Here is a 222,500-nt window from a genome sequence, read left to right on the forward strand (position 1 = left end):
ATTCATTCATTCTGAGCGAGTTGTGAAATAACACCAAATTTGAGTCATTTGCCGTGTCGACAGTTCTCTAAATTACCGAGGTAACTTTTTTTCCTCCCATCACACGCAGCTGTTTATAAGGAATAGTGTTTGTGAACATCTCCCTGAAATATCTATATTCATGTAATGTCGTTTTTCGGTGACGGCTACTCAAGGTTTCTGGGTTGTATACAGTACGTTCTGAAGTCTGTAATCACACTGAATCCAATCTTCCCATTCCCGAAATATTGCCGATATCAGCCAAGCACAAATATGTGTATGTGTATATGTATATGTATATGTATATGTATATGTATATGTGTGTGTGTGTGTGTGTGTGTGTGTTCATAAATCATAACATTCTCTCTGCCAACTACCCTACCCCCACCATTCTCTCTCTCTCTATGTCCTATCCTTGCTCTACCCCCTCCAAATATAGTGCTGCACCTGACTCCCACACCTCTCACACTCATTTTCCCCTCCCCTCCTCTCCCCTCTGTCTCTGGACATATCTGGACACAGGTTATGTGTGGATAGTGTTTGTCTCTGGACGCGTCGGACGGTATTTATAGCATGACGGGTAGAAAATGGATTTCAGACATTATTTTCGTTCCATATTCACTGTTATTGTTTGCAGAATTATTTTGATGAGACAGTATGAATTGTAATCAACGCTCCACTACACGTCTGTCTTCCCCTCTTCTCACCTCTCGCTGCCTTACCTTCCCCTACCCCTCCTCTTTTCATCTTGAAACGGGAAGTTATATATAAATAAGGCCACTGGACCTGTAGGTTATCTGGGCGCTGGTCTAATCTTGTGGTCTAAATGTGGTAGCATTCTGACTGATGGGTCTGGAGAGGAAGGTTTTTGAAGGAATTTATGCAATTTTCCCAAATATTTATTAAGTCTGCCATTTTGACACTCCTGGTCATGTGATCAGCAAGCCTTTTGCAATCTAATTGACATCCCTACCATAGCCTAATGTTGAAACCCAAATTTGGCAGCATTCTGACTGTTGGGTCTGGAGAAGAAGATTTTTAAAAGAAATTTACTAAGTCAGCCATTTTGACCGACTTAGTCATGTGACCAGAACGAGGTTTGCAATCCGTTACCAGTCAGGAGAGGAACATTGCTACCAAATTTCACCCGCATCGGCCAGGTGGTTTGGCCGGAGAAGTCAAAAGAGGAGACAGACGGATGGAGCGCGATGACAATACCTTATCTGGAATTTAAATTCCAGATAAGTTCAAAAAAGAAGAAGGAATAAACAGGTGTTTTGCCCATTCCCACTCTGCAATGCAGGTAGATGGAATAAAAATGGAAGAATCGTAACGCTTAGTGTACGAAATACTTGTTTCATTACCTGCAAAATTTAAGATGAACGAGATCAATAAAGTACAACATGAATGAATCGAATGTCATGTACAAAGTGCACTTCCCACTCTTTCATCAAAGTGTAGAGACAGCGAGCCATTGCTATGTCGCTATGTAAAGATAATAATTTTCAGAAATATTCCTGTAATCTGAAATTGACGGCAGCTCCCCATATACATGTTATAACTGCTGCACACACGATCCCATTTTACATTGGGATGACAAAACTTTTTATTTACTGAAACATTTTTTTTTGTGATGCCGACGCGTCTCACTCAACTCGTATTCTCTGCATGCAGAATCGATTGCGCTGCGGCTCATTTAGATGTTTTAGGTTCTATCGAGATATCCAGCAGCATCGTTTTATCACCTTTCTAGGCAAATCTCCAGGGCTGTGCTTTAATGCTGCCAGCCATTTCAAGGACATGGGAGGCACAACGGCATTTTTCAAACAGAATCAGAGCTAATTAGTCTGTAATTAACATATTTGCAGGGACTTGACATAGCATCGTCTGCCTGCAAGGGCAGGGAGTTGCAACTATCTTTCCCCTTCGGATATCTGCTATGGAAGGGAGTTATTTGTTCAGCTCAAGTGTGGAGAAGCTGGTTACCGATGATATAGTCTCTTTCTTTGTCATCAGCAATTTCAGATTTCTGTTGTTCCTCTTTATGTTCCTCCCAGCAGGGGGAGCTGTCGGCCTGTGGCCAACGTGGAGCTGTTGCTTTTCCATATTTTACCATGTCCAGCATGACTTCCTGTGCCATTTCCAGTCTTGCAGATATTTTCAATGTGCACACTGAGCTTTTCTAGCATATTCTCCATTCTATTACTCTGGATAACCATTTGTAAGTTGGTTATTTATTTACAATTTGCATCGTTAACATTTTACCCTTCACCGTCATTGCTGCAGTAATTTCCAAAAGCCTCATTTTTGTGTATGCCAGACAACGACTGTCGAAGTTGTGCGTGTTAATTTGCCTGCATGTATTTGTGGTTATGCGAGCTCTTCCACGAGCACTATTATTGTGTTCACATATACTCTATATGAGACAGATAAGAAAACAGATTAATGTCCAAATGCGAAAACAAAATAAAAGCTGTCATACTTTGGTTGGACACATCATGATTGGGGGAAGAAGAGGAAGAGGCACACCTTGTACGTGCCTGATGGATGGGGTAAAGCTACAATCAAACTGTCTCTGCCAGAGCTTTGGAAAGCAGTGCAGGACAAGGATGTTTGACAGAAATCTGATCATGAACATCACCAGATATCGAACACCACCTGATGGAACTAGATAACTGGTTGTAATAATTACTTCCAGTATGTGTGCATACCAGCACCTCTTAGCCTATACACCGCCCATTTGTAAGTATACAGGAATACGTCTGATTTTTTTTCCAAATTTCCCTTAAGCGAGTATTAAACAATGCTAGCGACTATTAGGAATGGGGGTTATGCACCGAATAAAGGTCACAGTTGGGCCGTAAGGGTGTCAGGGGCAATATTGCACACTACACTTGAAATTACACACAGGGCCCCAATATACAAGTTAGAAACAATCCATATGCAGTCCACAAACAATCTGATGTCTTTAAAAAAATCAGGCAGGCAATGGGATACATCATTCAGGTGTAAAAGTCTCATTTAAGCACCTTTATTTGTTAAAGAGCATTGCAACTGACCTCGAGGCCTAACAAGTCGAGACAGCTCGGATCCGTTCATCCGTGGGGGATGCGATAGGCATAGAAAGCCTCGATGACATCGGGTTTCCTCCAAATTTCTTGCAGTATGGTGTTAAACAGTCGCGACTGTTAAAAGGTAATCATACGTTGGACGGAATTGACTGAATAGTTTGTCGTTAAAATATTTATTTTTACTTCTGGTAGGTGCGCCTCACAAAATTGCCATGATAAGCTATTTATACACCTTAACATGGTGTTTGTCCAAGGCAGGGAAATCCCCTCGAGTGGGGCAAATTAAGTTGCCGCAACCTCTGTCGTGTGACCTGGCAAGTTTGGTTGAGATTGGATAAGTAACGGCTGAATGCATCATTGTCAAACAGACAGACAGAGATACAAAATTGTGTATTTTCGTGTCACGTGTCGAAAATAAAGATGGCAACCAGTGAGGTAATCGGCTAGATTTTGAGAAGTTGTCCAGGTGCACAGATTGATACAGTGAACAATTGTAAAATATCTGGTCATTAAAAACATCTGGCCTGTTTAAGTTTACAGATGGTTGGCTGCACAGTCTGGTTTCAAGTTAGTCACCAGTTAACTTTGTGATAAGCAAGTTCAGTTGCAAACAAAAGCCCAGGTAAAATATGAACAACCCTTTACTTGTATTAGTTTGAAATAGAGAGTTTAAATTCAGATTAATACTGCATTCTGACCAAGAGATACAAGAGGATATCCTTGATCACAAGCAAAGCAGAAAGAAAAGTCCACGTTTTGAGTGGGACCTTGTAGACTTTGAGCTTGTAAACTTTCACATACCATCCATACATCGGTAGAAAAAGCGAGGCCGAGGTACCCGGTATCCAGGCCGCTCATTTCCACAATGACCATTCCATTGTGTGTCCTGATGCCCACATAGAAGCACAAAGCAGAAGAGGGAAGGCAGCCCGATGGGGATCGCATGCATGTTGCATTCACCCCACAACCTCCAGCTGAAAACTGTTGCGAAAAAGGGAAAATGTTGTCACTGTTGTAGTTACCTAATTCTAAGAGCTATGTTCTTTGCTTTTAGCAGTACAAAAAAAAAAAAATCTAAAAAAAAGGATTATATAATGACTTTCCCAGTTTTATTAAAATTTATGATTACCTATTTTAACCGGTTCACTCCTCCACAAATCTAGAGTTAGAAGAGAAAGGTATTTAATTGTGGTCGAGGCCAAAATAAAGTTTGAGTTCGGGTTACGTGCACAACGAGATAAGGATGTTGGTACAGTATGTCGCAATTTTTTGTTTTGTTTTGTTACAAATGAGATCTCAAGCACAATTTCTTCTTTTTTCATTCAATGCCTGTACATACACACCAGTTGCACCCTAATTACCATCTTAAACAGTCAATAAAAAAAGATCGGTTCAGTTTGAATGTAATCTTGCATTTCCACAACGTGGGTAAACTGGTTTGGGGACAGAGGGAGGGGAGATGAAGGAGTGGCAAAGGCAAATTCTCATGACGGTGTTGTGTCTGGAACATGCTGCATCCAAATAAACTTCCAGAACGCAATGTTAAACTGAACCAAACGTACTAACACACGTGCCAAATGGTAATCGGTTCAGTGAGTTGAAGAAAAGGATAGCTCTTCTTACAAAAGGAAAGTTCAGCAAAGTCTATTCAGTGGGTTTGACACAAAATCCTTGACCATAAAACCAGTCTCACTGAGCCCATTACTATGGGTGGGGCATGTAGGAGCCACTGCCGGGTAGGGCATGTGGGGGCTCACTGCCAGGCGACATCCAAGCAGAGCTAAAATTAAAAAAAAGAAATAAAAAGAAAGGAGTTTAGTGAGGCCGGAGAGTGCGCAAAGCGTGGTCACGCAACAAACACTGGGAAAGGGAAGGTTAATGTGAGATCGCAATTGGTCAAAGCAAATAAAGGCCGAGGAGAAGACTGTGTTGGAACATTTTTAAAGTGTTAAAAGTCTCCAATGACGGACTGCATCATGCTCAGAGGCCAGGCCTGAAATGAAACAAAACCCCCAAAAATAATAATAAGAAGAAATACATAAGTGAAGAGAAAGAAAAATAATCGAAAAGTTTTTGAGGAAGTGGAAAACCTGCCTTTTGATAAGGGGCAGGTTACATAAAACAGTTAAAAACTAGAAGGGGAGCACTCAGGAGAGTGCAAAACCTCCGCCGCCAATACTGCTGGGTCACTCAAGTGAACCTTATATCTTATTCATTAAATATGATGTCAACAGTGCTGACAGTTATAGTTCTTTTCTCCAACATTTTTTTTTTGGGGGGGGGGGGTTGGAAATCACTTGAAACATGAAGAAATGCAAAAAAATTTTTTTTCTCTAACAATTTTTTTTTGGGGGGGGGGGGGGTTGGAAATCACTTAAAACATGTAGAAATGCAAAAAAAAATTTTTTTTTCTCTAACAATTTTTTTTTGGGGGGGGGGTTGGAAATCACTTAAAACATGTAGAAATGCAATTTTTTTCTTTTTGGGGGGGGGTTTGGAAATCACTTAAAACATGTAGAAACGCAAAAAAAATATTTTTTTCTTTTTTTTGGGGGGGGGGGGATTGGAAATCACTTAAAACATGTAGAAATGCAAAAAAAAATATAAAAAAATTCTCTAAATTTTTTTTTTGGGGGGGGGGTGGACCAAGTCCAAAATTTCATGGCATGATCCTTGGACCATACCCAACCCCCCCCCCCCCCCACCAAGTTTCGTCAAAATCCAGGAGTTTTTCCATAATACTGTTAACAAACAAACAAACAAACAAACAGAAGGATGAAAACAGTAACCTCCATCCATCTTTGAAGATGGCGGAGGTTAAAGACAAGCAGAGCTTAGCAACGAAGGGAAAGAAACAAAAAAAAATCATAATGGCCCACGCTTGAGTTGCTAATGACCACACAATAATCATGTGACAGTAGCTTACTGAGTATTTGTGGTCCAGATAATGGTGGAGGTTTACAAGCAGCCAGTTCTCGGGAGCACAAACCAAAGTAATATCGATGGAAAAGGGAAAGAGAGTCAAGGTTACGGGACAATTCAAGCAAGTAGAGTTTTGAGGTGAGATTGGGAGAGTTGAAAAGTCAGAATGCTTTAATACCGATTCTGTCAAGTAAATATGGAGAGCTACTCTCCGAGCCCAACCATCCTCGTTTTTCAGGCAGACTTGGGACCGCCTTTGGGGAAGCTGTTACAGTAATATCACATATGTTTACTGTATTGAGTGGTAAATAGTCAAGCCTTCAAAGGAGATAGGAAAATTGAGAAGAGTTTTAAACAGAGAGATCGAGTGAGAAGTTGAGTGTTAGAAGCATTTAACGCAACTCTATTACATTTGCCCCACTGAGAAATCCTGTCCAAATCCAAATTTATAGAAGTAGTTGTGCGAGAATGAGATGTAGCTTGAGCAAGTGAAGATGGAGCAGATGTGATAAATGTAAAGGAATGTAATGTTGAGTCATTAGCATACAAATGCATTTGGTTATTCGAAGAAGAAAGAAGATCATTGATAAAAATAAGTGTAGGAGACAGAACAGAACCCTGAGGGACAATGCTTTTTGGTTGGGAAGGAGGAAGAGGTTGAAATGTCAACAATTATGGAGATGGAACAGACAGACACAGACACAGACACAGACACAGAGACAGAGACAGAGACAGAGACAGAGACAGAGACAGAGACACAGACACAGACACAGAGACAGAGAGACACAGAGACAGAGACAGAGACAGAGACAGAGACAGAGACAGAGACAGAGACACAGAGACACAGAGACACAGAGACACAGAGACACAGAGACACAGAGACACAGAGACACAGAGACACAGAGACACAGAGACACAGAGACACAGAGACACAGAGACACAGAGACACAGAGACACAGAGACACAGAGACACAGAGACACAGAGACACAGAGACACAGAGACACAGAGACACAGAGACACAGAGACACAGAGACACAGAGACACAGAGACACAGAGACACAGAGACACAGAGACACAGAGACACAGAGACACAGAGACACAGAGACACAGAGACACAGAGACACAGAGACACAGAGACACAGAGACACAGAGACACAGAGACACAGAGACACAGAGACACAGAGACACAGAGACACAGAGACACAGAGACACAGAGACACAGAGACACAGAGACACAGAGACACAGAGACACAGAGACACAGAGACACAGAGACACAGAGACACAGAGACACAGAGACACAGAGACACAGAGACACAGAGACACAGAGACACAGAGACACAGAGACACAGAGACACAGAGACACAGAGACACAGAGACACAGAGACACAGAGACACAGAGACACAGAGACACAGAGACACAGAGACACAGAGACACAGAGACACAGAGACACAGAGACACAGAGACACAGAGACACAGAGACACAGAGACACAGAGACACAGAGACACAGAGACACAGAGACACAGAGACACAGAGACACAGAGACACAGAGACACAGAGACACAGAGACAGAGAGACAGAGACACAGACAGAGACACAGACAGAGACAGAGACAGAGACAGAGACAGAGACAGAGACAGAGACAGAGACAGAGACAGAGACAGAGACAGAGACAGAGACAGAGACAGAGACAGAGACAGAGACAGAGACAGAGACAGAGACACAGACACAGACACAGACACAGACACAGACACAGACACAGACACAGACACAGACACAGACACAGACACAGACACAGACACAGACACAGACACAGACACAGACACAGACACAGACACAGACACAGACACAGAGACAGAGACAGAGACAGAGACAGAGAGAGAGAGAGAGAGAGAGAGAGAGAGAGAGAGAGAGAGAGAGAGAGAGAGAGAGAGAGAGAGAGAGAGAGACTTGGAGATCAAACCCGATGCCACACTCTGCCGAAAGCTATCAAGGGCTACAACAAAGGATTATGCCTGGTGTTGGCTTAATGGTTAGGGTGGTGGGCTTGGGATCCTAGGGTTCCGAGTTCAAATCTCGCTCGGCTGTTGAATTAATACCAGGTGGGGTTGACTCTGCCTGTCATCCTTCCAAGGTCGGCAAAATGAGTGCCAGCTTGCTGGTATACTGTGTCGGAGTAGCGACCCGTCCAGGATTGTGCCCAATAGTCAAGGAGTCTGCTTCGGCAGCACCGACGCTCTGCACACAGTATGGTCCCAATGCATGGATGGATGGATGGAACAAAGGATTCCCTAAAGTCTTTCAGAGAAGACAACCAGACATTTGTAACATAGGAAAGGATATCACCAGTATATCATGCCTTGCAACAGCCGTACTGATGGTTAGAGAGAAGATTGTGATTCAAGATGCTTGAGGAAATGAGAATCAATAAGACGTTCAAAAATTTTGGAAACAGTAGAAGTCGGAGAAATAGGATAGTAGTTGGAAGGGTTTGAATGATCATTCTTCTTTAGAAATCGGCTGTATTAATGCATGCTTCCAGGAAAGAGAAAAACATTTAGTTTTTAACCAGAAGCGAAATAAACGAGCAAATACAGGTACAAGTTCTGAAGGACATTCCTTCAAGATACGAGGAGGAAGGCCATCGAGTCCATACGCCTTGCTTGTGTCCAGAGAAGTACTTTTTTAACCATATGAAAATGAATTGTAAGGAGAGGTATAGCATTGGTAAGGGGGGGGGGGTGGGTGTTGGAATGTTCGAGTCAACCAATATGGAATTGGAGGTGAAAAGAGAACCAAAAAAGAGTTGCTTTGCAAGTTGCAGATATAGTTATAGCATCATCGCAACTGAAAAGGGAAGGAAAGATAGAGCGGCAGAAGTTGGTGGAAATACTTTTGATAACGAAAGACCTATTATTGAAAGAGGAGAGTTTGTCACACTTCCTTTTGATAAAAGCAACGGTTTGATGAACAACATATTTGAAATGATTTCGAGCAGGGAAGGCTGCTGAATGCGAGTCAGAGGAAGAAGAGTTTTTCCAGGTCCAATGTGTCACATTCATGGTTGAACCAGGAATTAGAAGAGGAGATAGTCTTGAAAGAGAAGGGAATGTAAACCTCCATTCCTGTAATAATAACTTCAGTCATAGCTCTGCAGATGCAGAAGCATCACCCAAGGAGAGGACAGTAATCTACCCAAATGAAGTCAAATCTCATGTCTGCAAGCCAGTCCAGTCAGTGCTATTAAAGTGCCAATACTGGCATTTAGAGAGCATTTGGAGGAGGATGAGGAGGAGGAGGAGGAGGAGGAGGAGGAGGAGGAGGAGGAGGAGGAGGATGAGGAGGAGGAGTAAAGAGACATTTACAAGAGTGTGTAGCTATAACATAACAGACTGGAGGTGAAAAACAATAATGGACATGAGCGGGGAAGGTAAGTGATGCACTTGATGAGTACTGTATTTGTGAGACCGGGGATTAGCATTCCCAAAAAAACATGGAACTGTCCAATTTTAAACCAAAATAAATAAATAAACAAACAAACAAACAAACAAACAAACAAACAAACAAATAAACAAAGCACTGCAATTCCATGAGAAAAGTCCTCAAAATAAGGTCACAACTTCTTCTTTTTTTAAGGGTCACTACTATGTAAAAATAAATAAATAATTAACTATTCGGGTTTTAAATCGACCTGTTTTTGCCCCACACGGTTGAGTACACAGAGTGCTTCATTAACAGTGCACCTTGTGAACATATTTCAAGCAAAAAAACCCAGAACTAACCGGTTTTGAAAGCTCCGTGCTGTGTTGTGTGGAAGGAACAAATGGCGTTTGTTGGGTCGGAGGAGAAGTGGCTCCAGGTATTCTTATCAGCGGACCATGAACGGCCACCCAAAACACATCGTACTCTTTCACAAATGTTGCCCTTGCCAGAAAACAAAATGGAAAGTCATTAAAATGCATGCACATACATCATGCATGTTGTGATCATGCTCTAAAGGCCGAATGGTCTCCCTCGGAGCCTTTCAAAGCCCACAGACATGGATTTTCACCCACCGGAATCTAATGAATTCAGGGCCAGGAACAGATGGGGAATGCCAGAGCACATCGACACGAGATTTCTGATTTGAGCTTGCATGACTCACAGCATCCTGCAAACACATGCAAACAACCTGATTGATAAAGGATGATCTGAAATTTAATGATTCAACAATAAAAACAGCCTGAGCAGCGGTGACAGTTGTATCTCTCATGGCAGAACAAATGCACATTCAGATCATTATGGAACATGATCGAAGAGTATATTTGTCCAAGATAAGAAATACTACAAATCTCGTCCAAAGTTAAATAAACACACCCCAAGTGGATCTCTACAAAAGTTCCTTCTCACTGTTGATGCAGTAATTAAATCCATCAGCACAGCAGGGATGCATTGGTAGAATTGTGAAATCATTCAAGCACAGTAGAACTAAGGTTGCAACATTTAAAAAAAATTTTCCCGTAACTTATCTGTTCCGTTCTTGCACATGGCAGCTATCATTTCTTGGAAGCGCGGCTGTGCCACTCTACCAGTACACTGGTACTCATTTTGCCGACCTCAGAAAGATGACAGGATGAGTCAACACCACCTGGTGTCAATTGAGCAGCCAACGAGGCTTGAACCTCAGACACTAAGATCCTAAGCCAGCCACCCTAACCACTAAGCCAACACCAGGCTTTGTAACTTATTAAACAGTGGGAAATTGCTATTGAAATACCTTTTTAAAAAACTACATCCAGATTAGCAGTTTGGTTTCTGGCAGCACTTTCCTACAAATACAGGATAAGAATCATCATCATCATCATCATCATCATGTACTATGCTCTACACAGAGCAGTTTCTGGTGAAGCGGTTTCATGGCTCGGGTTTCAATTCTGGATGGGTCTCCACTCTGACATGCACACCAGGATCTTCAAATTTCAACGATGTTGTTGTTGACAGACTTAGGTGAACAATACTGCGCATTTCAACAGTGAGACTCGAACAGCGAAGTAACACGCAAGAGTCTTTCTTTGGCTTGTTACAACGTTATTGAGGATATCATGTGCTGCAGTTAACTGGAATATACAGCGATTTTTTTGTAGCCAAGACACATTATTCAGATTGCTTGGTTGCTTTGTGAAATTTATGTCGTCGTCAATGATACTTCATGCAATGAAATCAAGGCAAAGCAGATGTGCATTTGGCTCAATAACTGTGCCTTATCGAAACCCCAGCATTCTCACAAACTTCAGGTGGTCCCTACAATCCTGCAAGCCCACACATGGAGGTTTTGCAAGAGTAGTTGCAAAAAAAAAAAAAGGCATACTCTTTGAAGAATACCCAGGATGTTTAATGTCCAGAACTGAAATGCAGCCAGATTTGTAACATCTGAAGATCAGCAAACTCATTTCTGCTGCAACATCAAAACTGGGTATGAAACCCAGTTCCATTAGTCTGAACCAGTTTAGAATGGCATTACACAGAATCAACAAAGAGAAGAAAAAAAGAAAAAAAGAACAAAGAAGCGACCACGAGTTCTGCAAAAAAACACAGCATCACTCGATCCCCAACACCACACTTGCACAACACCAAAGGGGAACTCTACCAACCACATATATAAATAAATAACTTGTGGAGAGACAGAGAGACAGAGAGACATTCAAAAGGACTTAGATAAAATAATTTGCAAGCTTAAAAACACACTAAAAATGTTGCATATTCATAATATGCCTGGTGTTAGCTTAATGGTTAGGGTGGTGGGCTTGGAATCCCAGGATCCTGAGTTAAAATCTCACTCGGCTGTTGAATTAACACCAGGTGGGGTTGACTCTGCCTGTCATCCTTCCGAGGTCGGCAAAACGAGTGCCAGCTTGCTGGTATCCTGTGTCGGAGTGGCGACCCGTCCAGGATTGTGTCCAATAGCCAAGGAGACTGCTTAGGCAGCACCAACACTCCACACAGAGTATGGTCCCAATGGATGGATATTCATAATTGACTAAATCAAACAATGACCAAAAAAAATTAATAAATAGCAACTTACGATAGAGCAGTTAGGCTTGGAAAAGTGTCACAGTCAACCATAGTGCATCGTTGCCTGCAATCTGGCCACAAGTTTGACTTTGATGGGACCCGTGTCCGAGACATGACATCCAACAAACGACACAGGTTGCTACTGGAAGCACGGCACGTCAACACCTGAGATGGTGGTCCAGCTTGAGAGACTGGACATATCCACACAATACACACCTTTGATACAAAGGGCAAAAACTGGATGGTGCAAACAGCTGGATAAGGTTCAGCAAAAAATCAGCATCCCTCGATCCACAACACAACAACAAAGGGAAACTCAACCAATCACATAACCCACACAACATGTCAGCACGTCCAACCCGGACACGAACCCAGCCATGTTCGTGCCCCAGAAACACAAAAACAACAAGAACACCCACGCACTCACCATCACACATACAATACGAGATGAGCAAGTAATAAAATCAGAGCAGACCATCGATGATGTGATTTGATGTTTATTTTTCAAGGTGTGGCAAAATAAAAAAAACATTCCTCAATTGACCTAGTGCACCGGCACGTGACTGGAAAGGAATGGACGCCTCAGGAATAAAAGTGGACATGTGCCGAGACATGGGGTCTGTTGGCCTGAGGAAGCTCGCTGGGAAGTGGGCGAAACATTACCTGATACCGGGTCTGCTCTTGCTTACAACTTAAATTAGCAGAGTATATCGAGTTACTTTTTCTTCTTTTTAAAAATGTAAAATCTCATCCACCTCATCTTATACCACAATATAATATAATAGTATATGTATGTATGTCTGTATGTATGTATGCATGTGAAATTAGATACATATACTGTTATATATATATATATATATATATATATATATATATATATATATATATATATATATATACATACATACATATACATATACATATTGTTGCGGTTCTCGGAACCGCATGCATACAACAGATAGGTGTCCCAAGACAGTTATTCCATTATTATACGTGTAGATAGTCCCCTTCCTTTTGTTTAGCAGGACAAGGGAGTGCATTGCGATGATCTAATAGCTTGGGTTGTTTCAATCATTTTTTTTTCCTTCATTTCATCCCCACTCTTCTTCTTTTCTGATTATTCCTGAGGTAAATCAGTCACGTGCGCTTTCGCTGTAAGGTGGAGCCTCGTGGAGGCCAGCGTATGCGGCGCCGCGGTGGGGAAACTGCAGCGCCGAGTGATGTGGTGTGCTAGTTGGTGCTGGACTATTGACTCGAGCCTCCGATGGTCTGGGAAGAATTGCTGATTGCATTAGGAAGGCATGTAAGTAAATACTTAAGAGGCTGCACGAATGGTGTTTTTCACGGCACGGGAAACACGGCCAGCACGACGCCCATGCTACACGAAACACGTACAGAGGCCAATAAAGCCGACTCCACGCCATGTTGGGCAGGATACGAGAGTGTGGGTAGAAGCGACTTGTTTTTTTTTAACCTCAATACCAGACAAATATTGGTGTTCGCCCCGCGCACACGCTAGCGGAGTCGTGTGAACGTGAGCGCTGGCCACGCGAGTTATGGCGGAACCGTGCGCACTGTATGGAATGTGCTCGAAAGCAGATACGTACGCATCTCGTGAAACGTGCATGGATTTATCCATGGCGATGTACCTTCGGTCCTTGCTGGCAGCGGTGGATTCCCCACGGATGATGAACGTCTTCTCGTCTCTGCAGCCAGCGAGGCTGCGATCGAGCCAGGGCATGTACAGTGCAGGCCACGTTGGCGCACATGGAATGAGCGCGTTGATCGAAGCTGGTCGAACGCCCAAGCGAGCATGCGGGACCCTCAACCGGGAGTTTTTGTGGGATGATTCACGTGCCAATTTCGGTATGGGCGATTCATGTCATCTTGTGGGTTCGGAGCACAATATTGCCGCTGTTTGAGATGGCCTTGCTGGAAAGGAAGTGAGGCGGTTTCCGGCCCAAGCTGGTGGGCCACGTGAGAGGTCGGGGCCAATCGGAGCGCCCGATTCCGGTGATGACGTTTGGATTCGGCATGGGGTCTCCGTCTCCCCCCCCCCAAGCTGTGGGCCCCATAAAGGTCGGGGCAGTCCCTCTTTCCCGGTCGGTCTGTGTTTCCTGCTCCACGACTCCGCCTCATCTCCACCCATGCCTCGCCGACACCGCCACGACCCGCCTCCTGCTCCTCGACTCCGCCCGCCTACCTTATCCTGCCTACTACTCCACCCTCGCCCTCTGGACTCCACCCCTTCTCCACTCAAACTCCTCCTTCATGAACAGTCTTCACACGTGCGGCTTGCGCCAGAGACAACGTGCCCACTGTCGGGTACCGCACCCCGGAGCATCCCCCCCCGAAACGTATTGGTGGCACGTCGTGCTATCGGGTGCACAGGTACCAAGATCATAGCCTCAACTCCCCCCCCATCCCCCCCTGGTTGCAAAACTCCCTCTTCATCGGTGTGTGTTTGTGTGAGTGTGAGAGCTGGCACCTGTCTGCTTAAGCAAAACTGCAGAATATTGTTATCGTTATTTGTTATTATTATTATTTTCGCGTTAAGTCTGCTCTTTGTCCCCTTTTGTAAGTTGTCTGTTTATTGTCACACCACACACTTCTTCCAATCTCTGCACAACACACCCCAATAAATCTTCACTGTGTCACATATCTTTCCTCACCTGCTTGTAAATAAATTAATATTATTAGGAATGTTCCCTGCTCATTTTTCATCATTTTCATTCCATTGATCCAGCATGGTCCGAATCCAAGTTTAGCCGGGACTTTATTCCCAATGATCCGTTCCTTTTAGCCGGTACGTCCTTGGCAGTGTCGCTCGGCTGCATCCGGTCCGGAAAAGTGATCCGATACGGTAGAGTGATCCGGTTCGGACAAGGTGTACCGAGGGCGTGTTCCCCGGTAATTAAATCACACGATTAATTAGGTAACCTGATTAACCCATAGACGGGAGGACCCTAGGTCACGTGGTTGAGTTATTGGTGTCCACGGTCGGTTAAGCGACCCGACGCGTCACGGAATTTTCCGTGTGCGACGGCCTACAATTCAGGGGAGTCTGGTGGGAACCGGATAGCTTCCCCTACCTAGTGGTTTTCTCACCCGACCCCCAACAATATATATATATATATATATATATATATATATATATATATATAAACATACATATACACATACATATCATACATAACATACATACAGGGTGTCCCAAAAAAATCTACTCCCATTTTGGCTCCTCATAACTCATTGAATTTTTCATTTATTTTCAGATCAAATTGACCCTAATAAGGGCAGAAGTACGACTTGGGGTTGAAGAAAGAAAATTTATCATAAAGTGCTACTGCAAGCACGAAAACATCATGGAAGTGCAAAGACAATTAAGACATTTTCACAAAGATCCACCAACGCGACGCACTATTGCTCACATCCGAGATAAGTTTGAAACAGATGGAACTGTGCATGACGTCCATAAGGAGCGTTCAAGAAGACCACGGTCATCAACCACCCCCGCAAAGGAAAATCAATTGTTGGAAACCCTTCACTGATCCCCACGGAAATCTGTACGCCAAATGGCTCATGAGACAGGAATCCCAAAATAAAGCGCCCATCGCATTTTGAAGCGAATTAATTGGAAAATTTACATTCCAAAATTAATCCCCGCTCTAAATAAAGACAATCCTGACCGGAGAGCTGAATTTTGTGAGTGGTACCTGGGCAAGTGCGAAGAAGATGCAGCATTTCCATCCAAAATTGTTTGGAACGATGAGGCCAGCTTCAAGTTAAATGGCTCAATTAACCGACACAATTGCACCTACTGGGCTCCTGAAAATCCGCCTGTTACTCTGGAACACCATTTAAACTTACCAGTGGTTACTGTGTGGTGTGAGATATCAGCATTGGGCATCCTAGGGCCATTCTTTTTTGACCAAACTGTCACTGGGGATGTTTACTTAAACTTGCTGCAGGAATCCGTTGGTCCACGTGTTGAAGAGATTCTTTCAGCAAGATGGAGCACCTCCCCACTACCACTGTGATGTAAGGGCCTATCTCGAAGCAACTTTTCCGAACAGATGGATTTGGCGAAGAGGAAGTGTTGAATTCCCTGCACGTTCCCCAGACCTCACTCCAATGGACTTCTTTTTATGGGGATATCTCAAAGATGAGGTTTACGGCTCAAAACCAGCAACAGTCGATGAGCTGAAAGAGGAAATTGAAAGACAATGTCTTGCAGTTCCAAATGAAATGATTCGTAACACTGTTGAATCCATTGGTCCGCGTTATCGGCTGTGTTTGGAACGTGATGGTCGTCAGTTTGAACATTTGTAAACATGTATTAATCCATTTAACCATTAATCTTGTTTCCAAGTCAATAAACAACGCATTTATTATCATTTGAAGAGCGAACCAAATAGGAAAGAGCAGACCGAGCCACAGGAAATGTTTCATTTGTGATCCATGAACTTCCTCAAGTCTATCATGAAACATGAACATGGACACACGCACACAGTTTTATTCCCTCACTCTATTTTCTTCCTTTTATTTTTAATAAAAATAAAAGCAGAGAAAGGAGGGACTTGACAAAATAAATAATTAATAATAATAATAATAATCATAATAATAATAAAAATAACCAGAGTGGTGTCAAAGCCACCCAATGCTCGCCTGTTTATACATTTATCGTTTTTAAAAGACTAGTCTAATAATGTTTTTTATAAAGCATTGCAGTGAAGTCTGATCCAAATAATTTTAAAGCAATATATGTATTTGTATATTGTAATCAGTAAAAATAGTGTGGTAGATAAAAACATTAGAAAGGAAATAACTTGCACCAAAAACTTTAACATTTTCACGCTTCCGCTGATGCTCACGCCGGGGGTATCGCTATAGCTCTCTGTTCTTCGAACAGGCGAGAGCTAAAAATCAAATCAAATCAACAGTTCCGAATCATTTCTCTTTTTCCAAGTTATACCAACCAAGGAACTCTTCTGCATACACAATTGCACTATCTGCATTCTCTTCTATCAAGGATGGTGCAGATGTCCTGATAGTTTCTAACATCCATTAAATATACACTCGTACGCAAGTTCTCACATTTGGTTGATGACATTGAAGAAGTTGTGCTGCAGAATCGAGCAAGCTGAACGAACCAACGGATTTGTCAAGGTCAGAACCTTCCTCAAAAGCTCGAAGAAGAAACCCTTTGAAGTTGATGTTAATCCCCAGAAGATGCACTGGAAAAAAAAATACAAATAATTAAAAAAAAAAAAAAGGTCAAAACAAATTTGTCCACAAATTACATGAATGCAGACATTTGTCTGGGAGCCAACATGTATTATTGAGATATATGTATTGTCCTTTGCCAAAACAAGGGCGTTCTATATTTCAAGCAGTCAAATTTAAACCAACTCCAAGCCAACTACCACCTAATATCAAAATTTAACAATATTGAATTCAAAGACCTCTAAAATTAGGTTCCATTAAGCTAAAGGCCCGGTCACACCTTGACGTTTTAGCCAACGTATGCCGATTTTTGAATTTTTTTTCTAAAACGCTGCCACACGTTGAATACGTTATGGGTAAGTTTTGCTAACATTGAGAGCACGCTGAAAAACACTGCCATACGTCGTTGTACGTTGTCTTTAAACGTTGTACTTTTTGGTTGTCCTCAAATTTTTTCATGCTTGAAATTTCACGACGTATGCCGGCATATGACTCACACGTTCCGCTACGCTGGCCACAAGTTGTATGCACGGTCTGCGATCGTTGACAGACGTCAACACATGCTACTTGTAAGTTAATCATAAGTTGAGACATGCCGAGGTAATGTTTAGCGTACCCGAAACTTATTTCTAACCTATGATTAACGTGTTGTTGGCACGTTACGCGATCGTTGCCACACATCGACAGACGTTACTTTTAAGTTACTCATAGGCTGAAAGACGTCGGTATAATGGATCGTCCTTGCGTCAGCGTCCACGGCCACGGCCAGGACACTTATTTGCAGCATTCTTCAAACTTTTCTTCGGCATGACGAGGATGTTCACACTTCGATGTCTAGCTTGGCTATGATTCCAATTGTCCATCAGCAGTGTCTATTTAAAATAGTCGAGTTTGAGCGTTTTAACACGTTCAGAAGAAACGCTTCAAATTTCCAAACCCCAGCGTCAAAAAACAAAGGCGAGTGACAGCAATTTAAATCGTTCATTGTAAACAATGAAAATAGTTGAGTGGTACCGTTTAAAAGTCGTTGAGTGTAAAAAAAATCCAATTGTTGAGCGCAAGCGTCTACTTTCAATAGTGGAGATGCAGCCATTTAAATCGTTGACTTTATCATTTAAATCGTTAAACGCAAGGATGATCCATCATAACCCACACCCTGCCCCTCACACTCACCTACTACTGCCAACATGAACAAACTACGACTAATACTAATACTAATACTGATAGTGATACTGATACTGCTGACATGGACTCAAATAGGACTCGAAAACACTGTTGGGTTCCCCTTTTATGAACACCATTTTTATATACCAATTCCCAAAACCGCTGGGAACACGTCTTTATATGGCAGTTGTAACCTAGAAACACGTTCATTTATTTTTTTTTGTCGACCGGAAGACGTCATTGGAATACGTCTACATACGTCGATGTGTGTTGGGACTACGTAAAGAATTGGTTCAAAGCACGTCAAACATAAGTTAGAAATAAGTTTCGCGTAAAAACGACATTACCGCGACGTGTTTCGACTTATGAGTAGTTTATAAGTAGCCTTTGTGGACGTGTGTAAGCGTCCACATATCTTGTGTAAAACTTATCCCCATCGCATGCAGAACGTGTGTCATACGCCGAGTACGTCCAAAAATTTTGAACATGTTTAAAATTTCTTGACGTACTCTACTTACTACGACGTATGATAGCGTACTTTAGCGTTCTACTCACGTACACCAAACTTACTCATACCGTATTTGACGTGCCCCCAACGTTTTAGACACATTTTTCTTAGGTTGGCATACGCTGGCAAGATCGCCAAGGTGTGACCGCGATGTTGACACTTCCATTTCTACGGCAGTTATGATTCGAATCGTTGTGCGTCAGCCTTTTAATAGGCTACGTCACGACATCGTTGGCGATGCGTGCAACGCGCTATGCCTAAGTTAGACTATCGTTGGGCATCGGTTGTGAAGGCCGACAACAGGTTCAGCATTCGTTGGTATAAGTTATCTATAACACAACGAAACGTTCTGTGTCCCTTACCAATGCGTTATACATAAGACCAAGTCGCTCTGAATACGTCCGAATCTTTATAAAAAAACATCAAAAGTTCAACGTAAGCCAGCGTTTTAGATACATTTTAATACGTTGCCATCGCTGGCTAAAACGTCAAGGTGTGACCGGGCCTTTAAGAGATTAAAAGCATATAAAAGCATCAGTGTCAGAGGCATGTGATGGGTGTACATCACAGATGTTCATGCACTTTTGGATTAAAAATATTATAGTAATAAAAAAAGGTTTAATGCACTCTCCTGCAAAAAAAAATAATAAAGAATTAAAAAAAAGAAAGAAAAATGAAACAAACTAGAGAGTTCATAGAACATGATACCCCACACAGTGTTCAGTTTCCTCACTACAATTCACAGATTGGTGTGTGTGTGTGTGTGTGTGTGTGTGTGTGTGTGTGTGTGTGTGTGTGTGTGTGTGTGTGTGTGTGTGTGTGTGTGTGTGCGCGCGCGCGCGTTTGTCACGTGACTCCTCCTGTAGTTCTGACCCAATTACACCCAGACTTCCAACAGAGGTCAGCATGGCCCCAATTAGTGCATAGGGGTGCACTGGTCTTGGGGAGGGACACAAATTCTCGATGTAAATGTGTATCATGTAGCGCCGCCTCCAGGTGTGAGAGGGTATTACAAGTCTTCACCATTTACAGTACAGTACAGTATTCCTGTCCACACGTTTTCCAGTGCAGTGAGGCGTTTTGAATTACATGCAGTAGGTATGTTTTTGCTTCGTGCACGTAACCCGGGTTATTTATTTTGCCTATACACAGCCCAAATGAAAGGTACGAGTCAGAAGAAAATGTTGCGTGCTTGGGACAAGATCACCCACCTGCTCGTGGGTACTCTGCTCGTATATTAAATGGGGAATGCATTCATGACAGAAAATAAAAATTGAATGGAAAATTTTCAAATAAAGAGTGAATTAAAATACTATTACAACAAAATACGATGCATCGGGGTTTGGTCGTAGTCTATTAACTGTGTAGTCCAAGGCTGCAAGTAGCATCATTGACTGAGGGTGTGGCAGTGCTGCTTATGCAGTGCTCCTGTAAGTTAGAGTAGCAATTTGGAATTTGCCCAGGATGCTGGAAATGGATCTTTATTGTCCACCAACTAAAACACCCAGTTAAACATCTGGTGTTTGCTTAATGGTTAGGGTGGTGGGCTTAGGATCCAAGGATCTTGAGTTCAAATCCTGCTCTTCTGTTGAATTAATACCAGGTGGGGTTGACTCAGCCTGCCCTCCTTGTGAGGGTGGCAAAATGAGTACCAGCTAGCTGGGATGATCGAGCCATGAGTATCCTGCGTTGGAGTGGTGACCCATCCAGGATTGTGCCCAATAGCCAAGAAGACCACCTTGGCAGCACTGATGTTGTGTACAGAGTATGGTCCCAATGGATGGATGGATGAGAGATGGCACACACATTGATTAATCACCATGCCTGTGAAACAGAGGGATGACAGTTTATAGTTGGGTTGAGATTTGAACCCAAGCTTCACAGATTAGAGTGAGTGTGCACACCTCTTGGCCATCCTGCTGTTGAGTGGGGATACCTTGCTTTGTCGCCAATGAAAACATTTTTTTTTTAATTCCCTCTCTTAAACTCGTAGTTCACTTTACTCATTCTAATTCTCTGAAATATTTTGCCTTCCAAATTTTGGGGATTTCCCCACTTAGAACAGAGCTGTGGCGACCCACTGCTCACACCTGCTTTGAAATTACTTTTGTTGCATCAATGAAGCTACACTTTCAGCACAATCCTTAATCTTTTATCCACACAATGTAATCATCATAACAGTAGGGAAAGTTAAGTTTAATACTTTGGAAATTTCACATGTTCTTGTGTTAATATGGAGAAGGTAGGACCATAGCCTTACTTAAATAAATATGCTTATACACTTTGTTTTAATAAATGGTAATTTCTGAACATTTTCAGTTTTCAACACTTACTTAATCCACCAGATCAGATCCTCAAATCTGAAATAATATTTTCATTATATACTTTAATCAGTCCGTGAGAGTAGATCGTGTTTCCAAGGCAAGGTATTTTTAGTAGGCCGAATCAAAATGGCGGCTAAAACCCAAATGAGATGAAGTTGGACCGACTAAGGATAAGCCTTTCATGAAGGTGAGCAGTTAATAGTCTTAAAAAGGGTGTTTAAATGTACCTAAACACACAGTTTTCATTCATGCACTCCTTTGGAGTCCCCATTAGTATGCCTGCAAAGTTTTGGGCTGTTAGGTTTCATTGTTTTGGAGTTATGGATGGACACACACACACCATCATTTGCTGGGGATGCTGCTGTGCTGGTAACAGTGCTCCCTGTATGTTAGAGCAGGTATTTGGAATTTGTTCAGGGTGCCGGCAATACCTTGCCTACTCTTTGTGAAGGACGGCGTGGGATTTTTAATGTCCATCAAATAATGTTGGCAGATGACGCCCAGTTTAACATCCATCCAAGGGAGCTCACAAACAATGCATGACCCTGCCTGTAAAACACCAGGATGACAGTTTATAGCTGGGCTGAGATTCAAACAATTAGGTGTCCAATCTGATGTCAGTGGCACTACATTACGAGTAAAGCTAAACCGTGTGGATGAAATGCTACTTTGTTGTTTGTCCAATTGACTTGGCACTCAGTCAGCCTCTCGTCCACCTGACCCTTTCCTTTTGCACTCATCTAACTCTCCGGTTTGACACACCATGGAAGTCCAACCAATGTCAGCGTGGAGAGTCGCCATTGGGCAGTGCATCCACAATCACGGGAGGCCAGCATAATTGAGGGGAGGGAGTTGAGATTGGATGTATCGAGGAAGACAAAAGGGAAGCAGAGGATAAATAAATTTCAAGGGAAGAAGGAAAAGCTCAATGCTGACATCCAAAAATAATCCACCTCTTGGCCCACTCATATATAGATACATGTTTATGGGGGGGGGGCACAACTACCCACAGGGTGCACTCAGACGAACACGTCCAAAAGGGGTAGCAACCACACCCCCAGAAACTTTGCAGAAAACAGTCCATTCAACCGAATACTAATGAGAGAAAACTCGTCAAAGTGCTCGTTAGTGAAATATCAACTGCTTATTTACAATTTATACACTTCACACAAATTGCTCAGATTATTTTAAACCTGTCCTTAACTGGGAGCATACACAAAAACAATTTTTGATTTCTAAAACCAGGACAGCAGTACAGTATGTGGGTGTATGAAGGTCAGGTAGGTATGGGAGCATGTGCCAGAACAGCACGTCACTGCGTCCACTTTCCGTCGGTACTCCAGGGGCCTCCGTCTGGCCATCCCCCAGGCAGATGCCAGGCCCATCCCCATCTCCTTGAGATGGTGGTCAACCTGCTGCAACCATGAGGCACGTGGTCAGCCCACTGGCCTCCTCCACTCATGAGACTCCCTCGCTGAGAGAATCTGGTGAGCAGGATCAGCATCAGGAAAACGAGCCACATGTCCATACAGCCGCAACTGACGCTCACGGACTATGCAGGTAACAAATCTCATCCGAGTCTCTCTCAGCAACCGCTCGTTGGACACAAAATCCGACCAGTGATAGCCAAGGATTCTCCGGAGAGACCTGGTACCAAAGGAATTAAGTCTCCGTCTCAGATCCTTGGTCAGAGTCCAAGTCTCGCACCCATAGAGCAAGACTGGAAGTACCAAGGACCTGAAGACTCGGACTTTCGTCCTCCCGCACAGGTACCGGCAGCGCCACACCCCATGATCCAGTGAATCCATGACTCCCCAGGCCCGACCCAGACGTCTATTGACCTCTGACTCGCAGCCAGCAGAGACATGAATATCACTGCCAAGGTAAGTGAATCTCTCCACAACCTCAACATCCTCACCACAAACAGACACAGACAGGACAGCAGCATCCAAGATGTCACCGAAAGCCTGGATCTTAGTTTTGACCCAAGAAACCCGTAAACCCAGCGGCTCCGACTCTTCATTCAGCACCTCGAGGGCCCCCAAAAGGATGTCTAAAGTTTCCACAAAGATGACTGTATCGTCTGCAAAATCAAGGTCCGAGATCTTGACATTCCCAAACTATGCACCGCAGCTTGATCTCTCCAACATCCTCCCTAAAATCCAGTCCATACAAGTGTTGAAAAGTGTGGGGGCAAGTACACATCCCTGACGAACTCCAGTAACAACTGGAAATAAGTCAGAGATGGTACCACCACACTTCACAGCACTCTCAGTACCAGAGTAGAGTTCAGACATCAGATCGATCAGTTTTGGTGGCACCCCACGAAGACCAAGAATCCTCCAGAGGACATCCCGATTCACTGAATCGAACGCTTTACAGAGATCAACATAGGCTGCAAGCAGCCCCTGCCGAAACTCTCGTCTGCGTTCGGTGAGGACACGAAGAGCAAGGATACGGTCAATCGTTGACCTCTTTGGTGTAAAGCCTGACTGCTCTGGACGCTGGTGCTCAAGCAGATGGTGGCGAACCCTATCAAGAATTATCCGAGCAAAGACCTTTCCCGGCACTGAGAGCAGCGTCACCCCTCGGTAGTTGTTGCAGTCTTGGCGATCACCCTTCCCTTTCCAGAGAGGGACAACAAGGCCCCTCTTCCAGTCAGTTGGGATGATGCCTGTGTTCCAGGCAGAACACAAAAGTTGATATGAAAAAGTTGATTCAAGCATGTGATGGTCAACTTGAGAGTGTAGTGAGCAGTAAAGGTAATGACAACCATCTTTCAACAAAGCAGTTTATGATAGATCTGACAGTGTCATGAGCAATAGAGGCAGGTGAAACTAATTTACAAAGGCAATCACCAGCGTGATAAATGATCCGACAGGAGCGAAGGTCTTGCAGGAACAGCACAATCCCAAAGGTGACCACAAAGCAACCTCACAATGAAAGGAAGACCTCCCGGAGTAGAACAAAGCAACATCACCAACATTTCTTTTTTTTGGTCTGCTTCCTCCATCTCTTGTCACCGTCTTAGCACCACACGTCGATTCTCAAAAAGTATTCACTCCATTTAGATGCAACTTGGTACGAATCATCTCTGCATGATGCTTTCGCACAATTGTTCAAACCATCGGCTAATTTACATATTTTGTGGGTCATCCACGCCGACCAGTAGTTCTACCAGGTGAGCCCAGCGTCATTGCCTCCATTTTTTTTTTTTTATAACAAAGCATTGTAATAATACCAAGACCTTCGAAACACAATGGACATGCATTTTCCAAGTTTTGGTTTCCAGTTTCTTAATGGGAGGGGAGACTTTGCTGTGAAAGCCCGATGGACATTTAATGTGATGACTGTCTTTTATCGCCTGTTTATCAAAATATAACGAAGGCTTATTTATTTTCTCAAGCTTGACACACTAAAAATAAACTCATTATGGATGCATGTCTTTTTCATCAAGCTGATGACAATGTCCAACGGGTTCTCCAAGTAGTGATTGTTTGAGGAAGCTAGAGAAGCCCCTCACTAAACCCGTCATCTTCCCTGCCAGGAGATTGTTAATGTGATATGAACAACCATGACAGGAATAACTCAGAGCAGTGTTCCTTCTTTGTATCTTCTGAAACTCTGTTTCATGCCAACTGTGAATGCAAGCGGTTGCAGTAGCTTTCACTTTTTACAAACAATCTTTCAAAAGCCTGCTTTTCCATGTCATTAAAAATTTATATACAACTCACCCTCCACTAATAAGGAGGATTTATTCAGGGAATTTTAATGTGGCAAAGTAAAATATGTTGCAAGTCGAGCAACCAGTGTGACCACTCCTCATTTTCATAAATGCCAAGGTGAGCCAATGAAAAAAAGCCAAGAATTCACAAGGTTTCGGAAAAGCGATGATAATAGAAAACCTATAGAAAACCAAGACGCCAAGGTGAACAACGAATAGCCAATATCTTGTGAAAAAAAGCCAAGGAGTGGTCACACTGCGAGCAACCCCCCCTCTCCATAAAAATAAAAATGACAGCAACAAACTCACAAATTGATGCATTGCTGGCCTTTAAAACTACTTGTAGCACAATTGAAATGTGGATATTGTTTCGATGCATTGGATGATAATTTAAAACAAATTAAAAGGAAAGTGATGCCTTAACACCACCATCTGTTAATGCATTTGTGGTTCTCTTGAGATTTTATTGCAATTCCGTCGTTTATTTCATGTTGCTATGTAACCTTTGAATATCTATTGTTTTTTTTTTGTATTTGTACTTAATTTGGAATAAATAAGGGAAAAGTGAGTCTCTCCTCACACCACCTCAACTCCCCCCCCCGCCCCCACTTTCCTTCTTCATGCAATCACTCCACCATCATTTTGAAGTTTGAAGTTTGAATGCTAGTAAAATGTACCTACAATAGATACGAGAACGTATGACGATTTGAAGGCAAACATGGTGGATACATAATCCCAAGAAAGAAAATTGATATCCTGAAGGTGAAGAATCTCGTGGTCTTACTTTAATAGGCACTTAAGGTGCCAGGGGGGGGGGCAACCCCACCCCCTTCATAATTCAAAAAGGTTATAACAGCGATGTGACAATGCTGAATATTAAAAATGAGGCTTACTATTCTTTTGAAATATATAGTCTGCCACACACTCCCAAGTATTCTCCAATTAGGAGTATATAACAGTATACTGTATATGTGTTATGGTTGTGGGAAGAAGGGAGAGATGCCGATAGCTTAGGAGGTGTATAATGGTGTAAAGTGCTGTTTAAGTGTCCCACATGTTAAATGCTGCATCAGTTGTGGGAAAGACAAGCACCTTTATCGAGTTATTTAATATTTGAGTTACACCACCATTGAAATACACCCTTCGCGAAAGCTGCTTGATGTTGTGTTCAGATGGACCAGATACACGCCTGCTGTTGGCTTAATAGTTAGGGTGGTGGGCTTGGGATCCAAGGATCCTGAGTTCAAATCCCACTTGGCTGTCGATTTGATACCAGGTGGGGTTGACTCTGCTTGTCATCCTTCCAAGGTCGGCAAAATGAGTGCCAGCTCGCTGGAATCCTGCGTCGGAGTGGTAACCGTCCGGGATTGTGTCCAATAGCCAAGGATACTGCTTAGTCAGCACCAACGCTCTGCATGGAGTATGGTCCCGATGGAAGGATGGACCAAATATTCCCAATGTTAGAGGCTCTGCCGTCATGGCTGAGAAGGGATAGTGGTCATTTATTATTATTATTTTTTTTAATCGGAAAAATGCGATACATTGATTGTTTTGCAATGGAAATAGTTGCTGTGGCAAATCCCTGATGAAAAATACATTGTTATTATGAACCACAATGGGTGCCCTGCCTTTCTGGCCAGCTGCAATGGAAGTGATGAATGGGGGAGGAATTGAGAGGTTTTGGCTCAAAGAGACAATGTGCCACCATTTTTCTTGTTTCTCTCCTGAAGCAACTTGGCAAGTGTGAGATCAGACGGATGTCGGCGGTGCTCCTCGACGTACCAGATCGCTGATGGTTGGAATTGTCAACCCTCTGCCTTACAGTCAAGAGGACACCTAAACCAGAATCATTCATTTCTCTTTTTCATCATCTCCCCTCCCATCCCTTACCTAGGTGTCAAAGTGTCGGATACTTGTGTGGCGTGTGTGTGTGTGTGTGTGTGAAGGGGATAGGGCCATTCCAATCAAGTGTTATGTGTACAATAAACCCTCCAATACCACGGGTCCTACTATTCCAGGTTTCTACCAATCGTGGTCAACATATCGTGGGATTTCATTTCGAGCAATCGTGGTTTTTGAGCTGAGATGAGTCATTCCTTGCATCCTGTGTGTGAACAATTATCTCCCATTACGAGCCTTGTAGTGTTTTTTCATGCACCGTTTTTAATGAGCCCAAATGCAAAAGGAATTGACAGTTAGTTGGACTAAAAGGTAGAGAGAGGTTATGATGTTGGGCAAAAATATCGAGTTGTTACATCGTTTGGCTTGAGGAGAAAACACAGCATCTGTACGGTCCGCCATTATGGGGTGTGGGAGCTGGATTATTAAATTGTACTTATAATCATGTAAAAAGCAAAATTTACTTGGTTCTTGTCTTTAATAAATTAATAACTAACTTAGTTTAGAAATGATTTACGAGTCCAGCTAATAGACGTGCATGCTGATAAAGCTAAAATATGCATGCTGATTGAGCTCGGTACACATGGTGAGTGAGCTTGTAAGAAAAAACACACACCAAGTCCAAATAATCTAGTGTTAAGACGTATGTTAAATGAAATCTTAACCAGTGATCAAGTCGTCAGCAGAATGAAACAAATTCCAACCATTGTACTCTCTCTTACCCCTACCCCCACCCCCACACACCCCTCTCCTTGGATCAGATAACAAATTCCAACCATTGTATGACACATCTTTGAACAAACCAAAACCATTGTATACAACACCAGCTGAAGTACCCGGTAATACCTGGGAAATTTGCCCTATTTTCCTCATGCTAGTTAGACCGAGGCATTAGTTGTATGGAGAAAATTAGGAAGGCTTCTTTTATTCCTGAGATTTATGGAAGGAAGGCTTTATGCTGCCGTAATCCTCAGAGAGGTCATAGTTGAAGGTGGCCTTGAGCCACTCAATGTTTTTAGCAGCAGTGGCAACTGTCCTTGATGTCCTTCCAAAACCAGGACTGAGAAAGCTGGAACGTGAGTTTTGTGCTTCTCTCGCCCGTCGGTGTGACGCTCTATTTGCAGTTCGGCGACGCTCTCTCTCTCTCTCTGCAGCCGACTCTGCTTGCCTGGCTCATTTATGAGCAGATCTATCAGCAGTAAGACGACTCTACGTCTCTGTCTCTGTCTCTGTCTCTGTCTCTGTCTCTGTCTCTGTCTCTGTCTCTGTCTCTGTCTCTGTCTCTGTCTCTGTCTCTGTCTCTGTCTCTGTCTCTGTCTCTGTCTCTGTCTCTGTCTCTGTCTGACTCCGCTTGCCTGGCTCTTTCATGAGCAGATCGATCAGCAGTTAGCCGTTGCCGTGCGCGTGCAGTTCGAGAATTCAAATAACAGGAGGAGAATGTGTATGTTTAAAAAGTCAACGAATACGAACATTTTGTATTTCAAAAAAACCCTAGCGTTTTTAACCATGAAGCCTTTTGTTACGATTAATATGTCGGCGCACTATAAGAAAGCCTTTTTTTTAAATGGAAATTTAATTTTTTTAATATATATTTTTTTCATTTTTATGGAAAGCCACTTAGCACATCCTGGAGCTGAATGTTCGGTCTATATGTGTGTAAAGTTTTATCAAGATCGGTTCACTGCTCTAGGAGCTTATTGGTTACAAACAAAGAGATAGACAAACAGACAGAAGGACTGCCATTTATATAGTAGATATCTGCATATCTGGAGTTAACAAAGTTCTTTCTGATGTCTTGGTAAAAACCATATATAAATGCTCAGAAAATCTCTGTAACCTTAGTCTTCAGCTTGCAACCATGTAGCAGGCTGGGGCCTTCTTTCCATGCATGGAATAAATGGCTTGTATATGAACTTACTTGATGTCTTTCTTGAGATAGTAGGCCACGGCCCCCACAGGGGTCAATGATCGTATGTAGAAGCTGCCCCATTATACTCTTCCTCATTCGTAAAGTGGATATTTGGGGGGTCTGGGTGCTTTGGGGGGTCCTGAAGAGTTGTGGAGCGCCTTCAAGACTACTGTCCTTGATGTTGCCGGTGGATGTCTTGGAGCTCACCGCAGGGCAAAGAAGAATTTTGTCTCTCAAGGGACACTGGATACCATTGACCAGAGTAGCAGGGCCAGGCTGAATGGCAGAGCTGAGCTGTTCAGGGATCTCAGGCGTAAAACTGTACGTGCACTAATGGTGGACAAGGACGCCGATGTGCGAGGAATCTGTGAGGGGGTAGAGCATCACCTGTGGACAGGTGATTCTCGTCCCGCTTACAGGGGAATTCGCGCATTGTGTTCATCCAAGCCCATCCCTCAGAGCACTGCAGGTAGAGCAGAGAGTGGTAGGCTCTTGACAGAGGAGTCTGAAGTGAAAGCCCGCTGGGCCGGTTACTTTGAGCGGTTGTACCAGGCTGATCCACCAGCTGTTGAGTTGGACGTCAAGGGTGTTACAATCCCTGTTGCTGACCCTCAAATAAACTGTGGTCCACCTTTACTTGTGGAAACACGGGCTGCGGTGAACAGGTTGAAACGGGGCAAAGCTCCAGGGATCTGTGGCATCCATGCTGAACTTCTCAAGGCTGGTGGAAATGCTGCACTCGTGTCATTGCATGCAGTTTTGTGCTCTGCCTGGAACACAGGCATCAGCCCAACTGACTGGAAGAGGGGCCTTGTTGTCCCTCTCTGGAAAGGGAAGGGTGATCGCCAAGACTGCAATGACTACCGAGGGGTGACACTGCTCTCAGTGCCGGGCAAGGTCTTTGCTCGGATAATTGTTGATCAGGTTCGCCACCATCTGCTTGAGCACCAGCGTCCAGAGCAGTCAGGCTTTACACCAAAGAGTTCAACGATTGACCGTATCCTTTCTCTTCGGGTCCTCACCGAACGCAGACGAGAGTTTCGGCAGGGGTTGCTTGGAGCCTATGTCGATCTCTGTAAAGCGTTCGATTCAGTGAATCGGGATGCCCTCTGGAGGATTCTTGGTCTTTGTGAGGTGCCAACAAAACTGATCGATCTAATGTCTGAACTCTACTCTGGTACTGAGAGTGCTGTGAGCTGTGGTGGTACCATCTCTGACTTATTTCCAGTTTTACTGGAGTTCCTCAGCAGTGTGTACTGGCCCCCACACTTTTCAGCACTTGTATGGACTGGATTCGAGGGAGGATGTCGGAGAGATCAAGCTGCGTTACATCGTTTGGGAATGTCAAGATCTCGAACCTTGATTTCGCAGATGATGCAGTCATCCTTGCGGAGACTTTAGATATCCTTTTGGGGGCCCTCGAGGTGCTGAATAAGGAGACGGAGCCGCTGGGATTACGGGTTTCTTGGGTCAAAACTAAGATCCAGGCTTTCAATGACATTTTGGATGCCGCTGTCCTGTCTGTGCCTGTTTGTGGTGAGGATGTTGAGGTCGTGGAGAGATTCATTTACCTTGGCAGTGATATTCATGTTTCTGCGAGCTGCGAGTCAGAGGTCAATAGACGTCTGGGTCAGGCCTGGGGAGTTATGGATTCATTGGATCATGGGGTGTGGCGCTGCCGGTACCTGTGTGGGACGACGAAAGTCCGAGTCTTCAGGTCCTTGGTGCTTCCAGTCTTGCTCTATGGATGCGAGACTTGACTCTGACCCAGGATCTGAGACGGAGACTTTGATACCAGGTCTTTTGCATACAACTTTTGAATACCAGGTGGGGTTGACTTTGATACCAGGTCTCTTCGGAGAATCCTTGGCTATCGCTGGTCGGACTTTGTGTCCAACGAGCGGTTGCTGAGAGAGACTCAGATGAAGGCCCTGTCACACCTTGACGATTTAGCAGGCGTATGCCGACATATGAAGAATTTGTCTAAAACGCTGGCACACGTCGAATATGTTATGGGTAAGTTTTGTATACATTAAGAGCATGCTGGCATACGTCGTAGCACGCCGAGCTGTTAGACAAATTTTCCATGCTTGAAATTTTTCGACGTATGCCAGAGTATGACTCACACATTCCACATAACGCTGGCCATAAGTTGTAGGCACGTTACGCGATCGTTGGCACACGTTACTCATAAGTCGAAACACGTCGAGGTAATGGTTAGCGTCAGTGTTCCAGACTCCATGTTTTTTTTTTTGTTTGTTTGTTTTTTCTTCAGTATGACGGTGATGTTGACACTTCGATTTCTAGTGCGGTTATAATATGATAATTAATAGACTGCCGCTCAACGATTTAAATCATAACCACACTAGAAATCGAAGCATCAACATCACCGTCATACCGAAGAAAAAACAAACAAACAAAAAAAAAAAACCAGGGAGTCTGGAACACCGACGCTAACCATTACCTCAACGTGTTTCGACTTATGAGTAACTTACAAGTAAGGTGTGTCGACGTGTGTCAACGATCGCGTAACGTGCCTACAACTTATGGCCAGCGTATGCGGAACATGTGTCATACGCCGAGTACGTCGAGAAATTTTCAACATGCTGAAAATTTGTCGCCGTACTACGACGTATGCCAGCGTGCTCTTAACGTATACAAAACTTACCCAGACGTATTCGACGTGTGCCAGCATTTTAGACAAATTTTATATACGTCGGCATACACTGGCGAAATCGTCAAGGTGAGACAGCGGCTTGACACTTCGATGTCTAGTGTGGTTATGATTTGAATCGTCGAGCCGCAGCCTTTTAATAGTCTACGCCACGTGATCGTCGGTGATACGCTGCCGCGCGCTATGCATAAGTTAGACTATTGTTGGGCATAGGTTGTGAACGCCGACAACACGCTCAGCATTCGTTGGTACAAGTAATCTATATGTGATTGAAACGTTCTGTGTACGTTACCAATACGTTATGAATACGTCCAATACTGGAAAAAAACATCAATAGTTCAGCGTACGCCAGCGTTTTATACCTTGCCATACGCTGGCTAAAACGGCAAGGTGTGACCGCGGTTTGAGATTTGTTACCTGCATCGTCCGTGAGCGTCAGTTGCGGCTGTATGGACATGTGGCTCGTTTTGCTGACGCTGATCCTGCTCACCAGATTCTCTCAGCGAGGGAGTCTCATGAGTGGAGGCCAATGGGCCGACCATGTGCCTCGTGGTTGCAGCAGGTTGACCGGCATCTCAAGGAGATGGGGATGGGCCTCGCATCTGCCTGGGGGATGGCCAGATGGAGGCCCCGGAGTACCGGTGGAAAGTGGACGCAGCAACGCGCTGTTCTGGCACATGCTCTCATACCTTACCTGACCTGATTCGTAAACCTTCATTATCCTTCAAACCAAATTTCCAAATGTTCATTTTCAAACCTTATTGCCAAACACTTAATTTGCAACACCCGGATTCGAACCCGCATTCTCACGTGCAGCTCATGAAACAACTTGAGGTGAAGGGATTTACGACTGAGCAGGTTTTTGATATTGATGAGATGTGATTATTCTGGAAGATATCATGTCATCTCGTACCTTGGTCCCCAAGCAGGGAAGATCATAGTTCAAGGTAAGGTGATTTAAGGATCGCGTTTACCCTTCTCCGTTGTGGGTTGTGGAAATGCTAATGCCGCATTTCCGTTACCGAATCACCTTCCCCACTGGCCCTTCTCTGCTCCGTGCCACCCTCCCCCCCTCTAACAGCATCATCCCAAGATGAGTCTTGTGGTTTCTATTTATGGCAGAGTCCAGCGCGAGTATGTAATATGTTTACCATACCATCACCCACCTCGCTGTGTTGTAATAAATTTAAAAGGTAAAAGTCATGTGGTTTTGTTTAATTTACACTCTATTGTATATACACGTTTATTTCAATGTCGACATGCTTTATATATGTATTTACATGTTTATTTCAATCGTAATATGGTTATTTATGGCTGCAGTCGATCTTCCTCGATATCTTCTCAAAGTCTAGGAACCGAACCCCCGCTTTCCTATAGGTCCTTGGTTTCCACTATCACGGCATTTTCCAGGAACTTAACTCCCGCAATATTGAAGGGTTTCCTGTATTTATTTTGCTTTTGCTGCTCGTGAATGATTTTTTTTTTCCATCAAAGCTTATACAAGGAAGCCATTGATGCACATGAATTCATACAATGGAATAAACCTACTGCAAGTAGGAAAATGGCCTGGTAATATAAAAGGGTTACATTGCCAGCCACTAAAAGGTGTCTTTGCCCACTCACTCCTCCCCTGCAAAATTGTGCAAGTTTCCAAAAACTGATTGACGAGCTTGCGGGCTAGGAATAGAACCTAGGGTCACTGACATCACCATCTGTAACACTCAGTCAGCAGTGATATTTAGGACCCTGGTTCAAATCCTGTCAGGTATATACATACATTATATATATATATATATATATATATATATATATATATATATATATATATATATATATATATATATATATATATATATATATATATATATATATATATATATATATATGTTGTTCGTCTTTCGGCTGCTCCCGTTAGGGGTCGCCACAGCAGATCATCCGTTATGATCCGCATACTGATTTGGCACAGGTTTTACGCCGGATGCCCTTCCTGACGCAACCCTGGTCGCCTCGTACGGCACAGGGATAAGGATTGGGTTTCGCCATGATTCCGGGCTGCTCTACACCCTCTCATAGCATGGCCCAGTGCAGAGCTCCCGTCCTCAAGCGATCCTCCAACCCAAGCCTCCAAGTAGCCAGATTACAGGCGCACGCCACGACGCCCGGTATATATATATATATATATATATATATATATATATATATATATATATATATATATATATATATATATATATATATATATATACACACACACACACACACACACACACACACACACACACACACACACACACACACACACACACACACACACACACACACACACACACACGAAGCATTTACAGCCAATCTTGAAATGATGTCGCCACATCAGACGGACACAGAGAGGTTGGATAGTGACAATCAACTCGTTTTAAGCATGGAATGTGATGGAAAAAGTTGAATGAAAATTAAATTAGCAAGAACTATTTAATGTGGCATTGGTTGTTGCTGCTGCCACTGCAATTTACAAATGCCTTGGGGAGCGGAGACTTGGTGGGTACTCAGCGTAGGGATTACTGAGGGCCTTGTACTTTGATTGATGGAATCCTTGGGGTTTCATTGGTATAACCAAGCTTAGTGTTGGTTTAACGGTTAAGGGAGCTGGCTTGAGAGCTTCGGGTCTTGAGTTAGAGTCCCTGTCGAGCCACTGAAATAACAACAGGTGGGTTGACTCAGTCAATCATCCTTCTGGAGGTGGCAATACGAGTATCAGCTTACTGGAAATAGGGGGCACTGCATCAATAACACTTCCAGAAAAAAAACATTGGTAGAACTCTGGGGACAGAGGTTCCTGTAGCCTGTTATCGGTTAGTTTTGGAAGGTGGAGGCTTGCGGAGGAGTGTGAATTGAATATAAAACCTCAGTTCCAACAAGAAGTGGCTTCTGTCTGTTTGCCTAGTCTCCTCTGGTTGGACCAGCTCGTGATCTCTGGCTTGGACCCACTGATGCTCTGTCCACCCCTCACCCTCGAGTTGCTGGTTTATGCTGACTGGCCTAATGGAGTTGCAGGACCGTGCGAGTTCTGTTCAAGCTTCAAACTGCAGCTGTTCACTCGCTACATGCCTTTTCCTTGAACCTGCTCGGTTCCTGTACAAGTGCTTGATTGTGAATATGGGGACGAGGGGGAGGGGGAGGGGGAGGGGGGAGAATGGGTCGATAGGTTTTTGTCTATTAGGATTTGCGTTCCAAGTTATTTAGTTATCTCGGAAGGACCGCCTTACCTCGTGTTGACGCACCAATGATCATATTCATTTGGAATAATTAGAGGGCAACATTTAATGTAATCCTGTTTTACAACTGGATCAATAATAAGCCCCACTGGATCATAGGTTTGTGATGGGTGCTGGCTCATGAAAAATAGAAAAAAAAAAAAGAAGTACAATTCAGCTATCCTTGACGTCTCAACTTCAGCGAGTCAACCTCAACACCGGTGTGATTACAAATTGTCAAGAGGCTGCTGTCCACGTAACAATATGATAAAATTACACAAAGGATTAACTATTTGATGGCACATTAACAGCACAGATTTTTACAACAAAAAAAAAACAAAACAAACATAACCCACATGAAGAACGAGGATATCATAGCCCCAGATGACTATTGGGTGTTCAATTCAATTTGTTTAAGGAAAGTATTCCTAATAAAATCATAATCATGAATGAAGCAACCTGTAAATGGGCAACATGACTAGATATCGTGACTGTAAGGCATCGAATGACGAGTCAGTCATGTTTGAATAATGGAAGACTTCAAGCATGTCCTTTCAAAGAACAAATACATTTTCAATGTGCAAGAGGGCTGGCAGGATCTGCACACTCGCCTCCGAGCTCTCGAGCTCGAGTTGGAATCTCGACCCAGCTATAAGCTGTCACCTTGGTGTTTCATATGCAGTGTGATATATCGATGAGTGTACCATCCATCAGAAGGACGTTATGCCTATAAATTAATTACAAACTACTGCCACAGTATTTGGGTACTCTATAGAGCTAGTAGTAGTAATCATTTTTCATTCAAGTTGAAGTTTAATTTCATCAAATGCAATTCAAATTATCTCGACCACAAGGAGCGTAGTACTGAAATCTCTAAAGAAATCCATGATGATGACATCAATCTCAGCATAATGAGCTTTGATAACCATTTTAAACACTTCCCTCATATATGAAGAAGCTTTACCAAGAAGTGTGTCTCCAGGCTGAAAGGTCGAGGAGTTTGCTTCAATGGAGAAAGGTGGTGGTGTCAACTGTGATGGATAACCATGTTGTGGCTTCATGGTATGACAGGCTTCAGTCACTTTGCCATTTGAGTAGGCCTGCACATGGGCCACAAGTACCAAGTACAGAACTGATAAGACCTACACACATCACAATACAACACATTCCCAGTGAATAATCAAACAACAAAGCAATTAATTACCTTTTGCCGAGTAATCACTCATCAGTTTAGACTTCAATATCGTTAATGGTGCGCAATAGTGAGTTTAACACTTTCAAACCGATGCATTCAAGGAAAGTTGTAGGAATGCAAGAAATGTTCATACTGATCAGAAATTAGATTTATTTTTAATTTTTCCTTTTGAAATTGAGGAACCCATCTTTATGACTTTTTACCTCCACCACCGAAGGTGAAGGAGGTTATGTTTCCACCCCTGTGTGTGTGTGTGTGTGTGTGTGTGTGTGTGTGTGTGTGTGTGTGTGTGTGTGTGTGTGTGTGTGCAGGATATCTCAAGAAGTTGATGGATCTGGATGAAATTTGGTGGACAGGTTCGGTGTACGACAAGGAAGAATCGATTCAATTTTGGTGAAGATCCGGATCCAGATCAGACGAAAATTTTAAAAGTGATTCTTCACCATTGAGAGATAAGCCAAAAACGATATCTCAAAAAGTTGGACGGATTCAGATGAAACTTGGTGGACATATTGGATGTTGCTGCGAGGAAGAATTGATTCAATTTTGGTGAATATCTGAATCCGGATACGAGAATTATTTAATAATTGAGAGATCGAGCCAAAAACTATATAGTACTGTGTAGCATGATATTTAAAAAAATGTATTGGGCCAGATATGTTCTGGTGGATCAGGCATTGGGTGGCAGAGGTATGCGCTCTACCGAGTGCCCTTCGAGTTAAAGTTACGTTAATATTCTTCGTAAAAGGTGAGAAGCATTTGAAGGATTAGCATCATCAGCAAATCACAAAGCAGTTACCCAAAGCTGAAAGGTTTTTTGAAGAACATTAATCTATTCAGTCAAAGATAACACTGGTAGAAAACACAAAGTAAAACTGCATTCAGGACAAAAAGTTGTCATTCATTGAGTGGACTGATAAGAGAGCTCTGTAATAATGTACTCGCCTCTAAGCTGTCGAGCCTAGGTTCGAATCCCGACCCAGCTATAAACTATCACCCCAGTGTTTCACAGGTAGGGCGATTCAGTAAATGTGTTTGGAATCCATCGGATGGACGTTAAACGAGAGTTCCGTCTGCCAGCATTCGTTGGTGGACGTTAAAGATCCCATGGTGTCCTTTGCAAAGAGTAGGCGAGCTATCGCCAGCATCATGGCCAAGTTCCAAATTCATACGATAATAATCAGGGGCACATCCACTTTCTGAGCCAATAATGCTACCCAACAGCTTTGTGCTGCGTACGAACCAAGAAGTTCCATCAATTAATCATCTTACAGAGGAAACATCAAGCCGATTTTCCTTTTTGCTAACAATTACTTGAGGATGTGAAAGATCTCATGATGCATTTTAAAATAAATCAATCAATCAATAAAATAAATGAAATAGAGCCCATTGAATGCCAGTTCCCATGCCAAAGTCCATATTCCTGCTTCACAACTGTGCTCAAACAGAATTGGTGTATAATAGAGGTAAAACGTTTTAAATGACCAATAAATAGACCTGGTTTTATTTTTTTTCATGGCTCCAGCTCGTTATGCAAACTTATGATTACAAGCATGATGGTCCTATTGTTGCAGTCGAATTGTAATGTAATTTAAAGATATGTTACAATCATTGAAGAGAAGTCCATTTATTTGTGACCTAGTCATGTAATGTTGCAATTGCAGCGAATTTTTCACATTGGAATCCGGTGAAACAATCTCAATACCGGGTATGTAAACTTCTGGCAGCAACCACTGAATTGCACCATCTTCACATTTGAATCCGAACTCAGTAAATGGAATTCCTTGCCCAAATCAGCTTCTGTTAAAGCTCATTGAGGGTCTGTGGCTGTCTTGGCTCGGTTGAAATGCGACGATCAATTATATCCGAGATTCAATTGGATTAACATCTGGTGAGATGGCAGGCGAAGGTGTCATGACATTGATGTTGACATTGGCAAGAACGTTCCTTGTTCGAATGGCCCTGTGAGCAGGAGCATTATCATGCATAAAGATGATTGTCGGGCCATGTTGTTGAAAGGTAGGCAACAGATGTTGCTGTAACATATCATTAATGTACTGATCTGCTGTCAAATTGCCATCGATATGGATCAAGTTGATGCAAAAAGGTTTCAGCAACACAAGTTACATCATAGCACTTTACATAGCAGTGATTTGTGGCCTCAAATTTGTGGCTTCCTGGACACATACTGGCGATTTAGCTCATCGATTCTCCTGTAGCGCATGCTTGTCCATCATGCCTTTCAAGAAAGAGCCTGGATTAAATCACTGAACATAATACTTGCCAATCGGACATGCAGATTTAACTGCTGCAAACGTGGTTGTATGTACAGTGGTGTAAATCTGACACTGAAGATGATGACAAGAATGGATCCCTGCCGGAGAATGGAGAATGGATCATAGAGATGCCTCAATATGGTGTTGACACTTATCCTGAGAGGTCCTGGGAGTGCTTGTGGTACTCTGAGAGGTCCAGGGAGGGTAAAACCGATTGAGTAGATGGGTCATGCAAATGTATTGAAGGATTGGTCCTGAGCACGAGTCGTTATCCTGGGACATCCACTTCTTGGCATATCTCGTTGATCCAGTCACTCGATAACTTATTCTGAGGTCATGAAGTTTCTCTCGAGACATTAAAGAGCCTTGCAAGATGGCTAATGGAAGACCCTCATTGAAAGTGTCCAATGATTTGATTCCTCCCATTTTCTGAAAGACATGGCATAATGTTTATTTTAAAATATGCAATGTCCCTGAAAGACTTGAAAATTCGCTCAAAATACCCCGTGTCACCTCAAAAATCTTAAGGGTGCACGAGTTGCATGTGCTGAATGATTACTGCATGAGGAAACTAGAATGACACTCAGTAGAGCGTATACCTCCACCAGGCTGAATAGGTCACGTTTTATATCCTATTGATCGGCCGGATCAGCTGACCTGAGCCAAAATCGAATTGGCTTATCATCTCACCAAATGGTTGTCATAATCCATCTACAACTTTTTGAAAAATCTTGTTTGGTTCGATCTCTCAATTGTGAAGAATGAGATAAGAAATAAAAAAAAAAAATTCTCATTTCCAGATTTGGATTTTCACCGAACTTGAATCAATTCTTCCTCATCATACAACATCCAACCAGTCCACCAAGGTTTGTCTGAATCTGTTCACAAACAAAGGGTGAAAACACAACCTCCATCCACTTTTGGTGGCAGAGATAATTGTTACTTGGAAACTCACAATCAGGTGTTCTACACATCCCTCGTGCCAAAAAGGTACTTCAAATGAATGCTGCAAAAAAAAATCAATTCTACGTGTTCATTTTTTTATGGCAAAGAGTGTGCAAATGTATACAAGGGTCTTCAGTTCCAGTTGTTTGTCTGAGCAATTTTGGAAATTTATGTGCAGGATATTATTATTATTCTTTTTCTTCCCTTCTTTTTGGCCTCTCTTTGGTCAAAAAAGGCTTTCTCGTTTGCCCGACTCTAAGGACAGTGGCTGGGGAGTTTCTCATTGTGGAAGAAACAAGCTCCCCTTTGTCACACTTGCCCCTCCCCTATCAGGCCATCCATAAAACATACACGTTTGACTCGTCCATCTCCCCTTGTGATGCTCCCCCCTCCCCCAAAACAAAAACAGGAATCTCACACAATATCACCCACCCTCCAAAATATCTTCAAAACAATTTATTCAGGGTCGATTGCAGATATGGGGACTAAAAAATGGGAAAAAGTACAGTTCATACTTTCAATCAGGGCATAACCCATGGCACACACGAGTTCTCTCTGTCAGGGTTGAGTAATGATCAACTCTTACCCTTCAGTTTCTTCCCAATGTCAAACCTCAAGTTGAACTTCCTGCTTTATTTTAGGAAATGCCTTCTCATAGCTTCAAAATCAATGATTTATATATCATCTCTACCATTCTTGCAATGATTTGTAAGGCAAAAGCAAGCTCACTCTAAGATGGCTGTGCCCTGGCAGGTGGCATAAGGTGGCAGTGATGCTGACGCCCTCCCCTTCCCCTTATGCTCGGGGGAAACACCCAGCCACCCAAAGAATCACAGATTTTGTATACAACCCTAAAAGTAAGCAGGAACAAAAAGATTTTGGAATTCAGCAAAGGTTGGGGTGCAGGAAGGAGGATGATTGAAGTGGGGGAACATGGGAAGATAGAAGCAGTTGGAGAACAACATCAGTCTCTCTCTCTCTCATCAGCCACTGCAATGAAGGACCATCTCAGCATTCTTCTCCAGTAAAGGAGTGATCATTTTGGACCCAGATTATAAGTCGGTTACAGAGAAGAATAAAATTGAAGAGAGTATGGAAGTTGGTTCCACAGGTGAGGGGGGGGGGGGGACAAGAAAAAGAAGAAGAAACCAAAAAAAAAGAGGAACAAATGAGTGGAGGTGAGCAGCAATTCTAGATTTTGGGAGTGTTACTACAAGTGGGTTGCAGGTGGACAGTACGCCCTGCAGATACCTGAGGGGGGTGATCACGGTAATGGCAGAGGGTGCAAGATGAGAAAGAAGGCAGAAGAAGTGCGACCACTAACCTGTCGGAGATGGCAAAGTGATAGGCCCATAGACTTAGCTTCATCATGAGAGAGTCCAATGATCTTGAAAGCCTGTTTCCACTCACCATCACTCCCACTCCCCTGTGGGCCGACAACCCTGCATCACACCTTGTTCAGCTTGATGCCATGGAAACAAAGACCTTTGAGATCAATGGAATCTCGCATGATGAAGCTGAGCCTATGGGCTAATCACTTTGCTATCACAGACAGGTTGGTGGTCTCCTTTCTGGTCTTGTGCTCTACCACCACCCCCTCAACGATTCTGCAGGGTGCACACAGTCCACCAGGAGGACATGTGGAGTACACTTAACCAAGAAATTAGAAAAGTGAAGCATTTTCAGATGTTTTTTTACATGAAGGAAGAAGCATTTATATTCAACTGGCAAAGGTACTAGGTGTTTCCAGACAACTCCAGGTCCCTTCTCCCACCAATTCCCCTCCCTCATACCCCCCCATCCCTTATCCTCCCTCATCCCACCCCACCCCCACAAATAAATTTTCACAAGGTGCATATTTGGAGAAGTTAACCAAAGTGGTACCTCGGCTGAAATTATCAGATTGATAAATGAAGTCATATTTCACAACAGATTGACACATTGAATTCGGATGATATATGATCCTCAAAACTGAAATAGGATTTCGATGATGTACTTTAATTAGTCCATGAGAGTAGATCATGGAAAATTGTATCATATAATGCATGAAATTGCTCCAAGCTTCGAATTTGAAAAATACAACAATTACAAAAGTGATGTATACAGCAATTTGTAGCTATGATGAACAGGTATTCGATAATATGAGCGAGGGAATTGAAAAAACAATAAATAATAATAAAAAAAACTTTATCATTAAGAAATAATTGCAGCCTGTTCCAAGTCGAGGCAGGTTGAGCAGGCCAAAAAAAAACATGGCGGCTTCAGACCCCAGCAAAGTTACCTTGGAAACGCCTTAAGACCCCAGAGAGCAAGGTGGATAAGGATCCCCTGATGAAGGATATAATTAAATCAAAGTTCGTTAATTTTCTTCAAAAGGGGTGTTTCAATTAAAGAGCAGGTTGCGGGTCACCAAACATGTTCTGAAAAATTATCAATACGATTATATGTGCATTAAATAGTTCAATGCAAACTATTCTGGTTGCCTAACTATTGGGGAAATTAATGAAATTTAACTCCGAAGTTGTTATTTCTCGAGGCTGTTGAAAAAAAAACAGCCGCGTGCCCATATATGGACGGTGACGTCACGTTCTCCAAAACAAAGCGGAAGCTCACCTCGCTCATTGAAGAAGTGTCCAGTTGAGCGGGCCGTTCTTTCGCTTTTTTTGAGCTTGCAACTGTCTATTATCCTTTTTTATTTTGAATTATTGTAGAACAAAGTTATTTGGATATTTGTACATCATGCCTCGTACGTGTGTCATGTTTTGCGAAAATGGCTGGAAAACGGGTAATTGCTCCCACTGATTCCTGAAGGAATCAAACATTCACCGGCAGTGGATAAGATTTGTACAAACAAAATGGGCGAATTTCCCCCAAAAGAAAACGGGTAAAGAGGACCCTTTGGATAGACTTGTCATTTGTGGTGACCATTTCACAGCCGAGGATTATGAAGGCAACGCAACGAGTGAGCTCGGTTTCAAAACAACTGCTCAAGTGAGACTGAAGCGTGACGCTGTGCCCACCATTCAGCCTTCTCCTCCTCAGCTGGCTCCTGCTTCATCTTCTCACACCGTGTCACCTACGATTATTTGCAATTTCGTTTTAATTTCCAATTATTGAATTAGCGCAAACGTATTTTGCCTTTTTGCAATGTCATCGCAAGGAAAAACACAAAGAGAAGAGAAGAGAAAAAAGAAAAAAAAAAAAAAAACACTTTCAAACAACTACACAGGCCGTTCCTTCACCCTCATAAACGACGACTGGATTGAGGCATTGTGTTTATCTATAAAATGCGCATAAGAAATCTAGAAATTATTACAATACACTATCCGGAAGTCCATATTTGTAACCCGTAATGGGGAACGTGGCTGAGAATCTCTTCCCCATCGGCCACGCCTACGCAGCAACGTGTCCTGTCATTGGTTGGTAAATAAATAGCCATAACTTGGGAAGCACTTGTCCGATTAATATCAAACCTTAAAAACGCACATCCACAGGGCCCCAGCAATATACCTGGCAAGTTTCAATTAGATCGGACAAGTGGTTGTCGAGAAACAGCGGGGACACACACACACACACACACACACACACACACACACACACACACACACACACACACACACACACACACACACACACACACACACACACACACACACACACACACACACACACACACACACACACACACACACACACACACACACACGCCACAACAGTCTCTTGAAAGTTGGGGTTTGTTCTAACTGTTCACTTTCGCTGGGGTCAAACTCAGCTGTCAGAAAGACTTCAACGCCAAGGCTACGGTGTATAATATATTTGGGTCCATTATTGATTCATTCTATTTCTGAGTCTTGAGTGACTAGAGGGTTGGTGGTGGTGGTATGGCAGCTTAGCTGCCGGGGTAGCTATCATTTCTTGAAGCGCTACTGTGTCTCTGATGCAGTGCCCCTCTACCAGTACACACACTGGAACTGGTACTCATTTTGCCGACCTCGGAAGGATGACAGGCTGAGTCAACCCCCTGGTGTATTAATTCAGCGGTCGATGGGGCTTGAACTCAGGACCCTAGGATCCCAAGCCGCCACCCTAACCACGAAGCCAACACCAGGCTACTAGAGGGTTAAAAAAATTATTGTATCAAGTCACAGACGAATCAAACTTTACATTATTTTATGCATTAAACAAGAAAATGAAAATCTACAAACCAATCTGTCTGGTGGAGTCTGTCAGTGTGAACTGCTGGACAGTCAGTTCTGCCACTTGTACACGAAATAGGCCATTTTCTGGCACTTGCAAGTGGCTCAAATTTATATTGCTCAGGGCCAGAAACTCCACAGTATAAATTCCCATCATCCTCCGACTCGTCCTCGGCAATATCGGAATGAAAACACTCAATTTCATCGCCGCTGAAATCACTCTCTGATTCGCATCTCGCCATTGTTCACACGCTGTTTCCGAATGTTCACGAAGTTTTCGGAGAACGTGATGTCATAGCATCTTCCGCACTGTTTTTCGGTCACTGACAAAAGTTTTGACTTAAAAGTTAATTTTAGCATATTTTGAGTTTCAAATGCAAGAAAATAAATACCCAACGATTATTAATGTGATTACAACCCTCGAATCACGCGAAGTCATCAGCGACCCAAAACCTGCTCTTTAACCCACACACCAAATTTTCATTCTTGCACTTCCTTGGAGTTTTCTTAGAATATGCATGCAAAGTTTCAGGCTGCTCGGTTTTATGGTTTTAGAGTTTCGGAGGAGACACTCCCACTAACACACACATCAAGTTAGATATTAAACAGCAGTCGTGACTGTTTGAAAAAGGTAATCATATGTGTTTGTGGTTTAAAGTATTTTTTTTACTTCCAGTAGGGGTGCCCCACAAAATACCACAATAAGTTATTTAAACATGTTAACACAGCATTGTCTCAGGAGGAAAAACCCCTTTGGGGGGGGGGGGGTGGATATTATTAGTATTAATAGTTTTGTAATAACAATATTATGCTATTCTCATTATTGTTATTACTTTTGCAACTAGAAACTGCCTTGGAAAAACTCCACAACTAGCTATCTTAACAGGGATATATATCTATCTATAATTCCAGCAATGTGTGTGTGTGTGTGTGTGTGTGTGTGTGTGTGTCCGCTGTTTCTCGACAACCTCTGGTCCGATCTAATTGAAACTTGCCAGGTATATTGCTGGGGACCTGAGGATGTGCCTTTTCAAGGTTTGATATTAATCGGACAAGTGGTTCCCAAGTTATGGCCATTTATTTACCAAACCAATGGGAAGACACGTTGTTGCGTAGGCGTGGCCGATGGGGAAGGGAAGCTCAGTCACGTTCCCCATTACGGGTTACAACGTACGGACTTCCGGAGAGTGATGACTTCGTGTATTCTAATAATTTCTCGATTTCTTATGCGCATTTATACATAAACACAATGCCCCAAGTTATGATCGTTTTCAGATGAGACTGTGGATAAATTTCGGGAACATCAGAGTGCTGGTATGCTCCGAACCAGGAAGTAAATTTCTCTCTCTTCTCTTCTCTTTTTGTTTTTCCTTGCCACCACATTGTGAAAAGGTAACATACGTTGGCGCTAATTGAATAATTGGGTATTAAAAATAAATTGCGAATAATATCGAACTTCTGGGTCACGCACGTACGGGCACGTGAGAGCGAAGAAACGGCCTGTGTGGTTTATTTATTTATTATTATTATTATTATTTTTTACGGGCACGTACTGGTACACCTTAACACGGAAAACCCCTTTGGTGGTGGAGGGGAGGGGGGATGGGGTGGGGCAAATGAAGTCGTACATACAACTTCCATTGTTTGACCTTTTGTAGTCCTGTTAAGTTTGATTGGGATTGGATAAGTAATGACTGAATGTATCTGTGAAATTGCGTATTTTAGTATGATTGAGTCCTGATCCATTCTGTGTTCTAGCTTTTCCACGAAGATTAATGCTCAATACAATAAAAACTAGAAGGGCACTAGGTAGAGCGCATAATGCCTCCACCAGACAATGCCTGATCCACAAGGACATAATCAGGCCCAATACATTTTTGAAATATCATGCTATACAGTACCATATAGTTTTTGGCCCCATCTTTCAATGGTGAAGAATCACTTTAAAAATGAAATAATTATTGTATCCTGATCCAGGTTTGGATCTTCACCAAAATCAAAATCGATGCGTCCTTGGCACACACCCAACCTGTCCACCAAGTTTCGTCTGAATCCATCCACAACTTGTTGAGACATTGTGCTATATATTAGTTTAGCCCTTTCTCTCAATGGTGAAGAATCACTGAAATTCTAGTCGTCGGATCCAGATCTTCACCAAAATCGAATCAATTCATCCTCGTCACACACCCAACCTGTCCACAATTTCATCTGGATCCGTCCTCAACTTTTTGAGATATCCTGCACACAAACAAAGGCAAACAGACAGAATAACAAGAAGTCGTGCAGAACACAATATTTGCAAAATCCATGACACAAATTTGACCTCAAAAATAAATGGTGGTTGAATTCAGTGATGCGGTTTGAAAATCCCCTTCAAATTTCAAGTCAATCGGATGAAAATTGAGGAATTTAAAAATCTCACCAAAGTTGTTGACCTTAAAAACAATAGGCTTCTTTCTTATGACAAACTCTACCATGTGGTGAAGTTTCATGAAGATCACTTTAAAATTGTGACCTGTAGGCAATAAACAGACAGAGACAGACCAAGAAAATTGACGAACAAATATACTTGAAAAAAATCTTCGATTTTGCAAGCAAGACAGAAAAGGGTGAAAACATAACCTCCTTCACCTTCGGTGGCGGAGGTAACAACCAATCACCCCGACAAATCGTACACACACCCTGTCTTTCCAAAAGGGTCCACCATCTGGCCCATACTCCCATTTACTTCCTGTTGAATGATTTGGAGGTTAAGTGTCTCAAACTTTTGGTGCTCACAATCAGCCAATATCTTTCTTGGGCAGACCATATTTGAAAGATTGCCTCCAAAGTTAGCCTCACAACGGGGATTCTTCATCATTCAAGGTCGTTCTTTGGTCAGTCTGAACTTTTGAGAACCTACACTGCCTCAAAGGAGTACTGCTCTCCTTTTTGGGCTGGCACCACTGCCTCACACCTTGACCTTGTCGATACCACGGAAAGCAAGGCCCTTAAACAATCATTGGGATCACACACAACAAAGCAGAGTGTCTTGGTCAGTTACTTTTGCATCGCAGGCTGGTTGCCTTTCTGTATTCCACAGTTGCTTTTTGGTCTTGCACCCTCTCCTGGCAGGGTGCATACGGTCTGCCAGTAACCCTCTTCTTGGAAAACTCCCAAAATCCAGGCTCACTGCTCACCTCCCATTTGTTCCTCTTTTCACTTGCTTGTGGAACAAACTTCCCGTCTGTTCAGTCTGATCCTTTCCTCCAGGGCCCCAAGACAGTGGTTCACCGCTACCTCACTAAGCCCCCCCCCCTTCTCCCAATTAACCCATTCCAAAGCACTAGTTTTCAAGGTAAATGTGATTCGCATCCCTCTCCCTCACGTCTTTTCATTTGTTTATTTTTCTGTTTCATCACCACTTTCCTTCCTCTTCCTCTTGCTGTGTTTCATTCAGCTTGTTCAGCCCCCATGTGTCATCGTCCATTTCCCTTTATCTCTCATTTCTATTCTGCTGTTGGTTTTTCCACCTTTCCATTTTGGTCCCTTCCATGAGTCTCGATACAAAAAACAAACAAAATCTCTCCTTGAATTAATACAAATTCTAAAAGCAACACAAAGTTATGCGTGAGGTATTCCCATCAATATGGTCAGTTAACAAACCCAAATGCATCTCTCAATAGCATTCAAACTTGCGGCACAGCAAAGTTGGTTGAAGCCAATAAGTCTTCGGTGGCAGAGGTTACGTTTTCACCACTATCTGTCTGTGAGCAGGATATCTCAAAAAGTTGTGGACAGGTTGGGTGAGTGACATGGACAATATGGATTCGATTTTAGTGAAGATCTGAATCTGGATACGATAATTTTTTTTTAATTCGAAACATTTTTCACCATCGAGAGAGGGGGCCAAAAACGATAAATGGCATTACGTTTCAAAAAATTGTGGACGAGTTGTGACAAAACATGGTAGATATTGGGTCGGCGACAAGGCGGCGGCGGCGTCGATTCGACGTTGGTTCCAGTACGGATCCAGATCCAGCCCATCAGTGGAATACAAAACGTAAACTGTTCAGTCTGGTGGAGGTATGCGCTCTACCGAGTGTCATTCGAATTCACAACAGTAACAGGAAAACATTGTCTATGATCAAGTGCAAAGTAGAATGTCAACACAAACATGATACCAGTCCTTGGACCGAGTGAATCAAGACACTCGAAACATAAACATAAACCAAGCTGTCCTGACCGAAGTTATCTCCAATTGATGCAATTACACTTTGACATTTGAGATATAACCATGGCATGGCGTTTTCATTTGCAGATAACAACATTAGGGGAGTTCAGCTTGTGCTCTCAAGCCACAGGTCCAACACAAACTTGTTTACAAGGTCTCTTCAAATTTTTGACCACATGGCAAAACTTTGAGGTTATTTAATAAATTCCACCTCATAAACCAAATAAATCCACAAATTAAAGTTTGCAGAAAAATGATGCTTTTACGTTCTAGTCTCTCATGTGTATCTCTGTGGCAGCTGTGCCACCGATGCAGTGCCCTCTGTAGATAAAGGCAGGAATTTGTAACTTGTTCATGGTGCCAGCGATAGCTCGCCTACTCTTCGTGAAGGACACCATGGGATCTTTAGCGTCCACCAACTAATCCCAGCAGACGGAACGCCAAGTTTAACGTGCAACCGATGGTTGGCACACACCTTGATGATTCACTCTACCTGTGAAACACCGGGATGACAGTTTATGACTGGGTCGGGATTCGAACCCAGGCTAGACAGCTTCGAGGTGAGTGAGATTTTACGTTTCCAGGGACAAGGTGGGTTGAATTGGACAAGAGACAAATATACTAAACAACAGACAGAACGACAATTAACCTACAATTTCATGAATAATGCAAACCCACAAGTCACACTACTTAATACAACTCCCCTGCCAAAGTCAAAGCACTTATGTTGTAGTCGAGAACAAGATGCAGCAATCATCCCTCCCCCCTGCCAAAAAAAAACCAACAAAAAAGAACAGGAGTTAAATCCACCAGTCACAAGGTGTCATAATGTTGCATTGCCAGGATGATGGGTTGGTCATGTCAGTTTTTAGATGTGATCAGAACCCAAGGAGGTACACGTGCTTGTTAACCTAGTTTTTAAACACACCTGGCTATCCAAAAACTCACTTACTACCATAAAAGGTGGTGCAGGTGATACTATCAGCACTGTGCACACAAAACGTACATTGTGCACGAAAATATAATGGGAGCAGAAGTTGAAACGGCACAAAATAATGACGTAGCACGGGGAAAGTCAAACATTTTGGAGGTATGTAAACCGCACCCAATTGCAATTAGTCTTCAAATGATTATACAGGTAACGTTGGCAAAAGAGAACTTAACAAAAAAAACATGGGGGGGGGGAAGGTTTCCAAGTAAATGCAGTAATTACCTTGTACTTTATCTCCTCGGCCATAACGCTTCCTGCTTTTACCATTTCGATGAACTCTTATCCTGCCCTTCTTAACGCGACCACACGTTCACAAAACCCCGCCCTCTATTTACATATCCCACCTTCAAATCAGCATAGACTCCGCCTACAAACCCCGACCTCTATTTACATATCCCACCGTCAAATCAGCATAGACTCCGCCTTCAAACCTGGACACGTCATCACATAAAAACACGTCCAAGGTACACCTGTGCCAAACCAGGACTTGTATTACATCTCATTGTTATATATATGTATATATGTATATATATATATATATATATATATATATATATATATATATATATATATATATATATATATATATATATATATATATATATATATATATATATATATATATGTATATATATATCTTCTTCTTTCGGCTGCTCCCGTTCGGGGTCGCCACAGCGGATCATCCGTATGATCCGCATAGTGATTTGGCACATGTTTTACGCCGGATGTCATTCCTGACGCAACCCTGGTCGCCTCTTATGACACAGGGATATGGTACAACTATTTTAACCGGGGTATACACCGGCCCAGTACACTGGTACTCACTTCGCCGACCTCGGAAGGATGACAGGCTGAGTCAACCCCCCTGGTGTATTAATTTAGTGGCCCAACGGGGCTTGAACTCAGGACCTTTTTGATCCTAAGCCGCTGCCCTAACCTCTGCGCCAACACCAGGATATATGTATGTGTATATATGTATGTGCATATATATATATTTATATATATATATATATATATATATATATGTGCATATATATGTGCATATATATGTGCATATATATGTGCATATATATATATATATATATATATATATATATATATATATATATATATATATTTATATATTACACGCGACTTTTGTCTGAACTTATTTTATTAAATTTGTATATTTAAGTAAAAAAAAATTGTGTAGTTTTAAAAGCATCATTTTTTTGGTTGAAAATTGTTGACTCAGGTTTAATAAAAAGAGGAAAATGAGGTTTACTTGACATAGATATATTACCTTAAAAAAAAGGTATATTACCTTAAAAAAAGATATATTATATTACCTTATTATATTAAAGAAAAAAAAAAGATATATTACCTTAAAAAAAAAGGAGTGCAAATGTTTAAAAAGACGATGTCACGTGCAAGACCTTGGTGTTCAGTGTCCCACTGCGTAACATTCAGATTCCCAGAATCCTGGTTGACTTCATCGAGCAACATGCACCTTCTCTGATTGCCTGCACCCATCGTGATGATTGATAATTAATCCTTCGTTGGAACGGACTGCATGAGCTACGTCCTGGATCGAGTTGTTGACTGCTCCACTGCACACCTTGAGTAAAAAGAGCTCCTTCTTGAATTTGCGTTGCACTGAGTGTTTGATATATCAACTGTTCATGGCTATACGGTGAGATTGTGTCTGTTTGTTGCTCGCATGCACGTTACATGATGGTGTCCAATAAATGAACGTAAAATAAGTAATTGCTTATTCATGTTTTATCAATATGAAAAATAGAAATTGAAATATCACTTTGCATTGAATTTGATGAACACGTAAACCCATGTGACTGATTAACTTACATGAGCAGAGTACCAACTCAACGGGCGATCTTGTTTCAAGAATGCAACACCTTCTTCTGATGAATATCTTTACTTGGGCGGTGTATAGGCAACTGGCAGCTGAGTAAATTACTTCAGAAAAACAAGCACAAATGAGCTGAGATCCTCGTCCTCTTAATGATGACGTCATAAAAACGAATATGACGTCATTGTGATGTATCAGGTTTGCGATAACTAATTATCTGTGCTAATGCCCGGCTTGATTCCCGCAAACAAAATTCAAGCAGCTTTCCTAGTTTCGGAGATAATGGTATAGGTGATTTCCATTAGCGGCGATATTATGACGTCAACTTTTTTTCTAGGAAGAATTTCCAAAATCGGATATGGTTACTGCCTGCGCGTGGGCTTTCTGCAAATACATGGCAAGTTTCACGAAGATCCGATGAAAACTCTGGGTTGTGAAACAAAAAGTCAAAAAATTGATATGACGTCATAGTGATGTATCATATGTGCGGTAATTCATCTCTGCTCATGCCCTGTTCGATTCCCGCAAACAGAATTCAAAAAGCTTGCCTAGTTTCGGAGATAATTTTTTTGGCGATTTCCATTAGCGGAGATATTTTGACGTCATAGCTTTTTTTTCTCGGAGGAATTTTCAAAATCGGAGATGGTTACTGTCTGCGCGGGGTATTTTTACATATATTTGCCAAGTTTCAGGAAGTTTCGATGAAAACTGTCGGCTGTGAAACAAACAACAAAAAATGTCAAAAATAGGAATGACGTCATAAGAATTGATATGATGTCATAGTGATGCATCATATGTGTGGTAATTCATCTCTGCTAATGCCCTGTTCGATTCCCGCAAACAGAATTCAAAAAGCTTGCCTAGTTTCGGAGAAAATTTTTTAGGCGATTTCCATTAGCGGAGATATTTTGACGTCATAACTTTTTTTCAAGGAGGAATTTTCAAAATCGGAGATGGTTACTGTCTGCGCAGGGTACTTTTACATATATACACCAAGTTTCAGGAAGTTTCAATGAAAACTGTAGGCTGTGAAACAAAAAAGTCCACAAGAACAACAACGTGAGTAAGACTTAGAGATCCTCCAAGAGGATCTAAAAAACTTTTCTGCAGGAGTGTTATGCGGTGGAGATACAAAATAGATTCCACATGCTGCAGGGGGAAGGTGAGGAGGCTTCAGAACGTTACCAACGTTTTGTCGAAGCAAACCAACAGGCAGCCGAGACCTGCCTCACACAAATCCCGAAGGTACGGAAGGAGCAGAGTTTAGATCCTTAGGTCACTCTGGCCCGGAAGGAGAGGAAGGCCGTGTATGAAGAATACATTGTTGATAAGGGTGAAGATGGTCAGAATAGAGAGGTTGTACACAAGGAGAAAGGAGGAGCTGTATAGGATGCATGCAATTTTGGAGCAGGAGAAACTGACTCAGAAAATAGTTAAGGTGGAAGAAGCGCATGAAAAGCAGAGGTATGGATTGAGCTGGCAGCTCATCAATGATATCTCTGGTCGAAAGTCGTCCCAGTCCACAAAGATTCAAGGTGAAAGTGCAGAGAAGAGAGTTGGTACATGGTACTCACATTTCAAAAATTTGCTGGGTAACCCTCAACTTTTGGTTGATAACGTTCCAATAGCTCCCATCTTCTGTGACCTCTCCATACCTGATGGCCCCCTAAATCATGGACGAGTATAAGAAGGCTAAAGCATCCATAAAATGCAGCAAGAGCAGTGGTGAGGATTGGGTGGTACCAGAAGTGTGGAAGTATGTCCCTTTGGATGACATTATCTTAGTGTTCATCAACCATGTGTACGAGGAAGGGTAGTTGCCAGAGCAGTGGTCTATCCGGAACATTGTCCCGGTACCGAAGATGGAAGATCTCTCCAAGACCGACAACTAACGTGGGATTTGCCTGAGCTCAGTGGTGGCAAAGACAAATAATCAAATGATTCTGAGCCGTATCAGACCCGTCTTAGATCCCCTGCTAAGGGACTCTCAGAATGGCTTCCATCCGGAAGGCTCAACTGTGGGGCAGATCCTGGCGCTGAGGAGACTACTCGAGGGAGTGAGAGATCGGAGCCTTACAGCAGTGATTACTTTCAGACTTCAAGAAGGCCTCAATGTTACCACCATTGCTGTGTCACCTGCTGTCCAATGCAGGGCTTGTTGCCTGCTGCTGCTTGTGAGTAGGCCATATGGGCCGAAGATTCATGCCATTTTGTGGGCTCAGTGGGCCGAAGAACTCTTTGTGAGATTAGGCCACTGGGCCGACTGAACTCACCTGGTGAGAGGTCAATAAGGCCACGAAATGAGGAAACTCTCAGGGGTGAATGGACAATACTGCTGGGAGGGGGCATGAAGGAGTGGACACATGAAAGAACTTTGAACCTTTGAATGTTCTGCTCCTATGTAAATATTGGTGTTAAAAGTAAAATTGAATGCCCTCCCGTTCAAATCCATAATTAGAATGTTAAGTATGTGCATAGAGTGTGAATTTGTTTGTTGGATTGGTGACCCGACACACTAGGATAGGGACATGCCAATCTTACTGTGACACTTTGGTTTTTGGAGTTAAGTGCTTCCCATGTTGTGGGTTAGAGTAAACGGGAGATCTGTGCTGTACGTTAGACAGGGCCAATGCCGTGGGCTGCCCCAGATGGAGGCTCGGGAGAAATGTGGAGGTAGTGTTACGGAAATGGCCCTTATTAGGCTACTAAATATAGGATTTGCTCAGATCCCCCATTAAATGCATGTTTAGTCAGGTTGTTCGGTAAATGGACATTACATGTGTCGGGAGTTGTAGGATGCACGTTTGTTGTTCGTACAGTGGTGGTGTGCTGAGGGCTTCTTCTTCCTCCCCTCTCCGGACGATAGGCCCCGCCCAGTCGGCTGAGGGGGAGAGGCCTGGAGAGGGAGGTGGAGCTGGGGGGAGGAGTTTGTCGGCTTCGTAAAAAGGGGAAGAGCCAGTGGCTTGGGAAGCGAGGGAACGAAGGAGGGACAGTGTTGAAGCTGAATCTGAGCGTGCCGATTTCTGCCATTTTTGGCAGTAAGAGAGGCTGCCTGCACGTCGAGTCGGCGATCGACTCTTATGAGGAGGTGATCGACAGGTTCAACCTGCGTCTGGCCGCGGAGCCTCCATCCTTACTCACCTCACGGCTCGACACGTTTGTCGATCCGCCTGCGGAGCCCGGCACCTCGATTTGGCCTTGTCTGGTGAACAGGCCAGGCCTTGTATGCTGGACCTTGAGCGAAATCAGCTGAAACCCATCGTCGATATAATGGCCTTGTGCCGTTGACATTGCGCGGGGCCAGAATGCGCTGAGGAGGGCGCGCGTACACGGTGCTTTGAGAAGAAAGAGTACGGCGCCACCATCTTGCCATGCGGCATGTTTGAGCTGGGGGCTCGAATCCGTGGACATCCGCTTCTTACGAGCCACATTCGTTCTTTTGACACTTTCCTCTCGTCCATGAATCACCAAGTACTCTGTCTTGTCTGCATGCTGTCTGTCTGTCTTGTCTGCACGTTGTTTAAGGCATATCAGTAGGGACCCCCTCAAAACCTGTAATCCGTAGTTCCCTAGTTAAGAATGGGTTAAAGATTGTTAATAAAAACATTGTCGTGAATATTTTGCTTGTGTTGTGATCCCCGATGTTCCCCAATAAATCTGGTTGATTCGGATGAAGTTGCCGCTATGGATTAATTTGTGTCGCGTCGAGGAACGATCCGTTTGATTGGTATATAAAACCAAAAATGGTTACAGACTGGCAGAAAATGCTCGGCATCTGACAAAACCAGTCTGTAACCGGGGTTCTATTTCCACAACTGGTAAGGTCCAGGATTACGTTGGTATCGCGATTGAAGACGTGTGACCCGAGGCCTGTGCCGAGCCAGCCGGCGTTATAAACCCCGGAGACGGCCGGAGTGGGTTGAGAATCCCTCCATCGCAGAGTCCTTAACAATAGCAATATACTACTTCCTGCAGTGCAGTATTGTCCAAATAATGCTTCAGAGGGTGTAGCAACAAAGTCTGTTCCAACACTGCTTTTATACAGAGGGTTTGTAACTAATCAACAAAAGTTGGGACACCTGTAGGAATTGTTTGCATCTACTTTCAAGGCTTAACTTACTTCCATTGCAGCAAAATAGCTGCAGTTGCCTACCCATTACTTGTTCCCTAAAAAGGGCCTTTTTAACAACTCTGAAATTGACATTATTTTTCAGTTTTTGGTAACCTAAACTTCTTTTTTTAAAAACCTCTGGCAGTTCACCACTTAGCTTTGTACCATTTCAGGTTATTTACTTGACTTGAACTGCTTAAATTTCAGTAAAAACTGAAAAATTGGGGTGTTTTAAAACTTGACCAGTCGAGTACATTGAAATGTTTGAAGTCAAGGCTGTGATATAAACGTGCCGCGAGTAATTGTGTGATGATGAAAGCGAAAAAGAAACAAGAAGTTTTAAAACTGGAGAAGCACAAGGGAGAAGAAATGTTCAAATGTCAACATCAATAAAATGAAGGGTATAGTGAGTGATGAAGGAGAAAGGAAAGAAAGCAGATGATGGTCTGTTCAATATGCAAAAAAAAAAAAAAGAGTTCAACTTAATGTAGGTGGTGTATACAAGAAGTTCAATGTTATCACTGGATATTTGGGAACAAAAGCTGATGCCTCACATGTAAAGGATGTGAAGAGCAATAATTTCAAGAAAAATATGAACAAAAACCTGAATGGCACTCGGTAGAGCACATACCTCCACCAGGCTGAACAGTTTATGTTTTGTGTCCCACTGATGTACGGATGCAGATCTGGCCCCTTAAAATAAAAAAATCACATTGGCTTGTTCTCGTCACCTACCCAACTCATCCACCAAATTTCATCCAAATCTGTCTATATCTGTTTTAGATATCATGCTATATATAATTTTTGGCCCCATCACCCAATGGTAAAGAATCACTTAAAATATCTGGATCTCCACCAAAATGTAATCAATTTGTCCTGATCACACACCCAACCTGTCCACCAAGATTCATCTGAATGCTTCTCTGTTTGAGATATCCTGCTCATACATTGTTTAAAACGAGAACAAGCAGGGGTGAAAACAACCTCTGTCCACCTTAGGTGGCAGAGGTAAAAAACATTGAGACCAGAATGAAATTTAGAAGAGGTCAAAGGTTGCTCGCCTGGTGTTGGCTTCACGGTTAAGGTGGCTGGCTTAAGATCTTAGTGTCCTGAGTTTGAGCCCGTCATGCAGTTAAAATAACGCCAGGTGGGTTGACTCAGCCTGACATCCTTTTGAGTTTGGCAAAATGAGCACCAGATTACTGGGAAAAATGAGTGATTTGAGTCTGTCGGAATGGCGACCCATCCAGGATTGCATCCCCGAGCAAAAGGAGAAACTGCCTGGGCAGTTCTATGCATCTGAATATGCAAAATAAGTGGTTCTTCTTCTTCTTTATTCAAAGGTTTATGCTACTCTGAGATATGAAAAGAATGTAAAGAACAGAGATGAGAATGATAAGATAGATGAATGATCTCTGAAAGAAAGAATGCTTAACTGTGACAGCTTCCTGAACTAGGTTTCCAATGACACATATGACCCTGTATTTCAGGGTCTGGGAGAGGGGGGGAGGGGGCAGCAGCACTACAATGGGGAGATATATTTCATTACACTCCAGACTAAGGCTTTTGTAAACTATCAGCTGTGAACGGCACAAGAAGAACTTAGCTGTGCGTGTCAAATTCTGATGCAGCAGCCAACTAAGAGAAAAGATCTGCCAAAGACAAGTTATCGCTGTGAATGAGTCCCAGGAGCTCCAACGACTGTACGTCAATTGACCACAGATAAAAATTGGCGATTTGCCTGCTGATCCATATGTGGAGACGGTGACAATTTGGATAATTATTGTACTAAAAAGGCATGTTCCAGGTAGATGACGAATGGTTTTCTCCATATTGGCAGAGAGGGATGCTGCTGTAGATGACAGGGCAAAGGGGAGTGGAACTATCCTGCACAGAAATGCAACGTAATACATTGGATGCTCGAGTGACGAAGATACGTCACTGATGTATATGAACAACATGATTGCTCCCCGAACACTATCTTGAGGGACAGTATATATATATATATATATATATATATATATATATATATATATATATATATATATATATATATATATATATATATATACATATATACACACACACATTTATATTAAAGCTCTTGCTAACCACTGACTGATATTAAAGATCAGTACCTTCTGGGTGATGAAGAAAGCTGAAATTGTGTGACGATTGTTTAAAACGAGAACATTAATTATTCTGATAATCCATCTTCTGAGGAAGTGTGCCGATGGACCGATTGTGTGCCGATGGACATCGAAGCTGGTACAAATCTCAGAATTGTCGGACAACATTCATAAATGAAAAAAAATATGCAGGTGAGCGACCCAAGAGAATGGGAAGCATGGTAATTTTGAGTGCCGACAGACATTGAAGCCGATACACTGGGGAAAAAAATAAAATAAAATATTAATCAAAAAAATTTTAAATCACAGAATCGTCGAACAACATCCGTGAATGAAAATATAAATAAATGAATGAAAAATCAAATGCAGGTGAGCGACCTGAGAATGGGGAAGCATGGTTTGCATGCTTACACAAGGTGTATGCACACCCCGCTCGTATATAATTTTTGCCATATTGGTACGTTACATGTACTCCAACCACTTGGGACACCCTTTATTTATTTGGGGGAGAGCATTAAGAGTTCTGATAAGATGAATTTCCAACATAACAACCCATCCATAGAATGTGTCTGTTCATTATATGAGGCTCGACTCGATAATCTTTTCATAAATGCAGAATATATATATATATATATATATATATATCTTTTAGTGCCAAAAATCAGAAACATGTACACTTACACACATCATCTGCAAAACACTTCCTTGTTCAGTGTTAGACAATAACACATCACCAAATGAGCAACACGAGCAGGCTCCAAATTTAAAATTGGTACTTATACTGTGGACTGAGTCTAATAGATCAGTTAGAGTTCTTGCAAAGCGTTGTCACAAATACACGGTGTGTTTGCACTCAACTGGAGGATGAAGTACTGTTTAAAACGAGAAAATTAATTATTCTGATAATCCATCTTCTGAGGAAGTGTTGTAGTCAGCTACAAGAGTGGCAGATGGATACAGGTTTGAAGATCTTTCTAATGGAGCGATGATAGAACGACTGCCATCACGTGAGGAACCAGTACTGGAAAATGTAGTGCACGTTCCTGCATTATGGTGGGAATATTGAACTGTTTGTTTCTCTTTAAACTTACAATGTCCTCCAATTTGAGGAAAAGTGGGAATTGCTGAACCTTCTGCACAGTCATTTAAACTCCTATCCACATTGATGGTGGATACTAAATTTGAGGATTGCTGCTCAGATAACTGTAGGTTGCTGGCTTCGCAGTTGTTCAAGCCAACAGTCGGGTTGGCAATAGACTCGGATTCCCAATTTGGTGTGACATTAGTTTTGTATGTGATGCAAAGCCGAGTGCTAGATTTGTCCCCATCCTTCGGAGTTGCCGGACGATGACGATTAATTCGACTGAGCAAAACATGAGATTTTTTGGCCACCTGGTTGTCGAACCATGGGCGCTCAGCAATCGCATGTCGCTTCCGTCTCTGTTGGTCTCTGCATGCTGTGGCAAAATGGAAATGGGGGAGGGGGGGGGAAACAAAAAAAATTGTTTGACGAATAAACTGAAAAATCAGTCTCAAGTTATGCTTCTTCCTCATTGTATGTAGTACAAGGTTGCGGGGTAGCATAATTGGCTGAAGGTGCAATTGTGCCGCAGATGCAGTGCCCTCTGCTGGTTCGAGCAGGAGTTTGGAATTTGTACATGGTCCTGGCGATAGCTCACCATGGGATCTTGAACGTCTACCAATGAATGCTGGCAGACGGGGCGCCCGTTTAACGTCCACCCGAGGGATGGCACACAAATTTTTGAATCACCCTGCCTGTGAAACACCAGTAAGCCAGTTTATAGCTAGGTTGGGATTTGAACCTAAGCTAGACAGCTGAGAGGTGAGTGTGTGTACCTCTAGGCTATCCTGCGAGACTTCAAATCATGCTAATAATGTTGTTTAATCAAAGCATAGTACAAAATTTATTTACTCAATTCAGACATCACGTTTACAAGACCAATTTGATGACTTGATCATTGCCAATTCAGATTTTTATAAAGGGGTTTTTTTTTTTCTTCAGTATACATACATCTCTGCTCATTGAGGAATTAAACAGCAGATTACAGGTGCACAGACTGACAGAGGATCAAAGGGGAATGGGGAAACAGACCGCATATGAGTGGATGAGCAGTGAAAAGGAAATGGACAGGAATTGTAAAGGGAGGAGGGGGAGAGCCAATGAGAGTAGAAGAGAGCAGGGATCCATATGGGATAAAGCCCTCTTCACACACACAACCTATCCATCAAGTTTCGTTCGAATCTGAAAATAACTTTTATAAATATTGTGCTATATATCGGTTTTAGTCCTATCACTCAATGGTGAAGAATCACGAAAAATTATTCTTGGATTGAATCAATTCACCCTTGTCACACACCTAACATGTCCATCATCTTTTGAGATATTGTGCTATATATCGTTTTTGGCCCCATCTCTCAATAGGTCATGTGGAGGTGGGTCGGTTCGTTCAGTTTCGTTGTGCAGATCACCAATCTAAACGAAATTCACCCTGTACATTCATGAGAACACACCATTGAAATTCCTACTTGTTTCCACATGCACAAGTTGACACACTGACAGTTATTACCATTTGAAATTACCGCCGTGAAGTGGGCGTGGCATGCTTGAAATCGCGGAGGAAACGACCAGGAAACAACAAATCAAGATGGCGGCGCCCATGGTTGTCTGGTGATTTTGAGTGATTTTTGGTCTTTCAACAACCAAATATGCGTTGTTTCACACTTGGGCAGGGAGGAAGATGAGAAAGTGACGCAATTCACGGATAAGAGCTCGCGTAAGGTATGTGAGTGTGCGAAGGCTTGGTGCGATGCCACAGATAGTGAAACTATCAAGAAATGCCGTTTGCTGGCTGATCAAATTCTGAAACTGCTGCCAATGACATCCTCCTGCGGATGCCGGCTGTCACCGGTTCTGCTATGCGTCGTTTTGTAACAAGGATCATATAAAACGTACTGAAGCCAGGAAAAGGAAATCAAAAGCCAGCACTACTGCAGTTTCTGCTAGAGCCAGTGAGGTGGTGGGCGGACTAGAAGAAGAGGGGCACTCATACCACAAAATACGTAGAAAATCCCTCAGAACCTCTATAGAAAGGGTGGCTGGCAAATCAGCTGGTGTACTACCAAGAATTTGTGTGATATGCCAGAAAAAAAGACAAATTCATCCGTGTCTAAGGAAAATCTCAACGTGATCAGTTGTCCCTGGCAGAAACACAGGATGGAGGAAAGCTGAGGGAAACTGCTGAGCAGAGGAGAGATGAACGTGATGTGAGAATAATGACAACTATAAAGGATAAAGACTGTGTGGCGCTGGCAGTTTGTTATCACCGTAAATATTATTACGAGTATGTGAATGACACATACCACAGACAGAGTCAAAGTAAACTCCAAACTTAGAAAGTGAACTATGACTCAACATTTGATATTTTCTGTGATAAAGTTATCCAGGTAAGACTCATTGATGGAAAGCAATCTATACATATGAAGAAGTTGTGCGAGATGTTCAATGACCTACTCAGAGTATGCGAAGGTCAGGATAAGGCCAACTACCAGGCAACAAGACTGAAGAAAAGACTGCAGGAACGGTACCCAGACATGATTTTCTATCATCCATCAAAAATGTCTGAGAGCGAAGTGGTGTACATGAAGGACATTGATATTGGTTCCATTGCTCAGGCTGCTGTTGTAGACAGTAGCTCTACAACAGAAACAGAGTCAACTACAGAGGATGAAGCCAGCCAGGGTCCACAGCAGGGTGACTCAGACCTCAATTTACATGTTCTATACTCGGGAGCAGCATGGTGAGGGATGACCTGAACAAACACCAAAGTGTGGACATTACATGGCCCAACTTGGAAATGGTGGAGCTAGCACTAGAGCTTATACGGGCAACTCGTACTTCGAACTGGCCGAAACACCTTGTGATCACGAGAGCGTCAATGCCCTGGTACTTTGCATACGATCACCTAAACTATGCAAGGTACTTACCCGTTTACTGGCTGGAAATGGCCGGGCGAGATCACTCCCACCCAGACACCTATCAAGCATTCATGGATGGCAAATGGACTGCCCAACGGCATACTCGTTATGGATTTAGTAGTGTTGCGTGTGATCAGATCATAGAGCAGACTTTAAATAGGGACAGCAAGACCAGTGGAGGCATCATTGGTTACACTCAGAAAAGCACAGCTGTGAAGAAGTGGATCCTGTCCCAACCAGCACGTGCGGAAATCGCAAGGAAATGCGAGTCCATGGCGGGTATCCACAACGAGCCCCGAACGAGAAAGGATTTGGATGTGTCTAGCTCGAAAAAGAACGAAGCAGTGGTGGTACAAGTGATGGACACAGTACTTCAAATGATTAACCCTTTCTCCGGCACTCACCTTGAACTCGTCAATATTAGTTCAGGTGTCATCGCACCGCCAGCCACTTCCGCGGACTTGATGAACGCGTATGTCAAGGGAGAGAATGCTATCGTGCAATTCATGCGTGATCGGCTTCTCTCGGGTGAGGTCCCATTCTTCAGTCCGATTTCGAAGGCCAAATTGGCAACTTTCTTGAAGGCGCGAGGCAAGTCGGCGACTCCCCACCAGCAGACGCCGAAGGTTGAAATTGCGAATGAACGTCCTCTTTTCACACGACTGCTGTTGATTGGCGAGAAAAGCAATGTAACACTCCACGATCTGCTCACATACCCACTGACGAACACATCTTTCCCGCTGGCATCCGGTGATGGTTCGATTGCTAAGACGGACAAAGCCAAACTCCGCAACCATATACTGAAACTGTGGCTCGATTGCCATGTGGACGCTCGGCCTATCCAAGATGCAACAATTGTGGATGGAATGGCCGTTATTCAGGCGATAAAGGCTGATTCACTGCATAACACTTTTGGCAAACTAGAAGAGATGGTGCTGAACATCGTAGTGGCCAAAGCACGACATAACCAATCTTTGAGACTGGACGTGGTGTTTGATACTTACCCAAGTATCAGCATCAAGTGCCTGGAGCACGCCAGACGAGCGGGCAGGGCGGGCGATCTTCAGGTACGAACCATCTACAGACGTGATCAAGCCCTTCCAAAACAGTGGGCCAATTATCTCCTGAGCGGAGCCAACAAGGAGGCATTGATAGAGTTCATCGTCGAATCGTGGACGAGAAACATCTCTCCATCAAAACTGGGTGACATGCTGTTGTACGTCAGTCATGCCGGCAAATGTGAGAAAATCGAGGCATTGAATGGTGTCTTGACTGTGTAATCAGTACCTGAACTTGAATGTGACCATGAGGAAGCTGACATGAAGCTCCTGCTACATGCCGCTCACGCGGGACAGAATGAAGAGTCAGTGCGCATAGAGAGTTTCGCCACCGATGTGTTTGTGTTGGCATTGGCTCACTCGAAGTCGATTCGGGCGCGAATTTCCATCTGGTTACAGGAAGTCCCAAGGACATTATCGTCGTTGACATTAGGAAGCTGAGTAATGCCCTGGAAAGTTCTGTCTGCGATGCGTTGATAGGTTTGCCCAATTTCACTGGAAGTGATACCACCAGTGCATTCCATGGTAAGGGCAAAACAAGGCCATTCGACTTGATGAAGGGTCCCCATCTCAACACCTGTTTCGGGAGCATTGGTCGAGAAGTCACGCTAGATCAGAATATCATTCACGATCTGGAACAATTCGTCAGCGCCATGTACAATCAGCCGATCATGAAGAGTGTGGATGAGGCTCGCTACAAGCTATTCTGCAGCCAGTCGCTGGGAGAACAGAAGTTGCCACCTACAAGCGACGCTCTGATGCTGCATTGCAAAAGAGTGAACTATCAGTCTGCGATCCACCACCGCGTGACAAAGGTTTATAGAAGCACCTTCTCCTACATTTCATGGATGGATGGAACGCAATGGAGCACTGATTGTTCACTGGCTGAACAAACCACCAGCGCCGAAGGAACTGTTAGAGGTGACGAAATGTAATTGCAAGAAGACGAAATGCGAGACCAACCAGTGTTCTTGCCGGTCAAAAGGACTGTCCCGTGCAGAGTGCTGTGGGTGTCAAAACTGCACCAACGATGAACAGACCCGTGCAGAAATGGAACTTATGGATGATGAAAGCAGAACTGACGATGATTCCGACGAGGAACTGTGAATGCGGGTGTCACACTGCTTTTGCTGTGGTAATCTACTACACAGTAGTATTCAGATTGGTTAGCATGTAATAGTGGACTTGAGTTTTGTAATAACAGCAGTCAAGAGCCTAGTTCAGCAACCGCTTCAGAGCAAGAAATACTGGAGTTCTAAGACAGTAATCTTCTTGTGGCGGTTCTACTTTTCATCAGACTGAGTCGCGCAGTGTCTTTGTCTTTGATTTAATCCGTAATAGCCAATGTAAATGTCTTTAATAGGCGCTGTAACTGTCTTTAATAGTCAATGTAACTACCTTTAATAGCCAGTGTGTCTGCCTTTTAAGCAAAAAGTTGCCTTGGTCAACTCGAAAGCCTGTCTGGTTGGTCCAGACGTTTTCGGCCAGTAAAAATATGTAACTGCTTCGGTTTACGACCTTTAATTATAAACATATTTAATAACAGTGAATAGGGCTCTGCATAAACATATTGTATCATTTTAAGACCTCACAAGAGTTTTCTTTGACGTACATATCAGTCTATCCTTGATTCTTCATTTCTGTGTCAAAATCGTGCTTTAATGTTCGGTGCATCTTTAATTGCCAAAAATGACCAATTGTGTCACATCCTCGATGTGGAAACAAGTGGATTTGGACTCAGCGTCTAAAATTCTTTAAGTATGCCAAATTTCATCCAGATTGGTGATCTGCACAACGAAAATCATTTTCTGAAGGTAATAGCGAGTACCTCCACATGGTCTTCAATGGTGAAGAATCAATGAAAAAAATTATGGTTTCCAGATCTTCACGAAAATCTAATCAATTCGTCCTTGTCACACACACAACCTCTCCACCAAATTTCATCCAAATCTGTCTATAACAAACACAAAGACAGACAGACAAGGCAGGGGTGAAAACATAACCTCCGTACACCTTAAATGGGCGGAGGTAATTATAACGGCACTCGGTAGAGTGCATACCTCCACCAGGATGAACAGTTTACACTTTGTATCCCACCGATAGGCCAGATCTGTATCTGGATCTTAAACCAAAATCTAATCAGCTTGTTCTTGTCACCTACCCAACTCATCCACCAAGTTTTGTCATAACCCATCTCCAACTTTTCCTGAAATATTGTGCTATATATCATTTTTAGCCCCATCTTTCATTGATGAAGAATCATTGAAAAATTCTCATATCTGGATCTGTATTTTAATCTTCACCAAAATCAATTTGATTCTTCTTCGTCACACACCCAACCTGTCCACCAAGTTTTGTCCGAATTCGTCCATAACTTTTTGAGATATCAGAGAGAGAGACAGAGATATCAGAGAGAGAGGGAGAGAGAGAGAGAGGGAGGGAGGGAGAGAGAGGGAGGGAGGGAGAGAGAGGGAGGGAGGGAGAGAGAGAGAGGGAGAGAGGGAGAGAGGGAGATATCAGAAGGAGAGAGTTATCAGAGGGAGAGAGACAGAGCTATCAGAGGGAAAGAGACAGAGACGGAGGGAGGGATCGAGGGGGAGAGGGGAGAAAACATAACCTCCGTCCACCTTAGATGGCAGAGGTAATTTAATTTCCAAAGTGTGTGGATGCTGAGCAAGAGCATAAACCTCTACACACAAATGGGGGCATGCAGTTTCAGAAGCGAGGCCAGGCGGCTATCTTCTGAGGACTCAGCTACAAGTGGGATGGAAAGGGATGTGCGTTTGCAGAAATCATCATCCCGATCTTTTGTTTCTTGCAGAACTCGCTTCTCCTCCTGGACACAGTTGCCATGTGGTCGAGGAAAGAGGGAGAATGAGTGAGTTGTGATGGAGGAATAGCATTATTTGTGCAAAAATGAAGAATGGTGGTGGAAGATGATGGAAGTGAAGAATTTAAGTGTTGCTATTTGATAAGGAAACAGATTTGAGATCCCATGTCCATGACCCCTCCACTTGTTTGTTTGTAGCACGTACCCGGAAACGCCGACGCAATTTGCTGTTCAGTTGAAAGTCATCGCGCCAAACTTCCTGCAGGGTTTGGATATCTGCTAGTCCTGGAACAGCACGTGTTAACTTTTCCTTATCCTTCACGCCGTGTTCCAGCCGAAACATGGCGTCAGTTTCCAATTTCTCCTTGTCTTCTCTTGCTGTTACAGGGAAGTGGAAGCAAGGAAATGACAAGATCAAAGCATGTCATGTTGCCAATGTGAAATACAGTGAGCATATTTGCTAAAGAAGGACGAAGTTTGTTGCATCAAACCATAGATGTGAAACCCTCGACATTCTTGAATGCTTCTCAGATCCGCTTTACTCAACATGCGTAGGAATATCATACTATCGAGGTACCTGTGATATGCATGGGAGGGGGGCCTACATCTCAAAAAAGAAAGTTTGCACCAATAAATTCCACATTCCTGTGACATCTTCAGTCAAATGTCAAGCATGGACAGCCGGTTCATGAAGGACTTGGGCAAAAAAACACTTGGGCCATAAATATAACAAAATACAATGTTACAAACACTCGTGAGGAAAACAAATATAGACGCCGTTCTCACGTGATAACCAATACAGAAGAATCTGCCGGCAAGAAAGGGCTGATAGAAAACACTTTGAAAGAATCGAAAATCAAAATCATAATTCTATTGAGACATTCATGAAACCTACCAAACACCTTCGAATGGATAAAAGCGGCGTCATTCTCATGGAAACTCAAAATCAAAATTGTGTTGAGATATCAAACCAGCGAACGTTTCTGCCGAACCCATGATCGTTTACTTCCAGATTGGGAGCAGTTTCGTATGGATCGAAAGTCACTCATAATTGCATTGAGGAATTTGTGAAATCTCCCATCCACCCACCTCAGGACAACCGCTGGGACCCCAAAACGTGATACAGAAGGATTGATGGGGCTAACCACAAAAGAGAGGGAGTAGTAGCTCAGGGATGGATGGACAGATAGACACTCCTGCTTCATAATATAGATTTGCATATTTTCTTGTGAAAAATATTTAACGATTAATTTTAATAGAAACAAATTCTTGTCCATAACAAACAACCTTCCTTTTCACTTTGAACCCACCTGTTGTCAGGAACTGGTCAGGTCAGGTTTGCGCTGGAGCAGCACGTGCTGCATCCACTTTCCACTGCAGGGGCCTGATGGGGGCCTGTAGGTGCCAGGCAGATGCCTGGCCCATCCCCATCTCCTTGAGATGCTGATCAACCTGCTGCAACAATGAGGCACATGGCTGTCCAATTGGCCTCCTCCACTCACGAGGCTCCCTCGTTGAGAGAATCTGGTGAGCAGGATCAGCGTCAGGAAAACGACCCACGTGTCCATACAGCTGCAGCTGACGCTCACGGACAATGCAGGTAACAAATCTCATTTGAGTCTCTCTCAACAACCGCTCGTTGGACACAAAGTTCAACCAGTGATAGCCAAGAATTCTCCGAAGAGACCTGGTACCAAAGGAATTAAGTCTCCATCTCAGATCCCTGGTCAGAGTCGAAGTCTCACATCCATAGAGCAAGAGTGGAAGCACCAAGGACCTGAAGACTCAGACTTTTGTCCTCCCGCACAAGTACCGGCAGCACCACACCCCATTATCCAGTGAATCCATGACTCCCCAGGCTCGACCCAGACGTCTGTTGACCACTGGCTCACAGCCAGCAGACACGAATATCACCGCCAAGGTAAGTGAGTCTCTGTGACCTCAACATCTTCACCACAAACAGGTACAGACAGGACAGCCGGATCTAAGATGTCATTGAAAGCTTTGATCTTAGTTTTGACCGAGGGAACCCGTAATCTTAGTGGCCCCGACTCCTCATTCAGCACCTCGAGGGCCCCCAAAAAGACATCTTTCTTGAATTTCCAAAAATTTTGAGTTCCTTTCCTCATTGAATTTCCTCGAGGGACCTTCTCCGTCTCCCTGTCTCTCTCCCTCTGATATCTCTGTCTCTGTCGATGGGCCCTCAAAAGGATATCTGGAGTCGCCGCAAAGATGACTGCATTATCTGCAAAATCAAGGTCAGAGATTTTGACATTCCCAAACGATGCACCGCAGCTTGATCTCTCTGACATCCTCCCCAGAATCCATTCTATACAGGTGCTGAAAAGTGTGCGGGCCAGCACACACCCCTGATGAACTCCAGTAACAACTGGAAATAAGTCAGATGGTACCACCACATCTCACAGCACTCTCAGTACCAGAGTATGGTTCAGACATCAGATTGATCATTTTTGGTGGCACCCCATGAAGAACAAAAATCCTCCAGAGGACATCCCAATTCACTGAATCAAACGCTTTACAGAGATCAACATAGGCTGCGAGCAGCCCCTGCCTAAACTCTGGTATGTGTTCGGTGAGGACCCGAAGAGCAAAGATACGGTAAATTGTTGACCTCTTTGGTGTAAAGCCTGACTGCTCTGGACGCTGGTGCTCAAGCAGATGGTGGTGAACCCCATCAAGAATTATCTGAGCAAAGACCTTGCCTGCCACTGAGAGCAGCGTCACCCCTCGGTAGTTGCAGTCTTGGCAATCACCCTTCCCTTTTCAGAGAGGGACAACAAGGCACCTCTTTCAGTCAGTTTGGATGATGCCTGTGTTCCAGGCAGAGCACAGAAGTGCATGCAACGACATGAGTACAGCATTTCCACCAGCGTTGAGAAGCTCAGCAAGGATACTACAGATCCCAGGAGCTTTACTCCATTTCAACCTGTTCACTGCAGCCTGCGTTTCCACAAACGAAGGTGGACCACAGTTGATTGGAGTGTCAGCAATATGGATGGCAACACCCCTGACATCCAAATCGGCAGCTGGTGGATCAGCCTGGTATAGCCGCTCAAAGTAATCGGCCCAGCGGGCCTTTATTTCAGACTCCTCTGTCAAGAGCCCACCACCCTCTGCTCCAACTGCGGTACACTGAGGGAAGAGCTTGGAGGAACGCAATGTGCGAATTCCCCTGTAAGCAGGACGAGAATCACTTGACCACAGGTGATGCTTTACCTGTCCCCCCCTCACAGATTCCTTGCACATTGGCCTCCTTGTCCACCCTTAATGCACGGACTGTTTTACGCCTCAGCTCCCTGAACAGCTCAGCTCTGCCATTCAGCCTGGACTTGTGACTCTGGTCAATGGTATCCAGTGTCAGTTGAGAGACAAAATTCTTCTTCACCCTATGGTGAGTTCAAAGACATCTCCTGGCACCATCAAGGGCGGTGGTCTTGAAGGCAATCCGCAACTCTCCAGGTTCCCCCAAAGTACACAGAACCCCCAAATGTCCACTCAGCCTGTTTGCAAACTCCTCAGCTACCCTCTCATCCTTGAGCTTGCCAACACTCAGACTTGGCTGGGATGGTACTATTCTTCTGGATTTAAGCTGCAACTTCAGAGTTGCTACAACAAGCCTGTGGTCAGTATTGAATAACTGAACACTCCGGTAGACCCTGCAGTTCTAGATCATCCTCCAGCAACCATCAACGAGCACATGGCCAATCTACTTTGCCACACTGCCAGCATTGCAATATAAAGTCCAGCGATGAGCCTGTGGGCACTGAAACTATGAACCAGCCACTCTAAGTCGATGACCTTAGTGCTATTCTGGTTTACAGTTCCAGACCCATTGGGACCAACACATGTCTTATAACCATCCCTATCAGTTTCAGTCGATGCATTGAAATCCCCCAAGACTAGAAGAGTATCTCGCATGGGGCACTGATCAACTACAGACTCGAGCGTGGCATAGAATGCGTCCTTCACGGTGAGATCACTCGCCTCAGTCAGAGCATACACATAGACCAGGGAAATGACACCCAAGGAGTGACGAATCCTTAGTGTCATAATACGCTCATTGACCGGTGTTACCTCAATTATCATTGGAGTCAGCTTATTGGACACAGTTACAGCAAAGGAGATGGGGATGGGCCTGGCATCTGCCTGGGGGATGGCCAGACGGAGGCCCCTGGAGTACCGGCGGAAAGTGGACGCAGCGACGCGCTGTTCTGGCACATGCTCCCATACCTGACCTGACAGCAACTCCTTGGGCATGGTAACCATTTGAGTGACCAGACCAATAGGAGGTGTGACCACCCGCCAGGATCTCGCCGCAATCCAGTCTCCGAACCTCAGAGAGTGCTGCAATATTGATGTCCAAAAGCATGAGCTCAGATGATAACAGACAGGTGATCATCCTCTCTTAGGGATAGGACATTCCAGGCACCCACCTGAAGGGACCGCCTCAGGTTAACCAAAGGAGACCGCCGTCTGGTGGACGAGACCTCAGCACCACCCCGACAGACATTTCCGCAATCTAACCCAGGAATATTACCCGTGGTTTCCCCCCTATCATCACGATTGGGGGCCTCGAAGGCTTTGCCCCAATCCTGTCATCCAGTGAGCTGTCCTGTGAAGGGAAGCTGCTCAGGAGGTACTCCCACGGAGTGGATTTCAGATTTCTTTTTGCTTTTGGTACGTTTTGCGGAATGAAGGGTTTTACGGTGGCCGGAGTGCAAATCCTGCCATCAACTTCCTTATAGAAAGCAAACCACCTGCAGGAGGATGTTGGCAAACACAGTTGGGCACTAGATATGGATGACCGTTGGCTCACAAGGAGCTCCTCTACCCTTTGACAGGTTTTGTTCTTCATCCTGCTGGGTGTCCACATCATTCACCCTCCTCATCAAGAAACTTGGTGGGTGAGATGGTTTAGTCACCCGGCAACGGAACAGGTTCGTACAGGTTTACATGGTACCTGTAGCAAGTCACAGATCGAATCTGACCTGACCTGACACAAATATGACCTGACCTGGAAACAAAATATTTCACCAACGATTCATTTTAATCAAAACAAATCCTTGTACATAACAAACATCTTTCCTTTTTACTTTTAACCCACCTGTTGTCAGGACCTGCTCATTGTCCTTCATGTCCCATCGCTCCTCTTTTCGTCGTGCACCGCTCACAATAACATAGTCACAGTTAGCTGGATCCGTCTGGATCTCAATGTAATTGTCACAAAGGTGGCATTTCATCCGAAACCTGGAAAAAGCACAAATTATAACATGCTGAACTATAGTTTCATTCATATTAATGGCTTCTTAGTCAATGACCAAATGAACCCTTACAAGATGCTGCATAATTTTGCCACAAAAGTTTCCCCATAAAACACCTGTGAATTGGAGTTGTGTAGTACTTTCCCACCTTGGTCTTCTCCGCATTGTAGCGCACACCTAACACATATCATTAAGAAGAGCAAAAGTCACAAATGAAACAGCACAATAACGGCCGAGTGCAAAGCACATAATTGAGAAGGCAATTCTTCACTGATGAAAGTGACTGCATTTACTGATATTCCAATGTGACAATGAAAGCCACTACACATGGAAATGAGAAATGACAATGAGATAACACATGTATCATCACTATGTATTGGAGATGAAATATTTTTGGGGAAAAAATATTCCCGCCTCTAATGCCTAAACCTTGCTAACCTTGTCAATTTGAATGAACCATGGCCACATGGAGAGTATTATAAGTGAATGAGAATCTGCACTGGAAGGTGGAAGAGGCAGAAGTGTGTGAGGTTTACAAAAGTATTCTGCATTGGTACATGTATTCTGCACAGCAACATGTTAATGAACACTTTTATCCTGAAAAGCATAAAAGGCAACGACACAAAGATCGAGGCAATTTGAACCCGCATCCTTATTGTTGTGGCAATTGACAAGAAATATTGAATTTGGAAAAAGTACCGGGCCAAAATCCCACTCTTCAAAAGATAAATGCTTGTGCCGAGAAAAGCATCATCACAGCCCGAACAATACTACACGACCTCTTTGTCGGTCTTCTTTCAAATGACATGTTGAATTTTGGTGACCTATAAAACTGAGTCCATCCAATGGATTTAAAAGCTAACGGACAAGTGAGTGTGAACAGACAATGCAGGCAGTTTAATGCCTTATGATGACACTGCACCGATTGGATGGTTCATTCAGATCATAACAGCCATATCACTAAAATAAGACTAGTAGTAATAAGGGGACAGGTGATAAGGGGGCGGATGATAAGGTATAGGGTGTGAGGGGGCGGGGTGAAAACCAAGGGGGCGGGATAAGAATAAAAATAGAAGGGGTAGTCCGAATATCAAACGGGTAATAAGATGAAGTGATACAATGAGTAGGATTAGAAGAGGAGGAAGAGTGCGAGGAAGAAAGGGTCTACTCAACAAAAATTTAACACACAGATATCAATGCTTTAAAAAAAAAATTTTTTTACTTGAAGCAAAACTAGTTGGACAAACTCCAGCAACACAAGGATGAACGATTTTGGTGGTCTATTTTTCAAGGCTTTTTCCCCCACCCCCCCCCCCCCAAGCTATATACTTTTTTGCACCTATTCATGGTTGTTCAAGTGAGGGCTTTATTGTTACCGAGATGAACATGTAGCTTCTGTTACTTCTTGGGAGCTTTATATGATGACATAACATAATCCAGGTGCAACAAAACATCAATACTCTCCCAGAGCAGCTCACCCATGCCAATGTGTTTGCCACAACCTTCACACCAGATGTTGTATGGCATCTCAAATCTGCAGGTAACAGAAGCAACAACCTCTTGAATAGCTGGCTCAAAATACAAATGTATGATGCAAAAAAAAAAAACATGGTTGATCAAATGACTGGTTGTTTGGGGAAATCTCCTTTCACTACGCACTATTTAGTGATGCTTGCAACACCAGTTTTGAACAGCCTTTTCCTTCACCATTTACACAGTTTTAACTCAACATAATCACAATCTCGGTAATATGAAATGGAATTTCACCAATCTTTGGTTTCCTCTGGTTTTAGATAAAAGATGAAAAAAATCAACTTCTTGGTGCATTTGTTTGCACAAAAATCTCACATACAACATCTGATGAGACAGAACTTCTGTGCATCAAGCTGAAGCATATCTACATTGAGGATTTCTGGGATTAAATATTTTATGGATGTGCATTGTGCACAAACGATAGCTACAAATGAAAAAGTCTTTGTCTGTCTCAATAGGAGGAGAAAATAAACTTGGAACCTACCAAGACAAAAGGACATTTATCAACATTCAATCAGCCCATAACCCACACTCCAACCCCCCAACCCCCAATCTCAACACCTTTTCACAATGTTTGCGTAATCTCCTGACTGCCGAAACATCGAACCCGAGATTTTACCCCTGGCACAGTCTTTCACTTTACTGTGCATTTATGAAATGTCAGATTGCAACTCTTGCAAATAATTATGATACTGAGTCTTAAGACCCAATTATTTTTCGGTTTCTTTTTCAGCAACTGTGTGAATGTCCATTAATATGGATTATCAACCGACTGATTGCTTGTTGATATGAACCATCACTATTTTAGTGATGCTTCCCATGTTAAAATTTGAAAATATATAATCCCTCCCCCTTCCCATCTCGTTGCAATATTGCTCAAATGCACTCATGAGTAAATCAGGAGACGACTGAAACTTTCGTTAATCCCATCACTATGCTTGGATTACTGCAACTTGCTCATACAGCAAGCCATCCTGCCTCTCCTATCAAATAATAATATTACTGTCTGTCCGGTTTCCTATCCTCTCTACAATTCTGCTTACAGCATCGAAACTTACTTCAAACTTTTATTCCATTCGGCCGAATCAAAAGGGCCATGTTGGATGACGTCACAGCATTCTGGTGCTGAAACGCTAACCATCACAGCATCGCTATTTTGTTGTTTCCATTTATCATGATCACGGTATTGTTGTTGTTTTAATTAATTCCAAAACAGGATTGTTGTTGTTCATAGTATGAAGACTTTTGGAGATTGAGCATTTTTCAGAAATGGTCTTCACTTGTGAAACTCTCTCTCTCTCTCTGCCTTTTAATATGTGCAGTCTTATAAAGTATATTATTTAAAATTGCGTTTAAATTTTTTTTTTTCATTTTCTTAACAAATACGTTTCATAAAGTGCTTTGAGATTCAGCTCATCAGCTATCATATTCATAATCCCAACTATTGTGTGTATTGTCCATTATCTACTAATGTCCTTATAGTTTATATAAAAGTATGACATCGCTGTAATAATAAACAAACAAACTCACCGGATGATGAGAATACCCTGCGAGAGCTTGCGTGCTCGCTCACGGAGGGCATGAGTCTTATGGTAGCCATTGAGAGATCCATGCTGAGAAGGTGGTGGGTGGAAAAAAGCAATACAATACAATAATCACCAAACTGTCACTTCCATGCTGTGTTCTGCCCATACTATTACCAAAAGGAGAGCATCCGTCCATCACGCTTTGTTCTAAAAGGTTCCTGCTATCGTAGAGTAATAAAAATGGTGCTGTTGGAAAGCTAATAAGCAGGGGTTAACATAACTGGTATGCAGGTACTCATGTGGGGTGAAAAAAACAAAACTAAATGCGCACTTCAAAGATGCTCAGAAAGATCAAACGCATACTACCACAACAGAGGTGTTTGATGGAAGGTTTTCTCGCAAGTGGAGGTACGATTCTTCCTTGATAATTCTGATAATTGATAGACTGGGACTTCAAAATTTAAGTGTACAAATTGAAGTTTATAAATAATAACAATATAATTTACAAGCGATATTGTAAGTTTGTAACTTATAAGAATAATGAAAAAAAGAATTGATCTGAAGAGAACGAGCAAGTGAAGAGGACGATGAGGTAATTCACGAGCATCCGGAAAGAAGAAAAAAAAAAAAGAGAGAAAAAAAAAGAATGGCTTGCGAGTGTCTCGTCTGGAGCAAACGCTCTGAGGGAGCACTTACAGAGAAGCAAGATGCATGCAATGCTGAGAGGCACTTTAAAAATCAGAGTGGCGCTTGGGAAAGCAGACGAGCATGCTCGAACCTGAATTTTTTTTCCACGAGTACCAAACAATTTATACTGGTACTCATTGGAGAACCTGATAAAAAAAACAACATAATAAAAAATAAATAAAAATAGTGTAAACCCCTGCTAATAAGCAATTTACATGGAACAAAAATTTATCTGCGTTCATTGATAAAAATGCCCATTTTAAAAATCCTCCTTTTGGGAGGGAAGAGGAAGAAGCATGACTGAGTTTTAATGCTGCACTTGAAAATGGTACAACAGCAATAACCCTTTCGAATAAAGCGTGACGGACATGGAAGGAGCAGAGAAAATTATACATCATAATACTTATTGAAATAACAGAAAAATATAAAATAGTACACGGAGGAACACACAAACAACCACCACCACAGTCATGACGACAGCAGCAGCAACAGCAGCATGTTATAAAATATCATTTTTTTCATGTTTCACTTCATTTTACATCCTCATTGACACTCACAGATAGACAGACATACAAGATGTTTGTGAAATGCAACATACTGTCTTTTGATTAAAACCATCAGCTGTTAGGCACGGCTGGCTAGTATTCTATAATTGCCATTCTGTTATCTTCTATCCCACTTTTAGTGCAGTGACCTCTCATCTTCCATTGTCCAGCACTACCACGATCCTCAAAAAACAAAAAAACAAAAACAAAAAAAAACAATTTAACATTTAATAAGAGCTATATTGCCCATAGCAGCTCAGACTGGAAAAGACAAGAGAGAGTTCCCCTCCTTAGTTTCATTTTTTAAGCACGTCATCTCAGTTGCTGTTGGCAACATTGCATGATAAAAACTAAAATGGCACTCAGTAGAGCACATACTTCTGCCAGGCTGAACAGTTTACGTTTTGTATACTCTTGACAAGCACAATCTGGATTGAGACACCTGAACCAAAATCTAAATCAGCTTGTTCGTCACCTAACCAAGAGTGACAAAGGAACAAAAAGATAAACGTCCTTCAGTGACAGTTTTGTCCAGAAGAATGGGAAAATATTGTTGTGGTTACCAGATTCGCAAACCACCATTCAGGTCCCTTAGGATGAGGTACGCGGAGGTCGTAAAAGTCGGAGCGAAAGAGTCAGCAGAACGAGAACGAGGGGTCGGAGAGTAGTAAAAGTCGGAACGAGGCGAAGGAGTCGGAACAGAGAGTCAAGACTTCGCGGGCGGTGGAGCTGCTCGTCGTGTGCGTTGAAGTCGGAACGGAGGGGACGAGCTGTGGAGAGGCGGCGAGGGCGGACGAGGGGGTGCTCGCGTCGTGCAGGGAGCTGCACCCCTGGGAGGCCGGCAGCGCGACCTGGCCGAGGTGGAGACGCTCGTCGCGCACATAATAAAGATCCTCTATACCCCGAGCATCAGCAACCCCTCCTGTTTCCCCCCGCGCTGAGATAGTGCGACCAAGGGGGCCCCGTTCCCACCCCCCTGCCAGGCACTGTCCACGAGGCCCGCGGGTTGCGGGGCCATCGCCGCTCCGCGTCTCATCACCAGACGGGTAGGCCCGACCAGGTCTCGGCCCCAGGCCTACCTCATTCTTGAGGGTATTTCTTTTCCTTGGTTTTGGGTATGTGTTGTCGGCGCCGTCTGTGAAGTAGAATTGTGTAAGTGTTGCCGTGTGCTCGGTAGTCGGTATTAGCTCTGCACTGTGTTTTCACTTTTATGTTTGCTTTTTGTGTAAATGGAATTGTGTTTTCTTTTCTGTGTGCATTTGGTGGAATTGTATTTGTGTGCTTTCCGTTCGTCGCGAATAAATGTGCTTTATTGTTGAACTGTTTCCCGCTTCGCTTCGTCTTTTTCCCCATTGAATCCCCATCTTGCTTCACGTAAAGGGTTGGTAGTGGGCTGAATACGCCCGATAATTAACCGAACCGTCGAGGTCGACGATAACACCGCTCGGTTATTCTGATAGTACGGAACGGGTCGCTTAAGTGGCCCGTGTCCGAAGTCGACCTGCGGCGAGGTGCGATCGCCCGGTCTACCCTCCGCGTGGGTACTTAGGTAGTTCGAATTTGGCGAGCAACCCTATCCCACGCGGGGGCTGATTGGCTCGATCGCGGTGAGACCGAAAGGTCCACCCGTGACTGGTTCCCGGCGTTAGTCCGAGAGGGTCACGACTGGATTGTCCGTCCGGTGGGCGACGTGCCGCGATTCGAGTTACGTGGCCGTTCGCACGCCGGCGGGCGCGAAGACCGCAACACTGGTGTCAGGAGTGGGATGGCCTCCTCCAGGAACGAGGGGAGGGAGTATGCCCCCTTGAGGCGAGTCACGACCAGGTGAGTTCGGTCGTGTTTTGCGAGGTTGAGGGGACGAGTGCTGTGGACAGGTGCACTGAGAGCTTGGGGGGTATAGAGGCCCCGGAGACCCTTGTGGGGACACGAATCCCCAGTGTAGTTGTCCCTGTGTGTGTGGTGGCGATGGTGCCGGAGTACGTGCTTCCCAGCACACCGTGTGTGAGTGGTGTGGTAGCGGTTGAGTGCCCTCGCGTGTGTGGGTGAGGCACCGCGGGTGAGTGCCCCCGCGCGAGTGAATGGAGCACCACGTGTGAGTAGTATGGTTTGTGAGAGTAGTGAGGCACGCGTGAGTGAACGGCCGTGTGCAAGGTCGCTGTGTGCCAGGGAGACCGTGTGTGTGAGAGAGCGGTATGTGAGGGAGATGTCGGTTGGCATGCGGGAGCACGCAGCCGCGTCTCCCGGTGTGAATGTGATTGAGTGGACTGTGTGCGTCGTAACACGCAGGTGTGCGTGGGTCGAATGGCGACGACGGCGACAGAGGAGAGAAAGCCGAGTAGCGGCTGTAGTTGTTTCGAGGACCGTGCCGGGTTCACCCAGCAGTGAGCACGCGGTTCGTGCTGTGCAACGCACGAGACCACCACGTGCTCGCTTGCGAGAGTGAAGTCCCGGTCCGGAAACGCACGCGGTGGATTTGCCGATCCCGCGGACGGACAAAGTTTAGGCAGGTAAATGGATTTGGACCGGACGGGTTCTCCACGCGATCGTGTGTGTTCAGCTCCAACGGGCAAAGCACATGTGTTCGCGTGGGAAACCCCTCGAGACGTGGGGCTTGTGTTTTTTTTGCGCACGGTGACGTCATGGCTGCACGTGTGGTTGGAATCCGGCAGGAGGGGTATCTCTGCCGGATGGTCCCGCCCAAGGAGGGACGAGGAACACGTGCAGCTGCATGACGTCACGGGCAGGTGCAAAGTGCGCGAGCTCTGAGTTGCCGCGCAGGTGCTGCGCATGGGGAAAAAAAAAAAAAAAAAGCAAGCCTCACTTTCGGGTGTACAGGATTCCTGGGCAAGGGGTGAAAGACCCCCTTACCTGGGCACAGGATGGAAACTAGTTAGGGGGAAGGGTTAGCTTAGTTAGACCGACTTCATGGGGCAGGGGTAAGTCCTCATGGAGTCCGTGGAATGGATTAGTTAGAGGGATTGTAGCCAGATTTAGGTTGGGAAATGGATTAATGAATTATTTGGAGACAGAGACAGACTTTGAGTGTGTAGTGGGGACGTAGTTTAGCTACGTAGTGTTAAAAGGAACGTGCTATAGTTGAAGGGACGACGTGGGAGCACGAGTTAGTTAGGGGAGGTAGTTAGAAGGATGGCAGAGTTCAGCGGTGAGTGTGTTGAAGAGTTGGTGAGTTGTGAGGTGAGTACTTGTTGAGTGAGTGAGGCCAGCGGGTCTGTGTGAGTGGAGTGAATGGGGAATGCATGGTGCGATGAGTGATTGGGGGGAGGAGTGACTCCCGCCCAAGGGACCCCGGGGTCAGTGTAGAGTGAGTTAGGGGGTTAGTCAAATTGAAAAATGGAGGTCGTTTTGTTGTTGGTGGGAAAGTAGGCTCGAGACCCATTTGGAGGGGTGCAGGAGCCCTGTTGACGGGCTTGGGAGCGTGGCTGCGAAAGGTGAGTATCGCTGAGTGGGTACCCCGGGCACCAGGCTAGTCGGCCGCGGTAGGCCAAGGGCCCATGGGGGGCCGGGATAGAGTAGTGGGCACGGGTGCGCCTGCTTGGTGCGGGGGCCCGGGGCGCCATTAGCCGCGTGGGCAGTGCAGTGGGCACGGGTGACCCTCGGAAAGGGGCCCGGGAGGCCGGCCTGCCACGTATGCGTTTCAGGGGAGGTGCCATGGGGGGCACTCCCCGGTGTTAGGGAGCTGGTAGGCTCGGAGGCAGTGTAGTGCCCGGGGGTGCCATAGCGGGAGATTCGGCAGAGGGTCGTGCCTGCCAGAGAGAGCCACGTGTCCCAGCCAGGAGACCGTGTGAGGGCACGGAGCGAAAATTGGGGGGCGAGGCCCGAAATTGTGAGGACACCAACACAGGCGACGGGAATCTGGGTTGTTAGAACCATTAGTTTAAGCGAGAGGCGCTTGTTGAAAGCCCCGGGGTAGTTTAACAGTTAAATGGTTAGGGTAGATTAGGAGATGTACCCCTCCGCACCATCCATCCCCTCGCTCTCGTTGTGGGCCGCTGGACCCACTTGGGTTATAGATCGCCGAACTCTGGGGAGGCCATTCTGAGGCTTCGTTGGGCCTCGACACAGGACGTTAGCTCTCCCTTGTTCCCCTCCGGGAAGGGAACGTAGGGGTTGGGAGTAGGCTAGGTGACAGGATAGGTTAGCCGAACAAAGACGATAAAGGGGGTTAGGGGACGATTTATAAAGGGGAAGTAAGAATAAAAACAACAAAAAAAATAAGTTGGGGCTAAATTGGGGTTTGACAAATTAAGGGAGTGGGTATGTACAGTGACAGGCAAAGGCGATAGGTTGGGAGGGAGACAGGTAGGTAGGTCCGAGCCCGCCTTCCAAGTGGCCAGCACCACCGCACTCCCTCCACCAACCTCCACTGAACGGCAAAGGCTAGCCAACTCCATCGGCTGGCCGTGTTTTTCTTCAAGGCGGAGGCCGGCCAACTTCATCGGCAGCTGTTGTTTTGCTGCAAGGCCTGTGCCATCGGCTGGCCGTGTTTGCTTCAAGGCCTGTGCCGGCCAGTTCATCTGCCCGCTATGTTTGCCTGCAGCGGCCTTCTTCTGCGGGCTGTGTTTGCCTGCTCACCTTTGCCATGCCATGCCCACTGCCCACGTTCACCAGCCCCGTTCAATTTTTGCTTTGCCCCCCCTGTTCATTTCCATGTGCGCCAGGATCAAGGCAACAGTTTGCAAGCTGCGAGAACTGCCCTGTTGGCAGCTACAACACGGGCCTGCAGTGGCAGCCCGTGCACCGTGTTTGTGTCCATGCATCCATTCGTTGTGCTCATTGCGTGTGCCACTTGAGCTGGCACGGAGACTGCGTTGTGCGGCCCATGCACCGTTGTGGTTCACTGCGTTCAGTTCAAAAGGGAAGGCCTTGGACTGCGTGTGAGCAGCCAGCCACGTTCCCTGTCACCTGCATTGTTTGAGCCAGAGACTGCATGCGGGCAGCCTGGCTCCCTGCTAACTGCTTTCTTTTTGCAGAGTCAATGATCCTGGGCCATGGTTTAGTGTAAAATTTGTAAGTTAAGGTTAAGATGTACTGTACATATGAGTGCGCCCCCGGCATGTATGTCTTAGCGCCGGCAATTTTATTTAAGTCGTCCGTGTGAGTGAGTTTGTTTAGGTAGTTACGCAGCCCTCAGGTTATTTATTTTGGGGACACGAATACCATGAATGTCGCACTCAGGGATCCGTAGGTAAAGTGTACTAGGGGAAAACTACACATGATGGCACACGAAAATTTGACGACTCGGGACGAGTCTGTAAAAAAGGGAAGGGGGTAGTGTTGTGGTTACCAGATTCGCAAACCACCATTCAGGTCCCTTAGGATGAGGTACGCGGAGGTCGTAAAAGTCGGAGCGAAAGAGTCAGCAGAACGAGAACGAGGGGTCGGAGAGTAGTAAAAGTCGGAACGAGGCGAAGGAGTCGGAACAGAGAGTCAAGACTTCGCGGGCGGTGGAGCTGCTCGTCGTGTGCGTTGAAGTCGGAACGGAGGGGACGAGCTGTGGAGAGGCGGCGAGGGCGGACGAGGGGGTGCTCGCGTCGTGCAGGGAGCTGCACCCCTGGGAGGCCGGCAGCGCGACCTGGCCGAGGTGGAGACGCTCGTCGCGCACATAATAAAGATCCTCTATACCCCGAGCATCAGCAACCCCCTCCTGTTTCCCCCCGCGCTGAGATAGTGCGACCAAGGGGGCCCCGTTCCCACCCCCTGCCAGGCACTGTCCACGAGGCCCGCGGGTTGCGGGGCCATCGCCGCTCCGCGTCTCATCACCAGACGGGTAGGCCCGACCAGGTCTCGGCCCCAGGCCTACCTCATTCTTGAGGGTATTTCTTTTCCTTGGTTTTGGGTATGTGTTGTCGGCGCCGTCTGTGAAGTAGAATTGTGTAAGTGTTGCCGTGTGCTCGGTAGTCGGTATTAGCTCTGCACTGTGTTTTCACTTTTATGTTTGCTTTTGTGTAAATGGAATTGTGTTTTCTTTTTTTGTGTGCATTTGGTGGAATTGTATTTGTGTGCTTTCCGTTCGTCGCGAATAAATGTGCTTTATTGTTGAACTGTTTCCCGCTTCGCTTCGTCTTTTTCCCCATTGAATCCCCATCTTGCTTCACGTAAAGGGTTGGTAGTGGGCTGAATACGCCCGATAATTAACCGAACCGTCGAGGTCGACGATAACACCGCTCGGTTATTCTGATAGTACGGAACGGGTCGCTTAAGTGGCCCGTGTCCGAAGTCGACCTGCGGCGAGGTGCGATCGCCCGGTCTACCCTCCGCGTGGGTACTTAGGTAGTTCGAATTTGGCGAGCAACCCTATCCCACGCGGGGGCTGATTGGCTCGATCGCGGTGAGACCGAAAGGTCCACCCGTGACTGGTTCCCGGCGTTAGTCCGAGAGGGTCACGACTGGATTGTCCGTCCGGTGGGCGACGTGCCGCGATTCGAGTTACGTGGCCGTTCGCACGCCGGCGGGCGCGAAGACCGCAACAATATTATTGCCCAATCAAGGTGTGCAAAGTTGGTAAATACCTATCCAGAGACTCACAGCTGCTGTACTTGCTGTCAAAGGTGCTTCCACCAAGTACTAAGTACTCAGGGGGGTGGACAATTAGCCAAGCAAAATATTCTAGTTTTGTATTTTAAATTAATTTTCTGATATTTGTAGAATTTGTTTTTTACTTGGAAGTTGTGGGTTATGATGTATAAATTAAGATTGAAAAAAAATCTGATTTAATGCAATTTAATTCCAGGCTATAAGGCAACAAAAGGTGAAAAATTGTGAAAGGTGTCGACTTTATATAGGCACTGCATCATTTTTGGTCCCATTTCTCAATGGTGAAGAATCACTTCGCAAATGAGAAAAAAACAAAATCCTTGTATCTATATACTCATCAAAACCGAATCAATTAATCCTTGTAACACAGCCAACCTGTCCACAATGTTTCCTCTGAATTCGTCCACAACTTTTTCAAATATCATGCTCACATACAAACTGACAGACTGAAAAACATAATCTCCAAATCAACCTAACTCATAACTAGAAAGCTTCTGCTTCTTCTTCCACCATAATATGCTAAATGGTACCTTTGACCATTTTTGACATTTTGACCAAATTCTTCATTCGTCTTCTCCATATTCTTATAATAAAGCTTTGTTGAAAATTTGATGACAAAAGGTCAAATGGTTAAAAAAAACACAAGTTACGGGAAAGACCGACAAGCACAGACACAAGTGATTACAAAACCCTATCTTCTACTGTGTGGGGGATGGGCTAAGAATAAACAAGGTAGAATATCAAAATCAAATAAATATTCGCCTCAATTAAAAATAGCAGAGTTAACAAAAAAAACTTTTGCATAAAAATATTAAACATAACTATAAAAAGTGATTTAAAAAAAAGAAAAAAAGAGGAAGTACAGTAGTAATATGACCCTTTAAAAAAATATCACAAGTGTTGCCATACCATCTCAACATCACTTACCTTGGCTGGGTCAAAGTCTGGTGGATAGTACTTATTTGTTCCCTTTCGTTCACCCTGTCAAACATGCAATGCACAATGCAATGTTATAAACACAATTTTCCTATTTCCATAGATTGTCTGCATTCATATATATGGCATGTACCCATTCCTAATGTTTTGGTACTCCAACCAATTTAAATGAACCTGATAAGTGAAGTGCACCAATTGTCTTCTTCACTTAGAGAAAACAAAATCCCAGACCTTTTATGATTTACCTTTTTGGCATTCTTGTCTCATCACATAATGCTGAGATCACAGGTTGAAATCCCCCACACCCTGTTATTTTGTCTTTTATCGTAATATTCTGACAAGTCCTCCCTATAATACATGTAAAAGATTCCTCCATCCACCTGAGACAATTCTGGAAAATAAAGAAGCAAATCAACAAATGCAACATGCGTTCCTTGCAACTATAAATACTTTGAAGGCATGACACCTACAATTGAAACAAGGAACCACGAGGCACCTTGAAACCAGCATAAACTACAAATCTCGAAGAAGCTGTTCTTGTTGAAATAGACATTATGTCTTGGTTGCCATGAACACCATATTGGTTTGTATGGAAGGATTCAAAGGACATGGTTGCAAATGTATAAAAAATCATAATTATTATAGCCAATAACCTATACATTATACTCCAGTTTTCTCCATAGAAACCATCAAGACTTCCTGATGTCAAAAACTGTCAATTTGAATTGGCTTGTGTTGGCTAATTTATTTGATGTGGGTTAAAGGGACTAACGTGGCATAGTTATTTCATTATTAAATGTTCAGCACAAAGCACATGGTATTGCGTATAAGGATAATAATGTGTTGAGGTATGTCTCGTCAGAGCTAAACGTCACCCATACATTTTGTCTAAATGTCCCACCATTCCTCCAGTACTAACCTTCTAAATAGATCCCGTTAAGTTGCTAAAACATTTGGTCCGCAACATCAGCCATATTTTTTCTTGTGCGAACCATATTTCCATTATGGCTTCCAAAACCAGCCGCCCACTGGACATCCTGGGTGATGTAAGGGCTTTCCTTGGCCAATCTAAACTTTTGACAACCTACAATGCCTTCATTCACAGCTTCGAGTATTCTTCTCCCCTTTTGGCTGGCACCACTGACCCACACATTGCCCTACTTGAAAATCAAGGCAAGGTCGAAAACAAGGCCCTCAAAACCATTGGGATCTTCCATGACAAAACTTCAAGTCTCAGCATGCTACTTTCACATCGTTGACAGATTGGTGGCCTCTCTGTATTCGACCAGCTCCTTTTTGGTCTTGCCCTCACCCCCTGCCATCTTGTGGCTCTGTCTCTCCCAGGTTTCTGGCCAAAACCCTCTTCTTCTCATCAAACTCCCAAAATCCAGGCTCACTGCTCACCTCAACTCATTTGATCCTCTTTTCCCCTCACCTGTGGAACCAATTTCCCCAGTCTATATAGTTCCATTCTTCCCTCCTGTGCTTCTAGACAGCTGTTCATTACTACCCCAGGTCATCCCACATCCACACTTGCATCCTTTCCCCCAAATGACTCCATTTTTCAATGTTATTGCGATCCTGTCGAGTCTTCAAAGACTGTTGGGCGGATGATTTTTTTTTTTTTGTTATTGAACACGGAGTCATATTGTATCAGATATGTCAAGAGAAGATCACAGTGTTCAAGGAATATAATATTAAGCAACATTATTCTTTGAAACACGCTTGCAAATTTGCCAGCCTCACAAGTCAAGTGAGGACTGATCGAATGAACTCGCTGAAGCAAAAGGTGATTGGGCAGCAATCTTTCAAAGCTGCAAACCAGAGTTCTGAGGCTGCAAACAAGATCAGTTTTTTGATAACTGAAGCAATAGCCAAGAGGGGGAAACCATTGTCTGATGAAAAATTTGTGGAAGACTGCTTGGGAATATTTATATACGAGGTGTGTCCTGACAAAAAGCCAATGGTAAAGAAAAATCAACCTTTCACATAACACTGTTACTTGAAGAGTCGATGACCTAACATTCAATATTCAAAATTCTCTGATCAAAAGATTCAATGCCTTTCAGTTTTACAGTTTAGCACTCGATGGTAGCACAGATGGGAGTGATGCAGCTCAACTGGCAATCTTTGTAGAAGGAGTCACCAAAACTAAGTCCTTGAGAAACTGCTTGACCTATGTCCAATGATGGGACAAGATATTGTCGATGAACTAAAATGTGTCTTGGTGAAATTCAATCTTCCACACAACAAACTTTGTGGTCTAACAACCCCTGTGATGACAGGAAAGCACAATGGATTCTTTAGTTGAATGCTCAAATCAGTGTCTCATGAAGTCATCACAGATCACGACATCACTCACTGAGAACAGCTGTGTGCAAAGACACTGGAGATGAAACATGTGACGGAAAAGGTTGTTTATACAGTTAATTTCATTAGTTCCATGAGGCTCAATCACAGACAGTTCAAAACCTTTCTTAGAGAGGTGGGATCGGACAGACCATAACGATGTCGTTTACTTCAACCATGCTCACTGATTCAGCAGGGCAGCCACACTAGCCAGATTCTGGTCACTGGTGGAATAAATAAAAACCTTCATGACAAACAAAGGAAAAGACATTGAACGAGTGGATGCATGACTTGGCATTCCGAGTTGACACCACCAAGTATCTTGCAAAGCCTGGTGTTGGCTTAGCGGTTAGGATGGCTGACTTGGGATCTTAGGGTCCTAGGTTCAAGCCCCGTTTTCCACTGAATTAACACCAGGTGGGGTTGACTCAGCCTCTCATCCTTCCGAGGTCAGCAAAATGAATACCAGTGAACTAGTAATCGGGGTATTGCATCAGCGGCATAGCCATGCCCCCAACAAATAATAGCTACCCGACGGCCAAGCTGCCAAATGCAAGAAGAAGAGGAGTATCTTGCAGACTTGAACGTGAAAGTACAAGGAAATGATCAATTTGTAAGCAATCTGTAAGAGCACATGTTCATTCATTCAGAAGTTAGAGTTGATTACAATGAAAGTTGTCCGTTTCACAATGCTATGGACAAACCATGCCGAGACAGTGAACGATGAAATGTATTCTACACTGATTGGCAGCTTGAGAGAATTTCCAAGAAAAATTTGCTGATTTCAGAGAACACTGTTGATTCACTGAAACTGTTTGCATATCCATTTGAAACTGATGTGACTGATGCTCCTGACATGTTCCAAATGGAACTAATTGAGATCCAAAATGATGGTGACATGAAGAAAGCTTTTGCAGAGCATGACCTTCTGACATTTTATAGTCAATATGTTCCCTCAGTCTTATTCAAATGAAAACATGCCCTTTGACCTGTTTGCCAGCACATATTGCTGTGAACAACTTTTCTCAGGATGAAAAATGTCAAAACAAAATCAAGAGCACTCCTGACAGACATATATTCGGAATACTTCGCATCACTACATCAAGAGTGCGGGCAGGCACCGACGACTTGTGCAAGCAAAAACAATGCCAGATGTCTCATTAAATCAGTTTAATACAGTAATGAGAAAGTAAGGAAATAAGTTAGTCTTCTCATTTGAAATTTGTTCGTAAAAATGCACTTTTTTATTTTATTTATAAATAGTAGTTTAAAAAAAAAAAAAAAAACTCAATCTTTTTGAAATGTGCTCACCAGCCCTCTATGTGGAGCAGAAATTACAATGTGGCCCCTTATGAAAAAAAAGGTTCAACACCCCTAATCTAGATCAATTCCAGGGCTACTTAGGTCTTGGACTAAGCTATGAGAAGTGGCTGAAGGAGACAAGACTTTATACATTAGAAAGAGGGTGATTATGAGGGGATCTGATAGAGATGTTTAAGATAATGAAGGATATAGAGGGAATAAGTGCAGAAGAGTTTTCAGCAGAATGGACACTGCCAGGACGAGAGGCCACAGTCTTCGAGTAATGAAGAGGAAAGTTAGGACAGTCGTAAGGCAATGGTCTTTCCCTGAGAATAGTAAATGGTTCCAATGGTGTCCTGAGAGAGGTCGAAGCATTAGAAACGATAGTTGGTTGAAATTTGAGTTAGATATCGAGAAGCATTGGTGATAGAGTGGGTGCGTGGACATTGGCTGGACTGGTAGCTAGTTTAGGAATGGGTGAGTGATTGTATCCATGAGGCTATCGTGATGTCTGCGAGAGGGTCTTATCAAAAGACGAATAGGCCGTTGTTGTTTGTTCATCCCTCATCTTACAACCAGCCAGACCACCACACTCAGCCCAGATCCCCCAAAGAAAACAAACTATATATACATATACACTCCCCCTCCTCCTTGTAAGATTTAATGGGATTTTTGCAAGCCGGGATTGTGTCCCATTTATGACCATTCCCAATAACGTTTAAATTGTGCTTTAAAAGGCATTGGTCGTCGTGGCAGACACTACTTGTACTCGTACATGATCTGACAACTAATTCCAGCAATTAATGACATTTTGAGTGAAAAAGACCCGTCTGACCTGCAGTATGCCTGGTGTTGGCTTACTGGTTAAGGTGGTGGGCTTGGGATCCAAGGATCCTGAGTTCCAACCCCCCTTGGCTGTTGAATTAATACCAGGTGGGATTGACTCTGCCTGTCATCCTTCCGAGGTCGGTAAAATAAGTGCCAGCTTGCTGATATCCTGCGTCGGAGTGGCGACTTGTCCAGGATTATGCCCAATAGCCAAAGAGACTGCTTAGGAAGCACCAACACTCTGCACAGAGTATGGTCCCAATGGATGGATGATGACCTGCAGTCTTGTCCTCATCTTACAGAGTTTCAACAAATTGCCTCGGACAGATCTGAAGTTTGCAAGTTGAAAAGAACTGTTAATAGTGACTGTACCTTCACCTTTATTGTCAAAAGCTTGGAGCACTCAATCAGATCACATCTCAAACGTCTTTGCTTCAGTGAGTATAACTTCAGCCTTTGGAGTCGCTCTTCATATGCCAAAATGCCCGATACAAGACAGGAACTTCACATCTGTATGGAACACTCTTGGTGAGGTTGAACAGATGTCCTGTATAATATTATGAATCTTTCCAGGTCTAAAAAGTTAAAATTCCTCGTTGTGAACCGAAATATTTTTCTTCTTTGTTCATATGCAGCACACAAGGTTGCTGGGTAGTATGATCGGCTGAAGGCGTGGTTGTGCCGCTGATGCAATGCCCTCTGCTGGTTGGGCATGAATTTGGCCATGGTGCCGGCGATAGCTCACCTACTCATCGTAAAGGACACCATTGGATATTTAATGCCCACCAACGAATGTTGACAGACGGGACACCAGTTTGACGTCCATCCGAGAGACAGCACACACACTGATGAATCATCCTGCCTGTGAAGCATCCGGATGACAGTTTATTGCTGGGTCAGGATTCAAACACAAGCAATGCAGCTTCGAGGAGAATGTATGCACCTCTAGGCCATTGTGCCAGCCCGATGGACCTAAAGTACAAATGCAGCTGTTTGAACACCATCGAGGTGGATCGAATCGACATGGTGTTGACGTAGCACAGGCATGATGGACCAAATGGCCTCCTCCTGCATCCAACTTTCTTGTATTCCTTGAAATAATAACGTCGATTTCAACTTACAAAATACATGTAAACAACATTTAAATGATATCTGGACAGTCCAAAAATCGTTTTAGTCACCGATATGAGCAAAAGGGTAACGATCAGTTCGGAATAATAACATTACTGTACTGTACTGTACTACCTGCAAAACAGGAAATCAAAACAGTGCAAAACATTTCAGTGAATTATCATTACCATGGTGTGTTCTTGGCTGAAACTTCACTTGGTACCCCAGAGGTCTGTAATTTCATTAAAAACAAAAATACAAAATTAATCAAAGCAGGTTAATATGCCAAATGTTTGTAAAGGTTGTAAAGGCGAGCTGGTAAGGGGGAATGAGTCACAATCAATCAACAACCGAAGTAAGTTAGAGTACGTGCACGGCACCAGATCGCACCAGACGACGACGACGACGACGACGACAAGTCACGGAAGAGAGCTCCAATCGAGGAAGAAAGATGAGATGGAAAAAAAACAACAACAACAACAATGTCCTCCAAGCGATGTCGGAGGCATTTAATAACGATCCAGGACCAGGTCACGTTGCACCCTCTTGGAATTACCTCAGGAACGTTTGTAATTACCTCAGGAAGTTCAAAGAGCGAGCGAACAACAAGCCCGAAGAGCGTCGACGGCAACCACAGCGTCGTGACCTCTGACCCCTTGAAAAACAACATCCGAAGGTCACATTTTCACTCTCAATGCACCATGTGGGAAAAATCGCAAACGAAACTGAGGAGATTAAATAAAAATCATCATAATGTATGTTGGCACATGCGCTTTCCGGGACTGAAGCGACGTCCTTGCGCCAACGGAGGAAGAGAAAACGACGAAGGAAGGAAAAAACGATGTTCGATGTCGGATGATGTTTAAAACAAACTATCTAGGGTTGATTCATTAAATGTTTTCGTTTTCGTGAGGCGTTCGCCGTGGGTTTGGCGGGGACTGGAGCCACTGACGGGACGACGACGGAGGGGTTTGACCTTGCTGCGCAGGTTTGTTTGTAAATCTTCCTCATTCTTCACTGTTTTTAACCGGATTTTCTTCTTCTTGAACGCTAATTGCGGTTCACGAGCGAGTTGGAAGTATTATCAATGCACTATATATGTCATATATATATATATATATATATATATATATATATATATATATATATATATATATATATATATATATGTCATATAATAGGAAGGCAGTGTATAAACATGTGAAATGTGCTTGAACGTAAGATAATTGAAAATTGGAAACCAACTTGTCTCCTTAATTTTATTTTATGAACGATTCATAAACGATTCAAACGTAAATGTAAAACAGACGAAATTCATGAATGAAGGATTGGCTTGAAAAGCAAGTGGATGGAAAATCAACTTGTGTGTGGTTTTGCGAGTATTTCTCAGGTATAAAATACCTTCCGTTACGTAGGTCATTATAGTGGGGAAAAAAAACAAAAACAAAACGACACGAATGTTTTATGTTGCAAGGTGAAGAAGGAAGAAGGCATTCGCCGAGCTAACCTTACAGTGTAATACAACCTTTTGGAAACCACCGATAAATCCACCGCCCGTTGTACCGCTGCTTTGGCGATTTGTCATGGTTTTGCACATCGTGGGGAAAAAAAGATTATTTCAATGACTCGGCAAATGTATATATCGATTAATGAGGATAATATATATATATATATATCTATCTATCTATATCATTGCGGCACCAATTCCCGTCTATGAAGCTTGGTGTAACCTGATTCACTCCAAATCATCTGATTCTATAACATCATCTGATATAAGTGGACATTTTATAGGCTCCGCAGTCTTTTCTTGGCATATCAAACACTAGTTCCAATCCATGTTGCTAGTCTATGTGAAAAGACGTAAAACACAGAAAATGCTTCGAAATTAGCAACTGGTAATGTCAATTTAGTTACAAAACCATGCATGTGCAGAGGTGTATGATATCAGCAAAGTATCTTCACTGACATATGCCATCACGTATGCTACTCAATGTATGTTTAGACACCAAAATTTGAGAGCCAAAGTGGCTTGGAAGCCGAGATATTGGCACTTGTAGGTTTATACATGGCGGCCATCTTGGAAATCCAATATGGCCACCATACTGTATATTCTGAATGATAGAATTGAATTCCTTGTCCCAGAAAATGTATGTTTAGACACCAAGATTGAGAGCCTAAGTGGCTTGGAAGCTGAGATATTGGTACTTATAGGTTTTTATATGGTGGCCATCTTGGAAATCCAAGATGGCCACCATGCTGCATGCTGAGGAAGCGGTTCCTATTAAAAATTGAAAGCTTTGGCAATGGGTAGCACGTAGAAAAAACTTGGTGCTTTTGTCCAGAACATCCACATCATTGTCAAATCTGGTCCTAAGCTGCTTGACTAAAAAGGTTCAGACATATGACATCATAGGTCACATGGTTTGGCAGCCATATTGGAGTTACCAAAAAACCTATAAAAATCTTCTTTTCCAGAATGGCTGGACAAATCGAGAGTAAACTTCATCCAAATGTTCCCCAAGCCATGAGTGTACAATATTGTTGAAAAATAATTGATAGGTCACATGGTTTGGCAGCCATATTGGATTGAAGAAAATATTAAATAATGTTTTCTCTGGAACGGCTTTATCAATCGACATGAAACTTCACATTTATGATCTAGTAGTAATGGTGAATACAAGTTTTAAATTTCAACTTGATCGGACACATTCTGGCAGCCAGAATTATGTAATTATTTGATATGGGTTTTTTTTTTTTTTTTAAAGGCTCACTTGGCTGTGCCTGGATGGCTTTGAGTCACAGCTGAAATGTGAATCCTATCCAGGTTCCTCCTGATGATTTCATCTTTGATTTTTGCTTGTTTGGGTTCCTTCTGATTACTCCAATGCAGGACTGTACCTATTTGGTCTTACATTTGATTTGAATTGAATTTATTTTAATACCATTCTGAATTCAATTGAATAATAAATAATTTTAAAAAACGTCATGGGTCAGGGTCAGGTGTCAGATCAAAGCGGGGTTGCATCAAAGCGGGACGTCTTGGTACCCAGTCATCACTGCCAGCGGTTATAAAGTGGCAGTTCTAATTATGTCTTTTATTAATTACATAACGCACCAGTATACAAACACCACACAAAATACACCACACAAAGGAAGTCCTGGCGAGGGTCTGCAATCTCCGATTGATTTTTCTTATTTTTATTACTATTATTATTATTATTATTATTATTATTATCATTATTGTACAAACGCTTCACCATATTTGGTTGCCTATTGATGAGAGCATCCACTCTTATTCTGGGAGGTTGGTAGTTCGAACCCCGGCCGAGTCATACCAAAGACTTACAAATAGTATGTGTTGTTTCCTTGCTTCACTTAAGGCTCAGCATTTAGAAAAGAAAGAACACAGAGAAACAACCATATGTTTGCAACCATAGCACACGCTTTGGATGCCATAATGACTTCTTTGTAAGGGAACTTATATTGTTATTACAAGCTGTGTCACCCTATCAATATCGGATTATTTAGACTTTACGAAATCACCAAGAATTTTGATGTTTAAAGCCACAGCAAAAAATAATCCAAGAGAGCACCAAGGAAATGTTGGGCTAAATGGCCTCATTCCCTTGAGGTTGATTTCTCCTGTCCCATGTTATCGTTTTCAAAAATATGATTTTTAGATGTATAAACACAAATGCATGCAGATAATTGCCTTGTGGGGGTGGGGAGGGGTGGAGTTTTGGAGGGATTTTTTTAAGTCCTTGACCTGACACTGGGTACCACCAGCACGTATGCAAAATCTGATGGACATTGGCCCAGCTATTCTTTTTCTCTGATTTTCAGACCTAAGACCTGCACATGCACATGCAGGATTATCTGCACATGCAGATAATTTACTTGCAGTGGGGGGGGGGGGGAGGCGGGGAATGGTGGGGAGTTGTGTGCCCATGACTTGCCCCCGCGTACCCCCAGCAGGGCCAGCACATATACAAAAGAGGATTCTCATTTATTTACTAGTGAATGTCTGCAGCTATAAAGGAAATCGAGCTGCATTTGAAACAGCATAGGGATTACATTGCTTAGCTGGTTGCTCTATGCAGCTTTCTTTGGCAAGAAGAGCATGGAGGAGTTGTTTATTTGATAGTCATGGTCACTGAGAGTAATTGATTATGTGAGAGCTGATTGGTTATTCCCGCCACTTACAGGTGAGAGACATGATTGGGTCTTGTTATTTATAATTATGTTGACTGCCATTGGCATTGCAAGTACGACATGCTTTGGAGTTTCGGTGGTACGCGTTTCTGTCTACACTGTCGCTGATGATTCATCAACAAGTGATGAAACTGGTTCGGTGGTTGAATGGGGCATGGAGCATTGGGATTCTCACGTATGCACGACAATAAACCCTCCTATATCATGGAGGTTAGGTTCCTGGAAAATGCAATCTATATATTACGAAAACTCTCATCTTGAATGTATGTATGTATGTATGTTCCCGAAATACAGCCAAAACGGTACACGATAGTGCAAACATTTTCAGGCCACCTTACTCACCATTCTCATGCGGTGTGCAGTATCAAGTTTCATTCAAATCGGGCAATGAAAAAATTATTAAAAAAACAATTCCCGATTCAGTCAAGTACTCTTGGGGAGAATTTGATCAATGCAAACAACCTCAGCGGTATAGTTCGCTGGAGCTATCTTTTTTTTTTCTTGAAATGATTTATTTTAAAAATCTCAAACATTTAGTATAGACAAAGAACGATTACTTTTTAAGCATAAAATGAACATCGCCTTTTTGATCTAATACTTCCGTGTTGATTAATAAATAAAATTGTGTTTAGAAGATTACACACAATTTATTCGACTTTCTTTTCTCCGTTTTTATATTTTCACATTGATGCACAATATCAAGTTTCGTTCAAATCGGGCAACAAAAAAAATTATTAAAAAATCAATTCCCGATTCAGTCAAGTACTCCTTTGGGATTATTTGATCAACGCAAACAACCTCAGTGGTATAGTTCGCTGGAGCTATCTTATTTTTTTTTTCTTGAAATGATTTTTTAATCAACCGCTGTCACAACGGGAATCCAACGCGTTCATGGGTCGTCTCCTGATACTTATAACCACGATCGTGGAAATAAAGGACCAATGGGAAGATGGGGTGGGTTCCTGGACTTTGAGAAAATAGAGGAAGATTGGCAGCAGCCAGAAATAAATGCGTAAATATATATAAAGCATGCATTGAAATAACAAGAAAAAGAGCAATCAGAGATGCAAACCATCGGCAGGACTTCATTTGAGTGGTGTATTTTTTTTTTTATAGGTTTTAGGGTAAATCCAATATAGCTGCCAAACCATGTGACCCATGACATCATATGTGTGACCTTTTTGTTCCTCATGGATAGGTGATCATATGTGTAAAGTTTCGGTTCAATCTTTTCAGCCATTTCAAAGAAGATTTTTGAAGGTAAAAAAAAAAGCCTGCCAAATCTCGTGACCAATGACGTCATCAAATTTTTTTTTTTGTGGACCATTTTATCTCTAGATAACCCTCAAATTTTTTATACTGATCGGATGTAGCGTTATACATATGCAATTATGATGTCATAACAAAGGCACCTATCATGTCATAAAAATACCACACTCATTCCCCAAGAGAAGTACTTTTGATGTGCCAAGTTTCAATTTTTTCCTTGGTGCGGTTTCAGATACAGAGGTTGAAAGTTTTCGCGTTTTTACAATATGGCTGCCACACCACGTGACCTATGACATCATAATTATAATTAAAACATTCTACACGAGTAGATGCACCAATGGTGAATATTCCATCTCAATCTGACAATCTGTTGCGGAGAAAACCACAAAAGTTTTGTTCGGACAAATAGACAAACAAACCTTGGCGCTCAAGGTCCGCTAGCAACCCACTTCTGGTAAAACTACCAAAATCACGAATCACTGCTCACCTTCACTCTTTCATTCCTCTTTTTTCCTACCTTTGGAATATACTCCCACACTCTCTTCAATTCCATTCTTCCCTCCAGGCCTTCAAAATAGCCGTTCACCACCACCTCTCATCTTCCCCAATCCAAAACCTCAATCTTTTCTACCCCCGTTAATCCACCCCAGCCCCAGCTGTTTCAAATTCCCTGCTTTCCTTCTTGAAAGTCCATATAGTGTCCATCTTGTATACACCGTGTTCACCGCCGCATCCCTCTCCCTTCCACAGATCTCCTCATGTCTCTGTTTTGTCTTCTGTTTTTTTTTTGTTTTGTTTTGTTTTTTGTCCTTCTCTCTCCACACTGTTTTGTCCTTCTCTCTCCTGCCCCTCTTGTCTCCTGCCCCCCCCCCTTGTTGTGCGCTGTGTGTTTGCTCTCATGCGAGCCTCGACAATGTAGCCAAAAAAACCCACCAAAAACAAACGGACCCAAGTGCAATACCACCTCACAATCCTTCAGCAAGGGTAATAAACATGAAAATAAAATAAATACGGAATAAAATAAACAAAAACAAGAGTTTTACCTTTTAAATTTATTTGAAAAGAGCGAGGTGGTTTAAAACGGTGAGATGGGTGAGGGTAAAAACATTACATATCAGGTCAGGTATGGGAGCATGCGCCAGAGCAGCACAAGAGCACATTGCTGCGTCCACTTTCCGCCGGTACTCCAGGGGCCTCCATCTGGCCATCCCTTAGGTAGATGCCTGGCCCATCCCCATCTCCACGAGGTGCCGATCAACCTGCTACAACCACGAGTCATGTGTTTGGCCCATTGATCTCCTCCACTCATGAGGCTCCCTCACTGAGAGAATCTGGTGAGCTGAATCAGCGTCAGGAAAATGAGCCTAATGTCCAAATAGCCGCAGCTGACGCTCACGGACTATGCAAGTAACAAATCTCATTTGAGTCTCTCTCAGCAACCGCTCGTTGGACACAAAGTCTGCCCAGCGATCGTCAAGGATTCTCTGAAGAGACCTCGTACCAAAGGAATTGTCTCCATCTCAGATCCCTGGTCAGAATCCAAGTCTCACATCCGTAGAGCAAGACTGGAAGCACCAAGGACTTGAAGACTCAAACTTGCGTCCTCCTTCACAGGTGCCCACAGCGCCACACCCCATGAACCAGTGAATCCATGACCACCCAGGCCCGACCCAGACGTCTATTGACCTCTGACTCATAGCCAGCAGAGACATGAATATCACTGCCAAGGTAAGTGAACCTCTCCATGACCTCAACATCCTCACCATAAACAGGTACAGACAAGATAGCAGCATCGAAGATGTCATTGAAAGCCTGGATCTTTGTTTTGACCCAGGAAACCCATAATCCCAGTGGCTCCGAATCCTCATTCAGCACCCCAAGGGCCCCCAAAAGGATATCTAAAGTCTCCGCAAAGATGACTGCATCATCTGTGAAATCAAGGAAAGAGATTTTGACATTCCCAGATGATGCACTGCAGCTTGATCTCTCTGACATCCTCCCTAGAATCCAGTCCATACAAGTGCTGAAAAGTGTGGGGGGCAGTACACACTCCTGACAAATTCTAGTAGCAACTGGAAATAAGTCAGAGATGGTATCACTACATCTCACAGTACTCTCAGTATCAGAGTATTGTTCAGACATCAGATTGATCAGTTTTGGTGGCACCCCACGGAGACCAAGAATGCTCCAGAGGGCATACTGATTCACTGAATCAAACGCTTTGCAGAGACCAACATGGGCTTGAACACAGCATGTCAATTATTGAAGGGTGGTTTCAGATACAGGCATTCCCATGGCACATTGAGTGTATACATGAACACCTTTGTAGGGTGTGACCACTTCACAATACTTCATTGAAGATCGTGCCAATGGGATTTGGTAAAAGGCATTGGTGAGGTTTGTTGCAATGATGTGTATCCACTGGGCAATCTTGCGCAAGGTTGAGTCAACATCCGGCATGAGTGACGGTTGGGGCTTACTGTAGCGCCCAACATCAGTGAACGCAGTGACAAGCCAGAAACCCCCATTTGGCTTCTTCACGAGAAATGATAGGTTAAGGTACTCCACAGTAACTCCCACATCTTCAGGTTGAACGAAGACTCCTAGACTTTCAAGGTCATCAAATCTTTGTTGCAATTCAACAAGTTTATCTCTGGCATACTGTGGAAGGCGACCTTTTCATTGTGGAGGTGGTATGGGTCCCATGTTGACATTGGCCTTGACGGGTCCAACTTTGCCGTTGCAGCCTGGGAATGTTGGATCAAAGACGTCATCATACTCCTGAAGGAGCGTTTGGAACTGAATATTTGTGTGGAGAGGTAGAGTGTGATCTGGGTCCACATGAACAAGCTCTGAAAACAGCTGATGGTACTCTCGCTTGGATTGCTTTGTAAGCGGTCGTGTCATGTCACCCTGGGGAGTCGGCGAATCTTGGTTGTCAGGGGTGAAGACAGGTCGTACACTGGCAAAATGCACATTGCGAGGCAAGACTTGTGGTTCATGCGAGAGGTTAGCGATGTGGATTTTGTCAGCAACACGATTCAAAAGATGTGGTGGAGGCCAGGTGTTAGGTGATTTCATATGCCCTGGTCCTGGCGTGAAAGAGGATGGTTCAACTGCAAATGTCGTTAGGTTTGCAAAGTCATCTGGTAGGGTCATCTCGATGAACTCCCCTGTCCAGACTGTTGTTGACCTTGGTGGTGCATGAAGAACTTGGGCTCGTCTCACCTTGCATGGATTAGAGAAAGCATGGGGTCGTGATCCGTAGGCAAAGGTGGAGGAGTCACCAACTAGCACTTGGTGTTTAGCAGGTCGAATAGATACGTCGTTGGTTTCCATGAAGGGGGTCCCTGTAAGTACCTCAACATCAAGGTTCTCCACGACCAGGCCCTCAAATGTAAGGTTGTCAAGGTCTCTGGACAGAGAGAACTGTGTTTCACCAACAACAAGTAAAGGGGATGAACTGTCAACTTGGTGAGCGGATTGGGGTGACTTCTTACGGAGACACCGAGTCTCATCGCTGTTGAAGCACGGATCATGTTCCCTGTGGCTCCGCTGTCAATGGTCACTCGAATCGCTTGATGACGGGAGAATGGGTCTAAGTTTGGTGACTGACGAATATGCACACGAAGTGCAGCTGATTCCAGTGAATCTTCAGTGGGCTCCTCATCCCTTGGTGTAAACAAGTATCTGTGATGACCTCACCATCATCATCATCCAGGATAGCAACTACCTTTCAAACTTTAGTCATAAATTGGTGGTCTTGATCTGGTCGAAAACTACATTTGCTGAGAAAATGTCTGTCTGGTCGTCCCGCTTGCTTGTATAATGGGCATGATACCTGTTGTGTGCATGAGAGGGGGGAGTTAAGGGGTCTAGTCTTGTTTGATGGGGGTGAAACTGTCCGCTGCCTCTGGAAGGAGGAAGTAGTGGCCTGGAAAGCCTTGGCATCAGCAGACGTGTGAACCTCATCGAGCAGCGAATCCAGGACTTGAGAGATCTCAGGCTTGATGGACACCAGTGTGCGTGACCTGAGTTCGGTGCCGTACCTCTGTTTCACCAGATGGGGTAGGCTCGGATGAACGAGTTGCAACCAGCGTAAGACCACGATGTTCTCCAGTGAGGGTGACATCTCCTCATCCTCGTCAAGAGGGATGCTGTGATTGTTGAGCCCATTTTTTAGCAGGAGGTTATCCTCAACGAAAGCCATGAGACGTTGGTACAAGTCCTCACGCCTTTCATCTGATTGCATTTTAAAATCAGCTAAGTCGAAGAGGTGGGCACCGGTGGCTTGGAAACCATAATGCAGGCAGATAGTCTGCCATATCGAAGCAAGTGACATTGATGCTTTGACAATAGAGTTTCGTGATATAACGGGGCAATAATTCGCAATCTGCCTGAGCATTAGGTCCAGTAAGTTGACCTTTTGTTTATCGGTAAGACTCGGGGAAGCACCGACACGTTTTCTGTCTCTGAATCCACGAAGAGGGTTTGCCTTTGTTCTCTTCTCCCAGGTGAATCCATCAACGAGGAGGAGGGCGAAGTTCGGGTCGAGTGTCAAAGTGTCGGTGAGGTTCTGGTGCCAATGGTCGAAGGAATTGACCGTCTCGAACTTCCCTAAGCACCACTGCTTCAGTGCGCGATGTGTGGCTGCCATTATTCCCGCTTGTACGGTACCGTGGTAATGAGGCCGAAGTCGAGGTCGATATCCAGGTCAGCGTGCCACGTAAACTCACCAATTTCCTTTGATGAGAGGCGTAAAAACTATCCCACAACACTGCCACCACGCCAATGGGATGGTAACGGTTTTACATTTGCACGAAGAAATTAATCACACCACCATGGTGATGATACGATGCGGAGTATTTAATGTGACAACAGCACAGCACACGAGAAGAGCCACCAGAACCCGGTACATGGCCTGGCCGGAACCCCGCCCCACCGCAGGCCCTAACATCTATAATGGCGCTGCGAGTGACATAAAACCTTTCATGCATTTCAAAGCGAGTTCAAGTTTAAATTAAAACAAGGAGGAGGATGCCGCGTAGGTGGATTGAGATGGCATTGGACCGATTAACACGATGCTGCCGTAAAGGAAATAAAGCGCGCCTGGTCACTATAGTATTTGTATTAACTAGAAGCACCCGCTCCCGACGGGAGCCGTCAAGGGGGTGATGTTGTTATGTTTATGCCTATTTTACTCCAAGGGGTCCCAGGATTACACACCCAAAAAATGGTTGCGATCGGTTCAGCCGTTTTTGCAGTACCTGGGAACAGACAGACGGACAGACGGTGAATTATAGTAAGATGCTGAGTGTGCTCTCTCTCATTTAATGATTCCTGAGCTGCACATTTTTCAGCACAATATATATATATATATATATATATATATATATATATATATATATATATATATATATATATATATATACATATATACATACATACATGCCTTTCTTTGAGGGGATAGGATTAATTTATTCATTTCAGGAATTCCAAGCTGAGACTTCATCCTTTGTCCCTCATTAGGAGGATATTATTAGCTCTGCCTGTAGAGCTGCTTATGCTGTTGTTGCCAATTGCATTTCAAATCCCACCCAGTATACATGTTGTGATATGTACTTGGAAAGAGAGGAGGAGAAGGATGGGTCGTGGGAGGAGGATGGCCGAGCTAGAGGTATGCACACTCGTCTCTGAGCTATCTAGGCTCCATTCAAATCTCGGCCAAGCAGCAAACTGTGATCCTGGTGTCTCACAGGTAAGGCAAGGCATCAGTGGGTGTGCAATCCCTCAGATGGACATTAAAGTGGGAGTCCCATCTGCCGGTATTAGTTGGTGGATGTTAAACATCCCACAGTGTCCTCAGTGAAGAGTAGCAAGCTCTTGCCGACACCCTGACCAAATTCCAAATGCCTGCTCTAACCGACAGAGAGTGTTGTGTCGGTGGTGCAGCCTTGCCCTCAGCCGATGATGCCAGTTGCAGCCTTATGATGCATACGATCAAAATAAGGAGAAGATTGAGACAAGCAGGTGGAGGAGGAAGACGATGTGGCGTGTGTGTGTGAGTGTGTCAACATATATTCGGCAGAACTCCCTCGACATATACCTGGTGTTGGCTTAATGGTTAGGGCAGTGTGCTTTGGATCCTAGGGTCCTGAGTTCAAATCCCGCTCAGCTGTTGAATTAATACCAGGTGTGGTTAATGACCCGTTATCCTTTCGAGGTCGGCAAAATGAGTGCCAGTTTGCTGGTATACTGTGTTGGAGTGACGACCCATCCAGGATTGTGCCCAATAGCCAAGGAGACTGCTTGAGCAGCACCAACACTCTGCACAGAGTATGGTCTCAATCTCCTCCTCTCCCTCTACATTGACTTGTAAGTTATAACAATATTACGTGTAAAACATATACTCGTATAGTGAATTAATCTTGAGGCGACTCGTCTGTGCAATAGTGTCCTCTGCACCCAAGACATTTAACTTGTATTGATGCACTTTGTTTCACACTGCTTGCTTCCATTCCCCTTGAATATGAGCCGAGGATGTGAGATCCCCTTTAGTTTGATTATCTTTCGAGCTTATTGCAGAAGGATATATGGACATGGGGCATGGGATGAGGGCGGGGGTATTTCTGATTCATAAAAGGTAGCGACGACGCATGCTGTGAGTTTGTTCGTTTTTTGTTCACTTTTATACTTGTAGTTGGTGGAGGTGATGAATGACATTTAACTTTACCAAGGAAAGGACAGCGTGAAACGGGATTAATTTGTTATGGAAATGGAGGTGAAGAGTGTCAGATGAACTTGATGGTTTACCAAATTCAAACTTGGGCGGAGATTTAGAGATCCACTGGGGTGCAGCAGGAGACGTTAATGGAAATGGAGAGAGCTCCGAGCGAAAAGTGATACATTAGGGGCTGCTTGGCTTGGGGTATTAATACTCCTGTACGCTCTCCTCTGGATCCCATTGCTTACTCCCCTTTTATCTAAATACTCTTTCTCTCTCTCTCTCTCTCTCTCTCTCTCTCTCTCTCTCTCTCTCTCTCTCTCTCTCTCCCTCTCTCTTTCTCTCTCTCTACACCTTGTTCCATTCTCGACTACTCCATTCTTTACATTTGGCTCTGCGTCCCCGCTTGATCGGACCTTGCTCTGCTTTCCAGGTGAGGTTTGAAATCGTCTGAATGGCTCATTTTCCTCATTTTCAATATTGGGGTCTATTCTTCATACTTTAGTTTTGTTGGGAACAGCAAAAGCAATTTGTCAATAAAGCATCATATTTAGATGATGTTTGTTTGATTAAAACTAACTTTTTAGACTGCTCTCTGTATTGTTATAAATTTTGGCATTGCATATGTTTATTCACATCCTGTATGTATGTATCCAAAATTTTGCTATTTTGTGTATTCACGTATAATCGTCTCATAGTCCAATTTATATTATGTTGTTATTATGGGCTACAATCATATTATAAAATGACAGTATAATTCGATTTTTTTCATACAAGGGTCTTGGCTCATGCAGCAGTCAAATGGCAAAGGGCAGCAGGTTCACAAACTACCAAGTGTTTGATTCTACTCTGAATGGCATACGACTTGAAGATCAAAAACTGCTTGGCCAATGTCCCTCAAGTTTTGCATCCATGTTCGGGGTACCGATGGGCAGGTCATGGGTGTAACATAAATTTTGCACTCTACCCCACCCCACCCCCTGAGCATGGGGAGATGGCATCTAAGTTAGGGTGCATATTAATATTTGTGTAGCTATATTGGTAACTTAAAAAAAAAAAAAATTCACTTTTAGCTCTACGCTTTATGGTGACCATCGAGCAACAAGACGCCATATTTTACTAGGTCTTATTACATTAGATATCATGAGAATAGTGACAACATCACAACAATGCAAGATGACACCCCCCATATGGCTTGTCCACAGTATGACATGTGATATCAACACATCTTTCCCTTTAAGTGAATCTGACCGTGAGATTAGACATCAATGAAGAGCACGATAATTTGAGCAGCTAAAATCCCCAAACTTGGTACAGCGCTTAATATTGTGCACAGACACAATTATCGCAAAACTCATATGGCCGATTGCCACGGCGTGAGTAAATAAATACATTCCTGGACTAAATTTAATTGTCCATCTTTCTTTGTGAGCTCAAAGTTGAACCCATCCGAGACATTCACAATATGAAACTCCGTGCCAAACTTGGAGATTATATCTGCCATCGTCCAGTTATTCTACTGACAGACAAAAAAAAAAACATGAAGATTATATCGTTTATTGCAAAACTCACATGCTCGGTTTATGGCCATGGTGTGAGTAATGAATAAAACAAGACTTTACTTGTTATATTATCCAGCTTTAAAGTATGCAATAAATTTGCTGATTATTTTATCAATTAAGAGGCTGATCGGAGTACCTGACGCACAATTTTTCAAGTTGATGAAAATTTGGTTGAAGGTCTTAATGATTTGATTTGCCTTCACCAGTTGGCTATGGTGGTGATGGCTGATGCACAATCCCTGCTTTTTTGAAGAAAACTTGAAAATATTCATATATGATCAAGAAGAGACCACACTTGAACAAGACAGATATTTTGATGTCTTTTTACAAGGATTACAAGGAAATTATGTGCCATTCGGCCATTCGGCCCGTCCTGCCTGCGCCACACCAATACCAGATTTAATCAATCCGTTGATACCCCTTCCCTTTATGTGCAGCCTTTTGGCTGCTCCACTGGTACTCATTTCACCAACCTCGGAAGGATGACAGGCTGAGTGAACCCCCTGTTGTTAATTCAGCGGTAAATGGGGCTTGAATTCAGGACCCTAGGATCCAAAGCCACCACCTTAACCACTAAGCCAACACCAGGCTAAAGCCAATACCAGGTCTTTGTCTTTGTCATTTGTTATTTGATTATTGATGTTTTCAAATAAAATCGAATTGCTCCTTTTCAATGCAGTTTCTGACCAGAATGATTTGACTTAAGAACAGGTAGTTTTAAATGAATGATTTCAACCCAAGAGGAAATACCATTTTGATAGAGTTTTGTAAATTGGTGTACATTTACCAAGGATTTCCAGTAGATTGAATCTAGTTTGTTAAACAGAGTAAGCCAGAAATTTAATGGCAAATCCATAGTATAGTGGAAATTAATTGAAGTGATGAGTTGCAAATCCGGAATAGAGCAAAACTTGGAATATCAAAAAACAACAATTGGCAACACAAGATCCCTACATACGGCCTAAAAATATACAGTGTTTCAATTTACAAACATAGGGGCAGCTATAACGTCCTTCAGCTTCCACATTACTCCAAAACAATGGATCTCTTTTGCTGATGAAACTTTAAGGTAAAAGTGTTTCGAAGGTACGCTTGGAATGCTGGCTTTTGCACTTTTTATATGGGTAATCATCAATGATCATCAATGATCATCAATGATCTCTCGGACTCTCTGGAAAATCCTCTATTTCTCTTTGCCGACGACTCCACCCTCTGCCGTACCATCTGTCATCCCTCAGACCGGCAAGCAGCAGCTTCTTCACTCACTGCAGATCTGGATAAAATCACAAACTGGTCCAACACGTGGAACATGTCTTTCAATCCAGACAAATCTCACACTCACTATGTCTCTTCGAAAGGACCATTTACAAAACCCCCCCATCCACTTTCTCAACAATCCTCTGGAAGAAGTCTTTTCTTTCAAGCTTCTAGGTCTCACTATCTGCCATGACCTTTCCTGGGAAAGTCACATTTCCAACCTCGCCTCAAAAGCCAGTCGCCGACTGGGAATCCTCCGTCGTGCTAAGTCCTTCCTCGGCCCTCTTGAGCTCCTGACCACTTACAAAGCTTTTGTCCGTAGCCTGATGGAGTACTGCTCTCCCCTCTGGGCTGGTGCTCCTGCCTCCCACCTTTCTCGGCTTCACGCTGTCGAAACCAGGGCATTTAAGATCATCGGCATCTCCCGCAATGAAGCTGAGTCTTTGGGCCTCTCACTCAATCACCGCAGGTTGGTCGGTGGTCTTTCTGTCTTCTACCGACTCCTCTCCAGCCTTGCCCCCCTGCTCTCTCTGCGATTTGTCCCCACCACATTTCCACAGGGCGCTCAAGGTCCGCCAACAACCCCCTTCTGGTAAAACTACCAAAATCACGAATCACTGCTCATCTTCACTCTTTCATTCCTCTTTTTTCCCGCCTTTGGAATAAACTTCCTCACTCTATTCTTTCCCATTCTTCCCTCCAGGCTTTCAAAACAGCTGTTCACCACCACCTCTTATCTTCCCCCATCCAAATCCTCGATCTTTTCTACCCCCGATAATCCACCCAAGCCCACTTCCTTCATTTCTCCTGCTTTCCTTCCTGAAAGTCCCTGAAATGTCCATCTTCTCTTCGCCATGTTCCCCGTCCCATCCCCATCCCTCTCCCTTCCACAGTTCACCTAATGTGTCTGTTCCCCACTGTTTTGTCCCTTCCACTCCCGCCCCTCTTGTCTCATGCCTCCTTGCTGTGAGTTGTGTGTTAGCTCTCATACGAGCCTCGACCAAGGTATACAAAAAAAAAAAAAAAAGTTTGCGAATCGGCATGTTCCACTTATCTCAATCTTGGACATGTTTCTGAATTAAGACACGCCTTATTTCATATAAATAGGTTAAAAAAATCAACATTGTGAGAAAACTGACTCCAGGCACTTTCACCCAAAGACAAAATCTATGGTTATGCAAAACCTTGGAAAAGCTTGTCAAAGGCTTTATAACCAAGCCAATTGCCTTGCATTAGGAACTTGTACTCATATATGCTCTGCGTGCATATGCAGACACACCAAACATCACAAATAGAACCATGATATAAAGTGTCTCATTTGCATAACCTTGCATGAGATTGGAACAGAATTCGTAAATCAGTCTTTCTTATATCATCCAACCATCAGGTGCTGTATCTCAGAGGCACACCATCCTTTGGAAAGGGCCGGAAAGCCAGCTGTAAGGTTTCATTTTAGGCCGTGAGTTTTTGAATAGAGTAACACATTATGTGCTGTTACCCAAACAAATTTATCTGTCCATGGATTAAATGAAATATGTGAGTTAATATTATGTATGGAGATATAGATGTTTAGTGGGTTGGCAGGATAGCCGAATGGTACGATCGCCTCTGAACTGTCTATCCTGGGTTGAATCTCGGCCCAGCTATAAACTGTTATACTGGTGTTTTGCATGCAGGGCAAGGCATCAAAGTGTGTGCCGTGCCTCAGATGGACGTTAAACTGGGTGTCTCATCTGCTGACATTCGTTGGTAGACGTTAAAGATCCTATGGTATGCTTTTGTGAAGAGTAGGTGAGCTATCACCGGCACATAAACAAATTCCAAATTCCTTCCCTGATAACTGCTGGGAAGGCAATGGCAAATCACCGATGTAACCCTTGCCAAGAATCTGCTTCAGCACCACCGATGCTCTGTAAAGCCTGTATCTCACTGGGCTGCGACAGCTCGCGACGAGTTGGAGACACCAAATTGCGATAAAACAGCGATAATTTTCACTTTGAATCACACTGAATTTATACTAAAACACATTTGCGTATGTCTCACGAATATCGCACGAATGTCCCACGAACTCCCGGCAAAATTTGGAATGAACTTCACCTGGAGTTTGCATACATGTCGCAGGACATTCACGCGACGTTCAGATGACAAAACTGAGATTTTTTTTTTTGGCACATGCAATTGTCGCGCGACGGTCACACGACGGTTGTGCGGCCATCGCACAAATGTCGTGCAACAGTCGCACGACAACTGTGCGTGACAATTGAGAAATCGGGACTATATATATATATATATATATATATATATATATATATATATATATATATATATATATATATATATATATATATATATATATATATATATATATATATATATATATATATATATTGTTGCGGATTCGCGCCCGCCGGCGTGCGAACGGCCACGTAACTCGAATCGCGGCACGTCGCCCACCGGACGGACAATCCAGTCGTGACCCTCTCGGACTAACGCCGGGAACCAGTCACGGGTGGACCTTTCGGTCTCACCGCGATCGAGCCAATCGGCCCCCGCATGGGATAGGGTTGCTCGCCAAATTCGACCTACCTAAGTACCCACACGGAGGGTAGACCGGGCGATCGCACCTCGCCGCAGGTCGACTTCGGACACGGGCCACTTAAGCGACCCGTTCCGTACTATCGGGATAACCGAGCGGTGTTATTCGTCGGCCTCGACGGTTCGATTAATTATCGGGCGTCTTAGCCCACGACCAACCCTTTACGTGAAGCAAGATGGGGATTCAATGAAAGAAATGACGAAGCGAAGCGGGAAAACAGTTAAACAATAAGCACATTTATTTCGCGATGAACGGAAAGCACACATATACAATTCCACCAAAAGCACATGTAAAAGAAGAAGACAAAAAGCAAATGCAACAATGCAGATCTATCCGACTACCGGGCACTCGGCAACACTTATACAATTTTACTTCACAGACGGCGCCGACAACACATATTCCCAAAGCAAAAGAAAAGAGAACCACCCTCCAGGATGAGGGGGTAGGCGGGCCTGGGGCCGAGACCGTGTCGGGCCTACCCGTCTGATGATGAGACGCGAAGTGGCGGTGGTGCCTCAACTCCGCGGGCCTCGCGGACAGTGTCTGGTAGGGGGTGGGAAGGGGGCCCCCTTTGTCGCACTATCTCAGCGCGGGGGGAAACAGGAGGGGGTTGCTGATGCTCGGGGAAAGGAGGATTTCACAAAATCTCGGGTCCCGCGACGAGCGTCTCCACCACGACCTCGGTCGCGCCGCCGGCCTCTCTCTCCGCAGTTCCCCGAATCCGACGCGAGCACCCCCTCGTCCGCCTTCGCCGCCGCCGCCTCTCCACAGCTCCGTCCTCTTCACTCCGACTCCGCGAACTCCCAACTGCGAACTGCCAACTGCGAACTGCCCTGGTCTGACGAACGCAATCGTTTTTATAAGCCCCGTGGCTTCGCTCTTTCATCTTTGACCCTCTGCCTCCGACCTTTCACCTCGCTCCCCATTGGCCCGAGGAAAAGTGGGCGTGAATGCTTTTTGATCCATGAATTTGCATATAGCGACCGCCCTCCAACGCCCTGGAGGCGGGGCCAAATCGCCCCTCGCTCACCGATTGGACGGAACAAAAGTGGGCGTGAGTCGTTTTTGATCCGTTTTTCTGCGGAAAGTCCGCGATGCTTTTGAACACGCTGCTCGGTGCGCGCCCTACACGAGTCCAACATCGGTGCCCACGAGTGGCGCGAGATGACGGTGATGCGATGGTGGCGAGTTGTGACGGTAAAGGTCGTGGCGGTTGTGGCGAAGCGGTGTTGTGGTTGGTGGTTGTTGTGATGGCCGCGTTGTGGTTGGTGGTTGTTGTGTGATGGCTGTTGAGACGTGGTTGGTGGTGGTAATAATGGCGGCTGGTCCAAAATAAAGATAGTAAAAGAAAAACGGCTATCCTGAAGAGTCGCAGCCCTCATGAATGACATTTATTCCCTCTAGACAACGGGTTTGGGCCTAACTACACATATACTTACCGAGATATCTCACCTGAGGGACCTGAATGGTGGTTTGCGAATTTGGTCAACCACAACACTACCCCCTCCCCTTTTTACAGACTCGTCCCGAGTCGTCAAATCTTCGTGTGCCATCATGTGTAGTTTTCCCCTAGTACATTTTACCTACGGATCCCTGAGTGCGATATTCATGGTATTCGTGTCCCCAAAATAAATAACCTGAGGGCTGAGTAACTACCTAAACAAACTCACTCACACGGACGACTTAAATAAAATTGCCGGCGCTAAGACAAACATGCCGGGGGCGCACTCATATTTACAGTACATCTTAACCTTAACTTACAAATTTTACACTAAACCATGGCCCAGGATTAATGAACTCTGCAAAAAGAAAACAGTTAACAGGGAGCCAGGCTGCTCGCATGCAGTCTCTGGCTCAAAACAATGCAGGTGACAGGGAACGTGGCCGGCTGCTCACACGCAGTCCAAGGCCTTCCCTTTTGAACTGAACGCAGTGAACCACAACGGTGCATGGGCTGCACAAACGTAGTCTCCGTGCCAGCTCAAGTGGCACACGCAATGAACACAACGAATGGATGGATGAACACAAACACGGTGCACGGGCGCCACTGCAGGCCCGTGTTGTAGCTGCCAACAGGGCAGTTCTTGCAGCTTGCAAACTGTTGCCTTGCGGATCCTGGCGCACATGGAAATGAACAGGGGGGGGGGGCTAAGCAAAATTGAACGGGGCTGGTGAACGTGGGCAGTGGGCATGGCAAAGGCAGCAGGCAAACACAGCCCGCAGAAGAAGGCCGTTGCAGGCAAACACAGACGGCAGACGAATTGGCCGGCACAGGCCTCGAAGAAAAACAGCCAGCCGGCAGATGAAGTGAGCCGGCACAGGCCTTGCAGCAACACAGCCAGCAGATGAAGTGGCCGGCACAGGCCTTGAAGCAAAACATGGCCAGCCGATGGCACAGGCCTTGCAGCAAAACAACAGCTGCCGATGAAGTGGGCCGGCACAGGCTTTGAAGAAAAACAGCCAGCCGGCAGATTAAGTTGGCCAGCCTTTGCCGTTCAGTGGAGGTTGGTGGAGGGAGTGCGGTGGTGCTGGCCACTCGGAAGGCGGGCTCGGACCTACCTACCTGTCTCCCTCCCACCTATCGCCTTTGCCTGTCATTGTACATACCCACTCCCTTAATTTGTCAAACCCCAATTTAGCCCCAACTTATTTTTTTGTTGTTTTTATTTCTACTTCCCCACTATAAATCGTCCCCTAACCCCCTTTACTGTCCTTGTTCGGCTAACCTATCCTGTCACCTAGCCTACTCCCAACCCCTACGTTCCCTTCCCGGAGGGGAACAAGGGAGAGCTAGCGTCCTGTGTCGAGGCCCAACGAAGCCTCAGAATGGCCTCCCCAGAGTTCAGCGATCTATAACCAAAGTGGGTCCAGCGGCCCACAACGAGAGCGAGGGGATGGATGGTGCGGAGGGGTACACTTCCTAATCTACCCTAACCATTTAACCGTTAAACTACCCCGGGGCTTTTAACAAGCGCCTCTCGCTTAAACTATTGGTTCTAACAACCCAGATTCCCGTCGCCTGTGTTGGTGTCCTCACAATTTCGGGCCTCGCCCCCCAATTTTCTCTCCGTGCCCTCACACGGTCTCATGGCTGGGACACGTGGCTCCCTTTGGCAGGCACGACCCTCTGCCGATTCTCCCGCTATGGCACCCCCGGGCACTACACTGCCTCCGAGCCTACCAGCTCCCTAACACCGGGGAGTGCCCCCCATGGCACCTCCCCTGAAACACACACGTGGCAGGCTGGCTTCCCAGGCCCCTTTCCGAGGGTCACCCTTGCCCACAACACTGCCCACGCGGCTAATGGCGCCCCTGGCCCCCGCACCAAGCAGGCGCACCCGTGCCCACTACGCTATCCCGGCCCCCCATGGGCCCTTGGCCTACCACGGCCGACTAGCCTGGTGCCCGGGGTACCCACTCAGCGATACTCACTTTTCGCAGCCACGCTCCCAGCCCGTCAACAGGGCTCCTGCACTCCTCCAAACGGGTTTCGAGCCTACACTCCCACCAACAACAAAACAACCTCCATTTTTCAATTTGACTAACCCCCTAACTCACTCTACACTGACCCCGGGGTCCCTTGGGCGGGAGTCACTCCTCCTCCCAATCACTCATCGCACCATGCATTCCCCATTCGCTCCACTCACACAGACCCGCTGGCCTCACTCACTCATCATGTACTCACCTCGCAACTCTTCAACACACACACCGCTGAACTCTGCCATCCTTCTAACTACATCCCCTAACTAACTCGTGCTCCCACGTCGTCCCTTAAACTATAGCACGTTCCTTTTAACACTACGTAGCTAAGCTACGTCCCCCCTACACATCCACAAGTCTGTCACTGTCTCCAAATAAATCATTTTATTTCCCAACCTAAAGCTCACTAAATCCCTCTACCTAATCCATTCCACGGACTCCATGAGGACTTACCCCTGCCCCATGGAGTCGGTGTAACTAAGCTAACCCTTCCCCCTAACTAGTTTCCATCCTGTGCCCTAGTAAGGGGGTCTTCCACCCCTTGCCCAGGAATCCTGTGCACCCGAAAGTGAGGCTTGTTCTTTTTTTTATTTTTATTTTTTTACATGCGCATCACCAGCGCGGCAACTCACCTCTCGCGCACTTTGCACCTGCCCGTGACGTCATGCAGCTGCACGTGTTCCTCGTCCCTCCTTGGACGGTACCATCCGGCAGGGATACCCCTCCTGCCGGATTCCAACCCCACGTGCAGCCATGACGTCACCGTGCGCATAAAAAAAAAACACAAGCCCCACGTCTCGAGGGGTTCCCCACGCGAACACATGTGCTTTGCCCGTTGGAGCTTAACACACACGATCGCGTGGAGAACCCGTCCGGTCCAAATCCATAATCCTGCCTAAACTTTGTCCGTCCACGGGATCGGCAAATCCACCGCTGGCGTTTCCGGACCGGGACTTCACTCTCGCAAGCGAGCACGTGGTGGTCTCGTGCGTTGCACAGCACGGACCTCGTGCTCACTGCTGGGTGAACCCGGCACGGTCCCCGAAACAACTACAGCCGCTACTCGGCTTTCTTTCCTCACATGTCGCCGTCGTCGCCATTCCACACACGCACTCCCGCGTGTTACGACGCTCACACTCCACTCCATCACATTCACACCGGGAGACGCGGCTGCGTGCTCCCGCATGCCAACCGACATCTCCCTCACATACCGCTCTCTCACACACACGGTCTCCCTTACATAAACCATACCACTCACACGCGCGGGGGCACTCATCCGCGGTGCCTCATCCACACTGGCCGTTTCATCCACACACACGGCCTCTTCCACACACGGTGCCTCATCCACACACGGCGTGCTGGGAAGCACGTACTCCGGCACCATCGCCACCACACCACTCACACACGGGGTCGCTTCCACACACGGGGACGCACTCACACCTTGCACCACACACACAGGGACAACCACACTGGGGATTCGTGTCCCCACAAGGGTCTCCGGGGCCTCTATACCCCCCAAGCTCTCCGTGCACCTGTCCACAGCACTCGTCCCCTCAACCTCGCAAAGCACGACCGAACCCACCTGGTCGTGACTCGCCTCAAGGGGGCATACTCCCTCCCCTCGTTCCTGGAGGAGGCCATCCAGCTGCTCGCACCGGGCCTCCACCCAGTCCGCGAGCTCCCCCTCATGGTCCTCCACTACCTCTGTGTGTGTGTGTGCGTCACTAACCTTATCCAATTCACCCTCTATCGTTCCCATCTCCCGTGTCTCTGCCAACTCTTCACCCTTTACCTCCCTTGTCTCAACTATTATTTCTGTCTCTCCCCTTGTTATCTCCCTCGTGCACGTCTCCGTCACCCCAATTAGTTTGTCCCTCTCGGTTACCGTCACTTTTTCTGTCACGACCCTCGCCCAACACGCCCCCCGAATTATTTTGTCACCCGCCTCCACCGCGGGCCTGTCAGCCGTTGCACCCCCTCCCAGCTCGTTCGTTCCTACACGTGGAGTCGCCATTTTTAGTTCCCTGCTCACGGCCTTCATGCCCGCCTGCAGGCATCGGCCCATGTTCTGCGTCTCACCCCGCAGCTCTTTCATTTCTTCCTTCATTTGCTTGTTCATGCCTTTCATTTCGTTTTTCATTTCATTTGTATTTGTATCCATCTTTTCGTTTATTTGTTGTGTATTCGCATCCATCTTTTGTGTATTCGCATCCATCCTCGCTGTCATTGCCGCCAGCATGGTGATTAGCTGGGCCATGTCGGGTGCGCTTGGGTGAGCCGTTTCGGCAGGGGTTGGGGAAGGGTTTTGGTGGAGAGGGGGAGGGGAGGTGTCATACACCGCGGCCGCTGCCGCACCCATTTCGGGCTCTGGGTTCAGTTGGGGGAGTTCGTTTTCCTGTACAACCAACATTTCCTGCACGGGGATTTCATCCTGAGCCATGGATCCTACACATTCTACATCCATTTCTAATACCCCCGGCTCCCGCTCGCCTTGAGACGCCATCTTGCTTCTCTTAAAGGGTTAATTTGAATCGCTCGTAATTTGGAGGGAATCGGGGGTCGCTTCTCTCACCCCTGGACCGATTCCCGTGAATTTAGCCGGAGACAGGAGAACCCGTTGTCCTGTTCTCTGATACCAGTGCCGCGAGGAGGGCGATGAGTTTATATCGCACGACCTGACACCAGTGTTGCGGATTCGCGCCCGCCGGCGTGCGAACGGCCACGTAACTCGAATCGCGGCACGTCGGCCACCGGACGGACAATCCAGTCGTGACCCTCTCGGACTAACGCCGGGAACCAGTCACGGGTGGACCTTTCGGTCTCACCGCGATCGAGCCAATCGGCCCCCGCGTGGGATAGGGTTGCTCGCCAAATTCGACCTACCTAAGTACCCACACGGAGGGTAGACCGGGCGATCGCACCTCGCCGCAGGTCGACTTCGGACATGGGCCACTTAAGCGACCCGTTCCGTACTATTGGGATAACCGAGCGGTGTTATTCGTCGGCCTTGACGGTTCGATTAATTATCGGGCGTCTTAGCCCACGACCAACCCTTTACGTGAAGCAAGATGGGGATTCAATGAAAGAAATGACGAAGCGAAGCGGGAAAACAGTTCAACAATAAGCACATTTATTTCGCGATGAACGGAAAGCACACATATACAATTCCACCAAAAGCACATGTAAAAGAAGAAGACAAAAAGCAAATGCAACAATGCAGATCTATCCGACTACCGGGCACTCGGCAACACTTATACAATTTTACTTCACAGACGGTGCCGACAACACATATTCCCAAAGCAAAAGAAAAGAGAACCACCCTCCAGGATGAGGGGTAGGCGGGCCTGGGGCCGAGACCGTGTCGGGCCTACCCGTCTGATGATGAGACGCGAAGTGGCGGTGGTGCCTCAACTCCGCGGGCCTCGCGGACAGTGTCTGGTAGGGGGTGGGAAGGTGGCCCCCTTTTGTCGCACTATCTCAGCGCGGGGGGAAACAGGAGGGGGTTGCTGATGCTCGGGGAAAGGAGGATTTCACAAAATCTCGGGTCCCGCGACGAGCGTCTCCACCACGACCTCGGTCACGCCGCCGGCCTCTCTCTCCGCAGTTCCCCGAATCCGACGCGAGCACCCCCTCGTCCGCCTTCGCCGCCGCCGCCTCTCCACAGCTCCGTCCTCTTCACTCCGACTCCGCGAACTCCCAACTGCGAACTGCCAACTGCGAACTGCCCTGGTCTGATGAACGCAGTCGTTTTTATAAGCCCCGTGGCTTCGCTCTTTCATCTTTGACCCTCTGCCTCCGACCTTTCACCTCGCTCCCCATTGGCCCGAGGAAAAGTGGGCGTGAATGCTTTTTGATCCATGAATTTGCATATAGCGACCGCCCTCCAACGCCCTGGAGGCGGGACCAAATCGCCCCTCGCTCACCGATTGGACGGAACAAAAGTGGGCGTGAGTCGTTTTTGATCCGTTTTTCTGCGGAAAGTCCGCGATGCTTTTGAACACGCTGCTCGGTGCGCGCCCTACACGAGTCCAACATCGGTGCCCACGAGTGGCGCGAGATGACGGTGATGCGATGGTGGCGAGTTGTGACGGTAAAGGTCGTGGTGGTTGTGGCGAAGCGGCGTTGTGGTTGGTGGTTGTTGTGATGGCCGCGTTGTGGTTGGTGGTTGTTGTGTGATGGCTGTTGAGACGTGGTTGGTGGTGGTAATAATGGCGGCTGGTCCAAAATAAAGATAGTAAAAGAAAAACGGCTATCCTGAAGAGTCGCAGCCCTCATGAATGACATTTATTCCCTCTAGACAACGGGTTTGGGCCTAACTACACATATACTTACCGAGATATCTCACCTGAGGGACCTGAATGGTGGTTTGCGAATTTGGTCAACCACAACAATATACATACATACGAGGCCTCTCCCTTCCAGCAATCATATTGTCAGTTGGGAAACGAGTAAGAGAGTACCTGACTGAGTACTACAATGGTGTGGGAGCTGTGCCCTGGCAGAACAGGATGGTGGGATTACAAGAGAATGCTGACCAAGCCTGATTGTTCAAAGTGTTCTGTAAATTGTCAACGTTGCACCCACAAACATTGTGTGTGACCCAATTGTTCATCTGCCTTGATAGGGGCTTGTGGGTGTGACCATATTTTGTGTGTGACCTAATTTATGTAAAAATATGTGTGACGTGATTTAGGAATGATGGGAAGGTGAAAGGAATGATTGGAAAGTGAAATGTTTGCATTGAAGGCCATTACTCAGAACACGAGAGAAAGAGGACAGACAATGCTGGTTTTACAATATGGACTATGAGTTTTTTTGTCATATCTGGATTGAACTATTGTGAATCTATCTACATTAAGGCCCTGTCTCACCTTGACGATTTAGCCAGCGTATGCCGATGTATGAAAAATTTGTCTAAAACGCTGGCACACGTCGAATACGTATGGGTAAGTTTTGTATACGTTAAGAGCACGCTGGCATACGTCGTAGTATGCCGAGCTGTTAGACAAATTTTCCATGCTTGAAATTTTTCGACGTATGCCAGCGTATGACTCACATGTTCCGCATACGCTGGCAATAAGTTGTAGGCACGTTACGCGATCGTTGACACACGTCGACACACGTTACTTGTAAGTTACTCATAAGTCGAAACACGTCGAGGTGATGTTTAGCATACCCGAAACTTATTTCTAACCTACGAGTAACGTGTTGTAGGCACGTTACGCGATTGTTGACACACGTTACTTGTACGTTACTCAGAAGTCGAAACACGTCAAGGTAATGTTTAGCTTCAGTGTTCCAGACTCCCTGTTTTTATTTATTTATTTATTTATTTATTTTTTCTTCAGTATGACAGTGATGTTGACACTTCGATTTCTAGTGCGGTTATAATATAATATAATTAATAGGCTGCCGCTCAACGATTTAAATCATAACCACACTAGAAATCGAAGTGTCAACATCACCATCATACCGAAGAAAAAAAAAAAAAAAACCAGAGAGTCTGGAACACTGATGCGAACCCATTACCTTGACGTGTTTCGACTTATGAGTAACTTACAAGTAACGTGTGTCAACGATCGCGTAACGTGCCTACAACTTATGGCTAGCGTATGCGGAACGTGTGAGTCATACACTGGCATACGTCGAAAATTTTTCAACATGCTGAAAATTTGTCGACGTACTCAGCGTACTACGACGTATGCCAGCGTGCTTCAGCGTGCTCTTAACGTATACAAAATTTACCCATAACGTATTTGACGTGTGCCAGCGTATTTGGCAAATTTTTCATACGTCGGCATACGCTGGCTAAATTGTCAAGGTGTGACAGGGCCTTTAAATCGTTGAGCGGCAGCCTATTAATAGGCTACGCCACGTGATCGTCGGCGATCCGCTGCCGCGCTATGCATAAGTTAGACTATCGTTGGGCATAGGTTGTGAACGCCGACAACACGTTAAGCATTCGTTGGTATAAGTTATCCAAACGTTCTGCGTACATTACTAATACGTTATGCATACGTCCAACTCGTTATGAATAAGTCCAAAACTGGAAAAAAAAACATCAATAGTTCAGCGTACGCCAGCGTTTTACATACATTTTGATACCTTGCCATACGCTGGCTAAAACGTCAAGGTGTGACAGGGCCTTTACATCGCATGTCACATTTGTCGCACCTTCTGACTCACGGAAACTAAATTGAGAAGAGTTCGAGACCGGTTCGAGACAACCCGACGACTTTGTGACTATTTTGACATAAAATTTGTCACACAAATTTTTTGAACATGTTCAAAATTCCAGCGATACCAGAGCGACGTCCTGCGACTCGCGCGAGGAAATTGAGAACCACCGCGAACGTTTCCAGACATTTTGGAGAATCCCGTTCGCATTTTGTCGCGAGCTGTCGCAGCCCAGTGAGATACAGGCTTAACAGAGGATGGTGCGCATCAGAATCACAAGTTGATGGAGCTTGTAATGATACTAATTAAATAAGAACAATTTTGTTTTTTTCATGCAGTGCATACTTTACACCAATTGAGCTCAAATTTAATATGCAAAACGAGTTCCTTGTGTTCAACTTGTTTTTGAAAAACAATAAATCAGGTGAATTTTCAAATCGTCGATCAAGATAATTGTATTGTCTCTTTCAATTGAGGGAATATATATTTATCAGAATTCATCTTTTGTCTTGTAGGGTTGAGCATAATTACAGAAATCTTTAACGTTTCCAAAATAATTTGTAACTTCGTTGTGTGTTGAAAGATCTGACACAATTGTTGAGAGGTAGCACACTTGACTCTGAGCTGTCTGGTCTGAGTTTGATTCCTGACCCGACTGGAAACTGTCTGATTAGTGTTTCCCAGACATAATTTGCTGTCCCTTGGATGGACGTTAAGCTACATGTCTCATCTGCTAGCATTAACTGGTGGATGTTAAAATACCCATTTCTTTCGAGAAGATGAGGTGAGTTATTGCCGGCACCCTGACCAAATTACAAATTCCTGCCACCTTCAGTCTAATGCAGGCTGGTTTTCAGTCCATCTGGTGTGTGAAAGACTTGGGCTAAAAACTTTCCCTGGATGACCCCCACAAGAAGAGAGGAATAGTTGGAGTGGTTAAATAAGTCGAACTGCTAGTAGTAGTAGTCGTAGTAGTGTGTTAAGAAACGTATTTTCTGTTTTCTATGCTTCCTGCTAAATCAAACTCAACAAAAGGAATCCTCACCTGATTGGGTCCTCCATTCTCACTCGATTGGGTGAATGTTAAAAGCCTCAAACAAACTTGCTTGAAAGTCTTACCTGAATATTTCACATATTTACATTATTTATTTTGTTCGCAATTCATCACATAGGATATCTTTTACAATTCAGAAGGTAAAGCATTGGACGGAACCCTTATGTTTTTGCTAATAGCTTGTTTTGATTCTTCTAGTGGCATTTTGCGGTGTGCCTACTTGCATCACATATGCCAACACCGTACTGTGCAATGCCATCCTGCCTATGAACAGCATATTCCTTTCCCTTTTACTCATTGGCTGACGGATAAGGCATGTTTTATTAGCCTCTGTTGGATTTAGTCCGAAACGGGGGCTTATGGATTTCGTCTCGATTTTCATGTCCGTGTGTGTGTGTGTGTGTGTGTGTGTGTGTGTGTGTGTGTGTGTGTGTGTGTGTGTGTGTGTGTGCGTGCGTGCGTGCGTGCGTGCGTGTGTGCGCGCGCGCGCGCGTCTGCAACCATAGCTCGGACATGTACGGACCAATTTTATTCATACTTGTCATAAAGACAGCAAATGATGGTATAATTCATGTCATTTTTTCTTCACATCAAGTCCAGGATGGCTGACTGCCTGCCATTTCAGTTGTAAAAAACCCCCCTAGTGTCAAACAAGTCCTCAACCATTTGTCGGACAGGCATTTACTGATGTTATTCAAACTTGCCACCCAGATAATGAGTGATGGCGTACATATGCACATCATTTTTGTTTCGAGATCACATCCAAGATGGCTGACTGGTGGCCATTTTGTTACTTAAATGTGTCCCCAACCATTTCTCAGACATGCATGGTTGCCTTTTGTTCAAACTTGGCACAAGTACATGATGGCATACACGTGCACCTCCCTTTATTTTGTGAACTGATCAAAGATGGCCGACTGTTACACTGGCGGTCATTTTAGTTGCACACAAATATGGGCTTGCTCTTTAACTCCATTCAGCAAAATTACTAAAACAACGGGGGCTTTGATATTTTATGTCTTTTTTTTTACTTGTTTTCTAATGTTTAAATGGAAGAGATGTTTTGTGCACCAAATATTTTGTGATCAACACATGGAGTATATGCACTCTTCAGAAGCTAAACTTGCATTCCCTGGACGACCCTATTAATCCCATGATGGCTTTATAAAAATGTAGGACATCCATTGTGTACCAGAATACTGCAAAGCAAAGCTGGCCTCCAAAGCTAGACTCACTATGGCCAGGTGTTCCAGCATCACATTAATTCAAACAAGCAGTGCACTGCCATCTCTTGTCATCCCCAGTACTTACACATGATATTTATTCCCCCCCATTAATGGTTCCTAACCCAACCATCATACTTGTGAGTTTCAGTGTTTCCTCCCTCTCCTATTTTCCTGTTCATTCATTCCCTTCATGATTGTCCCACTGTCAGCTCTACCTTGCTCTTCCATGAGCCTTGCTCCTGTAAAGAAAAAGAAAAAGTGCGCAAGCAATGCATTGGCAGCACTATTTTACCTTGGTAATGATACAATCAGCGAGCCAAATTTGGAATACAACCTCAGGTCAATATGCTTTCGCAAGAAGCATCACCTGTACAAATATGTCTGAGGCATTTCATCATCATTTCATATACAGTCTGTGACTGCTGGTTGCATCATTGCTGGGAGTGTGGCGGTGCCGCTGATGCAGTACCCCCTGTTTCCACTAAGCTGGTCGTCATTTTGTCGATCTCGGAAGGATGACAGGCTGAGTCAACCCAGCTAGTGTTATTTTATGGCACGACAGGGGCTTAAAATCAAGACCCTAAGATCTTAAGCTGGCACCTTAACTGTTACCTCAACACAAGGCTTTCTAAGGCATTTCGTGTTCATTGATGCAGATACGGTTGTTGCATTCCAAGGTTTTTGGGGGTGAGGAGCCCCCTTTATAGTGAGTGGATCTGAAAAGTCGTCGTAGTTATCAGAGCACGAACAAACCATGAAGTGTTGTTTTCTGATTTGGTGGTGCATGCTTTGATGGTTTAGCAAATGGTGATTACTAAAATGCAAACTGATTGGTGTTGTTTGCTACTTAAAGTTTGCTGGGACACAGAAAGATCCTATTCAGATTTACTCTGTTGAACTGGTTTCTCAATGAAGGGAACAGCGTGACAAAATCCATCTTTTAACATATCCTGTATTTTATTTCCACGAAGTTGGCATCTTGATGAGAGACAGCAAAGCCATGTGTGTCATGCATGACCTTTTTTTTTTTTTTTGGTGTGATGACCGGGTACCATCTTGGGAAATGGACACCAGTGAGCTTTCCAGACACCTAAAATAACCATCCTGGAATGTTAAATTACCAGCGAAGTATCAAGAAGAATCATTTTATGCTTTATCAAACTTGAGCTATCGGTACATTTTCGACACGAACATTTCACCGAATTATCAAATATAATGACAATAATACCATTCCTTTCACACCATGAAGCACATCGGGCTGCCGAGGCAGTTTCTTGGCAAGGAGTACAATCCTCGACGGGTCGCCACTCCGACACAGGTTACCCCGAATGGTTATTACCCCAGTACACTTGTCCTCATTTCACCGACCTCTGAAGGATGACAGGCTGAGTGAACCCCACCTGTTGTTAATTCAACGGCCTTTGTGGGCTCAAACTCAGGGCCCTTCGGTCCCAAGCCAGCCACCTTAACCGCAAGCCAACACTAAGCTTATTGAATTATCAAAGGGGTTGGCAAATAACTATATATAGACCTTTTTTGTCACCTCGCTCTTCTATGAGCCGAGATCTAGTACAGTATATCCCAAAAAAACTTCAAGGACCGATTGTTTGAATGATTGTCATTCCTGAGGGCTGTCGATTACGCAGAATAGCCAAAGTCCTATTGTGGCTCAGCCTGCTTGCATCTCTCTTGTCTCCTTGAATTCATGATATTACTGTCGGGTGGTCTTGTATATAGTGCTGAGCCTGCAGGATTTCCAGAAAGGTGGGCCAACCTTCCTCGACATGCCGGGCTGAAATCCCGTTTGGCTTAGCGTGCTTGAACCTACTCGGTTACTGCCAGGATGCCCCCGCACTTTGCTGAAACATATCAAGTTGCAGCTTACAAAGAGTTTACTAAAGATGACTGCAGTAAGTGAAACGCTAAACCGCTGATAATGTCGTTCTTTATTAACCCTTGTTGACGAGTGAAGCAATAAATGCAGACAAATAAGAAGTTTCAATCCGGTTTGCCAAAAGTCCATTAGCATCTCAGAAGCAGCAATTTGAAAGCATTTCCAAATGGAGTGTCTACAACCTTTTGTCTTCCCCTTAAAACACTTGGGTATCAGGAATTATTCCATGATCTTTTTTTTTTTTTTTACACAATATTTGGAACCAAACATCCCTGACAGTGAAATAACCTCTACTGATGAATAGTTTTTACAAAGTGGTACTCAGCGCTGCATTATACGTCTTGAATTTTAGTAGAACCCACAATTCTCTCATGCTGCTTTTAGTTTGACATAATTATTGTTGCACTTGAACATATTCCTTTTGGCTTTCTTTGTGTACATTTATCGAGAGCCCATGATAGCTTCAGCCAATTTTAAAATTCCTTCCTTGTGCCTTTTATGATGTGCAGTGTATCTTTTGACTCGCAGTAGGAAACATCATTGTAATTTGACATGATTTACAAGGATGTTATGGGATGATAGACAAAGTGATGTACAGGGTGGCCTGAAAACCACTTTACCCCTACTCATTTTTTCGCAGCTTCCTCCCTTCCCCTCCACCCTCTCCCGATATGGTATGTGGAAACACTGACTCACTGACGCAGGAGTCAGTAGGAAGTTAGACGGTATGGTGGACACAAGTTGTTCAAGTGTAGAACGGTTGGTTGCTTGTGTTTGGGTGCATGGAAGGGCAGACAGGCCAAACGATTGCTCAATTGTGGACCAGCTTTCACGGAACGCTTAGAAAAGCTTTCTTCGCCAAGGCAGATGTTGATAAAGTGGGAAAAACGGGCTTTAGAAACCGGAAGTGTGAAGGACAAGAAAGCGCAGCGGAAGACCGATAACAAGAAGAAACACGTGCATGGATCGGCTCTGTGCATCATACGATGTCTTGCTTGACACCTTCCAGACTGCCCTTTCTCGAGGAAAATTGGTGTTTTTGAATGAATGTGCCATCTATCAAAGCTCATGGACACAAAATGTGGTGTTCTGGTCGAAGGAAAAGCCACATTGGAATTGGAGCATCATCCTTCACACATGGTGATATGAGCAGGAATGACCTCAAGACATTTATTTAGTCCCTATTTTTTGATAGACCGGTAAATGGCGTATCTTACGAGCATGTGTTAAGAAACTGGCCGGTACCATGACTTGTTGCTGCAGGATTAGCTGAAAGTGTCTGGTTTCAACAAGACGGCACACCCGCGCATTTTGCGTTGCATGTTCTGGACCATCTCAATGAAACGTTCCCTCAATGGTGGATTGGATGCGGATCACTAACATTACCAGCTCTCCAACTACGGCCAGCATGTAGTCCAGATCTAACAACTGATCCAAACAACTCTTTGTTGGACAAAAGGGAGAAGAAAGTGTCACGAGGACAAATAAAGGAGAAAGTGTCGACAAATCACTCCAAGATGATTGAAGAATTGCACGCTGCAGTCATGGCCTCTTTCACGCAGGTGACTCCACATATCCTATACAAGAGGTCGAAGAGGATTGGCGATTAATTCAATGGTGCAAGGAGAACGATGGAGCGCATACAGAAACAATGACTGATTAATTATTGTAAGTCCATCCATCCATCGGGACCATACTCTGTGCAGAGCGTTGGTGCTGCCTAAGCAGTCTCCTTGGCTATTGGGCACAATCCTGGACGGGTCGCCACTCCGACACAGGATACCAGCATGCTGGCATTCGTTTTGCTGACCTCGGAAGGATGACAGGATTATTGCAAGTACGGCACAATAAGACCTGTGCATTCAGAGTTTAAGAATGAATGCTTCACTGGGGAGGAGGAGAGTGACTTTCAGGCCACCTCTGTACAGTGTGTGGGATTTGAACCTGGCCTCATAGCAGTATGAACCAATTAGTACATCTTGTAACATGAAACAGGCCAAACTATGTTTATTCCTGCATTTTATTGCTTTTATATGCTTGACATTACTTCAATCTCAACCTCCATCCTGTTGAGCCCAGACAGTCCTTATTATCAGCAAGGCACATTGTAGCTGAAAGGTTTGAGCACTTAACAAAGGCTCAGATTTGACTCTCACATCTTTCATTTTAAAATGTGGAATTTCATCCTTTGTTGTTGGTTGCCAAGTGTTGGATGGCTTGGGTCTGCATGGTTCCTGATAATGTCTCAACAAGGGTGAAATAAGTCGGCCAGTTGATGGAGTCATGATGGCATCACTGTGCACGTGCTAATACTTTGTGCGATTGATTTTGGTGGGAAAGACTTCCATTAGAAGTACAGCCCTGACGTTGTTCAGCTTTAAAAGATGAGATTGCTTCGAAAATACAACCATTTTATATATATATATATATGTAATGTGTTTATTTAATTATACTCCATCTGGCGGTCTGTCATGATTTCCAAACTGTCAGCAATTGGTATCCAGAGTTCCCTCCAAGACTGGTTATCAAATTTGCTGTGCGCTTGCTCTGGATGGAATTTATCCCGTGCTGTACCTTGAGAAGCCAGTTTCCATAACGGTCATGTTCTGGCACCAATCCTGTTCTTGATATACATCATACGTCAATGACATATCCTTATTACTGAAAAATTATATTGTATGACTTGGCAAATTACTTCACTGGGAGTAGTATAATTCTGCACTCCTTCACCAGTCAGGCTATGGCAGAATCCCTTACTGCTGATCTGTAGAAAATAAGCAACTGGTCATCTTCATACCTGGGATATTGTTACGAATTTGGAAGCCTTTTGCACACAGACAGTCAGCAGTCCCAAAGTTTAGTTATTTCGTTAAGTATATGTGGATAGTTAGAATCCCTTCCCTATGTCTAATGGGTTAATTTCATGTGTGTGCTGCTGGTTTCTTTTATCGTCAGATTTTTTAACATCTTTGAATCTGCCAACGCCAACAAAACCCTCACTTCACTCCTCCCACTCTGCGGGCGAACAAACGCTTCACCCGCCTAACCTTCACTTCACATCACGGCGCCATAACGTACATGTTTCTGACTACGGACATGGGTGGAGCCCCCTCGCCTCGGAGCTCTGACTCCGCCCCATCAAAATGAATGTCTCCACTGTCGACACTGGGAAGGCAAAAGAGCCTCTCTCGGGGGAGGAGCACCGAGACGCCGACACCCCTCCTCCAATCGCGGCTGGCCACCACGACACCCGATACCCCTCGTCCAATCCGGAGGCAAGTTACCAGAGAAACGGATCCCTCCACCCCGCATGGGGGGGGGATAAAAAGAATCGGAGGTGCTCAATGACAAGTGATTGGGGGTCCTTTTTCGGTCGTACCTGGTCATCTTGGTTCCCGTCTTCGTTACCTGGTCGTCGTCATCGTTCGTTGGTGGCTGGTCGTCCATAGGATCCTGGTTGCTTGCTGGATTCTGGCTGTGGGTTTGAATCCCACCGTGGTGTTTCGTATGCTCTCGTTGGATTGTGGTTCGTGTGGAGCGCTCGAGCTGGGGACCTTGATCCCTTTAACGGACTCCGAGCTCACTAGTGTGGGTCGGCCAGACCAAACGAGGCGGCTAGGTACCCGACCAAACTCTAACCCCCAGCTTGCCTATCCTCCGTGGCTGGAGTGTCCGAATAAAGGCCAGTTGGCTCCATTTCTTTTTGGGTGTGTGTGTCTGTCTGTGGCCAGTCTTATAAGTAGAATTGCATAAGTGCCTTGCTTATTGTACATTGCAATTTAGTCGGATTAACTCTGCTCTGTGTCTCCCTTCCTGATTATTGTGAATAAACCCCGTGTTAAATGTACCAGCTCATTTTCTGTGCTTTCTCTCATTGGCCGAGCATGGTTCGGGTTTGAGTTGTAGTGAAGCCGATTGTGCCGTAGATTGTTATTTGGACCGGCGCGGCTTTGGTAATTCCCGCTTGGTTACGCCGTATCCGAGTCGGTAACAGCGACTCGGTTCTGACAAAGCCGGCTAAGGGTGTGGCTTCCCCAGTAGCTAGACCGCACGGCGAATTAGGTAAATTGGAATCAGACAAAAAGACCTTAACCACGCGGTCGAAATATTGGCATCCACGGTCCATTAAGCGATCCGTCGACTTCGGAGTTATCTGGAGTGACGACCTTCAATTCCGGGTGTTCGGTGGCAGACGATCCAACTGCTCCATCTAGTGGTCGTTCCCCACCCCAAACCCGGCACCACAACAATATGTCGTTTAGTGCAACGAAACCTATATTCCCACTTTGATCCTCCATTAGGACCAGCAAGCAAATTGATCCTGCAATTGATTTCTGTGGTCAGCCTCTGGGAGAGGTAGAGTCTCTGGAGTGCCTTGTCCTCACTATCATCATATCTTCAAGCTGACCTCTCAAAATTCTCTGCTGGACCAAGTCCTTCCTCTGCTGTCTTCAGCTTTTCACATTGTACAAAGCCTTCATCCACAGTGTCATGGGTTATGGCTCCCCACTTGCACTGCTGCTTCCTCTCTTGCCTTTCTTGAGATCCTGAAATTCCATATCATTGGAATTACCTGTCTGGAAGCTGAGTCTCAGGGTCTGCTTCCCAATCACCTTAGGTTTTGGAGGTGTTACCAGCTCTATTCTGCTCTTACTCCTGTCCTTTTTCACCTGTCCACCCTTCCACTACCGAAAACGTTGCACACATTCTACCATAAATCTTTTCCCTGTTACCATTCCCAAGTCTAAACTGAACACACCTCCATTCTTTCATCTCCCTTTTTAACCCCATGCATGCATAGTGAAAAGCAGGGTTAAGCAATTGGTTCACTATCGGTCTGTCTGTCTACAAATGTCAGTTTACGATCGAGGAATAACCTAACCTTTTTGTTTTGGTACACAGTCAAGGCTCATGGAAGTGCAAGTACACTCAGTGGATCAGGGCGTAACAGGACAAAAGGAAGGGTAGAGAGAAGAGGGGGGGAACGCCGACACAGGAGTTGAAAGACAACAGAGGGCAGGAAAGGACATATGGGGTGGACAAGATGGATACATAAGGAAACTCTCAGGAGGGAAAAACTGGAAATTTGGAAGGAGGAGGCCATGGGGTGGGTGAACAAGGATAGAAAAGATTATGGTTTTGGATTGGGATGATCTGAGATGGTGATGAACAGCTGTCTTAAAGACCTGAAGGGAAAGATGAGATTGAAGAGAATGTGGAAGTTGGTTCTCTTGGTGGGGGAAAAAAGAGGAACGAATGAGTGGAGGTGAGCAGTGATTCTGGATTTAGGTAGTTTCACACCAGAAGGGTGTTGATGGTGGACCGTGTGCGTCCTGCAGAACCTGTTGTGGGTGGGAGAGGGAGGGGACAATGCATGGAAAGAGCAGAGGTTGCAAGACCAGAAGACGGAGTGACCACCAGCCTATCTGCGATGGTAAAGTCGTTGGCCCATAGACAGCCTAAGTGCAAGACATTCCAATGATATTGAAGGCCACGAGTCAGTTCAGGTTAGATCTGTGACCTGCTACAGGTACCATGTAAACCTGTACTAACCTGTTCCATGGTCGGGTTGTCGGCGACTAAATGGTCTCCCCCACCAGGTTTTCTGGTGAGGAGGGTGTTTGGATATGGACACCCAGCAGGATTAAAAACAAAACCTGTCAAAGGGCGGAGGAGCTCCTTGTGAGCCAACGGCCATCCATATCTAGTGACCAACTGTGTCTGCGGGCGTCCTCCTGCAGTTGGGTTACTTTTTATTAGGAGGTTGGTGGCAGGATTTGCACTCCGGCCACCGTAAAACCCTTCATTCCGCAAAACACAAAAACGCAAAAAAAAATCTGAAATCCACTCCGTGGGAGTACCTCCTGTGCAGCTTCCCTTCGCAGGGCAGCTCACCGGATGACGGGATTGGGGCAAAGCGTTCGGGACCCCCAATCTTTGATGAAAGGAGGGAAACCACGGCGCAACATCCCTGGGTCAGATTGCGGGAGAGTGTGTCGGAGTGGTGCTGAGGTGTCGTCCACCAGACGGCGGTCTCCTTGGGTTAACCTGAGGCGGTCCCTTCGGGTGGGTACCTGGAATGTCCTATCCCGAAGAGAGGATGATCACCTGTCTCTGTTATCATCTGAGCTCAAGCGTTTGGACATCGGTATTGCAGCACTCTCTGAGGTTCGGAGACCGGATTGCGGCGAGATATTGGTGGGTGGTTACACCTACTATTGGTCTGGTCGCTCTGATGGTGACCATACTCAAGGAGTTGCTGTAGCTGTGTCCAATATGCTGACCCCAATGATAATGGAGGTAACACCGGTCAACGAGAGTATTATGAGACGAAGGATTCATCACTCCTTAGGTGTCATTTCCCTGGTCTCTGTCTATGCTCCGACTGAGGCGAGTGACCTCACCGTGAAGGACACATTCTATGCCACGCTCGTGTCTGTGGTTGATCAGTGCCCCAGAGGAGATACACTTCGAGTCTTGGGGGATTTCAATGCATCGACTGGAACTGATAGGGATGGTTATGAGACATGTGTTGGTCCCCATGGGTCAGGAACTATGAACCAGAATAGCACTAAGTTCCTTGACTTTGCAAGAAGTCATGGACTTAGGGTGGCTGATTCATGGTTTCAGCGCCCACAAGCTCATCGCTGGACTTGGTATTCCAACGCTGGCGGTGTGGCAAAGGAGATTGACCATGTCCTCGTTGACGGTCGCTGGAGGATGATCCAGAACTGCAGGGTCTACCGGAGTGCTCAGTTCCTCAATACTGACCACTGGCTTGTTGCAGCAACTCTAAAGCTGCACCTTAAATCCTGGAGAATGGTACCATCCCAGCCTAGGCTGGATGTTGGCAAGCTCAAGGATGAGAGACTAGCTGAGGAGTTTGCGAACAGGCTGAGTGGACATTTGGAGGGTCTGGGTTCTTTGGAGGGTCCTGAAGAGTTGTGGAGTGCCTTCAAGACCATGTTGCCGGTGGATGTCTTGGAACTCACCACAGGGCAAAGAAGAATTTTCTCTCTCAAGGGACACCAGATACCATTGACCAGAGTCGCAGGGCCAGGCTGAATGGCAGAGCTGAGCTTTTCAAGGAGCTGAGGCGTAAAATTGTATGTGCACTAAGGGTGGACAAGGAGGCCTATGTGCGAGGAATCTGTGAGGGGGTAGAGTATCCCCTGTGGACAGGTGATTCTCGTCCCGCTTACAGGGGAATTCACACATTGCGTTCATCCAAGCCCATCCCTCGGAGCACTGCAATTAGAGCAGAGAGTGGTAGGCTCTTGACAGAGGAGTCTGAAGTGAAGGCCCGCTGGGCCAGTTACTTTGAGCGGTTGTACCAGGCTGATCCCCCAGCTGTCGAGTTGGACGTCAAGGGTGTTACAATCCCTGTTGCTGACCCTCCAATCAACTGTGGTCCACCTTCGCTTGTGGAAACATGGGCTGTGGTGAACTGGTTGAAACGGGGTAAAGCTCCAGGGATCTGTGGCATCCATGCTGAACTTCTCAAGGCTGGTGGAAATGCTGCACTCGTGTCGTTGCATGCAGTTTTGTGCTCTGCCTGGAACACAGGCATCATCCCAACTGATTGGAAGAGGGGCCTTGTTGTCCCTCTCTGGAAAGGGAAGGGTGATCGCCAAGACTGCAACAACTACCGAGGGGTGATGCTGCTCTCAGTGCCGGGCAAGGTCTTTGCTCGGATAATTCTTGATAGGGTTCGCCACCATCTGCTTGAGCACCAGTGTCCAGAGCAGTCAGGCTTTACACCAAAGAGGTCAACGATTTACCAAAGAGGTCAACGATTGACTTTACACCAAAGAGGTCAACGATCCTTGCTCTTCGTGTCCTCACCGAACGCAGACGAGAGTTTCAGCAGGGGCTGCTTGCAGCCTATGTTGATCTCTGTAAAGCGTTCGATTCAGTGAATCGGGATGCCCTCTGGAGGATTCTTGGTCTTCGTGGGGTGGCACCAAAACTGATTGATCTGATGTCTGAACTCTACTCTGGTACTGAGAGTGCTGTGAAGTGTAGTGGTACCATCTCTGACTTATTTCCATTTGTTATTGGAGTTCGTCAGGGGTGTGTACTGGCCCCCACACTTTTCAGCACTTGTATGGACTGGATTTTAGGGAGGATGTCGGAAAGATCAAGCTGCGGTGCATCGTTTGGGAATGTCAAGATCTCGGACCTTCATTTTGCAGATGATGCAGTCATCTTTGCGGAGACTTTAGATATCCTTTTGGGGGCCCTTGAGGTCCTGAATGAGGAGTCGGAGCCGCTGGGATTATCGGTTTCTTTGGTCAAAACTAAGATCCAGGCTTTCAATGACATCTTGGATGCTGCTGTCCTGTCTGTGTCTGTTTGTGGTGAGGATGTTGAGGTCGTGGAGAGATTCACTTACCTTGGCAGTGATATTCATGTCTCTGCTGGGTGTGAGTCAGAGGTCAATAGACGTCTGGGTCGGGCCTGGGGAGTCATGGATTCACTGGATCATGAGGTGTGGCGCTGCCGGTACCTGTGCAGGAGGACGAAAGTCTGAGTCTTCAGGTCCTTGGTGCTTCCAGTCTTGCTCTATGGATGCGAGACTTGAACTCTGACCAAGAATCTGAGACGGAGACTTAATTCCTTTGGTACCAGGTCTCTTTGGAGAATCCTTGGCTATCGCTGGTCAGATTTTGTGTCCAACGAGCGGTTGCTGAGAGAGACTCGGATGAGATTTGTTACCTGCATATTCTGTGAGCGTCAGTTGCGGCTGTATGGACATGTGGCTCGTTTTCCTGACGCTGATCCTGCTCACCAGATTCTCTCAGCAAGGGAGTCTCGTGAGTGGAGGAGGCCAATGGGCCGACCACGTGCCTCGTGGTTGCAGCAGGTTGACCAGCATCTCAAGGAGATGGGGATTGGCCTGACATCTGCCTGGGGGAAGGCCAGACGGAGGCCCCTGTAGTACCGGCGGAAAGTGGACGCAGCGACGCGCTGTTCTGGCACATGCTCCCATACCTGACCCTGACCTGGTTTCCATGGCATCAAGCTGAGTGGTGTGAGGCAGGGGAGCCACCCAAATTTCAACGCAATGTTATATTTGAACATGAATTGGACCATGAATCGGATAATGAACCTGTCCATTAGCAGTATCTTGGCTCAGAATTAGTCGCAATCATACATGCGCAGAGAGGTGTGAGATAATTTTTCCCTCCACCACTGAAGGTGGACGGGGGTTATGTTTTCACTCCTGTCTGTTTGTATGTTAGCAGGATAACTCAAAAAGTTGTGGAAAGATTCAAAGTCAAGTTCGTGGGCAGGTTGGGTGTGTGACGAGGGCGAACTGGTTAGATTTTAGTGAAGATCCGGATCCGACAACTAGAATTTTTTAAAGTGATTCTTCACCATTGAGTAATAGGGACAAAAACGATACGTAGCACGATATCTCAAAACGGATGCGGATGGAACATATTATGGACGGATCCGGACGAAACCTAGTGGACAGGTTGGGTGTGTGACAAGGACCAAACGATTCAATTTGCTGAAGATCCGAATCCAGATCCAGATTCGAGAATCATTTACTTTTTAAGTGGTTCTTCAACACTGAGAGATAGGGTTAAATCGATATCGCATGATATCTTAAAAAGTTGTGGACGGGTTATGAAAAAACGAGGTGGATGAGTTGGGGTAGGTGACAAGAACAAGCCTATTCGATTTGGGGTAAGCTCTGGATACAGATCCGACCTATCGGTGGAATACAAAACGTAAACTGTTCAGCCTGGTGGAGGTATGTGCTCTACCGAGTGTCGTTGTCGTTTTACTCTGCGCCTGTCTTACAGTCAAACAAAATTGAAAATCACTCTAAACAGTAAACTTGCTGTTTCTAAGCATCTCAAAAAGGACACAAACACATGTTAGACAGCTTTGACCCTTGACCATTTCGAGGTTTAGACCACTTAGACCTTTGTAGACCATTTTTACATGCTTGAGAGATTCGACCCTTTCAATCCTTTAGACCCTTACTATTATTGGAACATAGCCATTAGACCTTTGACAATCTAGAACCTTTTTGGCGCACACCACGCAAACATCTATAGTCTTCTTACAAAACACAGACTATACTTTTTTCAGCAAGTAATGCGCAAACTCGACCTACCCAGAGGCTGGGTACTCTGCTCGTTGAATTACACACTCGAACGCTGGAAAACACAAATCGCCTTTTTGGCACTTTCGAAACCCTTCTGTTTAGCAGTACTTGAACAAAATATTACAGCATTATACGTCATCACGACCAAGCACATTTTCCGCTCGCGCACCCCTCCCACGTCCTTGTTTCTCAAGACTGCGCAGGATAAAGTTTTCGATGTTATTTTCTAGTTCTCACCTTTGGAACTGCCTTCCTGAGTCTGTCGTCTCGAGTTTCCACCCCGACAGGATTTCAAGTCTACTGCCCACTGCCACCTCATGGTCTCTCCCACTTCCACCGTTGAGCTTAGCTACACCTGCTGAGAGCCTGATCTCACCTTTCCACATTTCCTCTCCTTGTGCTGTGATACATCCATGCCTTATCAATATCTGTATCAAAAAAAAATGAATGAACTATTGCCTGTTGTTTCTTGTGTCTGTACGTTTCCATTTCCATGGTATGAATGTAGCATATTGTGCAATACTGTACTTTGTAATCCTAGAGCATGTATCCATCCTCCTCCCTGCAGTTGAAATCCTCATTCTGTTTCAATATCTCTTCGCCTATGTTTCTTTCACACCATTGATTGCAAAGATGCATAATTACATCACACCAGTCGAACAGAACTTTGGGGTTTAACGTCAAAGCTTTTGGTCGTTTTATGAATGGATTTGCAGAGTTTTCGAGAAGCGTCACAGCTCTGTGTTTGGAATCGAGGAGTTTAAGAAATGTTTCGTCTTCACCGTAAACTAAAGCTCATGAAACGTTTATTTGAAAACGGAGGCAGATTGGATGGGTGCTTGATATGAGAAAGACAAATAAGTGATGTCGAAATAATGAGTGAGGGAAATGTAGGAATGGAAGGAGGTCGTTGAGGGATAGAGAGGTGTCAAAGGAAGGCTATTTTTAAATGTGGATAAAAATATCGCAAAGGGCACCTGGTTGTTACTCGTGTGTGCTGCTCACTGTGTTGGGTCCAGCTTATCTCAAGAAGTTGCAGAGCTTTCGGCAATGTGAGTATGCTGGAAATTGCATTTTACTCTCCCTCGTTGAGTCTCTGTACTTGCACAGGTAGAGATGTAAATATAGATTGAGTAGGATTGGAAATGAAAGGTCAAACTCACGTACCCGCTAGAGGGCAGGTAGAGGGCACCTGACTTCCTCTTGATGTACTTCTTTATTTTTTTTTTTACCTTTGGTATTTTTTTTTATCCTCCTGTCTTCCTCATCCATGAGCTCTTTCTCAACTTTGATCCTTTTTTTTTTTCATATTTAATTGTACCTTTCCATGTTGAGTCTCTCTTTGAATTTTTAATTTTTAACTTTTTCTTTTATATTTCTCTTCATTTCTTTACCTTAATGTATTTTTTAAAAAATTATTTACTTTCCGATGCTTATCTGGTCTCTCGCAGAATGCATTTGACGGTATGTGAAATTTCTCGTTGTCAGCCCATTCTTTCTTCCAAAGTACATCATGTTTGGCCACAAGCGGTTTGGCCTGTTATTTGCAAATGTCAAATCCCATTTCTCTCCCTGTTTATATTAATTGATGTGGATTTTGGAACAGCACCTCCTTTTTTCATTGAAAGCATAGTCGTGTATATCCCATGTTAACCTGAGGGCATTAAGGATCAAGCACAATGTGTGGACTGGTGTCTGATGTCGTCCACACCAGGGAAGGCAGGCACATTGGAATCATAGCAGGCACATGATTAACTGAGAATCCAACACACAGTTCAGAGACTAACTCGATTGGCAGGTCACCATCGTACCCAAGCACTGTCAGCACTTTCTGATTTGAATAATTGGACATATTTCCAAACATTCTTGCTTCATCCACCACACAGTCGGTCCTAGTTCTGCTTCACGGAAGGCAGCAGTTATCTCTGTTGCACTCGAGCAGATCGTCCAATTTTTGCTGTTGCTGTCTGTGCTGTGCAGGGCACTCCATCAGGCAGGATGGCTGCTGGCAGGCAGATTCGTGTGCTGATTCTGAATGCAACTGACAAGCTGGATCGAACACTGTTTCGTGTCAAGAAAGGTATGCTGGTGTGAGTGAACTCTTATAAAGTTTGATGCAAGTTTCTAATTCCCATTTCCTCAAACAGCAACGCAACCTGAGCTAAAATGTAGGATATTTAAAAAAAAAAACATTTATTAACGAGATACTCAAAAAAACAAAAGGTTAACATATTTAATTGCTCTTGCCACTGTGCCATAGTTTAGGATTGTATTTTGTCAACTTGCCAGATACATCCAATATACTGGGTTTGGGATCCGAGGATCCTGAGTTCAAATCCCACTCGGATGTTGAATTAATACCAGGTGGGGTTGACTCTGCCTGTCATCTTTCCGAGGTCGGCAAAATGAGTGCCCGCATGCTCGTATCCTGCGTCGGAATGGCGACCCATCCAGGATAGTTTCCAATAGTGAAGGAGACTGCTTAGGCAACACCAACGCTCTGCACAGACTGTGGTCCCAATGGATGGATGGATGGACATGGTGTTGAGTGAGGCATGGAAAGTCTGGATCTTAGGGAGATGATGTTTGACAAGCTCTGCCAATTCCTCACTTTAACAGACTTCTGCAGCTCAAAATAACTCGGACTAATTATGCTTGTAAAATATAATCTGCTAAAGGTTTGTTTGCTCATTCCTGACTAGCCCTCTTATGATGCCTGGTTTCAATGTGTAAACAATACTAACACAATGGCGATGAGTGATGTTGGGGGTTATACAATAAGTGTCTTCTTATTGTCTCAGAGACATCAAGGTACGTTATTCACAAATCATGATGTCTGATGCCCGTCCGCAATTTACTGGAAATAACTAAGAATGTGCAAAACCCTTGATAACTTATTGAAAACAACAGTGAGAATTGCTTTTCAACACATGTCCCCGACCGATGTGATATTTTCTCGATGTCAAAAAAGTGCATAACTTTGTGAAAAATTGATGAAATGCCCTGAAACTTGAACGTGTTGTGTAACTTATCATAATAAAGCCATGTACCAAGTTTTAGTTGAATACGTTAAAGGGTGTGGGGAAAAAAGTCTGAAAAACAACAGGTGGGACAGATGAATGGATGGACGGATTGGTAGATGGAGAGAGAGGAAACATATAGTCCCCTCCGGTGATACCTGTAGGGGCCTAATAAACTTCTTTAAAAAAAATCTTATCACTTTTCTTGTCGCCTTCACTCAGCCCAAGAAGGAAATGAATGTAGCAGAACTTAAGAAATTGAAAAGGAAAATATGCAATCCTTTGTGGTTGAGATAATGTAATATTGGCATCGGTACAGCAACGAAACCAATGTTTTCAGCTTAATGCACCTGAGCATCATTAATATTAAAGTCCCGATGATAGGCATGGGGCATGTGAACGAAAGGCCAAACCATATCGACAGGTGCACGGCAAGACGAAACAGAGCACCATAAATCATGATGAACTCTTACTATCAACATTAAGATACTGTTGTGTACATTGGCTTGCTTTTGGGCACATGTTGAGCGACTCAGGTCATTGGGGTGAGAAAACAACAATCGGTGATACTATGAGCCTGTCATTGGTGTGATGTATACATGAAATTGCTTCGGATACCTCAACTTTCCTCATGCTCCTCATCCAGGCTTTGAGCTGCGCTTCAAGCTCGGGCCTAGCTTGGCGGCCTTGCCTGTTGAGATTCTTACAAACTACCCAGAGGCAGGGCAGCCCTTCCAGCGGCATCAATTCCGTCCTCTCTCATGGCACACTGGGGGTCACAATGAGGGTGATGGTGGTGATAAGCACTGCAGCTTGCACCTCAAACGTGCTGGCTCTTTCCAATTCTACTACACTTGCAGGTTGGTATTAATACACCAGATAATTTGACTCTTAACACCGCATGACAATGCGGTTATAACTCTAGTTCTGCTTTATTGACATTGATTTTCCTTGTGTTTTAAAAATTGATATTCAATCCACCATGTCAAGATTTTTCACCCTACCTCCACCTATAATGTGTTATTTTTCTGAATGCATCTTGTGTCATGGCTTCGAGTCCAATCCTGCCCAATGCTCCTTTTCATAAATTCCTGTACAATACGACCTCACTGTATTGAAACTGCAAAGGACCTCTTTCCGAGGTGCCATATTATTGTAACTGAATGTTTGCTGTTTTTATTAGTAGTACTCGCAGAGTGCCCGTCCCATGGGTGGGTCAAGTTTGTGCATCACTTGCTGAAAAAAGTATAGTCTGTGTTTTGCAAAACGACTGTACAGATGTTTGCGTGGTCTAAAGGCCAAAATGGTACGTTCCATCATTGTTGGTGTCAAAGGTATTGGAAAGGTCCAATCTCTTAAGCATGTAGAAAGGGTCTAAAAAGGTGGAAGTTGTCCAAAGCTCTAAATTATCAAGGGTCCAAGCTGTCTAATCTATCTGAAGGGTGTAAGGGGTCTAAATTGTGTAAAGGTCTGAGCCTTAAGGGGTCTAAAGGTTTCTAAAGTGTTGAAAAGGCCTTAAAGGTGTAAGAGGTCTTAATGGTCTTCAAGGTCTTAGAGGGTCTTAAGGGACTTGGGGGACTTAGGGGTCTTATCGTTTTGGGGTCCTTGGGGTCGTTTGGGTCTTTTGAGTCTTTTGTGTCTTCAGGGTCTTTAAGGGCTTTCAGGGTCTTGGAGCTCTTCAGGGTAAATAAACAGGACATAATTAATAGGCATATAGTCACACGGCTTCACGGACTGACGATGTTTTTCAATTTTTTAAAACATAGATTAGAGGGCCCAAGTTGAAGAGAGCATTTATGGTTTATCTCAGTTACTCCTAGTGTGATACTTTTAGCTATGAGGGTATGTATGGCATCTTTCCATCCTGGCTGAGAAGCTTTTGTGTGGTGCAGTGGGGAACGTGGTGGTTGCGGTGCTGTTGTGGTGGATCCAGAGCTGCATGGACGTCGTGACAATGAGATCATTTCACTTGATGCCATAGCGATGCAGACTCTTCTTGCCAAGTGCCTCGGGCCTCTTAATGAATGGGAGAAGCAGCTGCGTGTAGCTAAGGAAACAGGTGAGCAATGTTTTGAAAAAAAAAAAAATCTTGCTCTCCAGATTGCAGTAACAACAGTTCTTCATCAGAACAGAAGAATTCCTAACACAGTGTCAGAAAACTCGTCATCTGCCGTTGCCTCAAAAAAGCCATCAGAAACATCACGTAGGCCAGGACTATGGTTTTTGCCTCCCTGCTACCTCAGGCACCAACTTCTGACCAGCCATAACAAAAGAAAGGCAATTAATGTATCACTTAAATTTCTGGCAGTAATTCATTCTTTACATTTTAAATCAGTGCTAAATGCCAGCAAATGCTCTCATCATGTTTGCAGACTCCTCTTCAGATTTACCGAACAGCTAAGTCGAACATTTTGCAATTTCTGTACGATGTACATAACCCCGCACATGCGAAGCAAAAAGCGGAGTTGAGCAATTGGTTCATGACCGTCTGTCTGTCTGTAAATGTCAGTTTATGATCGAGGAAGAACCCATTCAATGGAATGTTATATTTTGAACACAAATCGGAAAACGAATCTGTAGCTTAGAAGTTCTTTATCTGAATTTGTCCGAATCGCACATGCGCAGAGAGGAGTGAGATCATTTTGAAGTGATGTCGCCACTTCAATGTTTGGTTTGTCCATCCGTCCGTCAATTTTCTTTTTAAGCAGTGCAGACACTGAATTGACACAAGAGGGAGCTCTAGCTGCCTAGCCCCATGAGAAGGAAATGGCAAACACTGCACCGCTTCCTTCGGACATGTCCCACGGGTGGGATTTTTATTTTTATTTTTATTCTGCCTATCTGGCAGTCTAACCAAATTGAAAATCATTACAAACAGGAAACTTACTGTTTTGAGGATGTCACAAAGGACACAAACAGCGGGCATGAAAAACTAATGTGACCTGTTACATAAGGTGGTGCAATAGACACTGTGTAAACAGCGGTAAATTTGGGAATTGATTTATTCATCCAACTTTTACAATATTTATTTTATTTAAATCGAATTGTACACATGAATACTGGAGAACATAAATCGCCTTCATTGCACTTTCAAAACCCTTCCGTTTAGCAGTACTTGGACATGTTAAAGAAAGTGGTATACAAGTGCTTCAATGGCGCTAAACTTCCATAATATGTTATTAACAATCTTTAAAATCATTATTTTATTTAAATTGAAGTATATACCTGAACACTGTGCTGGGTATCATGTTGAATGAACTCTCTAGTCCTTTGATTATGTTTTACTTCGTCTCTGCAAAGCATAATTTGTGATGTAATATCAACACTATCTATTTTCACCTTGTTGGTGTATTGAGATTGTACTTGCAACATCAAATGAGATATTTATTATGATTATTTTTTCAGTTTATATGCATTGTAACTGGATTAAACGAGAACGGCTACTCGGTGGAGTGCATACCTTCACCAAGCTGATTAGTTTGCGTTTTGTATCCCACTGATAGGCCGTCTCTGGATTCGGACCTGAAGTAAGATTTAATCGGCTTGTTCTTGTCACACACCCAACCTGTCCACCAAGTTTCATCCGAATCCGTCCACAACTTTTTGAGATCTCATGATATACATCGGTTTAGCCCCATCTCTCAATGGTGAAGAATCACTGAAAAAATTCTCGGATCCAGATCCGGATTCAGATCTTCACCAAAATCTAACAATTTCGTCCATGTCACATATCCAAGCACTCCACCAAATCTCCACCAAAAACAGACAAACAAACAGACAGATATGGGTGAAAACATACCTCCATCCACCTTTGCTGGCGGAGGTAAAGGCATATATTGAGCAATGTAAGCACCTTACTAGAAAGTGTGACATTTTGCATTACTCAGAATGCTTATGCAGGGTGTCCCAAAAGTCACCAAGGGACTTAGAAATTAAATAACATTTCTGTTTTTTTTTTAAATAATATATGATTATTTTTATACCAAAAGAAAATTTACAAAATTGAGATAAATTTGCTTTATTTATGAAAAACGATGCAGCTTAGATGTCCTCCATTTTCGGCTTCGCAGAGACGGGCTCTTTCGACAGCATTTTCCATAACAGTGGACAATAACTCTGGCTGCAGCCCTCGAATTTCTGCACAGATGTTGTCCTTGAGCTGCTGAATTGTTTGGGGCCTATTGATGTATACACGCTCCTTTAGGTAACCCCAAAGAAAATAATCGGGAGGCGTCAAATCAGGAGAACGTGATGGCCAAGACATTTCTGAATTTCGCAAAATTATTCAGTGTCCATGCTCTTTGGGTAAGAATGATTGATCGATGAAATTTAAAATAAAATTCCATGATTTTTGTTCTTTGTTCAGTTGTGAATTTTTCCATGGGTAATATCCAAATGTTAATCTAAATTCTGAAAAGAAAAGAAAAACAAATTATTAAAAAACAGAAATGTTTTTAATTTCTAAATCCCTAGGTGACTTTTGGGACACCCTGTATTATATATGGCCTGCAGAATTCTATTTCCTATATTTGATTATTGTCGAATGCCAATTCATCTTTTGCAGATTCACATTTACATTCACAAAGATATATTTTGAGTTAAAATGTCCATTGACTTGCTCTTTGTTCTCGCATCTTGCTAATTTGGCCTCTATTACCAAGAAATGGTCATATGGGAGGTCACTTGTCTGTTCATATCTGCGTCTAGTTCCACCCCCCACCCCCATGTCCTCTCATAATTATTCCGGCTTCTAATTTGCACTCTAGTGATCTGGAATCTCATCTGGCCGATTCGGAATGTGTGCCTGATATTAGTGCATAATATGAATGCATGAGTTTTCGTTTTTTTCCAAGAGCTGCAACACAAATTGCACATGTATGTACAGACAAATTCTTGAGATAACATTGCACTTTACTGCAGCCAAACACAACCAGTGACCTTGGGGGAAGTGACAACTTCTCGTGGCACTCTGGCATCTTTGTGACATCTACATTGTCTCTGCAGTCGGAGAGAAATCTCAAGATTAAGTAAAAATCTCACCACCTCCCCCATCCCTACCCTGATGTGATGCAAACCCCTGGGGTTTATCCATGCTCTATCCTCTAAATGCTGAGTGTAAAGCGAGGAAGCACGATGTACCATTTTAAAACTCTTTGGTATGACTCGGCCAAGGTAAGAATCAAACTGACAACCTCCCATCCATGAATCCTAGATTTGATAGATTTGTATGATATTGAGCATGAAGAAGATAGGGAGGAATATGTGTCAAAGGTTGAAAGTTTTTTTTAAATCTGTGGTGGAGAGATTGGTTTCAAGGAGCAGAGATGAATAGGTGCAGATAGATGAGGCTGCATTCCTCCTTGTGAACAGGGTAAGCAGATGTGCCAGCCAAATTGGCAAGGTGGGACAAAGGGAAATTTTGAACAATAATTATCCATCTTTATTGAATGGAAAATCTGCAAACCTGCAAAAGGTGAATTTCCGTTGAACAATCGATAATAATTAAACATAGCAGAAAAAAATGCAACTTCATTCTGCAGGTTTCAAGCTTGTCCACTCCAATGAAGTCTTTGTTTCATCACTGCTAGAGCCATAGATCTTTTTTTTTTTTGCAAAATTTTACAAATTTCCTGAAAAGTTTATTTTTTAAATATTTAGATTGCTTTGAAAAACGAGACTTTTATATCAAGCTATAAACTGGGAAGAAAAGACAAAAAAATCAAGGGGGGGGAAAATGCATGAAAATCAGAAAGAAAAGGTCATTTAGCTGAACACGCACCAATATTGCATGACATTTTTCAGGAATATTAGGCTTTATTAATTTATTAAAGAACTCGAGGGTTCGTCAAACACCTTAACTCACGCAGTCTTGAGAAACATGGACATTGACGGGGTCTGCGAGCAGCAAATTCGATTGGTCGACATGATGTAAAATTCCGTAATATTTTGGCCAAGTCCTGCTTAAACGGAAGGGTGTTGAAAGTGCCAAACAGGCGATTTGTGTTCTACAGTGTTCAAGTATATAATTCCATTGAAATAAAATAAAGATTTAAAGTTTGTCGAAAAAATAAAATGTACCGCAGAAGTTTACCGCCGTTCTTTTACACCGCCTCATTTAACATGTTGCATCAGTTATTCGTACCTGTTGTTTGTTTCCCTTATGACATCCTTAAAAACACTGAGTTTCCTGTTTGGAATGATTTTCAATTTTGTTTGACTGTCAGTGAGGCAGTCGAGGAAAAAAAAAAATTATCTCACCACTCTCTGAGCATGCGTGATTCAGAGCCAAAGAACGACTCATGTTCCGGCTCATGTTCAAAATATAATGTTCAATTGAAAATAAGTTGTTCCTCGATCTTAAACTGACGTCTGTAGACAAGCAGACAGACAGAAAGACCAAGTGGTTAATTGTTTAACCCTGCTTTTCTCTTCACCGAACGGGGTAATTACAAATGGGATAAATGAACAGTGAATTTTGGATGCAAACATAAGCATTCACACCAGCAGTTTGGAAATGTACAAGAGGCTAACGCTGACCTTTTCATCGTTACTTCACTTTTTTATGATGAACAAATACAAGCAGACCAATACAAAGTGGCATGGATCAATGGATACAATTATGGAATGATTCAAACAAATTTCAAGCTTAAACTTGCTTGTTTATTCGACCATACAATAAGTAGTTTATCATTTATTTTCTCAAGGCTGTTAGAGTGTGCAATTCATTCAATGATGGGCTTCTTTCCTGAACACCTTCAACAGGCTACAACATGATCCACCTCACACCGCTCCAGCCATTGGGCTCGTCAAGGTCTTGTTACTCACTCGCTGACCAACTAGAGATATCTCCGGCCTTTGCCCCTTCTGGTGGGGGGAATTGGCAGGGTGAAAATGGTTGGAAGGCTGTCGGGTCCATAGTGGAGAAGATGAGGAAGGAATGGGGAGTTCTCACTGTCACCGACGTTGTCTACAACCATACAGGTAGAAATTGGCCCTCGCCTTTCAGGAATTATTTAAATGGAAAACCAAACTTTAAAGACTATCCTTTCTATAGTGTTTATTTTTGGTACAACATTCTAGACTTTATTAAAGGAATTATAAGAGCCAATGCAGCTGCTTGGAACATGTTAAAAGGATATTTCATCAGTGATCGCTGTTGCCTCTTCTAGCTGCGAACAGTGAGTGGTTGAAGGATACCCCAGAGTGTGCTTACAACCTTGTGAATTCTCCGCACCTGCGGCCTTCATGGTTGTTGGACCGAGCCATCTGGCATTTTGGCCTTGCTGTTGCCGAGGGGGCATATGCGGACCGTGGCCTGCCATCAAAAATCTCCAGTGATGAACATTTGCAGGTAATCAGAAGTCCCAAACCTGTGATAGCCTGATAACTGTGGCTGCAATACATAAGGTATTATTCACAATTATGAAACTGATTGTGTTGGCAGGCCTTGCGCAAAATCCTTGATGAAACCATATTTCCTCCTCTCAAACTCTGGATGTTCTTTCAAGTTGACGTGAATGCCACTTTGAAAAGGTTTAAAGACCTTCTGAACAAAGGTGAGTATTGGTTCATTAGCCTCTAATTTATATAAATATTTTCAAGAGTTGATGTGTTAGTTTTTTGCATCTGTCTGTGTACTTGTTTGTTTGTACGTTATTCCTTCGCTGCCGAACCACAGCACCTAGAGGCCCCAAATTTTTGGTGTTGGTACTTCAGAATCTGCGCAAGCTTTAAAGCTACCACACATTGGCTTTGACATCCATTTTGAGGCCAGCAAAGGCGGCTATGAAGTATATATTGGGACGTGGGGTCAGGCAGTGCTGTTGTTGGTCTGCAGGCGAAAGGTATCTGCCATTAGGCTAATTACTCCATAGCTTATCAATGTCCAACATGTCGTGAAACCACCACTGGGAAAAGGTCACCCAGCCGGGCAGTGCCGAGTATCCACACCCCCAAATCCCCCCCCCCCCACTCCGGGCAGCCGAACGGTGATCGCTAGGACTGCAACACTATCGAGAGGTGACGCTGCTCTCAATGCCAGGCAAGGTCTTTGCTCGGATAAGTAGTAGCCCCCACTAGTACTGCATATTTGTATACTATATTACCACAAGTATTAGGATGACACATCTAAAATTTCAATAAATTATCCCAACTCGCATGTGCATATTTTCCAAATAATTCAAAGCAGCATCTCCTCTATAAATGTGTGTTACTGTGACACTTTGGGCAATGTTACACTCCAAACTTTGATGCAAAACAATGACAAGGGCCTTTATGTTCACAGACATGACAAATGGCCATCCAAATCTAGTGCCTAACTGTCTGCGGACGTCCTCCTGCAGTTGGGTTACTGTTTTTAGGAGGTTGGTGGAAGGATTTGCACTACGGCCACCATAAAACCCTTCCCTCCGCAAAACAAAAAAAAACACACAAAGAAAAGTCAAAATCCACTCCGTGGAAGTACCTCCTGTGCAGGTGCCCTTCGCAGGGCAGCTAACCTGATGACGGGATTGGGGCAAAGCCTTCAGGGTCCCACTCTTTGATGATAGGAGGAAAAACACGGGGTAACTTTCCCGGGTTGGATTGCGGTAGCGTGTGGTGGCGTTGAGGTGTTGTCCACCGGACTGCGGTCTCCTTGGGTTAACCTGAGGCAGTCCCTTTGGGTGGGTGCCTGGAATGTCCTATCCCTAAGAGAGGATGATCACCTGTCTCTCTTATCATCTGAGCTCAAGTAATTGAACATCGGTATTGCAGCACTCTCTGAGGTTTGGAGACCGGATCGTGGAAAGATCATGGCGGGTGGTTATTCCTACTATTGGTCTTGTCGCTCTGATGGTTACCATGCCCAAGGAGTTGCTGCAGCTGTGTCCAATAAGCTGACTCCAATGATAATTGAGGTAACACCGGTCAACGAGTGTATTTTGAGATGAAGGATTTGTCACTCCTTGGGTGTCGTTTCCCTGGTCTTTGTATATGCTCCAACTGAGGCTAGTGATCTCACTGTGAAGGACGCATTCTATGCCACGCTCGAGTCTGTGTTTGATCAGTACCACAGGCGAGATACTCTTCGAGTCTTGGGGGATTTCAATGCATCGTCTGGAACTGATAGGGATGGTTATGAGACATTTGTTGGACCTCATGGGTCTTGAACTGTGAACCAGAATAGCTCTAAGTTCCTTGACTTTGCCAGAAGACATGGACTTAGGGTAGCTGGTTGGCTGGTTCATGGTTTTAGTGCTCTCAGGCTCATCGCTGGACTTGTTATTCCAACACTGGTGGTGGGACAAAGAAGATTGACTAGGTGCACATTGATGGTCGCTGAAGGATGACCCATAGCTGCAGGGACTACCAGAGGAGTGTTCGGTTCCTTAATACCAACCACAGGTTTGTTGCAGTAACTGAAGTTGCAGCTTAAATCCAGGAGAAGGGTACCATCCCATCCAAGGCTGGATGTTGGCAAGCTCAAGGATGAGACAGCAGCGGAGGAGTTTGCGAACAGACTGAGTGGGGATTTGGAGGTTGGGGGGTGGGTTCTGGGTGCTTTGGGGAATCCTAAAGAGTTGTGGAGTGCTTTCAAGACCACCATCCTTGATGTTGCCGGTGGATGTCTTGGAACTCACCGCAGGGCAAAGAATAATTTTTGCTCTCAAAGGAGATTGGATATCATTCACCAGAGTCGCAGCTCCAGGATTATTGGCAGAGCTGAGCTCTTCAGTGAGTTGAGGCATAAAACTCCACACGCGCTGAGGGTGGGCAAGGAGGCAGATGTGCGAGGAATCTGTGAGGGGGTAGAGCAGCATCTACGGTCAGCTGATTATCGTTCTGCTTTCAGAGTAATTCGTGCATTGCATTCCTCCAAGGCCCAAGCCAATCCCTCGGTGTACTGCAGTTAGAGCGGAGGGTGGTGGGCTCTTGACAGAGGAGTGCGAAGTGAAGTCCCACTGGGCCAGTTACTTTAAGCGGTTGTACCAGGCTGATCCACCAGCTGTTGAGTTGGATGTCAGGGATGTTACTATCAATATCACTTACCCTCCACTCAACTGTGATCCACCTTCGCTTGTGGAAACACAGGCTCCGGTGAACCGCTTGAAATGGGGTAAAGCTCCTGGGATCTGTGGCATCCATGCTGAACTTCTCAAGGCTGGAGGAAATGCTGTACTCATGTCGTTGCATGCAGTTCTGTGCTCTGCCTGGAACACAGGCATCATCCCAACTGACTGGAAGAGGGGCCTTGTTTTCCCTCTCTGGAAAGGGAAGGGTGATCACCAGGACTGCAACAACTACCGAGGGGTGATGCTGCTCTCGGTGCCGAGCAAGGTCTTTGATCGGATAATTCTTGATCGGGTTCGCCACCATCTGCTTGAGCACCAGCGCCGAAAGGAATCAGTCTTTGCACCAAAGAGGTCTACGATTCACCTTGTCCTTGCTCTTCGGGTCCTCACCGAACGCAGACAAGAGTTTCGGCAGGGGCTGCTTGCTGCCCATGTTGATCCCTGTAAAGCATTTGATTCAGTGAATCGGGTTGTAATCTGGAGGATTCTTGGTCTTCGTGGGGTGCCACCAAAACTGATCAATCTGTTGTCTGAACTCTACTCTGGTACTGAGAGTGCTGTGAGATGTGGTGATGTGATATGTCTGACTTATTTCCAGTTATTACTGGAGTTCATCAGGGGTGTGTACTGGCACCCACACCTTTCAGAACTTGTATGGACTGGATTCTAGGGAGGATGTCAGAGAGATTAAGCTGTGGTGCATCGTTTGAGAATGTCAAGATCTCTGACGTTGATTTCGCAGATGATACAGTCAGTCGTCTTTGCGGAGACTCTGGATATCCTTTTGGGGACCCTGGAGGTGCTGAATGAGGAGTTGGAGCTGATGGGATTACGGATTTCCTTGGTCATATCTAAGATCCAGGCTTTCAATGAAATCTTCGATGCTGCTATCTTGTCTGTAACTGTTTGTGGTAAGGATGTTGAGGTCACGGAGAGATTCACTTTCCTTGGCAGTGATACTCATGTCTCTGCTGGCTGTGGTCCAGAGGTCAATAGATGTCTGGGTTGGGCCTGGGGAGTTATGGATTCACTTCATCATGGGGTTAGGCGCTGTTGGTACCTGTGCAAGAGGACAAAAGTCCGAGTCTTCAGGTCCTTGGTGCTTCTAGTCTTGCTCTACGTATGTGAGATTTGGACGCTGACACGGGATCTGAGACAGAGACTTAATTCCTTTGGTACCAGGTCTCTTCAGAGAATCCTTGGCTATTGCTGGTTGGACTTTTTGTCCAACGAGCGGTTGCTGAGAGAGACTCAAATGAGATTTGTTACCTGCATAGTCCGTGAGCATCAGCTGCGGCTGTATGGACTTGTGGCTCATTTTCCTGATGCTGATCCTGCTCACCAGTTTTTCTCAATGAGGGATCCTCTTTAGTGGTGGAGGCCAGTGGGCCAACCACATGCCTCATGGTTGCAGCAGGTTGATGAGCATCTCAAGGAGATGGGGATGGGCCAGGCATGACCTGACCTGACCTGACATGAAAAAAACACCTTGCCAAACTACTGTCTGTAAGGAGTTGGTTTGAGGAAACTTGTCAACATAGAGCTCCAACTTAAACCCAATCAACTCATGACCCCGGGATGCCTTTGAATGCCACCTCGAGCATTTAACTTGCACTTTCTCTAGATGAGTAACGATGCAAAATGATGTTTGATAACTTAAAATTTGGAACAATGTGCTTGTGGTAGTTGGATTACATTGGAAACCAAATAGCCTGTGCTGGCTTAGTGGTTAGAGTGGCTGGCTTGGAATCTTAGGGTCCTGATTTTGAGCCCCTGTTGGCCGTTGATGAACACCAAGGCATTGTATTGTACAATGTACATCCATATATAAAAGCTGTTCAATACAAGCCCTTGTAAGAAATAGTAATGACCTCCAGACAGTGTCAGTTCTGCCAAAGCAGTTTCTATGGCTGGATTTACAATCCTGGACAAGTCGTGGCAGGAATTTGTAATTTGGCCAGAGTTCCGGTGATAGCTTGCCTGCTCTTTCCGAAGGACAATGTGGGATATTTCAACAACTAATGCCAGCAGTCGACCTGAGATAAATTCACAAAAAAAAAAACTTTTAAAGAGCATTTTGAATAAACTCTAACAAACTTTCTTACTTGTGTAATAGGTGTTCACCTACTCTTCACATAATACAGTGAGATTTTGGCCCTCCTGCTGGTCACTTGTGGTTATATAGCATTAATCAAGTCAAATCCCAGTGCTGAACTTGTATTGAACATATTTAGGTGCTTCTGAACAAACTGGGAATGGTGGCTCTATCTTTGAAAGAACAATTACTGGCTTGTCGGCTGTGACATCAGCTAGCACTGGCCATGCTACAGCAGGATTCATACCCACGAGCACAATACCCATAGGGTGATTGTATCACCGCCCTACAGTGACACACACACACACACACACACACACACACACACACACACACACACACACACACACACACACACACACACACGCACACACACACACACGCACACGCGCACACACACACACCTGTGGCCAGTTACATTTTTACTGTGAGTAAACTTACACATGCAATTCTGACATCTCCTCAACCACCTCCCCCCCTTTCACCCACCAAAAGTCCTCACTCCCCAACTCCCACCCAAAACTTCAACCTTTCCCTCCACACTCTATCTCATCTTTGTTCTCTCCACCCCCTCCCCCCCGACCCCCACAACCCGATGTCCTCACCCTTCCCATCCCAACCCGAAAGCATCAACCCACTCCCCACTTCAAGCCATGAAGCCACCAACCCACCCTCCCCCCAGCATAACTACTCAACCCCCACCACAACTAAAGTCTTTAAACCCCTCCCCATCCCCAAAGCCTCAACCTCCCCATTCCAAAGCCAGCTATCCCATCGTTACTTTGTCAACCCCAACTCTGTCCTTCCCTCCTCAGTCGGAAGTCCTCAACAAAGACCTTTAAAATGATATGGGTTTATGGTCCCTGGTTGACAGATAATGTGCTAGTTTATGAGAAAATAGTTGGAAATAATAACAAGGACCCACGAAACCTCTGCAGTAAAATCCGTGATTGAGAGAATGCCACGTAGTCACTTGGGCACTGTATAAACAACAGACCGCTGCCTCAATATCTGAGGCCTATCTTCACAAGGTCAGTGGTGCCTATTGGCTTAAAATCCTTTTAACTGTCACTTTGGTCATTTTACACAGAAGGGAAAACTTATAGGGAGGGCATGGCGATAGTGAATATGACAGGTCCAAGGTAATCTTTGACCGCATCGCAGTAAGCAGCAACACGGCAGCCGTAGTATAGAAATTGTGGGTGGAATCAGGCGAACTGTCCAACCAATGGGTAGAACTCACATGCATGGACGCTGGGATAGATGCACTCATGGCTGCTTTTATAGTGCAGCAGGTTAGGGTTAGAAGTATAGTAGAAAAATCGTGCAAATTATGATACAAGCATCAAATTTGGCATTTCTGTTCTGCAGGGCTTTCTGATCAAATCTGCCCGATTGGCCATTTGAAAATCCAAATTTTGAAAAATTTTGAAAAAAAGAAAAAAAACTTCAAAGAAATTTGAAGTCACAGCTGGCTGAAATTCTTGAAGCGCAAGTGAACATCCCAGACAGAGAACCAAGGGGAGATGCAGTCATCATTGATGGCTCAGCACTTATCAATGCCCTACCTCCACGCACTTCAAAGATATTTGATGACTATGCTAAAGAAGACATCATCCCAAAGGTGGAATCCTATGGTGCTAGGTACGACAGGGTGGACGTGGTGTTTGATGTGTACAAGAAGTCAAGTCTGAAGTCCGAGGCAAGGTCGAAAAGGTGGCAAGGAATCAGAAGAAGAGTGACAGGAACCAGTAAGACCCCAAGTAACTGGAGAAGCTTTCTTCGAGATGACGGCAACAAGACTGAGCTGTTTCACTTCCTTGCAGAAAAGATGTGTGAAGCACAGACGACAAACACAGTCATTGTCACAAAAGAAGAAGATGCCATTAGAAACACAAGGAAGTCACTGGATGCTGTGTCTCCATGTTGTCATGAAGAAGCTGACACTCGAATATTTGTACACGCCAGGGATGCAACGACGGATGGTAGCAAGTTCATTATCATTAAGGCTAATGGCACGGACGTACTAGTCATAGCAATATCTGTACTGCCATCCTTACAGGAACTAGGTCTTGAGAACATGTGGATTGCCTTTGGCCAAGGAACCAAGGCCCGATGGATTCCAGTCCATGAGGTAGTTTCTGCAATAGGGCCTGAGAAAGCTAGAGGGATCCCATACTTCCATGCGTTCACTGGATGTGACGTCGTGTCTGCCTTCCGCAGTAAAGGGAAGAAAACTGCATGGCAGACTTGGAACGTCTTTGATGATGTTTCTGAAACATTCTCCAATCTCAGCCAGCATCCAACATTGATTCGTGATCTTGACTTTTTTTGAAGTTTTTATTTTTATTTTTTTTCAAATTTTTCAAAATTTGGATTTTCAAATGGCCAATCAGGCAGATTTGATTAGAATCCCCTGGAGAACAAATGTGCCAAATTTGATGCTTGTATCTTCATTTGCACGATTCCTCTCAAAAATTGCTGTTATCTGCCCCACTATAAGGTTAGCAGGTCAAGGCAGCGGGACAAGAAGAAAGGATGAAACTCAGGACACGCTGCACATAAGTAGCCATGCAAGGGTTGTGGGTAGATTGAGGAGGGATGGGTAGTGTGACCATTGTTTGTGGGTGATGGTGGTGGGGGATGGTTTATGCGCACTTCGAGGGGCTTTATGCACGATTGGTGGGAGATGGTTGTAGAACTGTGTTATCCGCATGTCTTTTGTTTGTGTGCGGCTGGTGGGACATGGTTGTGGAACTGTGTTATATGTGCGGCGTTGGTGGGAGATAGTTATTTGTGCCCAGTTAAACCACAAATATGTGAAGCACAGGCCACGAATGTAGAAGCAGGTCACATTTTATCAACTGCGAATATGCAGGATCTGCGAATGTCAAATCCGCGAACGTCACGGTTCCACGGTATACATGACTTCTGAGATCTTGCTAACTTGTACACCATCATAGATTTCTAATACCTGACAACGTCATGGACAAGACACCAGGAAGCATACATATATCTCATGTGTTAACCATTTTTACTTAACAGCAAGAAAACATGATTGTTGTCTGCACTTCCTGTTGTCGCTTGACAATCCAACCTAAGTCACTTAGGCAGTTGTACTTCTCTGCTAAATGGGAATATATATATATATATATATATATATATATATATATATATATATATATATATATATATATATATATATATATATATTCTCCCTTTGAATTTGGACTTAAAGGTTGATAGCTTTGTGAAATAATTCCAAAAGCTTAACCCATCCTTTGGATTTCTGAACAATGGAGCCGATGGTGTAAGTCGTGATACTTTATCTTAGCCTAATCTATAAATATTTTCACATATTTAATGATCAGCTCATATCCTCCATTCATTTTCAAGGTCCTGAAAAAGGCTTTTCCAGATCATCTTTTTAAATTATTCATAGCATAATGTATTGTTCGTAGCACTTTATCAAGTTTTAAACTCGTTTCAAAAAGAAGTGCAGCATTTTCCATGAAGGCAACCAGGTACTGTAAAGGGTACAGCTCCGGCTATGATTTTCCACCAGAGACATTGACAGCCTTGGCCGTGATCGGTTGCTCGTACGTGCACAAATTGACGAGGTGTGGACTGTTGTGTTTCTAGTGATACCAGCAGAACGCTTCAATTGCAGTTTTTGCTGATTGTGCATTTCATCTTCTATCTTCTCTTCAATTATTAATCTGAGATGGAGTAGTTTCACTGCCAGGCGAGATTACTTATTCCATTATCTTACTGGAGTTTCTTAGGCGAGTTGAATCCAGATCCTCACAATGATGTGACTTCAAGCACAGAAAATCATCCACCTCAACAAAGTTGACCTTTTATCCCCTGAGGTTCACAAGCAAACAAACATTTTGGAACAGGCCAAATAGGGAGGCACCATTGAAGAATGTGCTGAAGATGATGACCCCTAAATGGGTAGCAGAAACTTGAGTCTCTCGACATCTCTGCTAACTGGAGAAGAGGGGCGTGGGGAGGGGAGGCAGCGGGAGGATCCTGCTATAACTATAGACGACCTGTCACTTGTTATGGCCTGGTACTCAGAGTCTCATGAAAAAATAGTGGACAGTTGGTGATTTTAGAGTATGATGATGGATTGTCAGTCTGTGTGTATGTATGCTTACAGAGGGAGTAGCAGCAAAGTCCAGTGGTTCTCCTAATGACTTGGTCATTGTGCAAGACCCAAGATTCCAACGGCTGACATCTTCTGTGAGCTTGGTAAAAGCAAGACAAGTTTACGGCAACATCAGGTATTTTTGGAATTTTTTTTACCTTCACTATTGTTTTTGTGCTTTGTTGTGTATTTGAATTTGAATTTGTTTTTATGTACTTGAGAGATGTCGACGCGCTGTTCCGGCGCATGCTCCCATACCTGACCTGAGAGGCGTGAGCAGCATTTCCTTGTTCCCATTGAAAGTTACCTTGAGGCATGCAAGGGTCCACCACGATGTGTTAACTGGCAAGAGATGGAGACTAGATCGGGTGGTGCAGGTAGAATACCCCTTGCCTGAAGATGATGATTTAGACGGCTGGGTTTTTATAATGCTCATATGACTAGCTTGGAATCCAAATCCTTAATACTCTGCCTTCTCCACCTGACGTGGTCTTCCGCTGCATTTAAACACACACTCTGGTATACCTCTCTGTGTACTTATAGGCAATTTTCTGTACAGTATGGGCAGCTTTTTTTCTGATCTTTTCAACCACTGTACTGGAAGTAAGCTCATAGAAGCAAATAGTGTACATTATATAATGCAGTCACATCCTGACAAGCCCTGTTAGAGTCAAAAAGTTTCAACCGCAAGTGCCAATCCCTTTATGCAGTAGTTGTTCTGACTTTAAAAAGATCATTTGCACAATCTGGCCACTTTATTCACATCTGTCTATTATTGGGGCAAGTATTTCTTGACTAACTAGAAGGGCAATCGGTAGAGTGCATACCTCCGCCATGTAATGCCTGATCCACGAGAACATATCGGTTGTTTTTATTCCTATTTTATATCAGAGATGTTCCATTTGATAAATATGTGGAGCATACTGCTTTCAAGCTGAGAAGATTCAAAACTATTTATCTGTAATTCATAAATAAAAAAAATTTGAATTATAAATTACAGATAAATATTTAAGTCCTGCCAACCGTTCGATGATGGTAGTCTGGCAGTCTGACATTTTTTTTTTTTTTTGCATAACATGTTGAGGCTTGTGTAAGAGCTAACACACAGAACATGTAACAAGGCAGGAGACGAGAGGGATGGTAGAGGGAAGCACAAAATAGTGGGGAACAAAGAAAATAAACAAAGGGAACAAAGAGTAAAGTATTTTTCAAGTTTAACTATCAAAATCACGAATCACTGCTCAGGTTCACTCTTTCATTCCTCTTTTTTTCCCACCTTTGGAATAAACTCCCACACTCTCTTCAATCCCATTCTTCCCTCCAGGCCTTCAAAACAGCTGTTCACAACCACCTCTTATCATCCCCCATCCAAAACCTCGATCTCTTCTACCTCTGTTAATCCACCCAAAAAACAGCCTAGGTGTGAAGGGATTGTTCAACAATACTCGTCAGATCCTGTTGTCCGTGTGCACACTGATGTGTATAATTGTATTTACTGACTGCAGTAAGGAAGAAGCTGTATCACGATTCGAGCAGCACCTCAGCGAGCTGAATAAAGGGAAACGACAAGAGACAGCCTCACATCAAGCTCAGGTTGATCTCACATCTCCCTATCCTCTTGTGCCTTTTTATCCTCTCTTTTAGTGCCACGCATTGGTCATAATGGTACATCTTTTGGAATGCTCCATTATGTCATTAATGCTGATGATGTCAAATGCTGTAAAAATCCTGCTTGAGAGAATGTCACATACTTATTTGGGTGGTGTATAGACAACAGACCAATGCCTCGAATGCTGAGGCCTAGCTTCACAGGGCCCATGATGCCTATCGGCTCAAAATCCTTTTAAGTGTCACTTTGGTCATTTTACACTGAAGGGAAAACTTAGAGGACATGGCGATTGTGGATATGAGAGCTCCGAAGATGTTTTAGACTTCGCACAGCAGTGGAAGAACCAACATGGCGGCTGTAATTGTGGGTGCAATCAGGCGAACTGTCGAACCAATGTGTGGAACTCGGATGGACGGACACACGCATGGCTTATATTTTGTAGTATAGATGAAGATTACATTCTTTTGAATAAAACTTTGAGTATTTCAATCACGTATAATTGTGGATGTCATGAAGTTTTGTTGAAACTTTGTCGAGATGTAAAAGTTACTTGCAAATGTACACAAACAGCTTTTTTACTTGTAACTTCTCATTCTCTCTTTTTGGTTGTCATCCAATCACTGTTTTGACTTGCAGGCAGTGAATTGTATTCTGGGAACAGTGGCTTATGAGAGACTGGCTGACCATGGTCCCAAGCTGGCTTTGGTGAGCCGTAAGACTCCATTGGTAACTCGGTAAGGTGCCTTCATCAATCATTATACACTTAAAATTACTTTACAAAAAACCCTCTCTCTCTCTCTCTCTCTCTCTCTCTCTCTCTCTCTCTCTCTCTCTCTCTCTCTCTCTCTCTCTCTCTCTCTCTGTCTGTCTGTCTCTCTTTCTCTGTCTGTCTGTCTGTCCATCTCTCTCTCTCTCTCTCTCTCTCTGTCTGTTTGCCTGTCTGTCTGTCTGTCTCTCTTTCTCTGTCTGTCTGTCTGTCCATCTCTCTCTCTCTCTCTCTGTCTGTCTCTGTCTGTCTGTCTGTCTGTCTGTCCATCTCTCTCTCTCTCTCTCTCTCTCTCTCTCTCTCTCTCTCTCTCTCTCTCTCTCTCTCTCTCTCTCCTTCTCACACCCTTTCTCTCTCTCTCACTCTCTCTGTCTGTCTGTCTGTCTGTCTGTCCGTCTCTCTCTCTCTCTCCTTCTCACACCCTTTCTCTCTCTCTCTCTCTCTCTGTCTGTCTGTCTGTCTGTCTGTCTGTCTCTCTCTCTCTCTCCTTCTCACACCCTTTCTCTCTCTCTCTCTCTCTCTCTCTCTGTCTGTCTGTCTGTCTGTCTGTCTCTCTCTGTCTGTCTGTCTGTCCATCTCTCTCTCTCTCTCTGTCTGTTTGTCTGTCTGTCTGTCCATCTCTCTCTCTCTCTCTCTCTCTCTCTCTCTCTCTCTCTCTCTCTCTCTCTCTCTCTCTCTCTCTCTCTCTCTCTCTCTCTCTCTCTCTCACACCCTTTCTCTCTCTCTCACTCTCTCTGTCTGTCTGTCTGTCTGTCTGTCCGTCTCTCTCTCTCCTTCTCACACCCTTTCTCTCTCTCTCTCTCTCTCTCTCTCTCTCTCTCTCTCTCTCTCTCTCTCTCTCTCTCTCTCTCTCTCTCTCTCTCTCTCTCTCTCTCTCTCTCTCTCTCTCTCTCTCTCTCTCTCTCTCTCTCTCTCTCTCTCTCTCTCTCTCTCTCTCTCTCTCTCTCTCTCCCTCTCTCTCCTTCTCACACCCTTTCTCTCTCTCTCTCACTCTCTCTGTCTGTCTGTCTGTCTGTCTGTCCGTCTCTCTCTCTCTCTCTCTCTCTCTCTCTCTCTCTCTCTCTCTCTCTCTCTCTCTCTCTCTCTCTCTCTCTCTCTCTCTCTCTCTCTCTCTCTCTCTCTCTCTCTCTCCTTCTCACACCCTTTCTCTCTCTCTCTCTCACTCTCTCTGTCTGTCTGTCTGTCTGTCCGTCTCTCTCTCTCTCTCTCTCTCTCTCTCTCTCTCTCTCTCTCTCTCTCTCTCTCTCTCTCTCTCTCTCTCTCTCTCCTTCTCACACCCTTTCTCTCTCTCTCTCTCCTTCTCACACCCTTTCTCTCTCTCTCTCTCTCTCTCTCTCTCTCCCCTCACACCCTTTCTCTCTCTCTCTCCTTCTCACACCCTTTCTCTCTCTCCTTCTCACACCCTTTCTCACTCTCTGTCTGTCTGTCTGCCCGTCTCTCTCTCTCTCTCTCTCTCTCTCTCTCTCTCTCTCTCTCTCTCTCTCTCTCACTCTCTCTGTCTGTCTGTCTGTCTGTCTCTTTCTCTCTCTCTCTCTCTCTCTCTCTCTCTCTCTCTCTCTCTCTCTCTCTCTCTCTCTCTCTCTCTCTCATTCACTCTCTCTGTCTGTCTGTCTGTCTGTCTCTTTCTCTCTCATCTCCCCCATCTTTCATCTCATCCCCTCTCTCCCTCATCCCCCCTTTTTCTCTCTCTCTCTCTACCCCTCTCTCCCTCTCTCTCTCTTCCGTTTTTCTCTCTCTGTGTCCAATTTGTCTCATACCATATGTTCTCACCCCCTTTTCCTGTTTTTATCCATTGGCTTACCTTTGTTACTGAACATAATATTTATTTCTGGGGAATAATTTTCTGAATTTTATTCTCTGTCTACACAGCTACTTCAAGTTTCCCTTTAAAGAAGGAAAGACTGCTCTTGACGAAGAGCTATCCTTGGAGAAGGACATTAACCTGGGAGCGTACATAATGGCACACAATGGATGGGTGATGGGAGATGATCCACTGAGAAATTTTGCAGAACCAGGTGAACCAGAACTAACCCTAACCCTAACAGCTTCTATAAAAAGCTTGGTGTTAGCTTAATGGTTATGGTGGTTGGCTTAAGATATTAGGGTCTTGAGTTCAAGCCGCTGTCGTGCTGTTAAGCAACATCACGTCGGTTGACTCAGCCTCTCATCCTTCCGAGGTCTGCCAAATGAGTACCAGCTTTCTGGAAACAGGGCACTACGTCGGCAGTACAGCTGTGCTCCCAGCAATGATGCAACCAGCAGCCACAGGCTGCATATAAAATGACGATTAACTTCTGTAATCACAACAGACTTTAGTTCAACTACAACCAAATGGATCAATTTATATTTTTTTCACAGTAAAGTGCCATAAAACCACAGCTTCCCATGTCTGCCTTATCAAAAGGTTCGGCTGTTTATCTACGCCGTGAGCTCATTTGCTGGGGAGACAGCGTAAAGCTACGCTATGGGGATGGACCCAGCACTTGCCCTGCACTCTGGCAGCGCATGCGCACTTACACAGAACGTACAGCCAGATATTTCCATGGTGTGCGTTTGGACAACTGTCATTCCACCCCACTGCATGTCGCTGAGGTTTGTGGGATTGCCAACACAGTTTTAACTCCACTCTTAAAGCACACCATTTTAGCATTAACAACTCTTCTGTTAAAGTATAAATATACTGAACCAGATCATATCTGAATTTTCTTTGTACTTTGGTTGTGGTTCATTATGCCTCCGTACCAAGGGTGTCAGAGGCATTATGTTTCCGGGTTGTCCGTCCGTATGTCCGTCTGGATTATCGTTTACGCGATAACTCAATAAGCAAATTGTAGAATTTCATTAAACTTGGTAAAAAGGTAAAGTAAGACAGGGCAATTAAGTGGTTAGATTTTGGGCCAGATGTGATAAAGGTCAAGGTCAAACTCTGAAATTTTACTGTTTACGCCCTAACTCAAGAAATATTGGACAGAATTTCATCAAACTTGGTACAAAGGTAAAGCTAGACAGGGCAATTAACTGATTAGATTTTGGGCCAGATATGATAAAGGTCAAGGGTCAAATATGTCAATACTCAAGTGTTTGTGCGGGATAGCGGAGGCATACCCGTCGACTGCGCGCAGTCGAATCACTCGAGTTTGGATTTGACCCCAAGTTCATGCCGAGGGGGGTGGGGACTTAGGGTCACAGTGGTCAAAATGAGATTTCTTATCTCAAAACTTGATATTGGGTCATTCCTGGTGAAACTTTTTGCCATCTTTCAAATTTTCTTTAGGTGGGAAGCGTGGGGATTTACGATGACGCGCCATCGACTTCGCTCTTGTTTAGATTCGCATTTGGACTCACGTTGTCACATCATGCTGCCTCTGTTTTCATTTCTTTCATTTCGAGTGTAATAATTTTCTGTTAAAATTGCTGAAATTGTTTGTTTTCCTGAACTTATGCATTTTTGATGCAGAATTTCCGATCAACCCTATATCATTCATAATTTTGCTGTCGCTCCACTCTTTTTCACTGCCGTGATCTCATTCTTCCATTCCGCAAAACCCCTCAGTACATGATCGATGCAGCTCGTAATGTGCGCCCGGATTTCTTCGTTCTTGCCGAGCTGTTCACAGGCAGTGAGGAGCTTGATAACGTGTTTGTCACCAACCTTGGTATCACCTCTCTTGTGCGTGGTAAGACGTTACACTTCACTCCGCTGTGGGAAACCTTTTAGCATGTGGAATAGTTATAACATGTGGTAGCCTTATACTGAACTGGCATCCCAGAGGTTGAGGGTTCAAATCCATCCGAAGGGAGAAGTGTTCACGATTTTTATTCCAAGATGTGGGAATCCTAACTCGCCTGAGGAGAATCATCATGTTTCTGTATTATCGTGTCAGTTAAAGCAAAATGCGCAGTGTGTTTATTAATGACTCTGAGAGAGGGGACAATCTGCCTGCCTTTCCTGGTTTGCTGTACATTTGATTCCAGTCGCCACATCATAATATAATGGGCGTAAGCCTGGAACTTCTAACGCACTTTTCTCCAAACATATTCTGTTCATACTTCCGAAATCTTCACATTATGTGTTCCATGTATTTACGCAGGTGATAGCGGATTCAAAAAATGGAATATAGATAGAATTTTCAAAGAGAGAATCGATGACGTCACAATCAGCAGCGTTTGGCGGCAAACCGACGGCCGGGTCCCAGACGACATGCTTTACTTAACTAAATCCATGAGTTCAGGACGTTTGTTCAACTCAGCATTTACGACTTTTATCCTGCCATGTTGTTAATCTGTTGATGGAGGTAATATAGAAATGATGAATATGTCCAATTGTTCGTGTTACTCATCCGGCACGATGTGTCAAGACCAATAATCTAAAGCGACCGGTCTCAAATGCTACCATGGGCACCTAGACACGCCACCAATATGAACTGAGCTGTTGAATTTGGTGCAAAACATCCAAAGAAACTACCGTAACCGAGTATTGTGATCCGTCCTGTCCCCCATACCCGTCGTAGACGGGTATCTGCTAGTTGTGGTTAACTCGTCTATCTTATCAATGCAAGCAAATGTGTGACGTTCTGCAATCCGTCATCATGGTACTGTTGAAGGAAAAGCATAAAGAACAAAGGCGATGAAGGCCAAGGCAGGAGGCACACTTTGTGGCTACAAGATGGAATAAACAAGATATGATGACCATTGAATGTTAACGGTATAACCTTGTAATGTTGATGCCTATATTGACGTTACACATTGTGCGGACTGTGACTTTCATCTGCTGGAGGTCTTCTGGCCTGGATTTTTAAATCCTGAATTAATTATAATTAAAAAAAGACCATTCGGGGAGTTCTGCTCCACTAATTAGTGGAGTAGAACTCCCCGAATGGTCTTTTTCATGCAATATCATGGCTATGGCTCTGGGGCTGCTTCTCCAGACTAAACTGCTGCTTCGTGGCGTACCCAGATGCCAAAAAAAAACACAAAACACAGATTCCAGAGGTTAGAACATCAAATAAAAGCTCAAAGGATGGCAGTTTTTAGATATGCACATTAGGGAGGGTTTATGTTGTCGGTGTAGACCTAAAGTGATGCATATCTAATATCACGATAAAATTACCTCGTGTGCTTACTCTATTACATTTACTATGGGATATAACTAGACTATGCTACGCAATGATAACCCCTAAAAGTCTTCTTTCTTTTTTTGGATACATTGTCGAGGCTCATATAAGAGCGAACACACAGAACATGTAACAAGGGGAGCAGGAAACAAGAGGGGTGGAAGAGGGAGGCACAAAACAGTGGGGAACAGAGACATTAGGAGATCTGTGGAAGGGAGAGGGATGGGGCAGGGAACATGGGGTATACAAGATGGACATTACAGGGACTTTCAGGAAGGAAAGCAAGGAATTTGTGAAGGATGTGGGTTTGAGGTGAATTAACAGGTGTAGAAAAGATCGTGGTTTTGGATGGGGGAAGATAAGAGATGGTGGTGAACAGCTATTTTGAAGACCTGGAGGGAAGAATGGGATTGAAGAGTGTGTGGGAGTTTCAGTAGTTTCGCCAGAAGGGGGTTGTTGGTGGACCTTGAGCACCTGGCGGAAATAGAGGGGGGGGGAGGGACATATCACAGACAGAGCAGGGGGGGGGAGGGGAAGGACAGAGAGGAGACGGTAAAAGACAGAAAGACCACCCACCTGCCTGCGGTGAGAGAGAGTAAGAGACCCAAAAACTCAGCCTCATCACGGGAGATACCAATGATCCTAAAAGCCTTGGTTTCCACAGTGTGAAGCTTGTGATTTTATCAAGATCTGCAGAGAGTCAAGAGGCTGTTGCTTGCTCATCTGAAGGATGACAGGTGGTACGGCAGAGGGTTTTCAACAACATTTCCACAACAATGCACTATTTTATTGAGTTGTGCATTGATAAAATAAAAGAAACCTTGGCATGTTTTGCCGACTCTTAGATCTCATTCGTAGAATGTTTTGAACACTGCTCGTATGATTTGTCACCTGATTGTGGTGCCATCACATCACATCGTATTTGACAGAGGGTTTTTATTGTCATGAAAATTTCCACTCAAGTTCAGCACCAGGAATGGTAAAGTGCACCAATAAAGGGCTTTTATAAGTGCCATGCCCTTTAGCATGAGGGATCATTTACTGTCAGTGGGTCACAAGTAATGGCCAAGTTATGTCTGTGATTACCACCTATATTGTTTTCTCCAGGAAGCTGTTACAAAGCTCAAGTGCAACAATTAATATGGGGCCTGGTTGTACTTATTAATTACCTGTGCTTCAAAATATATGATCCTGATCCAATCAAACACCTCTGGGTGAATGTTTGGCACATTTTTCATCCTCCCTTGGGATGTGCTAAACCAATACGTTTCGCAACAGATGTTCAATGCACAAATGTGTGAAGGAACTGTTTTATATAATTCACAAAGTGGACCCTTTGTTCATTCTCATGAGCCAGAAAAGTCTTACTGTCAGTCTGTGCTGATTATGGTTTTGTGAATAATTGCTGGCAGGAAGCTTGAAGTTGTCATTTGAGCCTTTTTTTTGTTCTTTTGTGGTGCAGAGGCCTTGACTGCATACAACAGTCATGAAGAGGGCCGCCTGGTGTATCGGTATGGAGGCGACCCTGTGGGCTCGTTCATTAAGCCTGCTCTCCGACCCCTCGTTCCTGGCATTGCTCACGCAATGTTTATGGACATCACACATGATAATGAGTGTCCCATCCAGGTGTGCTTCCACTTTTTACTTTCACTGCACATGATAACATGCCGTATCCTGTTGTGAGCACACTTTTTATTGAGATCGTGCATGGTAATGAATGTCTTTTCTGGATGTGCATTCAGTTTTTGGATGTCATTCCTGATAAAGAGACACTTGCGGGTTAAACAGACAGTTTAGACTGAAGGCAAATGTAGCAAAAAGATATTTATTGCTGACCGACTTCAGTTACTCATTGTCTCTATTAACAAGAACCAATTCCACAGGTCAGGTCAGGTCAGGTCAGGTGTGGGAGCATGCGCTGGAGCAGCGCGTTGCTGCATCCACTTTCTGCCTCTCCATCCACTCCAAGGGCCTCCGTCTGGCCATCCTCCCCCATCTAGGGAGATGCCTGACCCATCCCCATCTCCTTGAGATGCTGTTCAACCTGCTGCAGCCACGAGGCACATGGTCTGCGCATTGGCCTCCTCCACTCATGAGGCTTCCTCACTGAGAGAGTCTGGTAAGCAGGATCAGTATCAGGAAAATGAGCCATATGTCCATACAGCCGTAGTTTATGCTCACAGACTACGCAGGTAACAAATCTCATTTGAGTCTCCCTCAGCAATCGCTCGTTGGATACAAAGTCTGACCAGCGATAGCCAAGAATTCTCCGAAGAGACCTGGTGCCAAAGGAATTAAGTCTCCCTCTGAGATCCCTTGTCAGAGTCCAAGTCTCACATCCTTAGAGCAAGACTGGAAGCAACAAGGACCTGAAGTCTCAGACTTTCGTCCTCCTGCACAGGTACCGACACCTCATGATGCAGTGAATTAATGACTCCCCAGGCCCGAACCAGACGTCTGTACACCTCTGGCTCATAGCCAGCTGAGACATAAATATCACTGCCAAGGTAAGTGAATCTCTCCGTGACCTCAACATCTTCACCACAAATGGGTACAGACAAGATAGCAGTATCCAAGATGTCATTGCAAGCCTGGATCTTAGTTTTGACCTCTGAAACCCGTAATCCCAGTGGCTCCGACTTCTCATTCAGCACCTCGAGGGCCCCCAAAAGGATATCCAGAGTTCTGCAAAGATGACTGCATCATCTGCCAAATCAACGTCAGAGATCTTGACATTCCCAAACGATGCACTGCAGCTTGATCTCTCCGACATCCTCCCTAGAATCCAGTCCATATAAGTGCTGAAAAGTGTGGGGGCTGGTACACACCCCTGATAAACCCCAGTAACGACTGGAAATAAGTCTGAGATGGTATCACCACATCTCACAGTACTCTCAGTGCCAGAGTATAGTTCAGACATCAGATCGATCAATTTGGAGTATTGACGAAGTTTTGGGGAAGGTCATCTGAGGCTCTGAAAACCCCATATATGGTCATTGAACACATACACGACAGGTCATTGTGTGGTGTGGCCTACTCCATGACTGCTGGGTGGGTCCGTTTTTCTTTGTGGAGGATACAGTGACCTCAACTATTTACAAGAACATGTTGGGAGGTTGAAGACCGACAACCCGAAATAATTTTTCAACAGGACGGTGCTCCCCCTCATTGGGCCTTAGTTGCCATCCTGAATGAAAAATTTTCAGGTCGCTGGATTGGCCAAGACAGACCAACCACCTGGCCCCTACGATCACCAGACATAGCCTCCCCCTTCCCTCTTGATTTTTTTTTTATCTGTGGGGGTTTGTCAAAGACGTTTACAACACCAAGGTGTCAAACCTGCAGGATCTTCGTTCTCGGCTCACAGCTGCATGCGCACTGGTGGGCGCAAACATACTGAGCTGAACATGGCAAGAACTTGTGTTCCTCCTTGATGTCCTGCACATCACAAACAGAGCTCACATGAAAGTGTATTGATGGGGTGTATCTAACTTAATGAGTTTCTGTATCTTATAAACCAAAGGGTATCGTTGTATCATTTGTGGTTCGAAATATAATAACAACCAAAGTTGTCCAGGTCTTTTTGGAACACCCTGTAAAGGTTTTATTGTGTCGTAGTTACAATAATTAATCAGTCATTCTATCTCTATGTGCTCCATCATTCTCCTTGCACCACTAGATTTGTTGCCAAGTCCTCTTAGACATCTTGTGTAGTGTTTGTGGATTCACCTTTGCAAACGAGGCCACGACTGCAGCGTGCAATTCTTCACTTGTCCGACACCAATCTTCCACTGCCCTTCTTGTCCTTCCACAGTTCCTGTTTCAAAAGCCTGTTTTTCGCAGTTTAACGTCTGCTTTGGTGGACAAGGTTTTCCAATGCGTTCCACAAAAGTTGTCTGCAATTTTTTGGCTTATGTGTACCCTTTCATGTACCCAACCACAAGCAACCAACTGCTCTTCGACACTGCAACAACTTGTGCTGCCATGCCGTCTAACTTCCGACTGATTCCTGCGTCAATGACTCAGTGTTGCCACATTCCACGGCGGAGGAGGGTGTGAGAAATTGAACAGGGGTAAAGAGATTTTCAAGCCAGTGGACCCTTCAGATTAATTAGGAGTGCAGGCAGAGCATTGGTGCATTAATAAGGGAAATCTTTTGTTTTCTTTGCTGGTGGCCTTGAGGGGGGTGGGTGGAAGGTGGGGTGAGGATGCAAGTTCTCTTTGTAAATGTGTATCATGTAGTGCTGCTCCAGGTGGGAGTCTCCACCATTTACAGTACAGTATTCCTGTCCCCACGTTTTCCAGTGCAGTGAGGTGTTTTGAATTACGCAGCGAGAGGTTTTTTTGAATTATATGTTTGAATAAGGATGATAACATAATCCTCTGGCTACTCCTATCGGGAGCTGATGCTTCTAGTCCATATATAATGAAGATAAAGTATGTTGTATTATATTGTATGTTTCATCTACTCCTCTGAGAGTATTTGACCGAGGAAGCTGAAACTTTCAGGAATCGATGAAGTCACCCTGAAGTTGTGACTGTGCAAGTTTTGCTTGATTCCATCAAGTTTGGTAAAAAAAAAAAACATTCCCATCTTGGCATTTTCTTCCTTGGAGGGAGGGGGGGTGGGGGACCTGTAATTGGAATTGTTTGAGCCAAATAACCACGATGTATCATCTATGTACAAAATCAGTCTTCATGTCTTTCCTTCATACATCAAACTCGGGTTCTTGTTATTTTTGGGAGCGATCAACACAGTGGTTTGTTGTCTATACACCACCCAAATAAAGGGATGTATCAGAAGAACGTGTTGCACACTTGGAACAAGATCGCCCTTTCAGTGGGTACTCTACTAGTTAATATAATGGCAGTCGACTTTTGTTGATTTTTTTTTATATTTAACAGCCACTTTTATTGACGTCAGTTATATTTGATTCTTCAAATTTACTTTTTTCATTGGATCATCAACTTATTAGTTGTTCCTCGTTTGTTTCGAAGCAATCTCTCATTTCCAACTCATGCTTAATTATTTATTGCCATCTTTACTCTGGGATGCAAAAATCAACACGGAGCTCTGAGACTGTGGCTGTAACCCTGTGCCTTAATGCCACATGACCTCATCAGCTCTCATCTGATCATTTTTCACCGTTTCAACTCTTGAATTCACTTTCTCACTCCTCTTCCCTCTACAGCTTCGCTCAGCCTATGACTGCCTGGCAAGTGGGGCTGTAGTTGCCATGGCAAATTGCTCTATCGGAAGTACCCGTGGATATGATGAACTGGTGCCGCATCAGGTAATACAGAGAGAGTTGGTTACTTTATTTTCTCGTTTTTCTTTATTCCAAAGTATACCTGTTGGTGCTGCTTGATTAAACTGACCATGACATGTATAAAGTAACAGATTGCCTCTGTCACTGCCCTCTATTTTTTGCTTCAAAATCCGCTGTTGCAAAAGTTGTCCAGATATATGTCAATGGTGAGCATTTGTAGCTTTGTTAAGTTGGAGGTGGTTGGTCAATAGTCTGCTCGATGCAACCTCCAGAGCATTAGGAGTGCAGGTAGTTGCAAAATTTCATTTTCTCGATGTCGATGAGTTGCTGGTTACCGATCACAGCACTATCAATGAGTTCACACTGTGTAAAATAATTTCCAACTCAGCTCGCTCATGATCTCAACTTGTTTCTAATTCATCACAAGCACCGAAGGTGTGTGTGTGTGTGTATTTGTGTAGATCTCTGTGGTGACAGAGGAGCGGAAGTATGCAGAATGGGGAAATGGACAGCAACCAGGAATCGTAGGGTTGGCATCGGGCATCATAGCAGGAAAGCGGGCACTAAATCTGCTGCATCAACAGCTCGGTCAAGAGGGGTACAACCAGGTACTTTGCATTTATCACTTTCTGCACACGTTTACACCACGTCGTGTCGACCTCTTTCGAAGTCACTTACCTGTAATTATTTGAGAGACCTGTTTGCAATTTTGGCTCGTTATACCTACATGATGTGCAACAGAGCGTTCTTATAACTTTGCCGGGTTGACCTGCTCTTTAAACACTTTTCGAATGAAAAATCTCATCCTGCTGTAGGTGTACGTGGACCAAGTCGATGAAGATATCGTTGCTGTGACACGCCATTGTCCGCACACGCACCAGTCTGTCGTCTCTGTGGCTCGAACTGCCTTCCGCAATCCTGAAACTTCATCATATCCACACGACGTGCCCTCGTTGTGCATTCCTGGTACCTAGTCTTGTTTCTTCTCTTTTATTTGTAACCATAACATTTTGTACTCCAACGTTTTCATTGTCTGACTCATTCTTTATGATCTAACTATATTTAAGTCATGGTGGTAGCCCTCCTAAGATAATATGTGCTATGAGTACTGCATGAGTGTTCTATGGATGGAATACTTGTGTATGAAAACATGTCTTTCACTCTGGGCACAGTGTAACAATGTTGTTCTACAGACAATACAGCTGCGTAATGCTGACGTTAGTTGCATTATCTTTTGGTGTGTGGCTGGATGTGGAGTAAGGCCCTCCCAGGGTCCATCTTCATGTTTTACCTCTGCCACCGAAGGTGGATGGAGGTTACGTTTTCACCCCTGTCTGTCTATCTGCTTGTCTATGAACGGGATATCTCAAAAAGTTATGACAGATTTGGACGAAAATTGGTGGACAAGTTGGGTGTGCGATGGGGACGGATTTATTCGATTTTGCTGTAGTTTCAAATCCGGATCCAAATATCCAAATTTTTTAATGCAAGTGATTTTTCACCTTTGAGAAATGGGGCCAAAAACGATAGATAGCATGGTATTTTAAAAGTTTGTGGATGACTTATGACAAAACTAGGTGGATGAGTTGGTTACATGAGAAGAACAAGCTGATTCGATTTTGGTTAAGTTCAGCAGATCTGGCCTATTAATGGGATACAAAACGTAAACTGTTCAGCCTGGCGGAGGTATGCGCTCTACCGAGTGCCATTCTAGATTAACGTGTGACCAATCCTACATTTGTTGTTTGGTGTATCTAGTGAATGAACTCCATTAGGATGCCTTGTCCTTCACATTACAGCAGATATCGTTTTGATGAGAACTGGCTTTTGTATTTTTTCTGAACAGTAAGCAGTTATGTGCGTGCTGGTGTGTGCTAGGCAAGATAGAGGAAATTGTGTTGGAAGCACGCACAGTATCAAAGAAGGCAGCTGGCTTTGAGAAAGACTCCTCCTTCATCAATGGCTTACCAGGCTACACTGTGGAGCTACGAGAACACATACAGGTAGAAATATCTCCGTGACATCCAGAATTGAGAAATGAAGGCCATTGGTAGACATGTCAAATGTCTGCTCATTAAGACTCCCCCTATATGATAGGGAGAGGCTTATTCCCATTGTAGGGTTTGTTTCTGTAATTAGTGCCCCCAAATTTTAATGGTACCTCAGAGTTTCTTAGACCCCTAGGAGTACTAGATCACTATTTAGTTGTTTTTTTATTTTATTTTTTTTTTCTGCCAATTTAGCTGTACCATTTAACCACCATTTAGTTGTATCTCGGAGTCAGCTGGGACTTTCAGAATTAAATTTAGAATTAATAAGGGGAATTAAAAGTATGCAGGGTTGACATATGCCTGGTGTTGGCTTAATGGTTAGGGTGGTGAGCTTGGGATCCTAGGATCCTGAGTTCAAATCTTGCTTAGCTGTTGAATTAATATCAGGTGGGGTTGACTCTGCCTGTCATCCTTCCGAGGTCGGCAAAATGAGTGCCAGCTTGCTGGTATCCTGTGTCGGAGTGGCGACCCGTCCAGGATTGTGCCCAATAGCCAAGGAGACTGCTTAGGCAGCACCAATGCCCTGCACAGAGGATGGTCCCGATGGATGGATGGATGGATGGTTGACATATTTTTTTGACCTTGACCTAATTTTAAGGTCATGGCCCAATTATAGATTTTTTTTACATTTTTCACCATAACTTGGCTGAGGTTTGTCTGATCAGAACAAAATTGCCCTTTCTTGATCGACTCGAGTAAGGTGCATTTACACGTAATTTACATCATACTCTTCCGCGTTAAAGGTCAAGATCATATGGTGATCTTAAAATAAATAAATAAACACTTTTTTTTGGTCAATGCTAAATTTTGCCAATGCAGAATCTCAAAGACCGCTTGGCCTTCCAATATGTTCATGCATCGTTATAGTGTACCTGCACTGAAGTTGTGCACCTGTTATTTCATTTCTGTCCTTGACATACTTTTTTTTTCGGATTGTGACCTAATTAACAAGAAACACTTTTTTGATCATAACTTGAATAATTTTCCTCCGATTTTCATGACGTTGAGTTTTTATGGACAGATTGTAGATGGGGATGAATTTGAATCGAAGCAGAATACTGTAATTTTCCAATTATAAACCACAGTTTATTTACAAATTTTGTTGTCAAAACCATCCAGTGCGGTTAATACATGTGTGGCTTAGTCTGGTGGTGTTAATTTGTTGTGGTTCTCTTATTCCACTCTGTGATAATAGAATCCATCCATCCATCCATGAGGACCATACTCTGTGCAGAGCGTTGGTGCTGCCAAAGCAGTCTCCTTGGCTATTGGACACAATCTTGGACACGGTGGTTTATAATTGGAAAATTACGGAATAAAGAGTGAGCCAGGGGTGGGAAGTTGGAGGGGGCATTTCACGAGCCTCGGTACTACACAAAAATTAAAAAAAAAATTACATTGAGCATTTCCACCTTGTGTAGTGTCATGCCCTGAATTAAATTACACATTTTACTACCAACAATGTGAGTTGAATGATGCAGTGAATCCCACTCAATTTCAATATTAAAGTCTTCTTTAACTGGCACTTTTGAATGGCTATTGGCGGGTTCATTTTTAGTGATAAACCACCCGAGGCTTATGATTCGCCTGTTATCTGTGATGAAGTTGTCAATTGTTGGACTTCATGATTATCAGATTTACTATTATTATTATTTTCATGACATGGTGTTTCTACAAAGGTTCTGCACACGACTTGTTGAGGCATACCATGTGCAGAACAATGACTAACCATGCCAACTACATGAATTCCTCTTTAACCTTCACTTTCTATTCTGCTGGGAAAAAAATCACGGGATACTCAGTCCACTCAAATATGAGTGTTTATGCCATTAATATAACCTGAGCACTATTGATGCATAAACACCATTGCTGCCAAGTACTGATATCGTCTCAATTACTCACCATCTACCCGTCCTTTATTCCAAGTCTTTTCCTCTCGGTTTCTAACCCTGCGCTGTAACAACTGTCCCGGCACTTACTTTTCGCTGATCACCTCGCCTTGTTCTAACACATGCTTAGCCCACTAACACCCACCTCTTCCTCGCTCTTTCTCTTGCTTTCATTCACAATCGGACGGGGTGTGGGACTAAGCTATGGCCCACCCCGTCACCGCTGAAACAACCCTGCAGCCTGCTAGTCCCTGGCTGTGTGCCTCAGCTGGCCAGCAGTCAAATGGTGGAGGTCGCAGCAACCCAAGGTGCCGGTACCAATGAAGCATTCGTGCAGGAAGTGGAGTTCGTGTCCTTCCCACCCGGCAGTGTGGTCGCTTTCCGGTAAGTGCATGGCCATGGTGAAGTGGCATGATAATTCAATCGTGCAGTACTTGTGGTTATTTCTTGATTGTAGAGCACACTTTTTTTCAGATCGTAGAGCACACTTTATGAGAAATTTGGTAACTGAACACACCCCCACACTTCCTGAGTCTGCTCTTTAGTGTTTTAATTGTGGTGGTAAATTTTCACGCAAATAACCCGCCTACCGGTATACCCCGCATCTGGAGAAAAAAAGTGCTCTCAGAACATTTCAGGCACATATAACCCACACATGGGTATACCCTGCAAGGCAGCTTTCCTCTCCACATGACCGAGTGATACGCGATCTCCATATTTCCAGCAGCTGACATGGCTTTGTTGTCAAGGACCAATGAACGGCTCTTTTCAAATACAACTTTTTAAAATACCCAAGTGACATTGAAATTAATATCTTGAGAAAAGGTTATTGTAAGAATTTAAGTTTACTGTTCTGATGTGTTAAAAACCCGATTCCTATCCAAGTTCCTCCTGATGACTTCATCATTGTTTTTTGCTTGTTTGTGTTCCTTCTGAGGCTGTAATCTCTGATTGCTCTTTTTATTGTTTAAAAAGTTTTTATTACTTGTAGGATGTACATATGACACAGTGCTGTATTATTTGGACATTTTGTGCTTCTCGTGTACAGAGTGAGTCTGGACTCCAAATCCAGCCAAGTTGTGGGACAACTCAGACACTGCCTCACGCAGTTCTCTCCACACTTTGCTCGGGGTAGTTGCAGCAAGGGTGTCGATCCGCACTTGATGAACTTTGCCTCGTAAGTCCCTCGTGGTTCTCCAAAACCTTTTTCACATCGACAGATATCACTAATTCATGGAGGTGGATTATTTCAGAATAATACAGGGCATGGGGTTTCCCTATTTCTGACAATCTGTCGATATCATCACAATCTGATGTGATTCACTTGTGATTCACATAAAGATTGAGTTTAATTTGATGAAATCATTATTTCAAAACAAACTTTGAATATGCAAGGTTAAAAAGAGATTGATGAATATAAAGATGATTTTCTTCATTGTGCGTTTCTTCACCAAGTGACAGGATAATGGATGTGACGTAATTCGAAGCCGATGTGGATGTGGACATTGTGTTGATGGAAATTTTGATTAATTCCTATCTGTGTGAACTTTGATCAACTCCTTCGCAGCCTGGCTACGAAACTGTCCCTCCCTGATCTGCATCACCTGCTGTTCCGATGCCATTCTGAGGAGCAGGAGGATGGTGGAGGCTGTTACAACATTCCTTCCTTTGGTTCCCTACCTTATGCTGGACTTCAGGGTACTTCTCTGTTTATATTTTATTCACTTTGTTTACTTTTATTAAATTACAGTACTGTAATAGCAAATACAATCCGTTGCTTGGAGTATTCAGGAGGGGGAGAAAGAGGGAGAGAGAGGATGGAGGGGAGGGAGGGGAGAGAGAGAGAGAGAGAGAGAGAGAGAGAGAGAGAGAGAGAGAGAGAGAGAGAGAGAGAGAGAGAGAGAGAGAGAGAGAGAGAGAGAGAGAGAGAGAGAGGAGGGATGGGGGAGTGAGGAGGGCGGAGCAAGGAGGGGTGGGGGAGCCATGAGCAGGTGAGTAAGGGTAAGCTAGGAAGGGGGAAGAGCGAGGAAGGGGGCGGGGCAGAGGGGAGAGAGACGCCTCACCAAACATCGCTACACACTCCAGGAGGGGTGTGCGAATGAGGAGGATGGGGGAGAGAGAGGAGAGGGGGAGTAGGGAGGGAAGTGCGTTTGGGAATAGGTTAGCATGAGGGGAGGAGTTTCTGAACTTGCTTTTGGAAGGAGGACTTGAGGGGGAAATGGGGGGAAGGGTTTTCAACTTGTGTGTTGTAGTGGGACTTGTGGAGAAAAGGGAACGAGGAGTTAAGTGCAGGATTCAACAAAATGGGGTACGTTAAAACAGCACGTTAATACAGCAGGCGGAGACTGCCCAGAGATGTCCATGGGGGTGCAGAGGGGAGGGGATAAGTGTGAGGGGAGGGGTGGGAAGGCAGCGTGATGGTAAAGAAATGCGGTGTGAGGGGAAGAGGAAAGATAGGAGGAGGTGGAGAGTGGGGGGGATTCCGGAAGATGTGACATCCAGTTCAATGTCCATCTGAAAGACGGCATGCACATTGATGAATCACCCTGCCTGTAAAACACCAGGATGACAGTTTATAGCTGGGTTGGAATTCAAACCCAGGCTGGACAGCTTAGCCTTAGAGTGAGCATGTGTACCTCTCGACTGTCTTGCCATGATGTGGAGATCCATTGCTTTGTAGCAACTGAAAACATTTTTTACTCGTTGCAATCATCAAATTTATTGTGGAGATGTGCCGACAGAGAGCGGCGCTGTGGTATCACCATGGAAGCTTGTAGAGATCGAAGCTTGAAGAGCGCTCCAAGGTAGCGCTCCAATTAAACGGTTGAAGAAACTTTCAAAAAGGAAACGTTTAATTTTTCATGTGTATCTATCTTTGTCGAAGTGATGGGTCGTATCATGAAAGTTCATACAAAAAGGGGAAACGTCAAAATATAATTGCACGTTTTCAGCAAACGAGCCACCAACCAAGGATGGCATAACAACACGGGGCCAAACGCAGGTGAGTAGGGCCTGAATTTTGTTCCAGTAGATCGGTATATTCAGTGACGGTGCGAATGCTTTTGCCGTTTATCACCATGGCTGAGAAACAAACAACCAAGTAGCTTGTATTGTGCTGGCCAAGTGTCTTAAGCACTGAAGCATGCACTCCAATGAAACAGTTGGTAAGGAACGGCTGGCTTGGCAAGCGATTAGCGATCGCCGATCGGTCATATAAACACCATGCACCTGGAGACCCCCGGTATGTCAAGCAATGTCCAAATTGGACAAATGAACACTTTTTTTTTTAAAGCAGTCAGAATGGCTGCTGAGGTCAATTAATACCTTTAAAATTTGAAATTCTGCTCAGAATAAAAGATTGTAGAGGTTATGGCATGTGTGGAAATGAAATAACCCCACGACCGCTGGCGTCTCCAGGCGTTTATAAGCATTGCAGTGTATCCAGCAATTCGTAGATATGATGATCAGGCATTCGATGATATGAGTGAGGAAAGTGAAAAAAAACCTATCATTAAGAAACCATTGCGGTCTGTTCACAGTCAAGGCATTGTTGAGTAGAGCCCCCAAAAAATGGTGAAATAAGACCCCCACGAGGGACAGTTAGGTGACCAAGGATGAGCCTTGATAAAGGATAAATAAATAAGGCCATCAGTTATCTTCAAAAGGGATGTTTTAATTAACCCAAACACCCAATTTTTACTCATGCACTTCATTAGAGTTCTCTTTGTATGCATACAGAATTTCAGGCTGCTAGGTTTCATGGTTTTGGAGTTATGGAGGAGACACACACACACTGACTGACTAACACACACTGACATTAATTATTATTATAGATAACATGCCATCTGCTGGATTTCCACCTTTCCATGTTATCTCAACCTCTCCTTACCTTTTGGACCCTCTGCAGGTTTTATGTCTCTCCTCAATGAGATGAGGCCCAAGAATGACCTTGGACATCCATTCTGTGCAAACCTTCGCGCCGGGGATTGGATGCTGGATTACATTTCTGAGCGACTCGTCACCCGTGGTGGAGCGCTTGCTGAGGTGACTCATTTCATACCCATTTACTATAGCATGTGTTGCTAATTCTGCGATGGCAATTTGTCACCTTTAAGAACCAACTGCACCGTTGTTTATCAGGTTGGAGCCTGGTTTGAAGGAATGTTCCGTCTGCTCCATTCTATCCCTCGCTATCTGATTCCTTGCTACTTTGATGCCGTGATGCTGGGAGCCTACACGGCTGCGTTGGATGCTGCCTGGTCCAAAATGAGCAAGTGAGTTATTGTTGAGTGTGGCAAGTATGATAAAGATATGCACCCATTACGTACCATCCCACCCCAATTCACTATTCCATTGCTGTACATTCCTCTCCATTTCCTTTCTTCATGTCACAATTATCTACCTTTTTAACCCCTTCTTCCCCAAATATGTTCTGCTATTCCCTTTTAATCTTTCTCTTCCTTTTACCTTTTCTCAACTGCTCAAACTTGTCAATCCTCTTCCTCCCTTCCTCAACATCTGAAAATAATTCCCTCCACCAACAAATGTGGACAGAGGTTAGGTTTTCACCCCCTGTATGTTTGTCTGTTTGCCTGTGAGTAGAATATCTGAAAAAGTTGGGGACAGATTTGGACAAAACTTGGAAAGAGAGATTGGGTGTGTGACAAAGACGAATTCATTAGATTTTGGTGAAGATGCGGCTCTGGATCCAGTTACCATAATTTTTACCCTCGCCGAAGAAGAGGGTATTGCGTTTGAGTCCGTTTGTTTGTTTGTTTTTCTATCTGTCTGTCTGTCAGTTTGTTTGTCACGCAGAACTTTCGTGTTTTTCTCCATAACCGCTTGTTGCATTGAAACGAAATTTTCACCAGATGTGCGAATACTCAATGTTGAATGTTTTAATGACAATTATGACGTGTGTTGGGGCAAGAACCCAAATTCTGTCCGTAATTATGCATGGCATTGTGCTGCTCCCGGTGGGAAGGGGGTATTACAAGTCGTACTAAAAATTCCCCAAGAGTTGGTGTATATCTCGTCACCAGTAATGATGGGTTCTTCACCAGTAATGTACAGTGACCTGCAAAAGTATTCACCCCCTCCCCCAAAAATTCCACATTTAAATGAATAACGAATTATGTAGAAATGAACTGTTTTTATTCATAAATGAAGGGATTAAACGAAACACTGTTATTGTTGAAGGAGGTTGCATGTCAGGAATACCTGCAAAAAAGACGTGTAAATCAAAATTAATTGGTTGGAAAAGCACCTCCATGACGTCACCCCCGCGCTGCCGGCCTGAACCACCGATGGCGATAGGGGGCGTATGCCACACTACTCCATTTTTAAGTTTTCAAACTTGCAAACCTACCATTCATCCAAATACACTCATAACTTAAGGCACGCCCTCGTGTAGGAATTCCACATAAATCATCAAAGTCACAAAAAAAATACGATTAACCCTTAACCACTTTCCATACCATAGCAGTTTGCCTTCAACAATAATAATACCAAACATTGTGAGTAACATTAAAACCAAATAATCGATGAAAGATAATTCCAAGTTAACTTGTATGTATACTATTCACAAGTCCATCCATTTAGGAGGTCTTCTAAGGTGGGAAGAGCGGCGGAGTACCCACTCTTCCAATGGTGCTACAGGAGGTGGTGGTTTACATTCCTCCACAGCAGGAGCACCCTGAAAAGGTTCTTTGCAAGAGCCTTCTGGAGTGTTGCCCTCTGGAATGATGTTTGCAGGCCTTTCCCATGTATTATATTGGTCTCGACGGATGATTCAGATGGACCAGATACATCTCAGGTTGACAGTCTCACGTGATCCATATTCAATGCGTGTTGCCCTTTCTGCTTCCTAAATCTCATACTGGACCTCTTTGTAATCCTATAAGCCTTGGCAATATGCTCGACACGGTGGCAGAAAGTGCTCTCAGCGTCCTTAAACCCACATTTGTCAGGTGCATGGGATGAACTGGAACATGGGAAACATGCTGCAACTTGTTTTGAGGGTCCATTTGAACTTTGACCCTGTCCTCGTTTTGAGGTTCACGATTACTTTGGTTGCCGGTTATGCCGGATCCGAGTCGGTGATAGCGACTCAATTCGGACAAAGTCGGTCGAGGGTGTGGTTTTCCCCGGTAGTTGGAGGACGTGGGTATTTAGGTATATTGAAATTTGGCAATTAACCCTATCCCACGCCGTCAAAATATTGGCGACCACGATCCGCAAAGGGACCCATGACCTTTCGGACTTATCCGAGAGTCACGACCTAAATTCCGGGGTGTTCGGTGGAAACGACTCTACTGCCCCACCGAGTGGTTGTTTATCGCACCGAACCCCGGCCCACAACAATATATCATTTTTAGCCGCTCACTCAATGGTGAAGAATCACTTTAAAAATTCCTGGGTCCGGACTCGGATCCGGATCTTCACCAAAACCGAATCAATTCTTCCTTGTCATACACCCAACCTGTCCACCAAGGATTGGCCAAATTAGTCCAAAACATCTTTGAGATATCCTGCTTAGAGATGTGCAGACAGAGAGACAAAACAGACAGGCAGGGGTAAAAGCATAACCTTCATCCACCTTCGGTGACGGAGGTAATAACATATGCACAGCAACCATCCATACTTTCTTTCTTTCTCAGATTTGTGAAGACTGGGATGACCTTCATTCGAGAGTTAGCTCTCGGTTCCCTGCAGATGTGTGGGGTTGGGAGGTACCAAACACTACCACCACTGTCCACTCGCCTTGCTCATCTACCAACCCGACAGAACACACTCACAGGTCGCACAGAGCAGTGCTGTGTCTCACTTGCTGCTGGTAACTATTGCGCATCTTTATCATGACACATAAGTTGGAGATTAAGATCCACAGTTGTCTATATGTTTGAATGAACACCGTAGCACTGTCTAAAATGTCACTGAACTCACTCACTGCATTCTGGAAATTGCCATGCTATGTTGATTTTATTCTTTGCGTATCACAAGCCAAAAAAGTAAATAAATTCCTTCTGCCTTGAAACTACAATGATTCAGTCTTTATGTATCAATTTTGACTTTCTTCATACATCCTTCAGGTTTGCCTCACTTTTCTTCCGGCATCTTTCGTTGCTGGGGTCGAGACACTTTCATTGCACTCCGTGGATTGTTAATCCTAACTGGACGGCACGACGATGCCAGGCATGCGATGTTCATTCACCTTTATGGGTGCCTGTCAACTGTTTTTTTGACTCTCGCCAAAGGAGAGGGTTTTGTATTTGGGACTGTTTGTCTGTCTGTTTGTTTGTTTGTTTGTCTTCACAGAATGTGGGAACATAGGCCACAAATGCCACCTCGTGGTAGCCAGTAGTACAAGTTTGTTTTTTTTTTTCAACCGAGTTCCTCTACAAAGTATGTACAATGAGAATGTGAGTCCCTCTATAACATTACACAAAACAAGTCTGGGCGAGGGGGTGCAATCTCTGATAGCTCGTTAAAGTTATTGTTATTTTCCTTGAGCAAGTGTGGAAAATTTTGATTGAGTTTGAATAAGTGTGGGTTGAGTTTGGACACAATTGTCCAAGTGTACCACACCAATGAACCGAGCTCTTCTTTACACCACCTCCTCCCATCTTTCCACACCTTTTCTACCCTAGGAACATCATTCTGGCATTTGCCGGAGCTATGCGGCATGGCCTCATCCCTAACCTGCTGGGCTCAGGCACGCATGCACGCTACAACTGTCGTGATGCTGTTTGGTGGTGGTTGCAGTGTGTGCAGGATTTCTGCACCTTTGCTGATCCCGACTGTAGTTTACTCCAAGCCCCTGTGGCTCGTCTCTATCCCACGGATGACTCACCAGCACTTGCAGCTGATCCGGAGGTTTTTTGCCATCCCCCAAACTTCATTTCCATCCACACATCAGATATCTTTCAAAATATGCATTTGTACGATACTACTTTATCAACTCCCCCTAATTCTTTATCTTCAGGAGCAACCTCTATATGAAACCATTCAGGATACCCTCAGCCGACACGTGGCTGGAATAAACTACTGGGAGCGCAATGCCGGGCCAGGATTGGACCGTTGCATGCAGCACGATGGTGAGTAGTCCTCAGGTGATTAACTTGGTATATACCTGCTCTGTTGAGCTGATGTACATTTTGTGCATGTTTTAGCCCTCCAATAAATTGTATCTTTAATGAATGCCACACTCAACTTTCTTTGTGTAAAACATAAACTTAGTTTTGAAAATTGATGTGCACTCATTGGTTTTACTGGCTTATAGTCAACAACATCCTTGATGGGTTATTATTTACTACAGTGCACTGCCGCAATACAATTGACATACCTGATTGTAAACGAACTTAATTTTATTTATATATTTTTGTATACAATGTCGAGGCTTGTATGACAACAAACACAGAACATACAACAAGGGGAGGAGGAGATAAGAGGGGTGGGAGAGAGAGGACAAGACAGTGAGGAACAGAGACATGAGGAGATCTGTGGAAGGGAGAGAGATGGGGTGGGATACATAGGGTAAACAAGATGGACATTGCAGGGACTTTCAGGTCCTTACATGACAGGGACTTTCAGGAAGGAAAGCAGGGAATTTGAAGGAGATGGGTTTGGGGTGGATTAACGGGAGTAGAAAAGATCATGGTTTTGGATGGGGGAAGACAAGAGGTGGTGATGGACGGCTGTTTTGAATACTTGGAGAGAAGAGTGGGATTGAAGAGAGCATGTGAGTTTGTTACAAAGGCGGGAAAAAAGAGGAATGGAAGAGTGAAGGTGAGCAGTGATTCTTGATTTTAGTAGTTTTACCAGAAGGGGGTTGCTGGCGGACCTTGAGTGCCCTGTGGAAATATGGTGGGGGGGGGGACACATCTCAGACAGAGTGGGTGGGGGGGGCGAGGCCGGAGAGGAGACTGTAGAAGACAGAAAGACTACTGACCTGCCTGCGGTGAGAGAGTGAGAGACCCAAAGGCTCAGCCTCATCGCGGGAGATACCAATGATCCTAAATGCTTTGGTTTCCAGAGCGTGAATCCGAGAAAGGTGAGAGGTGGTAGCATCAGCTCAGAGAGGAGAGCAGTACTCCATCAGGCTGTAGAGTGTAGACAAAACCTTTGTATGTGATCAGGAGCTCAGGTGTGCCAAGGAAGGACTTTGCACGACGGAGGATGCCCAGTCAGCGACTGGCTTTGGAGGCGAGCTTGGAAATGTGGCTTTCCCAGGAAAGATCCTGGCAGATAGTGAGACCCAGAAGCTTGAAAGAAAGGACTTCTTCAAGAGGATAGTTGAGAAAGTAGATATAGGGCAGGGGTTACAGATGATCCTTTCGGAGAGACAAAGTGAGAGTGTGAGATTTTTCAGGATTAGAAAGACATGTTCCACGTGTTGGACCAGTTTGTGATTTTATCCAGATCTGCAGAGAGTGAAGAGGCTGCTGCTTGTTGATCTGAGGGATGCCAGATGGTATGGAAGAGGGTGGAGTCATCAGCAAAGAGATATAGAGGATTTTCCAGAGTCAGAGAGATCATTGATGAAAACCAGAAAAATAACAGGGCCCAGAAGACGACCTTGAGGAACTCCAGCCTGGACAGGAAGAAGGGATGAGAGAATTCCGTTAAGGGCCACACATTGGCTGTGACAGGAGAGGAAGTCTGTGAGCCATGAGTGGAGATCTCTTTGGATACCATGGGGAGAGAGTTTGGTGAGCAGGGCAAGGTACCAGACCTCATCAAAGGCACACGATATGTCAAGGGAGATAGCTCTGATTTCTTGTCTGTCAATGAGGATCTCCATCAATTGTTGGGAGAGCAGAAGCAGCATCTCCAGGAGAATGACCTGGCCTGAATGTCTTCCTGGCCTAGCTGCGGAAGAAATCTGGGTAGGGTTTGATGCAGCATAGCGCTTACCTTGCGTTGGCCTTCTTGGTTGCTTTATGCAGCAGTTTCGGCTATAAGACCATTGGAGGTATTATATATATATATATACATATATATATATATATATATATATATATATATATATATATATATATATGTTGTAGCATGTCATTTGGCATTACATCCATGAAGGCACCAACTCAATGATGTTCTACAGGAAAGTCTGATCCAATCTTTGCCAAATGTGGAGTGGATTTTTTTTTGCAGCTCTTGCATATTACTTGGCATACGTTGGTTATTTTGCAGCTTCCGATCCATATTTTGCCAGACATGATTCAATGGAGTTAATGTGAGGATGCTATTGTGCCCAAAGAAGAGGTTGCAGCACATTCCATCTTTTTTCAGGCAAAGATGATTCTGGATGGATGTTTGTGTGATACATATTCCTACAGTAAATGTATACCATCCTGTAAACTAGCCAGTTGCATGATATTGTGGAAAGAGAATTTCTTCAATACCAGCAAGGCATTTTGCAGTTCTGCTGCTTCTTCTCTGGGCACCACTGAGTCCTGACAGGAAATCCATCAAACACATCTGGGAACAAGTGAATCGGGAGATGTGGAAAAGCCGACCTCTACCAAGTAACACACAAGAGCTGAAACAAAATCTCCTCCACATTTGGCAAAATCTGGATCAGACTATCAAACAGAATATCATTGATTTTATCCCTTTACAGGTTCAAGTAACAGTACTGTATGATGCCAAAGACATGGTACCAGATATTTATATATGTTGGCAATATGGTGGTGTTCACATCTCAGATTCTAAAAATATAGTTGTTTGCAATTAGTTGTGTTCATTTTATTCTGGTAGGGTGCCGTACTACTTCTTTAATGGCATCATTTATTCCCATATTTTTGTGGGATCGGCCAGGGAAGGTCTTAGTCCAAGTTTTTCATGAACAGACCTGACATTTGACCGAAGCTGATGTTGGCAGTACAGTGTTTTGATATTTATTCAAGGTGATGGTGGTACCTTGCCTTCTCTTTGATAAAGACACCATGGGATGTTTTATGTCCATCAACTACCACTTCCAAATGTGACACCCAGCTTAATATCCATATGAAAGACAGCACACTTTGTGATACAAATGCCCTGTCTGAAAAACCCAAATCCGACAGTTTATAGTTGAGATGGGAATTGAACCCGGACTAGAGACAGCTCAAATTGTGCTAATTCGACTGCACCATTCTGTCAGACTGCTCGTAGGTCATTATGTTAGCCAGGATTTCAACAGTCCTCAAATATTCCTGCCCAATTGCAGTACTTTTCATTCTTTTATTGCCTCTGCCACCAAAGGTGGATGGAGGTTATGTATTCACCCCTGTTTGTCTGTGAGCAGGATAGCTCAAAAAATTATTGACAGATTTGGAGGAAACTTGGTGGACAGGTTGGGTGTATGACAAGGACGAATCGATTCTTTTGTGGTGAAGATCTGGATCCGGATACGAGAATGTTTTAATTCTTAAAGTAATTCTTCACAATGAAGGGGCCAAAATGATACATAGCATGATATCTCAAAAAGTTGTGGACCGGTTATGACAAAACTTGGTGGATGAGTTGGGTTGGTGACAAGAACAAGCCGATTAAATTTTGCTTAAAGGTCCGGATTAGATTTTGCTAACAGCTCAGCCTATCAGTGGGATACAAAATGTAAACAGTTCAGTCTGGTGGAGGTATGTGCTCTACCGAATGCCGCCTAGTTTTTTGTTTGGTGTTATTAAACTTTCTTTATTTTCCTTAATTTGTTGTTCTTTGTCCATCATGTTCATGATTCCTTCTGCCAACTCGATTAAATCATAACAGTCTGCAATCATAACTGTATTTCATCATCATCCTTTGCCATGTCTTTTCAACCATTGTTCATTATATGGATGTCTTGTCTTTCTGTGTGTTCATTACATGTGCTCTTACGATGGGCTATGTGACATACCTTTCTGAATTAGTTAATTATTTGTTGATAAATACAGTGTTAATCGACTAAAATGCTTGAATGTAATTTCTTACTCTCCAATTACATTTTTGATTCCACTTGTTTTAGACAGGCCATTCAAAAGATGTTTATCTTGCGCTATGTGGTGCATAGCACATTTACTTGCACCTTTGTACATCCAGTGTACTTATTCTTGCATTCTGTATCCTGCAGGATTCCATGTCACGGCAGGCGTGGATCTGGAGACAGGCTTAGTGTTTGGAGGAAATCGCCTTAACTGTGGAACTTGGATGGACAAGATGGGAGAGAGCGAGAAGGCCCAAAACAAAGGGATTCCGGCTACCCCGAGGTACCCTGATCTTTTATTCATCCCACACGAACAGTGTTTCCTTGGAGGTATCGACAGAAAGAGCATCTAAAGAGGTTCCATGTCCTGTTCTGTGGCCCTCATGTAATTTTTCTGAGCTTTTGAGACACAGTTCCACTCGCAATATTTTCATGTATAGTGTAGCGTGCTGCTTGAAGCTCTTCCGCTGCACCCCATAACTGTCTTTGTGCTGTCCATACATGGATTTCCAAGTAGCAAGTCCAGGTATGGCAAGACTTATTGAGTCTGGTTAGAGAGTGGGAATCCATTGGGTTCATCATCACTTGAGAGCCTTGGAGATGAAGAAACACAAAATGGTAGCCTACACAATTGTGTTTGGTACTGTGCTTCTGTTGGCCATTGAAATGCAAGACCTTTAAATTAGCTTTTTGATCTGCAAAGTTACTGAAATTCTCGTTTACATCAACATGAGATTTATACATTTAGACAGGCTGAACCTTCTCACAGCAGGCATCAAAGAAAACTGAAACGTTATCGTGCTTTTGACTTGATCCATGCGTTTCTTGTTTTAATTATGCTGTGCAAAAAATAAGGCCTTACTTTTGTACCCCCTCCCTGACAGTCTTTTGACCTCCATAGTGATATAAATTAAAACACAAGTAAAGTAGAATTGTTTCTTACTAAATCTTATGTGCTTTTATCTCACTGAAATACATATAACCAAGACTAGTATCTCCAATGTTTAAATGGAACTGCCCAGCTGCTGAAGAGAAGAACGCTTTGCTGGCGCCTCATTGTCCAGCAGAAATGAACTAACTTCAGAATGCTACTGGAGCTAAATATCTTGCTGTATAAAGAAAATTAAATAACTCTATTGGCTTTTGATGACAAAGGCCTTGCTAGCTACATGATCCCTCCACCCTCTTTCTGCCTTTCTTCCCCAAACTTATCATCCTTTCTTCAAGGTTAACACTGCAAACTTTTGTCATGAGTGTGTTATTCTTTCCCTCCCACCCAAAGTGCCTATGTATTGCAGTTCTGAGTTATTTTGCCTTGTGCCTATCAGCCCTTCCTGTAATTGAAATGCCAAATGTCTCACCCTCCCATGTTTTGGCTGTCAAACGAGTATAAGAGAGATTGCTTTGGGATCCTTGTTAGTGAAGTTCATTGGATTCAATTCCATGTTCTTCCTCCATATGTAGGAAATTAAAGATTCTCTTTTGTATGCTGAACCATGGTGGAAATTGAATTCTTTTCCACCACATTAATTAATATTTGAAAGGCCTCAGTCAAATTACAAGATTCCTAATGTTTGAACTGCAAAAACAAAAGATTCATATATACATATATATATATATATATATATATATATATATATATATATATATATATATATATATATATATATATCAAACATCAAAAAATAGTAATCCCATTAGATTATACAGCAAGCTGGCTTAGTCAGACATCACCCCTTCAGTGGTCCAACTGGCATGCTTTTTTTAATGATGTTATAGTATCTAAACTTATTGCTTTGAGAAGGCCGAACACACTGTGACAGTGCATTGGAAACATTGCAGTCATGAGCTGTGCCAGTGCCGATATATTCATTCTGTGTACAACAGGGATGGCTCTGCAGTTGAGATTGTGGGTCTATGCAAGTCTGCACTGCGCTGGCTCATTGATCTCAACAAGAAGGGCGTGTTTCCATATGCTGGAGTCAATGTGCACAGAGATGGTGAGGGATGATTGATTTATATCTTTTAAAACCTAGTACTGTTATGTATATATGCTCATTTAATACATGAGCACAGTTTTATATTGGTATTGATTGTAAGTAAGGAGGCATTAATGTAATCACCCTGTGCATATGAAGCAAAAATTAGGGTTAAGGAATTGGTTCATGGCCGTCTGTCCGTCTGCCTTATCAGTTTATGATCATCAGTTTATGATTGAGGAACAACTTGTTTAAATTGAATGTTATATATTTAACACAAATCGGAACATCAATAGGAAGACAAAATTGCTGTTTTGCAGTACTTTTTCTCTGAATTTGTCCTGATCGCACATGCGCAGAGACGAGTGAGATCATGTTTTTACTCTGTCTGCCTGCCTGGCAGTCAAATACAATTGAAAATCTTTCCAGACAGGAAGCTTATTATTTTTAAGGACGTTATAAAGTACACAAACAACAGGTGTGAATAACTGTTTTGTATTAGATAGGGTGGTGGTAATAGACACTGCGTCAATGGTGGTAAAACTTAGAATTATTTTATTTATATGCCTTTAAGCCTCTTTCACCCTTTTATTTAAATTGAATGGTATAGTTGAATACTGCAGAACAAAAAATCACCTTCATAATACATCCAAGAACCTCCATTTTTGCAGTACTTGAAACGGCAAGTTTTGTAGGGTGCTGTATGTAATAGGAGCCGTCAAGTGCAACCCCTGGGAAGTGGGTGTGACATGTGAGAGGGTGCAGTGTCGGGGTGTATAAGAGGTCACCGATATGGTATCTGATGCTGATTGATGCTGCATTTTATGGTGATCAATAAAGCCTCCATCTCCTAAACTGTGAATCAAAGTCGTTCTATTACAGTGTATAAGGGTGGTGTCGAAGATCGCTTCAGTTGCGCTAAACGTCCATATTTTTGAAAACTCTCTTTAAAATCATTGTTTCATTAAAATTGAAGTAATTACTTGAACACTGCACGGGGTATCGTGTTCTATGAACTCTCTAGTTATATCATGTGCCATTTGTTACGGAGATTTCTGTGGCAGCTCTGTGAAGATGGTGAAAGTAATCAGTGCGTATTAAATCCACAATAGTAGTTCATAATTTTAATCATTTTTCAAGAATTAAATTGCACTCTCCTTTGACATATAAGAGCAAAATTGGTTAGCAAATACGTGACTCAAAGGAAAATAGAATGGCTTATTTGGATTTTTAAGCGGTGGAGCCGCTTCAATATTTGGGATGTCCATCCGTCCGTCAAAAAAACAATAATGCGGTGCACATGCTGAATTGACACAAGGGGGAGCTCTAGATGCCTAGTTTTTGTACTCAAGGAATGTGGAGATATTAAGGCAGGCTGTGATAAGTAAATTTGTCAGGATAAGAGCTAAAAGGGAGAAAAAATAATTGGTTTGAAGGACACAAAAGGGAAAAGGTGTTGGAAGGGAAGGGAAATGTTAATTCAGGGGATGGAAGAAGCTGTCAAATATTCTGCCATTTTTGCTTTCATAATATTCAGATTGTTCCTAATTTTATGAGTGTTGAATCGTATACTAACATTTTTCCTTTTGAGGGACGATCACCATGTAATAAAATGTTTCCTCATTTCTTTTCATGGGCCCGTTCATCAGGAAAACCACTGAAACTGAGCTATGCAGACTGGGCGTCCCGACTACAACACCACTTTGAGCAACGTTTTAATGTGTCCGAGAAACCTGGTGACCCTCATGAAGATCAGCCAGATCTTGTCCATAAAAGGGGCATCTATAAGGACAGTGTTGGAGCCTCTAGTCCCTGGTGTGATTATCAACTGAGGCCGAACTTCCCCATTGCCATGGTGGTGGTAAGCAAAGAGGGTTTAAGCTTTCTCCAGTAATGCTTCTATTGAATCAATGATCATCCATTTTGGGAAATGCTGCTGGAAGGGCTGAATTATGTGGTCACCACTAGATATTGGCAGAAATTCCACATAATGTGAAATGTGACTTTAAGTCCTCAACCTCTCCCTCCCTCCCCCACCATCGAAACCCAAGTACTCAAACCCCCCCCAACCCAACCCCAAGTCTTCAATCCCCCCCCATCCACCACAAGTCTTCAACCCCTCCACCACAACTTCTCAAACCCTCCCTCCCAACCCCCTAAAAGCATCAACCCCCTCTCCTAACTCTTTGTCCCCTCTCTTCTTCACCCGCACCTAAACTCTACGTCTTCTCCTCCCATTTTCCTCAACTCCATCCCCTGAACCTCCCTCTCCCACATCTCTGCTCACCCACTCACAACTTTCTGCCCACCCACCCCCAACTCTTTGGCCACACCACCAACTCTCTGTCCTCTTCACCCCCTTTCTTCCCATTCTTATCAACATTACACATGGACCTTTGGCACTAGAGGAGGCCATTCGGCCCATCATTTCATTTCATTTCATTTCATTCTTTTTTTATTGTCCATATGAAACATGGAAATTTTCATCCACTGGCAATTTAATTAAAAAAGCGTGCATCACATCGTTTTTGTATTAACATGAAACGTGAATTGAATTTGGCACAATTGATAGTGTAAAATCACAGGAGCATGAAGGTTGAATGCCTGAATGATTAAAAGATGCCTACGCTGTTCCTACATTGTTCCTGTTCCTGTTCGTTAAGAACAATATTTAAAGTAAAGAATGATGGGACGTGAAATTTACAATCTCTTCCCCTCTTTTTTTTCCTGTAGTTAACACCATTCCTGTTCTCATTTGTTAAGAACAATGTTAAATGTCAATTAAAAAAAACACTTTTAATTCACAATCTAGCAAGATAATAGATTCTCATCGATTCTTCAATAGTAATAGTGGTTAAGCAAGCTGGATGAAAGGAAAAAACATATAAGGTCATTCATCATGGAAAATAATATGCAACCCGAAATCCTTGGACTAAAACCTTTTTAAGTAGAGAGTGACAAATCCTTTGACCACAAGAGAGTTCAAAGTGCACGATGCCCTGCGTCGTGTTCAGGTATATACTGTGCTTCAAATTTAATAAAATAATATTCCTCATGGAAAAGATTATGCTGTTATATTGTAAATAGAATATGCTGCAGTGCCAGATATTGGAACGCAACAAATTATCTGCTGGCAGTTCGGTGAACATAAATCTATGTAATAATCATGATCAGTCTTCATGAGATGTTTTGCCACTTTATCTGCATTCATATGTGCCATTTTGATAGGTAATGACAAGTAGCAAAAAAGAAAAAAAACATGTGGTACTTAGCACACGATCGACTATTAGCAATGCCGTAATACCAACGTCAATTCAGTGCGAAAAATAGTCCCACTAAAAAGCTCGTCCCTCGCATTTGGAATTGAAAATCTTGTCCCACTGCCAGGACAGGTCAGGGATTGGAGCATGCGCCGGAGCAACGCATCGCTGCGTCCACTTTCCACCGGTACTTCAGAGGACTCCATCTGGCCATCCCACAGGCAGATGCCTGGCCCATCCCCATCTCTTTGAGATTCCGATCAACCTGCTGCAACCACAAGGCACATGGTTGGCCCATTGGCCTCATCCACTCACGAGGCTCTGTCGCTGAGAGAATCTGGTGAGCAGGATCAGTGTCAGGAAAACGAGCCACATGTCCATACAGCCACAGCTGATGCTCACGGACTATGCAGGTAACAAATCTCATTTGAGTCTCTCTCTCAGCAACCGCTCGTTGAACACAAAGTCTGACCAGCGATAGCCAAGGATTCTCAGAAGAGACCTGGTACCAAAAGAATTAAGTCTCCATTTCAGATCCCTGGTCAGAGTCCAACTCACATCTTTAGAGCAAGAGTGGAAGCACCAAGGTCCCCAAGACTCAGACTTTCATCCTCCTGCACAGGTACTAATAGTGCCACACCCCATGATCCAGTGAATGGATTACTCCCAGACCCGACCCAGACGTCTATTGACCTCTGGCTCACAGCCAGCAGAAACATGAATATCACTGCCAAGGTAAGTGAATCTTTCCGTGACCTCAACATCCTCACTACAAACAGGTACTGACAAAATAGCAGCATCCAAGAAGTCATTGAAAGCCTGGATCTTATTTTAGACCCAGGAAACCCGTAATCCCAACGGCTCCGACACCTCATTCAGCACCTTGAGGGCCCCCAAAAGGATATCCAGAGCCTCCGAAAGATGACTGCATCATCTGCGAAATCAAGGTCAGAGATCTTGACATTCTCAAATGATGCACGGCAGTTGAATCTCTCTGACATCCTCCCCAGAATCCAGTCCATGCAAGCACTGAATTGTGTGGGGGCCAGTACACACCCCTGACAAACTCCAGTAAAAACTGGAAATATGTCAGAGATGGTATCACCACATCTCACAGCACTCTCAGTACCAGAGTATAGTTCCGACATCAGATCGATTAGTTTTGGTGGCACTCCACGAAGACCAAGAATCCTCCAGAGGACATCCTGATTCACTGAATCAAACGCTTTATAGAGATCAACATAGGCAGCAAGCCGCCCCTGCCGAAACTCTCATTTGCGTTTGTTGAGGGCCTGAAGAGCAAGGATACGGTGAATCATTGACCTCTTTGGTGTAAAGCCTAACTGCTCTGGATGCTGGTGCTCAAGCAGATGGTGGCGAACCCCATCAAGAATTATCCGAGCAAAGACCTTGCCCGACACTGAGAGCAACATTATCCCTCTGAAGTTGTTGCAGTCTTGGCGATCATTCTTCCCTTTCCAGAGGAGGACAACAAGGCCCCTCTTCCAGTCAGGTGCGATGATGCCTGTGTTCCAGACAGAGCACAGAACTGCATGCAATGACATGAGTACAGCATTTCCACCAGCCTTGAGAAGTTCAACATGGATGCCACAGAGCCCAGGAGCTTTACCCCATTTCAACCGGTTTACCGCAGTCTGTGTTTCCACAAACGAAGGTGGACCACATTGGATTGGAGGGTCAGCAGTAGGGAAAGTAACACCCCTGACATCCAACTCGACAGCTGGTTGATCAGCCTGGTATAGCCGTTCAAAGTAACCGGCCCACCGGGCTTTCACTTCAGACTCCTCTGTCAAGAGCCCACCACCTTCTGCTCGAACTGCAGTACACCAAGGGAAGAGCTTGGAGGAACGCAACACACGAATTCTCCTGTAAGCAGGACGAGAATCACTTGACCACAGGTGATGCTCTACGCCCCCACAGATTCCTCGCACATAGGCCTCCTTGTCCACCCTTAGTGCACATACAGTTTTACACCACAGCTTGCTGAACAGCTCAGCTTTGCCATTCAGCATGGCCCTGTGACTATGGTCAAAGGTGTCCAGTGTCCCTTGAGAGAAAAAATTCTACTTTGCCCCATGGTGAGTTCCAAGACATCCACCGGTAACATCAAGGACGGTGGTCTTGAAGGCACTCCACAACTCTTCAGGATCCCCCAAAGCACCCAGGCCCCCCAAATCTCCAATTAACATGTTTGTAAACACCTCGGCTACCCTCTCGTCCTTGAGCTTGCCAACATCCAGCCTAGGCTGGGATGGTACCATTCTCCTGGATTTAATCTGCAACTTCAGAGTTGCCACAACAAGCCGGTGATCAGTATTAAGGAACTGAGCACTCCAGTAGACCCTGCAGTTCTGGATCATCCTCCAGCGAACATCAACGAGCACATGGTCAATCTCCTTTGCCAGACCACCAGCATTGGAATACCAAGTCCAGCGATGCTCCTGTGGGCACTGAAACCATGAACCAGCCACCCTAAGTCCATAACTTCCTGCAAAGTCAAGGAACTTAGTGCTATTCTGGTTCACAGTTTCAGACCCATGGGGACAAACACACGTCTCATAACCATCCCTGTCAGTTCCAGTTGATGCATTGAAATCCCCCAAGACTAGAAGAGTATCTCGTCTGGGGCACTGATCAACCACAGACTCGAGCGTGGCAGAGAATGCATCCTTCACGGTGAGATCACTCGCCTCAATCGGAGCATATGCAGAGACCAGGGAAATGTCACTCAAGGAGTGACGAATCCTTCGACTCATAATACGCTCCTTGACCGGTGTTACCTCAATTATCATTGTCGTCAGCTTGTTGGACACATCTGCAGGAACTCCTTGCGCATGGTAACCATCAGAGCGACCAGACCCATAGTAGGTGTAACCACCTGCCATGATCTCGCCGCAAATCTGCCGCAATCAAATGGTGCTGCAATACTGATGTCCAAACGCTTGAGCTCAGATGATAACAGAGACAGGTGATCATCATCTCTTAGGGATAGGACATTCTAGGCACCCACCCGAAGGGACCACCTCAGGTTAACCCAAGGAGACCGCCGTCTGGTGGATGACATCTCAGCACCACACAGATACATACTACCGCAAACTGACCCTGGAAGGTTACCCCGTGGTTTCCCTCCTGTCATCAAAGATTGAGGGTCCCGAAGACTTTGCCCCAATACTGTCATCCGGTGAGCTGCTCTGTGAAGGGCAGCTGCACAGGAGGTTCTCACGTAGACTGGGTTTTCAGATATCTTTTTGCTTTTGGTATGTTTTGCAGGATGAAGTGTTTTACGGTGGCCGGAGTGCAAATCCTGCCACCAACCTCCTAATATAAAGTAACGCAACTGCAGGAGGACGTCCGCAGACACAGTTGGACACTAGATATGGATGGCTGTTGGCTCACAAGGAGCTCCTCCACCCTTTGACAGGTTTTGTTTTTAATCCTGCTGGGTGTTCGTATCATACACCCTCCTCATCAGGAAACCTGGTGGGGGAGACGGTTTAGTTGCCGACAACCCGACCATGGAATAGGTTAGTACAGGTAGGTTTACATGGTACCTGTAGCAAGTCACAGATCTAATCTGACCTGACCTGACAAATTAAATAGCATGTTCAGACGCGTGTAAAATGGTGCCAAGCTGCTTTTATGATCCCTGGATGAGTCGTTTAAGAGAAAATCGTTGGCTCGACTGAGAAAGAAGCAAACAGAATAAGCGTATTATTATTTATGATTGCAAAGGCCAGATCGGACACACACTCAAGAGAAGTGCCGTTTGTATTGCTGTAAGAGTGATAAAGATTATATTGGTTGTCTTGCAGGCTCCAGAAATGTTTTCACCAGACAAGGCTTACAAAGCTCTCCAGATTGCTGAAGAAAAATTGCTTGGACCTTTGGGCATGAAGACACTGGACCCAGAGTAAGTAGTTGTTGTTGTACATAAATGTCAATGTGTGCTGCAGAGGTGCTTTCAAAGAGAGATGTGGCCCACAGGACTGAACCTGGAAACTCGTCGTAGGTAGACGGTGTAGTTGGTGAAAGTGATTTAAAAAGTGAATGAATTAAAATGGCAAAGGTAAAGAAAAAATTTTGCGGCTTCATCGCAAATCTTTTCTACCCCCGTTAATCCACCCCAAACCCACCTCCTTCAAATTCCCTGCTGTCCTTCTTGAAAGTCCCTGGATTGTCCATCTTGTTCACCCTGTGTCACCCCACTCCATCCCTCTCCGTTCCGCAGATCTCCTCATGTCTCTGTTCCCCATTGTTTTGTGCTTACCTCTCCCGCCCCTCTTGTCTCCTGCCCCCCTTGTTATACATTCTGTGTGCTAGCTCTTATACGAGCCTCGACATTGAATTAACAACAACAACAAAAAAACTCCAATGGCAATGTTTACGAGCCTCTTAATATGGTTTGGCAATTATCATATGATATATTTTTAAGAAGTGTCCCGAAGTGTTAAGAAGTGTAAGCCTGGTGTTGGCGCAGTGGTAAGGGCAGTGGCTTGGGACCCAAGAGGTCCTGAGTTCAAGCCCCGTTGGGACACTGAATTAATATATGTATATATATATATATATATATATATATATATATATATATATATATATATATATATATATATATATATATATATATATATATATATATACATATATATACATATACCAAGTCGAAAACACCAGGGGGTTGACTCAGCCTGCCATCCTTCCGAGGTCGGCGAAATGAGCACCAGTTGTACTGGGCCCGGTGTATGCCCCGGTTAGAATAGGTGTACCATATCCCTGTGTGTCGTAAGAGGCGACCAGGGTTGCGTCAGGAAGGGCATCCGGCGTAAAAACCTATGCCAAATTATTATGCGGACAACAAAACGAATTTCCATACCGGATCGGTCGAGGCCCGGGTTACCAACGACCGCCACCGGTACCGGTGGTCAGCAGGGTACCAGTGGAAATTGTGCTACTGCTGGGCGAAGGAGGAGAAGGAGACGGGAAAGGCGAGTCCGGAGGCAGTGGGAGAGGGGGAAGGGTAGAAGTGTGGAGGTGAGAGTTGGAACTCTGAATGTTGGGACGATGACTGGCAAAGGGTGAGAGTTGGCTGATATGATGGAGAGAAGAAAGGTGGACATACTGTGTGTACAAGAGACCAAGTGGATGGGGAGCAAGGCGAGGAGCATTGGAGGTGGTTTCAAACTGTTCTACCATGGTGTGGATGGGAGGAGTAATGGTGTCGGGATAATCCTGAAGGAAGATCATGTCAAGAGGGTATTGGAGGTGAGGAGGGTGTCTGACCGAGTGATGAGTGTGAAGTTGGAAATTGAAGGGGTGATGATGAATGTCATCAGTGCATATGCCCCACATATGGGGTGTGAGATGGAGTATAAAGAAGATTTCTGGAGTGAGTTAGATGAAGTGGTGGAGAGTGTATCCAAGGATGAAAGAGTGGTGATTGGAGCAGATTTCAATGGACATGTTGGGGAAGGGAATAAAGAGGATGAGGAGGTGATGGGGAGGTACGGTCTCAACAAGAGAAATGTGGAAGGGCAAATGGTGGTAGAGTTTGCAAAAAGAATGGAAATGGCAGTGGTAAACACGTATTTCAAGAAGAAGGAGGAACACAGGGTGACATACAAGAGTGGAGGAAAGTGCACACAGGTGGATTACATCTTAAGTAGGAGATGCAACCTGAAAGAGATTAGTGACTGTAAGGTTGTGGCAGGGGAGAGTGTAGCTCGACAGCATCGATTGGTGGTCTGTAGGATGACTTTAGAGGTGAGGTTGAGGAAGAGAGTGAGGGCTGAACCAAGGACCAGATGGTGGAAGCTGAAAGAGGAAGACTGTTGCGTGAAATTTAGGGAGGAGGTGAGACAGGCGTTGGATGGTGGTAAAGATGGGTGGGACGATTGGGCAACGACAGCAGAAGTTGGGCAACGACAGCAGAAGTTGTGAGGGAGATAGCTAGGAAGGTACTTGGTGTGACATCTGGACAGAGGAAGGAAGATAAGGAGACTTGGTGGTGGAACGAGGAAGTACAGGAAAGTATAAGGGAGAAGGGGTTGGCGAAAAAGAAGTGGGATAGTCAGAGAGATGAAGAAAGTCGGCAGGAGTACAAGGAGTGGCGTCGAAAAGCAAAAAGAGAGGTGGCTAAGGCCAAGGAAAAGGCATATGACGAGCTGTATGAGAAGTTGGATACAAAAGAAGGGGAAAAGGATTTATACCGATTGGCAAGACAGAGGGACCGAGCTGGGAAGGATGTGCTGCAGGTTAGGGTGATAAAGGACGCAAATGGGAATGTGCTGACGAGCGAGGAGAGTGTGTTGAGAAGGTGGATGGAGTACTTTGAGGAGCTGATGAATGAAGAAAATGAGAGAGAGAGAAGGTTGGAAGAGGTGGAGATAGTGAATCTGGAAGTGGGGTGGATCAGTAAGGATGAAGTGAGGACTGCTATGAAGAAGATGAAAAGTGGAAAGGCGGTTGGCCCAGATGGTATACCAGTGGAGGCATGGAAGTGCTTAGGAGAGATGGCAGTGGGGTTGTTAACCAGATTGTTTAATAAAGTCTTGGAAAGTGAGAGGATGCCGGAGGAGTGGAGATTAAGTGTGCTGGTTCCGATTTTCAAGAACAAGGGTGATGTGCAGAGCTGTGGAAATTACAGAGGGATAAAGTTGTTAAGCCACACCATGAAGTTGTGGGAAAGAGTCGTGGAAGCTCGGTTGAGAGGAGAGGTGATGATCTGTGAGCAGCAATATGGGTTTATGCCAGGAAAGAGCACCACTGATGCGATGTTTGCTTTGAGAATGTTGATGGAGAAGTATAGGGAAGGCCAGAAGGAGTTACATTGTGTGTTTGTGGATTTAGAGAAAGCTTATGATAGGGTGCCAAGAGAGGAGTTGTGGTATTGTATGAGGAAGTCGGGAGTGTTGGAGAAGTATGTGAGGATCGTGCAGGATATGTATGAGGACAGTGTGACAGCGGTGAGGTGTGCGGTAGGAATGACGGACCGGTTTAAGGTTAAAGTGGGATTGCACCAAGGATCGACTCTGAGCCCTTTCCTGTTTGCAATGGTGATGGACAGGTTGACGGACGAGATCAGACTGGAGTCTCCATGGACCATGATGTTCGCGGATGACATCATGATCTGTAGGGAGAGTAGGGAGCAGGCTGAATCGAGCCTTGAGAGGTGGAGGTACGCACTGGAGAGAAGGGGAATGTTAGTCAGTAGGAGTAAGACGGAGTACATGTGCGTAAATGAGAGGGAGGGTGGTGGTATGGTGCAGTTGCAAGGAGTTGAGGTGGGGAAGGTGGATTGGTTTAAATACTTGGGATCAACTGTCCAAAGTAACGGAGAGTGTGGGAGAGAAGTGAAAAAGAGAGTGCAGGCAGGATGGAGTGGGTGGAGAAGAGTTGCAGGAGTGATTTGTGACAGAAGGGTAGCTGCAAGAGTGAAGGGGAAAGTATACAAGACGGTAGTGAGACCAGCTATGTTGTATGGTTTGGAGGCGGTGGCGCTAACAAAAAGACAGGAAGCAGAGCTGGAGGTGGCAGAGTTAAAGATGCTGCGATTCTCGTTGGGAGTGACGAGGATGGACAGGATAAGAAATGAGTGTATTAGAGGGACAGCGCAGGTAGGACGGTTTGGAGACAAAGTGAGAGAGGCGAGATTGAGATGGTTTGGACATGTGCTCAGGAGGGAAACGTAGTATATCGGGAGAAGGATGTTGAAGATGGAGCCGCCAGGCAGGAGGAGAAGAGGAAGGCCAAAGAAGAGGTTCATGGATGCGCTGAGGGCGGACATGCGGGTGGTTGGAGTGTCAATGGAAGATGTGGAGGATAGAGCGAAATGGAGACAGTTGGTCCGCTGTGGCGACCCCTAACGGGAGCAAGCCGAAAGAGGAAGAAGATATTTTTAAGAAGTGTCAGTTTGTTTGTTTGAGTTTGCTTGACATATATATATATATATATATATATATATATATATATATATATATATATATATATATATATATATATATATATATATATATATATATATATATATATATATATATATATATATATATATTTACAAGGTCCGTCTAAAAAGTAATGGGACTGACTTCACAGAAATATTATTCCAAAAAATATATTGAAATCACAGCTTTCTCCTTCAAAATAGTTTCCCTCCAGTCTCACACACTTGTCCATCCTTTTCTTCCATGCTTCGATGCACCCCCCCCCCCCGGAAGGCTTCTTCTGGAATCCTCCAGAGTTCCGTCATCATGGCCCTTTTGATGGCCTCCACATCAAGAAATCGGGTCCCCTTGATCACCCCCCTTGAGCTTGGGGAATAGGAAAAAATCACAAGAGGCCAAGTCTGGCGAATATGGGGGTTGCCCCAGAGTTGGCACGTTCCTCTCCGCTATAAACTGTCGGATGCTCAGGGCACTGTGAGCAGGGGCGTTGTCATGATGGAACACCCAGGTATTGTTCTCCCACAGATCCCTCCTCTTGTCCCGGACTGATCTCATGAGGCGCCGGATGACCTCCTTGTACATGTATTGATTCACTGTTTGACCCTGTGGTAGAAACTCAAAGTGGACGATGCCCTTGATGTCAAAAAACGCGATGAGCATCACCTTGACCTTCGACTTCGACATCCTTGCTTTCTTTGGTCTTGGTGATACCGGATTTTTCCACTGACAACTCTGCCGTTTGGTCTCAGGATCGTATTCGAATATCCACAATTCATCGCCAGTAATGACTCTCCCAAGCAGGTCTGGATCGTCCTCGAGGCGCTCGATAATGTCTTGACAGACAGTGACTCTTTGCTGTTTCTGGTCCTCGGACACCAGCTTGGAGACCATCTTTGCGCACACCTTGCACATTTCGAGATTTTCAGTGATGATGCTCCAGACAGTGTCCTTGTTGATGGAAAGTTCCTTAGCAATCATCCGCACCATGAGCCGACGATTTGCGCGCACCATTTGCTTCACACACTCTGTTGTCCGCTGTTTTGCTCGTTGAAGGTCTTCCAGACCATGGATCGTCTTCAACCTCCTCCTGTCCCTCTTTGAACCTTTTGTGCCATTCTAATGCGCGTGTACGTGACAACGTTTCTTCCCCGTAGACTTACTGTAGCATTGCGAAGGATTCAGAAGGTGTTTTGCCAAGCTTGGCAAGAAACTTCAGATTGGCTCTCTTCTCACGACTCATAGCGTGACGACTCAGACGAGTCAACGTGTGAAGCATGACCTGTAAAAAATCACACAATGAGCGCAGTCAACCATCACCAATCATATATATTGCTGGAATGTTGCGAAAGACTAACGCAACCCATTCATTCAAGTTGTGTAAGTGGAGCACACAGCAGGCTCAGTCCCGTTACTTTTTAGACGGACCTTGTAGATATATATATATATATATATATATATATATATATATATATATATATATATATATATATATATATATATATATATATATATATATATATATATACTCTTGAACTACTGAACAGAATGAGTTGAAAAATGGTTGTTATACTCGCGGGTATGGGGTAGGAGGGAGACAGGGGAGGCGGTGGGTGAAGGGGGTGGGGGATTAATAGTCCTGGAGGTTCATGGTGGGGGGAGCACCCTGATTCTCTCCATGTAAATGTGTATCATATAGCACCACACATGGTTGGAAGGAGTATTTCAAGTCATTCTGTAAGCCTAGTGTTGGCTTAACGGTTAAAGTGGCTGGCTTATGATCTTCGGGTCTTGAGTTCAAGCCGATAAACACATTGAATTAACACCAGGCAGGTTGACTCAGCCTGTCATCCTTCTGAGGAAAGCCAAATGAGTACCAGCTTGCTGGTAACATGGGGGCATTGCATCAGCAGCACAGCTGTGCCCCCAGAAAAATGATGCAGGCATGCAGCCACAGACTTCATACAAATAAATAAATTAACCCATCCTTAATTCTAGGGGAATTAACCCATCCTCATGGATGGGTTCTTTGTCAGTCTGTGTAATTGGCCATTCTAATTCTCGCAACCTGTGATCACGCATGCCTTTGAGGCTGTTTAAATGAGAATTAATAAACTTGTGAGGTACTTTTGTTGGTCTAAAATGGACCCATTATGGTACAAATATTTCTGGTGATTATTTTTGTCTTTATTATTTTATAACTTGTCATGGGTATTGCCGCCCTCTGGGCGAGAATGCCTTTATCGCCCCACCTTCAATGGGCTCAAGAACAGGATCCAGTCCCAGGGTTTATTGGAGCCCAGGTTGGAGTACGTGCTGGAGTATGTGCACCGGAGTAAGACTAGCGCACATGCTCATCTGCTGGCCTTGGGTGGGCACTTAAGGCCAGTATTGGGGTTGTAACCAGAGGTAGAACTGGGTTTGGAACTTCTACGTAGGCCCAAGAACTGCGAAATGTCAATTATGGAGTTTTGGTGATTTCCATGCTTGCTCCATTATAGTAAGATTGGGATGTGGATTGCTCTGCTCATAGTCAGCATTTGGTGCCCATCCTGAGTTGTTCTGAGAAAATGGTGGTGGCCTTCTTTTTTAACCGCTGCAGGTTTTTTGGAGACGGCTCACTTGTAATGGTAGGTGGTAAGACGTTCTGATTTCAATGCAGTAATTTTGGGAAATACGATGACAAAAGCTGCAGCTATGATAATACAACTATGATGAAAAGGTGCTGACATATGTTCAAGGCAGAGTGTCCTCTACTCCCTCGACTCCTCACTTAAAGTGGAACTCCTTGTGAACCTGAGCATTCCATCACACTTCTGAGCCTAACCTTGTACATTCTCGAGAGTACTTGAAGGGAGAGTGCCCGGAATCAGTTCTGCACTCGTGGGCATGGTGTTCATGTCTCTTGCCCAGTTGAGCTTCCGGTTGTTGGTGACCTCTCGATGTTAATGCTGAAAGACTGGGTTGGTAGTAGTGTACCATTGTAGGTCAGGACCGCTTAGCTTGTACTTCTCTTGCTGGAGACACTATTTACTTGACATTTCTCATGTGCAAATGTAACTTGAAACTTGTAGTCCAAGCCTAGATGTCGTCAAGGATTTGCAGCAGGTCGACATGTCTTGCATCATTGTCAGAAGTGTTATTAATGGAGCTGAACATTCATCATCAGAAAGCAGCCAGCAAGCAGCCTCTCACCTTGACCTTGTGATCAGGAGAAGGTTATTACCTCTGCTACCGAAGGTGGACGGAGGTTATGTTTTCACCCATGTCTGTTTGCTTGTGAGAAGGATATCTCAAAAAGTTGCGGACAGATTCGGACAAATTTTGGTGGACAGTTTGTGTGTGTGACAAGGACGAATTGATTAGGTTTTGGTTCAGGTCTGGTGGCAGATCCGGCCTATCAGTAGGATACAAAACTTAAACTGTTCAGCCTGACGGAGGTATTTGCACTACTGAGTGCCGTTCTCGTTTGATCAAGCAACTGAAGATGGTTGGATCAAGGATACTACTTTAACAAATGCCTGCAGCGAAGTCATGATTGCTCAAAGTCTTACAATCAGAACTATCTTTTTATGTCAAGTATTTTTCTCGACATGGTGGATCATCCCTTGGATTCCAATCTACCTTAGCTTAACCAGGACATCTTGGTACCAAGTTTATATTGAAAAACTGCCTCAATACCAAAGGCAGATCATTATTATGACAACATAAACAATGTGATCTGGTGCTGAGTGATTGCAATTTAACTTAAAATAGCCAGCTGTGAGGCTCACTGTTTGCAGATGTGTTACATGGTACTGTCAATTAAATCAAGTTAGTCAATCCTACATTTGACTTGTGCATGAAATTTGAATTATGCATAAAAGTAATTTCATTGAATAGTGTAATGGATGCATATTTATGTGATGCATGCCATAATTAATGTTGTAGAAACTGTGATCTGAGATGGAATTTTGTCATGCTATCAATGGAAGTATAATGATAATGATGATGATGATGATTATGATGATGGATTTGTTTCAGTGATATGGTGTACAATGGCGAATATAACAACGCAGATGACAGTTCCAACTACAACATTGCCAAGGGGTTTAACTATCATCAAGGACCAGTAAGTAAACCAAGAGTTATGGGCCTTAAGGATTTTGGTGGTTCACCAATAGAGACAATTAATTACTGTATCTTCAATTTGGATTCCTCAATGAAAAGTATGTAATAAATGTTTTATTAAGTAATTAATTTATACACCTCTGTACCTTTTTTGGCATGTATTGGGCTGTACTGAGTATCTTGTTCAGAAATGTTTGAAACACCATCATTAATGTGTAAACATAAGGGAGTAGAACCAGTACTTTTTGTCAATGCTCGGAGTGATTATGTTACTATTACCTTCAGTTGTATTCAAAATTTATTTAAATCACACATTCGTTACCCTGATTAAGCAATGTAAAGGGCAATAATTGTATCTATGTGTTTCTCTAGGAGTGGCTCTGGCCTCTTGGCTACTTTCTTCGGGCAAAACTGCACTTTACACAACTGCATAAGCCACAGGAAATCAGGCAGACAGTCTCTCGTATCCACAACATCATTGCTCCTCACCAGACACACCTGGAGAAGTAAGAAGGTTGCATGTTCTCTGGAATACAAAACATCAGCATGCTTCACTTGAGGCATTGCTAAGTGTTTCACGCAGCATTCTATTGGCAGAGTCATGTGTATGCTTGATCTGTGCATTATGTGCCATTGTTTTTTTTTCCCTAATAGCTTTTATGCATTTGTCTGAAAATGTAAATACAGTACAACTAGATATCTGCGATCACAAAGCGATCGCCAAGAGTAAGCCTCACCCACAATCAAACGATGGCCATATTAACTTCGTTCCGCCATATGACCTTGACCTTCAACATTTAGGGATGGAGTTTAAATTAACAAAATGTGTCCCCTATCTAGAATCTATCCAATAAACTCAACATCATGAAAATCGGAGGAAAATTATTCAAGTTATGATCAAAATGGTGTTTTTTGTTAATTAGGTCACAACCCCCCAAAAAATCAAGAATACTATTCAAATATCAGATGCACAACTTCAGTGCAGGTACACTATTATGGTACAAGAACATCTTGGAAGGCCAAGTGGTCTTTGAGATTTCGCATTGGAAAAATTGAGCGATGACAAAAAAAAAACACGTTATTTTTACAAACCGCAATTTGGCCTTGACCTTTAACCCGGAGGGGTATTATGTAAAGTAAACATAAATGCAACTTGCTATACGATATCTAGAGAGGACAATTTTGTTCCGATCAGACAAACATCAGTCGAGTTATGGTGAAGAATGTAAAACGTCTACAATTAGGTCATAACCTTAAAATTAAGCCATGGTAAAAAATATGTCATCCCCACTTATTTTGTATTCACATTATTGATGCAAAATTTAATTCTGAAAGTCCCAACCGGCTCTGAGATAGCTAGGACATTGGCAGAAAAACAAACAAACCGAAATGGTGGTTTAGGACTCCTCGAGGTCTAAGCAACTGAGGTACCATGAACAATTGGGGGCACTAATTGTGGAAACAAACCCTCTAACAGGTATAAGCCTCCCACTATCCTGGAGGGGTTGGCTTAAAAATACTCATGCTGTTTGTATGAACACACTAATGTGTAAGAGATTCCAGTCTGCATGACGTTTGTCCATCTCATATCATCACTTAATTTGCCTGCAAACAAGGATAGCATCAAACTCTTTGCCAACGGCATACATCGTGACACAGCTGCTAGTGTAGCTTGATCCATCATGTCATTTGAGTTTGTTGTTCTTTATTGTTTGCCGAATGATTTTGTAGTGTGACAACACTGAGTTTTCTCCTTTTGGGCACATTTGAGGCCAAGAACAAGTCTGCAGTTTATTCTTGCTGCTTAGGGGGAAATGTGAAGTCTGCACCTGGACTGATTACGAAAAGAAAGATTGACCTTTGTAATTGAAAAAAAATGAAGCAGCTAACTCAGGGCCTCGTTCAACTCACTGGCAGAGTCATCAATTCACTGTACAGCACTGCAACCGTGAGGAAATAACCAGGGTTATTAATGCACAATCATTTATTAAATTCATAAATTGTGGTAGATATCAGACGTAATATTCCACAATTCCTCTTCAAGATTATTAAGCTCTCAACATTGTAAACTTGGAAGCTCAATATTATTGCCATCTCCCACAATGAGGCCGAAGCACATCAGAGAAAGGTCGGTGGCATCCGTTTTCTCCTCTGGTATAGATCCCTCTTAGCCCTTTGACTCTCCCCAGCAACTCCAGGATATACGCATTATTCAAATAATGTACTCAGTATTCCCTCCAGGTCTTCAAGACAGCTGTTCACCACTATCTCAGATCACCCCCACCCCCCCTCCCATCCAAAACCATGCTCTCTTGTAACTCTGTTAACTCCCATGCCCACCCCAAAGCCCAACTCCTTCCAAATTTCCAGTTTCTTCTTCCTGAGAGTTTGCTTTTGTATCCATCTTGTCCACCCCATGCATCCTTGGCCACCTCCACCACTCTTTCCTCCCCACCTCCCTTATTTGTCCAAATCTCCCTCAATGTTATCCTTCAACGCTGCTGTTGGTGTTTCCCCTTTCTCTTTCTCCTGTTCCTTTTGTTATGTCGCGTCCTGATCCGTTGAGTGTTCTTTCTCTCTCATGAGCCTTGACCTTGTATAGTTAACAGGGCGAGAAAAGATCGTGCTTTTGGATGGGGGATGATCTGAGATGGTAGTGAACATCTGACTGAAGACCTGGAGGGAAGAATGAGATTGAAGGGAATGTGGAAGTTGGTGGCACAGGCGGGAAAAAAGCGGAGTGAATGAGTGGAGGTGTGCAGTAATTTTGGATTTTGAGAGCGTCACCAAAATGAGGTTGCTGGTGGACCATGTGCACCCTGCAGAAACCTGGTGTGAGGGAGGAATGGGACAGAACACGGAATGAGGGGAGGGTGGAAAATCGGAAAGGAGTCGGAAGAAGACAGAGAGACCACTGACGTGGCTGTGATGTAATAGTGTTAGGTGAATAGACTCAACTTCACTGCGGGAGATTCCAATTATCTTGAACATCTTGGTTTCCATGGTGCCAAGCTGAGCAAGCTGTGAGGCAGGAGCACCAGACTAGAAGGGAGAGCGGTACTCCATCAAACTGCGGATGAAGGCCTTGTCTGTGAATAAGAATTCAGGTGTGATATATATATATATATATATATATATATATATATATATATATATATATATATATATATATATATATATACATACATACATACATACATACATACATACATACATACAGTCAAAGCTCGTTACTATGCCACCTCGCTTCTATGCCACTCTCGCTATTATACCACTTTTGCTCGGTCCCGACAAAATTCAATACAAAATAAATTTACTATGCCACCCCCTACTCTCGCTATCATGCCACTACTGTGTGACTGTTAAAAGGCACGAGTCGTGAAAAAGTCTGTATTGCGCAGTGCTCGATTATCACACTCACATCCAAAGGCGAAGCGACGAACTACAGTCCAGCTGCGCACAACATAACTTAATACGTACGCGCATAGTCAGACTGTGTCAAAACACGCGATTCTTCTCCCCGATGCCAGCCACAACAAGCCAATCACAACACGCACAACGAGACACAAAAAAGTGCGAGCACACACACAGACACGCAGGCACACGTACAACAGTGACATCATTTAATTTTAAAATTCAGCCCATAATGTCAGCTCAGAAACGCAAGCGAACCGACTTTACGCTGAAGGAGAAGAAGGAGATCATCGATGCCGCGAAGAAGGAGCCGAATCAGTCCAAGTTGGCCAGGGAGATTAGTAAGAAATGGGGCGTCGAAGTTAAGAGAACCACCGTGAAGGGCATTCTCAGCAAGAAGGATGCAATCGAGGCTGCAATCAAAGCTGGATTTCCATCGAAGCGCATGAAGTTGACGCAGGCTCACGACCCGAAGCTTGATGAGGGAGTGCTCATGTGGCTGAAGCAATCAAGAGGACAGAATGTGCCTGTCAGCGGCGATCTGATCAAGGAGAAGGCGATGAAACTGGCCGAGCTGATGCACATCCCAGACTTCATGGCGAGCGACGGTTGGTTGGGCAATTTCAAGAAGCGCCACGGCATCACGTTTAAGACAGTGCAGGGCGAAGCTGGAGCGGTGGATTCGCAATCCCTTCTTGAGTGGCAACAACAGGTTCTCCGGCCCTTACTCGGGCAGTTCTCCGCAGACGACGTCTTCAACCTGGACGAGACTGGACTCTTCTGGCAGCTGCTTCCGAACAAGACCATGGCTTTCAGGGGAGAGCGGTGTACTGGAGGAAAGAAAAGCAAGCAAAGGATCACTCTTCTGGTTGGGGAAAACATGAGCGGCAGCGAGAAGTTCCCTCTTCTGGTGATTGGCAATTCCAAGAAACCCCGTGCCTTCAAGAACAAAGAGATCCCGGTCAAGTACAAGGCGAACTCGAAGGCGTGGATGACGGCGGAGCTTTTCGAGGAGATGTTGCGTGCGTGGGACGGACGACTCGGCCAGCAGGGACGCAGAGTGCTGGTCTGTCTCGATAACTTCTCTGGCCACCCTCCCGAGCTCGAGCTGAACAACATCCAACTGGTCTTCTTCCCACCCAACACGGCAGCCAATTCACAACCAATGGATCAGGGAATCATAGAGAACCTCAAGCGCCACTACAAGAAGCTCCTGCTATGCTGCCGGCTTGAGGCCATAGACGAGGGAAAGGAGTTCAAGTTCACGTTGCTCGACGCTCTACACGTCGCCCGGCGTGCTTGGGAGCAGGTCGGCAAGTCGACGATCAGGAACTGTTTCGCGAAGGCCAAGTTCATCGAAGAGGAGATCCAAACTGAGCCACAGGATGCGGAGCTGCCCGACATCTGGGAAGCTCTGCCTGCCGAGGAAAAGATGCACGAGAATGAGGAGATCGAGCTGTCTGACTTTCTCGAAGCCGACGAGCGCCTTGCGACTGGCGGGTATTTCACGCTGGAGGAGATTGCGGAGGAGATTCTGTGCAGTGAGGAGCCGGTGGAAAGCGAAGATGACGAGGTAATTGTCGAGGAGGAAATCGTTCCGTTCGAGGAAGCCCAGCGCGCTTGTAGCACCGTCCGGAAGTTCATGCAGCAGAGAAGCGGGAAGCCCGGTGTGATGCAAGCGTGCGATCGGCTCGACAACGAGATGCACGAGATCCGCCGAAAGAAGATGCGCCAGCCGACGATTCTTGAAAGCTTTGTGTGTCGTGAATTTCTCGCCATGCCATATGTTAGTGTGTGAACTCTGTTAGTGTGTGTATGTTCTCCGTTCGCTTAGCTTATACAACAGTCGTGCCTTTTACTTGCTGGAATAAATTTTGTCTAAAGATTAACTACAGATGGGTAACTTGAGAAAATAAGGCCGTTTTTACAAAATCTCATTACTATGCCAGTTTTGCTCGGTCCCGACGGGTGGCATAGTAACGAGCTTTGACTGTATATATATATATATATATATATACATATACATATATATATATATATATATATATATATATATATATATATATATATATATACACATATACATATACATATACATATATATATATATATATATATATATATATATATATATATATATATATACATATATATACATATACATATATATATATATACATATACATATATATATATATATATATATATATATATATATATACATATATATATATATATATATATATATATATATATATATATATATATATATATATACACATATACATATACATATACATATATCAGTATTTATTGTCACATCAGAAGGTTCTGTTAACACAGATCATCTGCAGTGGGGGTCTAATGTTCCCACAAATGAGTGACAGGATGTTTCTTTTCACTTCACTGCATTCAGAATATTACCAATACCAGATTCATACAATGAAGGGGAACATCCGAGGACATGTGCAGGCACAAGGTGAAGCATGCTCGGGGCTGAAGAGGAGAAGATGAATGGTGATAAGGAGCGATCATGATGAGAGCAGGAGACGAGAAGATGGACATATAGCACAGGGAGGGATCGCTGGAACACGTCCTCCTCAAGCGGCGACAAAAGAAAAGGGACAGAATGTAATAGTTTTTACCATCCTTCTTGGGACCGCAGATGGCTGGTCTCCATTAGCCACTCCAGAGGATGAGGGGTGTGGGAGGGTGGCACTTTACCTAGCATTTGCCCTGCACCCATCTGAAACCTCCCTACAGCACACAAGGCCACTTATCCCATGGTCCTTTACGAGCTCTCCGCAAAATCACCATGCCTGTTCGTGGTGTTTTCAAAGCGTCCATAAAATACTGAAAAGCGCAGTTGTAGCACGATTGTTGCCTTTGTGTCCACAAATCCTCACGTGGTCTCATCCATACAGATGGTTAGACATCATACAACCTTGCTCGATGCAGTTCTAAGATTACGATCACCGCCTTCTTGGGGCACGTTCTACAAGACAACTTACTTCTGACAAATATCCTGTTACAAGGGGAATCTAAGCTACAAGATTCACATGGTCCGTACTAAAGTCTGGGAACAATCTAGCAATGGATGTTGCCCCCTTCCACATAACAATATATATTGGTGTATATACTGTATACAGGTAGTGAACCAAAAAAATGGAAACAACTTGGTAAATGAGGGACATTGAGTATATTGAAAGCAACAGCTTCCACACAGGTGTGGCCCATGTGTTAAGCAAATAACATCCCAGCATGCTTTGGGTCATGTATAAAAATGCTGCACAGTCCTGGTTGCCTATAATTATGGCTAGCTCGGCTGCAAGAGGAGACCTCAGTGACTTTGAAGGAGGGTGATTATTGGGGTGCGTTTGGCAGGAGTTTCAGTGACAAACGGTGTCTAAAGTGATGCTGGCATGGAACTCCGAGGGAAAGACGTCATCAGCAAATGGCAACAGTGGGCGGAAGTATATACTCTGGGATCATGATTTCCGTGTATTAATTTGAAGTACAAGGCAAAGCTGGTGAGCAACTGCAGACAAATTGACTGTAAATCTGAACCTGGGGGTGCGAGCAGCCAGTTTCATCAAAAATGTTTCTTCGATAACTTCTCAGAGCGGGGCACCGTAGTCGGGTTACAGTGCACAAACCGCTCATCGCATCTGGTAATGTACAGTTCCATGTCCAATGGTGCAAAGAGCTCAGACAATAGACGACCAAGCAGTGGAGAAATGTGACATGGTCAGATGAATCATCCTTCATTTTGTTCTCAATAAATGGATGAGTGTACATGGTGCAAACCTAAAGAACTTTACAACCTGATTACTTGGTTCCAACAGTGAAGGATTCTTGTGGTTCTGTCATGTTGTGGGGCGCATTTTCCTGGCATGATTTGGGTGCATCATTCCCTTAAAAGGCAAGGTCAATTAAAATCACTCGTTAATGGTACTGAGTGATCATCTTCACCCCATGTTGCAGTATTTCCTTCCTGCCGGGAGGGTTGCCTTCCAGAAAAGCAATGCCCCCATCTACGGAACACGTGTGGTCACTCAATGGTTTGATGAGCATGACGCTGATGTTAGACATATGTCACGGCCTTCTCAGCCACAAGATCGGAACCCAATCGAGCATTTTTGGGATTTTCTGGAATGATGCCTGAGACAGCGTTTTTCACCTCCATCAAACATGTGTAAGTTTATTGACTTTCTCATGGAAGAATGGTACTGCAACCCTCCTGCAGAATTCCAGAGTCTGGTGGACTCTGTGTACATACATGCCGTACTGGCTTAACTTGGTGGCCCAACACCCTATTAAGTGATTTATATTAGTGTTTTTTTTTTTTTGTCCACTACCTGTATATAGTATTGCATGAAATAAGTTTCAAATTCCCCCATGTCATATTTGTACATAAGTAGTCTGACTACGTTTTGTTTCGTTCTCTTTTTCTGAACTTGCATTCACACTGCCTGGTGTTTCAGATAATGAATAATAACAATTCAGATAATGAGGTAATGAAAAAAATTTATTCAGAAACTTTGCTTTGGAAAGATGTTGTGCTGAAATGGATGCTAGAAAAAGAGTTTGTATGCAATATTTCTTTAGTATTATGACATAAGCAATGTTAGTTGCTGCATGGTTGTAGAAAAATATAACAGGTTTGTAGAAGCAGTGTGCATTTTGATCAGTCTATTTGTCATTGGTGTTAGTGGTTTATTTTTTTTTCCTCTATGGTAGACAACATTGACTTGCTTGGCTCACCCATATGAATAGGTACAGTGACCTGATATACCAGAGCGACATTCTTCCAGAGTGTCTGTGCTGCTGAAGCAGTTTCTTGGAAAGGGTTATAATTGGTGGTTTGGCGTTACCTTCCCAGCAGTAGTTAATGTAGGAATTTGGAATTTGACCATGGTGCCGGCGATAGCTGGCCTACTCATCAGGAAATACACTGTGGGATCTTTAACATTCACCAACGAATGCTGGCAGACGGTATGCCCAGTTTAACGTCCACCCGAGGGACTGCACTCATGTTGATCAATCACCCTGCCTGTGAAACACCAGGATGGCATTTTATAGCTGTGTTGGGATTCAAATCCAGGCTAGCCAACTTAGAGGTGAGTGTGTGTACCTCGAAGCAGGCCATCCTGCCAGCTCACGTGCAGTGATACCAGGTTTGAATCGAATATCGTGTGTTGATTTCTTCATTTTATCCTAAGTCGCTAAGACTTTATCCTTTATTTTATCCACCCCAAACCCACATCCTTCAAATTCCTTGCTTTCCTTCCTGAAAGTCCCTGTAATGTCCATCTTGTATACCCCATGTTCCCTGCCCCATCCCTCTCCCTTCCACAGATCTCCTCATGTCTCTGTTCCCCACTGTTTTGTCCTCCCCTCTCCCGCCCCTTTTGTCTCATGCCCCCCCCCCTTGCTGTGCGTTGTGTGTTAGCTCTCATACGAGCCTCGTCAATGTATACAAAAAAAAGACGCATTTATGCACATTTCATTCAAAGCTGCCGAAGAGGTCTCCTGGGATGGAGACGATGAACTTTACCTACTTGGACCTTCATCCCAAGCATGGCTACGGTCGACTTCTAGACTAAAGTGGTGAAGGGAAATGCACTGCGTTCCCAATATACATTACACGTTGCCATGGGGGATGTCTTTGTGATCACGAAGACGTGAAATGGCAGAATTGTCTTTGTTGTCTTCAAATGTGTACTGATGAAACACATCGTTAAAAGTAAAAGTTATCTCCTTTTGTGTCGTAATTTTTCACCCAAAACAATGCAGAATCGAAAATTATTTTACTTCAACTTGTACAAACCTCGTAAGATCACAACGATCTTATGACATTACAGTGATCGTTGATGTGTGAAGTAAGGTTAGTTTATCGTGTGACATGATTCCGAAAAAATAGCTCATCTCGATCAATGTATTGTCCCATGAACGGCACTCTCCAGGCAAGACGCAACCACACCTATGTGGTTACCGTCACCCTGAAGCCGATACTTCAAAGATGGCTGAACTATCACTGTTTCTTACAAGGCGGCATTGAGCAGTTGTAACTGGCCTGCGATCCAGCGGGGCCTATTATCGTGCCAGTTACAATAAAACTATTATAGTACAACAAAGTTAACCCTCTGGGAATCACAAACCTGATGATTCACGTGACAAAATGGCAGCAACGCAAGGCAAGTCATTCCTTACGAGATAAATAAATAATTACAACACAAGACATGGTAAAACACCATTCCCGTCATCATGAAATATTCTTTACAGACATCACGTGGGTATATCGGTGGCATTGTCCCATCCATAAGGACAGGTTCTTTGCTCGTAATAGGAAAACAATGGTCGTCAGTGGATGCTAAGCATTGTTCACATTTTGATTTTAGCGTAATGAAATAAAATTATGACAAGATAAGACAGCATGTTGTTCGGAGATCATCATACCTGAATAAGTTGTTGGGTAGAACGATGAGGTTAAGAGGTAAAGTTTTCCCTTTCTGTTTTCAGGTCGTGGTGGAAGGGCCTCCCAGAGCTAACAAATGCCAACGGTGCGCCGTGTTCATTCAGCTGCGAAAATCAGGCCTGGAGCCTGGCAACAATGCTGGACCTCCTGCATGATCTGCACCAAATAGAATGATCCTCTTGAGCATCCTTCAGTCACTCGCTTCACAGTCTCTCATTCCCCTTTCACTCACACTGTATCCCACTTCTCACTCACTTATCCTTTCACTCATCTGCCTCAGCACTAAATTATTACTGCTTGCACTAAACCCGTCCTCCACGGCATTGTCTTTGTCCGTCTATTCCGATTCGGTCTCTGTCTTTGTGTTCATCTTGCTGACGATGCAGTGATTAATAATTTATATGTAACGTACTGTATCACATGGTGCTGAGAAAGAGCAACTTATGAACGGCAAAAATATATGAAAATGCATAAATTACAAAATCGTAATAATTGTTTTTCCTCCAACAATGACCAACGTTGCATAAACTTTTTTTTTTAATTTGCTGAATTAAAAAAAGTTTTTTTTTCCACTTTGAATTTCTGGAATCGACGCAAACGAGAACATGTTTTATCATGTAAGAAGGCTCAAATAATTAAATTGGTAAAATAGATGATGGATTACGTCCTGCAGATCGGGATGCTTCATCTGGTAACGTTCCTCATTGCATGCCGATGATTGTGAGTTTTCAGGGAAGTCTTAAGCTTGTTTTATTTGTTTTGTCCAATTGTAAACTACTGTTTCTCTCATTCATTTTATCCTTTCTTTTCTCTTTCTCTGTCTTCTCTGACCACGTTAAGGCAGCTCTCTGCCAAATGGCAGTTGTTCTTCTGTGTGCAGTTTTTAATGCTATTATAGGCACATTGTTCAGGCCACTGTGCTCATTCTTGCATGCACCCCTGCTGTCATGAATAAACATTGTTCGCTGGAACGAAGGCTCAAGTGTGAATACAGTTTAAGGTAAAACTAATTTCAATCCGATATGAGGGACAAGCTGAAGTTCTTTAGTTTCTCATGGTGGTCACCTGCTGTGGGTGTGCAGTGGCACTCAGCTACACTTTCTAAAACATCCTTTAAGGGCTTATCTATTTATTACCCCTGCCATCGACAGGAGATGGAGGTTATGTTTTCACCCCGATATGTTTGTCTATCTGTCTGTGAGCAGGATATCTCAAATTGTGGACGGATTCAGACAAAATTTGGTGCACAGGTTCGGTGTGTCACTCGGATGGATTGATTAGATTTTAGAGAAGATTTGGAACCAATCATTTCTTTCAATTTGTTGTAAGAGATTCTTTACCATTGAGAGATGCGGCCAAAAATGTTATATAGCATGATATTTCAAAAAGTTGATGGATAGGTAACAAGAACAAGCCAATTAGATTTTGGTTAAGGTCCGGATGCAGGTCCGGCCTATTAGTGGGATACAAAACGTAAACTGTTCAACCTTGTGGAAGTATGAGTTCTACTGAATGCCATTCTAGTTATGTGTAACTGCAAATATGGGTAAGTGTCTGAACCCCCCCCCCCCTGCACCATCCCTCTCCCCTACCAGACAGGCCTACCTCACTCGCACTGCCCTTCTCCCCTACCAGACAGGCCTACCTCACTCGCACTGCCCTTCTCCCCTACCAGACAGGCCTACCTCACCCACACCGCCCCTCTCCTCAACCAGACAGGCCTACCTCACTCGCACCGCCCCTCTCCCCTACTAGACAGGCCTACCTCACTCGCACCGCCCCTGTCCTCAAGCAGCCAGGCCTACCCCACTCGCACCGCCCCTCTCCCCTACTAGACAGGCCTACCTCACTCGCACCGCTCCTCTCCCCTACCAGACAGACCTACCTCACTCACACCACCCCTCTCCCCTACCAGACAGGCCTATCTCATCCGCACCACCCCTCTCCCCTACCACACAGGTCTACCTCACTCGCACCGCACCTCTTCCCTACCAGACAGGCCTACCTCACTCGCACCACCCCTCTCCCCTACTAGACAGGCCTACCTCACTCGCACCGCCCCTCTCCTCAACCAGACAGGCCTACCTCACTCGCACCACCCCTCTCCCCTACTAGACAGGCCTACCTCACTCGCACCGCCCCTCTCCTCAAGCAGCCAGGCCTACCCCACTCGCACCGCCCCTCTCCCCTACTAGACAGGCCTACCTCACTCGCACCGCTCCTCTCCCCTACCAGACAGACCTACCTCACTCACACCACCCCTCTCCCCTACCAGACAGGCCTATCTCATCCGCACCTCCCCTCTCCCCTACCACACAGGTCTACCTCACTCGCACCGCACCTCTTCCCTACCAGACAGGCCTACCTCACTCGCACCGCACCTCTTCCCTACCAGACAGGCCTACCTCACTCACACCGCCCCTCTCCTCAACCAGACAGGCCTACCTCACTCGCACCACCCCTCTCCCCTACTAGACAGGCCTACCTCACTCGCACCGCCCCTCTCCTCAACCAGCCAGGCCTACCCCACTCGCACCGCCCCTCTCCCCTCCCAGACAGGCCTACCTCACTCACACCGCCCCTCTCCCCTCACAGACAGGCCTACCTCACTCGCACCGCCCCTCTCCCCTACTACATAGGCCTACCTCACTCGCACCGCCCCTCTCCCCTACCAGACAGGCCTACCTCACTCGCACCGCCCCTCTCCCCTACCAGACAGGCCTACCTCACTCACACCACCCCTCTCCCCTCCCAGACAGGCCTACCTCACTCACACCACCCCTCTCCCCTCCCAGACAGGCCTACCTCACTCGCACCGCCCCTCTCCCCTACCAGACAGGCCTACCTCGGACTGGCCCACACTCTCTCCCACATTGGAACCTATTTCCACAATTTAATACTGGACTTCCTGAGCATCCTGTGCAGTTGTTAAACTTTTTCTGGGCAAGCAGAAAAGTGTTTTCGATGATAAACATAATTAATGTATCAGGGCAAGTGCATGGTTGAGGTTTTCTGTTTTTTAACCCTTTTAATTGAAAGAGAAAATGGTTGATTGACCAAAACGTTTTATCGAGCAATGTAATTGAACCTCAAACGCATATACAGTAAATATGTTAATGCCAAATTGCAATAATAATAATAATGACAGATGGACTATCTGCAATCATTTAGAGATGAACTCAGCAGAAACTTAGCACCTTTGCAATGCAGCACTGATCTGGCAGTTCATGGACCTCACAGTTGCTGTTTGGTGAAATTCTGCTCGGTGGTCTCAAGGTTAATCATGCGGTGTAAGATCACCACTATGAGAGTGCGCAAACTGACAGTGAAAACGACTGGCTCTGATATCTTAGAGCATTTCTGTTCCGGTAAATTAACTACGGTAAAGCAAACAGACCTCGTGCTATTTACACCTGACTTGTGTTCTGTTTGACTTACTAGGTGTGACAAGCATTTCCTGAGCAAACCTAGTGCAGGTGCCTCAGACTTTGTGGGTTGAGCCATGACAGCTGCTCTCCAGTTTTGAGTTTGACCTTTGATTTTGGCTTCACATGTCACTTTCATTTACTTTTCTCCTGTGGCATTTCTCTGTATCTCATATCTACTGGACATACAGGCTGTTCAACAAGAAACGCAACCTATTGGAGAATGTGTGCTTTTGAGTAAATTACAACAATTGATATATGTGTTGACCTTTATGATTTTCACACGAGTGTACATGACAAATCAAGTTATTGAACACTTGTTTTAATGTCTCTCTTGATATGCCATCGACTGTCCGCTGAATGTAGACCTGCAGCTCGTCCAGTATATCAGGGTGATCTGAATAGTGTTCTTTTACAAAAAAAAAAACCCAAAGAAGACCATCATCCCTGGTGGCTTCATAACATTACTTTCTGATGTAAGTTTCAACAATTAATATTCTTTCTTGAACTGTGAACACCATTCTTGTACTTAATGATCACTGAAACAGAAAGAAATGGGTTGAGGCTACAATGATATACGATATATGCATGTGTTGCGTTTCTTTTTGAACACCCTGTATCAAAACCAGCTATGGCCACCCACCTTGGGAAATACAATTTACACAGTCGACTTAAAATTAATAAATATCTTCCTTGGGCTGGTCATTATCGAACAATAATTGTACAGGCTCTTTCAGATAACCTGCCGCCTCCCCCAAAGAAATAGACATTCAGGAGTCAGGCACCTCAAACCCTCCATTATAATCAATGGAATATGCTTGCTGAAAATCATTAAAACCCTCTTGCTCTTAAATTCTACACTTTATGCTCATAAAATCAAACTGAGGTGTAAAGAAAATTAGTTCAGCACAAGAATCCATTGACATCCCCTCTCCGTCGAATACCCACCCACTCCACAAATCCCCAAATCACATATTGGAACTAAAAGGGTACTCGATAGAGCACATACCTCCACCACGTAATGCCTGATCCACGAGAACATATCGGGCACATTACATTTTTGAAATATCATGCTACACAGTACTAGATCGTTTTTGGCCCTGTCATTGGTGAAGAATCACTTTAAAAATTAAATATTGATCGCATCCACATCCGTGGATGAATTCTTCCTTATCACACACGCAACGTGTCCACCAAGTGTCATTCGAATCCGTCGATAACTTTTTGAGATATCGTGCTATATATTAGTTCAGCTGTATCTCTCAATGGTGAAGAATCAATTTAAAAATTCTAGAACTCGGGTCCAGATCTGGATAGTCACCAAACTCTAAACAATTCTTCCTTGTCACACACCCAACTTGGCCACAACATTTCAACCGGATCCATCCACTACTTTTTGAGATATCCTGCACAAAAACAAACAAGACGAAGATGTCATGCAGAGCACGATAATTGAAAAATCCATAAAACAAATTTGACCTAAAAAAATAATTGGTGGTTGAATTCAATGACCAAATATGCAACTCCTCTTCAAATTTTCAAGTAGGTAACCCCCGCTTTAGCAGGGAAAATGGCCTTTAAATGCTTGTTGTTGTTGTCTTCAAATTTCAAGTGAATCGGATGAAATGTTTTTTAAAGAATTTTAGAAATCTCACCTAAGTTGTTGGTTGACCTTTGGCCGATGTTGACCTTTTTACCTCAAAAACAAGAGGCTTCTTCCTTATGACAAACTCCACCATGTGGTGAGGTTTCGTGAAGATCGGTTTAAAATTGTGACCTGTAGGCGATAAACAAACACAGGATAACAAAATTGACGAACCAATATACTTGAAAAATCTTCAATTTAGCAAGAACCAACAAACAAATGAAATTGCTCGTTAAGCAAGGAATTGCCAGAATAACTTTGTCATATCTCCATGATCTCTGAAAAAACAAAAACCTGGAAATCAATTTGGTTCTTACAAGTCGATAGTGCTACTGTTTAATGAGTTATAGCACTTAGTTTGGTCATGATCATAACTTGGAAGTCAATCGAACTTGAAATGGCATTTTTATCGCAATTTGAATTTTTTGACCTGACCCTCCTGACATTCGACCCCCGACCGCTAAGAAGGGTGTTGGTGTGACACCCCAATGAGACATATGGTTGGATGCAGAATTGGAAGATGCACATTTTGGATTTGGTTTGAAGTTGATACGACAATTTTAACGGACGTTATTGCGAAAATAAGAATTTCGGTTTTTCGGTGACCTTGACCTTGACCTTTGACCTAGATTCACCAAAAACGACAAGTGTCAAAGTTGGACCATGGCCGACGTCTGTACCCACTTTGGTCTTGATCGCTGAAACGGTGTGGCTGCTACAGGGTAAACAAACACACAGACAGACAGACAGACACACACAACCAACCAACATAATTTCCGAAATCTGCAGGATTCTGGCAATTAACAAACAGACAAACAGAAAGGGGTGAAAACATAACCTTCCTAATATTGTTTTTGGGTTGTTCGTACGTACGTCCGTCCGTGCTAATTTCCTCTGTTTTCTCTGCAACCGCTTATCCGATTGACACAAAATTTTCACCAAATGTGCGACTACTCATGCACAATATTAAAATGATGACGTCATAAGTCACGTGGTGTGGCAGCCATATTTGAAAAAAAAGGAAAAACTCGACCCCTGTATCTCTGAAACCGCTCCATGGGAAAAAATTGAAACTTGACACGTGACGTCGTCCCCACGGGTAATTGGTGTGATTTTTTTTGATGATGTCACCGGTGGCTTCGTAATAACGTCATAATTGCTTACATCGAACGATTCATCCGATCAGGATGAAAAATTTTGAGGATCATCTCCGGCTAAATTGTATGGGGGAAAAATTGTTGACATCAAAGGTCACATGGTTTGGCAGCCATTTTGGATTGAAGGAAGATATTAAATAATGTTTTCTCTGGAACTGCTTCATCAATCGATGTGAAACGTCACAATTATGATTTAGTAGCCATGGGGTATACATGTTTTAAATTTCAATCTGATTGGACGCATCGTCTGGCAGCCAGAATTATTTATTTATTTATTTTTGAATTGGGGTTCAGGGATTTAAATCAAACTTGGCACAAGTATGTATAATGATGTAATAATGTGGGCGGTGGCACATCTGGTGATATCGCAACGGCAAGGCGTGCCCTTCTTGTTGATATATTGTTCAGGAGGAGTTTGGGGGTTCATTTCACACAAATATCATTCATTTTAAAAGTTTTCTGTGTTTGGCAATCTTTTCACGAGATTGACTAGACAATAAGTGTGATAGCTGTGAGATCCTGCATCTGCAGCATTCTGGCAGACCTGATGGCAAATTCTGATTCTGATTCTGATGTACCAGACATACTCTGTTACAAAACATCAGTCATGCCGAAGCGGTTTCTGGGCAAAGGTTATGCTAGGTGGTTTGCCATTGCCTTCCCAGCAGTGACAATGCTGTGGAGGGGTTTAGTGACTCTTCACAAAAGGACACTGTGGGATCTTTAATGTCCACCAGTAGTTAGGGCAGGAATTTGGAATTTGTTTGTGGTGCCGGCGATAGCTCGCCTACTCTTCACTGAAGGACACCGTGGGGTCTTTATGTCCACCAGCTAATGCCGGCAGATGGGATGACAAGTTTGACGTCCATCCAAGGGATGGCACACACATTGGTAAACCATCTTGCCCATGAAACACTGGGATGACAGTTTTTATCTGGGTCGGGATTCAAGCCCAGGCCAGACAGCTTGGAGCCCCGATTGCAAATGTGCCTACCTCTAGGTCACCCTGCCGACCTTGATTGCAAATTGTATATATCAATTGATGACAATATTTCAATAATACAAGATAATCTGATCTGGTCATAAGGACCGATAGGGGATGATCCATTACCATTTTTACACAATTAAACTGAGAATGACCAAATTGACGATGTGGTATTGTGGCATTAGCTCCACCACCAAAGGTGGAAGGAGGTTATGTTTTCACCCGTTTATCTGTCTGTGAACATGATATCTCAAAAAGTTATGGACGGATTCGGACGAAACATGGTGGACTGATTGGGTGTGTGACAAGGACGAATTGATTAAATTTCAGTGAAGATCCGGATCCGAATACGAGAATTTTATACGATAATTTCACTATTATTTTTAATTTTTTTAGTGATTCTTAGAGACAGATATATATATATATATATATATATATATATATATATATATATATATATATATATATATATATATATATATCCATCCCTGTGTCGTAAGAGGCGACCAGGGTTGCGTCAGGAAGGGCATCCGGCGTAAAACATGTGCCAAATCACTATGCGGATCATGCGGATGATTCGCTGTGGTGACCCCGAAAGAAGAAGAAAGATCGAGATTATATATATATATATATATATATATATATATATATATATATATATATATATATATATATATATATATATATATATATATATATATATTGTTACGGCTGTGAAAATTCGCATTACACCATAAAGGACCCTCAGGTGAGCTATCTTCATAGGTACATGTGTAGTTAGCCCAAACCCGTTGTATAGAGGGAATGTATGTGATTCATCCGGGCTGCAACGCTTTGAGTTAGCTATTTTTTCTTTTGTGTCGTTATTTTGAACCAACCATGTCTCAACCGCTATCACACAACAACCACTTTAACCACCATGCCAGCCATCGTCACCAACTACAACCACGCTCCAACCCGCAGACAACAACCACAACGCCAACTCTCCACCACCTTCGCATTTACGAATTCATCCCACATCATCGCTTCCACGGCCATTCCCGCACCACCTGTGAACACTGAACGTCGGGCTGTCTTGGGCCCGTTCGGCGATTGGTGCCGAACGCACCGAGCTGGGAGCGCTAATGGCGGCCTTTCAGAGGGGAAAATTTGGATCAGGAATGCTTCACGCCCACTTCTCCTCCGTCCAATGAGCAAGCGCGAGGCGGCTTGGCCCTGCCGCCAGGCGCGTGTAGGCGAATTCCGGCTACGCAAATTTTAGGATCAGGGGAGGCTCACGCCCATTTTTTCCCGACCAATGGCTGACCGGGGGGGCGGGCGGCGTGGCCCCACCTCCGATCGCGTTCTGATCCTAAAATTTGCATATTGGCTGCTCCTGCCACCTATAAAAAGGTGAGCGCAAGGCGAATTGGAGCGAGTTGGGTTTTGGAGTTGCTTGGAGAGTGTCGTCGAGAGGTTGCTCTTGGGGGACAAGGAGTGTTGCGTTGGCGGAGTGGAGTCGAGTGCGTGCGGTGGAACTGCAAGCAAGGGAGCTCGGGTCCGAGGCGGGAAGGACGGCGGTTGGCGATGAGGTTGCGGTGTGGGGGATCGCTCGTCTTGTCGCGGGACCCAAGCCAGCCAGCCACTCCCCTCCCCCAGGGCATCAACAATTCCACCTTTCCCCCGTGCTGAGATAGTGCAAAAGGGGGCCCCGTTCCCACCTCACTCCAAACGTGGTGCCAACGAAACCCGCCAAGGGGCACGGAGTCCAGGCACAGCGGCTTTATATGTACGTTGGTTTACATAATGTACATGCATTTTGATTTGTATGGCTGTATATACGTGCTTTCCGTGTGCCGGGAAATAAAATGCTTGCTTGTTGAACTGTGCCCGTTTCGCTTCGTCTTTTCTTTATTGACCCTCCATCTTGCATCACGTAAGGGGTTCGTAGTGGGTGCAACATCCCGGTAATTAATCTGAACCGTCCAGGTCGACGATAACACCGCTCGGTTATCCCGATAGTACGGAACGGGCCGCCCAAGCGGCTCGTGTCCGGAGTCGACCTGCGGCGAGGTACGATCGCCCGGTTTACCATCCGCGTGGGTACTTAGGTAGGTCGAGTTTGGCGAACAACCCTATCCTACGCGGGTGGCCGATTGGCACGATTGTGGTGAGGTCGAAAGGCCCACCCGTGACTAGCTCCCGGCGTTGGTCCGAGAGGGTCACGACAGAATTGTCCGGCCGGTGAGCGACGTGCCGCGATTCGAGTTACGTGGCCGTTCGCACGCCGGCGGTTGCGAATTCGCAACAATACATATATATATATATATATATATAAATATATATATATATATATATATATACATATACATATATATATATACATATACATATACATATATATATATATATATATATATATATATATATATATATATATATATATATACATATACATATATATATATATATATACACATATATCTTCTTCTTCTTTCGGCTGCTCCCGTTCGGGGTCGCCACAGCGGATCATCCGTATGATCCGCATAGTGATTTGGCACATGTTTTACGCCGGATGCCCTTCCTGACGCAACCCTGGTCACCTCTTACGACACAGGGATATGGTGCACCTATTTTAACCGGGGTATACACCGGCCCAGTATACTGGTACTCATTTCGCCGACCTCGGAAGGATGACAGGCTGAGTCAACCCCCTGGTGTATTTATTCAGTGGCCTAACGGGGCTTGAACTCAGGACCTTTTGGATCCCAAGCCGCTGCCCTAACCACTGCGCCAACACCAGGTATATATATATATATATATATATATATATATATATATATATATATTATATTATATATATATATATATACTAGCAATACCCTTGCACATGCACGGCATAGCAGTACAACATAGCTGGTAGCAGACGACAGACCGTACACGGGGAATGACAAAAATACGCATTGTGCAAAATGCAAGTGGTACTATGGAATGCCAAGATTCCCAAACATTGTCGGCATGTCCGCTAAGTGCCACAGCAATTTCATAGGGATCGTGTGACGGCGAGCCGAGTTTTTAGTGTGCAAGGTTGGAGAGAGAGAGGGAGAGGGAGAGGGAGAGGGAGAGGGAGAGGGAGAGGGAGAGGGAGAGGGAGAGGGAGAGGGAGAGGGAGAGGGAGAGGGAGAGGGAGAGGGAGAGGGAGAGGGAGACTGACTTTTGTATGCTTTTATTATAAAAGTATCAAACACACCAGAAAAAGCACACTCCATAAAAACAAATCCAAACAATTTTACAGCAAAAATAAATTCAACAAAAGCAAGGGTGTCTGTTCATGTCATACACACCATAGAACTAGAGGGGGAGCACTCGTGAGAGTGCAAAACCTCCACCGCCAATATTGCTGGGTCACTCAAGTGAACCTTATATCTTATTCATTAAATATGATGTCAACAGTGCTGAGTTATAGTTCTTTTCTCTAACATTTTTTTTTGGGGGAAGGGGGTGGGGGGTTGGAAATCACTTAAAACATGTAAAAATGCAAAAAAAAAATATTCTTTTTTTCAGGGGGGGGGGGGGTTAGAAATCACTTAAAACATGTAGAAATGCAAAAAAAAAAAATCTTTTTCTCTTAATTTTTTTTTGGGGGGGGGGACCAAGTCCAGAATTTAATGGCATGATCCTTGGACCATACCTAACCCCCCCCCCCACCAAGTTTCGTCGAAATCCGTCAAGGAGTTTTTCCGTAATACTGTTCACAAACAAACAAACAAACAAACAGAAAGGGGTGAAAACAGTAACCTCCATCCATCTTCGAAGATGGCGGAGGTTAATAATACAGAAATGCAAAAAGTAAGTGTAAGTACTTTACACTTTTACAAACACATTCCATCACGAAAAGAAACTCAAAACCTCATCAGTGTACCACTGATCACCCACAATATCCAGGCTCAAAAGATAAGCCTGCTCCATTTTTACTCGTGCCGAAACCATACCTTTAAAGCACAAAAGTACATTTGCATTTTTCCCCTTCAATTTTGCTTTCCTGGTTTTATAAATTGCCAGTTTAGCAATGCCCAACAGAAAAGACAAAAACGAGAAGACTGGTTTACTTTTATAATCCTCCCCGATTCCATAAATAAAGACTGGAAAGGAAAAAACTAAATTAAATTTATTGAAAACCTGTTGAAGGAAGAGAAAGAGAGGTACCAATCTCTAACATTCAATGAAAACGTGGGCAACATTTTCAATCAAATCACAAAAAGGACAAGAAATTGGAACAGAAGAATTAAACTTATGGAGTAATGTCTGTGTGACCAGGGCTTGATGTGCTAGTCTCCAATTCAGGTCTCCAGTTCGCCCAAGAGTTGGAGAACTATACATTTTGTTCCACACTGGAGTTAAAAAAGCTCCAGCGGGTAAGGTCTCATTCCACCGATTTTTCAAGTTTTGTTAAAGAAGGTATACATGCTTCCAGACATATGTTGCAGATAGCCGTTTTCCCCATGACGTGAAACACACCAATTTCCTCTGAGTTTGAGGAGAACACGCCCTCTTGTTTTTTTGAGGCAATTTGAAGTTCAGGTAAATAGACGTGAGTCTACCACTTCATCCACCCCAGTCCACCCAATGTTTAGTCAATGAAAGGTTTGAATTACTGCTTTCAAGACATTTTCCACAATACGAGCAGAACGACCACCAGTTTTTGATGAAAGTGAGCTTACAGGTCGCCAGGCATTCAAGGATGGCTGCAACAGGTCTCACACTCTGTTTATTCCAACACTGGTGAAACAATGCATAAACGACCTGGAGGTTGAAATCCTAGAGAATAAAGGATTCCGAACTAATGGCTCATGTACAAACTTCGGGGCATCGTATGATACCTCTAAACGTTGCACTCCGAGGACTTGCCAATCATTCAAAAGGCTCTGATGAAAACTGGGGAGCTGAGACATGTCAACGTGTTGCAGCTCGATGAGGAAAAGTTCACGGTCATATTTCAGACCTTCCACTTTCTGCAAACAGGCGTTTGTGAGAGGTCGCCAAGGAACACACTCACTGTACAGTAGGCGCTTGATCGTGGAAATCTGGAATGCCATTATCCGACTTGGGATATGCATCAGATTTTGACCACCCATATTTCGGGGTCTGCAGACCACGTCTGGGCCCAGCCAATGGTGGCCACCCCAGAAAAAAATCAGTCAGAACCCTCTGAATGCCTGTGATCAAGTATCTCGGAGGTTTAAGTGGGATAACTCTATGCCAAATAAATGGAACCACCAGGTTGTTTATGATTGACACCCGTGTCTTAAGCGAGAGAAGTTGGTACAATCTTCTCCACCTTGCCAGTTTCAATTTAATTTTTTCCAGGAAGTTCTCCCAATTTTTTTTTTGTTCATACGCTTCAATTCCTAGAAATAAGCCTAAATATTTAAACCCCTCACTGCTCCACTGTATTCCTCGTGGTAAAACAGGCAGGGACGAGGGAGGCAATCTGGGGCCCACCCAGAAAGCTACACTTTTTTTTCCAAATTACCCTTGCAGTAGAAGCAAGCTCAAACTGGGTAAGGCAACGAGAGACCTCAGAAATATCTTTTTGATTCGCAATAGCAACACAAATATCATCAGCATAAGCTGAAATGACGACTTTGGAGTTTTGTGAAAGAGAGACTCCGAACACTGAGTTCCGAAGTAAAACTAATAAAGGTTCAACGGATAGATTGTAGAGCATGCCTGATAGCGCACAGCCCTGACGGATAACTCGCTGAAAGGGGAAAGGGTAACAAAGACTATTATTAACCTTCAGCAGACAAGATGCATTTTTGTAGAATAACTTAACATAAGCCATAAATTTTCCCCAAACCCTGTTCTCTTTAATACATCAAACAAAAAGAATGGTTAACACTGTCAAAAGCTTTTTCTTGATCTAAAAGTAACTCGAGGGGGAGCACTCGGGAGAGTGCAAAACCTCCGCCGCCAATACTGCTGGGTCACTCAAGTGAACCTTATATCTTATTCATTAAATATGTCAACAGTGCTGACAGTTATAGTTCTTTTCTCCAACATTTTTTTTTGGGGGGGGGGGGGGGTGTGGAAATCACTTAAAACATGTAAAAATGAAAAAAAAAAGAAATCAAAATTTTGTTGAAAAAAAAGTTGCAAATTTTTTTTTTCCTCTAACAATTTTTTTTTGGGGGGAGGGGGGTTGGAAATCACTTAAAACATGTAGAAATGCAAAAAAAAATTTTCTCTTATTTTTTTTGGGGGGGGGTTTGGAAATCACAAAACATGTAGAAATGCAAAAAAAAATAAATATTTTTCTCAATTTTTTTTTTGGGGGGGCGGGGGTTTGGAAATCACGTAAAACGTAGAAATGCAAAAAAAAAATTCTATATTTTTGGGGGGGGTAACAATTTTTTTGGGGGGGTTGGAAATCACTTAAAACATGTAGAAATGCAAAAAAAAAAATTTCTCTATTTTTTTTTGGGGGGGGGGGGACCAAGTCCAAAATTTAATGTCATGATCCTTGAACCATACCTAACTCCCCCACCAAGTTTCGTCTAAATCCGTCGAGGAGTTTTTCTGTAATACTGTTCACAAACAAACAAACACACAAACAAACAAACAAACAAACAGAAAGGGGTGAAAACAGTATTAAACCTCCATCCTTCTTCGGAGATGGCGGAGGTTAATAAACCCAAACCAGGAGATATAGTTCGACCAAGACTGATCAAGTCTCTCACCAAAAAAATATTATCGTATATGGAACGTTCTGGAACACAGTATGATTGATCAGTGCCAATCAAGAAGGAGATGACTTCCTTTAGACGGGTTGCAAGTGCCTTTGACAATATTTTATAGTCCGTGTTGAGGAGTGACACAGGCCGCCAATTTGCGGTCTCATGCAGGTTTCCTTTCTTCGGAAGGAGACACAAAACTGCCCTCCGGCAACTCAATGGCAATTCACCTTGTTCAACACTCTCCTGAAAGACCTCAAGAAAAGTAGGGCCGAGAATGTCCCAGAAATCCTTATAAATTTCAGCCGGAAGGCAGTCTAGTCCAGGGGCTTTCCCATCCTTGCTATCCTTGAGTGCAGCAGTAAGTTCTCCAAGAGAAATGTCAGGCTCAAGCAATTGCTGTTGGTCTTCAGACAGAGAAGGGAGCTGTTCAAGCATCGCCTTCCTGTTCTCCTCATTCACAGCTCTTTTTGCGAAGAGTTTTGAAAAATAGTCTTGTAGTTCATGCTTGATATCACTCTGGGAGGTCAACAAATCGCCACCAGAAGAGCACAAAGCATGGATTTGTTGAGAGGTCTTGGCCATTTTTTCCAAATTGAAGAACCCTTTGTTTGGTGTCTCAAGTTGGATTTTTTCGTTCCGCAGTCGGACGAAAGCACCGGCCGCCCGCTCTTTCACCATTTCAACCAGAAGGGTCCTTTTCTCCGACAATTGCTGGACATTCACGCTAGACAAGCCAGCTTTCTGCTCACAGATAAGTATATCATTTTTTTAAAGCAGATATCACACCAAAAGCGTTGTATGTGCTGTAAGAGCAGTATTGTTGGCAAAAACATTTCATTTGGGACTTTGTGCAGTCCCACCATTGTCTTAAGTTCAAATATGAACCCTTTTGTGACTCGCATTTTCCCATACCATTTTAAAAGCTTCTATAAAATGTGCACTTTGTAAAAGTTTCAAATTAAAAGTCCAATATGCCCTTCCACAGACATGATGAGGAAAGCCACACACCATAACAATCATGTGATGATCGGAAAAACCAGACGGCCTTATATACGAGTTCTTAACAATGTTTACCATTTCATGATTAACATAAAATCTGTCGAGGTGAGCCATCGTCGAAACATTTCTTGATGCACAAACCCATGTATACTGACGGATATTACGGTTTTGTACCCGCCACACATCCACCAGTTTAAACTTTTTGACGAGCTGTGCCAAAGGCCTTGCACTGGGTGGATGAGGCTCACAAGTGTTCCGATCAAGTTGTGGGTCGAGGGTGCAGTTGTAGTCACCCCCCAGACACAACAACATGGTTAAGTCAATGGTGCTTACAAACTCTGCCAACTTGTACAGAAAGGCACCTGTTTCAGAGTTAGCACGAGGACAGTAAACATTTGTCATGCAAATCTTTAGGTTACAACTGACAAATTGCACAGACAGTAAGTAACCTTTGCAAATTTCCTTACAAGTTATCTCCGAAGGCTGGAGTCGAGGATGCAACACTATTGCCACACCAGCCTTGGCCTCAACAAGCACACTCGAGAAAAAAAGACAACCTTTAAAGATTTTACACCACTCATCCTCAGTAGACTGATTTGCATGCGTCTCCTGTAGCATTAGCACAACAATTGTTTTCATTTTGGAAGAGCTGAAATACCTGGAGGCGACGCACACAACTGCGGCCTCCATTGATGTTCAGGGATGCTACTTTTATCTCCATTCTGGTAGTTATTCTTGAAGCTCTTTACCAGCCGGAGTAACACATTTCCTTAACCTTTGTAATTGAGGCTCTGACATGTTAACCTGATAAGGTTCACGAATCATACTCCTTGCAGTTTTAATGAAATTGTGTAAATTCGGGAAGTAGTCATTGATTTTTTTACGTTTCTTTTCCTGAATGTCTCATCCAGGAATTTAATCACATTTTCTTGAGACACTAAGGTTGTATTGTTTCCCCCATTCATCCTCTTGAGAGCTTAAAGCACTAAAATGTGGGGTAAAAGAGGTTTCATCTGAATCAAGTGCTTCATCTATAACCTCTCCTATCACTTGTGGAACATTTACTTTTGGCTCAACAGAAAGTTCTGCTCTGTTTACGGATCCCTCCGAATTTGCCTTGTCCATGTCCTTCCCCTCTACAACCCTTACATCATCATCTGTGAGGGAGGGGTTGACATTTAACTCACAGGGATTTTCTCCTTTATCTATTTCCCCATCACTGTCAGACATAGCTGTTAACTCGTCTGAACAAGTTTGGCGAACAGGACAAACACTTAAAACATCCTGAGATACCTCACTGTTCTCGGTGTCCCGCTCGGAGTCGGCCAGTGGAGCAAGCGAAGTTTCCACATCCGCACACGACTCCGGTACCGCCAAGGGGTTTCCAAAGTGGGACGTACCTTGGAGATCCACCGAGCCTGACACGATCTGGACCTTATTCTGCTCCGAAGCATCAAAGGAATCAACATTTGACCGTTTTTGGCCTTTTTTCCTGGTATCCGTAACAGATACCTCCATATCGTCCACACTGTCCTGTACAGTGGATGGTAAAGGAGAGGAAGCAACCACTTTCACTTCGTTTGGTGGGGGTGGATTGATTACGTCATGATTACACACCCTATCTCCAACGCCGGTCGGGGTGGACGAGTCCAATTCGTCGAACACCTCAGCCGGGGGGGGGGTGGGGCTGGACTCCCGATTCACCTTCTCCCCCATTAGTTTGTGGTGAGGAAGAATCGTTCCTCACTGAACCCTCACTCTCCTGCGGTGTAACCGCATTGGGACAAACACTCTTCACGTGCCCGTGAGCTCCATACCCAGAATACGTCATAACCTCTGACGAGGCAGACATTTTGTATTCAAACCCTTCGATTTTTACACAGTACAACATTCAGTGTTTTTCCATTTTCAGGTAGTATCATATTAACCACTCTTTTAAAGGACATGACGTGGTTAAATTTATCGCTAACATGACGCATCGGCACCATTGAGATCCTCGACACAACCTTACCGAACTTGTTTAACTGGTTACACTAGTCCTGGTTCCTTAAAAATGGTGGAGTATTAATGTTAACTTTAACTGTTGGGGCCTGTAAAGCGAACATAGAGAGGTAAGTGTTCGGTTCGATGAACAGGCCATGCTCAACCACCGTGGCGACCACGTGTTCCTCCGACACAAACACCACAAACTTATACATTTTTTTCTATATATAGATATATAGAAAGAGAGAGAGAGATATACATATATATATATATATACAGAGACAGGGACAGAGACAGAGACAGAGACAGAGACAGAGACAGAGACAGAGACAGAGACAGAGACAGAGACAGAGACAGAGACAGAATCTAAAGATTTCGTAAGTATATTGATGACTTCCATCACCAGTTTGTGTGTTTTTGTGTGTTTGTGTGTGTGTGTGTGTGTGTTTGTTTGTGTGTGTGTGTGTGTGTGTTTGTTTGTGTGTGTGTGTGTTTGTTTGTGTATGTGTGTTTGTTTGTGTTTGTTTGTGTGTGTGTGTGTGTGTGTGTTTGTTTGTGTGTGTGTGTGTTTGTTTGTGTATGTGTGTTTGTTTGTGTGTGTGTGTGTGTGTGTTTGTTTGTGTGTGTGTGTGTGTGTTTGTGAATGTGTGTTTGTTTGTGTGTGCGTGTGTGTGTGTTTGTTTGTGTGAGTGTGTGTGTGTGTGTGTGTGTGTGTGTGTGTGTGTTTGTGTGTGTGTGTGTGTGTGTGTGTGTGTGTGTGTGTGTGTGTGTTTGTAGCACGATAACTCGAGAACGGAAGAAGCTACCAATGTCAAATTACACCACGTGATTCAGGAGGGTGATGGTTAGCGCTGGTTAGATTTTTGGTCAAAATCGGTCAAAGGTCAAGGTCACAGTGAGGGCAAACATTCGATTTTTGATGGTTTGGTACAGAATCATCGTTGAAACTTCTGGTTTACGTCGCTACCTTCTCTAGAGACAGCTTTTATTAGACAAGGTCAGAGGTCAAGTTGACGAGTTCGTAAGTACCAGTTTATGACTGCTTGTTCGTTTGTTACTTGCAAAATCGAAGATTTTTCAAGTATATTGGTTCGTCAATTTTGTTATTCTGTTATTGTTATATTTTGTTATATTTTTGTTATATTTTGTTTGTTTGTTTTATTTTGTTTGTTTGTTTTTGTTATATTTTGTTTGTTTGTTTATCATGCACAGGTCACAATTTTAAACCGATCTTCATGAAACTTCACTGCATGGTAGAGTTTCACATGAGCAAGAACCCTATTGTTTTTGAGGTCAACAACTTAGGTAATATTTCTAAAATCCTCAATTTTCATCCGATTGACTTGAAATTTGAAGAGGATTTATACTTCAGGTCACTGAACTCAACCAAACGATTATTTTTTAATAGTCTGTGAGCTCGGGACCAAAGTTTCAGATCCAATGACTTTCTCTCCTGGCAAAGATTTGACTGTTTTATATGATTTGCCTATCAGCACAGTTTATCACCTGGGTGGCAACACAGAAAATTAGGTGGGCACAAGGTAGCTCCAGCTCGATAAAAAGCAGATGTTAAAATGTGTCAATGGCTTAACATAAGAAATAAGAATGGGGGTCAGGGAACGTCTTTCTATTGTAACTTAATGTGTTTAAACAGTAGAAATTACAAATGACCC

The 222,500-nt window shown here is 44.2% G+C and overlaps 3 protein-coding genes and 1 long non-coding RNA gene across 14 annotated transcripts in view; 1 reads left to right on the forward strand and 3 right to left on the reverse strand.

Moving 5' to 3' along the window:
* Positions 1-48,919, reverse strand: part of FRRS1 (ferric chelate reductase 1) — an 88,734-nt gene extending 39,815 nt beyond the window's left edge. For 3 of the 4 annotated variants that reach the window (XM_085885934.1, XM_085885935.1, XM_085885938.1), the window contains exons 1-6: positions 48,781-48,919; positions 35,707-35,884; positions 17,161-17,300; positions 10,068-10,162; positions 9,795-9,936; positions 3,891-4,070 (exon numbers count right to left, since the gene is read on the reverse strand). In XM_085885934.1, coding sequence (XP_085742060.1) covers positions 3,891-4,070; positions 9,795-9,936; positions 10,068-10,162; positions 17,161-17,300; positions 35,707-35,884; positions 48,781-48,825 — 780 coding nt within the window. In that variant the 5' untranslated portion in view covers positions 48,826-48,919. Of the gene's footprint in view, positions 1-3,890; positions 4,071-9,794; positions 9,937-10,067; positions 10,163-17,160; positions 17,301-35,706; positions 35,885-45,776; positions 45,870-48,780 lie in introns of all 4 variants that reach the window. The other variant, XM_085885936.1, reaches the window with a different exon arrangement.
* An 8,200-nt stretch (positions 48,920-57,119) lies between these two features.
* Positions 57,120-88,087, reverse strand: YJU2B (YJU2 splicing factor homolog B). Of its 4 annotated transcripts, XM_085885940.1 has the most exons (11): positions 87,952-88,087; positions 87,762-87,839; positions 87,373-87,416; positions 81,587-81,640; positions 72,877-72,959; positions 71,292-71,347; positions 69,930-69,990; positions 69,657-69,799; positions 64,737-64,909; positions 64,399-64,537; positions 57,120-58,104 (listed from the first exon to the last, which is right to left on the reverse strand). In XM_085885940.1, exons 3-11 carry the CDS (start codon positions 87,373-87,375, stop codon positions 57,542-57,544), a joined length of 1,275 nt encoding a protein of 424 aa, XP_085742066.1. In that variant the 5' UTR covers positions 87,376-87,416; positions 87,762-87,839; positions 87,952-88,087; the 3' UTR covers positions 57,120-57,541. The 4 variants fall into 4 exon arrangements, with proteins under 4 accessions (XP_085742066.1, XP_085742065.1, XP_085742068.1 ...); XM_085885939.1 differs by lacking the exon at positions 87,952-88,087 and having other exon boundaries at positions 87,762-87,854; XM_085885942.1 differs by lacking the exons at positions 87,762-87,839; positions 87,952-88,087 and adding an exon at positions 87,575-87,753.
* On the forward strand, positions 87,998-204,888 carry AGL (amylo-alpha-1,6-glucosidase and 4-alpha-glucanotransferase). 5 transcript variants are annotated; one of them, XM_085885929.1, is made up of 34 exons: positions 87,998-88,172; positions 130,739-130,838; positions 132,425-132,638; positions 133,671-133,837; positions 138,541-138,759; positions 138,948-139,129; positions 139,223-139,334; positions 148,091-148,214; positions 149,584-149,671; positions 150,324-150,421; positions 152,323-152,468; positions 152,858-153,045; positions 154,007-154,130; positions 157,030-157,193; positions 160,760-160,861; positions 161,299-161,445; positions 161,653-161,803; positions 162,716-162,840; positions 164,980-165,161; positions 165,826-165,954; positions 166,345-166,475; positions 168,685-168,821; positions 168,918-169,051; positions 171,437-171,612; positions 171,869-171,971; positions 172,427-172,652; positions 172,762-172,873; positions 176,869-177,004; positions 178,609-178,721; positions 180,350-180,561; positions 185,794-185,891; positions 193,939-194,026; positions 194,398-194,531; positions 203,962-204,888. In XM_085885929.1, the coding sequence occupies exons 2-34, from the start codon at positions 130,757-130,759 to the stop codon at positions 204,089-204,091; spliced, it is 4,674 nt and encodes a 1,557-aa protein (XP_085742055.1). In that variant the 5' UTR covers positions 87,998-88,172; positions 130,739-130,756; the 3' UTR covers positions 204,092-204,888. The 5 variants fall into 5 exon arrangements, with proteins under 5 accessions (XP_085742055.1, XP_085742059.1, XP_085742056.1 ...); XM_085885933.1 differs by having other exon boundaries at positions 165,046-165,161; XM_085885930.1 differs by lacking the exon at positions 87,998-88,172 and adding an exon at positions 99,665-99,822.
* LOC147025212 (uncharacterized) lies at positions 195,992-204,075 on the reverse strand. Its single transcript, XR_015059394.1, has 2 exons — positions 203,899-204,075; positions 195,992-197,114 (listed from the first exon to the last, which is right to left on the reverse strand). It is a non-coding gene; the product is annotated as an uncharacterized LOC147025212 (long non-coding RNA).
* Positions 204,889-222,500: the final 17,612 nt, after the last annotated feature.

The sequence above is a fragment of the Eptatretus burgeri genome, chromosome 6, assembly GCF_056783735.1.
Source record: "Eptatretus burgeri isolate ZD-2024b chromosome 6, Ebu_testis_v1, whole genome shotgun sequence".
Classification (NCBI taxonomy): Eukaryota; Metazoa; Chordata; class Myxini; order Myxiniformes; family Myxinidae; genus Eptatretus; species Eptatretus burgeri.

Coding starts and splice junctions, on each gene's coding strand:
- YJU2B (XM_085885940.1), bottom strand. Junction 64,910..69,656: donor TGAGCAGGTCCTGACAACAG/GTGGGTTAAAAG, acceptor TCCCTGTAACAG/CAAGAGAAGACAAGGAGAAA. Junction 58,105..64,398: donor GAAACTGCATGCCCCCATTT/GTGTGTAGAGGT, acceptor ATTTTGCCACAG/CATGCAGAGACCAACAGAGA.
- AGL (XM_085885929.1), top strand. CDS start 130,757: ATGGCTGCTGGCAGGCAGATTCGTGTGCTGATTCTGAATGCAACTGAC. Junction 148,215..149,583: donor CAAGTTTACGGCAACATCAG/GTATTTTTGGAA, acceptor TACTGACTGCAG/TAAGGAAGAAGCTGTATCAC. Junction 162,841..164,979: donor AGCTACGAGAACACATACAG/GTAGAAATATCT, acceptor TGTGGGACTAAG/CTATGGCCCACCCCGTCACC.